Source organism: Sceloporus occidentalis, unplaced genomic scaffold (assembly GCF_023333645.1).
Source record: "Sceloporus occidentalis isolate IW3139 unplaced genomic scaffold, rSceOcc1.0.p SCAF_7, whole genome shotgun sequence".
Lineage (NCBI taxonomy): Eukaryota > Metazoa > Chordata > Lepidosauria > Squamata > Phrynosomatidae > Sceloporus > Sceloporus occidentalis.
Genome location: NW_028316987.1, coordinates 15,983,183 through 16,271,540, shown reverse-complemented (window position 1 = coordinate 16,271,540; position 288,358 = coordinate 15,983,183). Strand labels below are relative to the sequence as shown.

At 41.6% G+C, this 288,358-nt stretch overlaps 11 protein-coding genes and 1 non-coding gene across 24 annotated transcripts in view; 1 reads left to right on the top strand and 11 right to left on the bottom strand.

Moving 5' to 3' along the window:
* LOC149309278 (phosphatidylinositol 5-phosphate 4-kinase type-2 beta) overlaps positions 1-30,300 on the bottom strand; it is a 31,435-nt gene extending 1,135 nt beyond the window's left edge. Inside the window, exons 1-11 of one of the 3 annotated variants that reach the window (XR_016281893.1) lie at positions 29,210-30,300; positions 17,213-17,310; positions 9,623-9,719; positions 8,419-8,571; positions 6,402-6,548; positions 5,863-5,901; positions 4,021-4,134; positions 3,316-3,574; positions 1,986-2,089; positions 753-945; positions 1-478 (exon numbers count right to left, since the gene is read on the bottom strand). The exon at positions 1-478 is cut by the window's left edge and continues 1,135 nt beyond it. Coding sequence is in view for 2 of the 3 variants with exons in the window: in XM_089532098.1 (XP_089388224.1) it covers positions 865-945; positions 1,986-2,089; positions 3,316-3,574; positions 4,021-4,134; positions 5,863-5,901; positions 6,402-6,548; positions 8,419-8,571; positions 9,623-9,719; positions 17,213-17,310; positions 29,210-29,389 (1,272 nt within the window). In the remaining variant the exon portion in view is untranslated. Of the gene's footprint in view, positions 946-1,985; positions 2,090-3,315; positions 3,575-4,020; positions 4,135-5,862; positions 5,902-6,401; positions 6,549-8,418; positions 8,572-9,622; positions 9,720-17,212; positions 17,311-29,209 lie in introns of all 3 variants that reach the window. The other 2 variants (XM_089532098.1, XM_089532099.1) reach the window with 2 other exon arrangements.
* A 1,948-nt stretch (positions 30,301-32,248) lies between these two features.
* Positions 32,249-43,872, bottom strand: LOC149309277 (pre-mRNA-splicing factor CWC25 homolog). 2 transcript variants are annotated; one of them, XM_089532094.1, is made up of 10 exons: positions 43,733-43,872; positions 40,585-40,757; positions 39,992-40,228; positions 38,589-38,658; positions 37,630-37,745; positions 36,998-37,061; positions 36,602-36,765; positions 36,236-36,322; positions 35,100-35,264; positions 32,249-33,186 (listed from the first exon to the last, which is right to left on the bottom strand). In XM_089532094.1, the coding sequence occupies exons 1-10, from the start codon at positions 43,748-43,750 to the stop codon at positions 33,072-33,074; spliced, it is 1,209 nt and encodes a 402-aa protein (XP_089388220.1). In that variant the 5' UTR covers positions 43,751-43,872; the 3' UTR covers positions 32,249-33,071. The 2 variants fall into 2 exon arrangements, with proteins under 2 accessions (XP_089388220.1, XP_089388222.1); XM_089532096.1 differs by having other exon boundaries at positions 35,100-35,261; positions 43,733-43,870.
* A 3,244-nt stretch (positions 43,873-47,116) lies between these two features.
* SPMAP1 (sperm microtubule associated protein 1) lies at positions 47,117-52,523 on the bottom strand. Its single transcript, XM_089532092.1, has 3 exons — positions 51,560-52,523; positions 49,029-49,128; positions 47,117-47,360 (listed from the first exon to the last, which is right to left on the bottom strand). Exons 1-3 carry the CDS (start codon positions 51,764-51,766, stop codon positions 47,203-47,205), a joined length of 465 nt encoding a protein of 154 aa, XP_089388218.1. The 5' UTR covers positions 51,767-52,523; the 3' UTR covers positions 47,117-47,202.
* A 1,557-nt stretch (positions 52,524-54,080) lies between these two features.
* LOC149309275 (large ribosomal subunit protein uL14) lies at positions 54,081-60,828 on the bottom strand. The gene is made up of 5 exons (XM_089532093.1): positions 60,722-60,828; positions 58,675-58,758; positions 56,937-57,065; positions 54,644-54,757; positions 54,081-54,212 (listed from the first exon to the last, which is right to left on the bottom strand). Exons 1-5 carry the CDS (start codon positions 60,732-60,734, stop codon positions 54,130-54,132), a joined length of 423 nt encoding a protein of 140 aa, XP_089388219.1. The 5' UTR covers positions 60,735-60,828; the 3' UTR covers positions 54,081-54,129.
* A 2,799-nt stretch (positions 60,829-63,627) lies between these two features.
* TRNAC-GCA (transfer RNA cysteine (anticodon GCA)) lies at positions 63,628-63,699 on the top strand. Its single transcript has one exon. It is a non-coding gene; the product is annotated as a tRNA-Cys (tRNA).
* A 2,650-nt stretch (positions 63,700-66,349) lies between these two features.
* LOC149309273 (transmembrane protein 98) lies at positions 66,350-81,411 on the bottom strand. Of its 3 annotated transcripts, none has more exons than XM_089532089.1 (7): positions 81,322-81,411; positions 76,033-76,255; positions 73,838-73,969; positions 73,159-73,192; positions 70,969-71,084; positions 69,393-69,452; positions 66,350-68,728 (listed from the first exon to the last, which is right to left on the bottom strand). In XM_089532089.1, exons 2-7 carry the CDS (start codon positions 76,161-76,163, stop codon positions 68,521-68,523), a joined length of 681 nt encoding a protein of 226 aa, XP_089388215.1. In that variant the 5' UTR covers positions 76,164-76,255; positions 81,322-81,411; the 3' UTR covers positions 66,350-68,520. The 3 variants fall into 3 exon arrangements, with proteins under 3 accessions (XP_089388215.1, XP_089388214.1, XP_089388216.1); XM_089532088.1 differs by having other exon boundaries at positions 76,033-76,244; XM_089532090.1 differs by lacking the exon at positions 81,322-81,411 and adding an exon at positions 79,599-79,661 and having other exon boundaries at positions 76,033-76,244.
* Positions 81,412-85,037: 3,626 nt separating this feature from the next.
* Positions 85,038-161,587, bottom strand: ARHGAP27 (Rho GTPase activating protein 27). Of its 3 annotated transcripts, XM_089532084.1 has the most exons (16): positions 161,298-161,587; positions 144,926-145,729; positions 113,960-114,403; positions 111,638-111,832; positions 108,609-108,722; positions 106,721-106,788; positions 100,533-100,620; positions 98,687-98,791; positions 97,799-97,897; positions 95,703-95,808; positions 94,322-94,447; positions 93,986-94,084; positions 93,289-93,366; positions 90,456-90,590; positions 88,755-88,860; positions 85,038-87,698 (listed from the first exon to the last, which is right to left on the bottom strand). In XM_089532084.1, the coding sequence occupies exons 2-16, from the start codon at positions 145,679-145,681 to the stop codon at positions 87,521-87,523; spliced, it is 2,697 nt and encodes an 898-aa protein (XP_089388210.1). In that variant the 5' UTR covers positions 145,682-145,729; positions 161,298-161,587; the 3' UTR covers positions 85,038-87,520. The 3 variants fall into 3 exon arrangements, with proteins under 3 accessions (XP_089388210.1, XP_089388212.1, XP_089388211.1); XM_089532086.1 differs by lacking the exons at positions 144,926-145,729; positions 161,298-161,587 and adding an exon at positions 130,810-130,855; XM_089532085.1 differs by lacking the exons at positions 144,926-145,729; positions 161,298-161,587 and adding an exon at positions 125,932-126,008.
* An 8,624-nt stretch (positions 161,588-170,211) lies between these two features.
* Positions 170,212-211,393, bottom strand: PLEKHM1 (pleckstrin homology and RUN domain containing M1). 4 transcript variants are annotated; one of them, XM_089532079.1, is made up of 13 exons: positions 211,314-211,393; positions 197,721-197,870; positions 192,262-192,358; positions 190,070-190,317; positions 188,026-188,661; positions 185,956-186,376; positions 180,679-180,922; positions 179,424-180,344; positions 178,909-179,054; positions 177,238-177,431; positions 174,643-174,706; positions 172,962-173,119; positions 170,212-171,054 (listed from the first exon to the last, which is right to left on the bottom strand). In XM_089532079.1, exons 3-13 carry the CDS (start codon positions 192,313-192,315, stop codon positions 170,943-170,945), a joined length of 3,198 nt encoding a protein of 1,065 aa, XP_089388205.1. In that variant the 5' UTR covers positions 192,316-192,358; positions 197,721-197,870; positions 211,314-211,393; the 3' UTR covers positions 170,212-170,942. The 4 variants fall into 4 exon arrangements, with proteins under 4 accessions (XP_089388205.1, XP_089388207.1, XP_089388206.1 ...); XM_089532081.1 differs by lacking the exons at positions 197,721-197,870; positions 211,314-211,393 and adding an exon at positions 196,824-196,889; XM_089532080.1 differs by lacking the exons at positions 197,721-197,870; positions 211,314-211,393 and adding an exon at positions 194,429-194,504.
* Positions 211,394-217,501: 6,108 nt separating this feature from the next.
* Positions 217,502-255,127, bottom strand: LOC149309270 (leucine-rich repeat-containing protein 37A2-like). 3 transcript variants are annotated; one of them, XM_089531220.1, is made up of 18 exons: positions 254,919-255,127; positions 251,759-251,830; positions 250,181-250,252; positions 247,307-247,378; positions 245,562-245,642; positions 244,027-244,098; positions 240,814-240,888; positions 239,982-240,100; positions 236,495-238,074; positions 233,147-233,254; positions 232,506-232,552; positions 229,978-230,014; positions 227,281-227,429; positions 226,522-226,578; positions 223,306-223,383; positions 220,641-220,703; positions 219,156-219,209; positions 217,502-217,586 (listed from the first exon to the last, which is right to left on the bottom strand). In XM_089531220.1, exons 1-18 carry the CDS (start codon positions 255,125-255,127, stop codon positions 217,547-217,549), a joined length of 2,985 nt encoding a protein of 994 aa, XP_089387346.1. In that variant the 3' UTR covers positions 217,502-217,546. The 3 variants fall into 3 exon arrangements, with proteins under 3 accessions (XP_089387346.1, XP_089387347.1, XP_089387348.1); XM_089531221.1 differs by lacking the exons at positions 245,562-245,642; positions 247,307-247,378 and having other exon boundaries at positions 254,919-254,965; XM_089531222.1 differs by lacking the exons at positions 245,562-245,642; positions 247,307-247,378; positions 250,181-250,252 and having other exon boundaries at positions 254,919-254,965.
* Positions 255,128-256,012: 885 nt separating this feature from the next.
* LOC149309269 (RAD52 motif-containing protein 1-like) lies at positions 256,013-271,149 on the bottom strand. Its single transcript, XM_089531218.1, has 7 exons — positions 271,063-271,149; positions 269,202-269,381; positions 266,608-266,730; positions 264,757-264,928; positions 259,114-259,203; positions 258,624-258,712; positions 256,013-256,370 (listed from the first exon to the last, which is right to left on the bottom strand). Exons 1-7 carry the CDS (start codon positions 271,144-271,146, stop codon positions 256,290-256,292), a joined length of 819 nt encoding a protein of 272 aa, XP_089387344.1. The 5' UTR covers positions 271,147-271,149; the 3' UTR covers positions 256,013-256,289.
* Positions 271,150-273,028: 1,879 nt separating this feature from the next.
* On the bottom strand, positions 273,029-276,920 carry LOC149309268 (somatotropin-like). The gene is made up of 4 exons (XM_089531217.1): positions 276,750-276,920; positions 274,507-274,623; positions 273,728-273,889; positions 273,029-273,229 (listed from the first exon to the last, which is right to left on the bottom strand). The coding sequence occupies exons 1-4, from the start codon at positions 276,831-276,833 to the stop codon at positions 273,029-273,031; spliced, it is 564 nt and encodes a 187-aa protein (XP_089387343.1). The 5' UTR covers positions 276,834-276,920.
* An 8,702-nt stretch (positions 276,921-285,622) lies between these two features.
* CD79B (CD79b molecule) overlaps positions 285,623-288,358 on the bottom strand; it is a 12,693-nt gene continuing 9,957 nt past the window's right edge. Inside the window, exon 6 of the mRNA XM_089532076.1 lies at positions 285,623-287,753. Coding sequence (XP_089388202.1) covers positions 287,655-287,753 — 99 coding nt within the window. The 3' untranslated portion in view covers positions 285,623-287,654. The remainder of the gene's footprint in view (positions 287,754-288,358) is intronic.

The window sequence follows — 288,358 nt, the reverse complement described above, 5'->3', positions numbered from 1 at the left end:
TAAGGGGTATGCAACCAGATCAAGGTTAAAAAAAGCTGACTGAACCGTGATTAAAGTAACACTAGTAGAACATCAGTTATGCTACAAAGGCAATTTAGTCCAACTATTTCAAGACAAATGTATTTGCAACTCATCAAAAGATTGATTTAATGCTGCTATATCTTCTTCTAGTCATTATCTCCATTGAAGATCTATGGTGTGTCTTGACAGCTGTATGATTCTTGTATAGCTGCTTTTTCTTCCTTGATTTGCATGAAATTTTAAGCAGGCAAATTGTTATCATGTCCCTCTCCCCATATCTTTGAAAATGACATTGGGGCAGGGGGAAAATGCAATACCAAAATAAGGTAAGGAAAAAGTCCTTGCTTCCAATTTGCTTTAAATGGCTTCTCCACATCACTGTAACAGTTTTCGTCCTCCAAATGGCACACAGTTTTCTGTCCAGTTCTTAGAGAAAGAAGCAACAAGGGGTTTTGCTCTGAATGAAGAAACACAGTCAAGTTGAAGGTACAACCGCAGGTAGCATTAACTTCTGTTATTTATTCACATTAGCATCTGACCATCTGGAGACTGGGATACTCTTCAAATATAAGGTAGTATATTTCATCAGATCTGTGTATTTTAGCAACCAAAATAGGAGAGAAGGAGATTTTTTTAAAATCCCACTTTTTTCACCAAGTCAAGCAGAAGATTCAGAGGCCTATAGCTAGAAGTTAGTTTTCAGCTAGGTCACGCTGTTGCCACAAACTTACAGAACATTACACCCAGGCAGAGTGGGCCACATTCTTGTTGCTTTGGATACAGTCCCCCTGTTCCACTTCTTTCTCTCTCCACTTTCTTTTTTGGCCAACAGTGGGAAGACGACTATGTCAGGATATTGGACATAAATTCATTGAAGCGTTTCGAATACTGTTCTGGATTGACAGTGGAAATCTCTGCTCCAGCCTGGAAGATAAAAGGCAGTGTGATTCCAATCAGCATCAATAAAATTTCACATTTAGGTTGTCCCAACACTATTTCTAAAACTTTTAGTTCTGCCCCTCTCACATCAATCTCATGACACTTTCTGTAATATAAAAAGATCCCTCTTAACAAGCTTCCAAAGCCCAGTGGTGGGCAACCTGTCACCCTCCAGAGGCTGAACTACAACTCCCATCTTCCCTCACCATGGAAGATGCAGGTCAGGGCTGATAGTAACTTCAGTCCAACATGAACCTGTTGTTGTTGTGTGCCTTCAAGTCATTTCTGACTTATGGCGACCCTAAGACAAACCTATCACCAGGTTTTCTTGGCAAGATGTGTTCAGAGGTTTGTCATTGCCTTCCCCTGAGGCTGAGAGTGTGTGACTTGCCCAAGGCCAATACTCCAACACTCAAACCACTATGCCATGCTGGCTTCGACAAGAACTAGCAGACTACAAATTGTCAGCCAATCTTAGCACCATCACAAACACACGCATGCATGCTGACATGTAGCAAATGTGTTTCTAATTGCCATTACTACAGCCATATATATGTGAAAGGTTGTGTCAAACCATATAATTATACAGTACAGACAGAGCCTTGGCTTTGATGGTGGTAGAGTACATCTCAAGGTTTAGTGTGCCAACAGAGACTGACCCACTGCTTTTTCACTCAGATCGTTGTAGACCATTTTCTTATCTATGAAGATGGATTTCTGCCCCTTTGAAAGGAACTAAAAAGTAATTACCAACAGAAAGAGCTACTGATTTTTTTAGCACAGTGACTAGTGGGTGTTGTGGGTCTTTGTAACACTTTACAAACTACTTTTTAAAAGTAACTTTTTCAAAATGTGAATTAAACAGGTCAGAGGGATAAAGATCACAGCAGAGCTTTCTGAGAAGGTTAAACAGAATAACAATGAGATAAATTCTTCTCCCTTTCTAATAGGAGACCTTTATGACATCCAGTGAAACCCTGTGGCAATAATCACAGGATTAAAAAAATGAAATGGTTCCTTCTTACCCCATGTTTCACAGTTTTGGCAGCATGTGCTGCTTTCTTCTTTGTGTCATATGGTGTGAGGATATCTATAATGGCCATGAAATACACTTCCTTCTTGGGAGCACCTAATGAGAGAGAGAGAGAGAGAGAGAGATGTTGACACAGACACAGTATCATCTTTTGGAGCTACTGTTCTCCTTGAATAGCCGATACAGTCAGAGTGCTGCAATTACAAGGCTAGATAAGTGGCCTGAGGATCACGTTTGAAATAGAGCAGAGGCCTCAAAGCAGCACCCAAAATATCCCAGTGAATATTATGAATTTGGTGGAGCATGTCAAGAAATAAGCAGCTGCCCTGAGCATATGCAGAACATTGCTCTCATCAGTTAGGTTATGCATGACTAATTCATTCCTTTTGATGTTATTTTGTAACATAACTTCCACATCCATAATGCACCTTTACCCTTTGACTAGGTATGTATAGAAGGAAAAGGTTAAATACATTAATTAAACAGGAACTGCTGTTTGTATATTCAGAAACAGAAGAATTAGGGACTAAGCAATGTTGTTGAAGGGGAGCTGTTCTCACACCAAGTGCCTGCCAGCTGTGCTGGGTATGACTGGATTTTTAGTCCAACAACTGGAGGGCACCAGGAGGGTGGAGGGAGGACTGCTAGATTGCTTGTGCATTAGCATAATGTCTGCAGGGAACTCTTACAAGATTGCTTTGTATATGAAGGAAACCCTTTGCATTGCAAAAGACTGTGACATATTCTCTAGGGCACTACTTTTTAAGCTATCTGATATGGCAAATTTTCCCCACCAATGTGTCAGGGACTGGCACCACATTTGTGTCCTTGGCTACAACTGGAAACCTGCCATGGACCAGCAGCCAATGACTCATGAACTGTTGACAGATTACTACTTTGAGTAGAAGTGCTTTAAGTCACACTCTTGGTTTGAATTCCAAGTGTGTTCCTTGCTGACAAGCCATGTGACTTGTGTGTGTGGCCAAGAACAAATCCAAACTTCTCCTACAGCTACACACAGTAGGGGAAACTCAGGAATAGTGGACAGGCTTTCAGCTGTTGAAAGACTGGCCAAGGATCTTTTGCTGCCAAGTGATTGTTGGTTAGGGAGCCAAGGACCTGTGATACCCAAGAAACAGGAAGTGTTGGAACGGGCTAAATGCCATATATTGATATCAGTCCCAACAGCTATGTTTTTATGCTACTAAACACCTGCAGTTAGAGGAATTTTTTTCAACACAAGCCTCTGGGCTTTCATTTACGTGTTTTTACCCTTTCTGTCCCACTTCCTCCTCCTTCCCCTTCCCTCCTTCCACACTCACTTTCATGGCTTTTCATAGCGTAGACATCCACAGACGGATCAAACTCTCCAGGCCCAAAAAATCGAGGGAAATTGAGAAGGTTGCCAGGGCTGTCAGGTGGGGTTCCATAGGAACCGACAGGGTTCCCACCAATGCCATCATTCTCACACTCTTCATCTTCTGCTCGGTCCTCAATTTCTGTTTCTTCCTGCTCTGCACGGTCCACATCATGGATCCCTACCAGTAAACTGTAATCCATGATCTTCAACTGGGCGAGAAACTGGAAGCCAATAAAAAGACATTTTCTTTCTTTCTATTTCTCTTCTTGTTATGACCTCACCACTCGCATTCCCATTGGAACACAATTGGATCCCTCAAACTTGATGCATCTGCTTCAAGATTTTATTTGCCTTTCATTCAGGCTACCATAATCTTATTTACGCAAAGGCCACAGAGCAAAGAAGGTACTGGATGGGCATAGAGACAACTGATACTGAGCTGAGGAGGGGATAGATACTGTTGCAGAGAGAGAGTCTACAAACTGGAGAGCTTTGATGTTTAGGAGACGGTGGACCAGGGAGCCTTGGAGGCTGAATAAATTATCCAAAGTGCCTTTTGGGGAAGGAAAAAAACCTTTGCAGTTTTTTTTTTCTAGATATGTGGTTCTAGCATCACAACCTTTCTCAACTTACCCACATTCCCACCACCAGCTAAGCACAACTCTACCTCAACGTCACGTTTCAACTTTTCCAGAAAGTTCTTTTTGGATTCCTCTCCAACATGGAGCTTTTGGCCTTCATTCAGAAAGTCATTGTCCTTAAATGTTGGAAGATCCTTTGCCTAGAGAGAAGAAGGAATGAACTGAAGTAAGACCAGAAAGTATCTTAATTTCACAGGCATGCTGATAGAATCCAAAGTGGTCAAACTTGTCCAGGAATCAGCTCTTGGTCATAAGAGGAGGTTCACAGAGAACACTGGCTTAATATGGTGTTTGTTGAGGTTGCAGGAAAGGCCAACATAATGTTATGCTTTTTTTAAAAAAAGAAGAAAATTAAGCTGGAATTATCTAGCTACAACTGCTGAGGCTATGGCTCAAACATCTAGGTTTATCATCTTCTGACCTTTGTGGTGACCTAACTGGGTTGGGTTGGGATGGGAAATCTATGGCCTACAGGCTTCATGCAGTCCTTCTGCTTCTGTTTGCAGCTTCTTCCACCCCCTACCCTGTTTCTGCAACCAAGCCGGCAAAGTTTCAACAGTATTGTTGTAATTCCCATGAAAACAAGATGCAGATGGAGCATGTACTTGTTTTCACACTTTTGCAAATTCTCTTTAAAGCAAGATGCACAGGAAGTGTGCATCTTGTTTCCAAGATGAACGACATTCCTGGAAGTGTCCTAGATCAGTGCAAAATCATATTCTATCTTTGCATAAGTCATCAAACAGATTACAACTGTAGCCAAGTTGGACCCATCCCATGTTCTTTGTTATACAACAACCTTATACACTACAGCAAAAAACAATTCTCTTTCCCCACTGTTACTACTGCTATTTGACTTACTCATTACCTGGCTCATATAGTGGAAATTTCTACTGGTTACCACAGAATTGTGCTTTTTGAAAATGAACATCAAGGCCCATAAAAACAAATGATCTATCTAGGTGTTCCCTAGATGCAGGGGAATCTACACTAGAAGTCAATGTTTTCCTCAAGGCCATGAGGGCACTGATATCAAGGGATCTGGTGTACAGTTTGGATGGTTTATAGTTCTAACAAGGTTTTAAAAATCATTAATCTGAATATCTAATCAACCGGCAGTCCTTAAAATAGAAGAACACCATCTGGCTTTTCCGGATTAGAATTTAAAAAAAAGGTCACTGTGTGGGGCATGGAAAATTAGAACACATTCTTAAACAACCAAATGGGAGGAACGCTTTTTTAAAAAATGAAGAAAACAAATGAAATTCAAGCAATTTAAGAATCACCCATCCTCACTAAAGGAAAACACCAGTATCTCTCTCTCTTTTCATATTTTATGAGCACAGTTTGAGAGTGGAAGGGGAAGGCTGGGAATTGTGTTTATGATTGCAATGATGAATAATCCTGAATGAGACGCAGAGTTTGAAAGGCCTAAACAGGACAGAGGTTGGCAACTGTATCTGACCATTTGATACTTCCAGCTCGTCCACTGCAGAGCATGGAAAATTTACTCCTTTGGACTAAAAATCCCAGAATCCTTCAGCCAGCATTAGTTAGAAATAGCTATTCTGCTCCTCCAAACCATTTCAAAAACTACATGGCAGGGATGAAGAACATGTGGGCTCCAAATAGTGCTAGACTGCAAATCTCATAAACCCTCCCTGTGGGCTAGGTTAACTAGGCTGATTTCAGATCTTTCAGCCCACCAATATTTGGAAGGACACACAGTTCTCATATGTGCTAATCGGGACTCCATCTTTTTTTTTATAACTCTACTAGAGGTAAACCCACTTCATTCTAAAGTTTACTATGAATTCCAAGTGTTTTCTCTCCCTCTCTGAAAAGGTCTTCTCAATGGTTGCCCTTACCTTTTCCTTGTCACTGGCTTCCCTTGCTACTGTTGAACCCTGGAGGAGAAAGCAAAGGGGGTGGAGTGAGGAAAAAGAGATCTAACTTAGAACCAAGCAGTTCAGTACATAAAAACCCAACATTGACCTTGATTAATTAAGGGCCTTTCTACGCATACCATCTATTTTATTTTATTTTAAAACAAACCTCTACTAGTTCCTGGAAAAGTCAGGAGGTGCGCCAGGGAACCACAAAATAGATAGGAGGAGGAGGAGGCCTGTGGACAGCTTGCTGGCCATTCCTGCTGTAATGCTGCTTGTGACATCCTGGTTCTGATCATGCAGAAATGCCCCCAAAGAATCCACTTGTGTACAGTAAACCTGAACAATGTGTTCAGGTTTCCTTCATTTCCCTCAGCACCACAAGACTACAGTACCTGCCTAATGTCTCTTGAGGAGAACAAAACCCAGTTACCATCATGTCCCCCACTAGAAAAGAGCAGGGTTTCTGTGGCACAGGATGTGGTCCCGTGGAGATGCTCCATATTAATGGCCCTTACCTTTAGATCGTATTTCCGATGTACTGTCAACTGGTGACTAAAGACATTCCTGGTGACCACCATATAGGTTTCCACACCATCCACAGTAAGCCTGTACATGCCAAGGAACTGAGGAAGAAGTGTGTTCCCATGGCATTCCACAATGAACTGAAAGGGGATAAGAGGAAAAGAGGGAGAGAAGGTGGAAGTCAATTAGCATGAGGCTAAAACTCACCAGCAGAGCTTAAGTGGAAAAAGTGGCTACAAGGACTATGACGAATTCAACACATACATTTGAGACACTTAAAAAAAAAATCAGAATGCAAAAACAGTCTGGAACCCCAAATAATTTATAGTAAGTGAAGGTAACAGGACATATCACACCCTAAATTGAAGGATGATATGTAATGTTTGGAAGGCCGGTCATACAGTCACCCTTCCTAACTCGCAGATGATGCACGATCTTGGAAATCCACAGGGGGCGACCTCTGCTATTTTTAATGGGGTGCGCCCCCGCGCACACAAGCGTGTGCACAGGCATGTCCTCCATTCAAGTCTATGGAGCTTGAATATGCACTAGTCAGTTTTCGCAGAGGGGTGTCAGGAATGGATCCCCCATGAAAACAGAGGGCCAACTGTACTTGTAGCTCAAGCTGTAGACATTAAAGTTGGAATCGTGTAGGCACACTATACTAGTGTTGCACTTCATCAGGGATTGAGCAATGGGAAAGAGAGGAGGCAGACATATTCAGCTGTCTCTGAGCAACTTATTTCTCCAATGCCTTGTTTGCTTGAATACCACTTCTCAGCCTGCCAGGACTCCCCAGAAAAAACAGAAGTAAAAAAACATTTCAAAACCAGATTTAAGCACACACACACAAATGCAAACACACACACACACACACTCAGAGAAAACAATCCAAAAAGTAATTCAGATTTTAGGGACCAAAGGTCACACAATACAGTGGAATCTTGGTTGCCTGCCAGAAGCTCAAAAGGGATGGAGCCAGCCTGATTCTACTTGGAAAAAGTCCCCTTCCTCCCTTCCTGACCACAGTAACCATAACCTTTTTCTTACTGCCACCACTGCCTATGCCTGGAGGAAAAAGCTAGACTGTGCAACACATGAAGCTGCCTTACATTCACTCCAACTGTGATCCTGAGAGTCCTCCAACTCCATTGTGGGATATTAGCATTGAGCCTAGTTTGATCCCACTGAATGAAGGAGATAAAGCAAAGGAGGAGCAGAAGCGCAGATCCCACCTTTCAAAGGAGGCTTTCTATGCTCTTTCCAGTTCAGCACCCCTAGGTAAGGGACAGGAAATATTGATTCAGTCCAGCCTGTGAATGCTATGGAAGTGCCTAAAGTTTCTCTCCACAGAACTTGCAGGCTGTGACATCATCCAATGGCTTGGCTAGGGATTACTCTGAGAGCTTCTGGAAGAGATGTGAGATAGTGAGCAGTGAAAGTGGCTAGGCACAGGGATTCACAAAAACATTAACGCCTAGGTCAGGCATGGGAGTCATGCCCTCCAGATGATGCTAAACTGAAATGTCCAGCAGCCATAGCCAGCACAACATCAGGAGATGTAGTTCAATAACATCTGGCAGGCCACAATTTCTCTCACCCAGCCACCTCAATCCAATATACAATTTGAACTGAAGGCAGTCACTGGCCACAATTCCTTATGGGCAGAGAGTGGCATTATTCTATCCTTGGCATCTCTATGTGAAGGCCTCATATTGGATCCAGAAGTACGAACTAGTTCATTTTAGTGGCCAAAATGCCAGTAAGACTGCACTAGTACTGTAACCCCTTGTGGATAAGGAGACCTGCTGGATGTCTAAAGCTAAAGCAGTTGAATCTGAAATGCCTCTTCCCAGTTACACACTACTGGAAGTGCAGCACTGTAGAAATTGTAGAAGCCCCCCCCCCCCCCGCACCCACACAATAGGGCTGTCTTTCTACAGCATGCTAGGTATTCTGGGACAAAGGATGGTGTCTAATATCCCCCATTTTCCTCTCTACCACCCCTACTTGGTGGTACTTCTTTAGGATGTTGTGCATCTCTGCAACATCTTCACTCGACACCGCCTTGATGACAAATCGCCGGTCATAGGTGGTAAGAAAACGAACCCCACACCGGCCATGGCTGTCACTGTAGACAGGGGCACTCCGTGTCACGGAATTCTACAAAGAGGCAAAAGAAGAACAAGAAGGAGATGCAGCAACCCAGCATCGTAAGGGAGCCAACCTTAGTTCATGAGAAAATAAGAAATATATTCAATGCTGCATCAAAAAAACTTCATGTGCTAACCAGGTTCTGTGTATTTCTTGATGACTACCACCACTTGGTTTTTGTGTGTGTGTATTGGCCTCCCTCTTTCTCTTTCTCTTTCCCTCTCTCTGTGACACAAACACACCTCCCTACCTACCTTCCTCTTTTATAAGTATTCAACAAATATTCAAAACTGTTTGAAACAGCTACAAGGACTAATGTTCCCATTTAATATATATTGTTCACGTACTGTTTGCAGAATACATCAGGAATATGCCAGTCTACCAGGATTGATCTGTGATTATTTCTAGACAGACTCTTATCTACGCACACACTAATTTCTAGACTAGTCCTGGGAGGTGTAGCCATCCTGAACACAGTCGGGTCTCACATGTTTATGCTGTATTTACCTTCTTTGTCTTTCTAAACCCCCACCCCAACCCCAGCCAGTTGTTGTCTTCTTCTTCACTGCATCTTAGGACCTCTCTCCACAGTTTCTACTTCAATCTACCTGTTTTCTCTGTCACAAGACCAAATTGATTACCTTCCACTTCTTACCTGGACCACAAACACTAGGTGACTACCCCTCAACCATTCTTGCATCCTCAAGATGTACTGGTTAGAATGTCAGATTAGGACTGGGGAGGACCTAAATTCAAACTCCACTGAATCATGAATTCACAACGTGATCAAGGGCAGTCACCACCTCTAACCTAACCTACCTCACAGGGTTATTGTGAGAAGGGGGGCCATATAACTACACCTTCATCTCCTCAGAGGAAAGCTGAGGTGTACATGTAATAAATAATGTGCACAATTCTGTCTTGCTTCTGGCGACTGAACCTACTCTTGTAAAGAACTTCCATCTTGATCTCACACTGTTAAGCACAGGTCCCTTTCAATTCTCTCTTAAGAGGTTCAGGACTGTGCAGTCTTTTGAAATACCATAACCTTGTTTTGTACCTGATAATCTTGATCATCTATCCCAAACCTCTCCCGGAGATTTCGGAACACCAGTGGACAGTATTCCTTAAATTTGAAACGGCTCGGCAAGTTCTCTCTGGAAGGAGATGGAAAGAAGTCTTTCAGTATTATGATACAATAATCAAATGTAGGGGTGGGAAATTTCTATTTTTCCACAGAAAATTCTCAATACTGTGTGTGTGTGTTTGTGTTTTTGTACTGAACACATACATATATGTTTACCACAGTCATCTCAGATGAAGTCAATCATGTTAGACAGGCTAAATATAGTATATAAACGTCTAATTATTTTGAGGAAACTAGCATGGACAAATCTGTGCTCAGAGGAATAGACTAATGAATGAACACACTGCTAAGCTGGTTTCTATTTTGCAATATCTCTTTTTTCTTAATCACACACAAGAAATAATAGTCAAGACTAAATATGAAAACTCATTTGTTGAAGCAGCTTTGGTTGCTACTGGTCTATTTCCAGACACAATTCAAAGTGCAGATTAGGGTTTCTGAAGCAACATAAAGCTTTGGGTCAGACTATCTGAAAGCCTGCATAAGAGGCAGCCCAGATCTTAGGAGCTTTGAGGGGAAGGAGTCCCATCATGCACACAGAAAATAACATGGAATAAATAGGAATACGTTGATACGTTACAAAAAAGAAGCAAATATTGCATCTAAAATAATGACATGCACATGTGAAATGAAACAACCTGGTCAAATAAGCCTTGCATAAATAAAGAAAAACATTTTGGATCTTGGAGAGACCACTTGAAAGCTTTTTCAAAAATGCATCCAGCATTTTTCCCCTCCTTTCATTAGCCTCCATTTTGTCTTACGATTTCCATTTTGGTGATCAAACCTATGTATCCCTGGTTCTTTAACATAATAGGAAAAACTGGTGAAGATAACTGATGAAGTAGCCTTTATCTGCTTTTCCCCTTTCTCTAAGTTTTGGTGTTCAGCATGTTCTATAAGGGATTTTGGAGATAGTTGCTGTTTACCTTGCCTGTTGTACGCAGGCACACAGAAATATAGTAGGATGATTTAGAACAGAATCCCATTATTACCTCCAATTCAAGCTTTGGCTGCATTGTTAACTCCAGACACACAGCTGCAACCTGATACTAAGTGTCTGAGTTTCTCCAGCCTCCCTTCACTATTCTCCCAATGATAATGCTGCTAAAACATCCAACTAGACAGGGGACAAGGAAGAAAATATGGTGTGTGTGTGTGTGTTTAGGAAGACATCCTTTGTAAAAAAAAAGGAGGGACATTGTCAGAGGCTTTGTTAACTGAAATATGCCTGTACTGTACTTGCAGCTTCTCTCCAAGACAAGGAAGACTTCACATCCCAATGATAAACCATGGATCTGTTAGTATACTCTTATATCACCTCTTCAGATGGCATACAGATCAGTAAAAAAAAAGCTTGGGAATGTAAAAATGCTGAAACTAAGCATTAAACTGCAACTTGATTTTAAAAAACCCACCAATTTCATTAATAAAATATTGATGTGCCATTGGCAGAAAACAACTGGATCCTATTTTAATATGCTTCAAGTCTATTTAAATTACTTTTTTATTACATTATTCCATACTGTTCAAATTGATTCAGCTGGTTTTACTGTACACTCTCCTCAGGTTGTATGATAAATATTCATATAAATAATATTTATTTATTAATATAACAAATAACAGTTATTATTCAAACAAACAAACAAATAATATTCAACTAAACAACTTATGCAATCAGTATTCTAGAACAGGGATGGGAACTGTGTGGCACTCTAGTTGTTGGACTGCAAATCCCAGTATCCTTTGCCAGCATAGCTAACCATACATACCACCTGAACACACACCATATAAATGCTTTTTTTAAAAGTCTAATATATAGCCAAACTTGTGGATGTTCTATACATATCAGGTAAAATCCCCGGAAAGGTAATCATTCTGTGGGGGCTGTGGTCACTTCCCACCTGCCCACATATGTGAAATCAAAAACTATGCCAGCAATTTGGATTAAGGCACTTTATGTTTCCCTTGCGTTAACTTTCACTGTATTTCTGATTGAAGTTGATGATAATTGTCTCAGAATACAGAATTTTTTTTTTAATCATGCCATTCTCCTGTGGCAAAACTGATAGGAGATAATCTCTTATACAGGACTAAGCAATGTTTGGATATTCAGCCTCTGTTTCGATACCTCTACCACCTGAGGCAACTTCTTCCAATGCTGAAATGTTCCCACTATTAAGACATTTCTCCCCATGTTCAGCTAAGATTTGCTTCCTTACAATTTTTATTCATTGGCTCTAGCACTCCAGACCATAATTTGCTCTATCAGCCTTTGACAGCCTTTCAAATATTTGAAGCCTACTACCAAGTTTCCCATAACCGTTTTCAGATTAAACACAGCCAATCTAACTGTAATTTCACAGGGCTTGTTTTGTTTGCATTTATTTCCAACAGTTTAGTACAGCTGGATTTTATCTTGTTAGTTTCAGGCCAGTGTTCCAGGATTCTAAATGTTTTTGAATCTTCAGCCTGTCTTCTGTGTTGTTGGCAGTCCATCCTTGCATCACGTCATCTGCAAAACTGATAAGGAACTCCTCCACATCTACAGGCCTAGCATGGAGTCCTGTAGCACTCCACTTGAGAACTTCTTCCAGAATGATGATGACCTATTAATTAGCACTGACTGAGTATGGTTGCTCAACCAGCAATGGACCTAACAGGAGCATCATTTAGCCTACAGTTTACATCTCATCAACCAGGATATTGTGGGAAGTGTTGTCAAAGGCTTTGCTGAAATGTATAAAACACGTTGACAGCATTCCTATGATTTACTGAACTATGGGGAAAAGAGATAACAACAGTCTGGCATGATTAATTGTGAAAACTGCACATGACTCCTAGTAATCAATGAAATGCTTTTTAGATGCTTATAGAATTGCAATTTAATAATCAATCCTAGAATGTTTTCTATTATAGACACTAGGCTGACTGGTTTCCCAGTACCTGGATCCACCACCACCCCCCCCCCCCCCCCCCAAATTCTTGAAGACTGGTATCTTTCCAAGTCTCCAGCATCTTACCGGTTCTCCAAGAATTCCCAAAGACTACAGACAAAGGCTTTGAAATAATATCCCTCAGCACCACAAAGAATAATTCATCTTACCTAGAGACTTGAACTTTCAAAAAGTAGCTAAATGCCCTCTAATCAGTCCCTCATATCATCTGTTTTACTTGTACCAGGTTTAATACATCTTTAATTGTAGAAGACTACTGGCGCAAAACAGGAGTTCAGGAGTTCTACCTTCTTTTTGTCACTTGTGAACAATTCACTATCTTCTCTAAGCAGCTGCCCTACCTCTCTCTTGACCATCTTTCATTTTTTTAATTCTGGGCTTTCACTTTCCTGACACCGTCCTTAGAAACTGAGGTTTACTGGTTATAGTTTGAATTACTTTCTCAGGTTATGCCCTTCTACTGTACTGTATACACTTTCCTTTTGAATCTCAGCTCATCGGAGAGCTCCTTGGCTTCAGCCATATGAGTTTCATTTAAAACTCATATGGCTGGTGGCGCAGTGGTTAAATGCCTGTACTGCAGCCATTCACTCGAAACCACAAGGTTGCGAGTTCAAGACCAGCAAAAGGGCCCAAGCTCGACTCAGGCTTGCATCCTTCCGAGGTCACTAAAATGAGTACCCAGACTGTTGGGGGCAAATTAGCTTACTTGCTAATTAGCTTACTTGCTGTTCACCGCTATGATCTTTGGAATAGCGGTATATAAATAAAACAAATTATTATTATTACTATTAAATAGCCATATTTTTTCATCTCTTAGGAAGAATTTGCAATTGTGCCTTTAGTATACAGTTTTTAGGATGTCCCATCCTTACTGAGCTCATTCTTCCCTTCAAAATATCCTCCATGTGCCCCTACATGATTTTTCTCTAGCTTTTCAAAACTAGCTTTCCTCAAGTCCAAGGTAGCTTTCCTCAAGTCCAAGGTATGCACCTAACTAACCTCAATGCCAATGTGTTATGTAGTATATAGACGCTGGAGGCCTTCCTAATGTCCCTAAAAATGTTGTCCTCCACCCTCAGTCATCCCTCTTTCTTTATATTTTTCCCCAGCTCTGAACTTTTTTTCCCTCTCCTCATCTCATTATCAGATTTAAAAAGTTCAGGTCTGTAAAGTACAGTCTACAAGAAGTCTTTTACACTGCTGGCTATGGTCCTAGAAATAAAATATTTCCCGATGACACCATCTATGGGGCCAGTTTGTACACTCTTTGGAGAGCATTCAACCTTGCCTCTGGATATGTCACTTGTTCTCACATAGATTTGCAGGTGAGAATAGCAATCAGATCATTTGATTTTTGGCAGCATCTAATAACACATCATGAACATATGTCCAAGAAGGTAACAAACCACCCATTATAACAATATTTGGACTACATAGGGTTGGCTTTATATTACTCAGTAGGGAGTTTGACCACTAGCAAACAGCTCCTCTTCCTTGGATAGGGTGGTTAAATTCCACCCACCCACCTCAGTGTGGGAATCTCCTGAACAGTTGAAAAGTAAAATGGAAATTCTCCTTTCTTTTCTGCTCTCACAAAACACATGGCTAATATGAAGATATAAAAGATACACACATGATGGTGACAGACAGCTATAATTAGTAATACTTCCGGCAATATTAAAATATATTATCCACTTCACCAACATAGGTCCACGCACCTATGTTGGCAGGCTATACAGATGGGCTGCCTGAACCCCAGATCTCACATTCAGTCAGAAATAATGACTGTACTGTCTAGTAGAAATGTATTCAGGTTCTTTTTCTTTTTCAGGAAAGAAAGTAGATGCCAACTGAAATATATATACTTTCTTGAAAGGTGACAAGATAGCATCAATAAGATTCTGAATCAGCATGGCCAAGATACGCATCATTTTCAAAAGCACTAGACACCAATAACTGCAAGTTTAGAGACAGAAGCTGAGTGCAGCTACTGGATGAAATGAATGGTGTAGCCACAATCGGAAAATCAATTTTTAAAAAATCAATAAAAACAATTGTACTCAAACACAGCATGGACTACAGAAAGGAATTATGTGGTTTTGTAATAGACCTTCAGAGGTAGGGAAGGAAAGATTGCTAGCCAGCTACTCTTGAACCAGAGAGATAAGCACTCCTGTTTGCAGTGTATACAAATCTCTCCCCAACTCTGCCAATCTCTCCCTCACTCTCTCTCTTAATTCAGATTGATTTAAGTCAGTGAATGTCAAGAGAAAATGAAACATATCTCTGAAGTGTTCCCAAATTTGGAAAAGCAAATCCTTCATATTTCAGCTGCACAGCCTGCAGTGGCAGAGTGGGGAACAAAGAGAATTTATTTATTTTCACTTAATATTATATAGCTAGTATTTTGTCTGAGGAGACTGTGTTGAAAATGTGTTTATAAGGAGTACATTTGTCTCCCACAAAATTGAAATGTCCTGAGCTTTGCAACTTGGATAATAACTACCTGTAAACTTGCACACTGCAGGCTGTGCAGCTGCAGTATGGCAGAATTCTCTTTCCTTATGTATCTGGAAGGTGGTGGCAAGCAAAACTGAGAAAATGTTAATTTAAATTGAAACAGGGGCTCCAAAGAAGATGGAGCAGGTGAAGTACGGAAAAGGAGGAAGAAAAAAATCACAAAGGTTACTTGCCTGCCCAAATCAGAAAGAAAAAATTTGCTAGCTAGTCCACAAGTCTACCAATGGCATTGAAAAGAAAAGAAAAAAGAAGCAATAGTCTTCCAGTTAATACAAGCTAGCCCATCTGCTTACCTGGAAGAAAATTTAACTTGTGATAGGTGATTTTTAAAGTGCCTATCTTAGCCTACCCCAACCTGGCACTCTTCAGACATGGGAGACTACAACTTCTAACATCCCCTGCCAGCATGGCCAAGCTGGTTGTGAGTGATGGCAAGTAGCCTGACAGATCTAGAGGTGGGGGGAGGCTGTCATATTTCAAACGGTAGTAATAATGGATGGGCATATGAAGTTGACCTCTACATGTCCAGTTTCTCCAGGTTCAGCCCTTCTGGTGTTAGCATGATTGAGAACTTGTCAAGGCCCACAGTTCTCAACACAATTTCTCCACTTTTAGTCATCTTACCCAACTTAGAATCCCATTCTTCTTGCTCTTCCACCAGCATAAAAGGCTTGGCCCTGCTGTCATTTAAAGATTATTTATTTTATTAGTTAGGATTTCCATGCTGCTACTTTGCCACTGAAAGCAATAGCAGAAACAACCAATGAGAATAATGACAAATATCAGAATAAGTGGATGAAATAGATCACAAAATCTTAATGCTCTGAAATTTAAAACACATGCAAATCCCTACAATGCACTGTGAAAACATCAGTACAGAAGTAAATGTCCAGAAAAGGATCCACAAGATTTAAAACCATTTCCAAAACAGTTATGGTACATTTTAACCACCGATCACCATGCTAAGCGGAATGTGTTCAGACACATTTCCATGATAACAGAATTCTAGCGAAATGGTTGACACCACCAAAAAAGGACCTGCAATGTTATTTCCTCTTAGATTTAAAATGTATAAAACCTTGGATATAGAACAACATCTCCTTAGCAGGGAGACACCTATGAACATAGGTGCTACTTATGGTGATCTCATCAATACTTCTTATTGGGTCTGCAGGAATATAAGCAACCAATGCAGTTGGACCAAAACTGGAGCAATATTATTTCTATCAGAAAATGAATTACACCACTCAAATCATATTCACGAAGTGGCTCAGGACATAATCACACACACCATAAATGTTTGACAATAGTGCCTATTGCATGACGCCATCTCCCTCTCATTGCTGCCTAGGCCTTGAAGCATAGTTAGCTTACACTTCGCCACTGATGGAAAATCCAGTCAATAAGATCTCAATAGTGCTGGTATAATGCTAGTCCTCAGGTGCAGTAAGTTACTCCAGCAGCAGTTCTGGGATTGCATAGTAATATGGTGTCGTCATCTCTTCTTCTCCCTCTCCACTTGACTATTCCAGAATAGTCTTTCTTTGGTGGTTTTTTATTTTATTTTTTTCAGTCCTGTTGTTGGTGGTGTAAAATCACATTCACATATCTCCAGAATTGCATTTAAACAAACAAACAAAAACCATACACACAACAAAGGCAAGGCACACTGGTAGGGCATAGGGCAGGGAAATGGGGTTAAAGATGAGGGTGGAAGTAAGCGCAGCAACAGCCCAGTCATGCTAATGGAGGGACTTGAGGGAGGAAGTGCTCTCAAACCGGTCTGTATGCATTTCCCTAAATTAGCATGTTTGCGGCAAGAATGGAAGTGGTGTGACAAACTCCTCAGAGCACATGGAAAGGTACGTGGAAAACTACATGTTAAATTAGCTCCTCTGTAGCCCATACTTCTTGCTTTGTTTCACTCCCATGAAAAAAAAAATTAACCATATCACAGGCAAACAAAAACCAGCTATCTGCAGGCTGACACTGCTTTAAATCTGATATTAAATTAATTACTCACTTGTTGAAAAGATGATTGTCCACTTTAATCTTGCTGTAGGCCTTAAAGTCATCTGGCATCAACATAACAGGGACAGGGACATTACTCAACTCATTAATCTGAAAAAGAAATGTAAAATCTGAGCAAAGGAGAAAAGGAAACCATCTGTACTGCTGGCATTTGTGACCGCAGAGCCAATAAACCTTATTAAACTTTAATTGGCAATTTCAACACTAAGTGGATGACTTGCAGTTGTACAGTCCAGAAAAGAAATTTATATTCAACCACTTAGCTAGGGCATTCCCATCCAGTAATCCATTTGGTATTCAGAGAGAGAGAGAGAGAGAGAGAGAGAGAGAGAGAGAGAGAGAGATCCTGAGGTTAGAGTTGGCAAAGTATCTGGGGAGGGTGGGAGCAAATCCCATTTCTTCTCTCATGAAATCACTAGGATTTCAGGGGCATGAACAGGCCATGCTTTGGGGAAAAAAATTAACAGGCAATCAAGTTTGGTGTCAATAAAAGATAAATTCTACAGGTTGTACAAACTTGCATTCTTACAAAGAGTTATTTTTTCCTCTCTACATAATGTAACAGGCATAGGGAAAAACAATGCCACCAAAGTCCTGCTTGGCTACAAGAAAGCTTATTGGGTTTTATAAAGTATTAACCACACATTTTCAAGCCTACTTCGGTAACCATTAGGGAGAAAATCCTGTCCTTATTTTTCAAGGAAAATCACTTTTTCCTGTGTTCACCAAGAATTGTGTATGATCTCACATAACTGATGTTTGTGAGGGCAAAGAATTACTAGCAAACACAGGTCTTGCCAAAACCTTTGTCAATTTCCACAGGAGGGGGAAAAGATTGTAAGTAAAAATTACAAGTACAAAGATTGTAATAAAAAATTGGGGGTGGGTGCGGGACATCCAGACATTCTTTGGAGAGAGAGATTGCTTTAGAAAATCTTTATCTACTTACAGTGACTTGCAAATGTTGATATTTAGGATGTGGAGCAAAGGGCAGTTTTGTTCTGGATTAAAACTAGAAACACGTTTTACAGTATAGGAACACAATGGCCAATCTTGCATGGCACACCAATAAGTAATAGTTCTACATGCAGAACTATGCTACAGCTATGTACACTCAACACTTCCCACAGTCAAAATTAAGCTGTTGCAGTCTTTTCCCACAGCCATTCTGTCATTGGTGGTGAGTAAGGCATCTGGCTAAGTCCCATAGTCAGACACTGAATCATTACTTCATTTACTGAGATCTGCTGACAGATTCCAGAGGTCTTGATGGATTATGTAATCATTCGGTGTCTGGCTATGGAGACGTGTTGCTGTTGTTGTTGTTGAATGCCTTCAAGTCATTTCTGACTTGTGGTAACCCAAAGGTAAACCTATCATGGGGTTTTCTTGGCAGAATTTGCTCAAAGCAGGGTTGTCCTTGCCTTTTTCTGAGGCTGAGAGAATGTGACTTGCTCAAAGTCACCTAGTGGGTTTCTGTGGCTGAGCAGGGAGTCACACCCTAGTCTCCCATGTTCCTTGTCCAAAGCTCAAACATCATGCTGCTAGTCTACAGGAACATAGCTATATGCTTCTCTGATTCACCCCTGCTCTCCATCAGCCAGAGTTATACAGTCATATGTGTATGTGGCTGCAGTGACTAAACAGTAAGTTCGGGAGGAGGTGTTTTCATTGTTAGAGTGGGTGAAACAATGGAAGTGGATATTGTACCAATCTCTGCAACAACCAAAAAGACTATGAAGGTGTAAAATGGACTTACACCTAACAGGATGCCAGTCCAAGAATGGAAAGTGAAACATTCCACTTTCAGCTCTGGTCTGTACAGTGCAGGTCCAAAGTTGTACACTCTCTCATACACTTCAAATAAAGTAGGTAAGTCTCACTGAGCTCAATGGGTCCACTCCTTTTTTGTTGCAGCACCAGTACAAGCTCAGTTCCCATGGCAGCAGTATCACCTTGGTTTATCACAATACAGCAGACCCTTGTTATACTCTGGGGTTTGGTTCCAAGATCCCCCGTGGATAACCAAATCCGTGGATGCTCAAGTCCCATTAAATATAATGACATAGCAAAATGGTGTACCTTATAAAAAAATGGAAAATCAAGGTTTGATATTTGAAATTTATACTTTCTTTGAACATTTTCAAACCGTGGATGCTTGAATCTGTGTATAAGAAATCCGTGTATAAGAAGGGCTGACTGTACTATGTCCCTCATCATGTTTCCAATTCAAACGTGACCACATTTGGAGTGTTGACATTTAGCATCGCATTACAGGACACGGTATGGGAGTCTGTTATTATACTATCTACTATACTTCACTGCCCCACAGTTGAGTGATGTAACCTTAAAGATTGGTGTTGAAATCTCCCAGGATGCTGATCCTGCAAGGATTTCAACTGCCATGCTAAGGCCTCAGGACATCCTTGCAACCATGTCCCTAAGTCATCTCAAACACATAACAACAACAACAACAACAATAAATGGTTATGTGAGAAATTGCCTTATAATAATTGAAACCCTGGATCTGTCTTGTTCTGTATGCTGCACTGACTAGCAGGGGCTCCCAGATTTTCAGACAGGCATCTTTGCCAAATAGAAATGAGAAAGGAAATGGAAGAAAACAAAATACAAATAAAAGTGGGAATGTTATTTTTTCTTCTCCTTCCCCACCAGACTCACTAGCATTTTCAGGAGCTTGAAACAATGAATTTAAATTAAATGCATGGACGATGACTAGAATTTTGATGGAGGGAAAATCATAGGAAAGCTGGCCAGATCCTAGCTACAACTCATTTGAAAGCCTATTTAACGGTGGTGATAGTACCATCATATCCCACTGTCACCAGTGCACCTGTACAATGTGCCTAAAGTAGTTTAAGAACCTCTAGTTTATCCCTCACATGGATTCTTCTATGCTCTCAGAAATCCACTGCAAGTGTTATCCACTTTACTCATAAAATTGTTGATATCTACATCAATGTGGGACTCAAGTGCCACAATACTGGACAGAGAATTGCTACACTGTTAGTTAATCAGTTTTTTTGGATTAAATTCAGTTATTGCAAGCTAAGGATGTGGATGGGTGCTCACCCAGCCTCTGTCTTCTATAGCTGACAAAAGTTAAAAATTAGCTGAGAATGACCAGACCAGTTGAGATCCAGGAGGCAGTTAATACTTCCCTGAAAGAAGGGGCCTAGTCAGTTGCCTTGAAGGAAGAGATCATGAGGCCCTTTCTCAAACTCTCTTCACTGCATCCAAACAATTTATTCAACTACTGAACTACTGTCCAGTTACAAGTCTACTTTGGGGCAGTGTAGGCACTAATCAATTGGTATCCTCTACCTAAGGATCCTCAGTTTCTCAACAATTTCAGGCTGAACTTCACACTCGATTTCTAACAAAAATCATTCTAGGCTGCATCTGCACTGCAGAAATAATCCAGTTCAACACCACTTTAATTGCCATGGCTCAATGCTATGGAATTCTGGAACTTGTAGTTTGTTGTGGCATCACAGTTCTCTGTCAGAGAAGATTAAACGTCTCACACAACTACAATTCCCATAATTCCATAGTATTAAGCCATGGCAACTAAAATGGTGTCAAACTGGATTATTTCTGCAGTGTGGATGCAGCCCTAGTGTGGTGGATGACCTCTACAGCAGCATGGGGATGGTAGCCTTGTTGAGGCCTGTGTTACCTCTTAGTAAAATTTCATTCACACTAAACAATTAGAGAGTTATTATCCCACTTTAACTACCATGGCTTCACCCCATGGAATCCTGGGATTTGCAGTTTAGAGAGAGGTATTTAAAATACTCAGCCATAGTGCTCTAGTGCCAAACTACAAACCCCAGGATTAATGGAACCATGGTGGTTAAAGTGAAATAATAGCTATTTAATTGTTTAGTCTGAATGGGGCCCAAGTGTTAACTGTGGATACTCTGAAAAGGTGTTTCGAAGTAATAACAAGCAGACAACATCAGACATGTCCTGCACCAGAGCCAGGACATAATAAGGTTAAAACTGATTTTTTAAAACCTTGTTGCTATGGATCTTCTGGGTGGCTTGTCTGCCACCATAGTGGGTTGCATGTTCTGAGGTCAGAATGCGGAACCAGCATGTGACCACCACTGGGCACCTCATTCTGACCTCAGAAGCAAGTGATCCATGACAGTGGTAGGTAGCCAGGGGAATACTTGTGCAAATAGCTGCCATGGTGCAGGGGAGCATCCTGGTCAGTGCAGACAAAGCCTTAGTCTAGTCTTTCATCTTTCTGTGCCACTAAATGATTATTTATATAGGGACAACCCCCATGCACACACACTTTTCACCTGGCATTTTCCCCCACACAGAAATTGGATTTGGAAACATTTCTGTTAATGAGATAAGTCTTAAAGGACAACTTCTCACATTCCTCCCAGGTCTTTGTGAGAGTTAAATTGGCTGAAAAGATGTACTTAAAATTGAAAGAGAAATCATGCAACTCAAAATGTGTATAAAAATAATGTCACCAGTGATGAAATCTTTCTACATTATGTAGCAAAGACTCAGAAATATATATCCAAATATCCCAAAGCTGATGATTCTTCCACCATAGGGAAGCAACCATGTATAGGTGATTTAAAAAGAATAGTGCTAAAGTAAAGCTGTTCTTATTTGGTTTTGCACTATTATTTTTGAATTAACCTGTATATTTAGTCACAAGCAATCTCATCTACTCCAGTACAGGTTTCTTCAATTTGGCAATCTCCAGTTGGATTGAATTACAACTCCCATCATCCTCAGCGAACATGGCCTAGTTGCTACTGGGAAAAGTACCAGCTCTTATTGGATAATTTGATGGTTTACAGTAGTTTTGCAATGCTTGACAAGTTCTTTATGCAAAAAAGTTGTAACTGCATTGAGTAGATGGAAATTAGAAATTACATGTTCTTACACTATTACAACATCACTTTGTAACAACATCACTCTGATTGTATCAGTTAAAGAGAAGACCTATATTCCCTTGATCAACTTCCAGATCCACAGGCATTCATTTGTTCTACATCTGTAGAACAGGGAAGTGACTGTTATTTCCTATGTCCACCTTGATTTCTTTTTTGCTCATGCATAGGGTCTTGATTTCAAGGTAAAGATCATGTCTATGGCTTTTCACCATGATGTATTCAGTTATACAAGCTACCGTATATACTCGACTATAAGTCGAGAAATTTATGCCCCAAAACTGACTCTAAAATTTGGGGTAGACTTATATAAGGGTGAATACATCAGTAGTGCTTAGAAAGGTCCTAAAGCAAGAAAGCCTGATGCCCCAATCTCCACTGAACACCAATTCCTTCCCCCCTCCACTCCGTTTTGCAAGCCTTTGCTTCCTATCGGAAAAAATCCCCATTTAAATCCACTTGCTTCTCTTTCTGCTCCGTTTTGCAAGACTTTGCTTCCTTTCTCAATCTGATGTTAAAACCTCTCCTGCAGCACCTGGGAATTGGTTGGGACAGGTCCAGAGAAGGACAAGGAAGGACGGAAGTAGCATTTCCCCCTTTCTATCCTTCCTTATAGCCCCCTAAGTTTTACCCTCGACTTATCCATGGGTCATATCAAAATCCAGAATTTTGACCCTGAAACCTTCCCTTGACTTATACATAAGGTTGACTTGTACACGGGTATATACGATACATCATGGAAACCTTGTGCACCCCCCACCCTTTTGGGATGATGTAATTCTTTAGGAACAACAACAACAAAAAAGCTTGCCTAATCCAAACATGCAGAGAATAGTAGGTTCATTAAACATGAATTCTTTGAGGTGTATTTCAACCATTCTTACAATGCAGCAGGATAACAACATATTGCTTTGCTTAGGACAGAGATGGGAAAGTAGGACCTCCAAAATACTTTTGGACAATAACTCCCATCTATCCTAGCAAACATAGCCATTGGAAAAGGATAACATAATATGAAATCCAACGTTTGGAGGGCCATTCTGGCTTATACAATCAGAGTCATGCTCAATTTAACTGGTGGACTTGGGTTGACACTCAGAATTACAGAGTTTCAAAAGAACTTTTTTCTCTCGGTAGAAGATGGAAGAAGCCATTCAATACATCTGATCAGCACAGAGAGCAGGTGAGCTGCCAAAACTTGCCTACAAAGCAAATCATCCATATGGTTCAAGTAAGCAACTGAGACACAGACTGCAGGGGAAAACAAAAATAAAAGCTCACTAAACTCTAGGAGGTGGAATGGGATTTCCTTCCCAGGCTCAAGCGCATGTAAGAACCAGCTGCTTGCCAAAGCAAATCCTCTTTTGAGAACCATTCTTTGCATAAAGAAGCCTGTAAGTTTGCTTCTTCTGAACAGAGAAAACCCAATAACAACTTCCTCAGTTCCTCAGTATAAGCCTATATCCCCTTTACAGCCAATGTTTGCTAATCTGATCGGGATCATTTCCTCCTCAAATTAAAACCTGTGGTACATTTCATTCTTACATCTAAAAGTAAGAAGTGGCACTATTGCTCACTGATGGGGTTCCTGTTTTTACGCAGGACCTAGTCTATGCCTTGGCATTTCCATTGCAGAGGATTTTAGGCACCAGAGGTAGGAAGAGCCATTACAGAAGTCTCTGGAGAGCAGCTGCTGGCCAGTTCTGGGCTACATAAACCAAAAAATGCAGTAGTTCCCTACCTTTTTACCCCTGTGACCCCCTTTAAATCTACATTCAGATGTCCCCACCCCACATAGTAGATCAATCAAAATATTTGTTTGTTTAGTGTGAGTAATTTTGTTTACACATTCATGTATATTATTAGTATTTTAACATTTTATAGGCTAATAACATTGTTCAAATTAAGATAGTATTATTTAAATAAATTCAATACTTAATACGTGCACTTTTTTAAAAACTGTCTCAAATACAACCACACTTAGATGCACCAGTGCTTACAAATGTTTACACATCCAGGCTGAATCTGCACTGCAGAAGTAATGCAGTTTTACTCCACTTTAACTTTCATGGCTCCATCCCATGGAATCCTGGGATTTGTAGTTTGTTGTGGCACCAGAGCTCTTTGACAGACAAGGCAAAATGGCTCACAAAACTACAAATCCCAGAATCCCTTGGCATTAAGCCATAACAGTTAATGTGATGTCAACCTGTATTATTTCTGCAGTGCATATTCAGCAGATTCATTCTTTCTTCCACTCATACACATATTCATTTACTCTTATACACACAAAATCACACAGAAAGATTAATTCTCAAGGCAGTGATGGGACAGGTAGGGAAAGTGGTGGTCTGGGATGGGCCCTGCCAGAAACCATGAACCACTTCACCACTCTTTGCCTCCTTCTCCCTCAGGTAGAGGCAGCTGCTCCAAGTGTTCTTGCCTTTCTCTTCCCCTTGTTGCTGTGTGCCTTCAAGTTATTTCCGACTTATGGCAACCCTAAGGCATATCTGTCATGGAGTTTTCTTGGCAGGATTTGTTCAGAGATGGTTTGTCACTGCCTTTCCATGAGGCTGAGAGCATGTGACTCGTCTAAGGTCACCCACTAGGTTTCATGGCCGAGCTGGGAATTAAATCCTTGTCTCCAGAGTCGTAGTCAACACTCAAACCACTACGTCATGCTGGTTCTCTCTCCAGGGCAGAAAAAGGTTGGAAAACAGGAGGAAGAGGAGGAGTGATTAGGGCCTCGAAGTCTAACCCTTGAGCAACTGTCACTGCCACCCCCCAGAGGTCCCGCCCCACCATTTGAAAGGCACTGCAATAGTTGTCTGACTTAATACAAGGCAGCTTACATTACTTTAAGAATTTGTGGTACTCAAAATTTGCAGAGCACTACTGGAGACCGTTTTCTGCCTGGAGTGATCTATGTGACCAGCAATATAACCATACTAACTCAAACAGAAACACAGTGGGCAGCCTCCCAAACAGTTCTGTTGCTTCAAGAAGGGTAAAGTAATTTTGTTACTTATATGAACCAAGTAGACCTAATACAGATATATAGCAGGATTTCCTGCAGAGGAGAACCTGAGAAGACACCCTGCCAAAGCTGTCAGGTGCAGTGGCTTCATGTGTGGTTGGTGAACATGGAAGTCTTCACAATATTTAATTAGCCTTTCACAGCAGACTGTTTGCTCAGGGGAGGCAATTTGGCAGTGACCCCTTCTCCTCTCCTCATCACATATGTAAGAATGAAAGGAAAGCCTGATTAATGAGAAGTAGGGACACTGGGTTCTTGCACACGGTTCCTCAAAATGGCCAGTCAAATGTCTATGGGAAGCAAACAACCATCCTCTGTCCCCAAACCCTTTCTGTCATCATCACGTTTTTGTCTCTTCACTGTAAGCAAGCCACAGTCAAGTCATTACACTCTGCCAGTTTTAGCTTTATTCCTAAGCAGAAGCTGCCAATATTCCACAGGGCAGTGAAGAGAGGAGCACAGTTTTGGAAGGCATTGTCAACTATCTGGCAGAGGGAGAACTCAAATTACACCACATTCGCTGGTGTTAGGGACACAGGGTCCCTGTGAATGTGGAAAAAACCACAAATAACAAAACACTATCTTTTTACTTGCGAGAACATCTCTCTAGGAATCTCTAGGTCCTCCAGTGCAACTCTGTGGTCAACATCTGCCAGACATTGAGCCTAGAATTGTGCTGGAGTAGCCACAAATGTCTAGTGGAGTGTTCTCTCTAGGAATCTCTAGGTCCTTCAGTACAACTTTTGGTTGAGGTTGAATAGAGTTGTGCTGGAGGATCTAGAGAGAACATATTAATAAAATCTGTGAATAATCAAATCCACAAAAGTCAAAGCCGCAAATGCGGAGGGATGAGTTTATTCAAAAAGAAAAATTGATTTTAAGTACCAGTTAGCTCATATAAACAGAAAGTAAAGCAATCTACACAATCTGATTACTAAGAGCAGCCAAATGATCGATAAACCAAGCCGACTCTTTAAAAACATATGAACTACCAGCTCCAAGTCATGATGAAGGAAACACAGCATAGTACTCTGCCTCCAACAGTGTCTGGCCACTGATGCCTCCCAGGAGGCAACAACTTTATATAGTTGTGTGCCGTCAGTGTCTATCCATCAGACATCCTGCTTCTACACATGGATCTGCTGTGGCTAATATCTTCTAATAAACCAGTGCCCCCTTTAAAGCCTTTTATGCTGGCGATTATAACAATCTCCTGTGGCAAGAAGTGTTACAGTTTAATTGTATGACCCTTTGGTCCCTCCCAAGCCTACGCCAATAAATTTTAAAGGATTACTACATCCTCTTTACTTTACTTACTCTTCTGGTCTGATATTTCCTAAAACATACCCAAAATTCAAATAAAACATCAACATTGAAATATTACAAACTTACAGACCAGCCACAGAAAACAAAAACATTAATTTGCGATCCCACCACACTTCTTTACTCAGGTCCTGTATATCAAAAGTCCAGTTCTCCCTTGCTCCCTAAAGTTGCTTTCGTAGAACATATATTACCCAAACCAATATTCCTTTTGCTTCATAGTGTATTCTGTTTAAGGTTTGGCAGAGGGTGGGAGAAAACTTTATACCTTATTTCTAGGCTTGAGCAGAATATCTAGTACAGCTGAAAAGAGGGTCTGATTACACAAACACAGAACATGCCTATAACACTGCTCTGTTTGCCACAGAGAAGGTGACAGTTGATTTGGGGTGGTACTTTGGTCATTTGTATTATAGGCAGGGCAGGTATACACTCCACTTGGTTCATCCTCCTGTAACTTGAAGTGGCAGAAGCCATTTCCACTGATAACATGGACATGTTGACAGACATCATTCTTAAGACTCTGGCATAAATAGAACTCAGCCCCAACCCACAGAAGGAAGGAGTGGCTGCGACTCAAAAATGTGCCTCTCCAAGTTCTCTGGGATCATCTTAACAACAAGAGCTAATGAGATTTTCAGAAGTTCACTGTGAAAGCCTTTACAGGTTGTCATAGAATTCCCAAGACAGTGCTTTCTACAACTGGGAAGGAACCACAAATATGCATGAGCAGAAATCATTACGATAATTCATAAATATTTATGTAGCATTTATATGGCACTCTGCTGCAAGTTGAAATTTTTTACATCACTTTCCCCACTTTTCGGCAACTTTGAGAGACAATTATTTTAATTTTACATAAGTAACTGAGGCAGAAATGCAGCCATTTGCTCTAGACATCTGAGGATGAGCTAAAGATGACATGAAATTAAAACCTAGCCCCAACTGGTTAGTTCTGCCTTGACAAGAGAAGATGCCATTCATTTCTGTTAACTGATACTGTACAGTATAAAAGGAGCGTTTTTTAATAGTGTGACTATTGGTTAAAGTTGACCATAGAGTTGTGCTGAAGGACCTACATATTCCTAGAGAGAATATATTAATAAAATCAGTGAATAATCAAATCCGCAAATGTCAAAGCCTCAAATGTGGAGGGATGAGTGTACATTATAGACAGACTTTATTACAGCCAGCACAATTATAAAATTCCAGTTTAAGACATTACATTATAGAGAATTTGAAATATTTCAGATTTCATGAGATTTCAACATCCATTCAAAAATATGCTTTATATTTGTGCTTTTCCTTTAAACTGTGAAACAGTAAATCCAAGAAATCCAAATTCATTATAGATAAAAACAAAAACAAAATAGTGGGTGGGTTGTAGGAAAGATCAGTTGTGCTAAATTGATAAAATTCAGCTGATAAAAGACCTGGGATTTGTTGGGTAAGAGTTTAAACAAGGCTTCAACCCCACATGCACTTTGATGGAACTATGTTGCAATGAGGTCAATGGGTCTCACGTCTGAGGAAAGATGTGATTATTAGCTACAGAAAGGTTAGCTACAAAAAGGAAGTGATACCTTCTGCAGCAGTTGTAAAATGTCTGCAGAGAAAGCCACTAAAACTACCCAAGAGAGGGGGAATTATCCTTTTTCAAGTCCCCAGCACCATGCATGCATGATACACGAATATGAGGAAGAGCTTCCCAAAAGGTACATAATCAGGGTCAATTTAAAGCAAACCACTATGTCAGGGATGGTTATTCCGGCTACAGCTATCCAGCAAACTGAGTTTTGCAGCTGTCTCCAGAAGAAGAAGTACTGGAGAGCAGAAACATTTGGTGGCTTTACGTTTTTTGTGGGTTTTTCGGGATATGAGAAGAGTTGATTCCTCACGTTTCGCCAGAAATGAAGATGCCAGCCACAACTGCCAGGAATAAAACTCTTCTAGAAGACGGCCTCATAGTCCGAAAAACCCACAATAACCAATAGATGCTGGCCATGAAAGCCTTCAGCTTCACATTTGGTGGGTGGCTTGGTGGACATCTCTGCTTCCTTGGAAGGCTAGGCTGTCCCCCTCCCTGCTGGCCTTTCGCTGCCAGGTAAAAACAGGCTTTGGGTACATAATGCATAGCAGGTTGGTTTTTAGTCTGTCTTTAACTTAACTATATTTTATGCGATTTTATATACAGATGCTTTAATTAGTTTTTTGTGGGTTTTTTCAGGCTATGTGCCCATGTTCTAGAAGAGTTTATTCTTGACGTTTGGCTGGCATCTGTGGCTGGTATCTTCAGAGAAAGCTGGCATGGAAGAGAGTGGGGTATATATACTGTTGATTGAGGGGAAGTGATATGCATGTTGATCTGTGTATTGTTCTGTTGTTGAATGGCAAGGCCTCAGGGTGTCTATTTAATTAACGATCCATTGTCTGGTGGGAAACCCTTCTCACCCTGGGTGGTGTTCATTTGCATTTGCTGGGTCTTGATTTGGGTGTTTTTCAGGACTGGTAGAATGAACAATACACAGAGGTATACACAGATCAACGTGCAAATCACTTCACCTCAACCAGGAGTATATATACCCCACTCTCTTCCATGCCAGCGTTCTCTGAAGATGCCAACCACGGATGCTGGCAAAACGTCAGGAAGAAACTCTTCTAGAACATGGCATCTCTCGCTCACCGTGTGGTTGACTCCCCACATGAGGACGCTGAGGAGCGGCTCCGAGGCGCGGAAGAGCTTCACTTTCTGGCAGACGAAATGCTTCTTCTTGGTCTTGGTCTTGGAGGCGCTGAGGGCGCTGCCCAGCGCCGCGCCCACGCTTGCGGCCGCCGTGCTGCTGCTGGTGCAGTTGGAAGCCATGGCGGCAAGAGAAGACGCTCCGGACTCCCTGCCCTGACGACAAATCTCTTCCTCCTCCTCCTCCTCTTCGTCGTCGTCCTAATAGTCAGTGCTTGGCATGGTACCCCTTGTACCCATCGGACTCAGGCAACTGTCTCTCATGTCAATGGGGCAGCCTTTTAGGCCTTTTTGGCCCCTGTCAGTGCTCAAAATGGCACCCTTGGCTCCATGTGCCGCCTCTGCTTAGCGCCTCCTCACCTGGCCCTCCAGGAGTGCCACCCTTGAGGCCAATATGAGCACAAGGCCACTGAGTGGCACCACCCCTTGTCCCCCCCTCTGCTAAAGACAGTGGTATCTCCCATAAAATAGGGCCTTCCAGTGATAACCACATGGACGCCCCCCTCTCACCCACTCACAATGGACTGCCCCATCCAATCTGTGGCAGCCTCCCCCGTATGGTCCCAAAATGGTACAGCCCGGCCCCTCCCGCCTACGCTTAGGACGGCACCATTCCAAAAACGCAGGGGTGCACCCCCCCTCTGCAGAAACACAATGGTACCGTCTATGCCCCGCTACGTCTCTCTTCCGTTACCCGTCACACTGCGTTTGACAACAGCGCCACTCATCTATACAGACCCCTTTCCCCCTCCGTAATGGTTCAGCTCAGCTACCCTGCACCCCTCTTTCTAGAAATGGTTGGGTCCCAGCCCCACCCCCCTGTCAGCTGCCAAATAGTAGTGCCCTCTCCCGAAGTGGAACTATCCTCTCACACATACACCCCTTTTTCTCTCACAGCGACCATAGAATGGTTCAGTCCGCTACCACAATACGTCGCTTCGCCCCGCCTACTCGCTCTCCCCCGCGTTTCGGACTCGTTGGTTCGCTCCGCCGCGGAACGAGCTCCAAAAGCTCGGCTCCTGCGCAAAGGAGGCGCCAAGATGGCGGCGGTCGGAGGGGAGGGAGGGGGCGGAGGAGGGACGTACCATTTCTGCTCGGGGGGGAAATTGTGGCGGGATACCTTTAAGAAGGGTTGATGGTAAAGGCGGGGATATTTAGCTAGTGAGGAAGCTGGTGAGACTAACCAAAAGGGAAGGTACAGACTTGGGAGTCAGGGATTATTCTTCCCTCGCTCCCCTCCTTTCGATAATGGTACGTTCCGTAATAACGTGACGTCAGAGGCAGGGCTGCGCCAATACAGGCTCGGGAGCCAATCAGCGGCGACTAGGCACCTGGAATTATGAATGGACGATTACGGCGGGGTCTCCGCGGCGCTCTCCTTTGCGGACAGCGCCCCCTCTGGCCGGAGCGGGTATCAGCCCTAAGAGGAGAAACAGCAGCAGCAGCGCTTTGGGAAGCGATGCTGACCTGCGTTTATTCTACGTCTGGCTGCTTATTCACCTCTTTCTCAGGTGTATTTCCATGCACAAAGGATTTTGAATCTGAATTGACATTCTCATGGCACATATATGGATGTCCCTGGTTTGCACTCCACTAAATGCATCTGAGGAAGTAGACTGAAGCCTAGGAAAGCTCATGCTGCCCATTTCTTCCTTTCAGTCAGTCAGCCTCAAAGGTGCTACAAGGTCTCTCTAAATAATAATAATAATAATAAATGCATCTGAGGAAGTAGACTGAAGTCTAGGAAAGCTCATGCTGCCAACTTACATCTTTCAGTCAGTCTCAAAGGTGCTGCAAAATCTCTCTACATACTGACTCCACAGACTAACACGGCTATGTCTTTGAATTCTCTCAGGTGGGGTTATTTTTTAGGGATGGCGCGTGATACAACAACATCCCCCTTCCCCCCCAAAAAAAGAAAATAAAAATTGCACCTTTGGATGGCAACCCAGCACCTTCCATTGGGGCTGAGCAACATTTGAACCCGTCTCCCGAGGCCCTAACCCCAACGTTGAAACCACTACCCCATGCTGGCATATATATTATAAACGCACAATGTAGAGGCCTAGGCAATGGCGTCACTAGGGTTGCTAGAATAGAGTACCGCACTACACTCTTATAGCACTGTTATTCCAGTTTTACTGCTCTGGCTGCCTCCTGTTGCATTCTGGGATTTGTAGTTTAAGGGGAGGGCCTTTAGAATTCTCAGCCAGAGAGCTCTTAGGCCTCACTGAACTACAAATCCCAGAATGCAACAGGAGGCAGCCAGAGCAGTAAATGTGGAATAGCAGTACCATAAGAGGGTAGTGTGGCAATCATCATCAGTGTATGTATATATACATGTATATATGTATGTGTGTGAAAGAGAGAGGGAATGTGTGTGTCTTCTCCACCTTCAGTATAAATGGGAGAAAACCAGGGCTTACACTGAGTCATCCATTGGTTAGATTTATAGTTTTGCCATTACCTGTCAAGATAAATGATAAAGCTTATTGACAGACATAGAATTTAGGTGTCCTGTGGCAGGTTTAACCCACTCTTCCCTGACACCTTCATGAAGACAGCTCTGAAGAGTGTCTCTAGCATTGAAGGACCTGGTCTGAGAAAAGTCACCTTTGCCTTATGGCAAACCAAGACCATTTCTTGTAGACTAAAATATTATTACAAGATATCCCAATGTTAAATATCCCAGTAAGCACTCAATGGCAACCAGTCATAATGATGATATTATCTCCAGTATCAAAGGCAGTATGCCACACAAGAAGGACTTAACAACCTTCTTCCCCATTACAGAAAGGCCCCGCATCAAAACTAGTTGCTGTGGGTGGGAAATACTAATGCTTTTTCGCAACTGTTGCACATTTCCTTCCAGTTTCAAAGAAAACCCACAAGATCTTCACTGACCTATAACATAAGGAGCTTATTAAAAAATCCAAACAGTAGCTACTTACGAGAATTATAAGTATATTAAATGCCATCCAGATATACAAAGTTCAATATTTACATATTACCAAGGAAGAATGTACTGTACAGAAGGATGTCGTATTAAAGTTCTATTTGGCCAAAGGTTACTGTTTACTTGCCCGTTTCAAAATCTGTTTTGTACCTACACTTAGAAGTCTGCTAAAACACACATAAAAGGCACAAGCAGTGACTTGGCTGAAGGGAACACAACAGTCTTGAAGAGCAAAGAAAAACAAGTAAACAAGGCAGAAACTGTCAAACTGAACCTTGCACAGTCCATTAGATCTCATTATATGTCTGGACGTGTTCAAACACCAGATGCCTTAAGGTCTTCCTGAATGAAAATACTGTTAACCAATGAAATGCCAGTGCTTTTTGGGGGGCTTTGGTTATTTGGTATCCTGCTTCTGTTGTTCCCCTGCTGCTCACCAGTCCTGCCCACTGTAGATGTGAACTTATGAGGTAGCATCCTCTGTTATCGCATGCCCTCTTGTCTATATCTTATAGCCCTTCCACACTGCAGTGAAATTATAGAGCATCAAATAAAGGTCAGGGGCTACTGCTGAAATGGCTTGTATGGAGCACATCAAGTTCAAAAATGTTGACCCTACAGAATTTTAAAATACTTTAGTTTGTGTATTTTAGAACTGTGTTTGTAACAATACATCACAGTAAACTTCCATTCATTGTTCAGACACAAAACCTCTCACACATGGAGGAGAGACCTGATGCAAGGCTGTGAAAGCCTCATAGTTTTCTGTTTTCCTCATCCCCATTCCTTTGAGGTTAAAAAGCACCCCGCAAGTGCAAGTCCTTAGTGGTCTCTCATCTCATGAGAATCTCATCTGTGCATGAAGTTTTTTTCCAGGGCTGCTGCTGTCCTTTGAATGGAATGAATGTTCCTTTTGACCCGGTCTTCAAGAGAGGAGGTAGATGCACTCTCAAGCTTCATGTGGCTACAGGAGAAAGAAGAGAGAGGAAGACACATGATTAAGACTAGGAAAGTCACATTTCCTTCCCCAAAAGGAAACTGATGGGAAGGGAACAGAAGGAAATACAGTGGTACCCCGGGATACGAATGCGCCGCCTTACGAAATTTCCGGGTTACGAAAAAAATTTATTTAAAAAAACTGTTCCGCGTTACGAAAGTTTTTTCGGGTTACGAAAAAACTTTTGGTGCTTTTCGGCGCTATTTCGCACCAAATCGCGGCTTTTCCCCATTAGCGCCTATGGCTTTTCGGCTTGCGAAAGCCTTTCGGGTTACGAAAGCGGCGGCGGAACGAATTATTTTCGTAACCCGGGGTACCACTGTACGTTAATGAAAGGAGAATATGAAGTAGAAATGGTGGGCATACAAATCTTGAGCAATGCTCCCTCCACTATATGCATAATAATATCTGGTCAGGATGCGAAAAATATTTGTATAGAGTTTGTATAGAATTTTCAATACATTTTAATTTTTAATGTGTTATTTGTAAGTTTTTAAAATATTTTTAATGTTATAGTATCTACATTTTAATGCTTTTAACTTGTACTGTTTTAAATTTGTTGTTAGCTGGGTTGAGTCTCTATATCATATGATGACGATGTATAGAACATCTCAGTAAAAATAAGGTGTGCTCTTTGCCTCCTTTACCCAGCTATTCCTTTCTATGCGACTACTAATGTTTAATGCAGCTTCCACTTTCATATTCAGTTCTCACCATTCCCAGAGCTTCTCCTCAATACCTGCTTTAGTTAATCCTTTTCTGGATAACTAGAGTCACACCTCATTTGCTGCTGAGCCATTCACTTTTCCTTATTAATCAATCTCAGCTCTTGCTCATCTAATTTATGTATTTATTAAAATATTTATATCCTGCCCTGTATCTAGAGATCTCAGGGCAGCTTACAGTAGCATTAAAACCAGTTAAACAGGCTAAAACAGCAAGACAGTTTAAAGAAGGTAAAATCGTATTAAGCGACATAATGAGTTAAAAACAGATTTTAAAATGTTAAACATTTTAAACTATATACAGTCAGTCCCTCCATATCTGCGGTTTTGATTTTTGTGGATTTGATTATTCATGGACTTAATTGGTATGTTCTCTCTAGGAATTTCTAGGTCCTCCACCAGTGAGGCTTGGCTGGAAGCTGACCATAGAGTCATGGTGGAGAACCTAGATATTCCTAGAGAAAACACTTCTCTGGGCATTTGTAGGCCATCCAGCATAATTCTATGGTCAACCTCTGTTTGATGTTGTTCACAGAATTGTGCTGGAGGACCTAGAAATTCCTAGAAAGATGTTCAGGTAAAAAAGCCATTTGCAGTTTTTCCACTTTCATGGGGGTTCTGTGCCCTTAACCCAACGAATGTATAGGGACCACTGTATAACAGTTGAATTATTGAAGCCCAAAGGCTTTGATTAACAGCCCAGCTTTAAATTGGTGCCTAAATGATAAGAGTTTTGATGCCAATCAAGCCTCCAGAGGAGAACATTCCACAGGTGGGGTGCCACAGCTGAGAAGCCCCTCTCGCATGTCCTGAAAGAGAGAACCTCAATGGTGGGGCATGGACAGACCACTGGGGCTACATTATCTCTGTCCAGGAAAGGCTGTAGCTGGTGCACCAGTCGAAGCTGGCAGCAAGCACTCCAAGCCACAGTCCACTAATGCAGACATTATTCTTTTGGTAGCACATGAGGTGCTTTATACTGAGTTAAAGAATTTGTTCATCAAGAGTATTGTCTACTCTACTCTGTCAGGCAGTGGCTCTTCAAGATCTCAAACAAGAGATCTTTTACACTTTTTGACTGTTGAAAACATTTGCTCTATTAATAAGCTGCAGCTTCTCCCCAGGTTTAGAGGATAGAGGAAGCAGGACACTTACTGTATGAACTTCCCATCACTACGGCCAAACTTCTCCAGTGCTCGCTCTCGTTCCTCTTCTTTTCTATGTCTTTTTACATTGTTCATCCTTTCCTCTTCCCGCCACTTGGCATTCTCCATCATTTCTTGCCGTCTTCTTTCCAACTCTTCTGCTGAGAGTTTTCTGCTGAAATCAAGCATGCATGGTTTTAGTCACCCAAGCTTTCTGAGCTGGAAGCTCAACAATAGACTGTCAAGGTTCAGAATCACATCTCCACTCAGCCACCAGCTGAGCACCAAGTAAATTTCTCCCAGCTATTATAAAGAGAAACAGGGACCACCATCACCACAAGGTTATAAAGCACAGGGAATCAAAGATTATCGATAAAAAGGCTTTGACAGATCAATTACAATTAATTGCAGCAAGGATTTATCCTGGAAACCACTTTGCAGCACCAGGACTCATTCCTGTAACATGCTTCTGTGGCAATACGCAGTGTTCCAAGCTGTTTAGAATATTCTAAATCAAACAGGTGCCTGCAGCATAGTTTTAACTAGTAACTAATAGAAAACCTAAATAGTCTAAAGGCACCAAATCCCGTCTGGTCTTGGAAGATAAACAGGGTCACCCGTGTTTAGTGCTAGGGTGGGAGACTGCCAATTTAGTCAGCAGGTGACTAAAAGGCGCACACACAAACCAGATAACCAGTGCAGAGGCAGGAACTGTGTCACTGATGTTATGTGATTTCAGTTTCCACCCAAACCATCTAATTTTAACAGAGATAAATCACGTAACACTGGACAATGTTCTTTTATTTGAAAGCTGAATGTTCACTTTTGCAGTGGCCTGCATGAAAGAATAACTTTGGGAGCACTGAATAGTAACCCATGTATGATGGGATCCTTCACTCCCATTATACTCTGCTAATTCCATAATTAAGAATACATTTCTAATCCTCAGCATCTAGGAAGGTAGCTTTTTAAAAGTATAAATTGTGTTTGGCTGCTTTCAGTCGACACACTGAAACAAAGTGGGCCTATGAATGTATTTCCATTTTTTCCCATTCAGTTTTCATGCTTCCTGCATGGATTGCACAACTTTATAAAACTGTTCTCCCCATCTCTCTTATCCACTGTTACTATAGCCACCCAGCATACCTTGAGGTTTGTTGTCTTCTGTAGCGTTCTTTTTTGGGAGAAATGCTCCTGCCTCCTGTTTTTGTCTTCTGGTCCTTGCTGTTGTGCCTGCAATTCAGGAAGAAATTTCTTTCTACCACAAGAATGGCCACCTGATCCCAATGAAATTAAAACTACTGGATTTATTCCACGTCCTTTCCAACTCACTATCTTGCATTATGACTTCAGTGTGTGTTGGATGGCACAATAACTGCTGTTCAAGTACACTCAGTTCCTGCTCTGCTTTAAGACATCCCACCATATGCAAATGACTTCAAATTATTGTTAAGCAGCTTGTACTCTACAGTACAACAGATAACCAACAACCGTTGCTCTGCCCCTGCTTACTGTTTATTATCTCTAGGTGATCTTGACCTTCTGTGACTGCTCTGCTCCACCTCATATGTGCTTTTCTTGCTTGAGTGTCTCTCTGGTGATAGACATTGGCTCCTTGACATAGAGTTCTGTTGTTGCTTGTGGGAAGACATCTTGTCATGGCCATTACCTCGAATCTAGAATGAGAGAGATGTTACTGTTATAAGTGCTAGAGCTAGACAAAGATGCTATTGTCACAAAGTAAACATATAACAAATAAACATTAGTCATTCATACATACAATTCTCCTCTTGGGAGATTTTTTGTGAGAGCAACTGTAGGACCAATGGTAGCCATACTACTAAACTCTTCCACTTCCACTCAATGTAAAAAGCATCTCATAGACAATCTGCAGACAGCTGTACATACCTGCAAGCCATATTCTGGCATTCTGGAAAGAACTGGCTCCATTTTGTCCATTTTCTCTCGTGATCTAAGGCAAAATTATATTAAAATTCAATTCCTGTCAGACTGACAACCATTATGCTGCCAGATGCACCCAGATTCCCCAATTATTCTATGAGACTCTAATTCTAAACCCCTTTGGATTCTATAATCACCAAGCCAAGTCCTTGCCCAGCTCCCAGCCTAACTGACAGAAAAGGACTAAATAATGACAAGCAGATCAGAATATATTGAGGGATTCTGATAAATTTCTAGATGGAGAGGTACAAGTGTTCTTTTGAGCTACAGAAATAAGAGACTAAGGTAACCCGTGGGCAGTGTAGACAAGAAGATAACCAGACCCCACATAACAGCTATTAATTTCCACAGAGCTAGTATTACTACATAGATGGTATGGCTCAGCCCTCGGTTTAAATACTACTTCTGCAGCTTTAGGAAATTTATTCTCTCCTGGTCTACTTTACTTATCTCTAAAAAAGGAATAGGGCAACCCTATTTGAAAGGCCAAGACAACAAAGACTGTAAAGTACTTTGTAAAATAAAGAGGGTGAAACAAATGTTAAGTAGTGCTGTCAGTCTGTGGTGCATATATGTACTTTGTTTTATTCTGTTCATTGTCACTGCTGCTAGGACTGTGGTGTCTATGCTTCTTGTGCTTCTTTTTCTTCTCCTTTTTCTTCTTCTTTTTCTTCTTATCCAAACTGCTTTGCAACTGTAACATTGAAAAAGGAAAAAGATACAAAGAGAGGGAGAGAGCAATTCCACATTATTCACGGCAATAGTTCTAAGTGATTTTATAACCCATTTATCCCAAGACTTTAAGAACTTTGCTTAATCTGATCACAGGCCTAACTAGTCAGCAGTCTCCTCCCATAATGGCCCACCAAACACTTCCGAGAAGCCCATAAGTAAGACACAAGAGCATCAGCATATTCCTAATTTTATGCACAACAAGTTGGTGCTCAGAGACATACTTCTTCTGATGCTAAAAATACATAGCCACCCGAATCTCTAGCCTTTTTTAAAAATCAACTTAGTAGCTACCCATTTTGGGAACAGTTTCCAGTTTAACTATGCACTATGCTGACCCATGTCTCCCACCATTCAACTTCATTGGGTGACCTTGGACTCTAGTATTAGGAAGGAGGGAATAAACCGTCTCCTATACATTTTCTCCACACCATGTGTAACTTTATATACCTCTATCATTCCTCACTAACTTTTTTTTAAAGCTATAAAGCTGAAAACACATCCTTTCGTCATAGAAAGATGCTCCCATTCACACAGCTGTCATGTTCTACAACCCCTTCAGCTCTACATTATCATTTCTGAGGTACAGAATTGAACAACATATGTAACATTTCAAGTGTGTCTGCACTAGAATTTGCAAAAAAGCATTGGCATATCGACAGCTTTATTTCTGACCCCTTTCCAACATGATGGAATTTACTTAACATGGTTACTTGGAAGAAGCACGGAAAGAATAGAAGTCCTAGAATTCACTTTCATACTGTTCTTACTTTATTTATTCTCAAAACATTCATCATTAACTCACCAATTCTTTGATCTTCTTCATTTTTACAGGATTGTTCAGAACTTCACGTTTCTTTTCCTCCTCCCTCTTCCTAAATAAAAAGTAATAATGCTGATATGAAATTCCTATGCACATTGAAAACCAGAGGTGGGAATTCATGTGATCCTCCAGATTTTGGTCTGCAACCTCAGAGTTCCTCACCAATGACTATGCTGGCTACGGTTACTGGGAGTTGCAGCTCAACAACATATGAGGTCCATGTGATTCTGACCTCTAATGTAGCAAAAAAAAAAAAAAAAAGTTTGAACTTGCATCCTAAATAAGGAGAAGCATTTGGCTACAAGAGAAGGTGATTTTTCAGAGGTGGAATCCTGTTTGTGGAAAGCCTTCTTCACAAACTCACCTGGCATCTATGTTTTCAACATCAAATTATGTGTTTCCAACATTACATTAAGATATTTTTATTTTCTCAGATATCCTAAGAACTATTTTTGGTATTTTTTAATATTCTAGAACTCTTTATAATTGCTGGTGGATTTTGTCTAGTTTTATATGGTCACAGTGTTTTTATTCTCTTCTTAATTTTATCTCATATTTTATTGTGCTGTATGTGCAGATTTCTACTTATCCTACACTAGCACCAAATGCGCCCCCCCCACACACACACTTGTCCTGCTGTTGCCAACACCACTTATAGAGACCTTCTAAATGTTCTTGTGGTTCCTGTGTGACACCCTTTCTTTGTATAATCCCACCACTACTCTTGAGCCACAGCTGACACAATGTGTTTGAACTCAACACACAGCACTACTGTAGCATTCCCAGGGGCACAGACATATAATATAAAAATAATGTATTAAACAGTACAACATACAATTAAAGATTTAAGTTATCTAAATCCTAATTGACTCTACTAATTCTTCCCGTGTCATCATAATCTTATCTCAACTAAATTCTTATCTCTCCTCGACTGTCCTACACACCAGCCTTTTCATCTCTTTAGACATTAAGCCAATTGCCAGCCGCTCCCAACATTTAATACTCTTATCACCTCCCAACTGATCCTTACCTTATTACATATATTATATATAAATTACATATCCATATTTTACCATCATTTCTCCAGTAAAGTCAATAATATATATTTTACAACAGCCCATAGGTTCACACGAAAATCACTCAGAGAATCCTAATATTCAGATGGTTTAAAAGTGCAATAAAATAAATAAATCCTGCAGTGGAATCTAATACAGGAACAACAATTCTGCTACATTCTTGGATGCAACTCAACATCTGAGGATGGAACGCTGGATGGAATAATTTTCTTCTGAGTGTTCTTACTAAATACCCTTTCACTTCATTGTAAATTACAATGCACCATGAATATCAGTTAATTTCCATAGAAAGATATTCATCATTGTTACCTTATCATAAAAAGTGGATCTTCCCGGATCTTACTGGCCATATCTAAGGCAGAGTTGGCACCTGTCGGGGCAAAGATAGAGCCTGGCAGAAGGCCAGTCTCAGAAGAACAGCCTGCCTCCTTGTCCTCCATTGACTCAAAGACAAACTTGTCAACTGGACGGCCCATAAGGTATTCATCTCTGTTCACCATGCCTCCTGGTCCTTGGTACATCCATTCTAGCTTCTCATCTTTTTTCCTAATTCATGGGGAGGGGGAGAATGACATGAAACAAGATTTTCAGACCAAGGCAAACAAAAGGCAATTATTCTACCAAGAAGCATCTCAAACTGGTTCTCCCAACATAAAGAAATCTAGTAGGTCAGAGAGAAGGTTTAGACTAAAATATTTGAAATATTTAATTCCTAAACCTGTAGCATGACATAGGCAAATCCTGGAAAGAGTGTGTATGTAGGTATGTATAATATACTATATTATTTTTTTATCATATCATATCTGTTCTGTCTCTTGAACTATTCTGCTTCTGTTATGTAGCCTTGGAGAAGATTTAGCTCTAGGCAAGACCATCCACAAATAAAATTGCTCCCAACATACTTGACAGCGCCAACATCCTCTGCGTAACGCTGCATTTCTTCTCGCGCTCGCTCCTCATGCAGCTCTCGCTGGAGCTCCTCAATTTTCTTCCGTTCAGCTTCATGTTTCTGTTCTGCCTTCCAAACCTTTTCCACATTACGCAAGGTTTGCGGATGCCAGCTCTTCTTCAGGTTCTATTGACAAGAATGTGCAACTGAATTAACATTCTCCTACAACTTCTGTACCAAGGGAGGGGAAAGCAAATGGAAAGATAGTCTCAGTGTAATGCAACAGCACATACAGAGTGCTCAGGAGGAGAGATATCTCTGCTCCATAATTCTACCACACCAACACCCCACCATAATCTATCCTTCTTCATTAGAAAGGAAACTGTTGCCTTCCCCACACTGTGTCCTCACAACTCAACATGAAACCGCTGGGAGAGATCATCCAGAGACACGGGGCACGGTGTTATCAGTACGCTGATGACACCCAAATATACTTCTCTGTGTCTCCGACTGATGCAGTGACTAGGGATGGCATCTCTCCTCTAAATGCCTGCTTGGAGTCGGTAATGGGCTGGATGAGGGAAAACAAACTCAGTTTGAATCCAGAGAAAACGGAAGTACTAGTGATAGGCTCTCCAGGTCCGGGTAGTGTAATTTGTCCACCTGTCCTGAATGGGGTCACACTTTCCCTGAAGGACTCAGTTCGCAGCTTGGGGGTGCTTTTGGTCTCGTCGCTCTAGCTGACTTCTCAGGTGGATGCGATGGTCAGAAGCACCTGCTATCAGCTTCGGCTGATACGCCAGCTGCGACCCTTCCTAGACCAGGGGGACCTTGAAACTGTGGTACATGCTCTGGTAACCTCTCAGTTGGATTTCTGCAATGCACTCTACATGGGGCAACCCTTGTACCAAACTCAGAAGTTTCAAATAGTACAGAATATGGCAGTCAGATTGGTCACTGGACGTTCCAGGGCTGACCATATAACACCAGTTCTGTATGATCTCCATTGGCTGCCTGTTCGCTTCCGGGCACAATACAAGGTGTTGGTTATAACCTATAAAGCCCTAAATGGCTTGGGCCCAGGGTACTTGGTGGACCGCCTCTCCCCATATAATCCGGCCCGCACACTCAGGTCATCTGGGAAGAATTTGTTGAAGATCCCTTCTTCTAGATATATGTCAACTTCACAGAGAGCTTTTTCCATCTCGGCATCTGGGATCTGGAACACCCTTCCCGAGGAACTCCGTGCCGCCACTTCCCTAGATCTCTTTAAAAAGAGATTAAAGACTTTTCTATTTCAGGAAGCCTTCCCTAAGGTTCCTTGTTAATGTGATCCTTTTCCCTAAAATGTGTAACAACCTCAGGTACATCAGCTGGCTTGGTCTTGTTTTTAGAGGTATTAATGTGTATTTTATCTGTAATTGTAATGTTTTAATAGTTTTATATATCTACTGTATAATTTTTTTGTATTCTTTTATACTTTTCTTGTACACCGCTATGATCTATTTGGAATAGCGGTCTATAAATAAAACGTATTATTATTATTATTATTATTATTATTATTATTATTATGTTTTAACTTGACAATTTAAGAGCCAATGTGGTGTAATGGCTAGTATTTTGGACCTGACCCTGGCAAATCAATATACAGGACCTGACCCTGGAAAACTAATATTTCACCAGAGCATTGACAGGATGACCTTAGTCCGTTCCTCTCAGCTTCACCTACCTCACAGGTTTGTTGTGAGAATAAAGTAGGGAAAATAAGTGCTAAATATGCCCATATGAGCACCTTAGAAAAACTGAGTCTTTTAAGATTGTAAACCTGAGGGCAGGGAACTGTCAAATTAGCAACCTGTAAACTGCTCTGACGGCCTTTGTGACTGAAGAGCAGGATATTAATACTCTAAACCAGTGGTCCCCAAATTGTGCCCTTTAAGACATTCTGGACGTAAACTGTCAGCCATGTTGGCCAATAATCTAGGATTCTGGGAGCTGAAGTCCAATGTTCTAACTAAATGAACATTAGAGGAAGAGTGGAATATCAACATACCTAATGAATTAAATAATAAATGATCAGGCTGGTTGTCTCTCCCTCAAAGCAAGGACACAGCCAGCCAGAAAAAACCATGCCTGGCTTCCCCATGTTTAGCCATGTTAGGTAAAAATACTATATTGTGGTTTGATATCACTTTAAGTGCTGCAGCTCCTTCCTATGGAGTCCTGGGATTTGTAGTTTTACAAGGTCTTTAAGCCTTCTCTGCCGAAGAGTGCTGGCGCCTCACAAAACTACAAATCCCAGGATCCTGGGGCAGGGAGCCATGGCAGTTAAAGTGGGGCCAAACTGCATCACACTTGTTCCTCCACATTTGCTGGAGTCAGAGGCACAGGACCCCCCTGAATGTAGAAAAACACCTCTCTAAGAACTTCTGGGTCCTCCAGTTCAACTCTGTGTTCGACCTCAGCCAGACATTGGCAACAGAATTGCACTGGAGGAGCTACAAATGCCCAGCGGAGCCTTCTCTCTAGGTCTTTCAGTGTACCTTTTGGTTAACGCTGACTACAGAGTTGCAACGGAGGACCTAGATATTCCTAGAGGAGAACATATTAATAAAATCCGTGAATAATAACATCTGCAAAAGCCAAAGGCGCAACTGTGGAGGGAGGGATGCATTTCTACAGTGCAGACACTTTGAAAGGGAGGGGCTGTCAACTCCATCAATGCCACTGAGCAATGATTCTAAGATCCAAAACGTACTCCAGAACTAATCCAGTTTGAGACCGCTTTAACTGCCCTGACTCAGTGCTAGGGAAATCTTGGGAATTGTAGTTCATTGTGGCATCAGAGCTCTGTATGACAGAAGGCTAAATGGCTCACAAAACTACAATTCCCAGGATTCCCTTGCACTGAGCCAGGGCAGTTAAAGCGGTCTCAAACTGGATTAGTTCTGCAGTGTGTTTGGGGCCTAACACTCCAAAGGCGCCACAATCCTCCCCTTCAACTTTACTCCCCAGTCCATCTGTTGTCCTCCCTTCGCCAGGAACTCCGTCTTCTTACCCCCAACCCTCAGCTCCCCAAGGGGAAAAAGGGACGGTTCCCTCCCTCCTTTCCCCGCTCGGCCCCGGACAACCAAGCTCGAAAGCCCCCTCCTTCTCCTCACCAAGTCGCCGCCCCCCATCTTGGCCGAGCAGCCTCTGCCGGCTTCTCCTCAGTTGCTCCCTTCCTGCCTTTCAACGTCCAGAGGTCGCAGGATGATGACGTTAAGGCTCCTTTCAACGCCCGGCGGCGGTCGCAGTATGATGACGTCAATGCGCCTTTCAACTCCCCTGCGGCGGTCGCAGGATGATGACGTCGAGGCTCTACGATTGCCGCTTTTTCCAAACTTCAGGATCAACCATTTCCGCCCGCGGCCTGTGAGGGTTGACTGCGCCTGCGCGGACGCCCGGGTGTGTAGAGATAGAAAGTCTAGAGCACTCTCTCAGTTCACTCGGATTGAAAGTGTGAGGGAATATTGCAAGTGTAAACATGTAAGCAGCATCCGCATGTGTACAGATAGGTTCACAGTGGTCCCCAAACTGTGCTCTTTAAGGGGTTTTGTGGACTTCAGCTCCCGGAATCCCAGAGTATTGGCCAACATGGCCGAGGCTTCTGGGAGATGAAGTCCACAATCTTAAGGGGCACAGTTTGAGGACCATTGAGATACAATCATAGTGTTGGAAGAGACTGCAAGGGCCATCCAGTCCAACCCCATTCTGCCATGCAGGAACTCTCAATCAAAGCACCCCCAAAACACAGACATCCATCCTCTGTTTAAAAACCTCCAAGAAAGGATAATCATACTCCACAACACTCTGAGGAAGGAGTGTGTTCCATGTCAAACAGCTCTTACTGTCAGGAAGTTCCTCCTAATGTTGAGGAGGAATCTCTTTTCCTCTACTTTGCATCCTATTCTCTGGAGCAGCAGAAAACAAGCTTCCTCCATCCTCAATATGAAACCCCTTCCTTTATCATATGTGGTGGAAGCACAAAAGAAAGAAGGAAAGAAAGAAAGAGAAAATAAATAAATAAAATTGGGAAACAATTCATAAAAAGATACAAAACATTTTCCAAATTGGATTCAGGATGAGTCCAGAACTATTCTTTTGTTAAATATAACTGAGGGACTAAAAGATAAATTCAACCGAGAAGAAATAGTTTATGTTATTATGATTAAAAGGGTATTTAAATTAAATGAACTAGCATTAATGGATAAACTGATGGTTATTCGTGGAAAAACGGATCAGCAATTTAAAAACAAATGGGAAAGGCTTAATGTACTCCGGGACTAAGACAAATAGTAATACAAAATGATAGATAGATAGATAGATAGATAGATAGATAGATAGAGGTATAAAAATATAATAGAAAATAGAAAAAGAGACTTCAATGGAAGAAAAATGATGGATGGATTATTGTACAGCTAAACTGTATTTTATCTTTTTGTTTTCAAGCAAATTAAAATTTTTAAAAATGAAACCCCTTCAAATATTTAAACCAGATTGTCATATCAGCTCTTAACCTTCTTTTCTCCAGGCTAAACATCCCCAGCTCCCTAAGTCTCTCCTCATAAGACATGGCTTCCAGACCCTTCTCCATTTTAGTCGCCCTTCTCTGGACGCTCCAGCTTCTCAACATCCTTTTTGAATTGTGGAGATGCATGAGTGCATACTTTCCTTAGTAAATGTTCCAAGTCCATGATGTCTTTCTTTAGTGGTATGGTGTAGTACAGCAATAGCATTTAATAGCAATATCATTTACATTTCTATACTGCTTTATAGTGAACTCAGCACTCTCTAAAGCAGTGGTTCCCAAACAGTGTCCTTTAAAAGATTTTGGACTTCAGTTCCCCATAGCCTCAGCCATATTGAGATTCTGGGAGCTGAAGTCCAAAATCTCTTAAAGAGCACAGTTTGAGGACCGATCTAAGCGGTTTGTAATGTGTAAGCCAATTGCTCCCAGCAAGCTGGGTACTCATTTTACCAAGGATGAAGGCTGAGTGAACCCTGGAGCCCTGCCTGGGATCAAACTCACAACCTTGTGGCTGTCAGTGGCTGCTGTACTAGCATTTAACCATTGTGCCACCAGTGCTCTTAGTATGGAGCCAGCATTGTGTTGTGGTTTACACATTGGACTGTGACCCTGGTTGCATCCTCACAGCAGACATAATATGCTTTGAAACCGCTTTAACTTCCTGCACAGGGAAGCCATTGAAAGCCACAAACACTTGGACAACTTCAACAGGAAAGAAGAAACCCTTAAAGAAAACAAAGTTTGGCTACCAGTCCTGAAAAACACCCAAATCAAGACCCAGCAAATGCAAATGAACACCACCCAGGGTGAGGAGGGTTTCCCAGCAGACAATGGATCATTAATTAACAGAATAATACACAGATTAACATGCAAATTGCTTCCCCTCAACCAACAGTATATATACCCCACTCTCCCATGCCAGCATTCCTTGAAGAGGTTGCCGAAACATCAGGAAGAAACCCATAGCCCGAAAAACCCACAAAACACTACTGCTCTAACTTCTGTGGCTCCATTCTATGGAATTATGGGAATTTTTTGTTGTGGCAGGAGGACTCCGAGGGTGAGAGTATTGACCCCAGATAAGAATCCTGCCCGTCAAATTACGTTTTCATTCAGTCCCCAAAACTGTAGTACTGCAGTAACTTAAAACTACAGTCCAACATTTTGGAAATCAGACTACAATTGGCCCTCTGTATTCACAGATTCTTTACCCATGAATTTAAGCATCCACAGCTTGAAAATATTTAATATGTATAAAAATTCCTTGATTTTGCCATGTTATATAAGGGACACCATTTTACTATGCCACTGTATTTCATGGGACTTGAGCATCCATGGATTTTGGTATCCACAGAGGTCCTGGAACCAAACTCCAGTGGATGCTAAGGCCCCACTGTATAGCCGTGCAAAGAAAAGTGGCAGGCAAAGTTACCAAGGAAATGTGAACACAGAAAATATGAATTTTAGATGTGAAGATTTTTCAGTCTCTCTCTCTCTCTGGAATGCTAGAAATTTGGAAAGTCAGTAAAATTTCATGCAGTGTGTGTAGAATTCTTTAGGAGTCATGTACTCCTTTCATTTCTGCACCCCCACAGCTACACACCTGTCATAGCCTTAAATTGTCACACTGGGGCACCAGTTGTCCTGTGGGTCTTCCGTATTTTTGACTATGCCCACTAACATTTCCAGGTCAAAGTACATGTGGAAAGAGCAACGGCAATAGTAGGAGAAGAAACTTTGAAGGCTGATTGAACAGACCCAGCAAATTTACTGTGGTCTTCTTTTTGAAGAATGGACAGTATCCTGTCTACATTCACTGTGGGTTCAGAAGACATACATTCTCTTCACTGAAAACACAATCCAGGTGTATGTGCGGTCAAAACCATTTTTCACCACATGAAAGATTTGACCTAGATGCCTCTTCACCACCTTAACTTTCTAGTGATGGTGGGGATGAGAAATTAATTTAGGTATGTGAATATTAAGAGTATTTTATTCTTATGGGAAAATCAGAACCAAAACGCATCAAAGGAAGGCACAGAAGATATGCCATATTATTCCTCAATGGATGGGGAACCATGTGACTTCGCCAAAGCAAGAAGAGCGTGTGCGGAGGTCAGGAGTGTTACGGCGGTAACCATAACGGCCATTGAATCCATTGATAGGCTTCACATTCATCAAGTATAAATGATGACCAGCCACTTGCTGTGGAGAATGACCTGTGCATAAAGAAAAACAAGTATTGTACAGAAAGTAAATAAGCAAAAAGTAAACTTTGACTTTGCCATTTTATATAAGAGATACCAATTTACTGTGCCATTGTATTTAATGGGACTGGAGCATCCGTAGATTTTGGTATTTATGGAAGGCATTCTCTCAGAGGGAGAAAAGAACCACTAGACTTGAGCCCCTTCCCCACTGCCATTCCCTTCTCCTTCTATTTCAAGTCCTTTTTTTTAGACTGTAAGCCTGAGGACAGGGAACTGTGTAATAATTTGTAAACTGCTGTTTGGGGTATAAAAACTCTGAATGAATGAATGGCCTGGAAGTTGGAACCAATCCCCAGCAGATACTAAGGGCCCACTACCCTCTTTTTATCACTTTACTCACATATTCTTTTTCTTTGGTCGTATCTGAGTAGTATCTAAACCATGGGTAGATAACTGTGGATCTCCAGATGTTTTTGGCCTCTGGTTGTCACCAACTGCTATCAGGCTTAGGCTAGCCAGCCTAGCCAATATTGAAATCTTATGGGAGTTGCAGTTCAAAAGCACTGGGAAGCCCAAAGCTGCCTACACATGCATCTGGACTCTAGGTGGGCTAAGTGGAGCCCCAGTACTACATGCAACCCACAGATCTCTTTTTGTGGCCTACTTGCCAACAAAAGGTGAACTGCCTCTTTTGGAAGCCTCAAAGAATTGTTGTTTGCCTTTTAATAAATTCTAGGGTCCCTGTACTGTTTAACATAAAAATAGCTTTCTCAAAAACAGGGACCCTTTCCCATGACCCCATTATAGTACTGTATTCCACTTTAACTGCATTGTCTGCCTTCTATGGAATCCTGGGGTTTGTCATTTACAGACGCACTAGAACTCTATGACTGAGAATCCTAAACAGCTCTCCCTAAACTGAAAATCCCATAATCCCATAGGATGGACCCATGACAGTTAATTTAAAACCAAAGTGAAATAATTGTGCAGTGTAAAATAGCCCTAGAAGTGGGTTCCTTTAAGGTTAATTGTTATTTGGGGCAGATTTTTGAGCATCTAAGGGAATTGCCTTGGAAATGATCTTCCACCTGCAGCAGATGAAAAGGGACTAAAAAGGTTTAGCCCCTTTGACTATTCAACCACCGAAGAACAATTTGCAGTGGGCCTTCAACATTTATTTCAATATACGCAGGACTATTGAATAAACTTTGTAAGTTCGTGGTGTAAAACTGGCTTCCTAGAATTTTACATGGCACTGACTGAGACACTTGGCCATTAACCCCCATCTGAATAATACATAAAAGTTTTCTTTCCACCTTGAAGCAACCCTTTCTAAATCTGCTTTTGTGTAAGAAGGGACAGCCCAAGTGTTGCAGAGGATTCTGGGTCATATTTTAGAGCGATCATTCCACTTGTATCAGTATTAACTCGAAAACCATACTAAGAAATTATGATTTTTAATTGGTATATATGGCAAAGTATTGAATGTTCTTCTCTCTAGATATTTTGGATTATGATTCTCGCAACCCCATACCATTGGCTATGCTGTGTGGTTTGGGCAGAAGCTGTGAGCTTAAATATATGGTAAGCCAAATGTTCCCTAGTCTGATAAAACAGAAAAACAATTGCAAGTGAAATTTGAACACAGCAAAAAGATGCATAGAACACTTTGCTTACCGGCTCCTGCCCAGTTTCTCCTGTTCAAGTACCTCTGCCCTGGTCCATAGATGTGGAAATAATCCACTATCCAGCCATCTCTGGAGGTCCCTCCACGAGTCTATAACAAGACAAAGAAAAACACAAAGATGTCCTATTCAGTCTCATGTCTCGTATCAACAAGACGTTAATTCTTAACTTAATTATATTTAATATTTTCCATCTCCTAAGAAGTAACCAGTTAATCAAACTTGCCTATGAAGCATGAGGCATAATCCTAAATAGGCAAGCGGCCATAAATGTGTGGTTAATCAATGTGATGTAGTGGTTCCAGAGACCAGGGTTCAAATTTGCACTTGGCGATGGAAACTCACTGGGAGACCTTGGGCCAGTCACACTCTCTCAGCCCCAGAGGAACGCAAAGGCAAACACCCTCTGGACAAATCTTGCCAAGAAAATCCCATGAGAACTTTGCCTTAAGGTTGACATTAGGTCAGGATTGATCTGAAGGCACACAACAAAAGTCAGAGAGAAACAAAATGCAAGAAGCACAATGGCCCATGGTCCAAGCAGATATTACCATATCTTAAAGTGGTGGATGAACCCCATCCTGTCACCCAGACCACAGGTTTTATGATAATTACATTAAAAAAATAGATAACACAGCTTTTAAATATTTTGGCACTCTTCACAATTATCTTCACTGTGATCTCACTTAGCTCCATTCTTCATCTATATTATATACACCAACCACAAAAGCAAAAGTGGGCAAACTGTGGCCTGGGGCTACATGCAGCTCCCACTAGAAATGGTGAATAATTTTTAAATAAGTTGCAGGGGTCCTGTTTTAACATTAAAAATACCAATTTGTCAAAAACAGAAAAGTGGACATCTGACCACTTCCAGTTTAGTTTTATTTTTACGGCAGTCCATGTGGTCCTCAGAGGGCAGAAAAATGCCACCCTGACCTGCTGAAATATAATAGAACTCTGCATGAAGGAATTCACAAATGCATATAGCAAAATGTATTTATTGGGCTTTAAGGTGCTGCAAACTGAATGTTCTTGGACAGTTTCACTTACAGAGACATGAGAAATCTAAGCAACTGGATTGATGGATGGAGTAGTATGTATAGTGAGATCATAGAGACACCTGTGACATCAAACAATGAAGGCCAAAAACATTCCAAACAGGGGAAGAAAGATCACAAAAGGAACATCATTGAAGGAAGAAAGAAAAGTGCAAGAGAATTACAATGCCAAAACAAAATTGTATGGCGCTCCAAAAGTTGTCTTACTTTACCTCCCACAATTTGTTGTTGTATGCCTTCAAGTCATCTTCCTCACTATTAACTATCATACCACACTATTAAACTATCCTGGTTAGGACTTATGGGAGTTGCTGTCCAACAACTTCAGACAAGCCAGATATTCCCACGTTCTTCACTGTTTGTGTATATGAACTAATGCAGCCTATCCCAGCCCAACACCATTCAAATGTGTTTGACTACAGCTCCTATCATCCCCAGCCAAAGGGAGATTTTGCCCACCAAATCTGAAGGACACCACATCTGAAAAAGTGGATCACCAACTTTTGGCCAAGCGACATAAGAGATATTCTATTTGAATGCCCAACAGATTCACATAATTCTTTCTGAGCATCCCTGAAACCATGTTCAAAGAGGAAAGACACACAGGAAGGAGCTTTATATGACTGCTTCAGAACAATAGATGACTCAATGTCTAAACATATTTTGAAAGTATTATAAGTACTTTTGAAATGGGCTGGATTTTGTTGGCCAACAGTGATCTGGACTTTTCTCTACCCTTTTCTGCATAGGTCAGTATTTGTCTAAACAATGGGAAATCAGGTAGATTAGAAATCTAACATCTGGAATAGATTTTTTTCCATGGAAGGGTAAAATGACACAACATATTTTTGTTTTACTAATCAAATTAGTAAATGCTCTTAAAACCACTGTATTTAGAAACATAAGACAAAATGGAACAAACCGTGGAGTGGACTGTCTTATTCCCAAGACATGAACTTTTATAGCTAAGTAGTCTAGAGGCATTCAAAATGTCCAAATACAGCACTTTCATTAGAAACATTGATGTGCCTTCTGACACAGAAGTGGAAAAATATTTCATACATGTCCCATTCTAGTGTGCTTGAGATCAAGTAATGTCTCAAGATTATACTATGAAAATATCATCAATCTATAAAGGTTAAATACATTGCAGAATAGGCCAACACATTTTCCACTTTCAATGCCAAAGGCTAACATACACTGTCTAGTGCAGGTAACACTTTCACCAACTAAAATTGAGGCAGTACCAATCATAGTATATACACAGTCAAGAAAAATGTGGCTGCAACTGTGATATGGCAAAGTTGGGTTAGGCTGGACAAGTTCAGTAAACTACAAGTAGTCTGTGAACTGCAAAGAACAGAACTCTATAAAAAAAATACTATCTTGTAGGAACAGAAGCCAGCAAATTCTCTAGCCCACAGCTATACTGCTATCTGTTTTGATTTTCACATGTCATTACCTGTTCTGTTTTTTTCAGCACAGATTTGACCACTGGGGATGAAAAGTAGCTGGCCGCATGGATGTCCAGCTGAGCATTATAAGGTGGCAAGGCAGACCACAGCTTGGGCAAAATGTTGGTGTAGCCACTAGCGATGGTGTCCACTGCCACTCCATCAAGGATAAATTCTCTCTCTCTCTGTAGGCATTTTCGTGTAACACACGTCATGCCTGGTTCAGGGAAGAGTAAACACCACCAGCCACCACTCCAAACACACTAGCCTCCCCTTTCCATCATCTCCCTAGCAACCCTAACATTGACAATTATTGCCTTACCAGAGTGTCACTGTGATGCTATCAGCAGACAATTGCTCCCTAACAACCAAGGGAAGAGGTTGCTAATACACTAAAGCTTTATTCAAAAGGACTTAGGGTGCATGGATGGACCTAAACAGTGTCATACACACTGTTCTGTTTTGTACCATCTCATTGTTACCAAATCTCCAAAAGCAAAAAGGGGGCAGAACTTTTGTCTCTGTTTTGAAACAATTAAAATAATCAGTCATATTCTTGTAATTTTAAAAGGCATTTTTGTCTTGTCCTTATTAGCTTATTTTCTTACCAGATATCATATTCTGAATTTAGTAATTAATTGTACTATTTTAGTCCCAAGGTCCATATGAAAAACACAGTCTTCCAATATTGTCATGTCTCCCCTGCAGCCCTCCATTGGCAAGATTGTTTAAGCCTCTAGATCAGAAGTGGACAATTGTGGAGGTCACATTAGCCCCCTTGGAGGGCAACACCTGCTCCCACAAACAAAAACATAATTTCTTGCCTTCAAACACCTCTACAAATTATGGGGACATTTTCATCATGTTTCCGGTATTAAATAAGGTCCTTCTTTAACCTAAATTGGCCCAGGGGCCCACAAAATGTAGTGGAAGTGCACTTCAGACATTTTGGAATTTTTTATGCAAGAATTGATTTTTACCTGGAGATACACATAGGAAATACCCTCCACATCTCAAGTGCAATTTGGGAACATTCTGGAGGGGGGAGATGCTTGACCCCTCTGCTAAATAAAAGTATTTGGGGACCAGGCGCTGACCACGAGCTGCACTTTGCCCACTCTTGCATATGATGCAAGGACGAACACCCAGTCACTACGTTTGCAGGTGAAGCACCAGATAGATCCTTTCCCACATGGTACTTCTGGTGGGAGCCAGGTTTCACTCCCCTGCGCTGTTCTGTTAATAGGGAAGGGAAACAAAATACTCTCAGCCAAATTCTCTATGGATGGCTGACAGCACGAAATTGAATTCCTGCTCTTTCCACCCACTGATCATCTCCCTGCATGCTAGGAAATAGCAGACTATTTCTCAGTGTTTTGGATACCCTTGAACATACATACCAGCTCTTCCATGATCTGCATGTATTTTTCAGGTTCTGAAAGTTGCAGCACACAGCATAAACAGCACAGAGACTTGAAATATCTTCACAAATTCCATCCAAAGAACTCTGGTGATTGCCTAAGATTGCTCATATAGGACAAGCAAAGGAAGCCAGGTTGTTCAATGTTTATTTATAAATATTGAAGAATTGTTGAGCAAATCATTAATGATGGATGGGTAAGGTGTGGGCTGTATACACTCTCGGAATGCCACTTTGGAGGCCCCAAGCCCTCTGGCTAAGAATACTCCCATCCTGCCCAAGGGGCATGAGGGAATTCTACCATGGTTCTGGCTCTCTTTAGACTGTTTTAGGCACAGGAGGGGGCTTTTAAAAACCAAATCCATTAGTTTTTTTTTACAGTTCAGCAAATGTGGTTTGCAGCCCTGTAAGAATACAGCCTCCACCCCTCTTCCCCTAAACCTAGCAGTTATTCCCCAGATTTATGACCATTCCCTTGTATGTGTTCCAGAGTGATTTAATTGCCAACATCTGGATAAGTTAGGAACACGCTTTGAGCTCACATCTTGTCTTGTTGGGTCAGGAGCCACAAATAAGTTGCATCGTCACATAATATGGGTCACACCAATGTTGCTACCACTATAAAAATGTGGTTAAAAGATTTCTCACAATAAAATCGATCACAATTGTTACAAATATTCAATACAGAGCACAAAATTAAAATATCTGAAAGAGATTACCCCAAAACAGGGTAACTGCCAAGTGCATCTTCTTTACTGCTCAGATGAGGAAAGTTAGCCTTGTGAAAATCTGAATTTAAATTCCCATCTTAATTTTAAAAAGTTCAAGGCAGCATATGTGATTTGTCTTCTCTCCCATTTTTATCCTAACAACTCTGAGGTAAGTTAAAGATTGAAGCTTCATGACTGAATAATCACGCAATGAAATGTAAATAAATATTTGAACCACAGTCCCACAGTTCTTGTACCAATGTTAAACCTTACAGCTTGGTGGAAAACTCTTCTATTCCAGTATTCTGTCAATAGGAGCCAAGAAGCCATTTCACATACTTTACTACTTCCCAGCCAAATGGAAAGTTGTTACATTGAGTTGCAAGATTAGCCAGCCTGTTTGGTACAACCACTTTTATTGAATTTTTTAGAAAGAGCACGATAGATTTCATGCAATGCTTCCAGCATTGGAGGCAATCCTGGGCCACAGATCTGCGCATTCCTTGGCTACAGGGCCTGTGATAGCAGAACCTAGAAAAATAAATGGAAAAGCTTGTTACTAAGGAGTGGTATGAGACTGCCCCATGAAACAATTCTTAGGCAGATCCCTCCTCTGCTGCACGCCTTCACCACAATCTCCAGAGGTTTGCCCATCCTCCCTCCCTGCCTCTTTCTCCTGCACTGGAGCACATGTGAAGCAAAAGGAAACCCCAGCTGTACCAAGTCAAGATGCATAGCAAGCACAGTATTTGTGCACTTCAGGTTTTTAAATTTTGGTTAAGACTTGGGGGCCTGCAGCAACAAAAGGTTTCAAAGGGGATCCCTTGGAAAGAAAAAGTTAAGAGGCACGGCTCTAGACTATTTGGGCAAATCCATTACATAAGCAATTATTCAGTTGATTAGTTGAAAATGAAATTTATTAACTGTTCTCTATTGATTGGCCCATCTCTCAGCATCCATACCTTTCATTTCCCCTTTGTTGTTTACTATCACCCCTGCATTGTCTTCAAAGTACAAGAACACCCCGTCTTTTCTCCTATATGACTTCCGCTGCCGAATCACTACTGCTGGATGCACTACAGGACAGTAAGAGAAATTCAAAATCAACAGGCAAATAAATAACAACAAACATACCTATGCAATCCTTCAGTCTGAAATAAAATATTAAATACAGTCTCCTAAGCATCAATGTCTTCAGGGCCCCAAGAGAGACAGAAATGCTATCAAAACTTCAAAGGTTTGGCTCTTATCCAATCAGGAAATGTTAGTTTTGTGTTATACACGGAGATTCAGAGCTCACAAGTAACCTTTGTGCTACAATCCTTGAAGTCCTTTAACAGCATAGCCAGTTTTGGGAGTTATAGTTCAAAACAAAAGTTGTGTACAGAATTCAAAAGCTGAGACTCTCGGGATATGAACATATAAACAAATTCTGATTGCATTAAACCACAAGAAATTACCCCTAATATTGAAGCCAAATCAGTCACCGAAGTTCTAGTGGGCAGGACTTCAATGCATGGCACATCCTTTCACTTAATGCAAAGTACAACTTATATTTTCTTAGGTGCAAAATTGTTATTAAATGTTCCATATAGGTACATGAGATTCTAGATGCCCCCTATGAGACATAAACCTGTTAAGGATAAAAAATACATGTAACCTAAGTGAGTGCAAAAATCCTGATACCCAGGCCTTTCCTGTCCTTATCCAAGCAAGCCTCAGTAAAAAAAATTAAGATTCTCTCTTAAAACTCTCAGTCTCTGCTTGGAGGAACATGGTTCTCACAAATTCCCTTTTAAATCCACCATTTTTTATCCTAGCCTGAGGAGGAAAAAAGAGACAAAAGTTTTCTGCACATGCCAGAGGAGTAGGGGTGGAATTGATAGTGAGGACTGATACAGACTTGGCAAATAAACTAAAGGTGTATTTGTAGATCAGAAGTATCAGGCTATGTGTTATGTTCATTGTTGTACAAAGTATGAGTATTTACTGACCAAGTAGCATGGACTATACTATGGATAAGTAGTGTTATGTTCGGTTAACTATTGGCCGTTGCTTCTGGACTGTTCTCTGTATTGTCTCTAAAATGAAAACTGGCAAGTTAATACCAAATCATGGTTTGTTCTAAAGTCACTACCAAAACTATCTGAGCAACCAGCTTACAAGTCGTCACTGAACCAGAACCTAAAACAATGGGGTGAAGTTCCTTTCCAAGCTACAGTTTGGTATTACATCTGAACTTCTGTCAAATGCTGCCCTATCCCTGGAGCTGTTGTATGATAGATTTTATTGAGATTTTCAGTCAAAGCCAAGAGAACACAACAAATCATGTTTTGCTTATGTTATTGAAACCATAATCATAACTTGGGAGTCACTAGAGCCTGGACAAACCAATATTTCAATACTAGGTTTGAATCAACCCTATGAAATCTTAATATTCTTCCCGAATATAGAGAAAAATAATACAGAAATACTTTCTATAACACAGAAATTATAATATCAAAATACTTTCTAGACAAGGCTATAAGGAGCAGGGAATTTTAGCATACCTATAAACACTGACTAAGATTTTGCCTCATCAGATCCAGCTATGCACTCTCAACCAGGATCTCATTGCTGTCATCGTTTCCCAGCACCTCAATAGGTAGGTTTCTGGAATCATGTTTGGTCATTAATGAATAAAAACATGAATCCCAAATGTTATGAGATGGTAAATCCAGGTTATAATCTCATAATTATTGAACAGGATGACAGTCATGGCACTGAATCCAATTGTTAGTTTCAACTAAAGTAGATCCACTGAATCAATGAGAATCTGGTAAATCAACACTTCTGTAAGCTCCACTGATTCAGCAGATTTACTCTAGTTAGGACAAACAAATGAATTTAGGCCCCTGTATGAGGGAAACATCAGATCCTGTCTTATCTTGGAAACTAAGCAGTTTATCTTGGAAGGGAGTCCACCAACAAATATCTGGTGCTGTTGGCTGTATTTTAGAGGGAAGAATTGGCAAATGACCTCTAAATACCCTTTGCCTAAGAAAACCCTATGAAATTCATGCAGTCACCATACGTTGACAAGAAACTTGAAGGCACACACACAGACCCCAGAAAACCATTGCCTAGACAGGAACTGTCTTACTGATATGATGTGATTTCAGTCTCTACCCAAACCATTTCCCCACTACTTGTGTTCTATGGCAATCAACACAAAGAGTTCTTCAACTCACAAATCCAGCATCTTCCGCCACTTACCCTTCTTCCTGAGTTCTGGTTTGCCTTTCTTAACAGTAGCCATTACCATGTCCCCCACACCAGCAGCTGGCAGTCTGTTCAGGCGCCCTTTAATCCCTTTCACAGAGATGATGTACAAATTTTTGGCCCCTGTGAAACAAAGGAATCATCATTCTATTAACCTTCCATGCCAGGTAAAGGGACTCCAGATATGTGTTGCACCACCGATTGAGACAAACAGGCACAAGCTGTCACCTCACCCAAAAGCAGTGCATTAATGTACCCTTCCACGACAACTCCCTGGGCCATGGAGACACAGACCCAGCAAGTGCTTTAGAGAAGGGGAAAGTCTACTGTTTCTAGGCACACCATTACCTTTTCCCTGTTACTACAACTGAGGCTTAAAACAGAATTTAGAACACTGTAGCTTTTAGAAGAAATGAAAGCAATGGCCCTTTCCCTCCCAAGAGTAACAATAATCCAGAAAGAGCTTCACAGAATCCAGACTGCAGACCACTACCCTTCTGCTAAAGGCCCCATAAAAATTAAAGATCTCTGTAAAGCCCTACACCAAGGTAGGTAATTGGAGCAGCTAATCCAGCAATTTTCTGTTCTTAGGACCTTCTAGAGAGCACATATATTGGTAAAAATACATGACCCCCACCAATCCAAACAAAAGCAGAAATGGTCAGAAATTCAATACAAACGACATTCTTTCATTTTAACAGTGTTAGGATTCTGCAATTTGCTCCTGGAGGTGTCCAACTGAAGTAATTAACACCTTTTTGCCAGAAAAACCCATCAGGAGGCCTTAAAAGCAATCTTGAGGGGTTACACTTCCCCCATGCCCTAATCCAACATAAGAAAAGTGGGGCAACACAGATGAATCAGTCTGAAGTCACAAACAAGTGGAATCTGTGCTGGCTTTTTTCTGATTTTATAAATACTTACTTCATTTTTCATCCCCTCCCTCCAAATATTACATGGTGAACAAAGATGTTTCCTGAGTTCCAAAACCTATTTCCAAGCAAATTCAAATTCAGATATGGAAAAAATGCATAAAGCCTAATCAATTCCCTTCTCTTGCGGTAACTGTTGGTTATACTAAAGGTTGTAATGCTTGACTAAGTATCCCTTTGCAAGGTTGCTGCTAGAGCTTAAACTTTCATGTCCTTCAAGGAACATAAGAAACTGCATACAGCATATCAGACCACTCCTCCATCTAGTTCTGTACTTTCTACTTTGACTAGCAGTAGCTCTCCAGGGTATTTCAAAGCATCTCCAGGAAAATGAACCTGGAGAGTGCTCTGCCACTCAGTTCCCAAGGATAAAATGTTTGTGCTTTTTCAGTTGCCAAACATACAGAGAGTATCCTATTGCCAATAAAAGCTCTTTTTGTTATGTACCTGATAAGATCACAAAATCTCTGCTTAACAAGATGGCAGCCACAGCCACCAAGGAACCATCCCCTGGTGAAAAGCAAGAATATGATATATGCTGGAAGCACCGACCCTCTCTCCTTTCTCATCCATCCAGTCTTAAGAGTAAGCACAAAGAGTTATGTCTGCAGGAATTCTGTAAGTTCTCTGACATTGTTTCGCTCTGCTTCATCCTTTAGATCCTTTGCTACATACCCCTATGTTTTACCCTCGACTTATCCATGGGTCATAGCAAATCCATAATTTTGGCCCCCAAACCTACCCTCAACTTATACGTGAGGCTGACTTATAGTCGAGTATATATGGTAAATATGACATACCTGTATTATCTGCGCAGTTGATAACAGCTCCCACAGGGAGACCAAGTGAGATGCGGAACTTCGCACCGGACGAACCACCACGTCCTATTACAACAAAGATGGAAAACAGTTAGCCATGGCACCCCAATGTTGCAGTACCTGTCACTTCTGTCTGCTTTCAGTAGGATGCATTGTTTCCCTGCCATTCACTAATGCAAGCCACTAAACTACAAGTTTCATCATTGTCACTACTAAGCAATCCTTGATAGTACTGCAAGTTCCCCAACCTTATGCCCATCCCTACAGTAGGAAATAGGAGCTAAACACGTTCTTCAGAAAACAGGTATATGGAGATGTACAAAATTAAAAGTGCTCCAGAAATTATGAATCTTTTCACTCTTCCTCATCTTCTATTGAAACTAGACCCAAGCTGGAATAACTGAATGTGCACTTTCCTACTACCAGAACTTGGAAAATTTGACATTTTTAAAATCAGAAGTACCAGAATCCCTCAGGCAGTATATTCACAGCTGACTGAAGAATTAGAAAAACATATTATTGTTCTTTATACTTCTATCCTCTCTTTTCTCCCATAAACTCAAGATGGAGCATGTGGCTCTCTTCCCCTCCTTGTCATCCTCAAAGCATCAACTCTGTGATGGAGTTCAGATTGAGTGACTGAACCAAGTTCACTCAAAGGAACTCCACCACTCAGTGCAAGTGAGGAACCAGGATCTTCCAAGTCCCAGGCTGCTGCCACCCTGCAAAAATAAAGCAGTTTGATACTTTAACTAACTGGGTCCAACGCTGGTGGAGAAGCAGGCACAGCTCTATCATGCCTGGGCCCTGAGGAAGATCAAAGGCCCTTCCTCCATCTTAACTGTTACTAGCCTTTAACCTTTCTCAGGGCCTGCCTCTCCACCTCTCCCTCCAAGGCCAGGGTGGTAGCAGTTAAGATGGAAGGAGGGCCTTGGCATGGTACAGCTGTGCCCACCTCTCCCTCCAAAGCCAGGTGGTAGCAGTTAAGATGTCCATAGTATTGAGCCATATGAGTTAAAATGGTGTCAAACTATTTCTTCAAGGTGCTACCACACTGGCCTTGGAAGGAGAGGAGGAGAGACAGACACAGCTCCACCATGCCTGGGCCCCAAGGAAGATAAGGTTCTTTGTCCATCTCAACTGCTACCATTCTGGCTTTGGAAGGAGAGAAGAGCTGGCAGTATCTGCTGGACTCAATCCCCTTCCCCACTGCCATTCCCTTCTCCTTTTGCACCATGTCCTTTTTAGACTGTACACCTGAGAGCAGGGAACTGTCTAATGGATCTATAAACTGCTATCAGAGCCTCTGTGGCTGGAGAGTGGGGTATAAAGACTCTAAATCAGTGATTCCCAAATTCTGGTTCTCCAGGAGTTTGGGACTTCATCTCGCCCTTGTGGGAGAGGCGGGATACTAATAAAATCCTATTATTGTTTATTATGATTATCTTCCAGAAGCCCTAGAAAGCTTGGTCAGCAGTCAGGAATTTTGGGAGCTGAAATCCAAAAACACCAGGAAGACCAAACTTCTGGGAACCACTGCTCTAAATCAATACATTTGTCTTTTAATGGGGCCCCCCAGAGCTCTCTGATAGGGAAGGCCAAAAATCTCACAAAACTACAAATCCCAGCATTCCATAGCACTGAGCCAGGGAAGTTAAGGTGGTGTCAAACTGGGGTTATTTCTGCACAGTCCACACATTGCCACCCTGAGGCCTGGCCTAGACAACTCCTGAGCCTGTTCTCTAACTGTACTATTAGAGCACAGACTGCTGTCTGGATGGGATTTAATAGGAGCTTCTTGCAAGGCATTCTGCACAGACACCTAAAAGCTATGACGAAGGACCCAGCAGGATCCAAGGCAAGCAGAGGGTGCGGGTTGACTGCGGCCCTCAAGCTCCCCTGCCCCGCAGAACCCCCTTCCCCTTGGGCCAATCGACAGCTAAACTCCCGCCACTATCAAGCCGGCCTGAGATGGCGCCGAGTCCGGGCCAAGATGGACGGATGGCGACGGATTCCCTTTAGGCCTCACCTCGCTTCGACATCTTGGACGCCGGGCCAAGCGGAGGGGGAAAAAAAAAAGGAGGCGCAAAGCCTGCCGGGAGACTAAGAAGCTTCCTGAGGAAACACGTGACGCGGCAAAGGCTCGGCCGCGTGACGTCAGGCCTCGCCAGCGCCGCCGCTCTGGCTACAGCGCCACCTGTCGCTCCAGTGGAGGAACAGCCACTGTTTCCTCACTGAAGCGCCATTTGATTATTGTTTCTCCCTGTGTTAAACAAGAATTAGCCCCATCATGTCACTGCATCCAGATTGACTCCACTTTTAACTGCCCTGGCTCAGTGCTTTATGGAATTCTGCGAACTGTAGTTGTGGCACCAGAAAAAAGGGCTAATAAATGTCTCACAAAACTACAATTCCCAGGATTCCATAGCATTTTAATTATTTTAATAATAATAATAATAATAATAATAATAATATTTATTTTTACCCCACCCCTCTGTGTATTATTTTTTGAATGTTAAGATGTATTAATATGTATTATGTTTAAACTGTTTTCATAGAATGTATGCCATAGGCAGGTTTATTTTATCTATTTTAATTCATTGTATGTACAGACTGTGTGAATGTACAGCACTTTATAAATAAAGCTTAATAATAATAATAATAATAATAATAATAACATTGAGCCATGGCAGTTAAAGTGGAGTCAAACCGGGTTATTTCTGCAGTGTGGATGCAGAGTACGACTCTGGAGACCAGGGTTCGATTCCTATGAAACACATTGGGAGACTTTGGGCAAGTCACACACTCTCTCAGCTTCAGGGGAAGGCCATGGCAAACCTCCTCAGGATAACCCTTTAAACCAGAACCTTTTTTTGTTAAATATAACAGACATAATTGAAGATAAAATTAAACAAGAGGAAATAAAAGTACTGGAAATCAAACATAATACTGTACCATCAAGGGATGAATCGATAATAACATTAAACAATCTAGCTGTATTAGATAGTTTACCAATGTATACAAACAGAAAGACATTCCAACAATATGAACAAATAGACATTCCAACAATATGAAGAGAAATGGAAAGATGTGTCAAGTTTGTTGGGGGGTGAGACAAGAATGTAAAATGTGATAAGATCGGTATATAAGTTTGGTATTAATTAACAATATAGATAGAGAAGGAAAATATAAGAATGTAAGAACTTATTTGAAACCTAATCAAATATGCAACAGAAAAGATGATGCAGAATGTATAATGAAAGAATCTTTATTGTTTATTTATTTTATGTTAAATTAAAGTTCAAATAAAAATTATTTTTTTAAAAAAGGTGGCCATTAAAGTCTCTTCCAACTCTAGTCCAAAACACACTGCAGGAATAATCCAGTTTGAGACCGCTTTAACTGCTCTGGTTCAATGCTAGGGAATCTTGGGAGTTGTAGTTTATTGTGGCACCAGAGCTCTCTGACAGAGAAGGCCAAATGTCTCTGAGTGGACTCAGGGTACAACGCTGGAGACAACGTTTCGATTCCTCACTGAGCCACAAAACTCATTGGGTGAATATGGGCAAGTCACAGTCTCTCAGCCTCAAGGGAAAGCCATGGCAAACCCCCTCTGAACATATCTTGTCAAGAAAACCCCTTGACATGCCCTTAGGGTTGCCATAAATCGAAAAGGAAGGCACAAAACAACAAAGACAGACCAACAAACCCCACAGCTTTCAATGCTGTTTGTGTCAGTGTCATTAAATCGGAACACAGCCCAAGGTTTTGGTTCAGATTTCAAACTCCAAACGTATATATTTTTAAAATCACACTTTGAAAAATCCTGACAACTGCCTCGGAAGGAACCCTGGCCGCATTCTCACTTACAAATAAACCACTTAGTGATGTGAATTGATGGATCGGTTTGGCAGCAGAGTGTAGTTCGCACTACGTTCGCCCAGATCACATAAAATAACCCACTTATGGTTTACATTGACGAATGAATCAGTTCAAAATGGAAATGTCCCCAGACAGCTGAAGGGCAAATTTAAATCGATTCTGATCCGCATCTGGTTTTTCACACTTGCGCATAATCGATTCAAGTGTGAACCATGGTCATTTAAACTGATTCGCGATCCTGTTTAAAAGATAATGGGAACGAGGCCCCTCCTGTTAAGCTTTTCAATGAATAAAAACCAGGAGGTCTTGATGGATTTAAATGTGTTTTGTGCCTTCAAGTCCTTTCTGATTTGTCTTTTTAGATTGTAAGCCTGAGGGCAGGAAAATATCTAATTTAGAAAAAATGTAAGGCGCTCTGATAGCCTTCTGGCTGAAGAGCGGGGTATAAATACTATCAATCATTCAATCAATCAATCGTGGGTTTTTCTTGGCAAGATTTGTTCAGAGAGGGTTTGCCACTGCCTTCCCCTGAGGCTGAGAGAGTGTGACTTCTTGCCTAAGGTCACCTAGTGAGGTTCCTGACAAATTCAAACCCTAATCCTAATCCAAAATATCGAACCCTAATCCTAATCCAAAGTATCGAACCCTAATCCTAATCCAGAGTATCGAACCCTAATCCTAATCCTGAGTATCAAGACTAGACTCTCTTAAACCCATTGATTTAAACGGGGTTGCTCTGCCTATGGCTAGGGGTGCATCTACACTGTAGAAATCATGCAGTTTGACTCCACTTTAAATGTTCTTCAGAGGCAGAGGGATTTATTCCCAAGTAAAAAAATGCATAACATTGCAATAAAACTGTAAAAATGAAATCTAGTACTTGGAAATGAACTAAATGCATCCCAATGAGTAACAACGCAAGCTTGAGAAAGGTGTCTGGTTTAATGATAGAATGATTCGATGTACAAGATTGCAACCTTGGTTAAATTTCCTTGATCGGGCTGCTGCCGAATCGCCTTGAAAAGGAGGCAGGAGATGTAGTCTTCCGGCGAAGGGGGTATAGCTCAGTGGTAGAGCATTTGACTGCAGATCAAGAGGTCCCTGGTTCAAATCCGGGTGCCCCCTCATAAGATTTTTCTTTTTTAAAATAAAGATCACTACTTATTAAAATTGCAGTAAGAATTAAAAACTGCAATAAAATTGCTGCAATGATTAAAATTGCAGCAATATTTTTTTTAAAGATCACTAATTATTAACATTGCAGTAATTCCTAAATGTGTGGAATTTAGGAACAAATGCACAGTCAGTTTTTACAAAGGCACTTGCATGAGTGTATTTTAATGGTTTCTTAAGGTCCACACTGCAGAAATAATCCAGTTTGAGATTGCTTTAACTGCCCTGGCTCAGTTCTAGGGAATCATGGGAAATGGAGTTTATTGTGGCACCAGAGCTCTCTGACAGAGGTGAAATGTTTCACAAAACTACAATTCCCAGAATTCCCTAGGGCTGTTAAAGCAGTCTCAAACTGGATTATTTCTGCAGTGTGTTTTGCACCATAGTCTTCTATTTTACCTGTTGGTTTTATGTGAGGAGAGGCGGGAAATAACAATAATAATAATAATAATAATAATAATAATATGCCAATATGACTAGTTCAGAAGAATCCAGTCCTTTGGGCTATAGGAACTGAAGTTATTGATCCAGTCCACACTGCAGAAATAATCCAGTTTGAGACCACTTTAACTGCCCTCAGTGCTAGGGAATTCTGGGAATTGTAGTTTTGTGAGACATTTAACCTTTGTCAGAGAATTCTGGTGCCACAATATAAACTACAACTCCCAGGATTCCCTAGCACTCATCCAGGGCAGTTGAAGCGGTCTCAAACTGTATTATTTCTGCAGTGTGGACTGGACCTTTTTAACTCCTCTCCGATCTAGATTTTGCTGCCACGATCACAAGTTAAAGGTCCCTGTTTGGGCCATCAATAAACAGGGGAAATAATTAATCTTTTGAGTTTTAATAATCAATTGAACAATTAATTAATCCTTTAAATTCTGTGCTTGCATTTTTATTTTATGTTTTCTCATCCATTTCATTCGCTTCTCATTTATTTCTCCTGCTTTTAAACTTCCTCACCCTCACAGAGAAGGCTAAATAGCTCACAAAACTACAGTTCCCAGAATTCCCTAGCACTGAGGGCAGTTTCTTCTTTTTTCCCCATTTCTCTGAGGTAAATAATAATAATAATAATAATAATACTATATTTGGACTTCTACCTATTTCTATATCATAATCCTTTCTATTTCTATTATCACTTTCCCCCAAAATGTTTGTACATATCTACATAGCCACCACATACGCATATATGACCCTACTTCTTGACATCCTCTCCAGCAATTTTTTGAATTTATTCTTATCAATATTATGTAATCTAACTGGTGTCAAATGCCATTTCCAAACCAATTTATAATAATTTCCCTTAATCAGTGCCAATAAGTTCTTCAAGTGACTTTGTTCCCAAATTTTATCCCATTCCTTATCACTTATTTTGCATCCTAGTCATGGCAGCTAAAGAGGTGTCAAACTGCATCAATTCTGCAGTGTAGATGCAGTCAGATATTTATTTTGAAACAAGATGAGAGTGGAATTCCTTCTCCTAAATTTCAGGCTTAATCTCATGCAGGATTTGACATACTCTGTTTTGTGTAGTGAAATTGATTTGTGCTGCTCTTTGCTGTCATCTAATATTTATAAAATTGGCATTTTTTGGTATTGTACATTCTTGGACCACAAAAATGGCCCTTGGGAGCAATATGGGGCCCACAGGCTGTACTTTGCTCACCCATGTTGTAAATCTTATGCTTTTTCCCCTCCAGTGCTTAAAGAAGTGACTACTCATGATGCCTGGTGATTCTGAAAGTTGGAGTAAAAAACAAACAAGCAACTTGTTGGAGCTTATTTGCCTTTTCAAAATGAAGTAAACCCCAGCTCATAAAGCAAAGCTTTAACAACTTTAACAGTGTTGATCCACCTTGTGGACTTTTTCACACGGGAGACAACCGTCATTAAATCATGATTAAATCATACTAATAGCATGATCAGGGGGGAGATTATCATACCCCTGTGCACTTCTCCTGTTCACGTCCCATGCATAAACAGTAATAGATACGTCATTGGGTAATAATGGAAACTTACATTATTACCCAATGATACGTCCATTACTGTTTATGTATGGGTCACAAATGGGAGAAGTGCGCGGGGGTGTGATAATCTTCCACCCGATCGCATTATTAGCACGATTTAATCACAATTTAATGACGCTTGCCTCTCCCGTGTGAAAGAGCCCCTTCTGAAAATTCTTCTAGCGGCTTTGTGCTGTGAACATTTATATTTATTTAGTGGACATTGCTGGATTCAAATATTCAAAATTATTATTAAAATATTAAATTAAAAAAGCCCCATTATTTAACTGTGCAATGCTGTACGTGTTTTTCCTGGAAATAAGTTTTAAAATTTCAGGTATGTGTTCAAAGAACTGGAGTTTAATAGTTTACCATAATAGTATGCAGCCCTTCCTGATGATCTGCACCCCAAAACCTTTGAAATTTCTTTGCACACTTTTATTAAATAATGCCTGAGCCTGTTAAGATTCTTTGAATGAGTTAATATAATCCCTTATATTATACACTGCTATGTTACAGGTTTGCAAGGTTTGCTATGAACCTGGTTTTTTCAACAAACGCTCAGTCACAACTGACATTATAGTAAACACAATTTTTATTTCAAGGGAGCAACTTGAGGAGGGAGGGAGGTGATAGGAGTGGTCAACAGGTGAAACATCTGTGCAAAGACCAAGGTAGAAAGATGTATTGTCTTGCAAGCAAGTGCACGAGTCACAACTATTCGGCTGAAGCTGGCTAAGATTTCAGACAAAAGGAGGACTCTGTATTCTTTAAATCAACCTTTTTACTGGAGGTACAGGTATCCTTGAAACTATTTTCAGGTCTCAGGAAAGCCCTGCATAAAAAGTATTACATCTACAGCTTAAAAAAAAAAACCTTAACATTTCCCCCATTACAATCTCTCATAGAATCCCTATCTTCTCAGACAACCCTCAAGTTCCAGGGAACCCTGGTTAAACAACCCTGCTTTATAGTAACTTGTCTGGAATAATCACAGAATCATAGTGTTAGTAACACAGTATTTTTTGAAGCGGTACAGAATGCCACTGGGTAGTCACAATGGGATCATATACCCAGACTTTGGTATGAAGAGACTTCCATGTCTGATGGTAAGAGATAGAGTTGAACTGACCCTCTTGTTCTTTAACTTTAGCATCAAGCATGGGTTTAATTAAGGGAGGGAGGGCCAGACCTATTATTGTGTGCGTTGTGTGCCTTCAAATAGTTTCCAACTTATGGTGGCCCTAACATGGGATTTTCTTGCCAAGCTTTGTTCAGAGGAGGCTTGCCATAGCCTTGCCCTGAGGCTGAGAGTAAGTGACTTGCCCAAGGCCACCCAGTGGGTTTCCATGGCTGAGCAGGAATAGAACCCTGTTCTCCAGTCATAGTCCAATACTTAAAACCACTATGCAGTGCTGGCTCTCCCAAGGATGTGAAATAGCTATCTCAAGCAGGTGACTTTAGGGGTCATGAAAGACCAGCAAATTATTGACCACTGTCAGATTTTTAGGGACATGGGATTGAGGTTTTTTTTAAAAAACCTCAAATAGTTTCCGACTTACGGTGGCTCTAACATGGGGTTTTCTTGGCAAGCTTTTATTCAGCGGAGATTTGCCAATATAACTTGCCCAACCTTGACTTGGGAGATGGGGGTGGTTTTTGCAGTTCAACTTTGGGCCCTAAAAGTTGGGCCTGAGCTTAACCCAAGTTTAAGAAAAGGTAAGGAACAGATGTGCAGAATGGACTCATGTGGAAATCATATATAGATTGGATGGCCAGGGGGTGGGATGGAAAAGACAATCTGCTATCTAAAGTTACAAAATTTGTATACCAAAGGGAGAGAAATCATGCAGGGTTTTTGCGCAGGAGGTTTCATCCAACCCACACAAATAAAACACTTTGATCCTGCTTTAGCTATCACAGCTCTTTCCTGTGGAATGCTGGGTTGTGTAGTTTTGTGAGGTACAGTATTTAGGATTCTCTGAAGGAAAGCTCTCATGCCCATGACACTACAGATTCCAGGACTCTGTAGGATACAGACACAGCAGTTAAAATGGAATCAAAGTGTTATAACTATGTAGTATGAAAGTGAACTAAGTAATACTATCTTTTTTTTAAAGCAATTTGGGTTAAGATGAAAATTTCCTGCAACTTTTCTGCTGCCTACAATCACCAGTTTAGACTGTAAGTGGATCACAAAATATATAAATAGAACATTAGGAATATAGACCAGAATCCAAAGAACTACACATTTTGTTTTGCATGCCAAGAAGCACAGGAGAATTTCAAAAGCATCTTGTGATAATGGCAGAAGGAATCAGTTATTTAAAGTCAACAATGCCACTGAGTATGCGATCAAATTCTCAACTATACCAAAAATAGGCCTCACCTATTCACATGATTTTCAGAATTCAACATGTCCCATTTTCCTAGTTTACTTTTAGAGCAACAACTGCCACAACTACATTATTCTCATCGTCAAGTGCTTCTCTCCCACTCAGCTCCACTCTCAAATTTAAGTTGTTTTGATACCACTAGGCTGTATCTGAGAGAGGAGCACCAAGTTATAAAATGGCAGAAAGCAGCAGCAGAGTAGAAATTCAGCTCTGGAATATGACCTATTCAGCCAAACTAGGCTCTGCAGGAGGCTATGTGTAAACTCTGCATTTATGCCAGTGATGCCAGGTGAGGGCAGAGAAGCTGTAATGACGGAGATGATGCTGCAATGATGGAGGAACTGCGATGATGGCTTCAGATGTCTGCCTCAAATAGTAGACTGCTCCTGCAGGAAGCCCTCAGCACCGGGCACACCACGCTCTGGTTCGGAGGCAAGGGCTGCCTCGTGCAACACAGCCATGTGCTCCTCTGCTGCAGAGAGGGATTGGTCAATCCAGTCCATACGGCTGGGAGAGTGGCAGGCATTCCGTGTGATCAAGACCAAATGGCTCACTGAGAGCAGAAGTGCTGTGGTCCTAGAAAGGAAAGTGGGTTGATCAAAACAGGAGCAAGGCAAAGTATTTCCAGTTCAACCATGAGCCCCATTCTCTTCTTGCATCCAATTCTAAACTGATGAGATGATTTTTTTCAGGACACATTTGCACAAACATGTTACAGAGCTCACAGGGAGCCACCTCCAGAATATGTGAAACCTGTGTGTGTGGGGGAGACATATTTGGACAGCATAGCCTGTGGGATTATGGGATTTGTAGTTCAAAACTATTCTAAACTCTGAGAACATGCTGTATAACTCAGACCCTTCTTCTTAAAGTCACCGGTCAATTTATGATGACCACAGGAATTTCATAGTTTTCTTAGGCAAGGAATACTCAGAGGTGGTTTTGCCAGTTTCTTCCTCTGAAATATAATGAACAGCACCTCATATTTTTGGAGGTCTCCCATCCAAGTACTAACTAGACCTGACTGCTTAACTTCCAAGATCAGACAGGATCTGGTGTCTTTAGGGTATGTAGGTCCTTCAAATCCTTTCTACTATACTGTAATTCTAAGAGTTTTAAGTATCATCCAATACCTGCTCTACTAATTAGATGAGATCCCTGGAACATGAATGAAGGGGTTATTCTATCTCTGTTGCCCTTTTGTCATCATGTATGGGTAATCTAAACCTAATATACTCACCTGGCATCCAAAAGCTTAGGGTCCAATGGGGGGTACATGGATCGGACCACATCATCCACCCTGGGATTTAAAACAACAACAACAAAAATAAGGTGCAGGTATGCCTCCTTCAATGTCTTTCTAACAAGTAGTGTGTAAATAAATAAATAAATAAATAAATAAACTAATGACAAATAAAGAGAGGAAAAATGGGGCAAGACAGACAGATCATGTACTTATTACTATGCTTCCACATAGGTGTTCTCTAGAATTGCCACACTTTGTTTGCTCATCTTTCATAAGGCATCCATGTGACACTAAGGTTAAATTGTGATTCTCTTGTATTCTTTCTCTGCTTTTTTTTCTCTTTCAGACAGCAGAAAATCTGATTTTTTAGGGGTTCCGTGGAAGAGTAGCACAAGCTGTACAGCTTCAGGTTCCTTTACCACCAGCACCAGCTGATGGGGCAAGTGAACCTCTTCCAAGTTGTGACTACTTTAAGGGAGCTATCCATGGTGCTCATTTTACTTAGGAATCAGGTTCAGCACCTTGGAGACCTCCATTAAAGGCTGGATTGAAATGTAGCATGGATTCACTACACCACTGACATGAGATCCACCAGCTACCCAATTTAGAACTACCATTATTATTATTTTTTAAAAAGGCATGACTTTCATGTATGTAATAACATGCAACATTGTGTGGGTAGATGACACTTCACTGTTACCTTTCCTGTCAGCACCATTTTACCAGTGTGCTATTATTTTTAACCACTTTTCTAATTAGTGCCCAAATTCCTATGCACAGACACAAGCCCCTACAGATAAAATCATATCAGTGCATATTAATATTTTGATTTAAAAATAAACATATAAGACCTCCATAGTCATTACGCTGTTAGCATCAGGTTTATTTTCCCCTCCCTCTCAGTTTGTTTGTTAGTTATTACTGATGATTTTTAAGCTTACTAAAAAACTGCCCTACACTTCCTATGTTGTCCTGCTGTGGCTCAAGTACAGCAGAAATGCAGCGTCCTATCACTCATGATGAAGATTCAGATAGCAGTTGAAGGATGGCTTGTATGTTGCAATGTGACGTAGGGAAATGGATGTATTCTCTGCTTCATGCACAAAATATTGTGGAGTGTTCATTAGATATAAAAAACCATTACATCAGATACAGGCATTTTGCTGTCTATTAAATTGCTTCTAAGATGTATGCAGATTTTTCTTCATCCTTATCTGGGCTGTCTGTTGTTGCTGTTGTGTGCCTTCAAGTTGTTTCTGACTGATGGCAATCCTAATAACCCTATCATTGGTTTGCCTTGGCATGTTTCTTCAGAGAGGGTTTGTGATTGCCATCCTCTGAAGCTGAGAGAGAGTGACTTGGCCAAAATCACCCAGGGGGTTTCCATGGCTGAGCAGGGATTTGAACCCTGCTCTCCAGGGTCATAGTCCAGTGCTCAAACCAGTACACCACTATCCCTAGTTCAACCTGCTCCCATCTCAAACCTCTGCACTGATGGAAGAGCCATTAACCAACCCACCATCTAATAATCCCTTCTCTCAAGCTTGGCATATGCCCCGACAACTCTCACCTGGGACTGATCCGCTTGGCAACCACAATGATGTCGTTGAGGCTCGCTGGAGACTTCATCTGAGCCCCAGAACCCATTGTCATGGCAACAAGCTTCTCTGTGAGGGTGTGACAGATCTGTGCAAAGAGTGATTCAAGTATCAGTGCTGCTTGATGCAGAAGCTGGGGGTGTGCTTATTATTTGCCCCAACTATTTTTTTGCTACATAAAGTACGGTGCTCCTCTCAGGAAGAACATACATGCATGCATGCATGCATAAACATGCCCACCATTCTAATAAAATATACAGTCCTCCCTCCATTCTCGCAGTCTTCAGATCTGCATCCCTCACTTATGTGCAAGAGATGAACGGAGAGAGAATGAATGGGGCACGTGCTTGCGACGCGCCCCTGCTCCTATATTCAAGCCATAGGCGAAACTTTGATTTCGTGTGGAGGTCCAGAACAGATCCCCCATGAAAAAGGAGGGGCAACTGTATATCCAGGGAAAGGCATGTTGCTATGCAGAAAAATCCAAAACCATACTGTGGTGATACTTTTTATTAGGCCAATTAAAAGGTACAAAATGCATTGCACAAATTTTTGAAGCTGACAGGCTAGATCTCAATGGAAATGCTTTACTTCTAAAAATAGAGATACCTTTGTGTTCCAGTTGTCTCATGGGCAACAAGGTGTGCAGCCTTTACCTGCATCAGACCTTCCCTTTCCACCATATTAAACACAGCTTTAGCATTTCAAAAAAGACAAACCTCCATGATCCTCCATTGTCACATTTCTTCCTCTAAAACTGTGGTCCGCAAACTGTGCCTTTTAAGAGCTTTTGGACTTCAACTCCCAGAAGCCTCAGCCTTGTTAGCCAATAGACTGGGATTCTGGGAAGTGAAGCCCAAAATCTCTTAAAGAGCACAGTTTGAGGACCTCCCCTCTAAAAAGACTTTTAACGTCTACACCTGATGAAAAATTGTGAGCTTCAAAAACTTGTGTAATATATTTTGCAACTTTTGGTTGGCCTAAGAATAGTATAACAACCATGTCCAGAATCCTACTGTGGACTTAGAAGGTCTAAGTACCATAGTTACATCCCAATCTCCCCTACCACCACTTAGCAGGCAGCAGCTGCAGCAATGCTGATCATGATGATAATTTTCTATCCCACCTTTTCCCCAAACTGGGACTCAAAGAGGCTTGCAACAATTAAAAAAACATAGTTAAAAATCCACAAAATACGAAAGTCAAAACACAATTAAATAATTGGGGGGGGAATTTCAAATCAAGTTAAAACATGTATCATTAAAACACACACAGAGAGACACAGACACACACTAGCACAACAATTAGCAATATCCAGTGCATTGTGTGAGATGGGCCTTATATTACCATTCATCAAATTCTGTTCCTTGCTCAATTGGGGAGCAGCTAACTGACATTTCCATCCCCTACTGCAACCAATTTCCCAAAGGACAGGGAAGCAGACCCCCATCAATTACAGTTGCTACTGCCTGGCAACTGAGGCTTAGGAGACTTTCAGTCCCTATTTATCGCCTAAATTAGGGAATACATGGGGACTGTGAATATGAAACAGGCACAAGTGCATAACTCTAGGACTAAGTTATGCATTCGTAACTGCCCAACAGGATTCTGGCTCGTGTTTTTTGGACTTTATTTTATTTTACACTGGAGATTATCACAAGCATCCTCCTCCCGTCATTAAATTGTCATTAAATCATGTTAATCGTGCAATCAGAAAGAAGATTATCACATCCCTGCGCATTTATCCCTTTCTTGTCCCATCTGTAAACAGTAATGGATGTGTCATTTGGTCTTAACGGGAGTTTCCATTAATATCAAGTGACACGTCCATTACTGTTTACAGACGAGACAAGAATGGGATAAGCGCGGGGTGTGTGTGATAATCTTCCTCCTGACTGCATGATTTAATGATGTTTTAATAACGGGAGGAGGATGCTTGCCTCCCGTATGATGAAGTTCACTGTTTTAGGACTTGGTACACTGACACTGAGCTTTATCACACTAGTAGGGGATTTAAATGAGAGTTAAACTAGAGAAAACCAGGAAATGCCTGAAGTTTATCACACAACATTTCCTGGTTTTCTCTAGTTTAACTCTCGTTTAAATCCTGTTTGCCCACTAGTGTGATAAAGCTCATTGTGATGTCCAAAGCAAGGATTTACCTTTAGAATAGCGATGCAGTGGGAGACCAGGCCCCTGAGGGAGGAAAACAAAAAGGAAGCATCACATTAGTGACATTTTAACAGGTTCACCCACACTTTCATAGCGCAATTCCTCCTCCATTGTTACTATCAGCTTAAACATGAAAAAGGGATCTTGCATTCAGGACCACTGCCTACAATTCAGTTGTCCAGTCTTTACGTTCCTTGGCCAGAGTGCAGTGCTCCTCCTTTCCCTTAGTCTCCCAACCATTTTGGTAATTTTCTTTTTGACACACTGGAAGGCTGTTTCTAAACATTCCACTGATGGCACTTTCCCCTAAGCAGTTAGAATGGAAATGAACATGCTATGATTTCACAATATCTATGGGAGGGGAGGACAGAAAAGTGGCATGTAACATGTTTCACAGCCTCTAATGGTACAGTTGTCCATCGATAGCCACAGATTCTTTATCCACGGATTCAACCATCCATGGCTTGAAATATATTTCAAATATATATATATATATATATATATATATATATATATTTGAAAAAACAAACCTCGATTTTACCATTTGATATATGGCGCATCATTTTACTATGCCATTGCATATAACAGGACTTGAGCATCCACAGATTTTTAAATGCCACTCTGCATTAAGTCGCTATGCTGTCTGAGAGGCCATGTTGCCCAACTTACGAAGCGTCTTCAATCCAGTCTTCATTCTCCAGAATTGCTTCAATATGAGGGTTTGTTATCACCACATCATCCAACTCTAGTTCTGAGGGTTCTGACTGTGTCTCCGTCGTGCCCATAAGATCAACAATGGGCCTGAGAGGGGAGTACAAAAGGGATGGGGGGAAAGAGAATGAGCATTTTCTACCCCAACAAGCCTACTCAGGCCTTTGCAGGAAGGCTTTGGAAGCCACAACTGAATACAGTTACTAGCTGTGAAGAAAAATATCTCCAAACATGTACAGTACTTGAGCTTTTTACAATTCGGTTTACAGAAATCAGCATGGGGAAATACATATTACTGGGAATCAGAGATAAGAAGTGATCATCCACTAGCTGAAGATCCAATTGATATTAAAAGCACGAGAACAGGAGGAAACAAAAAAGTTGGCAACCATTTTAAAAAACTAGAGAGTTTGAAACTATGGCGATTTTGCTCCATTGATTATAAATTTTCCTCATTACAGTTTGGGTTTTTCTGATTTGCAGTGTGGTTTTTAATGGACATTATTTCTGTTTTCCTCTTACTTTCCCCATTCTCAGCTTGGCCACTGGTTGACCTTGGGCAAGTAACATGATCTCAGCCTCAGGGGAAAGCAATGGAAAACCCCCTCTGAACAAATCTTGCCATGATAGGTTTGCTTTAGAATTGCCAAAAGCTGGAAACAACTTGAAGGCACACAACAAGAGCAAAAGAACACTGATTTACCGTACCCCCGAGCATTCCTGTTTATATGACGAGATAATCTGTGCCCTCATGTCAAAATGTTTTTGAATGCCAGCTGAGAAACACATTATTATGTTTTAAATCATAATTTCTATATCCTTTCAAAATACCAGCCAAGGCCCGTGCAATCTCTGAAGATGGATAAAGATGATGCTCCTTGTGGAAGTGCCTTTTCAGTCATCAGTTGGGCTCATTTCCTGAGCTTGTTTCAGATCAAAATTGAAGAAGGACCGAAAAGTTGATCAAATACCATCTTATGAATTATTATTAACAACAATCTTCAGTTCCCTAGAGTGTATACAAATTACTTTATTATCCTTTCAAAAGGTGCTGCGTGTTTGTAGGATCTGTTCCCTCTTTAAAGCTGCCTTGAATCCTGGTTCTGTGAAAATACCTTTGCATAAATAAAGATGGTGATGATGGTGACGAATCCTGGAATCCGTATTCTAAACCAAGTTCCTAGGGATGTTAATTGTCACTTATTTCTTTCTTGTACCTGAGAATCTAAAAATTGTCACCACTGGGGAGGGAGAGGTTTTTTGCCACTGGGGAAAGATTATGAGTTTGTGCTCGTTTTTTGGATTTTTGGGGGGTGGAGGTGTATTTTAAATTTTTTGGGGAAACTACTTTCCAAATCTTTCTTGTACTAAAATCTATTTTACACAAAGCCCAAAGCTTTTTGCCACTGATGCAGTGGGCACACACACAAACAAAATGAGGCAGTGACTTTTTTTGTGTGTGCTCTTTCTCAGGAGTGAAAAATCTTGTGATGGTTCACATTGTTTTCAAAAGAGAGTCTTGCCATACTGAGACATCTTTTTTTGTCATTAATTAGAAAAATCTGTAACTGTTCTTTAAATCTATAAGAAAAAAAAACACAACTTGACCTGTAGGTAACTAACAAGGATGCATAGAGGTCATTTGCCAAACTACAACATATTCTAAACTGGAGGCTTCCCAGTTGGAAAGGGCATTGGGCTCCAATACTGTATATACTCGACTATAGGTTGACCTCATGTACAAGTCAAGGGCAGGTTTTGGGACCAAAATAATGGATTTTGATATGACCCGTGGATAAGTTGAGGGTAAGATTTAGGTGCATCTAACAAATGATGTAAAGGACAAAGTAAAGGAAAACAATGCCAAAGAACTTACAATATTCCAGCTGTCATAACTGTTTGTGCTCACACTAAAGGCTGGATGAATAAAACAATAGAGAGAGTCAGTGCTTCCACTACAGATTATATTCTTGCCTTTCACCAGCAGATAGTTCCTTTTTAAAAAATAAGAGTTAAAGTACAGTACTGTACTCACATTGACCGGTGATAAGTCGATTCAAGTTTTTTTTTTATCAATTTTTGACTCAGGTTTCTAGACTTATACATGAGTATATACAGTAATTCTTTTTTCCAGAATTAGAAGTTCTACTCACCTGGTATCATAGTGGTTTAAGAAGTCCTTGGGCCTACAGTAACGCTGCCTACAAACCACAACTAGGGCTACAAAAGAAGCCAGAAAGATGGTCGCCAGAACGCCAATGGCCACAATCACAACTGTCTCCATTGAGTCCCCACTGTGTCCTTGAGGAAGAGGATGATGAGAGAGCGATTCACTTTTTTTGGGCCACTTCAGTGATATTTGTACCTGAAATGAGACTGAGCAAAATGAGATATAGGAGGTGCCTCACAGTTACACCACTGAACACATGGCCTCTCTTACACAGCATTTCAAAGTATGGCTTGGTGGATAGAATATGTAAGGCCAGGAGCAGGTCTGGGAGCCTTTTTAAAAAAATGTTAAGGTGTTGGGTGTTACTTGTTGTTTTCAAATTAGCACATTATTCTTTATTACATTTTTACATGTAATTTTCTACTTAAGTTTTTATTGTTGCTCTTAAAATTGGTTTTTGGAAAACACTTGAAAATATAAAAATGGTCAAAATTCCTTCCAAATAACTTCTCCATCTTTCAGAAATATTGGCCAAGATCCTTTATACTTTTGTAAAGTAAATACATGCCAGCACAATTACAGCCAGGATGCATCACTAATTGTGCAGTGAGCACAGAGTGACCAGCTGCCCTAATCACAATGGAGGACAAGGCACCATAAAATGTATGGCATTCAAGAAAACTGTAGGACATTATCAAATAAAAGCTAAAAACACCAATATAAATGTAAATTCATGCTTCTCAGACATGTTCAGAATGGAAGACATTTTGAAATTCTTCCTGGACAGACGTTTGAAATGTATGTTATGTCCTGGAAAAGGAGGATGTCTGGTCACTCTGAGTGAGCAGTGGTCCATTCCATCCACCAAGTCCAAAGAGAGTCAACTGTGTTCTTGCAGAATTCTATGCTATGCTAGGAACCACATTTCACAACCACTTGTGCTTGAATAACCACACTTCACAAGTGCTTGAATAACTATTTTTATGCTAGTGTAGTGCTCCAACAGGATTCTGGCCAATGAGTAAACATTACTTCTCCGGCACACACAAAATACAACGGTATCTGTCATTGCTGTTTTTACAAAAATGTCATTGCACTCTCATTGCCTTGCAAGCTAGGGGGTTCAATTATTATTTGCAACAAATTATTTCCAAGCTCCTTCTAGGAAGTTTTAGTTGGTGTTTCTGGCGAAATACATTTATGAAATAAGAAGTATACCTGTGTATTCCCTCCAGTATTTTGCAGATGAAAAGTGGGACATGCATGGCTAAGCAACATCAGAGTATGGTCAAGATGGAAAATGTTATTAATGAAGAACAATGCACAAAACAGGAGAGGGTGCAGCAGTTTGCTTTTGCCTGGCTTTGCAGAGAAGGGAAAGATACCACCCCACCTTTACTTTCCCCCTTCCTGAATTAAAGCACAAATTACTTTTGCACTTTCAGTTAGCAAACTACTGGTAGGTGCTTATTGTTGTACAGTAGGCATAAAGAAGCTTTGCAGAACTTGGGTCAACAGTTCAGCAGAGGACAAATCTTAGCTATACTCTTAAAATAACAAAAATGCATTACTAAGAGCTTGTAAGCAGATATTCCTAAAACAGGCCAACCTTAAAAATAACTTTTTGTTGTCTATTATATATTTTAGAGCTAACATCTGTAGTTGGATGGGATGGGGGGAGGTAGCTTTTCAAACATCTTATGTAGCTTTGTTTTTAACAATAGCTTCAGGTTCAGATATGGAATTTCACTCTCTGAAGAGGTAAGCTGTCATTAGAAGCACAAGATCAGAAAAAGTTATTTTTATTCTAGAGCACCACTCACCAGGAACTTATTGTACATAAGTCAAAACATCTTTTGTGTTACCCAGGCCCAACATTCTATAAGGCCAAACCATACAGAAAAGGCAGAAGTGAGGCAAACACTTGGTAGCCTTAACGTGAATGAATGCAAATAATTCCTTTCCTTTATCCCTAGATTAGTGTTGCCAGGTTTTCAAAACAACAAAAAAGGGCAGTCAAAATCAATGACATGAAGGGTTGACAATTAGAAAGTAGCTCTAAAAAACCCATTAAATTCATGGGTCACCATATGTTGACAGGTGAATTGAAGGCACATGCACACATATATGTGAGTTTGTGTTCTATCTAAATACCAAAAGAAATGATTTCAGTTAATTTAGCCATGTGTTTTCTATGAAAATTAACATATTGTCCACATGCATAAATTACATTTCTGTCTTTATGAAGCCCCCCCTACCTAAAAATATAGGATTTGTGATTTTATTTTATTTGTTTTACATCTTGTTCAATATATAGAGCTTTCCAGCCATCAAACAGGAGATATTCCTTATAATGATCCCTTATAATCCCTTCCCCGAATAATTGATTTACGGTAGTCGCCCCCACTGATATGGACCATCCTAGCGACTATCCCACGATGTCCTGTTCCTGATTATGATTGTTTTAATGGCTTTTAAATTATATTTTATTACAGTTACTGTTATGTTGTAATTATTATGTTGATTTGGTTTAAGGAGGGAGGGGATAGTGGGATTTATTTCATTGTATCGTATGGATTTTATTGATGTAAGCTGCCTCAAACTTATTGGAGAGGTGGGATAGAAATACATTTTATTATTATTATTATTTATTTATTTATTAATAAGTCATCTGGAAACCTAGACGTATATGGCTTGGGTCCAGATTATTTGAAGAACTGTATCTCCCCATATGAATCTGCCAGAACACTAAGATCATCAGGGGAAGGCTTTCACACCACCTTCTCAGACTCGCTTGGTTAGGATATGAGAGAGCCTTCTCAGTGGCTGCCCCACTCTTTGGAACTCCCTTCTGCAGAAAGCTAGACTGGCCCCCTCTCTGCTTGCCTTTTGAAAGCAAGCCAAGATATTTTTATTTAAGCAAGTGTTTAAAATATAAGCATGCTACAGTGGTTTTTAGACTGAGCATGCATATTGCCTTTTAACTTCTGTTATATTTCTAATGTAATTTTATATTGTTTTTAGGTAATTTTAACTGTTTCAAATTTTGTTGTACAGGTAATGTTTTTTAAATCTGTGAGCCACCTTGGGTCCCTTCGGGGTTGTGGAACTGAAATCTTTAGGGACTTCCAAAAACTGAAAGGTGTTGCAAGTAGGCTACTCGTCACTGTCTGGATTTCCATCACTGTGACACAGATGAACTCAAAAGAGTGACAAATTCATACTATGATGGTCACATTCTCTGCTTTTAGAACAGGGAAGGGATTCAAGAGGTCAGCAAATGTAGTTAGACAACTCCCAGCATTGCTTGCTATTGTATATGCTAGCAAGACCACTGGGGCTTGTAGTCCAATTGAGTCTGCAGAGCCACATGATGTCCATCCCAGTGGTAGTGGCAAACAAGCAGTGATGGGACTACTTTGGTAACCTTATAGGATGCACAAGGAGGAGAGCCAGAGCAAGGTGGTGGTGGTGGGAGGTTATCCTAGGAAACAAGCCAACCCATTTGGGAACTCTACCTGTTGACAGCAGGGTAAAATGAAGTCTCACCTGATCTCTGAAGGTACACACCTGCTGCTGCTGTCACCGCCGCTGGAACTTCCGCATAAGGAGAGCCACACAGCAAACAGCTTTAGTGCTGGTGACCTTTATCCCCCCTCCCATCCCAACCCAAAGTACTGTAAACAGTGCAAGGAACACAGCATGGGAAAGTTTACTTCCTTGGAACCACTTCTGGCTTTGCAGCCACTGGGCTGCACTGGCATCCTTGGGAGCTCCGAAGGCTGGCACAGTTTGCGATGCCAAACCAGGAGGGCAGGATGTGCATCAGGTGGATATCTGTGTGATCTCTCCTTTGTTGTTGTGTGCGTTCAAGTTGTTTCTGACTTATGACAATCCTAAAACAAACCTATCATAGGGTTTTCTTGGCAAGTTACTTCAGCAGGAGTTTACCACAGCTTCCCTATGAAGCCGAGAGACTGTGACTCTCCCAAGGTCACCCAGTGGCTTTCCATGGCTGACCTGGGATTTGAACCCTGATCTCCCAGTGTCTTAGTCCAACACTCAAACCACTACACTATGCTGGCCCTCTATCTATGGATCTGTTCTATCTACAGCCAAATGTCTTTTCTGCATGTAAAAACTCTCTGAAAGTCTGAACTAGGGAAAAGTATGAGTCTTCTGCCTATATAAAGTAATTGCACAAATTAAATAAATGCACATATGGATTTCCTTGTTTGGCACAATTTATTCTGCTTATAAAGTGGTATGGAGGCAGCATGGCATAGTGGTTTGAGTGTTGGACTACAATGTCAGAGACCAGGGTTCGAATCCCTGCTCAGCCATGGAAACCCACTGGGTGAACTTAGGCAAGTCACACTTTCTTGGCCTCAGAGGATAACAAGGGCAAACCCACTCTGAAGAAATTTGCCAAGAAATCCAAAGATACGGTTGCCTTGGCACACCACAACAAGGGAAGAAACCTTGCTACTTGGAAATCCTCCCCTCTTTTTTGTCTTTGCATCTTTATTAACTAGAAATTAGTGATTTTTCTATATGAAAAAGATAATTTTCAGGGTTAGTCTCAAAGGTACTACAAGATCCCTTTGCATATTGATTTTCCAGAGTAACACATTGAATTCTACCACCATTAAGCTTTCTTAGGGCTGGATCCTTTAGTACACTGCTGATAATTCAAGTGGTTCTCCACTTGATGAAAAGTCTACAATTTGCAGAATATTAATTGAGGAACCAAATGCAATATTTTCTAAGATCTCACTCTCTTTTCTTTGCTTCCAAAATGTCTGTCTGCCTTTGTTTCTTCCCTATAATACACATCATGGCTTGTGAGTAAAGTAGCTCCATCATCAACATTTTTTTAAAAAGCATCTTGGAAAGTACCCAAATTAGAAACAAAACCCACTTTGAAGAAACCCCCTTCCTCAAAGAAAAATGTCATGGCTCCTCCTCTTTGCTTAGGAATGTTGCTTCAGCTCCCTCCTAGAGCAAACAGTGGCCTCCTCCCAGGAATGTCTGGTTCTTTTAAGAGGATTAATCCCTGGCTGTTTCTCTCTCCTAAAATTGAAAGCAAGGGTGAGGAGGAGAGCCACCCCTTTTCAGCAGATCTTGAAAAAGAAAAAGAATTAAACACACACCAAAGTGCATGAAGAGCTACCCTCCCAAACCCCTGCAAAAACAAGCAAGCAAAAATGCTTAAAGTAGAAGCAGCCATGGTGAGTAGTTGCTAAAAGAATTCTTCTCTTTGCAATTTTACCTGGGAATCCTGGGGGAATGTGTCCCCTGGCCAAGAGTCTACCAAGGAAAAGTTTCTCTTGCTTAAGCTAAGATGGGCCTCCAAGGCTGCCAATAGCTCCAGCTCCTTTCAAGGTCTCTTGCCAGCCACCTCCTGCCTGCATTCCTGAGCAGGAAGGAACTGAACTGATGCCAGATGGAAAGGAGAGAGATTAGAAAGTGGGCTGGCCAAGCAAGGGGGATTTGAGGTGGGGGCATATTCAGCTGGGATGTGGAGATCAGCCTTCTCCCTGGGAGAAAGTGTCTGCACTACATATCCCAGAGGGATGGAGTTAGCAAAGGGGACAGGGGGCATCTTGTGCCCCTCTAAAATTAGGCAGCCTCTCCATAGATGGTGTTGCAGAACTGTTGTTGTTTCCTTCAAGTCATTTCCAACTTATGGTGAACCTATCATAAGGTTTTCTTGGCATGTTTCTTCAGAGGGGTTTGTCATGGCCATCTTCTGAGGCCGAGAGTGTGTGGCCAGGGGGTTTCATGGCCAAGTAGGGACTTGAATCCTAGTCTCCGGTGTCATAGGACTTTATCACATGGGGAAAATCAGGAAAAATCGGAAGTTTTATCCAGCGATAGTTGCACGATCACGGTAAATATTTTCCCATACCATCGCGATTAAAGATGACATATCCCGGGTATAACCAGAGAATAACCAGCAACAAATCATTCACGGGGAATCTCTTGGTCTTTTAGTGTGACTTTTGGTTAAAGTTGACCAATAGAGTTGTGCTGGAGGACTTAGATATTCCTGGAGAGAACATATTAATAAAATCTGTCAATAAATAAATCTGCAAAAGTCAAAGTTGCAAATGTGGGGAGACTAGTGTATTTATTTTATTTATATGCCATCTTCTTCCCAGAGTGGGACCCAATAAGACTCACAAAAGAAAAACAATTCAAACATTTTAAAACATTGTAAAAACAACAGAATGCAGGCAGCCTTAATCATTCCTGGGAGGGATCTGTAACAATCACTGTCTTAATATTTCTTATGCAAAGAGATCTTAGAGTCATAGAATCATGCAAAGGGATCTTGTAGCATTTCTGGGACTAATCAAAAGAAAGAAGCTGGTAGCATGAGCTTTCCTAGACTTGAGCCTACTTCCTCAAATCCTCTGGACTCCATCCCATGCATCTGAGGAAGCAAGCTCAAGTCTACGAAAACTCATTAGCATTGACATTGGTATTCTTCTGAGATCTCTGTTTAGGATTAGTCTTGGAGGCACTGTTTTATGAAGTCTCTGGTTATTCTCGGAGGGGTGATTTCCAACATTGGGTGGCATTCTTGGTGTATGACTCCCTCAGGATTCACTCTGGCTCCTCTCTTGCTATTTAGCATAGAAACCAAACCAGTGGTATCACTACCCTTGGTGTCACCTGGTGTAGAGGGGCAGCAGCAGTGTCCTGCGCTTTCCTTGCTGCCTCATTCACCTGTCCCCCTTCCCTGGCTGCCCGCTGACCAGCCAAGCCTTTGAAGGGCTGCAAGGCAGTGGCAGCGACAAATTCCCCTGCCTCTCCTCCCCTCCCGCAGCCTTGCTTGCTTTCACACTTGCTTGGCAGCCCACCAAGGGACAGCCAGGCAAGTGAGGCAGGCGGAGGAGATGGAAGGGGCACACTAACCCTCAGTGGCATCGCCACCTGGAGTGTCAACCAGTGCACTGGGTGCAGGCTTCTGGTGGTGAGGCCAAAAGGGCACCACCCACCGCCATACTGCATGCACTCTACATATAAATAGAACAGCATGCAGTAGGACATGCTTCCTCTCTGCCATGCGCTGTTCTACTCACGTATAGAGCAGCGCGCTTCATGGAGAGAGTGTGCTCAGGCCCCATTCCCTGCTGCAGGCTATTCTACTCATGTGTTGAGTTGCTTGTAGCAGGGAGGGAGGCTGGGCACATTCCCTCACTGCTGCACACCATGCCAAGGAACTGGTATCGAGGTGGGGGGGCGCTCGACTCTTGGTGCCATCGCATTGTTCTCCTCGTAATACTGTTCTCATGGGAAGATTGAGGCGATGGCAATGAGGTGGAGTAGGGCTGACTGGCTGTCACCCCTCTTCTGAGGTGTCACCTGGTGCGGACAGCACGCCTTGAACCCCTAAGTGATGCCACTTCTTGCCTCCCCCCTCCGCTGCCCAGTTTCCTCCTCAGGAGAAAACCAGGCAGCAGAGGAGACTTGAGGGGTGAGTGTTTGCTCCCCGTCTCCTCCACTGTCCAGCTTCCTCCTCAGGGAGAGAGCCAGGCAATGGGGCCAGCACTGGGTGCAGGAACACTGGTGTGCACACATTCCCCCACAGTGAGAGGAGGACCCAACCAGGTGTCACACCTGTGAGGTGTCACCCGATGCACTCCGCACCCCCTCACCCCCACTTCTGCGTAGACACCACTGAACCAAACTATTTCAAGAGGTTCTTCAGTGCCACCAACATGCTAACATCACCTGACTCTCTTTCTGCTTTCCATTTAACCTCAAGAACCTGTTCTGGTTCGAAACCTATGTCTGATGTTGGGAATGGACTAGATGAGGATGAACATATTGACACTTAATCCAAATAAAACAGAGATGCTTCTGGTCTGAAATATCAGGTCAGAATGCACAGGGAGGCCATTGAATCTGCAAACACAACTTCAACAGGAAAAAAGAAACCCAGAAAGTAAACAAAATTTGGCTACCAGTCCTGAAAAACACCAAAATCAAGACTCAACAAATGCAAATGACCATCACCCAGCGTCAAGGGGTTTCCTTGCAGACAATGGATTGCTAATTAAATAGACACAAATCTTCCTCTCATATCCTCCCACCCTGAGGCCTTTCCATTCACCCAGACTTCATTTCCATACACAAAGGATTTGTAATTTGAAATTGACATCCTCACATACCAATGGCTTATATATGTCTGTGCCTGGTTTCCACTCCACCAAATGCATCTGAGAAGTCAACTGAAGTCTATGAAAACTCATGCTGCCAATTTCTTTCTTTCAATTAGTCTCAAAGGTGCTACAAGATCTCTCTACAGATTAACATGTAAATCACCTCCTCCCAAACAATCACACAGTATATATACCTCGCTCACTTGCATGCCCACTTCCATGCCACCAACCTCTGAAGATGCCAGCCACAGATGCTGGTGAAACGTCAGGAATCAATTCTTCCAAAACACGGCCAGACAGCTTGAAAAACCCACAAAAAACTAGAGATGCTTCTGGCCAGTTGGAAGGCAGATCAGATAACAGGGATTTGATCTGTACTGGATGGAAACATAATCTCCTTGAATATCACGGTTTGTGTGTGTTTCTGGATTCCACCTTGAATCCAGATGCTCAGGTTTTGGCAGTGGCCAGGTGTGCATTGCTCTTCTTTCCAAAGTGACACATGCTTATTACATTCCATTTAGACGACTATTCCATGTGAAGTTTTCTTTGAAAAGGATTCTGAATTTTCAGCCAGTTCAGGATGCTGAGGCCAAATTATTGAATTGGGTCACTTACAGGACATATAGCAAAGACATCTTAAAAGCTTTATTGTATTTTAATTTATTTATCTGTATGTTGCATTTTATTGGATTTATACCCCATCTTTCTCCCCAAAATGGGATTTCAATTAGAATCTTGTTTTTAAATTGTCCTTCATGATTGTTTGCCACCTTGAATAGTACCAAATAAACACACAATTGTTTTACTCAAGGGTTACTGTTTATTTAAAAATAAAATGTCATTAATTTGTTCAGCAACAAATTTCCTTCAGTTCCAGCCACAGTCTTTGTAAAACAGTCCCCATTTTTAAATTCATCACCTGTTTAACACAGGAAATGAGATAAACTAGCAGGAGTTTGATAATTCACTATTTCCTCAAAGCCCATGCCACAATGGGTATGTGCTAATGTCTGTTACCAGACTAAAACATCTGAGCTGCACATTTCTGTTGTCGTAAAGGACACACACACATCAGCCCTTTGCAGGAACAGGAAATATTTGGGTACAATATATTCCTTTTTCAGATGATGTTTATCAGATGGGTAGTTGTCTGCACTATAATTTATGTTTCCTATTTTGAAATATACACATTATCAAGAATTCATTACAACATTATTCTCCTGTGAACACCAAATAATAAAGTATGTTTTTATAAAGAGAGAGAAAAGGAGATTTCAGCTCATCGCCAATGATGTGTTCACAGCAGCATTAGCTGTCTTGGCATAGGAGGCAGTATGTGGTAGGCAGACCTTGGAAAAATTTCATTTTCAAACTGTATCTCCCAGAATCCCCAGCTAGTGTAGCTAGTGACATTCTGGCTGGGGGATGTTGGGAGCTGTAATCCAAAAATAAGCTGTGGTGGTAATGCACTGATGTACTCATTTCTCAAGTTTCTCCTTCTGAGGCACGTTCTTGGGGCAGTACAGTTGCGTCTTATGGATCCTGAAGTAGTCAGGACAGTGCAAGGAAAGCAGACAGCTTGTATTGGGTTAGACTGGAGGCAAAGGCATAAAGAAAGTCTCCTGTGATGGATGAGGCCTTCGCTTCCCACTAAAGTCCTAGATTCAACAATTTTTTACTTACTCACTCACTGCCCCAAGGTAGGTAGGAAACATCCCTTCTGTAAAATATGTTTCCACATATTGCATTTGATGCCTCCATGTCTCATGTGCGCACAGTCTGTGCAGGATCACCAACCCAAAGTCAAGCCTAAGGTAGCAGACACACAAACTTCTATGTTTATGCACAGTATGGCAAGTGCCATTTTGAAACAGCGTTCCCCTGTAAGGAAGGATAGGGAATGTGTGACCCTCAAGATGTTAGTAGAATGCCACTCCCATCAACCTCCATCATTGTTTATGCTAGCTAAGCAATGATCTAATAATATCTACAGGGACACACTTTCCCCCATCCTTGTCTTAGTATGCCATTGCTGAAGGACAGCCCTGGAAGATGGGAGTGCTTCCACACGTTCCTGCCTCACACAACTGAGTAGAATGTTCCAGAGCTTGGAAATATTACTTTTGGAGATTGTGAATGCCAAGAACTCCCCAGCCAGCATATCCACTGGCAATGCTGGCTAAGGGATTCTTCTGGGACTTACATTCCAAAATGTATTTTTATTGCCCTGTAATGATGCTGGAGCAGCCACTCAATAGTAAGATGTACTGCCATCAGATCATTTCTCTGTGGACATATAGAATGCTGCAGAATCCATGCCACAAAATTCAATCTTTCTCCATGAGAATGTGCACTGAACAACTTGTTCGCTTCCTGGACTTAACTGAGACAGCTCATTTTTTAAAGGATATGGGACTCATTGTATAGGGGAAGACGACAAGCCATGAAAAAAATCAAACAAGCCTGGATGCATCGAGAGTACAGCACAGCTTCTAAACCATGCTGGATTTCGCTGGACTTACGTGTAATTTAGACTTCACTGTCATCCACGGCTAGGGATAGTCTAGAAGGAAATACTGTATAACAGAAACATACCAAATTCTAGTGGAGTGATAAGTTCCCCTGATCTCAGCCAAATCACACATATATACTGGAATGAGAGGCCTGCTGTTAAGACTACAAATGTGCATCCTCTCTCACTGAACTGTCACCACTGGTATCTTGCGATGGTTTCTGATGCAAGTGAGCAAACATAGATCTTGTAGGTACTAACTAGATGATTTAGAGTCAGGGAGTCTCATGTCTACTGAAAGAATGAAACATCTTCAGCCATATCTTTTTCTCACAAAAGAGTCACAATACATTCGCAGTACTACAATTCCAGAATTATTTAGCAGGAAGCCATGACATTTTAACTCAGCTGTGGTACAGGCATCGCCATAAAAGCTTCCCTATTCCCAAACCTTCATCCAAACCAGCTCACACCACCCCTCAGCAAAAGGGCACTCCATTATGGTAGTTGAACCTTGCTAATCCAGAATGCTTTGCTGAACTATTAGCCATTTTCTTCCTGTGCAACAGGGGTTTCATTTCCCACATGCCCAGCACTGGAAAGAGGCAAGTAGTCATGAGGAATCCCACATCAATACTTTTATTCCTTGTCCTTGCACTCTCTTGCCAGATTTGCCGTCTCTTCACTTGGCACTGCTCAGCAACACCTTTCTTGTAGCAAAGGGACCAGCCCTTGCATTGAGGCTATTCCTTCATTAGAGTCCCATGCTCTGCTGGGAGGTTTTAGCTCTCTGGGAATATGTAGCTGAATTGGGTAAGGATTTGCTCCACAATCTGGTTCTGGAAAACCATGTGCATAGTCATATTTCCTTCTTCTTTCTCTGGCTTCAGTAACGTTGGTCCAAACACAATGGCGATGCTTTGCACTGACATGCGGTTCTCCTCCCGGTACTCTATAACCCTGAAGGAAAAGAGAAACGAGGACTCCATGTAGCAAAAGACCCTGAAATGTTGCAAGTGGCAATATAGCTAGACCACAGAGGACATACTTCAAGTTCAAATCCTCAGTTGCTTTTTGTGCCTTACCTTCATGAAGTGAATGCTTATGCACAAGCTGAAAACCATCCATCACTACTTTATGTGCCCCATAGAGCTGGTGTGTGTGTGTGTGTGTGTGTGTGTGTGTGTGTGTGAGAGAGAGAGAGAGAGAGAGAGAGAGAGAGAGAGAGAGAGAGAGAGAGATTATCAAGCCCTTCCTAGTCCATTCAGCAAACATAAACAGGGGTAGGAATCTTGTGGCCCTCCAGATGTTGCTGGATTGCAGTCTCCAGCAGCCTTAGCCAGCATAGGTGATGTGGGAATGGCAGTACAACAACATCTAGAGAGTTACACAATTCCCACCCCTGGTCTAGTGCATGAGTAGGGAAGGTGTGCCCTCCCTCTAGATCAGTGGTTCTCAACCTTCCTGATGCTGTGACCCTTTAATGCAGTTCCCCATGTTGTGGTGACCCCCAACCATAAAATTATTTTCATTGCTACATGCAAATATGTGTTTTACGATGGTCTTAGGCGACACCTGCGAAAGGGCCGTTCGACCCCCAAAAGTGTCCTGACCCACAGGTTGGGAACCACTGCTCTAGATGTTATTGAATTGCAACCAGTCCTAGCCAGCACTGCCAATGGTGAGGGATAGGAAAGATGTCATCTCCAACTTCATCAGGAGACACAACACCTTTTCCATCCCTGAAGCAGAAGGATAGTCTGGTTGTTTGGGGAGAGAATGAAAGAAGGGAGAGCCTGCTTTCAGGCAGCAGCTGAAAGACAGGAAATGCTACAAGCTACTGAAGAAATGGGGAGAGGAAGAGGAAAAAAAAAAGGCAGAGTAATAACAAGACAAAAGGTGAGTTCTAGGGTAGGGTGTGGGCAAGACATGCAATTAACTGTGTACATGGTCTGGGTCTCCAAAGGATTCAATAATCCAAGCTAGCTCAGAGTCCAGAGAGATGCAGCTGCTCACCTGTAGAGGTGTTGGAAAAGAGCCCTCATGGTGTTGTGGTTTGGAGCAGGTAGAGACTTCACCAGCTCCCGTAAGCAGTGGCTTCGTCTGGTGTGGTCTGTAATTTCTGCAGTACCAAAGAAAGGAAGACAGCTCACTTTTTCAATTCTTTAATAGAAAAACCAAGAAGTGATACAAAAGTCACTATTCTCCTCTTTGCCAACATGTTCCTCCCTACATAAGCACATCTCAGGCACAGGTCTTTGCATTCCAGTTAGGGCATGCTTGCTGTTGAAACACAGCTGTGCATCTAGCTTGCAACATCTAGTATGTTTTAACTCAGAGCCACTTAGTGTTGCTTTTATTTTCTGAGAGAGAAAAAGTAGGTTATAGATGCTTGAAATAAATAAAAATGGTATAGGAAATGTGACATTATATCATTGCCTTGCCACTTTGCACCATTGCAGCAATGAGGAACATGTTGCCATGGCACACACTTTGGAGTTTATCACATGGGAGGAATTTCTCTTAATTTCAAATGAAAAGAAAGTGGGGCCAGAACACATTCATGTGAATTCGCTAGTTCAACAAATTTGCGTGAATTCAAATTGCATTTGAACTGACTTCCCACTGCCCGAAAATAGCTTGCCATTGCTCAAAATTAAAGGTGGTAGTCTATCAATAAGGTTAAACCCCATGATTGCATTCAGATTGCCATTGGATTATACTTCCAATTTCGCTTGTCTGATAAACTCCTCTCTCAATTAACTGTCACAAAGAGGAGAATAAAGCACACAATTGCAATCTTTCAGCAGCATGCATTTTCTGCTGTACGTAATCTGAGTGACAAATACACTGCTTCCCAATGGTCTAGCTGAACCACGACTTAGAAGTGCTGGGACTTCTTCATTAGCAGGTACAAGGACATTTTATGTACCATACACTCAGTTTTCTCTGAGTTTAGCTGTAATTCTCACAGTAGCTGGGCAAGGCAGCTGTGGTGTGGAGGATGAATTTTGCTAGCAACCTTTTGTTGAAAGCTCTCACTATTGTAATGCTAAGTGTTTTGGAATAGCTTTCTCTTAAATAGCATTTAAGACCCATTAGCTTTACAAAAGACCTACAGTTGTAGGGTGGAAAACTGGTAGAACTAGTTTGCTGAAATGGACCCACAGAAGTACTTGTATTTTGGACCCTCCCTGGGATCAGGTAGAGAACTGAGGACTGTCATGATAAGCACCTGCACTTCAGAATTTACCACTCAACCACTGGTGCCTTCTGCACTTTCTTGAAAATGCCAGAAAGGTATCAACAGTCAGTGTTTTAAGTAAAGGCAATTATGCCTCAAGCAGGCAGAGCTGAGGGTGATTTTAGGCTTTGGGATGAGGAGAACTCCTAACTCTATGACTCCAAAACAGGATTCCAAATGGGTTCGCTACTTCAAAACCCTGATAGTCTAAGAGCCTTAAAGCAGAAGGAAGAATATGATTTGACTTCTCCTTCAGTAGAATTTTCTCTCTCTCTCTCTCTCTCTCATTTTGTCTCCCTTTCTCCCATCAACTCCTCCCATAAAATATCACCACAGATAAAGCTTTAAATCATATATATATAGATAAAAGCAACAGGATGTTAATACAGTCAGTCAAAGAGACCAAGGCTTTGATATGTGCATGCGAATCACTCCCCAACCATCTCTCCCTCAAAGCAATGATCTCTTCTTACTAATGGCAGCAATGAATTTGTCAAAATGGCTGAAGGGGAAGAGTGGCTCCGGCAGCTCTCGGAAAAAAAGCTTGAGTGCTCCAGTGATAACATGAACGTCGTCCCAACGGCCATCATCAAGGTCCAAGCGCTCATCTGTAAAAGAGTTGGCAGAACATCAGGTGAGGCAACCTCATCCAAGGACAATTCTAGCCAGCATAGCCAAAGGTGAAGAATTCTGGGAGGCACAGTACAGTAACATCTGTACCGAGACAATGGTCCCATCCCTACTTTGTTGTACTGAAGAGCAAGCCCAGTTCCCATGTAAGTGCAGCACTGAATCCACTGCAAGCATTTTACCCAGGCCTTAAAAGGCCCTGAATAGGATCAGCACCTTGACAACTCTTTTAAAGCTAGCCAAAGCTTGGAATGGATTCATAGCCCCACTGACAGCCACTAGCCACCACTGAGACAGTACCTGTCTTGCTCAGAGTTCTTTAAATATATTGCAAACCAACAAGGCATTTTAACGAAGATAAGTTCATCAAAAAAATACAGCTGAGTATATAATAAAATACTGTATATTTAATATAGCTGTAAATAAAGTATATGAAATGAAATTATATTTATATGAGTGTTTTTTAGCTTTTATTTTGTAATGGCCCATATTTTTTAATGTCCTACATTTTGCAGTGCCTTGTCCTCCTTTTTGGGTAGGCCATCTGGTCATACTGACTAAACTACAAGGACGAAAGGTTCAAGTCTACCTCTTAGACAGCCAGTACTGGCTGCAAACATAAAGGGAGCTAGATATTTTTTAAAAAATACATCTTTTAAAAAATGCATATGGATATAAACATAAACTTATTACAAAGAAAGGACACCCACCCTCAAATAACACCAATGGATTAAACAAACTTAACAAATAAACACATAATGCCTGATATGTTCCCTGTGTTGCTTATTGTTTGCCATTGCATTCATGACTTCCTAATATGTAGATTGGCTATTTTCTTAAGCCTTTCCACTAACCTATAATATCCTCTATTACTTATTGGTATTAGAACTTCCAAAAATATCTATTCTGTTCTAATTCATCTAATGCATACTAGTCCTTATAAAAGTTCTTTACATAACAATATACATGATATGTAACTTATACTCTTGTATAAGTCTAGAAATTTTAGTCACAAAATTGACCCAAAAACCTGGATCAACTTATCCACAGGTCAATGTAAGTCCTGTACTTTATTTAACTCTTATAAAAAAGGGAACAATTCCCTGGTGAAAGGCAAGAGCATAATCTGTCCTGGAAGCACTCATTCCCTTCTGTTCTTTCGTCCATTCAACCTTTAGTGTGATCACAGTTATGCCTGCTGGAAATTTGTAAGTTCTTCAGCATTGCTTTACTTTGCTTCATCCTTAGATCTTTGTTGCATGCCCCTAGGTTTTACCCTTGACTTATCCACGGGTCATATCAAAATCCACAATTTTGGCCCCAAGACCTGCCCTCGACTTATACATGAGGTCAACTTACTGTATAGTCGAGTATATATGGTAATATCCATGAAAAATACCAATATACAAATTAATATATACTTCTATATATTTCTGCTATATACATATATATATATTATTACAATTTCCTTATATCCCATCTGTTCCCCAAAGCTTGTGATGGATAAATTCTTTCAAAGTTTTAGTTTTTTTTATTATAACTATGTGTGATTGTTTTTCCCTATTAATTGTCTCTTCTTCTATATAATCTTTTCTGTCACATTTTCCTCCTTGCTTCTAATCTTGGAGAAGCAAAGGGCTAGCTATTGTACCAAAAGTTCTACTAAGCTAGCAGCTGAAGTCAGCTAGTCAGTCCAAGGAAAGATGCTTATTCCATTCCCCCCCAAATTCCTCTCTCTGGCTCTGAGTTTTGAAAGCAGAATGCTGCCTATAAAAGCATGCTAGAGAAACTAACAGAACTTCCCCCTCCAAAGAAAGGCTAACCAAAAAACGCTGGCTATTTTTTTAATGTTATGTAAGAGAATTCAAGCAAGAGTCCCAGGAAGAATCCAGAAATATGTTCTTTGGGCCTCCTTGGCAGTTTTCAGTCTTTGACAACTGAAGTTAAATTGGGTGGTGGAGTACTCAGTCCAGGTATTTCAACTGAAAACTGCTTTCAAACACTTGTAGTTTCAGTATTAGAATGTACAGTGTTCTCAATAAAGGTTACTACTAGATTTCAAGGTTTTTATCAATTGTCTGTACAATACTGGATTTGGTATACTGATACTGAACACCAGGCAGGAGAGGGAGAGACTTCCACAGATTTCTAAGCTCAAGTTCTGAACATTTGTTAAAAGCTTAGCTGGGTGAGACCAAAAGGTTTATTTAGTCCAACATTCAATTTCTCAATAAAAGGCAGACAGAGGCCTCTGGGAAGTCCCTAAATAGGGCATGATCAAAAGTGCTGTCCCCAGCATTTTAATCCAGCTCTTGGCACTCAGGTAGCCTGCATCTGGATTTGGAAATTCCATTTAGCTATCATGAGCAATAGATTGGCTCTTTCTAAGCATGCATGGATGTTTTAAACTTAATACCAGGTGGTTTCTATCTAGTCTATCTTACTCAAATACAGCATTCCCAGTTTTGTATTTTTTTTTTTTTTACCCTCAGTTGTATCCACACAAATCAGCACTGGCTCGCTAAAGCCTTAGGTAGATATCCTTCCCACTAATTCAAATTTTATTTGCTTTTAAGCAGGGAGCTGTTAGTGACTGAACCGCCACCTTCTTCATAAAAGTGCTCATTGTACCCCAAGTTACTTCTCCCACTAAGTCACAACTGCCAAGGGTCTTACCATGGTCAACCTTGTAGCGTAGTTTCTGTACTGTAGCTAGGTTTCCACTTATCCGGTAGAGTCCATCAATATCCAAACCTAGGGGGAATAAAAATTACACCTTTTTCCTTCAGAGGTCCACAAGAGCAAAAGCACTGCCATGCATGGTTTCTTATGCTAAGAAAATCATGCAAGTTAAAGAGACTTGCATATACATTCCTTACTTTGCATGCGGTATGATGCTTCTGTGGGCTGGGGTAAGGAATTATGCATCTTTGGAAGTGCTGCTCAGCAATTTACTGAGCTATCACCAGATCTACAGGTTCTGACTGAAGCGTAACTTGATAGCCATAAGGATTAGAAGTTTTTTAAAAATACAGTGACTCCCAGAACATCTTATAAGTGTTTAATTAGAAGGAATGACACTAAGCAAAAGCAATTATGCAAGTTCTGCTCAATTTGCATAATGCATGCCCTGATTAGTACTTGGATGGGAGGCAGCCAACAAATACCATGCGAAGTAGGCTATATTTCAGAGGAAGGAAGTGTAAAATTACCTCTGAACATTCCTTGCCTAAGAAAATCCTATAAAAATTCATGGGGTCACCATAAGTTGACAGGTGACTTGAAGGCACACACATATACCATTACAACACTCAGAATATGCATTGCCTGGGCAAAGAATCACAACGTTGTGGATGCACAGAGTATTGCGTACCTCTCTTCTCCACAGCGGCGATACACTGCTTAACAAACTGAGGCACTGTACTCTTCTCACGGTCACACAGAACTTGCAGAGCACATCCAAACACCTGATCTGAATTAACAAAACACAAATCAAAACGAATTAGGAACTTGATCACACATTTTCTAAGCTAATATACTAAAAGGTTTATCTCATTGACAGTAAATGGCCTACTGTGTCAAGTAATGTAAATTATGAATATGTTAAAAGTATTTTTAAACTAGATGCACTCAACCAGCTATTACAAAAGGTAAAAAACATCCAAGTGAAGAAAGGAGTTAGTAGTACACCTGAAATATGATTTTATACCTTTGATGTAGCCTCTTTCCCGCAGGGACTGAAGTGTTGGTCGCCTCTGCAGAAACTTCCGGAGCTTATTACGGACTTTGTTGGAATCACAATCTGAGTTGAGGGAACTGGATGAATGCCAGGAGACTGAAGGGGAAGATTTGGCATTTTAGTACAGAAGAGGGAGAAGGTGTTACCACTGAACTTGCCCACTTGTTTCAAAGGGAGGAGGGTGGGGGGCATAAAGAAAAGAGAAACTGTAAGCCCCTTTTTAGGGCCTTTTCATGCAGAATGCTAGAAATTTTGCTCAGTGTCTTTGAGGTTGACAGACACTCTTTTTAAACTGCAAAATGCATTTGGTTCAAAAACAGTTCTCTGCTGTTTTGGGTCCCATGCATAGATCACACCTTTCTATACCTTGGCTCAGACATAAGTCAAAATGGAGACTGTAATCAAGAAATCAGAAGAAAGCTAAGACTTGGAATGGTAGCCATGAAGGAACTAGATACGATCCTCAAGTGTAAAAATATTATTATTATTATTATTATTATTATTATTATTATTATTAACCTTTATTTATAAATATTTATATTGTGTTTTATTTAATTATATATCATTAAACACCAAATTCAGAATAATCCAGGCCATAGAATTTCCAGTTTTTATGTATGGATGTGAAAGTAGAACAGTGACAAAATCTGACAGGATGAAGATCGACATCAGTATTAAATGTGATGTAGGAGGACAATTCCACAGATAACATGGACTGCCAAAAGGACAGATGAATAGGTTGTACAACAAATCAAGACTTAACTCTCACTAGAAGCCAGAATGTCTAAACTGAGGTTATTTGTACTTTGGATAAATTGTGAGTTAACATGACTCATTAGAAAAGACAATAATGTTTGTTGAAGTGAAAGGCAATCAGGAAAGAAGACAACAGCATTACAGGTGATTAGGCTTAATCAAGGAAGTCACAGCCCTGAGTTTCCAAGACCTGAGCAGGACTGCCAATAACAGAGTGACTTGGAGGTCTCTCACTCATAGGGTCACCATAGGTTAAAGTCAATTTGACTGCAATTTACAAAAACAGGCACTTTTGGAGTGTTCGGCAGCCAATTTTCTGTTCCTGGACTTTCCAGGGCCACACGGATTGCCCAAATTGCCAAAAAAATTAACAACCAAACCAAACTCATATCCTCGTACAGTCTCTGTTACATATTCCTAATTATAGGTAAATATAATAATGTATTTGTGGACAAATATAAGACCCGTTTGAACTGTTGCCAAGTGTCAGATGTGTATGACATTTCCATTTCAGCTTATCCAACCTCCACTTCTTTTTTTAGTCCCACCCTCAAATCAAGCAATAAATGTAACATTTATTAATACTGACACAGACCTGGGCTCTTCTTTTCACCCTCTCTCTCTTTGTTGGTTCCCAGATTCTCCTTGGATTTCAAATCTGCTGCATTTTCATCATTCTCTTCTAGAGGGAAGTCTGTGGGCTGAGAGAAATGCAGAGCATCTTTTGTCATGCCAGCATATAGTTTATCTTTGCCTTTCTGAACTGGCTAAGGGTGCTTGCAGATGGACCACATCTAGCATTACCCATTAAAAGGCACTGTGTTGCTGTGGTATCTTTTGCTTCTAAGTGGGGTTTTGTATGTGCGTTAACAAAAAAGGTTGAAGACTCCTGTTCAAACATAAGAGGGGCAGCAATGGAAGACTCCATTGTCTGCACCTTGCATTTGATAAATAAGGTAGATAAGGCAGTTGTGCAATAAGAGCTTTGTCTGGAAGCATCCTCAGAGTGCAGTGTTCTTCAAGAAAGCTGTTTCTTTCATTCTTCTGGGTAGCAAAACAGAACTCATCAAATGAGTTGCCTCACTGAGTTCATGCAAAGACACCAGTCAGTTAAGACTGTAAATGTCTTTACATACATTTATGTCCACATTTGTTGTTGCAATTGTGTATTTTTAAGCCACTTCTGAATTATGGTGACGTGGGATTTTCTTGTCATGATTTATGGAGATGTATGTTTGCCACTGCTTTCCTCTTTAGCTGAGAGTGTATGATTTGACTAAAGTCACTCAGTTGGTATCCATGGCTGAGCAGAGATTTGAACCCTGGTGTCCAGCGTTCTAGTGCAACACTCAAACCACTATACCACACTGACTTTTATGAACACTAATAGTAAGACAGCTAGCCCTCCGTATCTGTGGAGTCTGCATCCATGGATTCAACCATCCATGGCTTGAAAATACAGCGAGCCTTTGGCATCTGCTGGGATTTGGTTCCAGAAACCCCTGTGGATACCAAAATCCGTGGCTGCTCAAGTCCAATTAGATATAAAATTGTGTCCCTTATATAAAATGACAAAATCAAGGTTTGCTTTTTGGAATTTATATTTTTAAAAATATTTTTCAAGCCATGCATGATTGGATCTGTGCATAAAGAATCCATGGATATGGAAGGTTGACTGTATTCCAAAATATCCATGGATTTTAGTATCCATGACAGGTCCTCTCCTGCACTCAAACCCCAGTGGATACCAACTGCCCACTGTAGTTACACAAAACTTCAAGGATGAAAATTGTAATGTCACATAGAAGCTGATAAAGACTATGAATAATGAGAAGATCTATTATTATTCCTATTAAAATATTTAAAAAACAGTAGTGGAAAAAAATCTGTAATGAGAAATTTCACAACTATTTGTTTAACTGGGAAAATCCACTTTTCTAATAGTGTGCATTACAAGTTTATTAATAAATGGATGAATGATATAGTACTAGTTAATTTGGGCGGTTTAATGTTTAGCATGTTTCACAGACTTCTGTTATATTCAGAAACAGAGTTCTGCTGTTCCTTAGTTTTCATTTTTATTTATTTTTTATATTTTAATAATGTAATAGGAGTGTATTTTATTAAGTTGTTGGGTCTGAAGGTATTTACAGGTGCTCTACTAAAAATAATTTCCAACGAAAGCTTCTGAATATGGTTGACTTTAAACAACATGAAGATTGTATTCCTAAATGTACCGGAAAGCAAGTCCAGCTCTACCAATAGGTAAAATGGACAAGCACACCAGACAACAGATACAAAAGAATGAGGGGCGATTTTGCTTGTATGCACATCCTTTATGATAAGGGCTGTCCTTTTTTACTGTTGAAAATTGAGCACCAATGGTTTTAAAATACAAGATGAACCAGTAGAGGGCAACATATTCAGTGGTAGCTGTGTTGGCCATGCAGCAAAATCCAAAATCCACAAAACAGTGGTATTTTTAATGGGCAAACTAAAATGCACAAAATATATTATGTGAGTTTCCAAAGCTTCACAGCCTTCTTCATGAGGTAAAGATGTTAAAAAAAACATGCAGGAGAAGAAAAGTGAAGGTGTTAGAATCACAGACAATGTTTTGCTGCTTTATCATTTAACAGTAAAAACAAGCCCCACAGTAGTATGTTATACTGACATCTCTTCCTCTCTCACCAGTTTGCTGATGCTGTTAGCAATTGCCTTCTGCCATGTGCCAATGATGGTCTCCGAATCATGCTGGATCAGGTACTCAGAACCATCCCGTGTTTTCAGCTAGAACAGAGCAAGCATTAGTATGTGACAACTGGAGAGAAGATGTTCTTCACAACCCCCAAAGCTTTGAAAGCTGTCCCCAAGATTCACTGCAATTTACAATAATTTCTAGAGTCCCAACTATAGTGAAAGCCATAAGTGCCAGACATCAAATTTATTTATAAACCTGACCCTCTGGCCTGGCAGTCCCCAAAATATCTCCCTCTCCATTCTCTAAATCCCACTGTGGGAACACATATAGGCTCTAAACATGGTCAAATTCACTCTCCTTCCTCTTTCAAAGATCCATTCAGGAAGCTTTTCTTTGGTTGCCTTGGAGAAAAGGAGAAAGGCCATAAGTTAGTGATGTAGCTCATCATTTTCATGTGAAGCAATAGTCAGAAGAATTATGGCCCTTCTGTCTTTCTTGAAGGTGGCCAAAGATAAATCTCCTCAGCTGGTTTTTGCAGAGAGAGAGAGAAAGATAGAGGACTTTCATACCACTGTTATGGTTGCATCCTATGGAATCATGGCACTTCTATTTTGGAGAAGCACTAGAACTCTGGCTGAGAATTCTAAGTATCTCTCCCTAAACTGCAAATCTCAGGATTCTGTAGAATGGAACCATAGCAATTAAAGTGAAAGCATACCACTACGTAGTGTGAAAGGGCCCAGAAGCAGAGATGCTTTATAATCCTGGTTCTGATGAGCAGCATGGCTCTCTGTTTTGCTTCTTCCTTCCTGAATTCTAGCATCACCAGCTGCTAAAGATACCCAAGCAGCTCAACAGAGATGGTGGCCATTCCTTACCTCTAAGACATTCTTTTTGCTTGATTTGTCTTTGGCTGCCCAAGAAAGTGTTGCTCCATGAAGATCCACAGTGTATTCTGGGCTACTCAATACAGAAGGATGTTTCTAAGAGTGAAGTGAAGGAAAAGACAGGAGCAATACTGTCCATATCAAAGGTTGAAACTAAATAGTTACAAATAACTACTAATGTGTGATTAATTTCCTTTCCAAAGAAAAAAGGCATAAAATGACATTACAGTTCTAACGTAATAAAGGATACCTCACTCATTTTGTTGTATAGCTGGAACTTTTAGCTACATCTATAGTTGTGAGGGTGTGGCTTCATTAAATGGCAGAAGAGGAACATCTCATGATCAAGTGGTGCCTTGTGATGCTGCCTAATGTTCCGTTGTGGGTGTTATGGTGACAATGACAAAGCTCATGGAAGGGTGTGTTTTATAGCACAACCCAGTGGCTTGTGACATTGATTTTTTTAACAACAAAAATGACTGAAAACTTTTAATATCTGTATCTATAACAACAAGCAATTGGAACTATAACTATGTTGAATTACTTTTAAAAAGTAATTCTCTAAGCCCTAAAAGGTTTATTATACTATGAGGTTTTGTGAACACACAGCTTTTGTTGTGTGAACTTTGACTTATGGCAACCGTATGAATGTGAGACCTCCAAGAGCTCTGGTCATCAACTCCCCTGCTCAGGTTTTACAAACTTAGGGCTGTTGGCTTCCTTGGTTAAATCAATCTTTTGGCAGTGCAATCTTTTTCTCTTCTTACTGTCTTCTACATTACCAAGCATTATTATCTCTTCCAGTAAGTCACATCATTATATATCTAAAATTCAACAGCCTCAGTTTAGGCATTTTGGCTTCTAATGAGCATTCAGGCCTGATTTGTTCTAGGACTCATTCATTTGTCTTTTTGTCCATCCACTGTAAGGATAGAACTCTTCTCCAGCACCACATTTCAAATGAGTTTATTCTCTCCCTACAGCTTTCTTTAATGTCCAGCTTTCACAACCATATCTAGAAACTGGAAATACTATGGCATGGGTGTTTCTGACTTTGGTATTTAATTATATATATATATTAGTCTTGTGGATTTTAATATCCTTCATAGCTGCTTTTCCAAGTCCTAGACCACTTCTGATTTCTTGACTACAGTCTCCATTCTGATTAATGACCAAGCCAAGACATAGAAAATCTTTAACTATTGTGATGTTTTCAGTGAACACACAACCTACTTCCTCAGATCCGTGGAATGCAATCTGAAGGTTTTAAGTGTATTTACAGTACATATGGTTGAGAGGTGGAGTGAGGTGCAGGATTTAAATTCAGGATTATGAGCAGCAACAATTAGATTAACACAAGCATCAACCCTTCTTATACACGGATTTTTTATACACGAATTCAAGCATCCATGGTTTGAAAATGTTAAAAAAAAGTATAAATTTCAAATATCCAACCTTGATTTTCCATTTTTTATAAGGGACACCATTTTCTATGTCATTATATTTAATGGGACTTGAGCATCCACAGATTTTGTTATCCACGGGGGATCTTGGAACCAAAACCCAGCGTATAACAAGGGTCCAGTGTACTAGATCTGTTAGTCTTCAAAGTGACGCATGGCACCTTGTTGGTTTGCTACAGGCCAATAGCATGTCTTCCCTGCTGAAAACCTCTGGGCTGTGTCAAATAGATGCCCCAGTCAAATGCAGCTCCAGTGGTGGAGTGATGCAAAGGGCAGCAAGCTATTCTTGGCATTCATGTAAGTTAAGTTAGTCTTTGGAGTTATCCTGCCCCACTCTTGTGATATCAACTAGCCTCTCTTAGATCAGAACTTACTACACCGCCAGAAGCTGAATGCTTGGAATCCTTAAAAAACGTCAAGACACCACCTTCCAAGACTGTCCATGAAGCACTCCAGTTCTTCCTATAAGACCAAGGGGAAAAGGATACTTAATCCACTGAGTAGTGTTAACTGTGTAAGAGCAAAGGGAACTGGGTTTGGGGCAAAGGGATTTGATGTCCTTGGCCTGCTGCCCAGGTTTAGTGATCTGTTTTCTCTCTCCACCCCCAGCCCCTTGCACCATTTCCCAGCTACTGTGTCTCTGTGAGGGAGAGTTCACACATGTGCTTCCTTCACTCGATTATTGCAATATGAAATGATCATGTATCATTCACCTCTCTCTAGGACCTCCACTGATAAAAGCTAGGCACACAGTACTACCTGGGTGGGACTTCTCAAAGCTGAGGAATGAGGTGGATGCACACTCAGGAAGCCAAACTGAGGTCAGTTCCAAAGAAGCAGCTGCAGCAAGAGCAGAAAGGAGGCAGAAGAGCAGAGGAGTAGATAAGAAAAGAGGGATAGCAAGACCAGAGGGAGGTGTGGGAAGAGGACAAGAGCTTCAACTGCACAAAGGAAGTGTTTTTTGCTAAGACAAAAGGTTCCTTTCACACTTGCGAGCCAAATGGGCCTGAATACTGCTGAAATCAGCTGGAAACAGTGGTTTTATACAGCATTTGACAACATTCCCCATAACAGACCTTAGTTCTGGCAGCAAAACAAGTCTGAGAAGACAATTTAAAAAATTAGACTTTCCTTTTAAGTTTTTATTTTTTATTTTATTTATTGCATTGGTTCTTGTATTTCTGTCTGTTCTCAAACTTTCTATCCTTGTGACCACTTTTATATCTACCTGCAGATGTTGCATCCCCACTTTGACCAGGGTGACCAGATGTTATAACTACAAAGGACAAGGCATCACAAAATGTAGGTCATTCAATAAAAATATAGGACATTGCAAAATAAAGGCTAAAAACATTGATGTAAATTAATTTCATATGGTTTATATATAGTTATATTACATATACAGTAGGTCCTTTGTATCTGTGGATATCAAAATCTGTGGACGCTCAACTCCCATTAAATACAGTAGTATAGTAAATCGTTTCCCTTATATACAAGGGTAAAATCAAATGTTGCCTTCTGGAATTTATTTATTTTTAATATTTTCAAACTGTGGATGCTTGAATCCATGGATAAAGAATCTATGAATAAGGAGGGCAGACTGCACTGTATTTTATTATGTACCCAACTATTTTTCTGATGAACTTCTCTTTGTTAAAATGCCTTGTTGGCTTGCAACATACTTCTAAGAACTTGGAGCAAGACAAATGCTTAAAATTCTACTTTACTAGCAACAAATCCTTGACTGAATCTACATTTCAATTATTCCTTTCATTTGCTCATTGTGCTGAAATTAAAAGGAAAAAAAAAACTTTCCACATTTGCATTGTGCCCTCAAGCAGCCCCTAGCCTAACACATTTGCTGTCCTTTACCCTTCAGAGAAACAAACATGCCCTGAGTTCTGGGGGCAAGTCTTGTCTGCTGCTGCTGCTCCTAGGCAAAAAGTACTTTAGAAGGACCCGTCCTATCTCCCTATTTGCAGTGAGGACAGGCTGCCAAGTAGACACATTACTCAAAGGGGAAAGGCGAACATGGTGCTACTCAATGGGCTTCTTAGTTATGTTCAAATTGGAGGACATTTTGGAATTCTTCCTGGACAGAAGGTTGAAATGTAGGGTGTGTCTTGGAAAAGGAGGCCATCTGGTCACCCTGCCTTTGAAGTAGTACAGTATATAAATAAAAATACTTCTTTTAGTGTGCCTATTTTTGTTCACACATTCATGCATATTCATATTTTAACGTTTTAGCGAGGAAGTTCCCATGCTGGATGGATGGACTCTATAAAATAGGTCACGGGTATGAATTTGCAGGAACTGAAAAGCGCAGTGGAGGACAGGGAATCTTGGAGATGTCTTATCTATAGAGTCGCCATGGGTCATATCCACTCAGAGGGTGGATAATAACAACAAAAACAAGGAAATAGCTCTTCTATTTCTTCTCCTTTTCCTTCTCCCTCAGCCAGAGTTCCAAGTACCCTCTTTGCCTTTTTCCCTCCAGGAGAAAAGAAGTGTGGAAACAGAGGAGGACAGGGGAGGTTAGACCTTCAGGCCTCATGCCCCCTTGAGCAAGTTTCATGCCCCACCTAGGGTTTTGCCCCACAGTTTGAGAATCACTGTATTACTCTTTGCTCCCCCCTCATGTGTGTGTGACTGTATGCCTTTGACAGGGCTATTGTGTTGTTCTTTTACTTGTAAAGTGCCATGTACACTGATGGCAGCATATAACCAAACAAATGCACAACCCTGTTGCTCAAATTCCTAGCATTTCTTCCACCTGGAGAACATGGCTGAAGAGTCCCACTTTTGTGGACTGAGAATGGGATGTTATTTTCAAATCTGCCTAAGATCAACAGTACTCTGAAGAAGAAAAAAAAATGAGATAAAGCACCAACCCAGAAAGAAAAGGAGAGGAAATTGCATAATGTGCAAAATACTCTCAATTTGTCCCCACATATTTTTTGAAGAAAATCTTCAAGTGCACTGTAACAGAAACTTCTGGGCTGCATATTCTCTAAATGGTGACATCACCATCACGGACTGCCTGAAGGAAGAGGCCCCTCCCTCCTCAACTGTCATCTCGGCCTCAGAGGGAGCGATCAGGCAGACCCAGCAACATCTTGGACTGCCTGAAGGAAGAGGCCCCTCCCTCTTCAACTGTCATCTCGGCCTCAGAGGGAGCGATCAGGCAGACCCAGCAACATCTTGGACTGCCTGAAGGAAGAGGCCCCTCCCTCTTCAACTGTCATCTCGGCCTCAGAGGGAGCGATCAGGCAGACCCAGCAACATCTTGGACTGCCTGAAGGAAGAGGCCCCTCCCTCTTCAACTGTCATCTCGGCCTCAGAGGGAGCGATCAGGCAGACCCAGCAACATCTTGGACTGCCTGAAGGAAGAGGCCCCTCCCTCCTCAACTGTCATCTCGGCCTCAGAGGGAGCGATCAGGCAGACCAGCAACATCTTGGACTGCCTGAAGGAAGAGGCCCCTCCCTCCTCAAATGTCATCTCGGCCTCAGAGGGAGCCATCAGGCAGACCCAGCAACATCTTGGACTGCCTGAAGGAAGAGGCCCCTCACTCCTCAACTGTCATCTCGGCCTCAGAGGGAGCCATCAGGCAGACCAGCAACATCTTGGACTGCCTGAAGGAAGAGGCCCCTCCCTCCTCAACTGTCATCTCGGCCTCAGAGGGAGCGATCAGGCAGATCCAGCAACATCTTGGACTGCCTGAAGGAAGAGGCCCCTCCCTCAACTGTCATCTCGGCCTCAGAGGGAGCCATCAGGCAGACCCAGCAACATCAGGGACTGCCTGAAGGAAGAGGCCCCTCCCTCTTCAACTGTCATCTCGGCCTCAGAGGGAGCCATCAGGCAGACCCAGCAACATCTTGGACTGCCTGAAGGAAGAGGCTCCTCCCTCCTCAACTGCCATCTCGGCCTCAGAGGGAGCCATCAGGCAGACCCAGCAACATCTTGGACTGCCTGAAGGAAGAGGCCCCTCCCTCCTCAACTGTCATCTCGGCCTCAGAGGGAGCCATCAGGCAGACCAGCAACATCAGGGACTGCCTGAAGGAAGAGGCCCCTCCCTCCTCAACTGTCATCTCGGCCTCAGAGGGAGCCATCAGGCAGACCAGCAACATCAGGGACTGCCTGAAGGACGAGACTTCTCCCTCCTTTAACTGTTTAACTTTTGCATTGTATTACAATTTTCACTGTACACCGCTATGATCATTGCGGAATAGCGGTCTATAAATAAAACGTATTATTATTATTATTATTAAATACTTCTTAACATAAAATACTTCTTAAATATCCCGTATATTGCAACTTGTATCTCTCTGTCCACCAATTCTTCTCTAATTTTAAGTTATTTTATTGTATTTTATTGTCTTTAAACCATGATTATTTAATTGCAGTTTCAGCATTGGGAAGGGGGGTTGGGAAGGGATTAATTTTGAATTTTATTGTAATTCAATGTATTTTTATTGTTGTAACCCACCCAGATTCCTCGTGATTGGGCAGGCTATAAATCAATCAATTATTTATTATTTATATTATTATTACTTAACATATTATTCTTTGGAAATCATAATTTCTTGGGCAAAGGAAAAATACCACTTTATTACTAGCAGTAAGTAAACGCAGTGAGGAAAAGCAGTTCAGTCTTTTAGATGGCATCTGAATTGTGTTGAAAATGAGAATATCACCACAATCCAAGTTTTGCAGGGATAGGAGAATGGCACAAATGGAATGGAATGTTTATGTAGCAACTGGAATTAATGGCAGGAAGAGTAAGTTTAAACAGAAGACAGGAAACACAATGATGATCAATCTTTGAAGAAAGGAGGAAAGCAAAAAAGTTAAGGTGCTTGGAATCCAGGAGATTAGTATCACTAATCACCACTGCCTTCCTTCAAAGAAAGAGTTATGATACCAGCAAGGAATCTCCCAGAGGATCCCTAACTCACCAATTTCTATAATAAATGGCTCTTATACAAGGAGAAAGACAAAAGGCAACCCCCCTTTAAACACAGAGTAACCTAAGGGTTGCCCACAAGTCTGAAATGACTTGAGGGCACACAATAACAAATAAAAGGAGTGAAAGAAAAGAGAGGAGGAATTCTCAGCATGTTGGGAAAACAATTGCTTCTATTGTTTTAGGAAAGCAGTACATCTAAAGCATGCACTAAATCAAAGGCCAACAAAACTGCAGGCCAAAATGTGAAGCCAAAAACCAACCTATGTATCCAAGAGTTAAAAATCACCCAAATGTTAAAGAGATTGAAAAATATAAGAAGATCTCAGAAGGCCCAAGAGAACAAAAGAATCTTAACTGGGTGCAGAAAAGACTGCTGGCAAGAGGCCTATGTCTCTGTAGAGAGATTTCCTTAAAGGAAAATTCCCTTTCTAAAGCTACATCCCCACTGCAGAAATAATCCAGTCTGACACCACTTTAACTGCCATGGTTCAATGCTATCGCATTCTGGTACTGTCAAAACTCCTAAAAGCTTGCATGTGTTTCAGTTTGAACGAGTCATTGCTTCAGTACAAATTGGCCAGATTGGACACAACAGCAAGTTCTGATTTACACTGAAATAGAAAATGCCAAAATCCACATTACTTTACCAAGACTAACCAAATACAGATTGTGTGCAAGTTTTCCAGATTTCTTCATCAGACAAGATGTTACAAAAAGCAGATGGATTTGGGGAGATAGAGAAGATAGGGGAATGATGTCTGCATGGTCAGTCTTAAGGTCATCAAGACTTCTCCATTCAGCTATCTTTTTCTCATTTCTTCTCTCCCTCGTCTAGCTGTTTTTTATACCATTTTATAGCATCTAATCCAAAAGGTTATCTGGGACATATAGCAGTGTGAAACACTAAAAGGCTTATTATAGTATAAAGTTTGCTGCTTCACAGAGTTAGGTTGATACATAATACAATGAGGTCAGGTATTCATGCTTTCTGTTTCTGATCGCTCACTTTCTGTTTCGAGATCACATCAATCACTTTATATATCTCCCCCTTTCTTCCGCAAGACTGAAACTCAAGGTGACAATATCATATCATAACTTTCTATTCCTACCTAATTTGTTTAAAGTTTTTGGCCAAATTTTACCCAACTTTTGCCCACAATAGTTTTGTGAAGCTTCTTTGAAAAGTCCCCATTTGAACTGATTGTTTCAGTCTAGGCTGATCATACTGTGACTCATTCTTTAGGTAGCTACTTACTAAAGTATTTTAGTAGCTCTGCTTAATTTATTTGTTCATAAAAGCCATTTTCCGGTGGATATAGAGCAAAGCTTAGTTGAATGCTGTCACCTTCATTCACACTACCCCAGCCGCCTGACCTCACCCCTGAAGCACTGCTATATTTTTAACTTTCTGTAGGAAAGCCAGATCAAAACCCATGCAAGTCATTTTTATCATTTACAAAACCATCCTCTTTCTTTTTATGTATTTTCATTAAGAATAGTTTAAATTAGATGTAAGAGCCCTAGGCTTCATAGAGAACTATGCAGGAGAGACTGGGAGACAGTCCTAGAACACACAAGCAGCAAGTCTGCTTTACCTCAGACGTTTCCCTTTATCAGCTGTTTTTGTCCGATGCAGCATCCCAGCCTTTTCAAGAGTTTTTAACTGGTGGGAAGAAAAGAAGCAAAAGATTACTTTGAAGCAGTCCTGCTTGTTGTAGGATATCTCACATTCCTAACTGCTGCAAGCACCCCTGTCCCCAGTGGAAACTTCCTACTAAGCAAGGATGGGTAAAATTTTTGATTTTGATAAGAATTAGGAAAATTTGACAATTTCTTCATATTTGAGATGGAAAGAATTTAAGAAGGGAGAGAAGAGTCAGGCACAGCTCCATCATGCTTAGCCTCAGAAGCAGATTAAAGACCCTCCTTCCATTCCAACTGCATATGTATATGAGATTGGAATTTAAAGGTATAATTTTCCTTTTGGTAGTTGTTCATATCATAACTATTGCCATTACATTCAATGTTATACGGAAAATACAATTTACAAGTAACATTAGTACAAAAAACTATGGTGTGGCATGGGAGGAGGTCAATGGAGGGAGTGACATCATGAGTTAATGCACCAGGTGATGCCAACCCTAGTGATGCCACTAACAAACACCTGAATAAATAAACTGCCTTTGTGTGCATTCTTCCAGTTTATTGTTGACTCCCTTTTAATTCTCCCAGATGTGTCTACACTTAGGAGACATACTAAAATGGAGCCTGTCAAGTTAGGGGAGAAAGCTAGCATGGTGTAGTGATTTGGCATTGGATTACAGCTTTGGAGACCAGGGTATGAATCCTTGCTCAGCCCTGGAAATCCACTGCTTTATCACACTAGGGGGCAAACAGGATTTAAATGAGAGTTAAACGAGAGTTAAACAGGAAATGTCATGTGATAAACATCAGGCATTTCCTGTTTAGCTCTTGTTTAAATCCTGTTTGCCCTCTAGTGTGATAAAGCAGCCAGTGGGTGACAATGAGCAAGTCACACTCTCTCAGCCTTAGAAGGCAAAGGCAAACCTCCTGTGAACATATTGTTTCAAGAAAACCCCATGATATGTTTGCCTTACAGTCACTGTAAATCAGAAATGACTTGAAGTCATACCACCACCACCACCACCTCAAGTTAGGATGCTTATCCTGTGAAGCATTATATACACTGATGGGGCAATGGTGGTTCTGGTGCTGGTAATTATCATTATAATCTTTATTATCACCATCCTCCCCATCCCCATTCCAGTCTACTAGGTGTTACTGACTGCCATTTTGAACCTTTGGGAATTTGGACTGTATGCAAGAATCTGGGTGTCAGAGAGATGTCATTGGATAATGGATAATGTAACATGTTCCAAGTAGTGTCACTTTTTTAATGGGGCTAATGTGTGTTTATCTATGATAACTGCATTCTGATGTTTTGTCAGTCTGTTTGGAATTGTTCCCAGAGCACCTATCACCAATGGATACACAGTTTTTTCTTTTCCTTTTCCAGAGGTGCTGAACTTCAATTTCAATCTCAATATTTCTCAATATCTCAATATTGCCTTAACTCAGTATTTCATAATGTTTCCCCTTTGGTGATGGTGATAGTTTTAGTAGTATTGTAGTAGTAGTAGTAATTATTGTTGTTGTATTGGTCATCAGTTAGGTCAAGCCCAAGCTCTTTAGATGTGATGCCCAGTCTTCCAGTTACCAGTCAAAAGAAAAAGAAAAAAGGGAAATGGAAGAACTGTGAGCTGTTTGTTGGATGCCTGATAAATGGCAGGAACTAGTCTTGTGTTCACTTCTGTACACCATCTCTTCATCTTCCATCTCCCCTGTAGCTTTACATGTATCAGGGACCAGAATGTTTATTTGTTTTCCTATTTTGGTGGGGACATGGAAGTTCTGGTTCAGATTCTCCCACATCAGTCCAAGATAACTCAAGTAGTCACTTACCTGCTCTTCCTTTGCACCGGAAAAAGCTCCAGGGCTGGATGACCAGTTCCCAAAAGGACTGTTGTCCAGGCTAGACCCACTGCTGGTACTGTGATGATGTCCAGACACATTCACCTGGATAACAGTATTTGATCAGCACAGAACAAACTTGGAGGGCACCAGGGCTGCTAATTGGTCCCATATGTACTAATGTGAATTTCTATCTATTCATTTAACACAATAATCTCCCATCTTTCCTTCAGTGAACTCAAGGTGACATACATATCTCACTTCCTCCACACTGTATTCCTACTAAAATCCTGGAAGGTAGAACACATCGAAAAAGAGACTGGCCCAAGATTACTCAATGAGTTTCATGGTTGAGTGGGAACTAGAATATGGATCTCTGTTTTTAAGTGCTTACTTCCACTCCAAGTTCAATGTGTACTATTGGTAAAAATAGTACTATTGGTAAAAAAAATTTTTTTTTTACCAATAGAACACATTGGTACTAGGGACCCTATTTATTAAACAAAAAGCAATCACACAATTGCACACAGCTGTTTCACAGACTAGCACTGTTTTTCAGTGCTTACTTCCACTCCATGTTCAATGTGTATTGTTGGTAAGATTTCACTAGGGACCCTATTTATTAAACAAAAAGCAACCATACAATTGCATCTTATGGGAATATTGTTTGGACCTAACCCCCATTGGTGTTACAGCATTATAACCTATACCCCACAGAAGTGGTGATGTAGGTAACTTGTTTACTTTATCCTAAGAGGACATTCTTCCATCAGATGGATAGGCCCATGTGACTTTTAAACAGCCCCCAAATACAGTGATTGAGGCGGGTTACAGACCGCCATTTAGTACGTATTCTATACGTACTAGGGTTAGGAAGGGGCGGTGCTTCTGCACCCCCTAACCCTAGTATGTATAGAATACGTACAAGATGGCGGCGACCTGTTCATACGGGCGCCGCCATCTTTACGTATCGGACGCTATGCATCCGAACGTGTTGCGGCGCTAATGATGTCACGAATGCGCCCCTGGCGCCTTGCGACGTCATTAGGGCGCCGCAAGAAGAAGCTCCATTTTGGAGCTTCTTTTTTGCTCCGTAACGGAGCCGCGCGGTTTGGCTGCGACGGCTCCCTTACGGAGCAAACGGCGGCGGCGGCGGCAGACTGCCTCAAAGCGGCGGTCTATAACCCGCCTAAGACACAATTTTAAAGCATATTAAGCTACACTTTCCCTCAAGGCTTAAACCCAAAACCAAGAAGAAGAATCTTCACTTTGAGTTTCTGTGCCACACACAACTCTAAAGTATAGAAGCCTTCTAAAATCAAAAGAAGTGTCAAATATCCTATTGTTGTCTTTTAGGTACATGATCACTAGCTAGTGTTCAGTGACTATCTACTGAGGTTTCCTGAAAGGTCATTAGTGGTCCAAAGATGCAGGGGTTTCCTCACCAAAATTGATGACTACTACTAGCCAAAACATACCTGTAAGTAAGAGTGGGACTCAAACCAGTGTTTCCACTGGTTTTTAAAGCAGAGAGGAAAGCATTTGGGGAGCTGTCTGGAACACCACTAACAAGGGAAGAAAAATCATTGAATGCTGCTGGCATTCATCGGAGAACGAGGTTATGCTTTACAGCAGCCTCCCAAAGTTTGGCACTCTTCAGATTTATTGGTCTATAATTTCCATTGTTTTGGGGATGGGATTTGTAGTGTACTATATATAGAGACTGTGATGTTACAGTCTGTTCAAGTAAAAATGTATTTCATTTATCAGAGGTAGTAAGGTAAGGATCTGGCAGAAGGGGATGAGAGAATGGAATATTGGAATGAGTAGTGATACGTGGAGTGTCTTGAGGGGATTTGAATAAGGCTGGAATATGACGGTGTGGAGAAAAGAAGAGAAGAGTATGCCAAGTTTAGTTAGAATGAGTAGTCTGTAAGGTTTAGTTAGTGAGCAGACTTTAGGAGCTGGAGTGGTTAGGAGAGTTAGAGAAAGTCTGAGTTAGCTAGGAGATGATAGTGAGATAGAGGAAATGTGTTTTAATGTACTATTACTCTGTTACATTATGTTCAATTTCAGTTAATAAAGTGTTATTTTTGTATCATGCTTTTAGCCTCCAGAAATGCTATGCATTAGAAAGCTTGGGGAGAAGGTAGATGAATAATATCTGACATGTAACTACAAGAGTATCTAGTTGGCAATAGGACAGGACAAAGTCCTTACTTACACTGGTGCCAGGTATAACCAGAACTTCACAGAGACCACCAGATTGGAGGTACAGCTGTTTCACAGATTAGCACTGTTTTTAAGTGCTTACTTCCACTCCATGTTCAATGCGTACTGTCGGTAAAAAGATTTCACTAGGGATCCTATTTATTAAACAAAAAGCAATCACACAATTGCAGCTTGTGGAATATTGTTTGGACCTAACACCCGTTTGTGATTTCATGCACCTCACAATCTCTCATCCAAAGAAAAATTAAACTTTGGGAAGCAGGGAGAAAAAGAAAAATGTCATTTGGAAACTTTGGACAGAATAACTGGAATGGCTTAAGTAGATGTGGCTTTGAGATAATTTAATGTTGCTTACATATGTCAGCATGGTGTAGTGGTTTGAAGGTTGGACAGCAGTAGAAGAGACAGCAGTCCTAAAATTCTTTCCAATGCCCAGATATTTATGCAGATTTCCATGTTTTGGGGTTAAGATGGACTAAATAAGTCTTTAGGAGCCAGCTTAATTATTGGTTTGAGTTTTGTACTACAACTCAGGAGACCAAGGTCTAATTACCTGCTCGGCCATGAAAACCCACTCAGTGATCTTAGGCAGGTCACACTCTCTCAGCCACAGAGGGAGGCAAAGACACACACACACCCTGAACAAATCCTGCCAATAAAATCCCATTGAAGGCACACAACAAGAAAAAATATGCCACCAGAATGTTTCACCCTGCCTCATGGGAGAACTGGTATAATTACGGTCGCTCCCTATGCACTGCTCCATAACCTTTCTCATTTTTCCTTACCATGTCTGTCCCATAATGGTTGCCATCGAACACCGGCCCCTCCTGGTTGCCATAGGAGGCCCACTCTTGGAATGCTGGGGGAACACTGGGATAATCCAACTGCTTGTAAGAGCCAACCGGGGAGTAATCTTCTTCTGGGTAGTGTTCAAGTTCATCAGGAGAAAGGTTGGGGTAGTCAGTTTCTGGAGTTGGGGGCTGATGGTTTCAAACAGAGATCAGTTACAAAGACATACATATACACACACACACTTCTCTTAAAAAATGAGGGAGGGTTAATTTCCTTAGAACAGAGATGGGGAACCTGAGGTCCATCAGTTGTTTTTGGACTCCCATTCCCATGCACTGTAATCAATGGTGAGGCATGAAGGAGTACTACATTGTCAACATCTGGAGGAACTCCTTCCTCCTGCAAAAATATAGAACAAAAAAAGCTACCTGGAAAGGTTACAGATTAATACTCCAAGAGACATTGCCTAGTGAAACTTCCAGACTTATAATATGGACGCCTACTGTTCTTATTCTAAGACTCAGAATTTGGATTATGATGGTGTCCATCAGACCCCAAATCAAATCATAAAATTCAAATCACAGGCACATGGCAAGGCCCTGTTCTCTAAAACAGGAATTACCAGTCTATGGACTTTACATACCTTTCTCTCAAAACAAATTGGCAATCTACCGGCAGGTCTGCCAGATTCTGTCAAGAGATGGGTGACGGGGGGACCTTGCCCAGAAATTTAATCCACCAGAAAAGGAAAGTTGTAAACAAGATATCAACCCACACTTTAAAGTGAAATGTTTCTCCTGGGTTTTTATATGCAGTAGGTAAACATAAGCAATATGTATTTTTTTTTAAAAAAACATATAATGCAGAAGCAGATGTTCTTTATGGTTGTGATACCAACTTAATCATGGTGCATACGCACCTATAAGGGGCAAGAAGTTTGTTTCTGTAGAGAAAAAACATATTTCTGGTCACCTGAATCATAAGAACTACATCTGCCCCCACAATGAAGGCCTTTTCCCTCTAATCCCAAAGATCTAGAGATCTAGAGTCAGAGGTGGGGATCATGTGGCTTTCCAATTGTTATTGGATTATATCTCCCAGCATCCATTGGCTTTTCTGGCTAGGGCTGCTGTGAATTGCAGTCCAACATCAACTAACTGGCTCCAGGACTCTCACCCCTGGCCTAGTGTCTCCTGACTGTTATTTAGTGGTGGTGAGAAGCCAGTCTTGTTCTTTTTAGTATCTCCCAGCATATTTGTCTGTGCTGCAGCAAAAACTTTTTTAAGTTCGGAATGTGTTGCTAAATGGTATTTCCAAAGCAAGGCATTAAAAGAGAAATCATGCAATAGAGTCAAACCACTTCCTCCCCAAGAATATGGTGCCTTCTTCACAATATGGGCATGAAGGAAAAATTGTTACTGATCTTGAATATGGCAAATCGGATCTCATTGGCCCAAAACTTTCCTCTTAGGCTGCAACGTTACATCATCCAACCTTTTGGGTCCTTTTGCACTATATAGTTACAGTGGGCCATTGGCATCTACTGGGGTTTGGTTCCAGGACCCCTTGTGGATACCAAAATCTGTGGATGCTCAAGTCCCATTACATACAATAGCTTAGTAAATTGGTGTCCCTTATAAAAATGGCAACATCTAGGTTTGCTTTTGGGATTTACAGTGCTTTAAAATGAACTATAATAATAATAATATTAATAATAATAATTTATTGGGGGGAGTATTTTCAAGTTGTGGGTAGTGGAATCTATTAATACATAATCTGTGGATAACAAGAGCCAACTGTACAGTGCCAAGGTTCTACTTTAGCTGACATGGCAACATTTCTATGGCAATTTGGGATTTACAGTTTAGGAAGAGGTATTAAGAATTCTCAGCCAAAGTGAATTAAGTGCTTCACCAAACTCCAAATCCCAGGAGTCCATAGAATGGAGCCCCATCAATGAAAATGGGATCATAGCCCTGGTGACTCAGTGGTTAAGTGCTGATACTGCAGCCAGAATGTTGTGAGTTTGATCCCTGGGTTTAAGGTTGACTCAGCCTTCCATCCTTTTGTAGGTTGGTAAAATGAGTACCCAGCTTGTTGGGGGCAATTGGCTTACATGTTGTAAACTGCTTAGAGAGTGCCTAGTTCACTATGAAGCGGAACAGAAATGTAAATGCTATTGCTGTTGCTAGTGTGAAAGGGTCCCCTATCTCATCCTCAGTCCCCCCGACTGGACAAGCCCTCCATGGACCATCTACTCCCCCAAGATTTAGCCCCTCACTCCAGTACTCAGTAAACCGCTGCCCTTCCTTTACCCTCCGATCTGCAGGGCTGTAGGGGGGAAACGCAGGCTGCATCTCTGGATAGTCAGGTGTTTCGTTCACTCGGGGTGCATCCCACGATGACTCGCCTGTCGCTGTGTTATAGAAGAACACTTGTCCGCTGGCTTCATCTACATATTGGCCCCACTCTGCAGGTGTGGCAGGGCTGGGAGCAAGCAAAGGTGAGAGAGCTTGGGTGGGACTTGTACTGTTCACAGAGGCCTCAAAAGGAGATTCCCACGTCGTTTGGCCAGTCGCTGGGTTGTAATAGAACAAGCAACCACTTTCTGTGTCTGTGTGGGTCTCCCAGTTGGTCAGGGGACTGGTGATGTGTGGGTTGGGTGTGGATTCAGCATGGCTGGGTGTAGCAGCACTCCGTTCCAAGCTAAGCTCCTGTAGATTCACATACACGGGATCTGTGTCTGCTTCTTCATATGGCTATGGAACCAATAAAGAAAAGAGGTCATTTAGGTACATCATAACCATACAGGAAGAGGAAACCTTTGGCTTTCCAGCTGTTTGGGACAACTCCCACCTGTCTCAGCCAGCAGCAGATGATGATAGTGGAGTGTGGGTATGTAGTGCAAAGTATTTGGAATATGCTTCCCAATTTTCCCCACCTTTAGAAACTAAATTATTAGGTTGCTGCAAGGTGTGCTCCAGATTGAAAGATTTTTTTGCGAAGGATTTTTTGGCCCTACAGACATTTTGGACTACAGCTGCCACAATCCCTGGATCATGGGCCATGGTGGCCGGGACATCTGGGAATTAAATCCAAAATATTTGGAGGACAAAGTTTCCCCAAGACCTATAATACAGAGATGTAGAAAAATCTCTGAGGTTTGGTCAGTAGTACTTCACCACCTCCATCTTTTCCAAGACCCTAAACCTCTCTTCTCTCATTGTTAGCCTCTCTCCAGGCCACTGGAGGACAAAAAAGGTTTTAAATTTTTTTTAGGACCTTGAAGACTACAAAATCTATCTTACGGAGTCATATACGGGTGGAGGGCACACTTCCCCTACCGTGCTTTAATAGCACAATCCCCCAAAATCAACAAGTCCAAAACATTTTGCTGTATGAAGTAAAGATGTCACAACAGACGGTACTTCGATTGACAGAAACCACTTAGCTTTCGCAGCAATGTGCGGCAGGTCACATGAAGCCCATTCATACTACATAATTACAGTGCTATGATTCAACTTTAACTCTCATGGATGCATCCCAAAGAATCCTGGGGGAATTGTAGTTTGATGGGGTACTAGACTAGAACTCTCTAGCTGAGAATTCTAAATACTGCTCCCTAAATAGTAAATCAGAGCCACTGTGGCCTAGTGGTTTGAGCGTTGCACTATGACTCTGGAGACCAGGGTTTGGATTCCAGCTCGGCCATGGAAACCCATTGGTCTAGTTACATTCTTTCAGCCTCAGGGGAAGGCAATGGGGCAAACCTCTGCTGGAAAAAAAAAATGCCAAGAAAACCCTTTGAAAGTTTCGCCTTGGGGTTGCCATAAGTTGGGAATGACCTCAAGGCACACAACAACAATAAACACTATAAATCCCAGCATTACATAGGATAGAATCATGGCACTATAATTGACTAGTACAAATGTGCCCTTGGTATATACATAATTTTGCTCCTCTGAGCCTCTTGGGATTCTCCACATGTGATGTCCACCTCCCTTTGCTTAATGGGAGGCCTGTTCTGCTCAGAGGAAAGATTGATCAGGCTAGGACTCTTTTTTTTAAAAATGTGGCTTCAGTCCTTTAAAGTACTGCTTTAAAAGGTGACATATCCATCACACATTTTCACCAGAACCTGTAAGCTGTTTGTTCCCTACTGTGGATCAATGCAGCTCTGTTGCGTCTCTCCTGTTTAAAGGGCAGTGCTAGTACTCTTGAGTGTTGGACTATGACTCTGGAGTTGTTCTTGTTTGCCTTCAAGTCATTTATGAGTTAGGGTGACCCTGATGGTAACCTATCATCATGTTTTCTTGGTAAGTCTCTTAGACTAGGGTTCAGATCTCCACTCAGTCATGGAAACCGACCTTGGGCAAGTCACACATTCTCAGCCTCAGAAAACCCCATAGGAACACCATGGGGTTGCCATAACTTGGAAGACTTGGAGGCATATGACAACAAATGTTTTAAAGATTTTATTTTATTTCCCTGGCTTTATTATGAAGTGGGGAAAAATAAAGTTTTTTTTTAAAATAATAAAGATAAAGCTTATCACAAAGGCCTAAAGGCAGTGATCCCTGAAACAGATTATTCCATCACCCCACCACTTTCAAGCACTCCCATTTTAACAGATAAGGAACGATGACCTAGCCATTCAAGCAAGAAAAGGGGTACGTAATGTGTAAACCTATTTCTCAGAAAGAGAAAGTACTAGGCTCCAACACACTGCCAAAGTTATCCATGTGCAGGTGAGAAGCAGCTGGCTCCAGCAACCCAGAGACAAAAAATAAGGCAGAGCCTTTCAGTACATCTTCAGAGGCTCTGCTCTGACATATTCCCAGGATAAAGCTTCTTACTGTACTTATAAAAACTGGTTCTGACAGGCAGGTTCTAGTTCAGATTGTGCTTATGCTATCTTGGGGGTTCTCTTTACTGCTGTTGCCTGTATTCCAAAGATCAGACACTAGAAATTAGGTTCTGGGACTTACCCCCCAATCTCATCAATACTGTATATACTCACGTATAAGTCTAGAAATGTTAGTCTAAAAATTGACCTGTGGATAAGTCGACCCAGTTTTTTGAGGTCAATGTGAGTACTGCACTTTAACTCTTAAAAAAAGAACTATCGCCTGGTAAAATACAAGAACATAATCTGTCATGGAAGCACTGACTCCCATCAATTCTCTCATCCAGCCTTTAGTATGAGCACCAACAGTTATGCCTGCTGGAATTTTTCAAGTTCTTTGGCACTGTTTTCCTTTGCTTCATCCTTTAGATCCTTTGTTACATTTCCATAAATTTTACCCTGGACTTATCCTCAGGTCATATCAAAATCCATAATTTTGGCCCCCAAACTTGCTCTCGACTTATATATGAGATCGACTTATAGTCGAATATATATGGTATTTTAATCAGGGATGGAGATGATCTGGCCCTTCAGAGATTGTTGCACCACAACTCCCATCAGTCCTAGTCAGCATAGTTCAACAATATCCTGATGACTGCACATTCCCCATCCCTGCTTTACAATGATAATAAGTGTGCCCAGAAAGCAAGCTTGCAGTTCCCCTCTGGTTTCTCCCATGACATCAATGCTCTTTTTTTTTTTTTTGCCCATGCCATGGACAGCTTCATTTGCTGGTTTCTGCAGATCCAGCTGCTGTTAAGAGACATAGGAGCAGCTCAGGCCAGTTTTTCCAGTTGGTTGTCATCAATCAACTCTACACATATAAAACCACAGTGACGAAAGAAAGCTTGGGTAAATACAGTATCACGTAAAAACAAAGTAGAAGAGACAACAGTCTTAAGTTTCTTTTCAGTGCTCAGATATTTACGTAGGTTTCCGTGTTTTTGGAATAAGATGAACTAAATAAGCCTTTAGGAGACAGCTTGGTTAGTGGTTTGAATGTTGGACTATGACTCTGGAGACCAGGGTTCAATTCCCTGCTTCGCCATGAAACCCACTGGATGACTTTGGGCAAGTCACGGTCTCTTAGCCTCAAGGGGAAGGCAATGACAAACCTCCTCTGAATAAATCTTGTCAAGAAAATCCCATGATAGGTTGGCCTTAGGGTCGCCATAAGTCAGCAATTACTTGAATGTACACAACAACAACAAATAAGCCTTTGGGGGGGGTTTGAATCCCAGTTCCATCATGTAAACTCACTTGGTGACCTTGGACAAGTCACACTCTCTCAGCTTCAGAGAATGACAATGGCAAACCCCCTCTGAAGAAATCTGCCAGCATAAATCTGCCCCATGACAGGGTTGCCTTAGGATTGCCATAAGTCAGAAATGACTTGAAGCCATACAACAACAGCAAGAAGCTTGGGATAGCCTACCAGTTTTACTAGTTTATACCCCTCCTAAAAATAATATTTGTATTTCTTAAAGCCTAATCAGAGTTACCCAGAAGAAAAATTCTCCCCCCAACACAGGGAGAGTGGAATAGTGCATGAGAGACCATGCTCAGTCTGCCTGCAAGAGTGAAAAAGGAGCTTTCTGGATTGAATGAAACAAGAACAGAGAGAAGAAAAGCTGCAAATTGTAGTGTTTGTTAGCTAAACTACAAATGCAGTTCTGGGGACGTCATAGTTAGAGCACTGGACTGAGTGGGTTCAAATTGAGGCCCAGTGACCAAGACTGATCCAGACTGGGCCAGACTGAGCATTTGTTGGACCAGACACTATCTCCCAACCTTACCTACTTTTTCACTTGGAAATCAATTTGCAGCAACAGAAGTAAGCTGAGGACAAATGGGGAAAGTGGGAGAAGGTAAAAAAAATTAGATATTTTAAAAGCTGCTGACAAAGCAGGATGTCAGAGGATAAAACAGGACTGTCCCTGCCAAATCGGGGCAGTTTAAGGGTGTATTAGTGTGAGAATAAAAAGGGCAGAAGGACCATATAGATCTGAGCTGCTTGACTGAAAGGGACATAGGAGACAGGGAAAGAAATGAAATAAATACAAAAATAGGGACATATTTGCCTTCCTAATATATTTGAAAAGAAAACAAATATTACAAGCAAGCCTTGATGTTTTCCATTCTGTCTCATATCCAAAGGAAATGGCTTTTAAGTTTTTCTCTCATATTTCTCACAGTTCAGAAGAAGCACAAACATCTGACTGGGTACATGCAAAATCCTATGTGCATGCATTTTCAGAATACTTTCTCTTCTTTGTCCTGTGGCTAGCAATATAAAACCACAAACTATCTAGAAATAAGCTTTACTGAAATCCAGTCAATAAAAATTGGGACCATGGCAGAAGACAGAAAGCATGCTGGTCAGATTTAAAGTCCCAAGTCTTAGTCTGTGTGACCACCCTATTAATTACTATTCCAGGACTAATTATTGTTAAGCAGTATTTACACAGAGTCATGTTGATAGATGGCTAGCTGGGTATATATTAACATAAAAATCCTGCCCATAAACATATACATTAATGACAAGCAAGACCTGGAAGCTAAGAAGGGTCAACTCTAGTTATTACTGTACTTGGATAGCAGACTGCCAACAAACACCAGGAGCTGTAGGCTACATTTCAGAGGAAGGTACTGGCAAAACAACCTCTGATTATTCCTTGCCTAAGCAAACCATATGAAATTTATGGGGCCGCCATTCAGTCAACAAGTGACTTGACATACACACAAGACTCATTAGGGTAGAGAAGTCTTCAGAACAGAAAAGCCTAGTAGTGAATGGGGTGGGGCAAAGTTAACAAAATTCAATATGCCAGTTTAAAAACATAGTCTGAGGACACTAGAAAAGTACGGATCAGAAAGAGGATCTATAAGAGGGCTAAAAGGTCAGAGTGTGGCCAAAGTTTAGGAGCTAAAGCACAGATTTTCCAACAGCAGTATTTGCACAGTCAGCAGGTAGACATCCTTGAGTCTGCCGGGTGTGTTTGCACATAGAATAAGATGCAAAGATGTTACAACACAGATATGCATACAGACGGAGTGGCGCAGAATGACTCCAAATGGGGAAGTGTCAGCTTTATTCTTGGACACATGCAATTACTAGGAGTTAAAGACACAAATAGATTCCAGGTTGTGCAACTCAGTTTCGAGAAGAGGAAAGAGCACCAAGAAAGGGGTTGTTCTCACTAGGTGAAACCCCGCGTTCTGAATCGAATCCAAGGAGTGGCGTTCCTATTAGGATCCGATTTAAACCTAGAACGGTTCTAGAGCAACCCGCAATCGTCTCCACTACAAATCAAATTGTAGAGCGGAATAAAATTTTGATTCGAGTTTTCCTCATTTAACGCGTGTTAAAAAAACACTAGAGTCTGACCTACGTTTTTCCATTGATTCGATTTAGGAACCGGAGCATTTAAATAGGAACGACAGCCTTTGAAATTGCGTTAGATGAATGGGAGGAGCGGAGTGCGATGGGGCTGTCCTTGGGGGAGTTGCCCTTTCTGTCCCCATCCGTCTGGCTGTCGCCATTTTTGCTTCCCTCACCCCTTTGTCCGCTGTGGTCTTTCAATAAGAGATAAGGATTATTTTTATTTTTTATTTTAATGGTTTACAGGCGCTTAATCTCTTCAGCGCTTTAAGCGCCTGAAGTCTCGGCTGCTCAAGCGCCTGCATCTGCCAAAGGAGTACAAGGCTTCCCCCGGTGGATTGCAACCTCCCCTCTGTGTGGGGAGAGCCCATTTCTAACGGAGGAGAGGCAGGAAGGGAAGGCTCCTCTCAAAGAGGCATTCCCTGCCCGCTTGGGCACTGATCTCGCCCAGACAGGGAAGGGAAGGCTCCTCGCGAGGAGGCATCTGATCTCGCCCAGGCAGGGAAGGGAAGCCTCCTCGCGAGGAGGCATCTGATCTCGCCCAGGCAGGGAAGGGAAGCCTCCTCGCGAGGAGGCATCTGATCTCGCCCAGGCAGGGAAGGGAAGGCTCCTCGCGAGGAGGCATCTGATCTCGCCCAGGCAGGGAAGGGAAGCCTCCTCGCGAGGAGGCATCTGATCTCGCCCAGACAGGGAAGGGAAGGCTCCTCGCGAGGAGGCATCTGATCTCACCCAGGCAGGGAAGGGCTCTGATCAATGGGGGGGGGGAATAGAGCCTTTCTCCCTCCATTTCTCAAATGGAATCTGCCTTCTCCTCCAACCCTGGAAAGAGAATCTTTGGGAAGAGTGCTCCCTCCCTGCTTTTCCAGCAGCCTCCTTCATTGATCTCTGTGCTCTCTGAAGGGATTCTCCCTGGCTGTCTTGGGAGACAGGATGCTGCCCTCCAAAACCTATCCCATAGTTCCTCTGGAAAGAGCTTCGCTTTGCCAGAAGCCTCTCCCATTGATCTCTGTGCTCTCTGAAGGGATTCTCCCTGGCTGTCAATGAAATGGAAACGATGCCAAAAGATAAATCGCTTCCAAATATTCCGGATTAACGTTACGTCATTCTGACGTACTATTGATTGACAGCTCCAAATAAGGTATGGAGGAGAAGAATCGCTTTATTTAAACACCGATTTCATGCCAAGTAGGAACGCTTGCAGGTAAAAACTTCGATTTAAACAACCAGATGGGAACGATGAAAAAAGCGATTCGGATAGCGGGATAAGAACAGTGTTATTTTGAATCGATTTTATTAAAAACGTATTTTAAATCGTTTCAAATCTTAAGTGGGAACAACCCGTTAGAGACCCTTTCAGAGTCAGAGCAGGGTGGTGGGCTCCATGGCTTTCCGAGTCTGTGATTATTTGCAGCTTAAAAGGAGTTAAATGAGAGTTGGTGAAACAGAGAATTTAAGCCAAAGAGACTCCTTGCTGATGCGATCCACATTTCTTTAGTCAAAAGGCTATTGGGTTGATATTACAGGAATTCTCTTTCCCCAACTTCTGTAAGGTTCTTTCTCCATCAGTTGTAGATAGCACAGGTGGAGAAGGAAATAATACCAAAAGGCCAAAGAGAAAGCAGGGAGCAGTGTAGCTCAGAAGCAGTCTGGAGGCTCAGATTAGGAGTAGTGGGGAAGAGAAGGGTATTTGGCCCAAGGGCAAAGCTGTAATTGAGTCAAATCTCTTCTTGCCCATGAGTTTGATAGATAGCTTTTAGGCAAGCTACTGTTCTCAGCTCTGCCCCCTAAATCTGCTCTTAATGTTGACAGAAGGAGTGCAAATCTCTTTTTGCAATATTTCAGAAACCTGGAAATGATGAATACAAAGAACTGTAAACAGTCATAAGCACATAGATGTAGCACTGCTGGATCAGGCTAAGGATCTATCCAGGTCAGCAATCTGTCACTAGTTGAACAAAACAAAGTAAGGAGACAGTAAATGTATAACATACAATATGGACTGATGGTTTAAATAATGTTTATCAGTGAAATGGGGAAAAAACTGTTTTTACCAACATAAATCTAAAATAGTTTTCTACAAGTGGAACAGATATACATTAAAAAAACCACTAATGCAAAGCACTTACCCATTACCCGATATAAATATTGTTGTTGCGTGCCTTCAAGTCATCTCCAACTTATGGTGATCCTAAGGTGACCCCTATGATGAGGTTTTCTTGGCAAGATTGTTCAGAGAATCTTTGCCTTTGCCTTCCCCTGAGGCTGAGAGTATGTGACTTGCCCAAGGTCATGCAGTGACCCATGGCTGAGCAGGGATTTGAGCCATAATCTCCACAGTCATAGTCCAATGCTCAAACCACTACACCACACTGGCTCTTGATAGAAATATGATTTACCTCATATACCAGTAGCAACAAAGGAGACAGTATAACTATCTGAAACAGCTTTACATGAGATGTTCTGTTCCAAGGCAAATGTGTTTCAACATAATTTGTCTTCCTCAGTGACTTATGAATAATAATAAATCACCTGTTCATTAGTGGCAGAATAAAATGGTTTTCACCTTCTCAAGTCATCCCTCTTCCTTCAGTAGTCAGATTTCCTCCCAATATCATAGAATCGTAGAGTTGGAAGAGACCATCCAGTCCAACCCCTGCCATGCAGGAACTCTCAATCAAAACATCCCTGGCAGATGACCATCCAGCCTCTGTTTAAAGACCTCCAGGGAAGGGGACTCCACTACACTCCAAGGGAGTGTGTTCCACTGTCGAACAGCCCTTACTGTCTTATACTGGCTGGTATATAAATTCTGTTTTTCTCCTGCTTAAGAACAAGACAGTGGCTAAAACCTCTATACATTCACAAAGCATAGTACAAAAAGTATGGTTTGTCCTAAATCAAATTACCTTCAGACAAATGCCTTGAAAGCCATTTCAGACCATGGTTTGAAATAATGGTTTGAAATCAAGTGCAAGTCATAGTTCATCCAATTTGGACATCACAGTAAACTATATTCAGAGACAACTAGGAAAAGCTTTATATATTAATGGGAGGAAGGTGTAAAACCCTGACCAGAGTTTGGAGAATGGGAATGCCACAGCCTGGAACAAGCCTGCATTGATATCTGAATGTTTGGTCCAGTAGAAAGCATAGCTATTTTTTTTTTGGGGGGGGGGGCATACCCTCTGAAACATATATTGCAATAAAACTCTGATTCTTTCTAGACCCAAGTAAAACGTTTTCCCAAAATTTCCCACCCTCTTTCCCAGAAGTGAAATTGGGGCTCTCAAATAATTTCCAGGGAGTGTGAAGTTGAAGGCTTGCATGGCTGGCATCCATAGTTTTTTGTGGGTTATTTTGGCTATGTGGCTGTGTTCTGGAAGAGTTTATTCCTGAGATTTTGCCAGCATCTGTGGCTGAAGCTGCTAGCCACTGATGCTGGTGAAACATCAGGAATAAACTCTTCCAGAACACGGCCACATATCCAAAATAACCCACAAAAAACCATTTCTAGGGAGCATAGCATCCTAGCCACAATTTTACATCTCTCACAGTACTCTTCATCTAGTATCATTCTGGGACATTTATGGGGTAGAAGAAATGATGACCAGAACAAACAAAGTGGAGAAAACATTTGTGAACATATACAAAGAGTAAAAAACTTATTCAGAAATTATGTCAGAAAAAAACCCTCTTCTGATACATTTCAGCTCAGCTCTACAACTTCCACCTTCGTGTCTCCAACTAAATTTAGGCCTTTGTTGTTTACTTCCCTTTCCTGTCCCAGCTAGGCAAAGACAGGGAGGAGGAAGAGACATAATAAGCCAAAAATAGAGGGGAAAAGCCGTAAATCTCATAAGAATGCCTCAGATCCTCAAAGGAATTTTCTACATCTAAATGCAGCAGAAATGGGAGAATTTCAACAGCAGACACTTTCCAAGACACAGTGATACAGTGATGGGGCGAGGGACAACATATATAGCAAAACTCCTTTCTATCCAACATATACAGTATAGCTCTTTCAAGTTTAAGGCTTAGCAGCCAATCTGGGGTGGCATGTGCAGGATCTCTCCCATTATAAACATTTTGGAAGCACCCCTGTTTCAACCTATAGTAGCCACTATTTAGAAATACGCTATCTCATAAAAGCAATTCGGGACATGGGTGGGGAACGAATACTGTAACTGCATTTGTTGCAACAGCTTACACATTTTTCTTGTATACAGAGTTGTTGGAAAGTTGAATTTCTGCACACATAAAAGAGAAAATAACAAACATTTTTGCAATGCACACAATTCGCACATGGAATTGGCTATCACAGGATAACATAAGTGCCGTTTAAATAGGTTTTAAAAGGAATCAGACAAATTCATGGAGGATAACTCTTAATAGCTCTCCGGGCCAGGCCTACCATTAGGCAGGATGAGGCAACTTCCTTAGGCATCAGATTTTGAATGTCATGAAAGAGAGGCAAATTGTTTCATGCATTATTGTTGCCTTTTTACTCCTAGGAGCAATGGGAGACACCTGTAGCATTTTCTACTTCATGTGTTAGTTAGCTTGGTTGGGTAGAAGTACTGTGCAACATGACCTATGTTAGTGGCATTATACGCTGCTGCATTTCATTCCTGGAATGGCTGCATACCCTCCAACAGTCCTGATTTGGCAGGGACAGTCCCAGTTAATGCTCTGCCATCCCACTTTTTCAGCTGCTTTTAAAATGTCAAGCTTCTCTCTCCTCCTCCCACTTTCTCCTTGTGTCTTCAGCTTACTTCAATGGCTGCAAACTGAGTTAAAAATGCTGAAGTAGTTTGTGCTCAGTTAACTCAGAAGGGGGAGAAGGAGAGACAAAATGTTGTCCTTCCCAGTAGGTTCAGGCAAAATCAAACTGCTCTAGCCTCTCCTCTTCATCAATAACAACTTTTAGCTATCTTGATCACACTGAGATGTTCACAGAATGATATGGTTGTAAGAGATCTCAAGGGCCATCCAGTCCAACCCCCTGTCATGCAGGAATACACAATGTTGTATGGCTACATATCTCCCAGTTGGCTACTGGTCTAAATGGCTACATGGAACCTCCCAGTTCAAAGACAATATTCCATCAAATATGAGGACCTGGGGAACACCACCATCTTAATGCCTGGCTTGTGGGCTTCCCAGGGACACCTAGTTGGCACCTTGGAAAGCAAGATCCTGAACTGGTTTGACCTGTCAGAGCTCGGAGGAGGTCCCATAGTTCACTAGCCAGCATGGTCACCTGCTCCCCTTCACCTTTCTTTCTAACTACAGGGCTCCTGTGCTTCCTGCAGAGTTTGGTAGACTAACCACAACAACTGACTATCTGGCTATCATGGCACAGGACAGAGGAGCCCTGTCGGGAAATGTGGAATGGTGGAAACACTTTATAAATTCCCTAGTAAGCTCTAGGTACTTTGCACAGGAGTAAACACCGGAGGGAAAAAGAGTCCTTGGTAAAGGCAGACCAGAATCTGCTGCTATGAGGAATTTTTTTTTTAATTGAATCAATAAAAGGCTCATCGTGTTTCAGGGATGAAATCCTCTTCTTCAGAAGCTGAGTCTTTACAAATCATAGCTGATTATGATTATCTTTACTATCTCACTAGGATTTCCTTATAACATTGGACCTTGGTCCACCTTTTCCGACTTCCAAAGGTAATGCAATGTCTTTTAACCAAACTTTTGGCCACTTTTCCCCATGCCAAAATGATGAATTTTAAAAAAATAATGCAAGAGAAACCAAGAATACTTACGTAGAAGCCATGTATTGCTATTTCCAGATTATTATTGACCAAATATTGTTAACAGCAGAGAAAAAGAGAACATGCAAACCTTATATATGCCCAGAGGCCCTGATCTATTCCCACATTTCTGCTTTGATCCCAAGCATTTGAGACAAGTTCTGGATAGGCTGACAGCAAGCTTTGGCAGCATTCTGACACATTAAGCAACACATGACCCTTCCCATAGCCCCATACCTTGGAAAATGTAGATAGGCGAGGCAACGTATGCCAGCGAAGCGATTTGTGAGCCCAGTCACCCATTGCTGATATGAACCCCAAATGGTTTTTCACGAGCAAAGACGCAGCGTGTTACATGGAGGAAAATGGCTGAGCTGGTGTGTGTTTGTGGGTGGAGAGAAGAGCCGCTTTCTCAACCACGGGCCAATGAAGAGACAAGGAGCAACGCAACACACTGTGCAAAACAAGAACCTGGTCGTTCGCCTGTTGCATGCTTCCTGTTGGGGTTTGTGGGATGGAGTGGTTGCTGTGCCAACAAGGGTGTTGGGCCCTACTGAACACCCTCTTTTGACAGTTTGCTACTAACTCGTGAAGGCCTCCACCTTCTGCTCTTGTGGAAGACGTACAGAGTCTAAAAAGAGGCAGGGCGAGGCCTAAAAACCGAAAGCCACATGCCTAAATTGCATGTGTCCTAAAGCCACATGCCTAAAGCTGAAATCAGCCTTCTCCACCCCAGGGCTCTCCAAATGGATTGCAACCCCCAGCATTCCCAGTTAGAACAACAGCCATACTGGCTGGGGATGGTAGAGTTTGTAGTCCATTACACTGCCAAAGGGCTGCAGTATTTCACTGATGGTGCAAATGCAACCCACACAAGCTGACAGGTTCGTGGTCTCTTTCGACTCTAAGGACTTTATCACATGAAAATCGTGAGATCGCAATTAACATTTTCACAGACAATTGCAATTAAAGTGCCATTATTGCGGGAATAAATAGGCAATAAACAGCAACAAATCATTCATGGGGAAATCCTGTGAATGATTTGTAACTGTTTATTCCCAGGATAATGGCTCTTTAAAAGTCCTAGCAAGGATGTGACAGTCCAGATCAAATTATTAGTGGTGCCAGGTTCAGAGCAAAGAGAGTGCTCATTTTCGGGGGGGGGGAGGAAGGTGGGGGGATGCAGAAGATAGTCTTTTTCCAAATGCTGTTTTCTTTTTTCATTGCAAAATGGACATTTGTCTGTTTTATATTGCAAAAGCTGCTTTTGGTATATTTGTCCCTTCTGAGAAAATCTCAAAAACCAAAACAAAACTGTGCCCTTCCATTTTTATCAGGGATAGAGGTGGCAACCTCAGAACCAGAATGCTATTGGTACGATGATGCTCTGTCATAGAGCCATCAGACTTTTACCAATGTGGGGCCTTACAGATGTTATTGGACTACAGCCAGCTGCAAATGTTGGGTCTTACAGCCCAACACACCTGTAAGGAATCAACTTGGAGAAGGTATCTATAGCACAACAACAGTAAAAACAACTTCCCAGCATGGAAACGGAGAATGGAACAATATAAAAACTTTGAAGTGAGTCACCCTTTTGCAATTCACAGAATAGCATATAAAATATTTATGTGCTAGGAACAGAAAAAGAGAGAGCCAGTATGGTATAGTGGTTTGAGCACTGGAGTACAACTATGGAGACCAGCATTCAAGTCCCCACTTGGCCATGGAAACCCATTCGGTGATCTTGGACAAGTCACATTCTCTCAGACTCGGAGGAAGGCAACAGCAAACATTCCCTGAACAAATCTTGCTAAGAGAACCCCATGATAGATTAGGGTCTTCATAAGTCAGAGGCAACTTGAAGGCTCACAACAACAACAGAAAAAGACCTTTACTGAATAGCCAGTGTACTGAATATAGCCTTTCATCTGACCTTCATCTGGTTGCAGATACCCCACAGAAGTGTTAGATCACACTGGGTGTGGCTGGTCAAGCAGTATGAGCAAGAAATTGAACTATAAAATGACTATCAAACAAATGCCTGCAGCACTAACTAAAGAACTCCTGGATTTTAAGAGTGCTAGAGTCACTTTAATTGAAGGCTCAATAACAGTAGCCCTTGGCTGAGCAAACTAGCTGGGGAGCCTTAGAGAACACAAACATTTCCCCACTCAAATATCCAGATTTTGATGTGTGTGTGTGTGTGTTATGTGCCTTCAAGTTGTTTCAGACTTATGGTGACCCTAAGATGAATCATGGGCTTTTCTTTGCAAGGTGTGTTCAAAGGAGGTTTGCCATTGCCTTCCCTTGCACCTTGCACCCTGACCAAAATATGCCAGACTTCTGGCTGGTCACCTCAACAACCTCCTTTAATTTGGTTAGGTAGCTGCAGACGCTGCAGTTCAGGTCTCTTTCACACTAGACAGTTATAGCACTTTGATACATGGCTACATCCTACAGAATTCCTGGATTTTGTTGTTTGGGAAGCATTAGAGATCTCTAGATGAGAATTCTGAATACTCCTTAAAACAATGAATCCACAGTCCTGAGTCTGCGAGACCTGAGCAGGTCTGTTGATGATAGGGTGACTTGGAGGTATCTCATTCAAAGAGTCACCGTAAGTCAAAGTAAACTTGAAGGCAGTTAACAACAATAAATTGAAAATCCCAGGATTCCATAGGATGCAGCCACTGCCAGTCACATCATTAGCGGGGTGCGGACCGCACCAGGTGGCTCCCTAAGCCGGAATGACACCATTTCTGCTCAAACACTTGTATTTTGGCAGAAACATTGTGAAATGTGCCTGTGTCTCTTTAAAATGCTTTAAGAGATGGTGGGAGTGAGGTGAACATCAGTGGGAGAAGAAAGGGGGGGGGGCTCAGGATTTTTTAAAATTCAAATTTCAAAATTTAAATTTTTTACATTTTTTAAGAATTGAATTTTTAAAAATTATTCTTTAAAACTTTTATTTAAAAACATTACGTTTTAACCAAATCTTCACTATGTATATGTAAATACATTTAGGTTATGCATATAATATTGTAATTTGAAGGTATAATTCAAATTTTGCTAGTTGTTTATGTCACAACTATTAGCATTACATTCAGTGACATATGGGAATTATGATTTATAAGTAACGTTAGTGCAATTTTTTTTTACTAAGGATTCTATATGGTCTGAAATGGGAGCAGGAAGTCAGTGAGGGGGGTGACGCCATGAGTGACTGCACTGGGTGACACCAACCCTAGGGACGTAACTGGTCACAGCAACTGAAGTGGTATCAAAGGGGTTATTCACATGTTTTTAGTGTGACTATGCGAATAATCTCACTCATGCATTCCGGGCTTGTTATTCACACTTCTATGCACATCTCTATGAGTTTGCTTGCTCACATGTGTCAGCACTCGAATAAAGATGGAGTCGATGATACAAATATATTCAAAGTACATTCAAACAGTGGTGGCGTCACTAGTGTTGGTGTCACCCACTGTGGTAGCTCATGATGTCAAACCCCCCATTGACCTCTTTCAATAGCACACCATACAGAATCTTTAGTATAGTTTTTGTACTATCCTTACTGATTAATCATAATTCCTGCATATCATTGAATGTCATGGTAATAGCTGTGATATAAAACAACTGGCAAAATTAAAATTATGCTTTTGAGTTACAATATCATATGCACAACCTGAATACATTTAAATATACATAGTTTCATGTGGTTGAAGTAAAAACCTGGTAAAAGGTGATATTTTTAAAGAAAAATCTAAACAAATTAAATATTTTTTTATAATTTAAATACTTAAAATTAAAAAAACTTTGGGGCCTCTTCTTTCTCCTCCCACTGAGCCTCACCCCACTCACACCATTTCTTCAGCATTTTAATCTGACACAGGTATATTCCATAATCCATTTCTGCCAAAAAGAAGATGTTTGAGGAGCAGTGGTGTCATTCCCCTTTAGGATGTCACTGGTGCAGTCTACGCATGCGGGGGGGGGGGGTTTCCCCATAATAATAATAATAATAATAATAATAATAATAATAAATTTTATTTTTACCCCGCCTTTCCAAAATATGTTGAAGGCATGTGGAGTTTTATTCTTGTTTATCCCAGGTCTATTCATGTTGTTTATTCACACAGCCAAGAATCCGAATCTTTGGGGGAAAAGTGTGTGTGTGTGTGTGTGTGTGTGTGTGAAATCCGACATCGATTATCCAGGGTTAAGTGGGGGTTCCTCCCCCCAATTAATTGGATGCATTCAAAATGCATGTGAGTAACAAAGATTCAACTCAGATTCTATCTACATTATTTTCATTATCTAAATAACCCCTCCAAATGTAGTGTGAAACAGAGGCATAATATAACCCTATTAATGTTCTTCCATATTCCCACAGCATCTCATGGAGTCGGAAAATATTTCCAGGATTATGCTCTTAAGTTTTGAATGTATCACAGAAATCTCTCATCTATGAGATAATGCTAGGCAAGCTTCTTCTTATAACAGCATACAATGCAGACATTCAGCTACATTGGTAAGAAGAGTCAGATTCAGTTAATTTACATTAAGCACTACTGTGCCCCACACAAGCACCTGAAAAGATCCAAAGATTATCGCCCAAAGATTATCAGGCAACAACAAATACAGTATTTTATTTGGTAACATCTACATTACATTTTAGCTCCTCTGCTGGAAATGCAAGCAGAGCTTCCTAGAAAGTGCTGCTGGGATCGACCATTTTACTTATAATCTCAAGCAAAGTAGTCTATTCCAGCAGTACTTTCTAGGAAGCTCTACTTGCATTTCCAGCAGAGTAGCTAAAATATAATGTAGATATTACATTACATAGCTAAATAAAATATTTGTTTTTGCTGTTTCTAAGATGCTTTAAAAATCACTTGCAAGAAACACAAAGACTATTGTTAGATTTTGCAGGAGAAAAGAAAATCCTCCTCTGCACACTGTATCACATGTAGAAAACCAACCAGACTACCCAGATCCTTCTCCATTAAGAAGTATGGTTGCCCCCCCTTCAACCCATGTCAAATTCCACTGTTAAACCTCTGACAAATATTTTAAGTTCATTGTGTGATTACATGAATTATGACTTACCCAAGGAGAAATGAAGGAGCTATCTGAGTCGGTCAGTGCTAGCCATCTCACCTAGCTGGATTGCTCTATAAACCGCCCCACCCCGGCCTTAAGCTTTCCCCCACCTTCTGGGAGGACAGGTAAAGCAAACTGGTCATTTGCATAAGGGAAGGAAGGAGGTGAGGTCCTGGATGCTTTAACTCTGTCAGTGCCACACTCATTCCACCTCCATTATCCTTAGCCACTGCATCCCTTCCAGGGATGTGTGGCTGAGAACCAGTGCTACCTCAGGAAAGGTCAGACCAGGGTTGCAAGAAGCAAGAATTTGCCAAACAGTAGCCTGAGGGCACTGTTTTTCGTGCATGGTAGGATTCAAGCAGGGATTCCCAAACTTTGGTCCTCCAGGTGTTTTGGACTTCCAACCCAGAAGACCCAGCCAGCTTGGCCAATGGTCAGGAATTCTGGAAGCAGAAGCCCAAAACATCTAGAGGACCAAAGTTTGGGAACTACTGCCAGAACTTTAAAAAGTTCCTTCTTTTTGGAATATGACTCTCAATTCCCTCTCGCAACAAAATCACCATTAGTCCAGAAAATACACCTTTCCAGTTTCTAGTTCAAGTTTCCAAGACATGAATCCTTTAGAGTGGCATCCAGTTTATGCACTATAGAGGGAACTGAGCCTTTAGTGGTTTGAGCATTGGATTACAACTCTGGAGACCAGAATTCGAGACCTGCTTGGCCAATGGGTGACTTTGGGCAAGTCAGCCTCAGCCAGGGAAGCCAATAGCAAACCTCCTCTGAACAAATCTTGCCAAGAAAACCCCATGCTAGGTTCGTTTCAGAGTTGCCATAAGTCAGAAATGGCTTGAAGGCACACAACACACAGAAAATCATTTGCAGAGAGATTTTCCCATATCCAAGGCTGCCACCTGCAGCTAAATTTGACACACACATTCCAAAGATTTTCTTTAAACATATATGCCTGTATCAGATTACCAGTTGACTAAAAGAAAGGATAGAAGGAAAATGAAAACATGTCTAATATAGATTTGTCCTCTTACAGGTATGGTCTCTCTCTTTTCCCATTTTCCAGTACAGAGCCAGTGTTGTATTGATCTGAAAGTGGAAGTTGTCAATTTGGCTATTTAAAAAATCTCACAAATGCAATCCTCTTTTAAAAGCCATGTATGCACATAGCTGTCATAATATCTTCTGGTTATTGTTAATGGCGTAAAGAAACCAATGAACAGTATTGCTAGGAATCATAACAAAGCCTCTCTGTTTTGCTAATGCTTTCACCTTCATTTCTTAAGTGCAAATGTTCACCATCTGATTTATAGAGAAAGCTACAGAGGCTGCATCTACACTGCAGAATTAATATAGTTTGATACTGCTTTAACAGCCATGGGTCAATGCTATGGAATTATGGGATTTATAGTTTTGTGAGATATTTAGCCTTCTCAGTCAAAGAGCTCTTGTGCCACAACAAACTAGAAACATCAAGGTTCCTTAGGATGGAGTCATGACAGTTAAAATGGTGTCAAATTGCATTAATTCTGCAGTGTGGCAGCAGCCTTGTGTTCATAAGCTTTAAAAAAAAGATCCAAATTGAATTTTCATCTACCTGCATTGGCCAAATTCAGTAAGTACAGATGCTCCCAGACTGGAGAAGACCATGTTGCACCTGCCTGCCATGTGGCTGTCAAAAAGGAAGAGCCTTTTAGGGGGAAAAAGTTGGTAATTCAGCACCATAAATATAGAGTAATACATAAGTGTTCCTACCTACACTTTTAAAAACTAAGCATTGTTAGCATTCTCTTTCCCCTCTTGCTGAAATATGAGGTTTCGTATTTTCATATCTAGAATCAGACATATTTTTAAGAGATCATGGTGACATTTGGAACACTAGAAAGTTTCACATGTCCAAAGACATGCAGAAGACCTAGAAAGCTACAAAAAGACTACATAAAGATTAAATGGGTTTGCTGATCACTCTATACCCCCCCCCCCCGGCTTTCCTCATATTCTCTTACAGTAGAGACTGAGGGAATCACATCACAAATCCTTTGCAGCCCAATCCTATGCAATAGCAGTTGTCCTAAAACCCAGTGAAATCAATCAGATGTACCAAAGTTTGCACAGGACCAGGTTACATGGCTATGCGTATCAACATAAGAGTAAATCCAACCAAAAACTGTGAGATTGACTTCTGATTAAAAGTAGGATCTTGCTGTAAAAAGTCATTTATGTCAATGGCCGTGTCTATTTCCCATAGTGAGAAATTCCCTGGAAGGGCTATGCATCTCAGTGAAAGTCTGGGCTAAATTTAGAATTATGGCATCTACATTTCCCCTGCAACCCACAAATGCAGGAACAAAATAGTGGCTCAAGGAGACAGATAGAAACTGAAAGAACGAAGTGCCACTGAGCACTTGCTCACCCCAGTAATTTTTCCCAATACCAGAAAGTTTGCATACAAATCCTTTCATAGACAAATCTACTCCATCAACTTTGTATGGCTATTCATTTTGATATTTGCTTTCTTTCTTTTCTTTTCTTTTTTTGTAGCCTATGTTTTAATGTTGATGGATGATTAATATTTTTATTGCATTCATTGTTTTGCACTGATGACTTTTAATGATTTTATTTTTCAAGATTTTTAAAAATGAAGTTGTTAGCTGCCTTCAGGGCTATTTTCTTTTCTTTAGTGGAAAGGTAGAATAAAATGTCAAACAAGCAAGAAACCCAACCATTCTTCTTTGCGCCTATGACTTGTGCTGGGTTTTGGGAGACCTGGTGTGCTGTGCAGAGACTGTATGTGACTTCTAGGGCGGACAAGCTGCACAAGGAAGTGGGTGTAAAAACAATTCTCACTGGTGCTTCTGCTGAGTTGCCACATTGCTCTGTCACTATCCCAGCTCAACTGAACCTGCAGGAACTGCCTACAGAGAAAGTGCAAATAGGCATCCTGCAGCCTCTCTATAAACCACTATGTAAAGTAAAATAGAATTGAGCTTAGCCAGATAGCTTCTGAGTGCATACTTGTGGGTGACAGAGCTCAAGCATGCACACTATGGCATAACCAAGATTATGAGAATCATGGTGCCCATAGTTATATGTGGCCTTTGACAAGGTCCATTGCAGTCTTTGGGATCCCAACTTATCCTCATAGCACCCAGCACTTAGGGACAAACCTGCTGTTTCTGGCTGAAAACATTAAAAACGGTCATAAAACACTTTTAAAAGTCGTTGCAGGGCTCCCTCACCCCTGAACAGCCAGATCCTACAATTGCCAACAAGCTAAAAGACAACTGAAAGTGATGCGATGTTACTGCCAGTTGCCCCACATAGTGGCTGCATACACTTCTTCTGTGACCCTCTGGAAGATCTGAAAATCAATCAGTGCATATTACCAAGTTCTGGATCTTGGCTAAATGCAATTCATTGGTAGTCCCATTGAATCAATGGAATTTACATTTTTAATTTATCATTAATAAATGAACCTACTCTAGTCAGAACTAGCAATTGGATCCAGGCGTATGTGAATGTCTTTCAGCTGGCTTGACTCAAGAAACTTACTTGGTGCAAGAGGTTGGGTTGTTGCACTCAGTACCATGTTCTGCCTATTAAGCATATAGATTTACAAGCCAGTCAACCTCCTCCAGGTGTGTTGGGGTGTAACTCCTAGAAGTCCCCATTTGTTCAGATTATAAGAATTGTATTTTTATACAGTCATAAGGTATGACAAAGACACATAGGTATGCAGAGCTAAACTATTTTCTCCTCTTCCTGCTTAGTTAGTCATCCTATCATGAAACCACCACCTTTTCTAGAGATTCTCTCGCCCACTGCCCATGTCCCAGGGCATTTCTTCAGTTTTAAAATTGTTGTCCTGGAATAATGTCATAACCCAGTTCTAAGTGGGAAGCAAAGCTTTTGCAGGTGGGAATAAACATGTTTAGGGATAGGGCTTTTAAAATCTCCTGACTCTGGCAGTTTTCTAAAACAAACATGGAGACAATGCCAACATGCCCTTGCCATAATTTGAGTTAAGTGCCATCATCTTGAGCAGTGGTACTCACCCGATAGTGGTAAGATGAGCCAGCATTCCCAGGCCAATGACCATAAATGTGAAATTCTGAATAAACTGACCCATTGCTTATTCATGTGTATTCCTGCCCTCCCCCATTTTTATAGTCCAGAATTTTGGGAATGGGCCAAGTTACAAATTGAAACAAAAAGCATTTGTATCTATTTATCAAAGGAGGGATCGCCTAGCTATCAGGGTGGAGAGAATATACCTTCTCCAAATGAATGTGTGAAAGGAACCCCAGATCCTTTGTCCTCAAAATAGTGGATGTTCCCCCAAATATTGTTTGGCTGCCCTTCTTGGGGCTGGGCCTGTGCATCCAGAGCCTCTCTCACAGGGACAGATACCTGGGAGGCGTGTACGTTGGCATTTGCACATTGCTGCCAATTAGTTCAGCTCCAGCCAGTGCCCCAGGGTGTGGCCTCTGGCATCCACATGTTCCCATCCTCACCCTGCTATTTATGGCACAGCCAAGAAGACATAGGTAATCTGAAGTGCCAATGCGGAACAAGAGCCAAAGTGGCCAGACACTTAAGCACCATGATAGCTTGAATCTTCCTTAGGAAGTTTGTTCCCACTATAGAATCACATTTATAGAGTTGGCAGAGACCCCAAAGGCCATCCAGGCCAACCCTCCTGCCATGCAGGAACACACAATCAAAGCACCCCTGACAGATGGCCATCCAGCCTCTGTTTAAATACCTCCAAAGAAGGAGACTCCACCACACTCCAAGAGAGTGTGTTCCACTGTCAAACAGCTGTTATTGTCAGGACATTCTTCCTAATGTTGGGGTGGAATCCCTTTTCCTGTAGTTTACATCCATTGCTCCATGTCCTAGTCTCTGAAGCAGCAGAAAACAAGCTTGCTCCCTCCTCAATATGACATCCCTTCAAATATTTAAACAGGGCTATCATATCATATCTTCTTCTCCAGGCTTCTCTTATCCAGGCTAAACATACCCAGCTCCCTAAGTCTCTCCCCATTAGGCATGTTTTTCAGACCTTTCACCATTTTGGTCAACCTCCTCTGGACACGCTCCAGCTTCTCAACACCTTTTTTGAATTGTAATGCCCAGAACTGGACACAGTACTCCAAGTGAGGCCTGACCAAAGCATGATGTGATATTATCATGCTTTTCACAGGATTTCAAGGGCAGACCCTGCCATAAAGAAGAATGAGGCAACTGCCTCAAGTGGCAGATAATAAAATGAGCTGTGTGTGTCTCTCCCCCGCCCAAACTGGCCTACTGCCCTTGTGTTTGTCCCTTTGTCAATAATGAAGTTAAAGTTCAACTACCAGTCAGAATTTGTACACAGGAATACAGGAGGGCAGCTTCTGGTCCTTTGACTCAGGCAGCAAAATGTCTTGAAGTGGCCCTGAGGACACCTGTCCATTTTGAAAAACAACACAAAAGGGGAGAGGGGTGGAGGTTGACAAGTACGGCCTTTCCCATGGCATCTCCATACCAGGCAAGGCTTTTCCCATTTAAATATTTATTTATTGACTTTATATCTCAACTTTCCCCAAAAATGGGATTCAAGGTAGTTCTGGAAGTCCTTACATCTTAATTAATGGGTTACTGTGGTCAGTCACTTTGGAGGTAATGAATTACAATACAACCAGGCATTATATTTTGGCCTCATTCCCACTTACTGTTGATTCGGGATCTGATCTGAATCGATGAATCAGGTCGGCAGCACAGCGTGGTTCACATTACATCTGCGCTGATCGACACAGCTCCGGAAGAAGGCTGGAGATGAGTGAAGGCCGGGAACAGAGCAGGCCAGGGATGGAGAGGCCGATGACGGGAGAAGGCTGGGGGCATTGTAGCTGCCTCCCATCACAGGGAGCGGATTCGAGTCCGCATGGTTCACATTGGGCTGAATCAACTTTTTTCAAAATAAATCAATTCAACCAAAAAGAACTAGAAAAAACCAGTGTCTTTTTGACATGGGTTAAATGGATCTAGAGCATGGCCCCCCTTTCGGAATCGCTTCAGCAATTCGAATTAAGTGGGAACTAGGGTCGTTTGAATCGGTTCAAACCGATTCATGATCTGCTTTAAAAGGTAGTGGGAATGAGGCCTTTTTGGGTGTTATTTCCAATAATCAAGTGACAAAGGAAAGAACATACCCTCCAACATTTCATAGATAAAAACAAGGAAACATATGGCCAAGCAACTTTAGAATTTAGTCAAGATGGCAAAAGCTCTTAATGAGGAATATCACACAAACTAGGAGAGGCTGCAGGAGTTTGCTTTGGCCTGATCCTATTGGGAAAGGCAAAATCCTTCCCTCTCTCCCTTCAGTTAATTGAAAGAAAATTACTTCTGCACTTTGATCTCAGTTTGCAGCAAATGAAGTAAACTGAGGGACAAAGGGGGAAAGTAAGAGCAAGAGAGAGAAACTGGGACATTTTAAAAGTAGCTAAAAAAATGGGACAACAGCAGATTAATTGGGACTATCTGCCAAACCAGGACAGTTGAAGGGTATGGAACACATTTTGGGTGTAGCATCCTCAAATTACTTTTAAAGCAGCAGGGTGTGTGGGTGGGTGGGTGGGTGAGGGGAATCAACATTTCTGTCATTGTCTTATCAATCCAATCTCCTACATTCCTAAACAACCTTACTGAACTTTAAAAAAAACAACACTGGTGCTTTCCAGACCACCCAAAAGGGCGGTCTGTAAAGTGCCTTCATTTGCTGCACGGAGGAGCCTCAGCAGCCAAACCGCGCAACTGCTCCGCGCAGCAAAAAGAAGTTGCAAAAAGCAGCTTCTTTTTGCGGCACCATTATGACGCCGCAAAGTGCCAATGGCACACTTGCGGCATCTTAATGGCGCTGAGACGCTAAGCATCCAATACGTCAAGATAGCGGCGCCCATGTAGAATGGGTGCCGCCATTTTGTACATGCTCAGCAGGTACTAGGGTTGGGGGCGTCCGGAAAGGACGCCCCTTTCTAACCCTAGTACGTGCCGAGCACGTACTATCGGTGCGTGTAGAACACGCCACTGTTAAGTTATCCCTGCAGCTTTGTTGTGAGTTACAGAGGCATTGCTTTTAAAGGGTAGTTCTTCTCCCACCTTTGGCTCAGAGGCCTGCCACCACATATTGGCAACAGACTCTACTTATGAGAGCCTTGGAGCTGTTTCCTATTATAATGCTGTGAGTCCACTTTTAACTGCCACAGATACATCTCATGGATTTCTGGGATTTGCAGTTTAGTGTCGGGCACTTAGAATTCTCTGTTGGAAAACTCCAGTGTCTCTCCAAACTACAAGCTCCGGGATTCCTTAAGATATCATGCAACCACAGCATTTAAAGCAGAGTTATAGTCCTATAATTGTGTAGTATGAAAGGACCCCAGGTGTCCTCAGCCATTGCAACTAGAGGACTATAGGGTGAGGAGGAACCTGCTGAATGACTTGTACTACTGGCTCTATCTTTGTACCTCTTAGCCTGCCTTAATAATCGGTTCCTGTGAGAACCAGATTGCCCTGACAGCAGATTTTAAAAAAACTCCCTTTATTGAATAACTGAGTCATCCATAGGACACGTGCAGTCTTCCAAAGGACAATCATTCTCTCTCTCTCTTTCTCTCCCCACCTGACCAAAGAGGCACATGAATTAACCGAAACAGCCTGCCTGGGAGAATCTACCTTTTAAAATCTGGTCTAAGGCGAGGTTGCATACTATCACCGTATTTATTCAACTTGTATGTAGAAAATATTGTTTGTACAGCAGGCTTAGTGTCAGAGGCAGCAGGAGTGAAGATCAGAGGAAGGAATATTAATAATGTAAGGTACGCAGATGACACAATGCTACTAGCAGAAACCAAGAAGGACCTGGAACAATTACTGAAGAAGGTCAAGGAGGAAAGCATCAAGGTGGCTTAATGCTAAACATTAAGAAAACAAAAACAGTTACCATGGAAGAGCTACAAGGATTCATCCTAGACAACAGAAATATCAAAATAGTCAAAGTGTTCCCATACCTTTGATCAAATATAGACCTGAATGGAGACTGCAGTGAAGAAATCAGAGGAAGACTAGGATTGGGAAGGGTAGCTATGGCGCGTTCCAGACGAGCGCAAAGTACGTACTAGGTACGTACTAGGGTTAGGAAAGGGCATCCTTTCTGGACGCCCTAACCCTAGTACGTACCTAGTACGTATAAAATGGTGGCGCCCATTCTACATGGACGCTGCCATTAGAACGTCACGACCACGCCGCCTCAAAACGGAGCGGCGCAGAAGTGACGTGATGGTGCCATGCGAGGGCGCCCTTTCTGCGGCACTGGAAGGAGCTCTGAAATTGAGATCCTTCCAGCTTTGTGTCGCTGGGCGCAGCCTTTAGATGGCTGCGCCAGTGACGCAAAGCAGAAAGGGGCCAAGGGGTCCCTTTCTTTTCGTCCCTGCCGCCGTCATGCCCCAAGGACACCCCTTTCCAGGCCGCGGGGAAGCAGCCTTTTGCCACTTCCCCGCGGCCTGGAAAGCGGCGGATCAGGGCCTCAGAGGCTGCCGCTGTAGCAGCTGAGGCCCCAATTCGGTGGGGAAAGGAATTGGTCTGTAAGGGGCGGTTTGTAAACCGCCTAGGAAAGAATTATACAAGATCCCAAAATACAAAGATATAATTCTGAGCACTAAAGATAGTCATCCAAGCCATTATATTCCCCATCACCATATACAGATGTGAGAGTCTGATAGTGAAGAAAGGCAATAGAAAGAAAATGAAGGCATTTGAGATGTGATGCTGGAGAAGAGTGCTGAAGCCACCATGGACAGCCCAAAAGATAAAGGAATGGGCCCTTGAACAGATCAAGCCTGAAATTTCCTTGGAAGCCAAGATGATTAAGCTGAGGCTGTTGTACTTAGGTTGCATCATGAGAAAGTATGAATCACTGGAAAAGACAATAATGCTAGGAAAGGTAGAGACCAGTAGAAGGAGTGGAAGGCCCACAGGTCAGATGGCTAGACTCAATCGGGGAGGTCATTGACCTAAGCCTTTAGGACCTCAGCAGTGCATTCGAGAACTGAGAGTCTTAGGTGTGTTACAAACGTGCCAAAGGGGCGTGCTAGGGTGAGGAAGGGGCGTAGTAGGGTTGAGAAGGGGCGTCCCTTATGGATGCCCCTCAACCCTATTACGGACCCAGTCCGTAACAAATGGCAGCCCCCGTCCACACAGGGGCCGCCATTTTGACGTAGCGGATGCTCTGCGTCTGCATGTTGCACGGCGGAAGTGATGCTGTGAGTACGTGCTTCGGCACTTGTGGCGTCTCTTTCGGGGCGCAGGAAGGAGCGCGATTTTCGTGCTCTTTCTTTGCAGCGTCCGGGAACTGCGCCGTTTAGCTGCTGTGGTTCCCGGACGCTGCAACTGGTGGTGGCGGCAGACCACCGCTTTTCGGCGGTGTGTAACCCGCCTTAGAGATGTCTCATCTATAGGGTTGCCATGAGTTGAGGTCAACTACCACTACCACCTGTAGCAGGAGAACAAGGTGGTAAGAGTAGACTCCACCACTTCACAAGGCAGATGATATTCTCCTGGGGAAAAAAAATCACTTCTGCACACAAAGGGTAGACTAGAACCTTTTCACATGTTAAGCCATTTTTCTTTTTATGGAAAAATTGATGCAGCTTTTGTTGTAAAAGTAGAAGAGAAAGTCCTTCCTTTATATCTTCATTCAGTAGTGCTTCACAAACCTCCTGTCAGGGAGATGCTGCCACCTACTGAAGGATTTTTGCAGCCATCAAAAATCCATGTCAAATACATAGTTTACTTGGCTTCTCTTTTTGCTTGTTTTCAGTATGTCCTTGAGACTGAGCCTTGTTTTAGAGTTTGTCTTTGGAGCCATTTGACAGGGAGAAGTTCAACGAAGCCTCAGGATGGAAATATAATGCCAGTGTGGCATAGTGATTTGACTGTCGGACTGTGAGTCTGGAGATCAGGGTTCCATTGCCCATTTGGCCATGGAAACTCAATGGACACGTCACACTCTCTCAGCCTCAGGATGGCAATGGCAAGCCACCTCTGAAGAAACTTGCCAAGAAAACCCCATGCTAGGTTTGCCTTAAGATCTCCCTAAACTGGAAATGACGTTAAGGCACACAACAACAATTAGTCTGAGCCTGTTTTAGAGTCTGTCTTTGGAGACGTTTGACAGGGAGCATCAACGAGGCTTCAGGATGGAAATATAATGCAATGGTTTGATTTCTTCCTGTCATGCTGTGTGTGTATGAAATTGTCCTTGTGTGCCTTCAAGACATTTCCCACTTACGGCGACCCTAAGGTCGTAATCATGGGATTTTCTTGGCAAGATTTGTTCACAGGGGCCTTTGCCTTCCTCTGAGAGTGTGTGACTTGTCCAAGGTTACCAAATGGGTTTCCATGGCCAGGCAGGGATTTGAACCATGGTCTCCAGAGTCATAATTCAACACTCAAACAACTAGGACCCACTGGCTCCTAAATCCATTTAAGACATGCGGGAAGATTACCAGGTCAGGGATTTGCTCTCTCTAACAGAACCAGGCCCAGGCTTAATAGTCTTTTCAACAATCCACTCCTGGATTCCCTCCAAGATTTCTTTTTCACCAACCTTATTTAAAAAGGGATAGGCTTGCTGGTTGTTTCTATTGTTAAACAATATATAATTGAATACTAAAGTTAGGATTGTCCATGCCATTGTATTTGCAATTTCTATGTATCATTGTGAAAGCTGAACTGCAAAGAAAGCTGGTAGAAAGAAAATCAACTAATCTGAAATGCGGTGCTGGAAAAGAGTCCCACAGATGTCATTTTGTTATTTTTGCTGTGTGCCTTCAAGTTGTTTCCAGCTTATGGCGACCCTAAGGTGAGCCTATCATATGGTTTTCTTGATAAGTTTCTTCAAAGGGGGGTTTGCTATTGCCAGCTTCTAAGGCTGAGGGAGACTTGACCAAGGTCACCTTCCATGGCTGAGCCGGGATTCAAACCCTGGTCTCCAGAGTCACAGTGCAACACTCAAACTACTATATCATGTGTCCTAGTCCAGTGCTCCAACCATTATACCACATTAGCCTGCATGGATACTGTGGACGTCTAAAATGGACTACTAAAAAGACAAATAAATGGGCCTTAGAATGAATCAAACTGTAACTCTCTTTAGAAGCCAAGCTGACTACACCGAGACTGTGCTACTTTGGCCATATAAGGAGAAGACAGGACTCACTAGAAAAGACAATAATGCTTGGTAAGGTAGAAAGCAGCAGGAAAAGAGGAAGAATGCATTACAGGTGGATAGACCTAGTCATGGAAACCTTGAGTCCTGTGCAGGGCTGGTGACTTGGAGGTCTCTCATTCACAGGGCTGCCACAAGTGAAAGTTGGCTTGATGGCAGTTAATAGCAACAACATTGTTGAACAAGTGGGAAGCAGAATGCCACATGTTCTTGTACAGATTACCTCAGGATCTATCAACAAATCCAGATCTGTCTTCTGCCCACCTTTGTAGACTAAATGATTTTCAAGGTGCCTTCCAACTGTATGATTAGAGCCATCGTAATGTAGTGGTTTGGGTGTTGCACTAGGACTCTGGAGACCAGGATTCAAATCCCCACTATAGAAACTCATTGGGTGACCTTGGACAAGTCATCCTCTCCTAGTCCGAGGGGAAGGCAATGGCAAGCCCTCTCTGAACAAATCTTGTCAAGAAAACCCTATGACTGGTTGGCCTAAGAGTCGGCATAAATTGGAAATGACTTGAAGGCACACAACAACAAGGAAGGTTGCCAGATTAAACACTAGAAAGGGCTCTTGCACCTTTATTGTTCTATAGAAATGGAAACTCCAATAGGTGTCACCTGTCAGGCAACCAGGTAAAAAGCAAGACCTGCTGAAATTGTTTTCCCTCTGGAAACACTACCAAGCAGCTTTCAGATCTCAGGGCCATCCCAAGACATTGTGCTGTCTGAACCAGAGCAAGAGATGAAACCTCCCTCCTATCTAAGTCAAAATGCACAGTATCCAAAGCCAGCTAAATTGTCTTGGTATTTGTCATTGTTGTGTACCTTCAAGTCATTTCCACTTAAAGTCAACCCATCAATGGGTTTTCTTGACAAGTTTCTTGACAAGAAGGAGTTTGCCATTGCCATCTTCTGAGGTTGAGAGAGTGTGGTTTGCCCAAGGTCACCCAGTGGGTTTGCATGGCCAAACTGGGATTCGAACCCTACTCTCCAGAGTTCTTGTCCAATGCTCAAACTACTATACCATGCTGGCTAGAAACTCTCAAAAGTGCCTTCCTTTCCTCCACTTTGGCAGTAAAAGTATAGCAGTAACTCTTTTACCTATGGTCAGTTGTTCATTCAACACAAATCAATGGGTCAAATTTTTCACAGCAGGAAGTTCAGCCCTATCATGGGTAAATATCTGTAGATCAGGCCAAAATTGGGATGCAGAGGAAAAGATATTGGCAACTGTATTTGTAGCCTGCATGGATTTTTAAAATTTAAAATAATGTGTTAATATTGTTGTTGTGCGAACTAGAAATGCCCTACTCACTTCTCTTTTAGGTTGTGGAGAACATGAAAGAGGCCTGTGTTTTTCCTGTTTTCTTTCTTGTCTCTCCATAGAAAATGGGAATTGAAAGTACAGTACTTCAATTTAAAGTCACAGGACTCCTGACTGCTGGAAAAAGCACTTTTGTTGGTTCTTCAGGTACTTGCTCTGTTTGTGCATTGTCCCAAATTTGCTAGTACATGGGAAAGCTTGGATTCTTTCTTTTTTTGCAGACTCTGAAGGGAATGTTCTTGTTTGTCATTATGAGTGGAATTGGCTGTATTTGCATTTTATGACAAGCCATGGTGTGTTCAAATCTGCCTTATTGCGCTATGTGAAGATGACCTGCTGACAAGCCATGCTTTGTTAACCAGATACAAATCACATTCCGGACTCATGATTTGTTGCTTGCTTACAAATGTCAGCTTGTTTAAACCATGATTTATTGTGACATGCAATATATCAGGTGCCCACACTGAAACAAGAGCTGCCCAAAAGGCAGGCAGAACCAGCCAGAAATGGAGAAGATAGCCATCCTTTGTTTGGTCATCTGCTGTGTAATTCATGGTTTAGACAATAAACCATGATTAGCACACATCTTATCTTAACATGTTGTATGAATATGTCCATTGCCTCCAAGCCAGTCACAGCTTTTTCTGTCATCATCTTCTAACTTGTTGTGCTTAATGAAAGTGGAACAGTCAGAACATGTTTTCAACACCTTAGAGCGGCAGAGACAGAGAAAGCTGCACTTGCTGTATATCTCCTAGTCATGCATAGGAATTTGAGTTTGGGACAAAATTGTAACTCCAACCACCATTTCATATTCTGCTATCAATCTGCAGTTTGTATGCAATAAGGGGGCAGGTCATTACATCTAGGAATGATGTATATGTGCAGAATGGTCACGTGGTGATGGCTTTCTATGGCTGTATTATTTGAGAGAGTGAGTAGGGGATCTCCTGTCACAATATTTCCAGAGGTGTGTGACCTAGACAGAAAGGTCACATGCCAGAGTGAAGGATTCTAGCTGCCTTCCCTTTAACATGGTATTTTCCATTGTTTAAGCAGTTTACTTTTAACTTGGGAGCCTTCCAACACAAAAGCTCCTGTCTGTAGTCTTCCTCACTCCAAGGAAGGCTACGATACAATAGTTTTCCACATGCGTAATGTATAAATTATGTATTATTGCTAGAAGAACAGCCCCAGCTAACCAGCATCAAAGGGAGAGAGCAGAAAAGTCAAGATTCAGCACCAGACCCTTTTTCTCAGCCATGGACTAGCAAGAAAAAAGTGTCTTTATGCATGTGCAGAATGACATACCCTCTTCAGTTAAGAATGCCAGCATTTTCAGAGAACATCAGACCCTTGCTGTGAACCTTGTCTAAACCTCTGGAACTACTGGGGAAACGTGGCAGGGATGGTGCTGTCTCAGTTGGCCCAAAATCAGAAAATACAAAATGAGATGTCAGTGAGCGCTTTTTACAATTAATGCTTAATAACTGCAAGAGATACTGTACCTGTTTGCCACTCTGTTCCTGTACGATCACTCTGTCCTCAGCAGCCTTTTGGTGGTTTTTCGAGCTACTCTCCAGGAGAGGATGAGGGTGATCCCATGAGGCTGCTTTGTGCAATCCTGAGCTCCCAACAATGCTTGTTTGGGTGTGAGGTGTGAATCTTGCCAAGTCATCCAGAGACACTGTAGGCCTCATTTGTTCAGCAGAGGAGCCACAGCTCACTAATGGATAATCCGGGCCTGTTTTATAGGGAGGCTTAAGGGAACCATGTGATGCGCTAAGAGTGGAAAGAGGGGCTCTTTTTGATCCAGAAATGAGGGGTAAAGTCTTCCCACTGATGTCTGAAAAGACTGTCATTCCTGCTCCTGAAGAGATGTGATGGTGTTGGGAGGGATCTGCATCACCCACTGGAACAGCACTCACAAACCGATACACATACTCTGGTGATTGCTCCCGGCCACTCTCAGTAGAGGCCCCTAAGTTGGCATTCTCCAGCAAATTTGAGCGGGGCAACATGTCCAAAGATGCCACCGTCTGAGTGATGGGGCCCAGTTCTTTGACATATTTAGCTGGGATGTAGAAAGGCCGAGCTTCCTTGCTTTTTCTAACATGCCACCAGTGGTCATTTGTTCGCTTCAAAAGGATGTATCTCTCATTGGGTTTGATTGATATCAGTCGCCCCTCCTTGGAGGTGTACTCAAAGGCATATTCCACTAAGACGTATGTCTCCTCCTGCACATCTCTGCCCAATGATTCCATCCTGAGAGTTTCCAAGTGACCTTCTGTATTGCAAGCAATGTCTTCTCTCTGAAAGACAAGGGGGAGATGATCTGTGGCAAGAGTGTAGACTTAGCTAAGTAAAAAGGAATACGTTTTGTAACAAGTAGAATTCAGCAACCCATATAAGAGGGAAATGTAGCAATAGTGATTGGTGGCTTCCATGTCAGTGGGGCAATGAATCCAGTCGGGATTTTAGTTAAGACTTTAAAGACGCTACCTACGATGCTAAACTCTACCCCACACAGAGGTCCAGCCACCAGCAATTCATTACCATCAACTCTGGAGGAATGTTTTATTTTAGTCTTTGCTTTTTGGCTACTTACAAAATAACACCCTATTATTTATATGAGAGTGGAGTAAAACTGGGGAAATGCCCTTAAAGAATAATAAAAGAGGAATGTGAAAACATTGCTCATTCCTCCAAACGAACTATTTATTATTCTTGAAATGCAATGTTATTATATCCTCATTAAAAAAACGCAATGTGTTACAGGTAGATTACATTTAAAATGCTGTTTCCATCTGTGGATTGTTGCATAATTATTTTGCTTCTGTCAGGCAAAGATCTGTGCAAAGTATCTCTGAATTAATTTTTTAAATTATTAATTCCCAGCTAACTCCTTTCAACAGTAAAGTAAGCTAAGCAGATCGTGCCTGGATAATAAAGGTTCAACCTTTCAGCCTTAAAGCATGCCAAATATCACAGGGTGAATACACGTTGATGAATACTGGGTAGGGTGGGGCTGGATTCAACTGGATAGTTTGCCTCCAACTGTGAAGATACAAAGCTATCTGCAGAAATTTAACACAAGGGCAATTTCTCAAACAATGATGCCTCCCAACCTTGGGCAAGGTTGACTGTGATTTTACAATTTGGCATACAGTATTTGCCAGTAGTTGTAGAGAGTGGGAAAAGTGCACTCTTCATGTAAGACCCAATTTTGCACTCCCTGCAAAGTCCCCCAAAACCTCCAGATCCTCTCCCATTTTATAATTTTTCGACTTATGGCAATGCCATTAATTTCATAGGCTCTTCTTAGGCAAGGAATACTCAGGGTTGGTTTTGCCAGGTTTCCCCCCCTCTTAATTATAGCCTACAACACCTGGCAGTCTTTTGTCCAGGTACTAACCAGAGCTGGCTCTGTTTAGCTTCCAAGACCAACCAGGATCTGATGCTTTTTAGGGTATTTAAGCTCCTCTAAAATTATTAGAAAGGGATAAAAAAAACCCTCTCCTACCTGCTTTCTCCATACTATGCTTAATGTTACACACCTCTAGCCCCATACAGACAGGCCAAAATAAAGCTGCTTCAGGTCACTTTGGAGGTATGCTGTTTAAATTATGCATGCATCCTAAGAGTCCAGAAGCTGCACCAAAGCCACAATCCAGTCTTAAGGAGTGGAGCGCAGCTTTGGCGCACCTTCCAGACTCTTAGTACGCATGCATCATTTAAACAGCATACCTCCAAACTGACCCGAAGCAGCTTTATTTTGGTCTGTCTGTATGGGGCCTCAGTCATGTTTCTGCTTTCTCAGCTTTCTCATAAGCTAGACAGTTCTAAATGTTGTCATCCTTCACAGGAGTTTATCACATGAAGGAGATAGGGAGTTTATCTCATGAATATCCTGGAAAAATAGCGTAATTACGTGAAATGATTTCAGATGACATCGCACAAAACCCACCATTAAAGTGGTCACAAAGAAGCACTAACGTGTATCTTTTTACTTTTAGGATTTCAGCGACAATGCATTTCCAGTATCACTTTATTTGTGAAATTGCATGTGATAATCGTGTGCAATTACTCGCCATTTTCACTTTATTTGCAGGATGCTTTAAATGTGCTTTAATCTCTCTTTAATGCCCAAATTAGCCCCAGTGTGATAAACTCCTTAGGGGAATTATTCCAGCCCCTTCATAATTTGGGTTGCCCTTTTTTGCACCTTTTCCAACTCTACGATAACCCATTGGAAGATGCAACTGTTAGTAGATCATGCTTAAGGAGTCCCTTTCAGTAATTGGAATTTACAAAGTTTTCTTTGTAAATGCTGTCTCACAAAGATCCCTTTGATTCAGTGAATCTATTCTAGTTGAGACTGACAGTTGAATTTAGACTGTTTATACCATAGACTTGTCATTATAATATTGGCAGATTGAAGGCTAGCATTTATTTTTCAGGGTTCAAACCCAACTCTAAGGAGTTTATCAAACGGGAGGAATTTCTCTTAAATTCGAATGAAAAGAAAGTGGGGCCAAAACGCATTCACTTAAAGTTTTGCGCAATTATGTGAATACACATAGCATTCGAACTGGCTTCCCATTGCCCAAAAATAGCATGCCATTGCCCAAATTTGCATGTGGCAGTCTATCATGCAATAACGTGAAACCACGATTGTGTTCGGACTGACTTCCCATTGCCCAAATTTGTGTGTAGTGGGTTATCACGCAATAACGTTAAACCCCATGATTGCGTTCAGATTGCCATCGGATTATACTTCCAATTTCCCTTGTCTGATAAACTCCTAAGCCATAGGGAATACCAAGCAATTCAGTGTCTGTGAATGTGGGTGTTGTGGGTGGATTCGGTCATATGTGGAGTAGGCAAACCTACAGAATGATCAGAACCTGGCACCTTAGTAGAAATTATTTTGTACAATTCATCTGTCTGTTTGTCTCCATCTCTTTTTTTCTTTAATCCCCCACATGTTTAACTCACTGAATTGCTATTATGATAATCTTTAAAGTATTTCTGTATTTTCTCCCAGCCCACAAGGTCTTCTGAGCTGATGAACAAATTAAAACAATACAAATATACTTCTTAAAAAACACACACATTAGAATCCTATTTTAAAACTCCCCAAAGCAATCTAAAAACAATCCTAGAAGCCAGTTTTAAAACAGTTAAAAGAGAGCTATTTCAAACATGAATGTCATGCAGAACAACATTATTGTTTTGTCTGCCAGTTGGAAGCTTAAAAGAGATGGGACCAGTAGGGAGTTCTACAGTTTTGGTGCTGCTACAGAGAATGCTGTACAGAAAGATAGGAACCAATGCAAAGCAATGCCCCCTCATCCCATATCAGCTAAATGACCCAGAAGAATACTATAGTCAATGGTACCAAATGCTGCTGAAAGACCCAGGAAAACCAACATGGGTGCACTCGCCCAGTTCAACTTCTGGTGTACATCATCCACCAAGGCTGTTTCTGTTCCATAACCAGACTTATTCAATTTTGGAATGGATCCCAGTAATCCTGCTTAATCCAAGAAAACTTGGAGTTGTGTTGCCACCACTTGCTCTAGAAGACCTTACTTAGAAAGGAAAGATTGTAAACCGCTCGGATTCCCAGTGATTGGGCGGTATATAAATAAATCCTATTATTATTATTATTATTATTAGAGACTGGCCAATAGTTACCTAGGGAAATGGAGCCAATTGCTTCTTTTAGAAGGCTGGAACATAGTCCCTTTTCAAAGAAGCTTTTACAGTCTCCACCACCCAATCTCACAAGCCCATCACTGGAGAAAGTGTTCTCTATTCCTCCTAGTTTGCTTTGGGGTGTGTGTGTAATGCATGGAAATTGATCAGCCCCCTACAATCTACATCTATTTCCCCAAATCCCCAAATCTTGGGGATTCTCTTTCCAGGAAAAATCAGAGGTTTGTATGAAAAAAGAAGAAAGTGGAAGGACTGACAGATGGACAGACATAGAGAGGTGCTTCCTACCATTATTAATACTAGAAACTATAGGATCATAGAATCCTAGAACCGTAGAGTTGGAAGAGACCACAAGGTCCATCCAGTCCAACCCCCCTGCCATGCAGGAGCTCTCAATCAAAGCATACCTGACAGATGGCCATCTAGCCTCTGTTTAAAGACCTCCACGGAAGGAGACTCCACCACTCTCCAAGGAAGAGTGTTCCACTGTTGAACAGCCCTTACTGTCAGGAAGTTCCTCCTAATGTTGAATTGGAATCTCTTTTCCTGCAGCTTGCATCCACTGTTCCCGGTCCTATTCTCTGGAGCAGCAGAAAACAAGCTTGCTCCATCCTCAATATGACATCCCTTCAAATATTTGGCCTACCTAGCACAGCAGTTCTTATTCTGACTGTCTAGTTCTCCCAGCTCCTAATCTGAAGTCAATTTGCTGATAAAACTGGGAAGTTGTTATGAGTTGTGTGCTAAGCTCAGCCTCTGCTGTAGACCTGCGGTTCCCTTCTCGCTGTTTCACTACCTCAGGCAGCCGGTTCTGTTTCCACAGCCTCCTCTCGCAATCAGAATCCCTTTTGTACCTAAATGTCCTTAGGAGAGATGCAGCATTGCTAGTATAATTTAAATAAATTCTTGTGCTTGTGAGGAAATGTTTATTGAAATGTGTTGGGCAATTTGGGAATGGTCTAGATTAGAATAGTCCTACAGGATCTTTCAAACTCCCTGATTTTGGACTCCAGGATTTTTCTGGGTGGAGTTGTGGGTTAATGCCTATTTAAGATGTGGGGAAAATATGAAGAGCTAGTAACATCCAGGTGATGTGCCACATGGGAGCTAAAATAGCCCAGATTTTTTTTTTGGAGGGGGGAGAGGAATATTTCCCATGAGCCCTAGCCAGCATAGCTAATGGTGGGAGTTGCCTCCAACAACATCTGCTGTCTCACATTTATCCATTCCTTGCATAGATGATGGGTTATTTATCCTTATCCCATCCTCCACTAGAGCAAGTGGAGAGAGATAGACCACATCTGTTTGTACAAAAGGACAAGCAGATTTTAGGGGATACTGTGTGTCTGTGCAGGGGGCATGAAGGTATTGTTTCCCTAGATAGAAATTGTACCCTCCCCAATGCAATTTTCCTCCAGTCCCCAAATTGCTAACAAAATTTCAAATGAGTATTTAGAACAGGGATTCTTAACCTTCTTGGTGTTATGTACCTATTTGTTAGTCTGCTGCAGACTATAGACCTCTTTGCTATCAATTTAGCAATGGGTCTAACAACTACAGTAATTTTGGAGTAGTGATGACCATATTTTAATATATCTGCAACATCTGTAGTGTGATATGAAAATATGTATGTGGTTTCTATTGGTCACAAAGTCACAGGTACTGATAATACAACTGTGATTGCTAAATTTCAGTTAAAGAGATTAATGAAAATAGAGATGTATTTTTCCCCAAGCAGTTTGCAGAGAATAGCCACTTAGCTTACTTGTATCCTCTGTTTCAGGGAAGGGAAACATCTGGCCTGCATGACAGATGCAGCCCATAGGAGTTCCCCATCAGTTCTGCAAGTGCAGGTTTCTTCAGCTATTATTTCTGATCAGATATGAAAGCTATTGAAACAGAAAGTTGTTGCATGGAATTGAGCTGTGCTTTGCTGCTGGAGAGGGAGAAAAAGCAAGGCTTTGCAGCCTGAGAAGCTGTTTCTTTCTAATGTTTAGGTGGAATCTCTTGTCCTGGAGCAGCATAGTCTCTGGAGCAGCAGAAAACAAGCTTGTTCCCATTTCCATATGACATCCTTTCAAATATTTAAACATGGCTATCATGTCACCTCTTAACCTTTTCCTCCCCAGGCTAAACACACCCAGCTCCTTCAGCTGTTTCTCATAGAGCATGGCGTCCAGGCCTGAACTGGACTAGGGCTCTCCCCTCCATTATTGGAATTGGGCCTCTTAACTCAAAAAAAGTTCTACATCTTGTCTGGTCCACAATTATTTGAAGCTCCAAAACCTTAAAATTATCTGTATCTTCTCATGCTTGTTTGTTATTGCATTTTAAAGACTCAATTAAAAATATACTTTTTAAAAAAGCACCATATGTTAACCTTAAGGGGAAGAACCATAAGAGGATCCGCAGCTGGTGAGCAGAAATTGAGCAAGCACAGAAGCCAAACTTGAGAAACCTGTTAAAACAAGAGGATGTAATCCTGTTGTGGGCTTGCATCTTCATAAGAGGACTTATGTCTGCCAGAATTAGAACTGGGCAGTTCTGTAATATCTGTATCCAGTAAAGAGCTGCTGTTACATTACTAAATACAAGAGTCAACAAAGTGACTGATGCACAATGGGACCAACACAGAATGGGATTAATGTGCATTGATCTCACACATTGGGACACTGATCAGGAAATGCTGATGCATATCAAAACACTCTTACTGGTGTCTGTTACACGTCTTCACAATTTACTAACAGGGTTTCTTAGTGTCTCTACTATATAGCCAAGAACATCCAAACTTACATAATGTACACAGTGACAGAGGATTCTGGCCAAAATTTCCTATCTATGACCGTAGCTAATTCTGCTCAGACACAATATGTGTTCATCAAGCACTCCACATTCAGCCTTCTCTATGGGTCAACTATATAGAATTTGCCAGGATTGATACATTCAAGCTCGAGTTAAGTTAAAGTTACTGTTTTGGACTACAACATATCTTCCAACTAAGCAGGTTTGTCAGGGACAATCCCGCTTAATTTTTTATCATCACACTTTTTCATCCATTTTTAAGAAATGAATTCAAAGTGCAAAGTAGCGTGCATTGAAATTAACTCACCAGGAGAGGATGGAGTCCTTCGCTTCCCAGTAGGCTCAGGCAAAATCAAACTGCTGCATCCTTCCCTAGTTTGTCTGTTCTTTCTTCTCAATAACATTTGCCATCTTGACCACACTCTGGTGCTGCTTGGCCACACATTTCCCTGTTTTTATCTGGGATTTATTCAAGGGTATTCCACAACTCTGAAAAGTCCTCATCATGGTAATCCATTATACCTGGGATGGTCTAGAAGCTGCCATCCAAAGAGTAACTTTTTTGAGCTCTCGTTGAGCAATGAGATACTGGTAGAACAGAAGCATTCTAGTCTGCATGTGTTTATAATATGGTAGTTCCCTGCAACATATTGTACTTAGGAACCATTAGTATGTTGCTTTATCCAATACAGGCTGATCCATTGCTAGGCCTGGCCTAAAACTTGACCACTCCATGCCACTATAACAAAAGGCAGCTCAGTTTGTGCATGTGTCCCAGGGACTCTTCTGTCTGTTCATCTGCGTTCCACCAGCTCTTTCTCTCTCTCTTTCTGTCTTGGGCTTCATCTGCACTGCAGAAATAATGTAGTTTGATGCCACTTTAACAGCCATAGCTCAATGTTATGGAATTCTTGGATTTGTAGTTTGTTGTGGCACCAGGACTCTCTGACAGAGAAGTCTAAAAATCTCAGTTTTGTGTAGAATCGAACCATGGAAGTTAAAGTGGTGTCAAACTGCATTGTTTCTGCAGTGCAGATGCAGCCTCTGTTAATGTTGGCAGGGGGAAACACGTGAAAGACGACATTCACTACGCTCCTGGCAGGTTTGGCAGTTCAGTAGGTGAGTGATGGCATCCTGTGTCAAAAGTACCTACAAACCAGATGGCAGAAGGCAAAACCTGCCCCACCTAGGCTTTCTACTCTACAAACAACCACCTGTTTTTATATATGAACCTACTTTACGATGTGCGGGTTTATAGGGATCCTCAGGCGTCATATTAGAAGATAACATGCTAGGAATGTTAAGAATATAGTGCACAGTCCCACCCTACAGTGTCCACATCAGTTACACCCCCAGCAAGCCCTGCTCCATATTTTAATCTGCACTTTAACAGAATGATCCAAAATGCTGCAGCCATTTGAAGGATAACATTCAGCACTTTGGATAGATCCTTAAAAGTTCAACCTAAAATCTGGATCATTGCCTTACTGATATTCAAGTCGCCAGCCACTGGTGCATTTAGCAGCTATGTGAACAAGCCCCATGTGTATATGCATAGAATGACACATGATAAACCTAAGAACCTAGTCTCAAATGGAAAAGCTTCGAGTGTGTACATTTGTGTGCATGGAAGGTCCCTTTGTATGGCTGAAAATGCACTCAACAGGATGCATGATCAGCATGTGCATTGGTGGCAGAGCTATGCACTATGCTTTTCTTGCTCCTCTGCTTCTGCCTCCTTCTTCCATACTACATTCAACACCTGGCGAAGCTTCTCAGCTACTCAATTTCTACTTCTTTAAGCTTGTAACTCATTCCTTTCTTTTAATAGAATTTAAGGTATTTTGAAGGGGTCACTTTGTAACACAGTGTCTCTTGTAAGCAGCTTACAAAGTGATAAGAAATACAACCACAATTCTAATTGTATGATGTAACATGAAACACAGATTACAATAGGAAAAGAGAAAAACAACCGCAACCAGTAGCTGCACCATCTTCTTTAAAAACTTGCTGCTTTCTCTTGCTATCATAATTTACCGAGTTTGCTATCACTTCCATTTCCATCACCACCAGCCAAGAGCAGTCATCTCCCAAGATGGACCATGCCTAACCCCTCCCCATCAATGGGCATAAAACAACCTTCTCCAACTTCATGCCTTCCTAGGATTGGCCAGTGACATGGGGGACGGGCTCCTGTACCATTATTAGTTGTGAAGAAGAGGGAATTTTGCCTGCTGAAATTCCCTCTTCTTAATAACTATTAAAAGTACAGAGGCCCTGTGCCATATTCCACCTGGCAATCTTCTAGCCTCCAGATATGTTGAACTACCACTCCTATAATACCTCTGGGAGATCATGGGAGTTAATCCAACACATCTGGAAGGTACCTGGTTATTATCTTCAGTGTTGGTCATGTTGGATAGGAAGGATGGGAGTTGCAGTCGATCAACAACTGCCAAGGTTTATGATCCTCATCCCTATTCTGTGAGATCTGCATTATAGGTCTTTTCTTATATACATTCTGCAACAAAAAGTGCACAGGGGTTAACTTGCAAGCTGAGATATTGTATTTAAGAATAAATATTAAATAAGAGCTAGGCATCACCTTGTGAGCCATCCTCCCATTCTTCCTAGCCAACATGACTAACAGTGAGGGATAATAGGAGCGAGGAAGGATAATTCAACAGGCAGTAAAGACACAAAGTCCCATCCAACCCAGCGGACTGGTTACCTTTGGAAGATAAAAAGCAGATTCAAGGTGATGCCTGTTGAGTGTTGTCTGCCTTCATATAGTTTCTGGTTATGGTGACCCTAAATCAAACCTATCACTCAATTTTTGGGGGGGCTGAGAGTGTGTTACTTAGCCAAGGTCACCCACTGGGTTTCCATGGCCGAGCGAGGAATCGAACCCTAGTCTCCAGAGTTGTAGTCCAACACCCAAACCACTACACCACACAGGCTCACAAGGTGATGCCTAGCTCTTATTTAATACTGTTATTCTTAAATTCAATATCTCAGCTTGCAAGTTAATCCCCTGTGCACTTTTTGTTGCAGAATGTATATAAGAAAAGACCTGCAATGCAGCTCTCACAGAATAGGGAGGAAGATCATAAACCTTGGCAGTTGTTGATGGACTGCAACTCCCATCCTTCCTATCCATCATGACCAATGGTGAGGGATAATAAGAAAATGCAGTCTGAAAACAGCTGGTGGTATGTAACGCACATTCCTCAGCTTTGTTCTCATTGCCACCCGCACAATAGTAAGCCATGCCCTCAAATTTGCTGTTAACAGCTTTCTTTCAATAAGAAAACACATATGCACTAAAATATCCCGGAAAAGTGTTTGTTTTTTCACCCCAGCTAATGTCATTTGTTAGGTTAACATTTTCAAACCAGAACTGATCCAAATAAGCAGAAGGTTTATACATATTGTTCTTATTATGCTAACAGCTTTGAGCGCAGTATATCTGTGGGAAAAGTAATATATAAATAAACTGACATTGGACTCCTGCAGAAGATGTAAATATGTCACAAGGGTGTGGTATTTGTTGCTGTAGCTCTCGGTTTTTAAAAATAATATCCAAACATTTGTGGCGACTGGACTCTTTTCTGGTAAGGTCCGGCACCAGCTGCAACATTTTATTCCACCCCATCGAGAAGGTTTCTTTTTTTTTTAGATATATTGGACCAAAAAATTACCCATTGCTCCTTTCTCTTTACAAAAAAATCCAGTTGTTGTGTATCAGTGAAATAGCACTTTGGTATTTCAGCAATATAACCCTAAAACAAATAAACAAAATAAATAAATAAATAAAGTAAATAAATAAAGCAATTGGACCATTTTTAAAGCTGTCATGATTCCATCCTGTGGAAACCTGAAATATGTACGTAGTTTGTTGTGGCACCAAGGCTCTCTGACAGAGAAGGCTAAATATCTCATAAAACTATATATCACAGAAATCCATAGCACTGAATCATGGCAGTTAAAGTGGTGTCAAACTGCATTAATTCTGCAGTATAGATGCAGCATATGATACTGAGAACCAGGGTTCAAATCTCCACTCAGTCATGGAAACCCATTGGGTGACCTTGGGCAAGTCCCACTTTCTCAGCCTCAAAGAAAGGCAAATCCACACTGAAGAAATCTTGGCAAGAAAACTCTGCGACTGATACGTCTTAGGTTTTTCCGCAAGTTGGAAATGACTTGAAGGCGCACAACAACCACTGCCCTGATAGCACTGTGACTGTCCCTACATTGGAAGGCTATAAGCTGTGAAAAATGCCTTCCCTGCATAATTGTATCACCTTCAGCAACTAGAAAAGAAACTGCTACATCTATGGATGAGGAATCCAGAATTTTCAAAATTAGAAGGTCCATGGAATGATGGAGGAAGAAATAAGCTTGAGTGGAGTTACCCCTGTCCACCATTCTTTTCTGCTGCATGTTACTATATGCTTACTCAAATTGTACATTACAAATATGTGTGTGTTTACGTACCTTCAAGTTGCCTGTCAACTTATGGCAACCTCATGATTTTCAAAGGGTTTTCTTAGGCAAGGCATACTCAGGTGGTTTTTGCCAGTTCCTTCCTCTTAAATCTAGCCTACAGCACCTGATACTCATTGGAGGTCTTACATCTAGGTACTAACCAGAACTGACCTTGCTGCTTGCAGGATCAGATGCAGTCTGCTGCCTTTATGTATGTAGAAATATACTAATTCTTTTAAAACATTTTTTAAAAAATAAATCTAATTTAGTATGATGGGATATGATGGATTCAGTTGTTTTCCTGGTATCTCTTGGGAATTTTGTTGAAGTTCTGGTTGGTCTCTAGAATGGGAAAATGACACAGAGGCAGCTGCCCCAAGTGACTTGGAGAGAGCAAGCCATCACCTCTATTTTTCTAAGGAAGCAGGGGAGCAAAGAAATTGCACCCATTCCTGGAGATGCCTAATTTATCTATGTTAGAGATTTCAAGCCCAAAATTGTGGACCTAAGGATGGCGTCTGGTGATGTTAGATGGTATGGCCCTCACTGATGTCATAGGGATGGTGCTAGTGGTGTCATAGGGCTGGGCTCTGGTCATATTATTAGAAATGACACATGAAACATCAACCACAGTTGCTCAGAACGTGTTGTTCAAATTAAGCAATGTTTAACAATTTAGGGACCAAAACACACTGCAGAAATAATCTAGTCTGATATGGCTTTAACTGCCCTGGGTTTAATGCTAGGGAATCTGGGAACTGTAGTTTTGTGAGATATTTAGCCTTCTGTCAGAGAGCTCTGGTGCTCCAACAAATTAGAATTCCCTAGCACTGAGCAGAGCAGTTAAAGTGGTCTCAAACTGGATTGTTTCAGCAGTGTGTTTTGGTCCTAGAAAATGTTTTGTCTTTGCGCTGCAAAGAATAATTTCTTGCCTTTGTTTTTAACATATTTGAAACTACTGCTTTTAAAGACACATGGGAGTTGCAGTCACAAACTGTGTACTGCAAAGAAAATAATGAACTTTCCCCAGTGAAAACCAATTGTGCAATTGCACCTAATATGCTGGATAATCACGGGTTCTTACCCCTTTAAACTTCCAATTTTCCCTGTGTGACAAACTCCTAGGAAATGAAGAAATAGGGGGGAAAAGAAAGAGAAAACTAGATTTTAGGATAGAGAACATATTAATCCAGGAGTTCTAGTTGAGGTGGGGAGAAAGGGAAAGACTAAGGAATGAGGGAATATGGATGTAGGGAGGAGTTGGAGGGATGAAGATAAGCAGAAAGAGAAGAAAAGAGAATGAGATGGAGAGAGAAGAGAAAAGAGAAGGAGATGTTTGGAGTTGGAGGAAGAGAAAGAAGATTAGTAAGAGAGAGAGAGAGAGAAAGTGAATTCAAAGAATTATAACAAAACAAAACAGAGAAATCTAGTGCCTTTATAGCGGAAGACATTTTTACCATGCTTTTTGTTGCAAGATACATGTAGGAAAGGAAATTATATTGCAGTTTCAGCAATTTAAAACAGAGCGAGGAAAGTGAGAACAGAACTGGGAAAGTTAGCAACCATGTAAGAAAAGCCACAAGCAGCAATCATGAAGTACCATATTGGAATGATTCCTGAGGCAGTGAATAATGCTGAGGCAGTTCAGTTATTTATTTCCCCAAGGAGACTTTTCTGTTCTGCTGAGCCTTGGATTTGACAGTATTTAAGCGGGGAGAGAGCCAGTGTGGTGAAGTGGTGATAGGGTTGCCTTAGGGTCGCCATAAACTGGAAACAACTTGAAGATACACAACGACAACAAGCAACCCCTAGGGAAGAAGCTAGACAACCCTGCTGGAGAGTCTATAGCAGCAAATGCAAAAAAGCCAGCAGCACAAAGTAAAATAACAGCCTCTCCACCTCGAAGGCTGCATCCACACTGGAGAAATAACCTGGTCTGGCACTGCTTTAATTGCCTTGAGCCATGGCAATTAAAGTGGTGCCAAACTGGGTTATTTCTCCAGTGTGGATGCAACTTATGACAGCATTCTCACCCTTAGTTCCTTCCCTTCACTCAAAGGCCCATAGCAGAGAGGACACAGTCTGAGATGTGGGTGACACGTGTCCTAAATTTTGGGGAAATTTATTTTGTCTATAGGTACAGAATATTGTAGTCAGATTATTGACTATTGGCTGTTCATAGGGAGGATGTGACTTCCTTTGTTACAAGATCACATTCTTCCACAGGAGTTTGGCTCAGATTTGATTCTGAAAAGGCCATTCCCTTTCTCTCACTATCATTGGAGATCCTTATAACAGGAACATGGAGAGAGTCTTCCTAGTGGTTGCACCCACATTCTGTGGAATCCTCTGCACAAGAAGTCAGGCTAAGTATACAGTACAGTCGGCCCTGCTTATACACGGATTCAAGCATACATGGTTTGAAAATGTTCAAAGACAGTATAAATTTCATATATCAAAACTTGATTTTCCATTTTTTATATGGGACACCATTTTGCTATGTCATTATATTTAATGGGACTTGAGCATACATGGATTTTGTTATACATGGGGGATCTTGGTATCAAACCCCAGCGTATAACAAGGGTCCACTGTATCTTTCTGTCCTTCCACCCACAGATAGCCTTTGGGTGTCTAAGCTGAATTGCTGCTCACCAGTGTGGTTTACTTTGCTTTGAGTATCAATTGATGCACCTTTACAATTTTATCATGATCCTGTACTTTACTGTTGTTAACTGCTACATACTTTTTTGTGGAAAGAAAGGGTATAACTACACACAACACACACTCACAGTATATAGCCAGTAAGGGTTGCCAGGTCAAGACTATTCCAGGCTCTGATATTTCAGAGCCCAAACCCAAGACCTAAGATTTACTGTCTGTGATGTCACCGAGGGCAAGCCCTAGGATCTTACAAGGGGCAGCAGCCCCTGGTTATATTATTAAGCATAATAAATCAATTATCAACTACAAATACACAAAGAATACTATTAAAATTAAAAAACAACATGTCTAAAGAATGAAGACCACACACATATGTACGCACACACACATTTGAAGACAATGCTCTCACCCTGAGATTCTTCCTCCTCAGCCTTACTAGTGGAGAAGGTTGAGGGCCTAAGACTCAGGACTGGAGCTTGAGATCTAGGAACTATAGCAGCCAGGAATGAGTTGCCTTGGTTGTCACTAGAGATGGATGGTACAGGCGTTACTCTTGTAGACCTCTAACAATCAGACATTCCACCTCAGTGATTCATTCATGTTTGAAGGTGTGACTTTGGTTGCTTAGTAAAGGGTAGTTTAATTACTTTTCTAACATTTGTATGCTGTGAATTTTTAGTTATTTTTGTTTTAAATGTGGTAAACTGCTTTGAATCCTAGCTGGGGAAAAGGTGAGATGATGATGATGATGATGATGGCAACGATGATAATGTTATTTTCCCATTTTTAAAATTCTTTATGCATTTGTTCCCAGACTGGGCCCTGTTTCTGAAAATGCACTAAGTATACTTCACCTATTTCAAATAACCAATGTTGAAAAAGGAACAAAAGACACTTTGTTCAACTACCTCAAGTCTGCAAAGGCAAGTGCATCTATGCATCAGTTCCCTGCCTATTGGTTCCTGAAATGCTGGAATTATGAGCAGAGAATGGGTGCTCTTCAAAGAGGTATCTACAGACCCACTGATTGTGTCTCTCAAGCAAGTGAACCAAGTTACATGCTAAAGGGTAAGACAAAGTAGTGCTTAGGGCAGGGAGATCTATGTTTGTGATGTGGTGCCCAGTAACATTTCCCCTGTCATAAGGGAAAACATGATAACTTCTGGAATTAATTGTCATCGGTTATTAAACTTGCCATAACTTCAGATACATGTTTCGAGTGGTGTAGTGATTTGAGCACTGGACTATGACTCAGAGACCAGAGTTTGAATCCCTGCTCAGCCATGGAAACCCAAAGGCTGACCTTGGACAAGTCATATTCTCTCAGCCTTACAAGAAGATAAGGGCAAAACCCATCTGAATGAATCTTGCCAAGAAAGCCCATGATAGGTTCTCCTTAGGGTCACCATAAGTTAGAAATGACTTGAAGGCACACAACAAAACAACACAACACAACAACATGTTTGAGGACAATTAGACGAAATAATGGAGGGGACATCTGCCAGCACTATCCAGGATTTCAAAGGAAAGATGTCTCCAGATTCCAGATTCTGTAAAGAACCCACAAGAGAAGGCCTCTGTCTTTCTGCCCTGCCATGACCAAACTAGATGGACTTTCATCTGCTTCAAAATTGGGCTTAATTTTATTTACCACAGCCAGAGAGGGCAACTTTGCTCCCATTATACAAATGAGGTAAACTGATCCTCAGCAATATCTGGCCAGCTAGCATTTGAACCACTACTTCACATTTCCTTTTCTCTCTGCTAAGAAAATCCCAACCAGACTCCAGATCCCAGGAGACCAAGACTTGCCAATGAGTCCAGCACCTCCATGCTCTCTTGCTTGTCAGCGAAATGAGCTGAAAGGCGTTATTTGAGAAAACTTTGTGACAGGGAAGGATCTCCTGCAAGCCATATTCTTATTCTGTGTCTTTCCCTCTGAGCACTGTTGGCAAGATTCCACTTCTCTAACCCACAACAAGTGAAGCCTGTCCAGACAAGCACACCAGCGCAGAGGAACTTATCGCTCTTGGTGGTTTCAGAGAGAAATCCGTCTCACGCCCTGAATTTCAAGTTGGCAGCTGAAACAACGTTTTGGAAACAGAAACCATCGTGACCCACGTTCCAGGCCAACACTGAGTCAGATGGCCTCCTCGGACCTTCACCCCTGCTCCACATCCCTGGTTTTACCTGTGGGCTTACATCTTGTTGGCTTTCACTCCTGTCCCTGGGAGGCCCTCTTTGCTCTTCTCGCAGTCCTGCACCTTCAAATACGACCTGGCCCTTCCTTGTTGATTGTGTCAGGAGCTGCCATGGACCTGCCCAGGCTCGTGTGTCTGGTCTGAACCTGCCTCCTGTCCTCCTTGTTTGTTTTCAGCTATGTCAGGAAAGGCAGGAGGGTTGAAAATATCACCAAGCCACTTTCTTGGGCTTCCTCATGCGAAGGCGGTTTTCAAGCGCAGACAACAGCAGCAGGAAAAAAGCCCAGGGCAGGAAGCTTTCCCTAGATATCTTCATCATCGCAAAGAGCTCTGGTTCAACTGCGCAAGTCCCCTGACGTGCAGGATCAACCTGGAGAAACAAAAGCAGCTTCTCCTGATGTGGACAGTTGCATCAGAGCCCAAGAGGAGTGTCCAGAGAAACTGCTGTGAATCCAACCAGAGAAACAAGAGTCACAAAGACACCACAGGAGAGTGGAGGAACCCCACACAGCTCACCACACCCTGTCCGCTTCTGGCTGCCTCTTCCATGCCAGGCCACATCCAGGAGATTGCAGGTGTTTACTTCCACGTCGGTCAAGAGGAACCCTCTGCAGCCATCCTTGAACTTGCTCAGTGGATCTCCCCTCTGTGTTGGCTGCTGTGTCCCTTTTCTCGCCCAAGTCTCCTGGACTCATGCAGAGTTTGGACTCGCAAGCCAGGCAGTCAGGATGAAGTGGGTGTTCCCATCAGCCTGAACTGGATGGAGGAAGGAAGCTTCCTCCCTCAAAGGAAGTCTCCCAAGGCCAGGGGAGGGGAGGGCGAAGGGTACCCATTCTATGGGTAATGATGACTCACCTACCAAGTCTCTCTCTGTTTTCTTGTACATGATTTCCACTGGACTTAGTGTGTTCCCCCCCCCCCCCTCTGTCTGAGTCATATATTCAATTAATTAAATTGATTGCATTTGGGCTCTTCAGGTTTTCCAGTCTCTTGAGGATGGATGCAAGCCCAAAGTAAAGGAAGGCAACTGGCTGTCAGACATGTCTGTTAGCATAGGCCCACCTGTGTATTTTAAAAACAAGAGCACCTTCAGGGCCCATCTTTATACAAAAAGGACAAAATGCAGTCCTACTCAGGGAAATAATTCAATACAGGTGGCTATTTTCCAGCAGCTATTTCCTAAACTGGCTTAATGGACGGGCTTAAACTGTGGATTAGTATAAATGCCACTGTTGTTGTGTACCTTCAAGTCCTTTCTGACTCATGGCAACCCCACTGTCGGTTTTCTTGGCAACATTTCTTCGGAGGTTTGCCTTTGCCTTCTTCTGAGGCTGAGAGAGTGTGACTTGCCCAAAGTCACACAGTGGGTTTCATGACCAAGCAGGGATTTGAATGCTGGTCTCCAAAGCTGTAGTCCAACACTCAAACTACAGTCGGCTCTCTTTATCCACGGATTTTTTATCCACAGATTCAAGCGCTTGAAAAGATTTAAAAAGTATAAATTCCAAATTGCAAACCTTGATTTTCCATTTTGTATAAGAGAAGCCATTTTGCTATGTCATTGCATTTAATGGGACGTGGACATCCATAGATTTTGTTATCCAGGGGGGTTCCTGGAACCAAACCCCAGCGGATAACAAGGGCTCACTGTACTACACTTCACTGGATTAGTATAAGCATTATCCTAAATGAAAATTTTCCAGCTTCCCAACAAAGCCATTTATTTCATTTTAAGCATAAGAGGGAAACTTTTTCTTTATTTAGTCTAGTTTTGAATTGGCCCTTTCTGCTCAGTAAATGCTTGTGGTGATATATAAAAAACCAACATGTAAACTACAAAAACAAAATTACACAAGGCAATCTGGGGCAGAAGGAGTTACAGTACAACAAAAGCAGGGATTCCTAGTAAAACCAGAAAGTGGTATTAACCATGAATAGCTCGGTGGAACAATATTATCTTTGCCAGCTGTCCAAAGGACAATAGGAGGTAAGGGAGGGAGAGGGTGTTTGTGTGTTTCTGTGTATGGGCAAACTTTCAAAAGAGCTGGAGGAAAAGGAAATGTAAGGGACTAGGGGCATGAGACAGGAAAGAACTGTGGCTTCCTCCTCAAATATCCAGAATACCTTCACAATGCCTGAAAAACATCACAGGCATTTAATCCATAAAGTTAGCAGTGCTGGTCTACTTTGCAAGACTGTTGTGGCTGCACTGACATATATGAAACACTTGCAACAGTTAAACTGATGTAAAGAAAAACAGCCGCAACTTGAGTAACATGGGGGTGGAGGAAGGAATCCTAACTGAGAATATGAAGATAATGGCCATTTAATTTACTGCTTCCGATGTAGATAAATCTACAAGCCAGTATAACCAATCCTGGAAGACCGGCTTATTCCACTGAAGAACAATACAAACTTTGAATCCTTGCGAAAGGAATGCACCACTGCTAGCAAAGGCATTTACAGTCTGTGCTCCACCTTCCTCTTCAAAAGGCCCCCAAGAGACAGTATCTTGTTGTGTTAGGAGAAAGGCCAAGACATTTGAATTTGGGAAGATTTGCAGTTTTTGGTTTTGAAGGTTATGTGGTTATTGTAGGGTCACTGCACTGCTTTAACACAGTTTCTCGAGCTGAAAGTATGACTTCACATAACGCATCCAGTCTGTTATTTTTTTGTGTTATTGCTAAAGAAATGTGTTTGGGATGAGGTTTCTGAACTGTTTTCAAAGGTAGTCTCAGGCTGTATCTGCATCTGCACTGCAGAAATAATGCGGTTTGACACCGCTTTAACTGCCATGGCTCAATGCTATGGAATCCTGGGATTTGTAGTTTGTTATGGCACCAGAGCACTCCAACAGAGAAGGCTACTATCTCACAAACTACAAATCTCAGAATTCCATAGCATTAAGCCATGGCACTTATAGTGTCGCCAAACTGCATTATTTCTGCAGTGCACATTCAGCCTCAGTTAGTTAATGCTTTATATAGGCAAGTCTCAACTTGCCTTGCCCCAGTTTTGTTCTTGTGCTCCTTCAAGTCATTTCCAATTTACAGTGACCTTAAGGCAACCCTGTTATGGGATTTTCTTGGCAAGATTTGTTCAGAGGGTGTTTGCCTTTGCTTTCTTTTGTGGCTGAGAGAGTGTGACTTGCCTAAGGTCACCCAGTGGGTTTCATGACTGAGAGGGGAATCAAATCCTGGGCCTGTTACAGACTGCCAAAATAAAGCTGCCTCGGATCTCTTTGGAGGTATGCTATTTAAATGATGCATGGGTCCTAAGAGTCTGAAGGTCGCGCCAAAGCCACACTCCATTCCTAAGCACTGGAGTGCAGCTTTGGTGCAGCTTCCGGATTCTTAGGATGCATGCATCATTTAAATAGCATACCTCCAAAGAGACCTGAAGCAGCTTTATTTTGGCAGTCGGTAACAGGCCCTGGTTTCCAGAGTTGTTGTTCAACATCAAACCACTACATTATGCTAGCCCCAGTTTCAACATTTCAGGTTTATCAGGTTTATCAAAAATAAAGGTATAAAGGACTGTGTCACCCACAATGTATATCTCTTCCAGCATGCCTGAGCACTTGAAATTAGATGGGACAGCAATGAGAAAAAGACAAGAGAGTGGGACTGTTTAAAGTTTTGGCATGGGGTTTGGAGCAATAAGAAAAAGTGGCTGGACTGGTTTTCTTTCACCTGTCTAAGCTGGAGAATAGGGAGGGAGATGAATCAGTGCTGGCATTGCTGGAAGGAAGGGTTTCCCTTGCCTGCTTAGAAGTGGGAGTGTGATGGAGGAGAAGAAACTTGAATCTTGCCATCAACTAGAGGAAGAGTTTTCCTTTGCTGCTTAGAAGAGGTGTGTGAAGAGGAAGAAGAAACTGGAATCTTTGAATTCTGGTGTGGCTAGAAAAGATTTATTTTGCTTGCTCATGTGGGAGGTGGGCAACTGGGGTCTGCTTTCCTCACTTGGCAAGGCTGCTGGAGTGGACACAGTGAGAGATATACTGCCTCTTCTCCTGTTGTGCCCTTTGTATCTGCTGCAAAAGACACGGCAGGAGATGTGTTGTCTTTTCTCTCTCTCCTGATGTGCTTTCCTTACTTGGGAAGGCTGCTAAAGAAGGCACAACAGAAGAAAACAGTTGCTCTCTATCTATGTGCTCCTCTGAAGAAGACTCATTGTTGAATGGCAGTCCAAGGCCTCTTTGGTAGTTGGTGCTTCTTCTGGCCATTCTGGGGAGCATTTGTTCATTTCTCTACCTGGAAAATATACTTGCTTATGTTTTTGCTTTAAATGTCTTTCAAATCTGTGGCAGGCTGAATAAAGTCACTAATTCTGTGGCTATTTCAGCTTCATCAGAACGCACCCCTCTCCAGTTATATCCGATGGAGCTGGTTCCCCACGTTTTCATCACTCTCAATGTACATTGTGAGTTTAGGAATGCAACCCAACATAAACTGAGACCTGCCTATATAGTAAAAGTTCTACATGATGATTACTATTAAAGGCATATGTAATAAAAGACAAAACAGTTTTAAAAACAGCATTTAAATTACTAACTCAACTTTACAATCTGATGGAACCCTTGACCAGTGCCAGGCATTGCTCTTGCCTCAGCCAGATGTAAAGGAAAAAGGAGTGTTAGGTGTCATGAACATCTAGATGAAAGCACTCTAAAACACCAGATGATTGCATTCAGAGGCTTCATGTGGATGTTCCAAACTATAGGGGCAAGACTGAACCCTAAACCTCAGTATAGCACAGCATAGATGAGAGGGGGCTGAGCAGATTTCCCATTAATGCCACCTTCTGGGAGTAGGATGTAGCATTCGTTCGGATGGACATTTCTTTCCATTGCCAGGAATAATCCAAATTTAAGAACTGAAGACACTCAACGTCAGTTCTAAGAAGCCTATTTAGAAGAATACCATGGTTGTTGATGTAACACAATTAGGTAAGGCCTTTGGCCTTACTACCTTTGATCATTGGAAAAGCGGTATATAAATAAAGTCTTATTATTATTGTTATTATTATTTGTCACTGCCACTGACAAAAATGGGCTCTCAAAAGTGACATCTTGTATTGATGGCAGTTTTCTGCTTTTCTTTCCATTCCAAAAAGGGAAGAGCTGTGCTAATCAGTGTTAATTATCCAAATGGTTTGGAGGTATACATCAGTCCCATATTCAAGTGCCACAGGAGGGGCAGACTGGTGTTTAACTGAAGGCTGTTGCAAGTGAGTTAAAAAGATCTTTCTAAAGAGTGGGTTCACAAATAAAAGCAACTAGAACTGCATTCAATTCAGGGGTAATAATGATAACCTCTTGGGGGCTGAGACAGTAATGTCTTTGCTTTCTGATGGGTCAGTGTACATAAACTTTGTTTCATGGACAAAATTATCAAAATATTGTATAAAATTACCTTCAAGCTATGTATATCAGGCGGATATGAAATATAAATGAATTTTGTGTTTAAACTTGGGCCCCATCTCCAAGATATGTCATTATATATGTATATGCAAATAGAGGTATTCCAAAATATTTAAAAATCCAAAACTCTTCTGGTCCCAGATAAAGGAGACTCAACCTGTGCCGCTCACTAATCTGTTAATCCCAGGATTCCATATGATGCAACCATAGTAGTTAAGGAGGCCTAATTGTGCTATAATTCTGAGTGTGAGTGAGGCCCTGGCCTCAGCCACATCAGTCCCACCCTCGGTGGTATGATGACTATCAGTGCTATGATGATGAGCAATGTGACTAGATTGATAAATTACCTCTCACTTCTTCAAGCAATTTATTCCCAGGGTCAGGCTGCATCAGCAGAAATTCATTCCATAAATCAAGACTACACAAAGTTTAGGAGACATCCCTCATCCAAGCATGCTACGAATGCAAAATGCATCAGGCAAATGAAAATGAAAAGACTGTTCAGTGACTTGTTAGTGTCTAGCTTTAAATTAGCAGTGTAGCGGAAATGTGCCTTTGTCTAACCATGCTTCCCTAAGAATTGAGACTGACTCAAAAACAACGAACATGTGGCTCGTAGTTTAAGCAAACATTTACTAATGGCTTTAATCGATGTATACATAAAGGTTGTATCCTAATCCAGCTAGTGAATCGTTCAGGTAAAAAGAAGTCTTTATCTCACCATCTTTCCAAAGAAAGTTGAGAGAAGAGGAAGATGGAAAACCAACAGTTCAGTTGAAAATCTTTAAGACAGAATATTTGTTAGTCCCAAAGGGAGAGTGACCTAAATCACAGGGGTAGTTTCAATGAGAGAGGAGGGGGCAGTTTACATGCAGGACATCCCTATCTATCTAAGGAGGGGCAAAGAAAATGCAAAAATCTTCCAACGGGTATGAAGCTCTTCCTTAACCAAAAGTAACAGAAACATTTCCAAGAGATCAGAGAAAGGTGTGTGTGAATGGGAACAATTTACTGTTTGCTACTTCCAGAAGAAAAATGAGAAGCAACCCCCTTATGTGCCACACAATTAAACACACGGCAAGCGCCCTAAATTACAGGAAGACCCAAATTGAAGACGAAGCAAAATTTAAGCTAAAGATTCAAAGAACCATGCAAAGCAAAGGGAAAAATGAATGAAGAGTGTTTTTAGATGCCTTGGAAATGGGATTCTCCTACTACTCAATAGTCCTTTTTAACAACTGCAGTTTTGTATCTATATATTGCACTGAATCACTACTGTACGACAAGACAAACTGGGGTCTGATGTGATATACACCCTGCAAAAGTGCCCTTGGGATGAGCTGGTGGATCTTTGGGTCACGCTGGCAAATGATGCCCCCTTAGGACTTTGCAAAATGAGTCTGGGCTTGTGGGCAACAACTCTTCTCCAATTGCCTAGTGTGCAGCTATCTTATTGCAGTGTACTTGCATTGTGGTGGTGCATTGCAGCTAGGTTTTTGTGGATGAATCTAAGATAGGATGGTCTGATCTTCTAATTGTGGGATGGAAACCTACGAACCCTGTTTCATAGTAACTTCACAAAACCCCAGCCCATTTCTAGGCATTTCCTCCCAAGAGTATACACAGACATCACTTCCTGCCCATGCTCACTTTGCAGCTGTTTCCACTAAAACCACAAAGCCTTTCCATCTATTCAGTGTTGTACAGGCATACCTCAGTTAATAAATCTTCTGACAGTGAAACTCCTTTTTACAAAGTAAAATCTTTTTAGGTCTGTCTAGCTCCTCATAATTTTTGTCCTCATCCTTTGTCCAGCTGGACATTTTTAAAGCAGCATTGGGAGGGTGGTGAAGGATGGCTGAAGAAACATATAGACTTTTGGTGTCAGGATGAGTGGTGGAATAAATAATGTAATAAATCTTGAACTGGAAAAGAATGGGATTCTACTCTAACTGATCCAAGTGTAGCTGTGTATACTTGCCTATAGGAGGAAAGGTAAATGGCAGGTGCCTCCAGAATCCCTTACTAAGCATGCAAAAACGGAAGAGGGAATAGCATATAAGCCTGCCTCACCATGTTGAGAAAGAATAGATGTGTAAGTTTGGTCACCAAAATGGAAACCACAGAAAAGTGAAGGCTAGTGAAAATGTCATCTCTGGAGGCATTTCGGAAGAATTCCTCCAGCACTCTTGAAAAGGTTCAAAATGTTTTTGTTTAGTATTGAAACACTTATGTGACTTGGTTCTTTCATTTCACTTTGCATTGTGTGTTTTAGATTAAAAAAAGTTCACTAAAATATGTTGCACTACTCATATATTGTGTGGTATGGGAAGCTATATATTCTTTCTATGTTATTTCTGCCTCCGCTACCAAATTTTCTGTAAAAAATTTAACGCCCAGGAACACATCTGCTTCAACTGAAGTATACTTGTATTGCTGTAAATACTTGCTCCCATTTCCTAAATCTTCGAACATTAAATAATTCCCTTCCTACCACTGCTAAGGGTTAAAATGAGGTGTAAAACTGGCTCATTAATGAAGAATCCTTCTGTATACCTGCATTATCTGCACCTGCACAGAATTTGCATGAAACATTTTGAGTTAAGAGGTAAATAACTGAGATCTTATTTCTTTCCTATTTTCCTCAATGAGACTTTAATCAGGGTATATGGTTTTTCCTTAATCTCCTCTTTTAGCTTCACATAAAGACTATGAAGGAAGTTAGGCTAAGAGAGATCATTTGATTCAACATCACTCACAACATTAGTGCTACATTTGTTCTGCCAATGTGATATACGTCATCCTATGCCAGCAATGCCTCTCTACTCTCTACACTGGACAAACAAGACAGTCTCTACGCAAGAGGATTAATGGACACAAAGCTGACATTAGAAACGGCAATACCGAAATACCAGTTGCAGAACATTTCAACCTTCCTGTACAGACAGTGTGGGATGTAAAGGCTGTGGTCCTTGAACAAGGACATTATAAAGGAAGACTAGAAAGAGAAACAGATAATTGAATTATGTTTACAAATTTCAATACATTAATAGAAATATGAACAAGGACAACAGCTTCATGGCACACTACATATATTAATACACGAGTCCTTACTACTGTAACAAAAGGAATCTTCACAGAGGCGTAATCCTGCTGTAGGCACTGTTGTTCTATGACATTTTTTCCTGAAGAAAGCTCATGTGATTTCCTTTATGTCAGGGTGGGCAAAGTACAGCTCTGAGGTGTCCAGGGAACTCCGATTCCCCTATAAAATGATGGTATGGTCTCCTCACCTCCTAGTGGCAGTGAAGGGCATTCCATTTTAAAAATTCAAAAAAGGTTTTAACCTTCTCACAGTGAGACAATGCACCTCCCTAACCTCTGCCATTTGGCTGCCCCTAGTTTCTGTGTACCTAGCACATGCCCAAAATGCTAAATCCTCTCACAAATATACAGTAAGTGGTTTTTAAGAAATAAGAGGCACACACAAATAGGTTCTTATTAAATAAACTTTAATTATCTGCATAGAAGAGTAAAAGGAAAATAAAAATTCATCTCTAGAATCCATTGAACTAGCATTAAAAAAAGTAGGATGAGGAGTGGTTTGTTATTTCTAAGAAGGTCACTTTGCTTTAGGGAGAACACCAAGGGGTAGGAGGGTGGAATGTGTTCCCAAAGGATTCAGCAGCTGTTTGGCACGTGGCATTTCAGGAGTAGCCTGTAAAGTGCAGAAGGCACAAGAACTTTGCTACAAAGTGCGTTAATTTTTTTAAAAAATCCAAATAAAAAACCAAACTCACTCTTCCAATGGCCTAAATCAGGATGTGTCCACTAAAGTTTGTGGAGTCCTTGTGTCACACATATCCAGTGCTCACTACACAAGAGACAGGTATGTGCTTCTCTGGAAAAGCAAGAAACAGTGAAGCTTGGTGAAAAGGAAATGGCTCCAGGAGGCAACAGATCAGGACAAAGAAGTCCCCCTACTTCTTATGACGTAACCTGTCAAGTCTCTTCTCAATAGCTGTGGTTTCCAGAATTTGTGAGAGGATATGTGGTTGCTGCTGTGTTGGAGCCTGGGTGGGAGGAGATGAGTTGCTGCAAGGAGACATTCCTTGGCATCATACCTTCTGCCTGTTGTGTCTTTTCTTCACTTGCACTCTAAGGTGCCCTGTGACCAGGTCTGACCCTGCTTCAAAAAGTTTTGCCCCCACAAAGAGATAATTTTCAAAGGGGTTCTTGCAGGCTTTGCTGGTATTTCTGCCGACGGATGCAGCGAGGGCAGAAACTGGCATTGGCTTGGCAGCTACTGTGGAAGACTGTTTTGCATTCACTACACCTGTGAACAAAAGGAGGGAAAAGAGAGGAATCAACTACAGGAACGGCTTACAGCATACAGTATTTATGGGGACAGTGAGGGGGGCTTGAGAAGGAAAGTCACTAGCTGGTAACTTCCATATAGGCTGGGCTGCAACTCCCATCATCCTCAGCCAATTTTCACCCCCACCAATACCTATGCTTTTGCACAAAAATATCTCTGCATTTCTTCTAAGTCCCTCTCAAAATTGTGACTAAAAGTGACAGCACATCATTTCCTATCACCATTTTCAGAGGGACTCTGTGAAAACAAAGGTATTTGGAAGTAGAGGTTGTGGGAGGTATTTCTGCATCTTTTTGCATGTTTGTGGGAGCTTTCTGTACACTTCTTGTGCAAACAAAATGGGGGGAGGAAGGCTTCAGGGGTCACAAAAATGGGGTCCAGGGGCCACACTTTTCTCACTCATGGCTTAGAAATACTTGATGGAAATAGACTTTTTATGCTTGTTGTAATAAGGTCCACACAAAACAAAAAGTGCATTTTAAAATGCGAATGGCTAAAATGCATACAACTGAAATATATATATATATGCAGTAGCATGCCTTTGTCAACTGGGAAAACTGTGTAAATTAGGCAAAAATCATAAATAAACAAACAAACACTTTAGGAAAATTATGTTAAAATGTGCATGAATTTCCATGTAAAGAACACTAAGTCTTGCAACCTGATATGAACATGAGCAGGATGAAAAGATTTGCAGAAAGCCAGTGAAATCAAGACTGAGAGATTATCATACACCTAGTTCCAGACTTCAGCATGCCTGTTTGCTGGGTTTGGATATAAGACCCCCCCCCCCCCTTTAGACAGGCACACAACTCTGCTCAAAACAGGTGTGTAACTCTGTACTCCTCTGAGAATGACCAGAATTGCAAGAGGAAATGACTACAGGCTGCCTGCCACCTGTGTGCAGGATGATTCGGGAAGTGCCTGCCTCTAGCCAGAATAAAAGTGCTTACTTGGAGCCATTGTCAGGCAAACACCAGGCACATCCTGCCACTCACGGTAAACACCCTGACTCAAACCACAGGAAACACTGTCATCCCAGCAAGGAGCCACTCTTCCTGCTTCGATACACAACCAGAAAGGAGAGGCCAGCAAACCTCAATGAACTGATCTCACTGGCTGCCACCCAATCGTGTTGCTCCAGAACTGCAGCTTTCTGAGATGAGCTGGGGTGCAGGAAGGGGAAATTACAGTATTTAAAAACTTGTTTAAGGAGGACCTGGTGCCTCAATTCTTTCCAGTATCCCAGCTGTCCCGAGCGGATCTCAGTGGCATGAAAAATTCCTCCGTTCTTTTTTTCCAAGTCACTGATTTCCCTCAATTTGAAATAATATAGCCTAAGAAAATATACGTTAAGACACACTCCATGGATATGTTACATCAGAGGTGGGAAAAATGTGTCTCGTGGATCACATGTGACCCCAAAGATTGTTTGATGCCACAGCCTCCCAGAACTTTCAATTAAAAAAACCCAAACAAAATTACTTCTGGTTCACTTCTTGGTTGAGGAAAAGGCTTCTCCTGGGGCAAAAACTGAACTACCCATGTAGGAAACCAATTTTACAAAGTAAAAAAACACCAACATAAAACAAAACAAAAGGGTGTGGGAATGTGGCTGGTCCCCCAAGGTCCCTGGGGTGCAATGCAATCCCACAATCAATGGCAGTTGACCACTCCCTGCTTTATATGAACCATTTGCTCATTCATTCATTCGTTTCCTCACTCATACTGTGATTCCCAAAACATGGTAAATACACTGGAAAAGCTCCTTCACCTTGTCCCTTCCATTGCCTTCTACATTAAGAATAAAAAAATCCTATCTCCTTGAAAACCTGGGTGTAAAGCTGTGGTGTGGTGATACTCACCTAGTAGTTGTGTCAAATTCAAAGGGGAAGATGATGTTGTTGCTGTTACAGATCTGGCAGATGAAGCCTCTCTGCGTGCAAAGGTCACAGTTATAGACATGATGGGAGGCAAATTGAATCAAAGACTGGAGGAATGTCTCAAATATGTCATCTGCAATCTAAGAATGGAGGATTATTAGCAGGCTGTGTAGGGTGGAGAGAGTAAAAATGGCATCTTATCCATGAAAACACAGAGCAACATCCAGCCACTTGATCTATCTAATTCTAATACATCCATCAAATCTAATTTATTTATACTGCTTTTCAGTAGGGATGTAATTCTTCACTAATTTCATTCTCGAAGCAATTAGTCATTTTCTTCCTGTTGTGAGAAAGTCTTTGAAAACTGCTGTTTTTGAGGATTATTTGCAGTTCAGGATTTATTATACACAATATTCACATAACCTATTTTTGTGATGAAAATAGAATGAATCCAATTGATTAATCTCAACTACAGTAGAGACATGGAATCAATTGTTGAATGGTGAGTCAACAAGAAGATAAATCCCACTGATTCACTGTGTCTGTTGTACTTAATACTACCAATAGGATTCAGGCCAGGTTTGTGTGTGTGTGCAGAAATAGCTTTTTCTTGCACATAATATTTCTGAATGGAAAACCCTGTTTCCTGCACAGAAAATGTTGTATTCGAGGACTCATTCTACACAAAATTTGCACATGGTATCTTTGTGCAATAAACAGCATTTTGGGCAGAGAGAATTGTATTCCTGCACAGAAATATTATTTTCTGTGTAAAAACCATATGGACATTTTGCACAGAATGAGTCCCGAACTGAAGCGTCTCATCAGTCCAGGTTTCTCCTCATCAGGTTTTCCTAGCACTCAAGAAACATGTGTTTGATGATATGATGAATATTCCTTCCATTCATACTTTCCAGTACAAAACATCCAAGACAGCTGTGTCACCATGATGGCAGTGAATTATTTTATATCAAGGCAGACCTCCTGATATTATTAGAGAGAGAGAGAGAGAGAGAACAAGAACAGCTTTACTGATTAAAGACATGGGCCACCACAATATATCCACAATAAAAATGTATGTATACATATAGCAATAGCAAGTATATTTCCATACTAGTTACTGATGTACTAAGCAGTTTACAAAGTGTAAGCTAATTGCCCCCAACAAGCTGGGTACTCATTTTAGTGACCTACAGAAGGATGCCAGGCCGAATCGACCCAGAGCCCTGGTTACAGAATGCAGCCACTCCTTTCCCAGCCTTGGCTTTCATCGTCTTCTTTAAAGACCAGAGAGAATACAGCATTTGCAATGTACACCACAGGAATAAAGGCCTGATATGAATCTGATATATCTTGAAGAAAGCACCAGTGCAGGCCTATCTGCAGTCAAGGTTCAGAGGGGAAGCTCAGCCAATCCACCTCGCCCCCTTTTTTCAAATCTCTCTTGGAAAATGCAAAACAATAGAGGAAAAATTATCTCTGAACATGCACAGAGTAGTTTTACAATGGATTATTTTCTCCAGATTCCTCCTGTGGCCCATTATAATCTAAAGTGTGTTGGTTAATCTATGTGGGGCTGGCTGAATTTGGGGTTTGAGATTGTCCTGCTTTCCTCTGTCTTAATCTCATTTAAGAAACTTCTTCCTTCCAGAGCTCATACCTGCCTCAGGTCAGCCACGCTGTATTTATGGGGACATTCAAGGAGATAGTGTCGGTGATCCAGCCTGCAAACAGAGCATATAAAAGATGGGGAGAATCAGTAAGAGTTTATGAAGGCTTATTTGCCATGTTCTCCACAGACAGCCAGGAATTGTGCAATATAGAATCAAATACAGAAGCAGCAGAATCCCTGTGCCAGGAGGACTTATACATGACTTGCAGGGCCAGAAGACTAGGAAAGGTTACAGTCCATTAGAATTTGAAAAACATACTTTGTCTTACAACTCCCAGAATCTCATAGCCAACCTAAACATTGGGGGATTCTGGGAATGTAGCACCCCCCCACTGCTTTCAAGCTCTGCTCCACATTATTTCTGCACCTGCTAGTATACTGTCAGCTTCACTGGGCTGTTTCTCCAATCATCTTGCCTTGCATCTCCTGTTTTTGTGCCCACTCCAGATATTTGCCAAGCACTAGCTTTATTAAGACATATTTTAATGGAACTATATTTTTAATGGCAGCTTGAGAAAGTTACCTTATTTGGACTACAATTCTCTTAGTGGCCAGGGGATTCTGTGAATTAATATACATACAAAAGTGTAACTTTTCCAAGTTCTGTTTGTTGCTTCTACTACCTTTCCCATGTCTTCTGCCTGTCACATCCAATATATATTTGCTGGCCTTTATCCCTAAAGTCTACCACAGACTGCACAAGATCTTGCATTCTGATGTTCCAAAATCTGGAACAGGTTAGTCAAATTCAACTACTTTCATGTTAATTGTACTTTTTGAAAGCTTCCAACAGCATCTCTGCACTAAGGCAATCCAAACTTTATGGGCATCTAACTTCATTCAGGATTTAGAAAAGATCCAAAAAAGTAATTTTCCCATATTTTGCTTGGAACCATGTATGGCAATAACAAATCTTGATCAGGGGTCAAGAAAGCAATCTTTTCCTGTCACGCTATGGGCTGAGTCGTGTGATTTGAGCAAAGTTAATATAACATGATCTTGTTGGGAAAAGCATGTGAAGAAATTTTTGGAGGAAATTAATATAGGGAAGAAGATGGAAGAAGAACTTCTCCCAGTGAGTACCATGCTATAGATTCTAATCACTATCTTATAAAAGCTCTGTTTAAAGTATAAGAGATGAGGTTTGGAAACCAGTTTATTCTAGATTATTTACTCTAGATTATTCTGTAACTTCACTATTTAAAAATAAATGAGCAATGAATGCACTTTACTGAAGTTTCTAAGACTGATGAATTTAAATATTTAAATTGTAAAGAGGTTTATAAACCAGCTAGCTTCAAACATATATTTTGCATGAAATATAAGGTCAACAATTCCTAAACTGTGTGCCTGGACATACTAGCATGTTGTAAGAAGAGATATGTACACACTGAAAAGCTGTGGTAGTGCAGTGATAAATCTTGAAGTACACACATTGATTGTGACAGTTCCCATAGCTATACTCCTAGGACATGTCAAAACAGGCAGGCATAGGTGTTGACACATATCATAAAATCAGGAGCAGGTCTTTTGTAAAACTATTTGGTCCTAATTGCCTGTTCAAGATCAAGCCACTCTGAAATATTTTTCATACCACTGGAGACTGCTCACAAAAACATATACTGACTGAGAAAAAATATATTATTCCCGTCTCCATTTTGGAACATTGTATGACCAGCTCAAACCCTGAGTGGATGAAAGATACTATCATCCCTGTTAATCAAAAACTGCATACTCTTTGACCCCTGAAGCCTTGTTCTATTATACTATTAACTCTCTCATCCCATAATTTCACAGACCACACATGCCTTTTGTTATGGGTTCTTATCAATAACACTTGCATCTTTTTTTCTGTCTAAGAGTGAGGCATGATTCTTATTTTAATAGAGAATGAGGAAAGAATAGGAATAGGTGCGACCTTGTTTATTCTTACAAGAATTTTCCAAAATCCACAAATTTCTTCTTAAATTAAATGGAAACATCTCCAGAGGGGGAAAAAATTGAATGTGGGAGAAACTGAAAGGGGACAGATTAGACCAAAGCCCAAGATTTTGATGCTTAACTCTTAAAAGTCTGGGTTTGAATCCTTCTTGATTCAGGTATGTTAGCACTCAATGATGGTTGTCACTCTTTTTTACTAAAATGTTCCTCAACTTTAACATGCTGGGAATAGGGTTGCAAAACACTTTCTTCATTTTCTTCACTTTCTTCATTCTCACATGCAAGAATGAAGGGTTCTCTTGGCAAGTATTATTAGAAGGAGATTTGCCATTACCTTCTTCTTGGACTAAGAAAGTATGACTTGCCCAAGGCCATCCAGTAGGTTTCTATGTTTGAGTGGGGACAACCAAGCCACTACATTACACAGGCACTCCTTTGTGATTAAGGAAGGGGAATAAAAATGAAGGTCAAGATACACAGCGAGACAGGTCTTTTGTATGGGGAGCTATTTTCCTTGCATGCATACTGGTTGCTTTTTCTTGTCCTTTTAGAGGGGAAATCAATGGCAGAGAGAACTACAGAGTAGGTTTAAGGCCTAAAAAATCAAGAGCAAACGTGGATTTCTATACAATTAAGATTCACCTTTTTGTGATCTCCTTCAGGGCCCCACTGCGACAAAGGACGAGGTAGTCCCCAAGGAGCTTTAGCTGCTCCCGGCTCCTGTAGATGTAGCGCATGTGATCCACATGGTCATAGAGGGTCTCATTCACCAGCTTCAAATCAATCAAAGGTTGGTTGCGAATTTGGTTCAGGAACTTGACAGCTTGACGACAAACCTAAGAAAGGTGGTTGGAGAAGAACACACTGTAACGCTGGTAATATGTGGGCCTCCAAGATGTTGTTGAAGTGTACAATTCCTATCATTGCTCACTATTAATTATGTAGGTGGGATTGACAGATGAATGCCAAGAATATCTAGATGGCCATGGAGTGACATCTAGGTAAATTAGCCTGAGGGGCCCTTATGTGCCCAGCAAAGGGATGAAAATTTCCAGTTAACTATTCTTGAAAAACTTATGAATGGATGACAAAAGCTGCAGTTCTCACTTGCTCTCTTCTAAGAAAGCTTCCGTGGTCTAGCTCTGTACAGAGACTAACCCCTTGGTTGCTTCTGTGTTCTGCCTTGTACCCACCTATTACACTAGGGCTAAATCAGTGGTGAGAGCCAGTGTGGTATAGGGGTTTGGGCACTGGACTAGGATTGATGACCAGGGTTCAAATCCCTGCTTAGTCATGGAAACCCACTGGATGACCCTGGGTAAGTCATACTCTTTTAGTCTCAGAGGAAGGCAAGGAAAAAAAACACCTCTGAATAATCTTGCCAAGAAAACCCTGTGATGGACTCGCTCTAGGTAAATTGGAAATTACAAATTATTGAAGGCACACACAACAACCAATCAATGCTAACTAGCACTTGTGTTAGGTTTACATTGTTTTCCTCTTTGTTATTTGTCTGCCAATATGAAAATGGAGTTCAGGGAGAGGAATGGAGAAGAGGATAGACAGAAACTGAACCTGTGAGGGCTGGACTGAAGAAGGGACTGGAAGCCAAGCCTATCAAAAGACAAACCTAGATCTCTAAGTTGCCTTCCTCTTACTCAGTGGTCCCCAAAATGTGCTCTTTAAGGGATTTTGGACTTCAGCTCCCAGAATCCCAGACTAATAAATCTCTAAAAGGGCACAGTTTGGGGACTACTGCTCTAACTGATGCCCTCTAAATGTTTTGGGATACAATTCCCATAATCCCACAAGCAGGGTGGACAACCACGGCAGCATTGGCATTTTTCCCCTAGTCTATAACTCCCAGCAGTTCTAGATAGCATAACCAAAAGGGAGGGATGACAGGAGTTGTAATCTGAAAATATATGTAGTTCCACAATTGCCAATACATGCTTTAGGATAGTGATTTCCAAATTCTGTCCTCTAAGCATTTTGGACGTCAGCTCCCAGAAACTCTAGCCAGCTTGGCCAACAGGAATTCTGGGAGCTGAAGTTCAAAGAATTTGGAGTACCAATGCTTGAAAACCACTGGTCTATAGAATTAAATTAAAGTGTCATGTATTCTAGAATGCTAGACACCGGTTTTAAAAGATAAAGCTGGATATTGCATTTTTTTTGGCTGTGTAATGCTATGTCTTTATACTGGGTTCAGATGCAAGTATGATATGAACTGCTATTTGAAAGAAGCAAGAGGTCAAAGCAATGAATCTCCCTTGCTTCCCATTCTGCCTTCTATGAACTGCCCAGTCATACCGGACGTCTTGCAAGGTCCCAATTATGAATCAGTCGTGAAGGGATCACTGACTCGTCATCCTGATGGCAGTTGTCACAGTAATAGAGACCTGTGAATGAACATAGCTTGGGCTTCGGGAAGGAGAAGCCAATCTGCCTGGAGCAACCTGGGGAAAAAAAAAAGGCAAACTCTAAAGACTTTGGACAATGCCACAAACTGGCTCCACAAACACAGAGAGTCTTTTATATGAAACTAGTCTTCTCTCACCTGGGCCTCTCCAGAGTTGTCAAACTGTATCTCCTAAACAAAGTGGCTGTTTGATAGGGGATGTGTTCTAACACATCTGCTGGAGACCACAATGAACAGGACTGTGTCAGGCAGCAGGATTTATGTCACTCTGCTAAGGGTCTAGGCCTGAAAATGCAGGGGGGATTCTGGGAGCTGTAGTCCCTCAAAGGGTAACATCCCCAGGCTCTGGATTCAGTGCAACTGTCTGTTTGTAACCCACCCTGACACTCCTCCCACCTGGACCCACCTGCACAGATGAAGCTCTGGCAGTCCAGTCCCTTCTCTGTCGGGATGGCCACTAGGTACTGCAGGAGGAATCCATTCTCCTTGACGGTGCTCTTCAACACCACCTGCGAGTTCCCATCCAGGTTGCCTCCAAGGGTCAGGGCTTCCTCAGCTGTTTCCAGGTAAGACATCAGCACCCGACGGACCAAGTCCCTCCAGTCAGCCGCTTCCTCTGCATTCTCTGCTCTCAGCTTCAGCACTGCTTTTGAGGTGATGATCTTGAAGAAGGCAGGACCCCCCAGGCTCACATCTGGCAAGATGTCCTGGATGGTCTCCACTCCGTAGCTATTGCTCAGAGTTTTTTCACCATTCCTGGCTTTGAAGCACTTCAAGGCTTCCAAGGACAAGGAGAACACAAAAGGGGTCCATGTCCTCTCGGTCTCCAAGTACAAGATGGACTCTTTAACCGCATCCAGCTCCGGCAGCAAGACACATGCCCAGTCAAGCCCATTTTGTCCAGTTCCACTGTACTGTAAGATAGCAGATGAGTTACTGGGCAGCCCTTCAGCAGAATTTATGATCTGGTCCTCCATCACCTCAGTGCACTCAAGCGTTTCCCAGTCATCATCCTGCTGAGGCCGACACTTCTGGACAGCCTCATGCAGCCGGTCTAGCCAGTCATCAGCCTCATCCTGGGAGGATGCCCGAAGGCACAGCCGTCTGCCTGAGAAGACCAGGTCAAAGCGGCCATCACTGTGTGCCTGCCCCAGGGACTCACACCTCAGGAGGGAACAGTTCTCCACACACACACGTTCCTCACTGTCCACATAGAGGCGCAGTTCCAGTGGTGAGAGCTCACAAAAGAACTCCTTCCAGATGCCCATGCCTCCTCGGCGTTCCAGGGTCCCCAACTTCAGCAGGCCACGGAATGGATTGGAAAGACCTGCAGTTATTTAGAGGGGAGGGTGGCGAAAGAGAGAAAAGTACAATTGACATGTCAAGATTTGATTTTAGGACACCCTTCAGAGAATCACAGAACTTAGAAAAAGGCCACTTTTGGGCTACAGCTCCTAGAATCTCCAAGTTATGGCCACATTGGCTGGCAAATTCTAGCAGCTGTAGCCAAAAAAAGGATTTCCCCCCAGGTGATTCACGAACAGTAAATTATGATGGAATGGAAGATGAGCCAGTACTTATAAATGCTGTTAAACCACCACAGTTATTTCACCCTTTTGTTTCTCATTCCACTCATCTTTCCTCAGTAGAAAGATATTTACCCATCTGCCTTCGGTGAACAACACTAAAGCCCTTCGACTCCTTCTCAGGGGAGAGCTTGGGTTTGCTTGTCTCTGATGAGGACACAGAGGCCTCATCCTGTCCCAGGGCATTGCTTGGTGTAAGTGGCTGGCCATCAGCAATCCTCTCTGGCGAGGGACTACGGGAGCTGGAGTGGCCTTTCTCTGTCTCCACAGAAGGAGGAGATGGAAGATAAAAATCATCTTCAGTAATCCAGCTTGTTTTCTGTTGGGGAATAAAAAGAAAAGAAATTGATTATTTAAGCTGCAAAGGTATCCCCTCATCTGAATGTTCTGCTGAATTCTCTAGGGATATGCTGACACAGGGCAAAGACATGTTGTCTTCAGCACAATGCTGGGTGCCGCACAGAAAAGACACACTCCCTGCCTAGAGGAAATATGTCTTATGAGCCAGACCAGAGCCAAACTAGCAGCTAGTAAAAAGAAGAGTTGTAGGGTAGAGTAGGGATCTAGAACAGGAATTGAATTCAGGGTGGACTGGGGCTTCTGAATGGTTAATAAATAAAATGGAGTCTCCTTAAATCAAGGATAACACACTTCTAATTACCTTATGATGAGACAAGTAACATGGAAGGCACCTTTTACCTCACCATTATCTCATTAGTTCTTAGACTAAACCCCTGACAGGAATACAGATCATCATTACCATCAGAATTAGTAAAGATATTTTGATTTAAATTACAGAACAAAGCAGAACTCCTGAAACATTTTCAAAACTGGCTTTTTAAACCCCCTTTAAAACATTATGTTCTTAATTACCTTGACTAACATTATAATTAATAATTTGTATATTGCTTTTATCCAGGTTGGAAAAATATTAGATACAGTTTTCCATGGCAATCTAATTGTGGTGCCTAGGAATTCCAAATATGGAACTTATATTTTGTTTACTTACCAATAATCTTGCAAGGCATATCATTATTTTGCCTCTTTTAGAGATGAGTAGGTTGACACAGAGTGACAATTATTTAGCAATGGCTGCCCAGTGAGTCAAGGACTGAGAATTCATGCCTCTCAGATATCAGAAGCACACTCTAGACACAGGACCGCAGAGACTAGTAATGGGATCCACGTCTGAAGTCTTGAGCCTTTCACAGACTTGAGTTCCTAGGGATGCAATTTCTCAACCTTTAAAGGGCTCTCTTGTGAACCCCAGCAGAGCTGATGGGAGTGTAGTGGAGTCTCCTTCCTTAGAGGTCTTTAAACAGAGGCTGGATGGCCATCTGTCAGGGATGCTTTGATTGAGATTTCCTGCACGGCAGGGGGTTGGACTAGATGGCCCTTGTGGTCTCTCTTCCAACTCTACGATTCTATGATAACAGGTTTTTGCTCAGGATGACCCAGGCAGGATAACATAACTTCCAGCTCAGAATGACATATAGACTGGCTGATAGCCAGGCAGGAAAAAGGCTTTGTCTGAAAACACTCTGTAGCTGGCTGTGTAGGGGAAATGGAATCCAGGAAAGGAAGTTCCAGTTTAATTTCAAGGAAAAGCTTTTTCTGGAGTATAAAGTTACTGCTTCACAAACTCAATTGATTAACTGTCACAGTCCCTTATTCACAGGGCGAAGCCTGCCAACTATCCTACTTTCAACATAGTTAAAATTGGGGAATGCAGATCTAGCTATCAAGCTGGAAGACAGGTAGGACTCTTCCCTCTAGCCCTCAGATTACAGCATCTCATGTACTGTATAGAGACATCCTAAGGCCCACAGCAGGGATGTACCACCTGAGTACACTTCACCCTCCTCACCATCCCTACACAAGGCCCCCAATCAATAATGAATTATTATTGGCCCTTCAGATACTTTGCACTTCAGCTCACAGAAGGTAACAGTAAAGGAGTTGACCTGAGATGTTCCATCCCATCCCTCAAATCCCTCCTGCAAGTTTGTTATCTCAAAAGGAAGATGGGTGAGAAACTGACAAAGCTGCTACTGCACTCCTTTATTTTTGTCTCACATGAAAAATGTGAAATAAGAATGCAAGAGGAACCTAGGTGCACTTAGGACTAGAAATGTGAAATTGAGGGGGGGGGGGATTTGCGGGGAAATCAGTTATTCTCACTTTTCCTCAAAGGCTAATCCCCCACTAGAAAATAAGTATGAATGGATTATGAAATATTTTATTTCATACTGATTAATAACTAAATTAAGATAAGATGTTTACAGACTGGTGATAAACACCAGCATTGGGGCAGAGTGGGGGTGTGGCGACCGCACGCTGCATACCCCGACTCTGGCCCAATGCTAGTGTCATGCTGCCTGCCTGACCAGATGGTGGGTGGCGGCATGCGGTTCCTTTGGCGCAGTGTTTAGACGCGCTGAGCCAAAGAAATGTGGAAAAGCCGCCACCGTTGTAGCAAGGGCACCCTTCTGCTGCTCTAAAAAGCAGCATTTTGCTGGGGTTTTTTGGTATGGCAAAGTGTCGGATCAGGGCCTTGGTTGCTGCAGGCCCGATCTGGTGCTAAAAGAGGTGGTGGCAAGCCACTCTATTGGGACAATCTGCATAGCCCCTTACTGACATAAGTGTTCCTGAAAACGATATAAAAGGAAAACGTTTATGTAAGAGGAGTGAGCAACTGAGGCTGTATTAGCCCCCTAGAGCCTTTGGCGTTAGACACAAAGCAGGATGTTATGTAAGTAATAAATGTAAAAAAAGAAAAAAAAAGAAAAAAGTAGCACTACTAACCATGTGAAAATTCATCTGTGTCATTTTAATTTACTTTGAAGCTAGAACTCCAGATTTTTTAAAAAATGTTTGCCCCCAAATGCCCCCACAAAAACCCTTGGAAGGGGGGTTGCTCCTGGGCCACTTTAACAAAAAGAAAAGCCTATAAACCACTTCCTGTTGTTGTTGTTTTAAAGTCCTATCCTGGCTAGGGATGCCATAACCCGGCGGCCCCCGTGACAAACCCGCATTTGGAGGCCCCCTCCCGGTCCCGGTCCGGTTTGGCCCCCGGTTCGGGGCCCGCACGGCGCCAAACCACCTTCCCCTGCCTCCCTGCGTGGCCGCGCCACCCACCTCCTCCTCCGTTCCAGGCCTTGTGGAGGAAGCAAAGGAGGAGGCGAAGGAGGAGGCGTTGTGCGGGGGGGAGGCGGGGGAGGGTGGCAGGGAGGTGGGGAGGGGGGCGCGGGCGCACGCAGGAGGCGCACCTCCTTCTCCTCCTCCTCCTCCTTCTCTGTTGCAGGCCGCGCCAAGCGGAGGAGGAGGCAGAGGTGCCTGCCTGGCTTGGTGCTCCTTGCGCGCACACGCATGCCAGAGCAGCAGGCACTGGCAGGCAACCACCCACCGCCTCCTCTGTCTGGCGCGCCTCCGTGCTGGGCACTTTCTTGGGCCCGGGAGGCGGAGGCAGAGGAGGAGGCTGAAGCAGAGGTGGGTGGCTGCCTGCCTACTGCCTTGACGCTGTCTCCCAGGCCCCAGGGAGGCCTTGGAAGTGGCGCCCTCCAAGCCTTCCCTGGGGCTTGGGGGACGTTGTCTCCCAGGCCCCAGGGAGGCCTTGGACAAGGTTTTAAAATGTAGGACCTTTTTTTTTAATGTCCTGGCAAGGAAATTAAAAAAATAAAATAAAAAAAATCCTATATTTTAAAACCATGTCCTACATTTTCCCCGGTTTGGAGGCCCTCAGGGATGGCAACCCTAATCCTGGCCCTAAAGTGGCCAGTGACAAAAATATCTCTGACATCATAGAGAACTAGTGCAAACAAAATAATTTAGAATCATAGAATCGTAGAGTTGGAAGAAACCACAGGGGCCATCCAGTCCAACCCCCTTCCATGCAGAAACTCTCAATCAAAGCATCCCCATTGACAGATGGCCATCCAGCCTCTGCTTGAAGACCTCCAATGAAGGAGACTCCACTACACTCCGGGGGAGTTTGTTCCACTGTCGAACAGCCCTTACTGTCAGAACAGCCCTGCATAGACAGTTGTTAGTTTCTTCTGTTTTTTTCAGGGCAGGGCTGCCTAACCACCTTGCAAAACTGAAGAGATTCCTATATAGTTCAGGTGTCCCTTGACTTTCAGGACCTTGTAGCTACATTTGTATCAGAAAAACCCCCAATATTTTTACATGGAAAGTTCATTTTAATTATATTCCAAACAAAGTATACTTTATGTATGGCAAACATGGCAACTGTATGCCAAACAAAGTTATATATAGTGCATTTCACGCTCCTAAATGAACGAAGTCAGACTTTCAATCTGTAATGTGTGCAAATAATGCATTTTTAAATTCCTCCCTCTAATGTCATTTTTCTGAAAAAACACCCCAGTTTTTCATTAATCTTTTTTTTGGGGGGGATTTTACATCTCTACTTAGGCTGGCTCCCAAAACACAAGCTGAATACATTTAATTCATTTCCCCCACATAAGGCATACACTTAATATTGCATTGTTGTTCTTTTAATTATTTAAGCTTTTGAACAAAGCTTATCACATAACTTATATTTGTTCGTATTCAAGGAACAAGACACTATTGTTGTTTTTAGTGCAACTTACATGGCCACCCCATGGAAATTACATTGCTCTAGAAACTTCATTTACTGTTTAAAAACAGTGGAATATTTACCTTTTAGTGGAGTGCTCATTATTTTAATAGGATCTGCAGAATTTCATGAAATCTTTGGATTGGCAAACTTAAGAACCACAGCATGTAGTCCAGGGGTGGTTAACCAAATGTTTTCATACTGCATCCCCTGACTACCCTAGACAGCAAAGCCAGTGGTGTGTGATGCTGGGAGTTGCAGTCCAACAACATGTGGAGGGCTTCACTTTGTCTACCTTGATGTAGGCAAATGCTTAGATAAGTTCATGTTAGATTAAACCAGATGTTACACAACTTTTGTCATCTTTAGTTTCCTAACCCAACTCTTTCCCTAGCTGAACATTTTTCCAGAATATATATGAAACTACAAAGCAAATAACTGAACTGAAACAAAATGCTGCAGTGTGTAGTTCCATATATAGTGTCCTACTCAGTCAGCCACATCCTTCTCCATCCCATTCTGGTCCAACAGTCAGTACCACACGGCCACTGAGAAACTCAGTCCTTATTGGATTGTTTTCAGGTTAACTTCCCTACTTTCCCCATCTAAACACTTTTTTGTACTTCTGCAAAGCCTGAAGTCCCTCAAGCCTACTAATACCTCCTACTCGTATATGGATGGTGCCCTTTTACTGCATAAAGACTAAGAGATCACTTTCCGGATATATGATGGCTAGTAAAAGCAATTCCTACCGAACAGATTGCGGGCGAGACTGGTGAGAGAGGTTGTCCTGTCCCTGGATGGCTTCCCTCCTGATCAATAGTGTGGCTGTTCTCTTTTGCTTCTCTCCTGAAGACTGGATGAGTCTTGGATGCATCTGTTTTTCCTTTGTTGGTGAGAGTAATGACTGGCACAAATGCCTGCTCAATCTTGGTATTAACTGCTGCTTCTCCAGTTTTCTGTGGGCTATCTGGACTTGGCTGCTGACAATTTGTTGTTGTAGAAGGCAGTTTGATGTCTGCAAGGCATTTGGCTGTTTCAGTAGAAGGAAATTGTGTAGTGCAAGAATGGGTGATGAGAGGACAGGGGTGCTGGGGTAGGGAAGATTCAGCTATGTCCTTTACTCCTACAGCTTCTGATTCTTTCTGTGCTCTGCTGAATTCCGCCAACACCCTTGAAGGGAAAAAACAAAAACAAGAAGCTAAAGCAAAATGCATGAGGGGAAAAAGCTGAATATGGTAAACACATCTCTAGGAAACCATTTGCCTTTAGGTAACCCTTGAATTATCACATGGCCACCAGTCACTTAAAAATGGGACATTAGTTCAGGCTTGGGAATCAGATGTTGTTCAGTCTGCAACTCCCACAGCCCTAGTCATCATAAACCACAGTGAAGAATGCTGAGGGATGCATGATTTTTGTCTCTGTATAAATTGCTAATACAGTGGTCCCTTCCCTTAGATGGGGACCCATTCTGAACTCTCCCCCCCCCCCCCCCCGGGTAAGGAAAAGTCCTCGTATGCTAGAGCCCCATTAAAACTAATGGGGCTTGTGCCTGCGGCCCATTACTATTTCCGACGCATGGTGTCACTTCTCCTGGTGCGGCTTTCAGTGTATGTTGAAAGCCACATATATTTCACCTCAAAATTGGGAAGAACGTCCTGACAGTAAGAGCTGTTCAACTGTGGAACACATTTCTCGGAGGGTGGTAGACTCTCTTTCTTTGGAGGTTTTTAAACAGAGGCTGGATGGCCACCTGTTGGGAGTGCTTTGATTGTGTCTTCCTGCATGGCAGGGGGTTGGACTGGGAGGCCCTTGTGGTCTCTTCCAACTCTATGATTCTATTATCTATATGAGAACATTTTAATACAGCTGATTTAACCTGAATAAAAATGGATTGTGTTCTGAGCTAGATACAATTGTTACTATGTAAGATCCTACTTTTAATTATCAGTATTTAAACATCATTTGGGGGTGAAGTCAGCAATCACAGTGAGAGTAATGCAGCAGATAGACTGTTGAGACTCAGTCATGAATTCTAATTCTTCCTTAACAATTTAGTTATTGGGTGTATTAGGCCCAGCCAGACAGAATTTGCCAGCCTATAAAAACAGGGACAGTGCCCTACCTCAAAAGGTTGTTGTGAAGTTGAGGAACTCTGAATGCTTTATCTGGAAGATATATTAAACCTGACATCACCTGCTAATGGTTGAAGTGCCGTAATCATCAGCCAACTTCCCATGCCTGGGTACTTTCCAAATGATTTGAACTACAATTCCTAGCATCCTTCACCACTGGCCATGGGTGGTGTAATTCATTTGGAGGGCAAAATGTTAAACAACAGTTTCATAAACATTCCAAAGGAAAAGTTGAACAACCACTTTAAAGGAAGTGGAAGACCTTTGAGGGAAAACATCAGGAATGTGCAACTAAAGCAACCCTGAAATATGCCCATCCAGCCACCATTTGAAGACCTGCAAAGAAGGGGAGTCTACTACCTTGTGAGGCTATACATTCCATTGTCATACAGCTATTACAGTAAAGAAATTCTTCCTAACATTTAGACAGAATCTTGACACCTGGCAGGAGGGCCAACAACTTTGTGAATGGGATGCAGAAGGAGAGGAAGATGATTTTCACACATTGATTCAGCCAACCAGCTATTTAGTGGTATTCAAGCAAGTCTTATTTGAATAAGAGCCTGATGCCCACTGAGATGTTTCCATGGTTTTCATAATGGGTTTTGGAGGTTTTTTTGTCATGGGGGAATCACTGCAGAACTAAAGTTTAATAAAGTCCATGTCATTTATCCATATACTCACTCTTCAAGGGACTGGTCCAAGTCTTTTCTTGTTGCCACACCATGTTCAGAGTCATCTGCCTTGGGCTCCTCACCTCTATCAGGGATCTGGATGCAAGCTAATGTCCCAGGTAGAAGGCTGTCAGAGCCCAGGCTGGAAGATAGCTGTGAGGAGCTTGTTGTGCTGATGCTTAAGTTGGATGCTGTAAGTCTGCTCCCCTGTCGGCTTTTAACGACAGGCAAGATGGCTGAATGTGCTTCGACTTCATCTGAGCCAGAAGACTGGGAGAGGGAGCCCAGGGATTCCTTCCTCCGGACTGCCAAACCTGTAAGGGGCTCTGCTAGTTCTGAGGCTGGGCAAAGGCCTGACAAGGATAAGGGTGTGATGGTCCATTCGTTTAGAACTGCTGACTTGTAAGAGAGGTCAAAAGCCAAGGAGGACAAGCCCTGAAGGTAAGTGAGGAGGAACTCAACCTCCTCAGTGTCCAGAAGCAAAGCTGGTGAATGGTAATACTCAGAGAGGTGGGCCTTTTCATGGAGCAAAAGCTTCAGGTAACACTCCATTAGGCCATCATTCAGGGCCAGTCTGAGCCAGGCACGGCAGCGACCCACATCTGTGTTGATGAAGTCCAAGTGTTCCAGTTCAGAAATGATGTTTCTGGGAGAAAGGGTGGGAGTAAAAAAAAGAAGAGTAAGAAAGATAAGGTCTGTGAAAACTGCATCTCCAAAGAGCAATGGAAAGCAAGGAGGATTTGGGCTTGCTGGAGAAGGCTGGGGAGTGACACATGCTCAAGGCTTCTAAAAGAAGATAGAAATTAACAGAAGTGGTCCCCAAACTGTGCTCTTTAAGGGATTTTGGACTTCAGCTTCCAGAATACCAGACTATTGGCCAACATGGCTGAGGCTTCTTGGAGCTCAATTCCAAAATCTCTTAAAGGGCACAGTTTGGGGTTCACTGCACAAGAGGGCTGTGAGGCATGTAAGAGATGACTGCACCATCTCATTATTGTCTGTTATTCAGTACCAAATATCAAAGTCAGGGTTACTCCTGTCATTGTATTTCTGAATTTCATATTAGGGTGTGAATTACACAGTGAAAAAAGCTGAGAGGAAAAGAAATCAATTCATGTGAAGCAGAGGATCGAAGAGAGTTCTACAGATACTACGGACTGACAAAAAGACAATATAAATGGGTGTGAACATCAATCAAGTATGAACAGTTATTCGAAACCAATATGACTAAACAGAGGCTACCTTACTCTTGAGGTATCATGATACAACATGACTCACTGAAAAAGATGATAATGCTCAGTAAAGTAGAAGGCAGTAGGTAAAGGTGACCACACTACAGATGGGTTCATTCAATCAAGGGAGCCATGCCCCCCAGTTTGCAAGATCCAAGAAGAGCAGTTAATAACCAAGGCTTGCGGAGGTCTCTTGCTCAAAAGACCACCAGAAGTTGAAGGCACCTTGGCCTGTTACAGACTGCCAAAATAAATCTGCTTCAGGTCTCTTTGGAGGTATGCTCTTTTAAATGATGCATGCATCCTAAGAATCCGGAAGCTGCACCAAAGCTGCCCTCCAGTGCTTAGGAATGGAGTGTGGCTTTGGCGCAACCTCCGGACTCTTAGGACCCATGCATCATTTAAATAGCATACCTCCAAGGAGACCCGAAGCAGCTTTATTTTGACAGTCTGTAACAGGCCCTTGACAGCTAATAACAGTGACATCTGTTTCAGAGCTTGGGACTTTTTTGTTTATAACTTCCCAAAGTCCCCGGCTACATGGACATCCTGGCTGGAGGATTTTGAATTGTAGTTACAAAAAATTCGTTTTTCTAACCTCTGGTCTGAATCCACTGAAGCCCTCATAAGCCTTTTAAGGAGAAAGTACAAGTCCTATCACCAGCTGTATCCCTTTACATTACTGATCTGCAGTTATTTATTGAGCATGGAAATCTTACCTCTGCCCCTCCCCCCCTCATACTCCAAAATGATACTACAGCAGGCAAAATCAGTCCACTTTGGTGACAGCTTCACTCTCATTCCACAAAATGGCAGCCTTACCGATGTGTGATAGATTTTAGAAGGGCCCAGAACACCGGCTGGGGAAGGGGCAGGCGACCCCCAAGTTTCCTCCCTTTTGCTCCAGTCTCAGGTTTGATGTGCTTGGCCTTCAAACCATGCACAAACACTGCCTCTAGTGCACAGCAAAGGGTGTTGGCGTCTCCATCATCACTGGTGACAAGAGCATCAGAGGTCACATAATGTTTCTGAAGGGCCTTGATAGAATTCACCAGCTGCTTCTTGATCAACTACAGTAACACAGAAGACAGACTATATGTAAGGTTGGGTCAAGGTAAGAGAACTTCTTTCCTCCCTCCCAGTTTTATTCGATATAATACAATCAAGATAATGAGAGGCAGCCACCTGCCATGTATCTTTTTTTAAAGGATCAAAATATGGTTGGGACAAAAATTGTTACAACAGTTCTCTTGCATTTGTGTTGGTTTTTAATTTTTTTTAAAAAAATAATCAGTTAAGGAGGTTGGCAAAAACAAAAAATCATTCTGCTTCATGTGAACATGGGTTATCTGGGTAACTGCGTATTGTGGAAGGTCCTTGCTTCACCATCCACAAACATACCTAAAGACATGAAGTATTTTTATATCCCCAAATTCTAATCGTGATCATAAAATGTCCCAGATTAAGGAACTCAATGGAGTTTTGGTTTTTTTTAATCTGCTTGGACAAAAAGTTAAGGAAAAATCATGCTCAAGTAGGAAACTCATCTCTAACTCTTAGTTTTCCTTTTGGCATCTTCATCTCAAGGATGATCAAACCAACAACAACACTTACCAGATTTATCACCAATCTCTTCTAGTAATAATTATTCAAAAATTCTACTTAAGCCATGTGCTTGTTGTATATGTGGTCAGAAGGGGAGAAACAACCTAATGTATTTATTTATTGTACTGCTTATTGTATGAACCCTATAACCAGATACCTGTATAAGACATTTGATCCCATTTTGGAATTTTCAGATTTAGTAAAAGTTATTTTTTATCCAATCAGGATAAATTTCCCATTGCCTGTACAGGTGATCACCTAACTCAGGGCTGCAGAATGTGTGGCCTTTCAGCAGTTGTAGGACAAAGACTCCCAGCATGCCTCACCACTAGCTATGCTGGCTAGAGCTGATGAAGTTCCAGTCTAACATCATGCGACAGCCACACGCTACTTCCACCATTTTATGCTTGAAATTAACATCAGTAAACATTTTGCTCCTTTCTCTGTTCATATTATGATTTCATACTGGGGTAGTGAACTATAGTTATAAACTATAAACTAGACAACCTTGAGAATTCTGAACATGAGTAAGTGTAGCCAGTGAGCCACATGCCTTAATGACTTAAGCCATTCTGAGGTCCCAGCTTTTGATTTATTTGTATTAAAAATGCTGCCCATGCTTTCTAGGGTGTGTGTGCTTTTGCCTGATCCACCACCCCCTCCAACTTTGTTTTGGGCACAGGTGATGCCTTTTATACATCAGGAAGTAAGCCAAAGTCCAGTGCCGGGACAAGGAAGCATGGATCTTATGAGGGCTAATGTGCCCCTCTGACAGCTGCCCACCTCTGGTTTAGTAACCAAGTAAATGAAGCAATTCAGTATGGTTATCAAGGAAAAAAAAAAAGGGAATGAAGATGGGTGTTGGCAACTTATCAATGTTTGGAAATTTAGGAGTTTGTACTATGAGCTGTACCCAAAATTAGTCCCAAGAGTATGGGCCCATTCACATTCTAGAGTTATAGTGCTATTGTTCCATTTTAACTGCCATAGTTTTATCATATAGAATCCTGGGATTTGCAGTATAGGGAGGGCCATTTAGAATTTTAAGCTGCAATGCTCCACCAAACTATAAACTCCAGGATTCCATGGGATGGGACCATGGCAGTTAAAGTGGAATCATCGCACTATAATTGTACAGTGTGAATGGGCCCCTGGTTTCAAATCACTTTCTCAGATGACAAAGAGCAAGGCTCTGAGTGTCACCATTAAAGGATGGTGAAAGAAGCGGCATGTTTGTTTCACTGAACCCCCAATGGGATGGAAAGGAGTCATAGGATAACTATTCATATGTCTTATGATCATTTCAAGGTTACACGTAGCCCCTTCTTTAAAATGATCTTGAACTGTCTCACTTCCCTATGGCCAAGAAGACTCAACCTCTACAGGCCACCTCAACAATCTGACCTCACCTGGGTTACTTCCTGTGACTGACATCCATTTGCAGTGGTGTGGTTGGAATGCATGTCTTATTTCTGCTTCTGCCCAGCTGTGGAATCACATGTTAACCTGAAGAAATTAGACAGAAAGGAAGAAGGCTTAGTTAAATTAGGTCTCAAGATAAAATCAACAGGAGTTGAGCAGTTTCTGGTTTGGGTAAAATTATCCAGAGAAATGAAGTTTTCCACAATAGCATTTCCCCCTATGATTTGTCTACCCCTGCCCGTGCTATCAGCTTTGTGCCCTTTGCTACATCCTGCTAAACTGTAGGTAGGTTGTCACAATTTCACTATGGTATTGTGTGAAGAAGCAGCATCCTTTTTTTTGTACTCCAAGTGTGGCCATACCATAGATCTGAATGATGGCCACTCAACTATCAGATAAATAACCTTTGAAAACTGGTTGCCGAGGAACACAAGCAGGAGGGTTCCTGTACTGATGTCCTTGCTTTGTTTCTCACAGGCATATGGTTGGCCTGTGTAGGAAAAGAAAAGTAGACTGGAAGGGTCATGTATCTAATCCAGTAAAGTACATGCCTTCAACTCACCTGTCGACAAAAAGCAACCCCATTAATTTCGTAGGGTTTTCTTAGGCAAGAAATACCCAGAAGTGGATTACCATTGCCTTCCTCTGAAATACAGTCTACAGTATCTGGTGGTCTCCCTTTCAAATATTAACCAGACCTGACCCTCCTCAGCTTCTGAGATAAGATAGGATTTGATGCCCTTAGAGTATTTATTATCCAGTAGGGCTGGATAAACATAAACAAGACCACAGTTCTCACTTCTATATCAATAAAGCTGTAATAACTGTGTCCTGGTTTATGTGATTGTTAGATATATTAAGTAGAGGGGAGGATAAAGAGGATACTAGAAGAGGACTGCATAGTCTTTGGGCTTTGTGGGAATTAATTTGTTTCTCCCTAAACCCCTAAGGTCTACTATCTGGAGCCAGGTTTGGTGCTCCAGAACGGGAGGGGAAACAAAATTGCAGAACAAAGTGTCTTGGAGCATGTGAAGAGCCCAGCAGTATTTCTTTTACAGTATTGGAGCTCGCACACACATTCTTACAAACAGAAATCTACTCCGAGACCCCAGCCCCCAAGCTTTCTTGATTTAATCAACCTCATTTCAGATGGGGGAAGAATGTTCCCTTGTTGTTATTGTGAAACCATTGTAATTTGAATGACTGCAAATCACACAAAGATATGTCAGTAAATCTCAATCTGCCTTCTGCCTATTCTTGCAAGGCTTTCAGAGTGGGGAGCTGGCAGCTTATGCAACTTCCCAGTCAGCCTTCAGAGGGGTGGGGAGGCAACAGCCTGACTGGGAAGAAGCACAAGTTCCATCGACTCTCCATTTCACACTCCAGCCCTAGCACACCACAGATTTCAAAGAAAGACTTCTTCCAGTCTAATTCCTGCATGGGGTAATGAGATCTTCTTGTGTGCATGCTATTTTTCTACTACATTGTCATCCGTCCAGCCCAGTAATTGAAGTGACCATAACAACATAAAATACGAAATAAAACAAAGACAATAAAACAAGTCAGATAATAATGGGATAAGGACAACTCCTGGAACATTATTCACAAATCAACATCACCATGGAGGGGGCTTCCTGTCTTTGTTCTAGAATTACAGAGCAGAAGCCTGATTTTGTCAAAGCTGCTGATGGGCAGTGGCAGCATCCACCCAGAAAAGCCCCAATACCAGGCTGTCCAATCCAGAGTCCAGAACACCAGTGAAAAGATGTGTTTACAGCACACCCCTCCAGATTACTCCCAGGCAAATGAACCAGGCTATATGTGGCCTATTCCTATCCATCACACTTGGTCACTGGCCAATCTGAACAGTCATAAAATTCCTTTCCTAACCCTTGAACAGGATTATCATATATGGTTCAAGAACAAGCATCTTCTGAATATTCATAACTGAAATTTCACTTGAATGCTCTGTAGCTTGCCCATTCTTCAATTCGCCAGGCTGTGATGTATTACAAGTCTCATGTATTACAATTCTCTCTTTGCTCTGGTTCCCCACTAAGCCCACTTACAAGTCACAGACAGACAGAACAGGCAGGGTGTAAGCTGCTGCTTTTCACCACTAGTCAAGACACTGTCTGAAGCACAGATACTAACCTGCTGCTCATCTGAGTACAGATGGAGAGCCTTGGTAGGACCACCGACAAAGGACAGCCTCTGGCAAAATCTGCACCATTACCTGGGGAGAAGGAGGCGGGCAGGAGATTAAGCCCCTTGCCTTCCAGGCTAGACTTGTCACAAGACGTCCTGAACTCTGAACACTGAAACTTTACAAGCTGAGCACAGCAGCCACAGGCAGCACTTCTCCTTAAGCTCTGACCTATTGTCCAGAGGGACACAAAAAGCCATCGATGCACTGTTTGCACTCCTCTGACTAGAAGTGCTAAAACTGAGAGAAATTATGTAGTGGGTTGGTTTGGTTCTCTTCCCTTTCAGAGGATCAAGTTGAAATCTCACTGATGGCATGAGTCTGAGTTATGGAATGAGCTGGGACCTAGCCCAAGGGTAGAACACATCTTTGCATATAGGAGTAGGGAGGGAAATACAGGTTCTGTATCCCCAAATTACCATTCTTATTTCTATTTAGCAAAATCTTTTAATTCACATTTTAATTCAGTAATCAAAACGAAATAAGGCAAGTTGCCTGTGCCCACAGACTGACATCGATCTATTAGTGAAACAGGATGTTCACTTAGTTGTACTAAATCACATTTTTCTTAACTTGAAGTGGACCTGATAAGGAGTGCATACAGTGAGTGAAACTGAAGGTCCTTCATACCCCAGCAAGAAAAAATAAAAGAAAAAATAAATAAAATAAAAGTTCAATGGTTGACATAAAATATACCTTACCTGTTTCAGGAGTTGTCATTTATTGGGAAATATATGCTATTATCTTTATACCTTAATACAAATATTCCAATAAAATATATTCCACACAAAGCTTTGAACGTTTTTAAATATAATACTTAAACCTAATGTGCTGTATTACATAGCATTATTTAGAATACAGGAAAATTTCTGTTTTTCTAGAGTCTAAAGAATCGATGCCAGTCTGTGGGCACAGGCAACTTATCACATTTTGCCTTAACTACCTGCATTTGTGACTGACTGAGATCTGTAAGATTTTGCAATATTGAAACAAGCTTAGCAGTGCATTCATTAGTTAGCTTATACAGTGGGTCTTCCATATTTACTGGGGTTACAGTGGGTCCGCCACATTTACTGCAGGACCCCCATTAAAGTGAAAAATTGCAAACAAAAATCCACCTCCCCCCCCCCCCCCCGCAAATCTGAGGGAACACTTCTCTAGGAATCTCTAGGTCCTTCAGTGCAGCTCTATGGCCAACACCCAGCAGAAGTTGACCAAAGAATTGCACTGGAGGACCTACAAATGCCTAGAAAAGTGTTTTCTTTAAGAATCTCTATGTCCTCCAGTGAGAGCATATGGTCAACTTCAGTGCAGAGTTGTGCTGGAGGAGCTAGAGATTCCTAGAGAGAACATGTTAATCAAATCCATTTCAAATTAAGTTGAAACTTAATCCAGACAAGACAGAGATGCTCCTGGTCAGTCAGAAGTCAGATCAGGGAATACGGATCCAGTCTGTTAGATAGGGTCCCAGTTCCCCTGCAGGTTCGCAGTTTGGGAGTACTCCTGGATTCTGCTTTGAACCTGGAGGCCCAAGTCTCTGTAGTGACCAGGAGTGCTTTTGCACATTTAAAACTTGTGTACCAACTGCACCTGTTCCTTGAGATGCTGGATCTGGCCACAGTGGTACATGCCCATTTGAACTACTGTAATGTACTGTACCTGGGCCTGCTACTGAAGAGTGTTCAGAAACTTCAGCTGCTTCAAAGAACTGCAGCCAGTCTGTCCATATATTCCAAAATGTCCTCACTGTAAACAGCACCCAAACCTCTACTGTTTTCTGAGACATCACCAGCCCTGCCTTTTGAAGCCTGAAATACACTATCAGCTCCTTTTCTCAAGGGCTTAATTTGAATGGTTGTTTTCAGTTTGACAACCCATGCTAATCACAAGAGGCCTAAAACAAATCAGCATAGTTTCTGCATAAACAATTCAACCATTAAATATTAAGCTGCAATTTATATAGATAATTTAGAAGTCAAGTTTACAGTTCAGGTTTAAAACATCAGCAAAGAGCCAGTTAATGCCAAGGATCAGCCCTGGAAAACACAAAGCAATACAATAAGCATGCATCTCATTAATTCACCAGCATCATACTCCTCCAGTTTGAGTTTCATAAGCAGAAATCAGAGAAGGTACATTTTTAGGCGATAGCTCCCCCAATTCACTATCCAGGTCAGGGCCAGGGGACTGGGGGAACTGCGGACCAAAAAAGTAACTTTTCTAAGCACTGGCATCTGAGGCCTACTTTCTAACACTAGAACATTTGGGTTTTCTCTCAAATAACAACACACACACACCAATACACAAGAGGCCAAAGGAAAAGACTTGTTGACAGGATCCTACCACAATCACATGTTGTTTGCTGACAACCCTCAGCTGCTGTTCTCAACAAACCTGGAATAGATATCCCATCTTTCAGCACTTTCCATAACAGAAAACTGGGCTGCTGCTGACAAGAAATGTTTTCCCTCCTGCAAAACACCGGGCTGACAGCCAGAGAGAGCAAGCAATGCCTCTGAGGCACAGACTTTGCAAACAAACAGTGGAAGAAAACACGATCAAGTGGCTGAGAGGAAGGCGGGCCTTGCTAAAGGAGCCTATTTCTCAATCAGTGAAAGGCAGGATAATCCAAATACTCAAAGGGACCCACTAGTCTCTGAGACACAATGAGTATTTTTCCCAGGCACTATGTCTTATAAACATGTGTGTGTGTGTGTGCGTTTCCTTGTCCAATCCTTACTACAACAACTAGAATAAAACTGGGAAACAAATGCCGCGAGTCATCTAGAACAACTACCTGGTCTAAAAGCAGAATCTTTCCTGTTATAACCCTTCAAACTATTTTTGAAGAATACTATTTGTATACAGAGAGCTAGCGTAGTGTAGTGGTTTAAGCGCTGGAGTAGGCCTCTGGAGACCACAGTTCGAAACCTGACTCGGCCATGTAAATCCACTGGGCGACCTTGGGCAAGTCACACTCTCTTAGCCTCAGACGATGGCAATGGCAACCCTCCCCCAGGAAACTTGCCAAGAAAATCCATGATAAGAGTTCTTAGGGTCCCTTAGGGTCACCATAAGTTAGAAACAACTTGAAGGCACACAACAACCACATGTATACAGCATGTATACAGCATGTTCACATGTACATATACACAGGCACAAGTACGACACGGTGACAGAGTTGTGCAAGTATATGGCTTGTGCTGGGGCAGGTTAAGGCAGCGTTACCAAAGGACTCACCTTGATGTTAGGAATGTTGTAGGCACACATCTATAAAACCAGGAGTCTGCTCTCTGGGGTCAGCTGGCTATCAATATTCTCCAGCATCCAGTCCTTTGAAGCTGCACATCTCAGAGGTGGTCAGGTTCCTCCTTCTTTGGCTCAACAGTTCTAGGAAAAAGGCTGCTGTGAGCACATGACAGGCACCAACTCACAAGCTTGGGACAGAGGGTTATAAGCAACACCAGTCAAGTCACACAGTGACTAAGCCAGGACCTGGAAACTTAGCAGCCATTCATCCCTCAGCCTTGCAAGCATTGCTCCACATAGCACAGATGACAAGGCTTTTCCTGACCACCTGACTGATGCCGTCTTCCCACATTTAGAGTCTTTGTCTGGGAAACTGGCAAGTAAAATCTAGCACACAGAAGCTTGGCAGGTCTATGGTAATTTATTCATTTATTTATTTATGGTGCATTTAAGCAGTTATGGCTGGTGGTTTCTTCCATGTCAGTGGGGTGGTGAATGTACTCTGAGGTTTAATGCAAACTATAAAGGACCTATCCAAGGGGGTGCAATGTATCACCAAAATAGGTTCAGAATCTTGGATAACTCCTTTAAGGTTCTGACTAAAGCCTGAAACAGATTTACCACCACACTGATATGGATGCCCTACTCACAGTGAATTTAAAGGGAGACATCAGGAACTACATGGCTTTCAGGTCCTCTCTTCCCAAATGTCACAAAGAGAAAGAGCGAGAGAAAGAAGACTCTTTTCACTGGATTCGTGCAATCAGTTTCTCTTTGGGATGTCCACTTATGCATCAATCCAAAAGAGGAGACTGACTGGCATAAAATATATGTATATGATAATTTATCTCTAAATAAATTAAGCAAATTTATAATTTAAATGAAATAATCTCCCGAAAGTGGGGAAACTGGTAGCCTGTGTGTCTGCTCATTTTGTTCTCAAGGAACAAAATACTAGTGGGCAACTTCGAAGCCCCTGCTCTCAACTCTTAACACTTTAACTTTTAAAGTGGACATTGACCAGACAGTCCTTTAAAGAGAGGCTCCCTTCAAATAGACAACTGTCCTCCGACCACCCATCAAACAGAGGACTGTTCTCTGTAAAGAAGAACAGATGGCCACCATGTCACTTTCTTTCTAATATATATATATATATATATTAAAATTTCTCTTTAAAGCCGCCTTTCCCAACCTTTGCCCTTCAAGATGTGTCAGAACAAAACACCCATAATCCCTCAACAATAGGTGAAACTGATAGGCTTTTTAGTCCCAGACATCAGCAGAGATAAGGAGCCCTTCGAACAAGTTGTCCTGCAAAATTGCAACACCTCTTTACCCAACTCCTCTTTAGGAAACAAGCTCTCTTAATGGCAACCTTGCCTCACAAAAAATATACACTTAGCAATAAAATTGCATTTCAAGAATCACCTGCTACTTGAGTCGCTTTTCTGCAGTCACTAAGTCATGGTGGGAACAACTGGTAAGGAGCAGCTTCCTCCTGTTACTGGTTGGGTTGTTTTTATTACCCCAGACCAGCTACTAATACCCGAATCATGCTGATGAGCAAGAAACATTTAATCTTCCTTCACGTGTCCGGAGATGCTTATTATGAAATGAATGAGATGTCATCGTCATGAGCCAACAACCAAGAAGCAAGTATTTTAATTATGAAAAGAGAAGCCAGCATAGGACACACTGACCTTCTCAACCAACATAGGATTTTTTTTTTATAGTAAACCTGTCTGATGGGGTTAGTTTATAGGACTTTTTCTCATTTTGGAAACTCTTAATTTCTGAATTACTGAAAAGAAAAATCCTGCCCCTCATTTTGTGTGCAGAGGAGGGAATACCTCTTTCCTTCTGCAAAACTAACAATGCACCTCTAGGATAAGATACTTTCTGAAAATAATACATTCAGCCCACTTTGCATAGTGCTTGCTGAATGAATTGCGCTAAATTATACTAAAGGCCTCCCTATTTCCAGCAGCCTGTTCTTTCCATATGTCTCTAGGAAGGCCACAAACAGGTCAGAAGTACAACCACACCCTCACAACTATATGTTTAGCAGCAAGCAAAGGCCATTCTTGTGACTTAACATGCAAAAGGGTATATTGTTCATAATGCAGCTTCAGATTTTTGTGGAACCATACAATATTGGGAAGTCTGGCAAGGAGGCATGATGTCTATGGCTGCATCTGTACTGCAGAAATAATCCAGTCTGATAACCATTTTAATTGCCCTGGCTCAATGCTAAGAGATCCTGGGAACTGTAGTTCTGCAAGACATTTAGCCTTCCCTGTCAGAGCACTCTGGTGCTACAACAAACTACAATCCTCAGAATTCCATAGCATTGAGCCATGGCAGTTAAAGCGGTGTCAAACTGGATTATTTCTGCAGTGCAGAATAGCCAGTGTCTCAGGGCCTAGACCAACTATGGGAGTTGCTCCTTTCTTATGGGGAGTCCTCCCTCCCCAGAGTTTAGAAAAATTACTTCTTGTAGATTACAACTCTTACGACTCCAGAACCTTCCAACCAATATGGTCTACACCGAAAAATTCCAACTTAAAAAACAACAACAACCAGTTCTTAGCAAAGCCGTCTATTTGACTTTGGTTTTCTTACTTCCCCATGCCTTAAATAAAACATTTAAAAGGAAAAAAATGAAAACATGGGACAAATTGGAAGCAGACAGTCATACATGATATCTCTGCACGCTTCTAGGTGGCTATGCTGTTTTGCGTGAAAGAAGCTACTCCTTCCCATTACTAAAATTTTTAGCAGCATAGAAAATATATTGGTGGTAAGGAGCATTACTGATGGGGTGTAAATGTTCTAATCTTAGCACTGGACCCAGTGCACATCATCTGATAAAACAACCCATCTTCCCCTCTAAATCCAAATGGCTTTCAATAAACAGAAGAACACAGGGAGTGTAAATGACAGAGGATCAACAGCCCAGGCAAAAGGGGAGGTTGTGTGGGAACAAGAGAGGTCAGTCTTCACTTTGTTTCCAAAGAAATTCCCACATTTTCCTTACAAACTGAATTCCCAGCATTGCTATGGAGGGATGTGAAAACCACTCCATCTTGATTTTACTGCATTTGTCCATGTCCCACCAGAATTTTATTCCTGTAGTTCTGCAATGGGTTGTGAAACCATGTGGCTTTCTTACACATGGAAATTTGTGTGTATTTCCCCCCATTTCTTAAGGTGCATATTTACTTACTGATTTCACCTGATGTATAACTATGTATTTTTTCCAATTAAGTACATTTTACCTATCCTCATTTAAAAACATTCACTTTGATTTGTGCACATTTTATTTTGCATATTTTATTTTTCCAAAATACTTGGTGAGCCTTCCACAGATGTGAACTTTCAAGGCGAGATGCATTTGTTGTCACAAGGAGTTTCAAGAGGTGCAAAAACTGCAACTTTAACAGTCTTGACAAAAGAGTAATAATCAAGGACATTCTTTCCATCCCTATTGTTATGATGAATGAAAATGAAATTGCAAATGCACAGTGAGGGTAAATGACAGGAGCCCTGCTGCTCAACAAGTGCAATGAACCTAGAACAAGTATTACATATGTATTACAAAGATTACACCCAGAGAAACTGCAGCGTAATCTGTAACTTTCTACCCAGGCGAAAGAGGACTGTTACGCAAACACATTTAAACACAGATAGAAATGGCAGCTTTCGTTTTCCCTGGCAGCTTTGAGGATGAGTGATATTCATCGGCAACGTGGTGCAGGGGCAACAGTTAACATCCCCACCCCACTCCATGCTTCCAGTCCTGATTGATGTCTCACAGCTATTATGAAAAAGAATAAAAAATCTGTGAAATTACAAACATCCTGTAAGTCTAACTTGACACCTTAAGGATGAGTGGAGTGGAACGAAACAACCTGCAAAGGAGCAATGTAGCAGCTCTGGGTATCTGCCTTTTAAAAAGGTTGACTACACAGTCTTTGTAATTTCACATTCAGGTTTATGAGACTACAATATGCACATGCCTAAATGACTGGGTGAATCCTCTTACAGATCTCAGTCAAGAATCTTGACTGGAATAAGGAATGTGTGACCCATGGGCTGCATGTAGTCCCCATGGCCATTTCCGTGGGTCTTGGGGTCCACCAGGGGATTAAAAAAAATGAACCCACATGCTCTCCGGGGAGCCAAAAGGCATTTTTGCTCTTCAGACCATTTTAGGACCAGGAAAGGCCCTTCTTGAAAAGAGAGGATAGCCTTAAAGTAGCCCAGGATGTTCTAAAAACAGGAAAATGCAACCCAAAGTTCTTACAGAGTAATTGGGGGAAAAACTTATTTTGTGAGAAGGATGTGGCCCTCCAAGTTCAATTAGGTGGCTAAAGCAGGTCCCCAACTTCCTACCACTGTCCACCCCTCATCTTCACAGCAACAATTTTCATGATATTGAAAGCATATTTTCCAGTCTTGGAGTCTGTGGAATTTGCAAGGCCAAAATTCATAGTTTTCCAGCTTATAAAGTGTTTCCTCACATGATCAGGCACAGGCTGGAAACTCAAGAGAGTAAAAAAAAGGCATTCAGTCACAACACAAACCATGTTGGTAGCTTATCATTACTTGGCTTCAGATTCAAAGTTCTCACGAGCACAAATAAACAAAAAAGGAGATAATATTCGCAACCAACAAAAGTTGTAACAGCACATAAATCCCTGGGAAATGAGGGCCGAAGTTAGAAATGAATTTAGGGGAAAAGATTTTTGAGCGGAGCTTGTTTAAGAACATACCTAAGCATTCATGCTGGAGTAGACAAAAATCAGCTATTTTATGCAATTCCTCATGTCAATATTTTAAATCAGATTTTTTTAAAAAAATCCTCAACAAAATGTAAGATCTATCTCATCTCATCTAACATCTTTTATTATGCCACTAAGGGCCAAAACAGATGGCCCTGAAGGGACGACATGATGCCGCCCTTTGAGTGCCGGATCAGGGCTGCATCAACCGCATGCTGCAGCCCTAATCCAGCTATTTGCCAGATCAAAAAGAGGTGGCAAAATGCCACTCCTTTTTGAGTCGGTAAAAGGGCACCTTTTCTGTTGCTGCTGCAGCTTTGTGGCGTTCCTGTGGTGTGCAGTATATAAAGGGCATGCTGCCAGAGAGCCACAATGCTGCCCGCTGTCTGGTCAGGTGGGTAGTGTGATGCTGGCTTGGGGGCATCATTGGAGTGTGCGTCATCTAAACCCAATGGTAGAGGGATATTAATGCAAGCAGAGGCCACCTCCCTTCTTGGCCATTTGTGGACCAGTGACAAAGGGCAATAAAAGCATGTGAGTCTAACTTTTCTTCTCGTTTTTCACATCTTTGCCTTAAGAAGAAGTCTGTAAGGCTTCAAAAGTTTGCATTATATTATTTTTTAAATTATGGTTGATCAATAAAGGTATTGGAGAGCCAGTGAAGTGTGGTGGTTTGAGTGTTGGACTATGACTCTGAAGACAGGAGTTCAAATTCCAGCTCGGCCATAAAACCCACTGGGTGATCTTGGCCAAGTCACACACTCTTAGACTTAGGAGAAAGCAATGGCAAACCTCCTCTGAACAAATCTTGCCAAGAAAACCTCATGATAAGTTCACTTTAGAGTTGCCATAAACCAGAAATTAATTGGAATGTATACAACACCAACAATTTTGTGAACTTACTGTTTCCTGACGGAAGTCCATGCAAAGTGCTTTTCTAATAAATCTGGAAGGACAGTTGCTCACAGTGACAGTCCCAACAGTCTAGCTCTGAAGGAGTGTCCAAAAATGTAGGCAAGAGTGCTGATTTGTATCAGCATACTAGTTCTAGCAGTTTTTATCTCTACCAGGAGTAGTTCTTTTGCGAAGCTAATAGTAGGTGTCAGTTCTTGATTCAAGATTAAGCCTCTGAAAAATATGTTACATTCTGGCAAATACAGGCAAAAATTCATTACTACTGGAAAAATCCATTTTCCTCAGCTACTGCAAGGAATACCACTGAACTAAGGGCGCCTTAGGAGCAGACAAATAATGTTATAATTTCTGCAAGGCAGTAGGTTCTGTCACTTCGGTTTTGAGACCTTTCATTATACCACTATGCACATATCATCCTAAACAAACCAAAGACCAAAAGTGTCATGGTACACTTAGCCATTTCTGCTGCATGTAGGACTGCTTAGACATAATTCACCTATATATGCTAATCATCCATGATGTCTCTGCCTTACAATGATGTGCAAATTAGATCAAACTATACTCTTGTTGATGTTACAAAATTATGTACTGAACTGTAAGCCATAGTGGTTTGATGGCACTATTTTTCAAGAAATATATGAGGAGCTCTAAGAAACAAGCTGGGATTAAATCAATAATTTAAGTTTCCTGTTTGATCAATGATTCAAATAAATGGTTCCCATCAGCCTGGATTTACTCACAGGTCGTATTCATGTAACCCTCCAAATGTTGTTGGACTGCAACTCCCCACATGCACCACCTGATTGTACTAGATAGGACTGCTAGGAATTGCAGTCAACTCCACCTGAAGGACTACACAACTCCTACCCAGTTTAAATTAATCAGTCCTGAAGAGCAAGATCTTGTCTCTTGATCTACCTAGGCCTGTCTTAGGTCCTGTTTCTTAAAACGTGACTAAATGCCTGTGATGACATGCTGGGTGACAGCACAGGCAGTTTATTTATTGCAAGAAAACGTTGAGTGTGTACAATGTTTTCCTGTCTTCCTGTGTTACTCTGTGGGCCTTGCAGGTGGCACTGGGTGTGGGAAGCATGATTTTCTAGCTTTCTGTTTTAGCAGAGTCCCCAAGCCACAAAGGTGGATGAAGCATGCTTGAGAACTGAAATGACCTAATAAAAGGCAATGCTCTAATAGGAATTTTACAGAACTTGGAAAAATTACTGTTTCGGATGACAACTCCCAGAATCCTCCAGCCAGCGTAACCATTCTGGCTAAGGAATTTTGATAAGTATAGTCCAAAAAAGTAACCTTTTCAGACTCTGGATTTTGGTGTTATTTTTAATGGCTGGCACTGCTAATTTTCTCCTGTTTGCATACTCACTGTTGGCACTGCTTAAAAGAGTGCATCTGGACTTCCAGATGCCTACATGTGCTTTCCTGTATTAGAGTCCATCAGTTTCTTTCCCACTAGGGACCCTCTGATGCTCAAAGCATCTTAGGATACTTTCATTACACTGCTACATGGTATGAAGGCCCTCAAACACCTGGAATTTCTGTTTCTAAGGCCTAGACAGAGATGAGATTTTGCCACAGTCTGTCATTGTGTCATGTTATTTCTTTCACACACCGTCACACATAGCCAAACTCCCTGGTCTGTACTTTTTCTCACTCACCCCCCAGCAAAAGTGAATTATGTTTCCTAGAAACCTAAAGAAGAAGCATTTCACCTTTAAGGTAGGCCATAGCGGGCCCTGCAGCATGTAGTGTTTTTTCTTTTTAAAAACCTTACTTTTAGAAAACAGAAATGGACTTTCAAGTTTTGAGTTCTTGTTTTTTTTTGGTAGTCTGTGTAATCCTTGGAGGAGGGTACAGTGGCAGAAAAGTGGCCCATGGACCAATCACAGCTGCCCATCCCAACACTACAAAGAATGTGCGCATAGGGAAGTGAGTAGTTCCAATCCTGCTTGGCCTCACCCCACACCAGTTATTTGTAAAAGGAAAATCAATGGGTAAAGGGGGGGGGGGGGCAAACATAATAATAATAATAATAAAAATTTTATTTATATACCGCCCTTCCAACAGATCAGGGCGGTTTACAACAGGTTAAGAACAGTAGAGGAGACAATAAAACCATACAACAATTTCATCAAAACAAAGACAAAAAAGCCCCGGGTTAGCCCGTCCCTTTGCCAGTGCGGAGGAAGGAGGCCTAAGGGACTTTATCAGGGAATGCAGTCCCAAACAGGAAGGTCTTTAGGTCCCGTCTGAATTGGGCCAGGGAGGTAGCTGAGCGGAGCTCTATGGGCAGCGTGTTCCAAAGGGCCGGGGCGGCGATGGAAAATGTCCTCCTAGTAGTGGAGACAAACCTCGCCCCGGGAACCCTAAGTAGTTGCTGCCCAGATGTTCTGAGGGTGCGGGGCGGAATGTATGGGGAGAGGCGGTCCTTCAGGTATCCTGGGCCCAAGCCATTTAGGGCTTTATAGGTCATCACCAACACCTTATATTGCGCCCGGAAGCGAATGGGCAGCCAATGGAGATCTTTTAGCACCGGTGTTATATGGCTGGCCCTGGAAGTACCAGTGACCAGCCTGGCTGCCATGTTCTGCACCATTTGTAGCTTCCGGGTTTGGTATAAGGGTTGCCCCATGTAGAGTACATTGCAGAAGTCCAGTCTCGAGGTTACCAGAGCATGTACCACAGTTTCAAGGTCCCTCTGGGCCAGGTATGGGCGCAGCTGGCGAATAAGCCGAAGCTGATGACAGGTGCTCTTGACCATCGCATTCACCTGAGTAGTCAGGCGAAGGGACGAGTCAAGAAGCACCCCCAGACTGCGCACGGAGTGCTTCACAGGGAGCGTGACCCCGTTCAGGACGGGTGGAACCATCGCCATTCCTGGACCAGGGGAACCTATCACGAGTACCTCCGTTTTCTCTGGATTCAGCTTGAGTCGGTTTTCCCTCATCCAGCCCATTACTGACTCCAGACAGGCCACGAGAGGAGAGACGCCATCCTCAGACACTGCATCAGTCGGAGACATAGAGAAAATTATTTGGGTGTCATCAGCGTACTGATAACCCCGTGCCCCATGTCTCCGGATGATCTCTCCCAGCGGTTTCATGTAAATGTTAAATAGCATGGGAGACAGAATGGCTCCTTGAGGGACCCCAGTTTTAAGGGCCCTCTCATCGGAGCACACGTCTCCCAGCTGCACCATCTGGGACCTCCCGGAGAGGTAGGACCAGAACCACTGGAGCGCAGTGCCCCTGATTCCCACCTCTGCCAGGTGCCCCAGAAGGATACCATGGTCTATGGTATCGAAAGCCGCTGAGATGTCCAAGAGCACCAACAGGGACACGCTTCCCCTGTCGATGCCCAGACGGAGATCATCGACCAAGGCGACCATGGCCGTCTCAACCCCGTAACCCGCCCGAAAGCCAGTTTGAAATGGGTCCAGATAATCCGTTTCATCCAAGACCGCCTGAAGCTGGATTGCAACCGCCCTCTCGATCACCTTCCCCAGAAATGGCAGCAGCGAGACTGGCCGATAATTATTATGTACCAGGGGGTCGAGGGAGGGCTTTTTTAATAAAGGTTTTACAATGGCCAATTTAAGATCAGATGGAAATTGCCCTTCCCTCAAGGATGTATTAATAATCCGGCGTAACAATAAAGTCACAGCCGGTCCCCCCTGGGCTGCTAGCCACGAGGGACAGGGATCGAGAGAGCAGGTTGTCTTCCGAACACTTCCGAGGATCTTGTCCACATCATCGGTACATCACATCTAGTTTGGCCCTGAGTTTACTCTAGATGGAATTTTACCTACACAACAAACAAACACACACACACAGTATAGATGCACACAGAGCTACAATATTTGCAACACTGTTCTTGAATATATGATTATTACTTCTTATGCAAGCCTTCATTTAATAAAAAAATCACAGGGCAGTTAAAACTAAAAACAGAAGAAACAGACACTAATAAAAGGATCAGACAAGCTTTCAAAGGCAGGGAGTTCAATCATCAGAGGCCAGAATCCTGGCCATTACCCACAGACAGGTCCACAAACAAGATCACCTCTAAAGTTCCCAAAGCCTGGGCTAATACTTAATTGGAGAAGCCCTCCAACAGGACCTCTAGTAATAAAGCAAGTGTTTGTTGTTGTATGCCTTTAAGTAATTTCTGACTTATGGCAATCCTAAGGCAAACCTATCACAGAGAGTTCTTGGCAAATTTCTTCAGAGAGGGTTTGCCATTGCCATCCTGAGGTTGAGAAAGTGTGACTTTCCCAAGGTCACCCAGTGGGCTTCCATGGCTTCCTGGTCTCCAAAGTCATAGTCCAGCGCTCAACCCACTACACCACACTGGCCCAAGCTATACACCTGCTCCTTACTAGTACAGATAATCTACCAACATGACCAAAATTTGATGCTATTATGGCAATGGCAGCTAAGGTACACAGAGCCATGCCTCTTGTTTTAAAGGAGACTGACGCATTTACAGCACCATTTTTCTTTAGAATAAGATGAGCTTTGCATCCCATTTTGAAACGAAGTGGATTTGTTTTCTTACTTCCAGTGTTCATACCAAAAGGCATGCTGCATCCAGTGGATTCCAGGAAGGAATGAAATTTGCCGCTGGAGCCACCAAAGTTGCCTATCCCTCATGTAGAAAATCCATTCATTTAAACACATCTAAAGTCAATCAGCCACCATTTATCCCCACAAACCTGCTATAAAAGATTTTAGCGATTCAGCAATAGTCAAAAGCTAAAGGGTGTAGAAAGAGCATCCTGAGGAGGGGCACACCAGCACCGCTTTTAATGTGTCAAAGAAGCATTTCCCAGTCTCTAACCGCTCTTGATAGTTTTTGTTAGCCATTATGGCACAGGTAATAAACAAACTCCTTCAGATGCCTTCTCTATCCTTCAAACTCAAGATATGAAACTAAGCCCATACTATTGGATTAGATGGTGCACTAGACACCTCTTCAGAGGGGATTATCTGATGAGGGACGTCCCATTCCGTCCCTGTTACATCATGTTCCCGTCCTTCTTGTACGACTGTGGGAAAGACTTTCAGACAGGATTCGTGCTTATTCCATCCAGGAAGCGCAAAGGACTGATCGTGCAAAAGGTTTTCAAATGAAGTCGTGCAGATCCCATCATTATCCTGCCATTAACTTGTCATTAAAGTGACATTGGTTGGCATTTTGCATTAACGGAAATATGCATTAATGCAATGCCACTTTAATGACAGGTTAATGGCAGGACTGTCGCTATGATTTGAAAGGCTTTCACGCCATCACAGTTATGGATGGGTTAAGGATGGGATCCCTATCCTGTCCCCATGTGAAAATCTACACACAACTTTAATGTGAAAGGGCCAAACAAATTTGTCACAACTTCCCACAGTGGGCTCTGATGATCCAGAGAGAAAGTTGGAACCATCATGGCTAGTCGGAGAAGCAGATGAAAGGTCCTCCTTCCATCCCAACTGTCAATACCCTGGCCTTGGAGGAAGAGAAGAAGAAGCAGGCACACATGGATCATGCCTAGGCCCAGAAGTGGATTGAAGGCCCTCCTTCCATCCCAACTGCACTACCCTGGCCTTGGAGGGAGAGATAGCTGGTTGATAGCTGGACCACCACTCTAGAGACCAGGGTTCGAATCCCTGCTCATCCATGGAAACCCATTGGGTAATCCTGGGCAAGTCACACACTCTCAGCCTTAAAGGAAGGCAAAGGCAAATCCCCTCCGAACAAACCTTGTCAAGAAAACTTTGTGCTATAATTGCCATAAGTTTGAAATTATTTAGAGGCACACAACAACAACAATATGTAGAGTGACACTAAAGCATCTGAGGATAGAGACTGAAGTCTACAAAAGCTCATGCTGCCAACTTCTTTATTTCAGTTAGTCTCAAAGATGCTATAAGATCTCTCTACATACTGATACTTCAGATTAACATGGCTATATCTCTGAATTATACCATTGTGGAAAACAACAACAACAACAACAACAACAATTTCTACTTGATCCTATTTGTTATGTGATTCCCGCATTTGCACTGGCCACTGTTTGAACACCCTTCACTGCAGAAATAATCTAGTTTGACCCCACTTTCACTGACAAGGCTGAAGGCTATGGAATTCAGGGGAAAGTATTTTGTTCCCTGAATTCCATAGCCTTGAGCCATGGCAGTGAAAGTGGGATCAAAACCGGATTATTTCTGCAGTGTGGACACAGCCTGTGAAGGATGAGAGGAGGTGCCTAAGTACTAAACAGTGCTGAGGTTTCCTCACTAACTCCCCTTTACCCACTCTCCTCACTGGCCTATTGATTTCCCCCAAATACTCCTCTTTTACAGTGGTGTCACAAGGGGGGTGCGCGGGTGCAGACCACAACAAGTGACACCCAAAAAGGGTGTGTGTGTGTGTGAATGCTGTGGTATTCACCTGCTTCCCTTTCAAATGGTGACGATGAAAGATGATAAAATGATGATGATAAATGATGTCAAAAGAGATGTTGGGAATGAGGTGAAGCTCAGTAGAAGGAAAAAGGAGAATGGTGTCTTACTTTAAAAAAAACTATCATGACTTAATTTAACTATCATGGCTTTATCTATTTAACTTTTTATTTTTTTAACTAGCTAGAATTATTTTAAAATTAAAATTTTAAATTTTAAATAAATATGTTTTATTCTCTTTAAAAACATCACATTTTAAGCATATTTATTATTATTATTGTTATTATTATTTTCTTAGATTTTCTTTTTTTTCTTTTATTTTCTTATATCCCGCCTGTCTCCCAATATAAGAACTCAAGGCAGCAAACAAGTATAAACAATGCCATTTAAAAACAAAATATTAAAATATTTTAAGGTGGGGGGGAGGAAGAGGGCAGAATTTGGGATTTTGGTGTATTATTATTTTATAATAATAATAATAATATATTTATATTCCACTTTTTCTTTTTGTAATGGACTGTTTTACTGTAAGCCGCCTTGGTCTTAGTTGGAGTAGGCGGGATATAACTAAATTATTATTATTATTATTATTATTATTATGAAATACATAAATATAACATTAAAAAACCAGGATTAAAAGTTATAAATTATAATATTTTAAATATATTAATTTTTTAAAATAAAATAATATACAAATAAATAATATAAAATAAATATAAAATATAATATGAAATAATATATACAATTATAATATATAATTTTCTAAAAATAATATATAAATACATAAATAAATATAAAATATAATATGAAATATATAAATTTATAATATATAAATTTTAAAAATAATATATATATAATATATAAATAAATATAAAATATAATATGAAATAATATATAAATTTATAATATGTAATTTTTTAAAAAATAAAGTAATATATAAATAAATAATACATAAATAAATATAATAACATGAAATAATATATAAATTTATAATATGTAAATTTAAAAAATAAAATAATATATAAATTTATAATATATAACTTTTAAAAAATAAATTAACATATATATATATATATATATATACACATAAATAAATATAAAATATAATATGAAATAATAATATATAAAGGTGTATGTAAATACATTTGGGCTGTGCCTATGATACTGTCATCTGAAGGTATAATTTTAACAGCTCCTTTAAAAGCCCAGAGTGGATTCACTGTTCCACTGACAAGGGACCCAGCTAGTTGTTTATGACACAGCTATTAGCTTGCTTACATTCAGTGGTAGATGGGAACTAGGATTTAGGACTCTGTATGCCTCTCTCCCTTTTCCAGCCCTTCTCTCACTGTTTCTGCTCTCCCCTGAAAGGGGCGTGGCTTAGAAGGGGGCAAAGAACACCTGAAGAAGCGACTCACCTGCTCAGCAGCCAGACCCAGACTGAGCTGACAGTGGAAGAATCCCGGAAGTGAGCCTAAACCACGCCCCCTGACGTCACGCACCCTACTCAGAGCCACAAGATACCAAAACATCTAGACTCTAGATATTAGAGCCACCCGTGTCCCGGATATTGAGGGTTCCTTATTCCCCTCATAGGCTTCACTGCACAATTAGCCCAGTTTGGGCCTCGCTTTGTGGACATTGTCGCGCACTACACTCTCATTAAAGCGTGGCACCTCAATGGGAAAGTACATTGACACCCCAAATCCACAAAATGGCCTGTTCTGTGGATTTTGGATGTTGTTGTACTTTGCTGTAGTAGGGCAAGTGATCTCAATGGATCTTAAGTGATGTCAATGGAACTCAAGCTACTATGGAACTTTGAACGTTTTGTCTGATTGACCACTCTCTCAGCCAATGAGATCTCTGGATCCTGGCTTCTCCTCCAATCATCGCGCGACAATGAGGGAGTGGGCGGGATTATGGAAAGAAAGGCCGGCTTGGAAAACAAAATAGGAAACACAGAGCGGAAACAAAACAAACGAGCCAGCCCCGCCCCCGCTCCAGCGTCTGACCAATCAAATCAGCGTTCCCTTTGCCACGCCCATTGCCCGCTCTAAACACAGATTTAGGAAAATCTAGAGGCACGCTTGTCCTTTTTTTCACTGTTGGACCAGATTTTAGTGTATTTTGAGTTGTTGCATTTGAAAGAAACACAATAAAAACCTCATATCACACACAGGTCCAAGTCACACTGCAGCAATAATCCAGTTTGAGACCGCTTTAACTTGCCCTGGCTCAATGCTTGGGAATCCTGGGAACTGTAGTGACAGTCTGTGAGACATTCAGTCTTCTCTGTCACAGAGTGCTGTGGTGCCACAATAAACTACAATTCCCAGGATTCCTTAGCACTGAGCCAGGAGAGTTGAAGTGGTCTCAAACTGGATTATTTCTGCAGTGTGTGTGTGTGTTTCAACCAAAGAAGCATGGATTTATATGTATATATGGCTGTCTTTAGCTTTTATTTGGTCATGCCCTAGGACCTCAATGGTCCCCAAACTGTGCTCTTTAAGGGATTTTGGACTCCAGCTCCCAGAATCCCAGGCTATTGACCAACATGGCTGAGGCTTCTGGGAGCTGAAGTCCAAAATCCCTTAAAGGGCACAGTTTGGGGACTACTGCTCTAACTGATGCCCTCCAAATGTTTTGGACTACAATTCCCATAATCCCACAATAAGGAAGGACAACCATGGCAGCATTGGCATTTTGTCCCTAGCCTATAACTCCCAGCAGCCCTAGATAGCATAACCAAACGGGAAGGATGACAGGAGTTGTAATCTGAAAATATATGTAGTTCCACAATTGCCAATACATTGCTTTAGGATAGTGATTCCCAAATTCTGTCCTCTAGGCATTTTGGACTTCAGCTCCCAGAAACCCCAGCCAGCTTGGCCGACAGGAATTCTGGGAGCTGAAGTTCAAAGAATCTGGAGGACCAAAGTTTGGAAACCACTGGTCTATAGACCACAGTTTGGGGAACACGGCCCTATGCGTGTTTTTTTCTGGAACATCCTACATTTTGTGGTGCCTTGTCCTCTTTTTTTGCAGTTTAAGGAGGGGCATTAGGAATATTCAACCAGAAAGAGTGCTCTTAGGCCTCACTGAACTACAAACCCCAGAATGCAACAGGAGGCAGCCAGAGCAGTTATAGTGGAACAGCAGCACTTATAAGAGAGTAGTGCCAAGTAATGTGCCAAGTTCCATTGAGATAATTTAAGCAGTCACATTGGCCCTACTACAGCAGAGTATGATAACATCCAAAATCCACAGAACAGGTATATCTTTATTGGGCCATCCGAAATGCATCATTTATTTGGTAGGTTTTGGTTGGCCCAATGAAGGTAGGCCCATTTTGTGGATTTGGGATGTTATTGTACTTTCCATTGAGGAGGTGCAACGCTTTAAGAGTGTGGTGCGACAATCTCCAAAGGGATGTCAAAACTGGACTGTTTGTGTAGTGAAGCCTAGGAGGGAATAGCGAACCCTCCTTTTCTTTTCTCTGCCTTCAAACTATTTCTCATCATCACTGGTTTGCTACACTTTCAGCTAGGAAGTGGTGCTCCTGAGCATGTGAAGAAGGAGAGGCAGATTAAGTTTAAGAAATTATGACCAACAACAGAGGATGAGACTGAGAGAGCTCCTTTGACAGTGTCCAGAATGCGAGAGCCCTGTTCACACACTGCATAATCACAGTGCTGCGATTCCACTTTAACTGCCATGGGTTCGATATGCCAGTTAAAATGGAAACAAACATGGGGCTATGATTGTGTAGCAGTGTGCAAGGAACCCAAATCTTTGAGTTAATTACTCCCCTGGGCACAATTTCACCAGTAGTTTTAATTTTCAGAAGGCAGCTTTGATACAAGTAAATATATGAAAGATGGAATCCTTTTGTCTGCAACATCACAATCCTAGGTCCAAAACACACTGCAGAAATAATCCAGTTTGAGACTGCTTTAACTGCCCTGGCTCAGTGCTGGGAATTGTAATTTGTTGTGGCACCAGAGCTCCCTGACAGAGAAGGCTAAATGTCTCACTAAACTACAATTCTCAGAATTCCCTAGCATTGAGCCAGAGCAGTTAAAGGGGTCTCAAACTGGATTATTTCTGCAATGTGTTTTGGACCGTAGATAAACTGTCAAATAAAAGTACTTTTTAGAATAGGACTGGACAACTGTGGGGTTTGTGATGTTAGACTGCAACCATCATCTGTCCCATGAAGCACAGCCAGTGGTGAGGGCTGATGGGAGTTCAAGTCCAGCAACATCTGCAGGATTAGAGGTTGCATGCCCCAGTTTAAAAATTAATGAACTTGGCAGGTTGTGTACTTTAAAAAGTATGATATCAATAAGTTGCAGAGCTAATAGGAAGAAATGTGAGAGAAAATGTAGCACAAGAAGATTAGTCCTGCAGTATCATAGCTATAATTCTTGTATTTTGTTTTGGTTTCATTTTGATAGGGAAAAAGAATGCGTATTTGCCTTGTAAATTCCTCCATACATTGCTTCAATCATCTTTTTATTTCTGTTTGGTTGTGTAATGTGTTCACTTGCTGGTCATACTAGAGCATCCCCACTCTTGGTTTCAAATTTCCTTTGATTTCTCGGATGTTGTTGAAGAGGTCTTTTGTTCTTCCTTTTTTGTCATTAGCTGCTATTTCACTACACTTTACTGATTATTATAGTGGTTCTTATCCCTATATAAGTCATCAAACACTTGCATTAAGAGGTTTGGCTTTATTTCTTTCACCTTTCATTTTTGCTTTCCTTTCTGCCCTTGACTGCTTGTAAAATTTCATCTGTCATCCATTGAGCCTTATCTTTCTTTTTGGTTATAGACAGTGTCTTTATGCTTTCTTCCCTACCCCTGTCCCTGGCTTCAGTCCAGTCCAGCCATCTAGTTGGATTTAAAAATTGTATTCACAGTATGTACTATGCCTTACAGCCATTTTGAGAACTGTGTGGCCCTCCAGATGTAGGACTGTAACTTGCAGAATCCATTGTCATTAAGTAGGCTAACTAGGGATGCTTGAAATAACAATTCACCAATGTTTGGAGGGCTAGATGATTCTTACTCCTGCCCTTGAGGTTTTCTTTTCTTGTGAGTGATCAATGGTGGGCAGAAATTCAATATGTGTAAAGAGAAACATGTAGTTTACTGCACATTTTAGTGGTGTGTTTTACTGCTGAATTTAAGCAGTGCAATGGCAGAGAGTGAGACTCTCATTAGATTATGGGAGAAATGCCCCTTGACCTTAACATAAATAGCCTAGAGAATTTAGAAACTCCAATTATATATAGTGGCTAAATTAGTTTAATTACCGGATATGCTCAACTGTAAGTCAACTTCATGGTATCTGGTGATGCAATGAACCCATGCCAGGTTTTAAGCCAAATTTTAAAGCTCTTCAAGGTGAGGTCTACTCCCCAATAGACTGAGCACCTTGGATAGCTTCTTTAAAGATATACAGAGCCCAGAGTGGATTCACTGTTCCACTGACAAGTGAGTCAGCAGGTACTGCTGCAAGTTCATCTAAAATAAATGAGAATTTAAGCCAGCTGACTTTTACCACCAACACATAGGCATAAAAACTAGGAGGAACTGGTCTACTGTAGCTACATTCCCCTCTGTATTTAGTGTAGCACCAGATGCCAGTTGCAAGGTCAGGAAAAGGAATTTACTATGTAGTATTTTTCCCTTGGCTGGACTATGTGTATGCTGCAGAGCTTGGAAAAATTATTTTTGGACTAAAACTTTCAGAAACCCTAGCTAGTATGGCCACTGGGAGCTGGTCGCCAAAAATCAACATTTGCAAGTTGGCATGTTGGGATGTAATCTGAGTGTTTGTGCATTTGTGTTAGATGCTCAGAACCAATTGCGAAGTCTGCTATAGTGTGTCACTCGCCTTACTGTCCAGTAATCCTCCTGCCCAAGCTGGTGGAGGTGATGGGTTTTGTACTATGGGCTAATATTATTTTTCTGGTCAAGACCCTCAGTACAGTGATGGCTCCTCAACTTCAGTGAACTTTCTTGAAACTTACAGGCCTGGTTTTTGAATAGCAATCATCCTGGTCATTCTTTGGGAATACATATCTTGGGCCTGTTACAGACTGTCAAAATAAAGCTGCTTCGGGTCTCTTTGGAGGTATGCTATTTAAATGATGCATGGGTCCTAAGAGTCCGGAGGTTGTGCCAAAGCCACACTCCATTCCTAAGCACTGGAGTGCAGCTTTGGTGCAGCTTCTGGATTCTTAGGATGCATGCATCATTTAAACAGCATACCTCCAAAGAGACCTGAAGCAGCTTTATTTTGGCAGTCTGTAACAGGCCTTGGTTAACAAAAAGAGAGGGGAAATGTGATTCTCTCCTTGATTTTCTCCTTGACTCTTTTGGTGGTTTTTCGTACTACTGACTATGGTGAAGGTGGAGAAAGTACAAATCACAGCCCACTCTTTCTGTGGCCCCCAAAGTCCTTTTACATATGCACCCAAACATTTGGGGTGGAAAATCACTGAGGATTTTTTTAAAAAAATCAATCACTGCTCTTGGAAGCCCCAAGTGCCATAAATCAGATGAAAAACTTCACCCTCCAATTCCCCAGAAACATCCCAACATGCCACTAAAATATTCACAGCCGCAGCAGGAAATCAACTCCACTTGCAGCTTCTGGCCAGGTTTCTACTAAAAATTGTTCAGTGCAGCCCATTGCAGAGGTGAAAATTGGCTTTTGCTTACTCCACTGTCATCCACTCAGGGACTATAGTTGTTTTTTGGACAAACTGTCCTTCCCAGTCTGGTGCCCTTTAAGCATGTTGCATTACAAGTAGCTTTAAAATATCACTTTTGCCTACCATTTGCCTGTTCATAACAGGTAGAACCCACAGTACAAAATTCCCAAGTCTATTAGAGACTAGGCAATCTCTTAGGAAAATGGCATAGCTCCCAAGGAGATTCTCTGGTTGTGAAATGCTCTCCCTAAATAATCTTGCCTGGTGCCGTCTGTCTGTCTGTCTATCTATCTATCTATCTATCTATCTATCTATCTATCTATCTATCATCTACTCTCTAATATAGATACATATATAAATTTCAGCATCAAATGAAGTCATATTAATTTCTCTGTTCATTTTGAGATTGATATCATTATTGTTTTGAACTGTAACTCTCATGTATCATTACTTGTGCTGTGAAAGTAGCTTTATTTTGCTCCCTGCCAATGGTTACTGTGCTGAAATGTGTTATTTCATTGCAATACCAGAATCTGATATTAGATTTCATTATTTATGCTTAAGACTCAGAGAATAATGTTATTGGGTAGCCAATGTAAGTACCATAAATAATTCTGGCACTGCAAGGATGTCATGGTATTCCTTTTCCTAACCCTATAATCTAATTATATTTCTTGGATGTTTCACAAGCTGCTTTGAGAACCTTGTGAGACTATGAAGCTGGTTCTAATGATTTTAAATAAATACACGCAAAGTGCTTTAAACTCTTCAAAGTGTTGTGTAAGTGTTTTGGCTGTGGGTACGGATGACACTGACCAGGTGCCTATCAGAGGAATGCATTTAATAATTTCCCATATAAAGAATAAGAGAATTTTGTACAGTGTTCTAGATAATATACAGCAGTATTCACAAAAGAAAAACAGTCATCCTTCTTCTGTTTCCTCTTCCTCTTCCCCTTCCGAACTGCAACAGACACAGGGTAAAGAAAAAATAATAATTAGCAAATGTTTCTTCTCTGCCATTACTTTGGCAGACTAGAAATCCAGCACCTATAGGTTGCCAATTCAGTTCTTGGCTTCTTTCAAAAGGCCTAGCCAAAAAAGAGCTAGTGTTGAGCTAGTGTTGTCATCACAAGAATTTTGGGTCTGTAAAGCACCAGAAAGCTGAAAAGCCTATGCTGAACTGCCCCAATTTCTTTTTCTAGCAGGGCTCTGGTACTTTTTTTAAATGCATCACTTGTCAACATTTAACTCTTCCTAAATTCCTTTTGGTCATTACAGCTATTAACGTTCTAGGAGCCTTTCCAGAAAAGGAAGATGGCCACTTTACATCACAGGAAGGGACTGAAATCTTTAGGGAGTATAGTAGAGGGAAGAGATGGGCCACATGACCATGCTGCAAGAATAAAGTTGCTCAAATATGTAGTGAAATATTTGATATTTCAGCTCTAAAAAACAAAAACAAAAACAAACAAACAAACAAAAAAACAAAAACTTTCCTGCAAAATGAATAATGGTCTGAAACTCCAGTAGACCTCAATTTTTTTTTAAAAAAAAATCACCTTCAAAGTAAATATATTTCAGCAACTGTGAACCACATATGTACTTGGGTCCCTCCAAATGTGGTTGTACTACAACTATATCAGCTCATGCTAGCTGGAGATACTGGCAATTGTAGTCCAAACCATTTGGTGGGGGGGGGCAGGTTGAGGAAGACTGAAGCATGGGTGGGGATCTGTGAATTAAATGGATAAAAATCCATCTAATCCCCCCAAGAGGTGAATCTTCTGCTGCCTCTCAACAATTTATCCCACTCTCTTGTTCCCTCAAATAATACATCCCTTAACACTTCCATTCCTTTCCCTTCTTCTTACTTTTTAATATTCTTTTTCTAGTAATAAATATTTCATTCTTAAAACATCTAAATACTTATGTGACAAATGCTTTACAACACATAGATGTCTTTTTTTAAGACCATGAGATTATCTACATGAGCCAAATGACCCAATTTCCCTCTGCCCTCATGTTACTGTGTCCAGAGAATAAAGGGCCAAATGCTCAGTTCAACTATGGACTGTCCTCATGTTGGAAGGGCAGTCCCACAGCAAATCGGGGCCAACTCTTCCTTAAATCCTACTTAAAAATGCTTCAGATCTTCCCAGAAAATCTGGAGCACTCCATAACCATGATGAGTGGCTGTTCACATGCATGCCCTGCTATGCAATGTGGTGCTTCTGCTGCCATCGCAAATAGCTCCTCTGGAGTCGGAATTGATTGTGATTGATGCTGGGTGCTTCAGTTTTGGCCTCAGAGGGAGCGACTCACATCAGTGGTGGCAGCCGTGGGTGGCACAGTATAATACCCATGTGAACAATCACCCAGCGTGGCCCCAGAGTGCCCAGGTTATGGGAGAAGTTCAGGGGCAGAATACTCCTGGAGTATACCAGGTTATTCTGGCCTGTGTAGACCCACTAGACCAATGTGTTTATAAAAGTGAAGAAACAATGAAGGTCTAGACCTCAGTGTTACTTACGGTTTTTTAGAACCACTTTCTTCAGCTGTCCCCGCTTCACTTTCTTCGTCTGACCTGATGACAGAGTGGAAAGCAAAAGTTAAGAGGAATTCATGCCACCAGAGCTACTCAACACTTTCATTTACCCCATCAACTGAGCTGATTGCTCTTACCACCTCCTTCTCTATAGTCTGTTCCTCCTCTCTAACAATCAGCTTTGTCACTATAGCACTTCCTCTCTCTAAGGATGCATCCACACTGCAGAAATAATCAGGTTTGACACCATTTTAACTGCCATGGATCAATGCTGTGGAATTTTGGGAACTGCAGTCTGTTGTGGAACCAGAGACGTCAGCTCCCAGAATTCCATAGCATTGAGCCGTGGCAGTTAAAGTGGTGTCAAACTGGATTATTTCTGCAGTGTGAATGCAGCCTAAGAGTTTTCACAGTGGTCTGCCCTTCATGGAGATGAAATTCCAAGCAATGAGAAGGCTTTTCACCTAAGACAGCACTTTATAAATAAAATGTAATAATAATAATAATAATAATAATAATAATAATAATAATACACAGCCCTGACTAGAATCCCCTCTCAACCTTTCTGTGTGTATATGCCTTCAAGTCACCTGTCGACTTATGCTGACCCCATGAATTTCATGGGGTTTTCTTAGGCAAGGAATGTTGAGAGGCGGTTTGCCATTCCCTTCCACTGAAATATAGTCTTTACAGATGAAGAAAGAGTAGCCTTGCATTTAATTTCTAGCTTGGTAGGCATAAGCAAATGGGAACTCCACACAGGGAAAGTAATAAGCTGGTAGAGAAGGGAAGGAGCAGACAGCAAGAGGAGGACAGCTCCCTTTCTATAGCCATCATGAAAAAAACAAGCAGTGCTCTGTTTTTCTTTTGCCAGCTCTTTAGTGACTTCTGTAGCTTATTTTGTTTTTAGTATATTATAGTGTTGACTTTTATTGTTTCGTTCTTGATTACACATGTCTGATGTTCTGCCCTGCGGTGAAGAGGGCATTATAAATAAAGGCTGTTATTTTAATAGTGGTAGTAGTAGTTGTTGTTATTACTATTATTGTTGTTGTTGGGAAAAGATTACTTTTCATTTGGCCACAACCTGGCAAATGTCATAATTTGGGGTGTCTTGAAAAGAACAGTTAGTCACTGTAACTCTCTCATTTTCTCTCCTGATGTGGGACTGCAGCTCTCAACATCCCCTACAGATCAGTTAGTTTTTAAGATGCCATAAGGGTTTTCAGTGTTTTTAATACTACAGATGAACACAGCTACACTACTGAAAATCCTGTGTGTGCAGCAGAAGGGCATAGAGGACATATGGTGGAGTTAATTTGCAGTTAATTGGTGTTAATTGTAAATCAAGGTCTTGTTTTTTCAGAAAACATTTCACCTGCTCTGTGGGAAGTTGCTTTACAGATCAGTTGCTATATGGCTAGGTTAAGGAAAAGGAGAATCAGCTCCAGTTTTACTACAGTTACTCACTTTGGCTTCGGAGCTGAGCCTTCAGCAGGGGCTTCTTCAGAGGGAGGAGGTGCTTCTGAAGCCCTGACAAAGGTTGAAAAGGATGAATTTAGCAATGTTTTCCACAACACACCCTTCCCAAATTAGGCAGCTTGCTCCCACTGTTGAAAGATGCTTAAGCCCAAGAGTCCTAACCAGGCTTTAGGACACTTTTACTCCAGACAATGTGTTTCATCAGACACTTCATGGAAGCATTCATTATAAATCTGGTTCCTACTTCATTTGCTGTACACTCATCCCTCCACATTTGTGGCTTTCATTTTTGCGGATTTGATTATTCACGGATTTTATTACAGTGGACCCTTGTTATATGCTGGGGTTTGGTTCCAAGATGCCCTGTGTATAACAAAATCTGTGGATGCTCAAGTCCCATTCAATATAATGACATAGCAAAATGGTGTTCCTTATAAAAAAATGGAAAATCAAGGTTTGATATTTGAAATTTATACTTTCTCGGAACATTTTCAAACCGTGGATGCTTGAATCCATGTATAAAAAAATCCGTGTATAAGAAGAGCTGACTCTAATATATTCTCTCTAGAAATATCTAGGTCCTCCAGTGTAACTCTACAGTCAACTTTAACCAAAAGTCACACTGGAGGGCCTAGAGATTCCTAGAGAGAACACTCCACTAGGCATTTGTAGTTCATCCAGAGCAATTCTAAGGTCAGTATCTGACAAATGACTACAGAGTTGCACTGGCGGACCTAAAAATTTCTAGAGAGGTGTTTTCAGTTAAAAACATTCACGGGGATTCTGTGCCCCTAACCCCAATGAATCTGGAGGGATGACTGTATTTTTATCCCACTATTTCTCTAATGAACTGAAAGCAGCACACTTGTTTCTCCTCCTCCCCACTTTATCTTCAGAACAACAAGGCTATGAGATGGGACAGACTGAGAGTGTGTGTAATTGGCCCAAGTGAATTTCATGGTTCAGTGGGGGCTAGGAGCTGGTTCTCTCACAAGTCCTTGTCCAGCTGTCTAACCAACACAGCTCACTAACTTTCATCTCAGCTCCTCATCTCAGGGATGGGGATCTTGTGAGCTCTCATATGTCGCTAGACTAAAACTCACATCATCCCTGGCCAGCAGAACTGAGGGTGAGGGATCTGCACATTCATCATTCCTGCAACTTGTGTCACAGATAATGAACAAGGATCTTGGTAAATGCTCCCTAAAATAAGCTTTGACTCACACCCAGATGACACCCACACAAAAGACCAGGACATGTACAATATAAGATATGCTATCCTTATGTTTGCTTCATGTTCTGTTTTCATGCATGCTTATTTTAAGTCACCGAGTGGGCAATTCACCTTGTCTGTAACCCATTTGTTATAGAGATAATGACAATTATTAGCCCAGGGTTTTTTAGTTTGGTTAGGCACCAGAGCTCTCTAACTGAGAATTCTAAATGTTCTTCCTTAAAATGATAATCCCAGGATTCCATGGGATGGAACCATGGCAGTTGAAGTGGAAAAACAGTGCTAGAATTCTGTAATGTGAATGGACTCCAGGAGTAGTCAGGCCTAAATCCCATTGTTACTCTCAGACAGAGTAAACCCTACTGAATCAATTGCTAAATGATGTCAATACTTAATGCAAATGTTGTTGATTTCATTAGTCTCTTTTTGTTGGAATTACAGTAGCAATTGGCTTTTGGCTAATATGTCAATGTTATTCCCGTTAGCATTTTAGCTACAGAGAGCCCCAAAGAAGGTTCTCTCCTGGACAACTGATTTTGGACTGCAAAGACAGGAAAACTTTAGAGCTGAATGGGGAACACCGAAGAGACCAGGAAACCAACTTTAACCTTGTGCCATCACCCACAATGCACAGTAACAGTAAACATATACACACATGGTATTCTTCCTTTACACACAAGGAACGTACAGGTCCAGTTCTGTAGAACACATTGATCAAATATTCACCACATGTATAGATTCAGGACAGACAAAGGAACATACTTCTTTATCACACAACATAGAGCTCTTGGAATATGCTGCCCAAAGTTGTGATGACAGGAAACTGTTTGAATGAGTTTTTAAAGGCATTGGATCAGATCCATGGAGGAGATACCTGTCAGTGGCTATAATTCCATGGAACCTGCCTGTACATAGAAGCAGTGGTTATGATAGGGGTGTACCATCTTTGGGGGCCCAAGGGCTGCTTATGATGTGGGGCTGGGCCACTACACATGGATGTACATACATATATGTGTGTGTTTGCACATAATACCCAAACACCACCTTTGCACTCTTCCCTGCAGGGAAGTGGGGGATCCCAAAACAGCCCAATGGGGACTGAAAGTTGAGCATTAGACTGAAAGTTGAGCATGAGATGGAACACTGGGAAAGAAAAGAGAAGGAAATGGACTAGAGAAGCTGGAAATCAGAACAGCTGTATTCCGAACTGCAACATTCTGTTGCAGATTTCACTTATAGATATCATCTTATTATTAAAGGGCAACCTGAAAATAATTATGCTGAGGTACAGATACATTTGCAACAGACTGGTATAAAAATAAATATATAATTACTATGCCAAGTAAAGTCAGATGCCCTGTTGATGGAGCTGCTAAGCTGTTTCACTTATTAGGTTTATGTGACACTCCAGTTACTTACAGTTTCTTTGAACTGGCCTTTTTAACAAGGGGGGGCTCTTCAGAAGGTGGTGGAGGAGGTGCCTCAGGAGGAGGCGCTCTGTTGGAGCAAGAAAAATAGAAATTTAGGAATGTTTGTGGTATTTGAGGTCACTCTCTGTTCTCTTCTGTTCCTTCTTGTGGACTCATGGCATCTCAAGTCTTCTTCAGCTTAAACACAACAACTATTGTGATAAGTTGCTGCTGAGACCTCCTTCACTGATGTGCTGCCAAATCTGACAAGGATGAGTTGGATCCCAGCCTTAGTTTCCCATTACATGAGATGGCAGACTTTGCCCTGCTAAACCCCAGGCAAACCCCTTTTCTAACATGTTTTGATATTTTTATTTATGTTTATTAATTTAATATCAGTATATCTATGCATTCTTGTCCTGTTTCTGCCTAATGGTCTGCAGTTCGGTCTTGGGCACGGACATAAATCTCTCCTATAGTATTTCTCAAATTCTGAAGTAACACTGGAGGCACACTTCCTTATTACACTTCAAAATTCATTTCATTTCTGTCCTGCCTTTCTCCCAACATGGGTCCCACACCACTTTAAAAAAATTACTTTACTATGTGATTCCCATGAGAAGGAGGGAAGATAATGGATAGAGGAGGAATCACTCCAAGCTGTATTGTACTCACAGGGTAGAGTGTGTGTGTGGGGGGGTGGGGGGGTGGTTGTTCATTTCTTCCCTCCATCTTTCCCTGTCTGTTTTTCTCCCCTGTCCACTATTTGTTCCAGTGGTTCCAAAGGAAGGAAATAAGTACACCACCCCTACAATTGGAGTTGTTTCCCCTCGCCCGTTCTGGGCACATGTTTAGGGTATGAGGCAGCTTTGGATCTGTTGGATCCAAACCTGACACACATACCCTGACCTGCCATCTTCAGCGGATGTTGCTTCCCAAGGGCGAAGTCTTCCTCTTTGCCCAAGGAAAGTGAGGTCTGCAGTATCCTATGCGTTCTTCTGGGGAGTAAGATTGTATTCTAAGAATATGTAGGACAGAGATGGAACTGTAGCAACTTTGGGGATCAGTTAGCTCCCCAGGCGTTTCCTGGGAGCAGCACAGGTTACTAAGAATCTAAACAACAACAACAAAATTAACCCCCCAAAATGTGGATGTGGCCTGAAGTCCAGTTTGGGTTGCTGTGATGGGGCAGTCAACTTATGCAAAAGGTGAATTGCCTCTCCAGGTGACTTCAAAGAGAGACCATTTGCCATTTTGATTTTGGCCAGAAAAAGAGCAGTATGGAGTAGTCTGGGACTACTGAAATTGCCCTGAAGGCCACACAGGGCCTGAAAGTCTCTATTTGACCACACCTGGGTATGAGTTATCTGGAGCAAGAGTCCCCCAGTGTGGTTTCTGCAAGAATCACTAATCTGGAGTTGCCCTTGGATTGGAAGAAGACAAACCTAGAGCAGTGACTTGCACAGACATACTCCTCTGAGGACAGAGTAAATCTCCTGTGTCTCGGCATTAAGAATATTACCTGCCCCAGGCCAGCCTTAGAATAAACAATGCACTGGGCAAAGGGTGCTTTTGAAACACACCATTCCCTTACAACAGTGAAGGGCAAAGCATGAGCAGAGGTCTGCATGTGTCTCGCTAGAGCCATTTTTGTGTCCCCTAGGACCCCAAGGAGTCAACTTTATTTTTACAAAATGACAAAAAAGTTTTCCCCCCCTTCAAATTACTCCAAAATGTCCAAAGTTGTCTCTAGGGGTTGTAGAGGGCAATTCCACATGTTTGGAGCCTACTGGATCCTCCATTGGTCAAAATGAAATTTTGTGAAATTTTAAAAAAATGCTTTTGTTTCAAAATGTCCCCAAATGTCCTCTAGAGGCCCAAGAAGGCGGGGGGGGGGAGCCTCCATGTTAAACAGAGGGTGTCTGGGGCCCAGAAAATTGTTTTTTGATGTGTCAGATGAGCAGGAGCAAGTTCTGAAGGGTTAATGTGTCTTTCACAGTTGTCCTAGTCTTTCACCCCTACATTACAACTTAAAATATTCACTGTGCTTATAGCATTTGAGTGTTTTACTGTGCTTGGCCTCAAAGTTTTGCTGATTTTATTTAAAATGAATGAAAGCCAACTGGGTATTGAAGAGAGTAATACTAATTGATGGGAATTTGTTTTTTGAATTGATAATGAATAATCTGTACAATACTGGAGGGGGATGTAAAAACACCACTTTTCCCTGTGTGGATTCGCTTTACTGCAAATGGTATGTTCAGCAGACACCATTATTAATCTCATCTTGGTGCCCTTTTAAATTCAGCATTCAGCCCTATATCTGTGGCCAGCAGGGCTCATTGCAAAAAGGCAGTGTCAGAGGAGGAAGTATTGGAAGAATGCCGTAGGGAGGCTCCAGAGACAAGTAAGAATGTGGGTGCGCAACATCCCTGCTCATTCTTCCATAAAGATGATTTCTCATAGCACCTCACTGGAGAATTAACTGCTGTGCAAATTAGGATCTTTGGGTTTTTTGCATGACACACACCTACACATGGATGCTCTCCCTCCCAGTCTAATAGGAATTTGCAGTTGTTTCTGCTCAGTCAGAGAAGGAGCCAATCAAGTCTGCTGGACTGGTTGAGTTTCCCTTTCCTTCCACACCACAAGAGAATCTAAATGATGGATTAATCCATGCTCCATTTTTCTCATTCAGGAGTGGTGTGAAAACTCATCCAAGAGGAAGCTATTAGGGACACCAGCAAGCCTGTTTTCACCCACAGATGCAATGTATTTCTTTCTTTGAAACAACTGTAAGCACTTTTCACAGCAAATAGGTCCTTTCAAGGCAGTTTGTTTAAAGTTATAAAACAATAACAGACAAATCAAATCAAATACCACAAATTAAATTCACAGTTAGAAAGATCTCCATCCGCATCGATTCAAGCAAAGTCTGGTAGCAAACTGAAATCTGCTCAGTAGCTGAGTTCTTATAAGAAACTTCCAAATTTTTCTCGCTTTGCAATCCAACAAATAATGCAACATTTGTCTCCTATAAGCCATATTGCAAACAAAACTCACTGGCCTACAAACCTTTTGCACAACAGTACCCATCCATCCCAGCCAATGTGGCCATTTATTAGAACACCTCCCAAATCTAGAGATTACCAGACTGCTAATTCCTACTCTATAAAGCAAAGGTCAAAACTAACATGCATGGTTTATACCACATGAGACTACTTACAATTTTGGTAAACTGGTCTTTTCCACAGGAGGAGGGGCCTCAGGTAAACTTGGTGGTCTGATAAATAGAGGAAAACAGAAGTTACATAGAATTTGCTACACAGCATTCAGGGCTCAGGCAATGTATAGCTTGGTACCATTTACTTAAGCCTACTGTGCGTGGATGTTATCAACTGCTTTAGTTGAAAACAGCAGTGTACAAATTTATTCTGACCACATGATCAATGTTTTGTTAGGAATAAAAATTGGATAGCCATAGCAGTTAATAATTAATATCCCCAAACTGTACAAACACCTCAAGAAAAAAAAGAAGATTAAAACTATAGCCAGTAAAGGAAAATCCTGCAACTGGAACACATTATGCAAAATAAGCAGATATTAGGCTTATTGCACATAACCCCTGCCGCATTTGCTACCCAAGGGGAGGGTAGAAGAACCTATGTGCAATGCTGGGGCCACATCCCACCCAATGTTGATGGTTTGCCCTGCTTGTCAGGCATAGTTCTCTGCCTTTATCAGCCATGCAACCTCTTCTGGCAAAACTTAAAATGGGGAAGCATTTCCCATAAGGGGGAAATGGGAACCTCTCACCATATGGCCACTACAGGGCTTTTTAGCCTCTCTATCTTCTGTGATTTCACCAGGGATCTCCTACACATTTCCCAGATTGTGTTTGTAACCATAGCAGAGAGGCAGTTGGGCAGGCGGACAAGCAATGCCACTCACAAGGATCTGGTAAAAGTACTTTCATCATGTATACCTTGCATTAGCCCAGTTGAATAGCTCATCCTCTTCTGAGGACTCTTCATCATGCAATTTATCTGCCATGCTCTTTCTCCGTGTGTCATCCAGAGGATGATCCATATCTTTAAGCCAGAGAGGCTTGTCAAATGAAGAGGTTGTGGAACCCTAAGCAAAAGAAAAGGATGTGTGAAAACGGATCACAGACAACTTCAGGGTTAGGATTGTTATGATGCCATTTTTTAGGCCAGTCCTCCCAAATGTCCTTATCATATGCTGGACTGCTGCAGCAATTAAGCTGGGCTTTCCCACCCAAATAATAATTCTGCCCCCATGAAATGTTCCTTCTGCCTCCAAATTTGTAGCGTTGCAGTAACTTAAAATTTCAAATGAGTATTTAAAAATAAAAATTAGGTGTCCAAAGGTGCAGGCAAAGCTACCATGAAATGTGAACACAGCTGTAAAGAGGCACCTCCTGCTCCCGAGCATGAAAGGGGACCCATGAGTTCATCTAGCTGCCACCACCCTCTAGTTTTGCTCCTACTTTACCCACTAACTCAGGAGGAGGTTGCTGAGGGCTTTAACTTGCACCTTTTCCACCTCAGACTCTGCAGAGATTCCCCACCACTACAATCCTTTGGGAGATGAGAATCATACACAAAAGGGTGCACACATTGAGCAAGTGCATGAAAAAGAGAACTCAAGGAAAGCTTTTATTCTAAGCAAGCAATTTAGATTAGGGGGAAAAAAAGGATGTTTTACATGAAGGCACTTTCCTTCAGGCACATTTAAGAGTAGTTACAAGTTACAAACAGCCTAGGTCATATTCAGCCAATGTTGAAAATAAACAATCCCACACAGAAGAGAGCCTTCTCTGTGGCTGCTCCCAGACTGTGGATCTCACTTCCATGGGAGATCATGCCGATCCCCTCCCTGTTCTCTTTTCACTGGCAACTGAAGACATTCTTATTTTGGCAGGCTTCTGAAGTGTGAATTTTACTTATGTGGCATGTGTGTGTACCACACATGAACTCATGTATAAATTGAGGACAGGTTTTGGGACCAAGATTAAGGATTTTGATATGACCCACGGATAAGTCAAGGGTAAAACTTAGGGGGATGTAACAAAGGATGTAACAGACAAAGCTTAGGAAAATGATGCCAAAGAAGTTACAAACTTCCAGCAGGCATAACTGTTTGTGTTCACCCTAAAATAATTGATGTGGAGGGGACTACGGTAAATGGTGGCTGTGTGGTTGTGGGGGAAGCGGCCAGGTGGAGAAAAGAAAACACACACGGCAAAAAGGACGAAAAGGCAAAGCAAAGAAAATGGGAACTACATTAGCACTGATTATATATAACTTTAATGTGATAACTTTTCCCTGATTTTAACCCAGACACAAATGTCTTGTTCAGATTCTTCAAAGCCTGATTCCTCTTGGGTCTACTTAGGGGAAATGCCAAAGAGCTGCTACCACCACCATTTCCCCACCCATGCATTCAAAAAGGTCAGAAATGGTACTGTGGCAGAGAGAATAGAAGGGGCCAGTGCTGCGTGGCTGCTCCTGCTTTCTTTCATTAGACAGGCTGGGAGAAGAAGTAGCAGAAGAAACAATGTTGGTATATGTGGGGAACAGTTGAAGCTGTGTGGAGAAGACATGTCTCTGGGAAAGAAGGAGGAGGATCTGGGGTCAATTCTTGGAAAGAGTCCTTCACCTTGGAGTGGCTCCTGTAGTTAAAATCTCTCCCTTTTCCCATATAAGCCAGTTTCCAGTCCAGAGTATGTGGCCTCTGTAAACCCCCTACACAAGAGAGTCCTTCCTCACCAGGGAGAAACTTCTCCCTTTGCACCTAGTCACCGAACAGTTGGCTGAACAGTGACCAAAAGGCCTCTTGCCCATACTGGCTTTTGATGGAAGGGCAGCATGGGCAGGAGGCTTCTCAGTTGCTGCTCCCTTAGTGAGTGGTTGCAACAACTGAGCATATGCATGAGCAGCAATCAAGAAGCCTCTTGTCTGGATTGGCCTTTGCTTCAAGGCTGGCATAGGCAAGAGGCTTCTCAGTTGCTGCGCATGCAGATGCTCAGTTGCTGCTCTCAGGGTTACTGGTTGCAAAGGGAGCATCTGCCTAGATCTGTTGTTCTGAATATGCAGTAGAACAGTATACCTAATATCAAGAAATATGCAGGGGGGGGGGCACTAGGGTTGTTGTTGTTGCCCGAGGAAAGGGGGTGATAGCTGGAAATATTTTTGGGGACCACCGGACTAGATGGACTTTTTAATGTATAATGTAACAAGGCAAGTTCTATGATCACAATATTTTTTCCCCCAGAGACATAGCCATGTTAGTCTGGAAAATCAATAGGCAAAGGGATCTCGCAGTATTTTTCAGACTAACTGAAAGACAGAGCTTGGCAGTCTGAGCTTTTCTAGACTTGAGCCTATTTCCTCAGAAATTTGCAGTAGAACAGTATACCTAATATCAAGAAATATACCATGCTACCAACTTCTATCTTTCAGTTAGTCTGAAAGGTGCTGTAGGATTCCTTTGGAAATCATTTTTTCCTTTTGTTTCATTCATGGCAAAGTGAGACTTGCTCAAGTCCCCACAATACTTCTGTAACCCACGTAAGAATATAGCTCTACATCTTTTAGTATGAAGAGGAAGACTGAATGACTAGATCATGCTAATTTATTCCCCTTGAAGAATTACTTACCTGCTTTTCCAGTTTGCTCCTTCTGCCCAGAAAACCCCTTCAGGAAAGAGTTAAAAAATGAGAGATAAAAAGTGTCAGATGTTAGCTTTAGGAGGATGGTGTTTTAGGGAGCAGAAATGTCACAGATCTCTGTGTTGGGGAGCGGGTGAGAGTCATACACATTCTCGTATTGTAAATCTCAGTGCAGTTTTGTTTAACACTTCACACTCTGAATTTTAAAACCAGCTCTTGCCATGAGCCTCAAAACACATTTGTCTGTTAGTAATTTCAAGTGATCAGATACAGTGTGTGTGTGTGTGTGTGTGTGTGTGTGTGTGTGATGTTGCAGCAGAATGTGCCTTTCCACACCCAAGTGCATATCTGCAGCATGTCCCCAAAGCTTGGGAAGTTCCTTTTTAAAAAGAATGAATATAATGGTGTGTTGAATTAATCCTTAACAGGACAGGAGTCGGATGATGCTCCTCAGCCTATCGCCCCCACCCTCCAGTGCTCAGATGTGGTTGGTTTCAGCATGCTGCTATAGTCAGTCTTGTTCCCTGATCTGCTCCCCGTGTTCAAGAATATATGTACGGACACAGGACTCTCGGCTGTGTTTAGTTCTATATGCATGCTTACAGTACACTCCTTGGCATCTGTATGTTCAGTGCTATGTGTGCAGAGGAGCTCTAAACAAGGAAAACAGCTCGAGGTGAGTGTGAGAGATGTGCTTTCGGACACAATGTAGTCCAAATCTCTGTGACTGGGCTATTTCTGTAGAGTTTATTGTCAGGAAATCTGATGACAGAATGGAGGGAAAGGAGAAGTTTTGATGCACAGAGAGGTGCACCAGCAAATAAAGAATCTTACACAGAATTGTAGCCGGCTGAATACTGGAGCAACCACTGAGATCCTTACCACTGGAATTCTTGACACTGGACTAAATCCAATGTTAGTCTCTAAGATAAACTCAGTGAAAAGAATAGGATTTGTCTGTCACAGTCAAATTCCATTGATTTCAGTAGGTTTCATGTAGGTAGGACTATAATTGGGCCAACCTCACTGAGAATATATCTGTTGTTGGATTGTTGTTGTTGTTGTTGTATGGTTTCAAGTCATTTTTGACTTATGATAACACTAAGGTGATACTATCATGGGGTTTTCTTGTCAAGATTTGCTCAGAGGGGGTTTGCCTTTGCCTTCCTCTGAGGCTAAGAGTATGTGACTTGCCTAAAGTCACTCAGTGGATTTCCATGTCCTAGTCCAAAGCTCAAACCATTCACCGTGCTGGTTCTCTGTGCTAGAGAATATCACTGTTTAGTGCTGCTCTGTCATGGCTTCATCCCATGAAATCCTGGGATTTGTAGTCTGATGAGGTGCTCAGAATTCTCTGCCAGTAGTTTGAATAGTCTCCTGAATTATATCACTAGTGCTTTCACCACTTTCACTACCAATCTAGGTTCTTTGTGGTTGTTGTTGTTGTTAATTGCCTTCTCGACCCATGGTGACCCTGTGGATGAGACATCTTCAAGACTCCATGTCCTCCACTACTCTGCTTAGGTCCTGTAAACTCATACCCGTGTTCTCCTTAATAGAGTCCATCCATCTAGCATGTGGCCTTCCTCTCTTTCTACTTCCCTCCACCTTTCCTAGCATTATTTTCTTCCCAGTGAGTCCTCTCTTCTCATGATGTGTCCAAAGTACGACAGCCTCAGTTTTGTCATCTTGGCTTCCAGGAAGATCTCTGGCTTGAGGATCCATCTGTTTGTCTTTTTGGCCATCCATGGGATCCTCAGCACTCTTCTCCAACACATTTCAAATGCATTGATTTTCTTCCTATCCATTTTTCTTCACTATCTTAGTGAATACAATGGCTTGTATGATTCTCACTTTTGTGTTTAGTTGTATATCTTTGCATTATAGAATCTTTTCTAGTTCTTTCTCTCCCCATTCCTAATCTCCTTCTGATTTCCTGGCTGCAGTCCCCATTTCTATCAATGTTTGGTCCCAGGTATGAGAACCCTTTTACCACTTCTATTTCTTCATTGTCTAGGTTGAATTTGTCAAGATTCTCCATTGTCATTATTTTTGTTTTCTTTATGTTCAACTATAGGCCTGGCTTCGCACTTTCTTCCTTGATCTTTCTTAGTAGTTGTTCCAGGTCTGGGAGGTCTTCTGCTAGTAATATGGCATCATCTGAATAGCTTACATTGTTGATATTCCTTCCTCCTATTTTCACTCCTCCTTCTTTGTCCAAGACTGCTTTTCTTACAATATGTTCTGCATATAAGTTGATGATAAGTGATAAGATGCAGCCTTGTCTGACCCCTTTGCCAGCTGCAAATCATCCTGTTTGTCTGTGCTCTGTTCTGACAGTAAGTTCTTTGCCAAACTAGGTGTTTTTTTAAACCAAACTACAAATCGTAGGATCCCAGATGATGGGGCCATGACAGTTAAGATAGAATGGGAGCAGAGTAACTATGTAATACAGATAAAGAAATCTGAAGGCAGACTCACAAAAATAACTAGACATCCCTGGGAAAAAAATTTACCGTTTCTCGCCGCCTTCCCTTCTAGCTGCAGAACGCTGAGAACAGATCTGTTGAACAAAAAGGGGAAAGATTGTAAGAAAACAAAGGCTTTACAGTTTCCCACATTGGGAAGGGCATCAGTGGTGGAGGAGGGGTTAAAAACAAGAGATTGGCTTGCCAGCATCTTTGTACTTTAATTATTTCCAAAAAGAAAGCTGAAAAGATGGGTGGATGTCTCAGCCCCAACCCAAATGGCGATAGTGTGAATAGCTATTTTATTGTGTGGCATGGGAAAGATACCGTTCTAGATAACAGCTCTTAGAATCTGCCACAGCCACTGGGGGATTCTAGAAGTTGTAGTCCAAGGGAGTATTTGGAAAACATTAAACAGAGGCCATTGTTTCTTTACACACACAATTTCTGAGCCCTGGCTTAGAAGTAGGAGATCTGCTAAGAGATGAGGCAGAATGCAGTCTGCCTCAATTTTAGGTGAGCTATATGGGAAATATGAATATCTATTATACCTAGAGGGATTCCCGCCCCCCACAGGAGCAGTGTATTGTGTCTTTTGGTGATATTCACTTCCGATTCCATGGACAGCTGGGACGTAGCAAGTTAATACACTAAAATGTAAGGAGCTTAAAAATACATTCTCAACTTACTTCGATCAGACATATTACCGCAATAATAACCATTATCACTGCTGTCACCGAAATAGCCAACAGCAGCTTGTTGCCGTATCCATATTCTGGAATACCCTGCCTTGCTATCTGCAAAAGTCCAGAGAAAGAAAGAAAAGGAAGGTGAGATTTCCTGTCTTTCAATATTTTCCCTACTTTCAATCAAAAACTCATGAAGGTGGCTTGCTCTCACATAAATATGGTACATTAAGCTGCCTTATACTAAATTGGGTGCAGGGAACACTTTTCAATAAATTCCACTTCCGGAAGAGATGTGAGTTCTGCATTCCAGCTGTAGGTTGAAGTATGGTCCCAGGGCAAAGCCAAAACAAAGTGAGGTGTATATTTTACCATTTCAGACTGTGCAAATGGCTTTTAAGCGTGCAAAACATTTCCAGTCTGCATACCAGGGCTACTCTACTAGCGTACCTGACAATGGCTCTCCAGGTCTTTCCCCAGATCCACTGCCTGAGATATTTTTTGACATCACATGTCACAGATTGAACCATGCATTTTCTACATACCCTGCTGTTATATGCCTTCGAGTCAACTCCAATTTAGGGCAACCCTATCATAGGGCTTTGTTGGCAAGATTTATTCAGAGGTGGTTTGCCATTGCCTTCCTCTGCATAAAGCCTTCAGCATCTGGTATATTCCCTAGTAGGCTTCCTTCCAAGTACTAACCAGGCCTGACCCTGTTTAGCTTCTGAAATCAGACAGGATCAGATGCCTTTAGGTGGTGCCTTATGACACACCTATGGCCTTTCTTTAATGCAGCCAAGATATTTGTGCTGGCTGACCTGTATAGGAAGACACTAGTCTTGTTAGCACACCACACTAGTACAGTGGGCCCGTTACATTTGCTGGGATTAGGCGCGCAAGAACACTGTGAAAGTGAAAAACCTGCAAATAAAAAAATCCACTATTTTTTTACCTGAGAGAACACTTCTGTAGGTATTTGTAGGTCCTCCAGTGCAACTCTATGATCAACATCTGCCAGAAGTTATCCACAGAATTCTGCTGGATGACCTACAAATGCCTAAAGAAGTGTTCTCTCTAAGAGTCTCTAGGTCCTCCTGGCTGATTGCTGCAGACATTGCCCACTGAGTCGAGCTGGAGGACCTAGAGATTCCTAGAGAGAACATATTAATCAAATCCTTGAATAATCAAATCTGCAAAAGTCGAAGCCGCAAATCTGGAGAGCTGATAGTATAAATATCCATTACACCCAGACTTTGCCAATGGAGCAACAGAAGGCAAATAAAGTTGCTGTTAGTGACCACAGGAAGAAAAAGGTTACTGGCTCCATAGAGGCTGTTTCTCTGATGTCTGGCTTCTGGGTGGATCCTTGGAGCCAAGGTGTTCATGGCATGCTGTGCCACCAAACTGGTGATTTTTGCAAGCCAGCTTTCCCAGAACATCTGTACTCCAAGGACCCAGCTAGCAGTCAGGCACTGGGCAAACAAGTGGCTCAGAGCTTTCAGCCTCTGACCTCCCCTAAGACAACTTTATTTGCGGTTTCTCACTGCAGCTTCCACCCACAGCCTTTTCCCTTCTGACACTTCTGTGTCACCACCATTCCCTATGCTGGAGTAGTTATGCCAGTATAGTTCATTTGAAAGATTCCAGCCCTAAACTTTCATCTCTTCTTACTTCCTTACTAAATGCCAGAAGTTATAATTAAGAGTCTCCATAAATTATCCAGTAAATTATCCACTCTCCGCTGGAATGCCTCTGTTGAAGTTACTGTCTTGAATTCTATTGCTAATCTCAATTAAAATTAACTCATTAAAACAAGAGATGTACATAGATGTTGTTTTGGTATTCAGCAATTACATAGCTTTGTGTTACTTAGGACTACCAATATGATTCAAGCCACTGTCTTTTTTGTTATTGTTACTGGGTAATTTTAATTTGTTGTTCTTTACCTCCTTTTAGAGACTGTGCTGCTTGGGGCAGTTTTCCACAAAAGGAATACACACACACACACACGGTTTAACATGCACATTCTTCTTAAAACCAATTTGTAATTTAATAATTCAGGCTAGAAACCCACTTTGTTATTCTCCTCACCCCAAAGAGTGTTGAAAATAATGAATGAGATATTGCTAGACATGGTGTATGCACTCATTTTATGGCCCACTTTCAATTTTGGTTAAGAAGGAACTGCAAGCTCATTCTTCAAAAATCTTGCAGAGATTTTCACTCCCAACAAACAATTCCCCTCTCTTAACTTCGTGTTGTTAAAAGAAGAAGGATGAATTTTCTTGCTGGATAGATTGTTTGCATCACTGACTTTATTTTCTTGAAGACAGGGATTTCTCTATCACAGCAATGTTTTTAGGAGGTGCAATTAATACAAGAATTTAAATGTTGTCTGGGCTAATCTTTTGTCATGTTTTGGAAGTTTTATTATATACTAATCTATTTTGTCTATATTATGTGATTTTAGATGTATTTTCAGCTATGCTTGTAGTCTTTTTAAATCTGCTTTGTTCACTATAATAAATTTGACTTGACAAACTTTAAAGTATTTGTTTGAGAAACAAAGAAAGAGAAAACATGTCCACATCATAAGCAATGATAGTCCTCTCGTGATTTTTTCAATTGTCTTTAAAACCATGTTGTCAAAATTTAAATTTGTGCAAAAAATTTCTCCTTTTCTACTTTGCTCCCTTTTTTGTTTTGTTTAGCCAGTTAGTCTCTCTTTGCCTTTGGCTCTTGTTCCCCTTTATCTGTTTTGGTTAGAATTAACAGGTCAGGATTTTAGGGCCAGCCCTTTTTGAAGTCATGGGGTGAATCCTGATGATATTATAAGGGAGATGCAACATGGGGTATCTCCTATCAATAACATTCATTATCAGGCCATGATTATGCTATAAAACCTGGGAACCCTAGTTTTGGTCTTTTGTTGCAGTTCTATACATCCAACCCAACTTACATTTTACACAGTAACCAGCTTTTCAGAAACAGATGTCCAATGAACTCATGCCTCCCACTGACATGGGCCTGATAAACAAGCTTCAGGGCGTGAAGTCGAAGGCTTTCATGGCCAGCATCCATGGTTTTTTGTGGGTTTTTCGGGCTATGTGGCCCTGTTCTAGAAAATTTTCTTCCTGACGTTTCGCCAGCATCTGTGGCTGGCATCTTCAGATGCTGGCGAAACGTCAGGAAGAAAATTTTCTAGAACAGGGCCACATAGCCCGAAAAACCCACAAAAAACCAAGCTTCAGGGCCACAGCCAAGTATATTGAGTGTTGCCCAAGCTCTTGATAGCCACACTAGTAGGCTCAACCAGGTTTGGCCTGACTTTAATGTCTTCCCTCTTACCTCATCAGAAGGTTTCCCCATTTTTCTTGACTGAGGTGTGGTCGCGTTTTTGACAGGCCAAAAGTATGACTTCCACAGAGAAGAAGTCTCCTTGATGTTCTCTCTCTCGCTGAAGAGTTTCATGAGGAGCCCTGTCCTAGAGATGAGCTTGGCACAAGCCATTTGGATGGTGGGCTCCGTGCAGTCCATTTTCAGGATACGAATCACATGGGAAATGAGGTTCCTCACTGGCACATTTGGGATGAGAGGTGCCAGCCGCTTGTTCAGTTCTGCTTCAAAGAGATCTCCCTGACGCAGATAGTCATCTTGAGGCTTCATGAGGTCTTGCTGGGGAGAAGTAGAGGTCTTTGACTCATGATGCTCCCAGTGTGTCTCATGGGACAATGTGATATCAGGTGAGAGCTCATTCAAGTTTTCTGAGTCTTCTGGGATTTTGGGCTTGGGCCCTCTGTGCATGAGCTGATTAAGCAGTTGCTCCTTATTTAAAAGCATCTGAGACTTTCCTCCACCCCCTCCAACATATTCTCCACCACTCCCTCCAACATATTGTCCACCATTCCCTCCAACATATTGTCCACCATTCCCTCCAACATATTGTCCACCATTCCCTCCAACATATTGTCCAACATTCCCTCCAACATATTCTCCAACATTCCCTGCAACTTGCCCCCCACCATTCTCCATGTTGCCTCTAACAGGTTCATTTGGGTAGAATGGGGCAGGTTGACGCTCTGGCTGAGAATACTGGCTAGCTGCCACTTCCTCCTGTTTCTTGACAGGAGGTGCAGTGATCTTTTTCTTGTGCTTCCGTGATCTGTTGCCGTGTTTCAAAATAATGACAACTTTGCCCGTCAAGTCATTGTCATCATTGTCATCCACCAAGATGGATGCCGTCAAAGCGGGAGTCTGGGTTGAAGACTCCGAAATGGAGCGCTTCCACGAGGATTGATGTGCTCCTGCTTGATGAGGCCTGAGAGGCTCTTGGCCATTTGATAGCCTTCTCCAGTGCTGAGCCCCTGCAGGCAAATCTAGAGTGTCTGGCATATCCACATATTGCATTGGGACCTTTGAAAATTGCTGCCTGTTTCTTCTGCCCACTCCGAGAAGTGATTTTCTCCTACTTCGAGACCAGTTTTCTTTCCTGGCTTTCCTCACATCTCTTTTCTTCCTCAGGGCAGGGGCCACAAACTCTTTTGAAGCTTCTGTAGATGTGCTATTTGGGGCCTGTGTCCCTTCATTCTCCTTTTCGTATTCAACAATTTTTTCTTTGAGAGCTGTCTGCAGCAACTTTGCCAACATGAACAGCTTTTTCAGCTCACTTTTGTCAGTCCACTTTACATCAAGAAAGTCATCAGCTTTCAGCTTTCCTAACTGCTTGACAGTGGTAAAAAGTTGTGGGGTGAGTTTGTTGAAATGGATGCCAAAATGAGAGAGGCTCTGGTTCACTGGCATTGCCAGAGACACATTTTCTTGCAGAGGTCTCTCTGGAAGAATGTTCAGGATGGTGCTGGAATTGAGTTTCCTGGTTTCTAAAATCTTCATTACTTCATCTTGCATCTTATGGAAACCATCATCTTTCTCTGCGTAGAAACAAGAGGGAAGGGGGTGGGGGAACACATCATGAAGAATGGAATTATCTGGCGTTATTGAAAGACTATTTGAGGATGATTAGCTTTTGAGAAAAGATGAGTAAGGAAACATAATAGAGGTGTCCAAAAATACACAAGGTATGGATAGGGAAATGCTTTCTCCCCCTTTTCCTAATCCTAGAACCTGGAATCATGCACTATAGCAGAAACATTAAGGGAAAAACAAAAGGCAAATCTTCTTTCTATCCCACGGGGTGCATGGAATTCAGTGCAACAATTTGTTGTGACAGCTGCTAAATTGGGTGGCTTTAGAAGGAAATTAGATAAATTTGGAGGATGGGGCTTTTGATAGTTTCTAGTCGGTATGGGCATATGTCATCTTCACCATCAGAGTATAGCTATGGAGGGAGGAGAATGAGGGCTTTGCTCACCTCACAACATTTTCATTGAATTCAAATGTCTAGTATTGCAGTAACTGAAGACCTCAGTTGAGCATTAGGAAGACAGCTTAATCTTCCAAAGAAAAGAAAGTTTTTCTCCATTTATTTTCAGTGTGTCACCTTCCAGGATGCTAGAAATTTGGTCAAGAAGGAATTTTTTTATTTGAGAGACAATGGCCTCATTTTACTCCCTTCCTTCTGTAGCTATGCCCCTGAGTACACTTCTCTGTATCCTGTGAGCAGTGAGCAAACAGTGAAGCAGATCACCTTGGGCATCTGGGCAATGTATGGAAGGAGCAGGAAGAAGCTCAGACTGATTTGCCTGGCTTGACCTGATGGAGGAGTCTGGGATGGAAAAGTATAGTAAGTTTTTCCCCCAGCTCAGAAATCATAGACAGTATTGGGGAAGTGGGAGATAGTTCAGTAGCCATGCTGGCGGGAGGATTCCAGCTCCTGTAGTACAAAATAGTAGCTTTTCAAGCACTGGATAGGCTACCCAACAAATAGTTACAACTAGTTACATTAGGATGGGAATCGCAGTCCTCCAGAGGCCCTATCACAGGACACTGGAAGAATACAATAACTCCACTTTAACAGCCTATGGAAACCTGGGGCTTGTTAACAGAACTTTACTTTGGTGTCACAACCAACTACAACTCCCAGAATTCTATAGCATCAGGGGTGACATGACTGAGGGGCAATTTCACTAGGAGGTTTAGCACAGCTCAGTGGCTGGTGCTCCTTTTATGCTTGTTTCTCCATCTCATATTATCCTGAATCTGATTCCCCCCCCCCCCCCCCCCAATGTACTGTTAATTTCTCCCTTGGAAATCTGTTATTTTATCAAAGTACTTTTCCTACTGAAGATCAGGCTGCTTACATTGGAGTTGTGAAAGAAGGACCAACTTGTTTAACCAGAAGAAGGAATCTGGGGGAACCGTTTCACATGTGGAGATTTATGGTTTTAATATTATTACCATTTGGGGTACTTTGAATCATTCTCATTTGAGGTGTTATTTCTTGTTGTGTTTTGCTGGTTATCTCATTGTGCATCATTTTTTATCCTTCAAATGGAAATGGATTGATACAAGTAAAGGTAGATAGGCAGCCATAAACAGACAGATGGACAAACAAAAACTGTATTCAGAGATGTGAAAAAATAGCAATGTAAATACATGAACTAAGTATGGAGCTGCATTGGGCAGCATTGCCCCTGACAGCACACCAAGTCATGAATTCAGCTGATGCCTGTACTGTATATACAGATGCCAGCTTGGGGAAGGGGGTGTCTATGTGGTGCAGCCCTAATCTTTCCTCTCATCACACACACACACACACACACACACACACACACACACACACACACATATACACACACACTTTGCTAAACAGGGATAGAGAAATAAGCAAAGGGAGAAACCAAGGAATGAGAGTTTGTGAAAACAGAGGCTAGCCTACCGCACAGTGTGACATTTGTGTCACATGGCTTAGAGCAATCCAACTTGACAAATTCACACAAAACTTCAATGTCGTTCTGAATGCGGCAAAGGCAACAGGTCATGTTCTTGGGCAAGATGCTGCAGAAGAAAAGAAGACAAATATTTCACAACCTCTTCTTGTTGGCCCAAGCTCAAGTTAGTCCTTACAATCGAATGCTTATTCACACATTGGGGATAAGACACTTTTTGGGCCCCGAGGGACAGGTTCACATGGGAACTGAGGTCAGTCCAAGACCATCTCATTCTGTGATGCCATTTGGCCTCATAGCCATTCCACCCTACATTCCTACTTTCCCCATACATCTCTTTGCATCCCTATTCAAACCTTGCTGTCCCAGTCTGTGGTGAATGGTACAAGATGGTAACTCCCCGCTTCTGAGTATTGCCATACAGCCTCTTTGGGAAATAAATAAATAAATACATAAATCCACCCTGTTGTGACATCTCTGTGTGTACTCAACACATTAGTGCTCCTTTAACTGCTTTGACTCCCTCCTCTGGAAGACTGTGAGTTGTACTTTCTTGAAGAACATAGAATTCTACATCAGAGGACTTTTAATGCCTTCTGAAACTACAAGTCATTGGATTTCATAGGATGGAGCCATGGCAGTTAAAGTGGTATCGAAATGTCGTGATCATGTACTGTGAAAAAGATCTCAGATGCATGAGTGAGAGGAGAAGGAAGATCTCCCCCCAATGTGGGCCTAACTCATTTTCCCAGTTGTTCTGTTTGTTATACTTATCATTCATGGAACTCAGCCAAAAAAGAAAAAGAAAGTCACAGTACTCACAGCGTTTTCAACTGAAGGGTGGTCTTGAGCAGGCCCACCAATGTCTTTGGGGCAATTTCTGTTGCTCCAAGGTCCCTAAAAATGACAAAAGAGTCTTTGCTGTGCTAACTCCAGGAACTACTCAATCAAATTTATGTTGTTGTGTCCCTTCAAGTCATTTCCTACTTATGGCAACCATAAGGTGATCCTATCATGGGTATTTCTTGGCAAGATTTGTTCAGAGGAGGTTTGCTATTGCCTTCCCCTGAGGCTGAGAGCATATGACTTGCCCAAAGTCACCCAGTGGATTTCTTGGCCAAGCTGGGACAAGAATGTTGTGAGGACAAATTGGAGTAACCCCCATATCTGCTGCCCTGGACCTCTTGGAGAAAAAAATGGAATACAAATGTGGCTGATAATAAGAAGTAGTTAAAAAACAGTACTAAGATTTAACTATAAGGAAAGGGTTTTCTACTTTTCAGAATAGCATATGGATTAGCTGTCATCCCTCTGGCTGGGAAACTGGATCCTCTGGGGGGAAAATGCATCAGGCTCATCCAGGTTACACATTAGTGGCTCTATACAGACAGGCCAAAATAAAGCTGCTTTGGGTCACTTTGGAGGTATGCTGTTTAAATGATGCATGCGCCCTAATAGTCCAGAAGCTGCACCAAACCCATGCTCTAGTCCTAAGGACTGGAGTGTGGTGTTGGCACAGCTTCTGGCCTCTTAGGAAGCATGCAACATTTAAACAGCATACCTCCAAAGTGACCCAAAGCAGCTTTATTTTGGCCTGTCTTGTACGGGCCCAGTGACATTAAAGAAGCCTCAGCATACTCTTTGGTGCTGACATTAGGAGGGTGAAGGGTCTTTTGAATGTGGTGTGCTGTGTTTTCATCTTTATAGCTTTTAATTATGTCTTAAACTGTTTTAACTATGTGCTTTTAAAAATAATTTTCTGTTTCATTGTTTTTTTAAAAAAAACTATTTGTTAATAGCTGGACTTCGTTCTAAATTTTAAATAAATAGAATTTTAATTAAATTTTAAATAAATAAAAAGAGTAGGAATCACACACCCTCCTAAAGTTGTTAGACTGCAAGCCCCAGCAGCCCTAGTATGGCCAATAGTGAGGAATCCTGGCCATGTCAGTCAAGCAACATCTGGCACCCGACATGATTTCTACCCTGGTATGATACCAACTTTTCAAGGGCACTGGGGTATCAGAGACACAGGGTTCACAGAGGCTGCATCCGCACTGTAGAAATAATCCAGTTTCACACCACTTTAACTGCCATGGCTCAGTGTTATGAAATTCCATAGAATTGAGCCATGGCAGTTAAAGTGGTGTCAAACAGGATTATTTCTGCATTGCAGATGCAGCTTGAGTCCACATGCTGGGGTTTCTTGATTAGCAGGGATGATAATTTCATCCACAGCTTCCTTCAGGCTTCTCTGTTCCCTCTAACTAAGCTGTAGTCCTCACAGTAACTGGCATTTAATACAAATTTGATTTATAAAAGACCTGGGTGGAGAGGAGAATGGCTGAAACTGGTTTTCTGATATGGATCAGCACACCTGCCTGCACTTTTAGAATTTCCTAGGGGGTGTGGTGATGATGAGCACCTGTACTTTAAAATTTACCACGTTATCAGTGTGGTTCTGAAAAGAGATTGCTAGTTGGTCAAACTGGTAGGACCCATTTCCCATAGTTATGTAAATTATTTGTGTGGTAGCTGTCACCACTGGTTCTAGAAGTTGATGCAATTGAATCTCTCTCTCTCTCATGCACACTAATATGTCATCCAGAATGTTGCAATTAACACTAAAGTGTCATGCAGTTTTCAAGTATCAACCTGCCATGTCTTGAAATATTTGGGGGAGGTCCTTCTCTTTGTCCCACCAACCTCACAGGTAAATCTAGTGGAAACAGGGCAGTGGCTGCTTATAGGCTTTGGAACTCCCTTCCAATCTTTGAGAGGTTAGACTGGTACTCTATTTGCTATCATTTCCTAGGCAGGTGAAGTCCTTTATGCTTTAGCAGGCCTTTGAGGGCTGACTGTTCAGGACATTCACATCTTGTGTGGTTTATATTCACTATTCTTATTTTTTTAATGGTTTGTTTTTAACTGCTTTTAATTTTAATGATCCTTTCATTATTTTTTAAAAACCTTTGTATGATGTATATTTTAAGTGTCTTAACTTTTGTAAGCCACCTTGTCTCCCAGAATGAGACAAAGGTGGGATTTCAATAAATGGGATGATGATGATGATGATGATGATAGCAACATGGTAGCCAGCATAGTGTAGTGGCTAGAGTGTTGGATTACAACTGTGGAGATCAGGGTTCACTTCCCTGCTTGGAAACCCAATGGGTGACCTTGGGCGAGTCACATACTCTCAGCCCCAGAAAACTCCATGATAAGTTAACCTTAGGGTTGCCCTAAGTCAGAAATGACTTGAAGGCACACAAGAGCAGCAGCAACAACAATTAACACAAATAACATCTTTCCCAAGATCTGAAATAAAATTTATTTTCTCAGAAATGCAGATGTCTCCAGCGACTTTACTTCCAAGGAAATGAAATTCTGGGTAAAAGGTGGGTCCCTAAAACTTCTCTCTGCTTAGAAATGAGCTGTTCAAACATACAAATACATCAGAACTCAGTGCTGTAATTCACTTATGCTTTGTAGCCTAACAATTCCCAGTATTAAAACATGCAAATACAGACTTTGCAATTTGCACATACTTGGATGTAATCTCTTCATTTCCCTTTTTAAAATTGGTTCAGACATTCTGGAGTTCCACCCTCATAGTAAATGCCCTGTTCCATTAAAGACACACAGATGAATTTTCCCATGGTAAGCAATGTTACTTTTTGTTTTTATGTTTCATTCATAACTTATCTAACACCCTGCTTTGTATCTAAGGCTCTGAGAGTATCATAAATTGTTTTCTTCCCCCATTAAAAAAAAAGTTCTTGCAACTATCTGAAGAGGGAGGTTATGCTGAGAGATGGAGACTGGCCCAAGGTCTCGAAGTGAGCTTTACAACAGAGTTGATTGTTTGAAAGTGCATCTCTCCCTATTTGTATACTGCATTGCCTCATTAGATTTTACAGGCCAAAAATAAACAGTAGAGGCAGGAGGCTTTTCCCAAAGCAACAAGTAACCCTGAAGAGTAGTAGCAGACAGCTCCCCAAGGGAAGGAAAGACAAATTAATTCCAGGTACTTACAGGAACTTCAGTGAGGGCAACTTGTAAAAATGGTCATCCTCAATGGCAGTCAATTGGTTGTGGTTGAGAACCCTGCGGGGCAAAAGTGCAAGGAATGAAAGGAGCCCTTTATGGGACTGCAAGGCGAGGAAGAGAAATAAAATGAGACAACTTTCAAGTAGGTCACAAATGACCAAACTGACCATTTGTATGACAGCTGACTCCCTCAAAACAGAGCAAACATAATGCCATCGTGTCCTTAGAGATGGTGCGGCAACTTTTTGATCTCGAAGGCTATGTGGCAGTGGCTAAGAGGCCAGGGCCTATATGTGGTGGATGGTTGGAGTTGATAGCCATGAAACATGTTTCTACCACTTTCCTTCCTTTAACTCTCCCACTCACCTGCTCCCTCCTTTTCCCACCCTAAAAATCTATCTCTCGCTTTCTTTCTTTTTCATGGCATATGGAAACTTGAGGGCATCTGTTGGGGAATTAATGATGTGAATTTATGCTCATTCTGTATGCAAGCATAAAACAACTATCACAGAAAGAACAGTCAGGCTTAAGTACTCTTACACCTGCAGAATACTAGCTCAGTGAATTGGGATCTAGCCTTGTAACAAAACTTGACTTGTTAAAAGGAAGATACACCTCACCTTGAACACATAGGCCTGTTACAGACTGCCAAAATAAAGCTGCTTCGGGTCTCTTTGGAGGTATGCTATTTAAATGATGCATGCATCCTAAGAATCCGGAAGCTGCACCAAAAGCTGCACTCCAGTGCTCAGGAATGGAGTGTGGCTTTGGTGCGACCTCCGGACTCTTAGGATGCATGCAGCATTTAAATAGCATACCTCCAAAGAGACCCGAAGCAGCTTTATTTTGGCAGTCTGTAACAGGCCACTCCTTTTTAGGATTATAACTCCAAGAATCCTATGCTGGTGGGAGGATTCTGGGAGTTATGATCCAAAAATGGAACTTTCCAAGACTTGAAGTAGTGGCTGGGAAAGCCTGTCAGATTGGGCTGTGGCCTCTCAGCAGCAAGACTGCTGTTTTCCACACATGCCCAGGGACAATTATTTTCTTCCAGGATTAAGTCTGTCATTGTAAATGATAATATTGAAGGCTCACGCTCTTTAATTTCCTAAAGACATTGCCAATGCAGGTTGGGTATCCTTTATCTGGAATTCTGAAATTTGAAATACTCCAAAATCCAAAACTTTAAAATCTACATACCTGTAATGTATTTGCAAGGCTGGGGAGAAACATGAGGATCTGTGAAATGGCAAGAGGTATGGATTTGAGCCAAGCACTATACTATACTTGTTGGATTTCTGTCATTTCACAGATCCTCAGCACCTCTCCAGCCTCATTATTTCTCATTACATATATGCAAATACAAATATTCCAAAATCTGAAAAAAATCCAAAATATGGAACACTTCTGGTCCCAAGCATTTCATAGAAGGGATACTCAACCTGTAACAGCATTTCCCCTTGCCACTAGAGGCTGGCTGCTCTCAAGTAACTTGACATAAAGGCTTTGCTTTCACTTACAACTTGAGCAAAAACTGCATTCCATGCCAGGCTTCAAACGCGCCTTGAGTGATCCGCCCAATGTTGTTGCCACTGAGATTGCTGGGAAGAAGAAACAAAACAGTGTATACATGGTATTTTACCCAGTCAAAAACAAGTTCACACACACAACCAGATGTAAAAGGGAAACTTTTCTCTGTTATACTCCTGCCTCGTAATAGATCTGAATTTGCTGCATGGAGTCACAGCAGTGAGCTATGAGGTTGGTTCCCCCTTTCTCTGAAGGAGCAGCTGGTTTCTTCAGCTCTTATTCCTAAGTGCCTGTTTCTGCTTTCCACATTTACCACTATCTCCCCTGCTTGAAATGCAAATTTCTAAGCCTTTATGGAGGTGATATACTCTTGATATTCTTGATGGTGTTGGCTTGAAGCTCATGGTGTTCTGAAGCAGGGCTAGAGCCACTGAACTGGGTCTGGTCTCAAGACTGGTACAAGTCACTAATGTCAAACAAGAGGCTAGCAGTGGCTAATGGATGTAACTGGTGTTGTCTCTGCACAGCAAACCTCCACAGCAGAGAAAAGCTCATGTATTTTAACTGATAGAGAGTAAAGAGTCCCCTCACATCCAGTGGTGAGCCAAATCCTCAAACAACACCAGATGTTGCCCCCTCCTCTGGCCAACATAGCAATCTAGGATGGCACACTCATTCCCCATAGAGGGATAGCAAGGTGTGGCTGTAATGAAAAGCTATACAGAAAGGTAAAGGGAATCACTATTGTGCAGCAGTAGCAGCACACTTCTCCTTCTAGAAGTTTTAAAACGTTGTTGTGTGGCTTCTGATTTATGGTGACCCTAAGGGGTTTTCTTGGTGAGATTTGTTCAGAGGAGGCTTACCATTGCCTTCCACTGAGACTGAGAGCATGTGGCTTGGCCAATGTCACCCAGTGGGTTTCATGGCCAAGCTGGGAATTGAACCCTGGTCTCCAGAGTCATAGTCCAACAGTCAAACCACTATGCCACACTGGCTCTATAGTGGTTACAATCAAACCACTCTCTCTTACACCTTTCACAGCAAGGCTAAAATATGGGGTAAGTGGTCTCTGAGATTCTTACAGGAAAAGCAGTGATCTCACATGCATTTCTGCTGGAAGTTTCTGCTAGGATAAAGAGTGAGTGGAAAAACAGTTCCTTCTGTACCAGCCTGGAGCTCTGTAATACTGTCACATGTAATAATTCTCTGCAGATACTTAGGGGCAGTTTGGGGTTTTCCCATTTACTTTCTCGTTTACAGTTTTCCCAAGACTGTGCTCTGGCACTCAGAATCTGCTTCCAGCCTGAGCCCTGAGACTTCAAAATCATACTATAGACAGGAGTGGAAATTGTGGGGCCCTGCAGACATTGCTGAAATGCAGCTTCCAGAATCCCTCACCATTGGCTATGTTGGCTAGGGTTTCTGGGAGTTGCAGTCTGACAACTTTTGAAGGACCACACCATTCCCTTGCTATTATAGAACATAGAAGTATACAGAACAGGGTGCAACTGTACACATGCACAATGCATTTTGTCCCTCAGTCATCTCATCCCATCTGGGGTTATGGGTCAAGATTTCCACAAATAATGACACCTTAACAAGCTTGAATCCCAGTACCCCAATGCTTTTATTAATGATATGAAGAATTTCCATGGCAGCAACTTGGCACATTTAGGACTATGGAAACCGTTCTAATTCTGCCCTGAGCTTAGACTACTTTATGCAAATGACTTACATGAACTGCAAGAATGGAACGGGTTCAAATGCGTTTTTCTCAATGGCCCGAATTTTATTACATGACAAGTCCCTGTCAAAAGCAGTGCACAGAAATGATTAAGCAAGAGACTACAAAGGTGTACAATCCAAACCCAACAATCGGCATCTGTGTTGTGTATTTTCACCATACACTGTTAGCTTGGATCACTCTGCATTAAGCAAGAACATGAATCTGTGCAACCTACCCACTGGTCCGACTGCAGGACTATCCAATCTTTATTATTATTTTTTTGTTTTATTTATATACCGCTATTCCAAAGATCATAGCGGTGAACAGAAAGTAAGCTAATTAGCAAGTAAGCTAATTTGCCCCCAACAGTCTGGGTACTCATTTTAGCGACCTCGGAAGGATGCAAGCCTGAGTCGAGCTTGGGCCCTTTTGCTGGTCTTGAACTCACAACCTTGTGGTTTTGAGTGAATGGCTGCAGTACAGGCATTTAACCACTGCGCCACCAGGGCTCCTTTAGGTAGAGCAAAATGGTCGCCTCAGGCAGAAGATGCTAAGAAGCAGCTTCAAGGTGTTGGAGGGAACATCTGTGTGCTAAACGGCCTGCTGGGGACCATATAAGCTAGCTTCCTGCATTTAGTTGTCTGGGAGGGTGCTGTCCCATTGCCAGTACTGAAGAAAAATTCAACTGCTTGTTTGGATTTGTACATCAAATAGAAAAGTCACCATTATGGCGGCCACCTACATATAAGGTGGTCCAGCCCTCTTAGTTTGTCACCAAACACCCCAAATATACTTATGTAGTTGTTCCTCCAAGTACCCAGCTTGCCCCTTGACCCATGTTTATGACACCATTACAATGTTCAGATGTCATGGTAAGCCAGAATTCTGAATTCTTGAGAATTCTGGCTAACAAATTATGAAGCGGAGTGTTGGTGACTGATGAGCAATTGCTCCTGTTGCTAGCACAGATTTTCCATCCATGGCTTCTTTATCACAGGGTATGTGATGTGGGCCTTGTGACCTACAGGTGCTCCCCAAGACCCCTGCTTTCTCATTTTTAAATATACTTGTGTCGCAAAAATCATCAGTAAGTCTCTTTAACTAGGAAGGAATCCAAAACAATTTATCACTTCTCCTAGGCCAAAGGAAGCTGATGTCAGTATGTGTCCCAGGTCCAAATCCACTCCTTTACAAACCTGGATTTCGCTATGATCTTTTGCTTCTTCAGTGTAATTGTTGGATGATGGTTGGGGGGGGGGGGGGGAGAATAGGGTGGCCATGTGTCCTGCTTTACAGAAGATTTCCTTTATTTGAGGGTAGCCTATCAATCTGCTGCCTGTGAAGTATTTTGGACTACAACTTCACAATCTGACTCTGACCATTGATCATGCTAACTAGGATTTATGGGAGTAGTACTTGAAAAATTGGCAGAATTTTGTTTACCACTAGGGTAAGAATAGTCAAGTCCAACTATAGTTTAGAGATGAAGCACAGAGGAGGGGCTTTGAAATTGTCCAGCAGCACGTAGCTCCTGGGACAGCAGACTTAGCAGTACTTGAGTCATCTGGCTACAGTTTAATCTATCATGAGGAGATATTTTGTAGTTTTGTTGAAAATAGAATAAGTCTTTCTTATCCAGAATTCCAAAATCCAAAATACTCCAAAATTGTCCACAAGGGTAGTTGAGATAGTGACACCTTTGTTTCTGATGGCTCAATTTACACAAACTTTGTTTCATGCACAAAACTATTAAAGATTTTATGTACAAAATTATATGCAGGCTATGCTTACAAGGTGTATATGAAACTTGGGCCCGGTACATACCTTTAAAAAAGGCCGGATTTCACTTGGCCTATATTCCTCCAGAGGGACATTGCAGCCGCCAAACTGAGCGGCGTCCCTCCAGAGTAAAAAAAGAACCTATTTGGGTTGCCAGGCGGACGTCACAAGTGCTCCAAAGGCACACTCATGACGTAAGCAACGCACAGCAATGTGTATATGCTGCACATCACTTACGTCAAGATGGCAGCGCCTGTGTGGACGGGACGCCGCCATGATGCCACTGCCATGCCATGCTAGGGTTAGGGACCGTGTGGTTGATGTGTGGTCCCTAACCCTAGTATCACCAGAGGCACGCCGTTTCAGGACCATCTGTCCCGGGCCATATACACCTTATATATACCTTGGTCCCATTCCCAAGATATCTCATTATGTAAATGCAAATATTCAAAAACTAAGAACAACAACACTGAAATCCAAACCACATCTGGTCCCAAGCATTTGGAATAAGGTAGACTCAGCCTGTAATTGTGTCCCATTTTGCCTCTGTACATATACAATGGGAAATATATATATTATGCAAAGCAATGTCTCTGCCATATTGGTAAGCAGAAGAAGGTGGAAGTGGATTTTGGTGTGCTCACTGACTCCCTTGTAATAAGAAGGAAGTGGTTTCCACCTAGCAGAGAGGGCACCCAAGTTATGATATAAAGGTATGTAGACTTCACTGCACAGAAATGCATACAAATGCATTATTACATATATGTTCCATCCAATATGGAAAAGAAAAAAAATCTAAGAATAAAAAGTGTCGAATGCCTGCATTTCCTACAATTTGAAAAAAAAGTTTTTCCTTATGGGCATCAATTACACAAGCGATTATATATCATATTACATATCCAGTGTCCCAAGAATATGTCAGAAAAGTTACTTAACTTGACACTGGGGGGATTTGGAAGTTGTAGTACACAAAAGTAACTTTTCTAAGCTTCTTGCAACTTTTGAGGTACAGCTAGCTACCTCTGTCCAAAACCAACCTAGGATCCATTTTTGCCAGCAGATGCAGACTTAGCAAATAAGGTAATGCTAGAAAGAGGAACTTACAGGTGTGTAAGTGAAAGCAAGCCATCTAAAGAGGTATTTTGCAGTCGAGTCAGGCTATTGCCCTTGAGAACCCTGGAGTGGTGGAAGAAAGATTGAAAACATCACACAGAAGAGATCATAGCCTCATACGATATTCATCAATTCCAGACTAGATGAAGTTTTGAGCAACTCATAATGTATAATCAGAGAGCGTTTTGATTAACTTTGCATATAACCAGTGGTCTAGATGGACATACACACTGCTTTTTTACATAAAAGGTGCAGCCAGCCAGCATGGATCAGTGTTATAGGATGACCTGCTGGAAGAAATTCAACAGTTGAATATGCTGTCCAAATTTAAAACAGCATTAAAGATCAATCTCTTCTGGGAGGCCTATCCAGATATTTTTAAATTGTAAATCTTAAATGATGAATTTTAAAATGTGGATGTTTTTAATATGTATGTGTTTTGTTTGTTCTTTTAAACTAATGTGTTTTCTTAACTGATGTTGTTGGTTTGTTGTTGTTCCCTGCCTTGATCCATGGAGAGAGGTGGGTAAGAAATGATGATGATGATTCCATGTCAGTTACATATAGGGAAGCTGCTTTCATTCTAAGACTGAGCTGGCATCACCTGTGTTGTTGCTGTGTGTCTCTCTAAGATCCAAAACATACTGCAGAAATAATCCAGTTTGAGACCGCTTTAACTGCCCTGGCTCAGGGGATCCTGGAAACTGTAGTTTAGTGAGACATTTAGCCTTCTCTGTCAGAGAGAACTCTGGTGCCACAATAAACTACAATTCCCAGGATTTGCTAGCACTGAGCCAGGGCAATTAAAACAGTCTCAAATTGGATTATTTCTACACTGTGTTTTGTACCTAAGTCATTTTTTACTTAGGGTGAACCTAGCACATCTTTACAGCCTGACAATACACTTGAGGTCTTGCAAACAGCATGGTTGGTTATTGTCTTAACTGGCTGTAGGCACCTCTTCCTCATCCTGGAGAAGTCCACACATGCTTGCCTCATTTTAGAGTTATACATATTTCAAGTAGCCTTCCCAAATCTTGCACCTTTTAGATGTGTTTAACCACAGCTCCCATCACTCACAGCCATTCTATGCTGGCTCTGGGAGTTAGCATTTGTAGCTCAACACCTCGGGAGGGTGCCAGACTGCAAAATTCTGATCAAATATTTGCTTCATTCTGATCACACTTATAAATGCAAACTGCCCCCCTCCTTGCAAAAATAATAAAAGTCAAAAAGCTTTGAGTGTGCTTTGCAAAAATCAAAAGGCTTTGTGATTTTATTTGGCAAAGCTGGATAAAGAAATCTCCTGAGCATTCTGGAAGAGGAACCAATGTGATTATCTCTGAGCTAGAACATATAGCATGGAATTCAAGTTTCAATGAATGTGCAACAAAGTTTAATGGTCTTGTGTAGTGTTCCCTTTGAACTAGCTATTTTAGCTCTTAGGCAGATTATCACCAATGACTTTAAAACAACAACAGCTAAACTCCCAGTGTCTCAGAGAAGCTGGACAAAACCAGATAAAAGTTGGATGATAACTAGAGAGTCCAAATATATGTGAATACTCACAAGTACTCAGCCCAAGGATAGGCCCTCCACACTTCTTTTCCAATAGTAGAAATTGCATTATCAGTGAAATCTCTGGGGAAGAAATAGACATAAGGCTTGTGATTCAAATGGATTCTCTGATGTTTTAAATGAAACATAGATAAACCCAGGGATGCAGGGGTAAAGCAGGGTTGTTAAGTGCAGAGGTTCATTATGACAATTCTGCTGCCATGTTCTCAGAAACAGTTCAAAAATGCAGAGATATATCAACGAATCAGTTCATGCAGTTTTCACACCGAATAGGAGCAAGTCTTTTATGAAGCTAATGGGTCTGAACTGCCTATTTAAAACCTGGCCACCCCAAAAATATAATGTGTAACAACAGGGACATCAGCATCTTATTGCTTAATAATTCTTCTCCTTGCACTCTCAGATATTATGAAGATTGTAGTAAATTCAAGGGGAAGCCTGAGCCAGTGTCAAAGGATGTATCATCTGCTAATCAAAACTCCAGGTGCTTCTACCATCTCCACTATACCACTGATACATACTGATACATACTGAAAAGAACAATAATTTTGAGGCTGAAGCCTCTACAAAACCTTGTCTTCGGAGCCTAGAAACCCTGCCCACCTATAATCTCAGTTTTAAGAATACAAGCTGCTAGCTACAGTTATTTCAAGAGAACTTCCACACATCTTCAGAAATATTCTGTATTTAAGAAATCAGATTTTAGGAAGGATCTGATGCTGTTGATCCAGATTATTTCTTTTCAGTTCCTTCGTCTCCCTAGAAAAGGGCCTAAATGGCCTAAATGCACCAGATCCCATCTGATCTTGGGATCTAAGCAGGGTCAGCACTGGTTTGTACTTAGGATGGGAGACTGCCAATGATTACCAAGTACTCTAGGCTACATTTCAGAGGAAGGAATTGGCAAAACCAGCTCTGTGTATTCCTTGAGTAAAAAAACCCTAAGAAAAATTGGCAGGCGACTTGAAGACCCATACACACACACAAAGTCTCCCTATGGCCTGCCTCTTCTCTTTTTAAGAAATAGGGGTGATGCTATTTTTTCTTTGGGGGGGGGGGGATCCTGTTCCTATAACAATAATATGATAAGCAAGAATGCAACAAGTGAAACTTGCTGGCTGGACTCTGGAGAGATGAAAAAAGCTGCATTTGTCACCTTTCTTCTCATTACTCAGCATTTGAAAAACAAAGGAACTGTACAAGGAATAAAAAGACAGGAACTTTGCTAATGCAGCTCTTCCATTCCAGAGTATGTCCGTCTAAAATACAACTATGGTCTGGAACACATGGGCCAAATAAAGTGGCTTCTGGCTGCTTTGGCGGAGAGGCGTTGAAACGATGCATGCCCCTCAAAGTAGCCAGAAGCCAACCTGATGCCGTGCTCTGGTTCAAAGGATCAGAACAAAAAGGAGCGGTCAAAATCTGACTCCTGACTGCACAGTTTGGGATCTGCAGCGGCAGTGAGTTGGCTGTGCGGTCACCACGTTTCCGGCTCAATTACAGCCAGAGGCCGCTCCTTCCAGACTGTCTGCTTTAGCCATATGTCTGCCAAAGGAGCTAGGATCCAGGGCTCCTCATTGACTATCTCGTTGTTGTTGTGTGCCTTCAAGTTGTTTCTAACTTATGGAGACCCCAAGGTGAACCTCTCATGAGGTTTTTTTGGCAAGATTTGTTCAGAGGAGATTTGCCATTGCCACCCCCTTCAGCTATCCTTTATATTTTATCCAATTTCAGAGAAGCACAAGTCAGAAGACCTTTGGTGGGTCAAGTGTGCAAGAGCCATCTCCTTTATCATTTAAACATTACAATTAACCTTTTCTGCCTCCCCTAGTGCCAAAAAAGTAATTAAAAAGCAACAGTTAACACAACAAACCACTAAATATTGGTTTGCAATATTGGTTTGCAATATTCATGGTAAGAGCTGAATATTTGGGGATTTGTCATAAATTGAGCAATGCATGGCTAATAAAAAGTGAGATTCCAAGCTGATATAACTCCAAGAATAGTTTTCTATCTATCGTATGACTCATATATTTGCAGTAATCCTACTTGCCTATTATGATGACTATACCCCAACTAGATAGGGGGAAAAAAACAGCCTAAGAAAATCCAGCTAATCTTTTGCTGTACCCCATTGCATCCAGTTGATGAGCATTGATATCTCTGTGGACGATTCTTGCCATGTATGAGAATGCAATTAATCTTCCAAGAGTCTTAGCATAGCTAAGCAAAGTTTGTTTTTTTAATACTACTTTCTGAAGTCTCTCATTCTTAAAAGAATTGAGAGATATACCTAGGACCAGAATTTGGAAAAGTTACTTCTTTGAACGATAGCTTCTGATCAACAAATACATTTTAACAGTTTTTGTCAGTTTTACCAGGAGTGGGTTTTGTAAAACTAATGAATCTTACTTCTCCATTCAGAACAAAGCCACCTCAAATACTAGAGATAGCCCAAATTATTTTATCTTGGGAGAAAATCAGTTTCCCTAGCTATTGTTAGGATTGCAGCTAAATTCAAAGGGGAACAGAGAAGCTGGAGAGGGGAGGGAAGGTTGCACAAAATCCCAACACTATGACCATGTTAATCACAACACTTTTGACTCTGCAAACTACCAAAGAATCAAGCCATTTGGAACCTCAAGTAACACACTGTCTTCCTGAGCTTGCTCCCTTAAGATGTACTAAACTGGAAGCTTCGTAAGGAAAGGCACATGTCATACATATATACTCTGCAACATACATGCTCTGAAAGTTTCAACAGGTAAGAAATAGATGCCTATCTAGGATCCTTCAGGATGTCTGGGAGTGAGAGCTCTCTTCCACCTATCTCACCTTAAAAACAAACAGCTCTCTCCCTAAAAGTGTTTTGTTAGATTTAAGAGAGTGGTGCAGCTACTCCAGAACACTGGTACTGGATCTGGTATGTATGTATGAAGGATGATTCCCCCCCATCCCTAAATTTAGCAATAGACATAGCTGCTCTCTGGTCTGGTAAGATAAATAACACATTACAAAATAAATGTTGGTATCTCACTGTCTTGTTCCTCAAAAGCCTAGGCCCTCCAGAGATCTGGGCTCCAGCAGTTTTGTCCTCCACCCCAACCCCTACCTCTTCAGTTCTGCCTGTCCCTGGGCTTCAGATACTTACAAGAAGAAGAAAACATGGGGGTGACCAGCTGCCTTGGGAAAGGGCACCCGGTGTAGTCCAGGAGGGTTGGTGGTCCTGCTGCAGTTGAGGATTTCCACGGTGCAACGGCACGGGATTGGGCAAGGCTCAGAGGCAGTGTCCAACCTTGTAACAGACACCAGTACTAGAATGATGAAGAGATGAGTATATAAAGTAGCAATGGGGCCCATACTACAGAGCGGAATCCAGGTCCCGCTCCCCTCTTGCTCATTTGACTCCAGTAGAGGATGTCTTGGAAAATGGTAGTCACCACTGGTGGTGACTCCATGCGGTTACCAAGCAACCAGAGCCATACACCTCTCCATAATCTTGGAGGAGGCCACCACATCACAACCCCATGTCTGGGTTTCCCTGATCTTTGACCTCTTCAGTAAGCCTTTGTGTGTGTACATTCTAAGCATTCAGTTTAGTTGTGACATCATCTTAGCATTACTCCTGGCATCTTAGAATTGCTGTAGCTATGGCAACCTTGTAGGGCAATGAGCTGATGTGCTTGAGATATTTAGGGATGAATGTGATGCCCCTATGTTTTAGTTGTAACCTACAGTGATCTGGGTAGTATAAATTGGGAGGTGAGGTGTAATGAACGATCACGAATGATCAATTGGGGAATTGGGCTCAATGGCCTGGCCGTTTTTACGTCTTTAGTTCCAGTGGTGTCACTAGGATTGGTGTCACGAATCTCTTCCACTGAGTTCCAGAGTTTTAAGTGAACACAAGCAAACACCACAGCCTGTTTTTGCCAAAAGGCAGATATTTGGGGAGCAGTGGTGTCACCCTTCCCCCTTGGAGTATCGCCTGGTGTGGCCCACACCTCCTGATGCCCCTGTCTAGTTCTGTTCTGGTAACCTATACTTTTCAATCATGTTAACCACGGACACACATTACAGCTTATTTAAACTAAGTAAGGAGGAGAAGAGAGCTGTCATCTTTTAAAAATGTTTATGCAAAGCCACTTACAATTGGGCCAACATACAAAAAAACCCGCACATTTGTCTCACAGGGAATAAAATGCTCTCTCTGAATGAAAGAAACACAACTGATTTTTGGTTGTTTATTAAAGTAACATTTATTAGAAATATAAATATTAAAAAAAATTAAGCACCCCTCCCTTCTCTGCAAATCTTAATGAAACATAATCAGCCAATTATAGTTTGTTCTGATAGAGGTTATATCATTTCATAGATGCCATTAAAACATACACACACCAATCCACTGTAACAGTGGAATCAGCTCCCCAGTACTGTGATGGGCTTAGGATGGTCAACTGCCTTTTTAAAACTTGGAAAGAAAAAATCTGTCAACACATGATAAAGAAGCCTCCACACATTTCTATCCTTCTTCTATGCTATGATCAGACAAGATCTCCTCTTCTCCTTCACAGGTCTGGTCTGAAAGGGACAAATCAGTCACCTAGGAAGAAAGGGGAACATTTTTTGGTTACTTACTTTACAAAACTCGAAAACAGTTTCTGCCATTCCATCAATGTCATTTCCCTGCCTCAGAGTGAAGCCCAACCAACATTTTTTTTTGGGGGGGGGGCAAGTTTAAATTTCTGACACAGCGCACTCCCACACAGATCATATAACCATGCCCCTTCTTGCTCATTTGCAAGGAACTCTAAAGACTGGTAGTTCTAAACATTGCACATACAGGGAAGCAGAACTTGCTTGATTTGCAACTACAAATCCTAGTGTGAGCAAGCATATTTCTAGGGAAGGAAAGAACCTCTGTGTTCAGAATGTTGCTTTTTTGCACTAACTATTTCTGATTGGCCCCAGACTAACTCACAAGATCAAGGTGAGATATCCACAGTTATAGAGAATAATTTTGCATAGATATTCTCAAACATAGTCTGAGACTCTGTTCCTCTTACGATAATGGAGTTGCAGAGGAAGCTATAAAACGTACCCCAGTTCCATGCTTTTCCTTGCCTTAGAATGAGACATTTTGGGTCAGATCTCAGCATTCTAGGAGATCTGCTCTGTTTGAACAGAGATCTTTTTTACCTCTTCACTTTTTATTCAGCTATTGATGTGTTTGAACCCCATGTTCAAATACAAAGCACCTGTGCCTGACAAGGTGTACCTATCTCCATAAACCTTATTCAACATAACAAAAAGACTTGCTGGATCAGACTGAAAAAAACACCTAGTCCTGCACTTTCTTCATCACTGCCCAGCTAGATGCTTCTAAGATGCCAAGCACAATAAACCAATTATTTCTGCCTGCTTGTCTCCAGACTGCGTCTCTCAGTGATACTTTGCCATTGAATATTTATGTTTCCTTCTTAGCTAGCAGGGTTAATAACTTCATGGATTTGCTTAACCTTTCAAAAACACTGAGTTGGTTTCAGACTTAGGCATACATAGAGTGGTCCCCCTGAAATCAATGCGACTTTTATTAGCCCCATTAATTTCAATAGATGTACTTTTAACTATTTTCTAAATATAGCATAGTAAATGCACTAGCATGTATGTAAAATGAATTCCAAATATCCCTTACTGCATGAAGAACTGTTACCTTTTACTCTGAATGATTAGAATGGGTCTTAAATCAGACATTGGCTTCTGGTACCAACAGGTCTACTAGTCAGAGGAGAAAACTACTCTGCAACTGAAAATTTGTCACATCAATCCACAATTGTCTTCTGGCCTGGGAAGTCAGGCAATGCCGGAGGGCCAATTTGCTGTGACTGAGGAAATTGTGGTAATTGCGGGGAAAGTCCAGTGAATAGATACTTCTCAATAGCATGTCACCAAGGATTTTTTCAAATGGGCAAAAAGGACAGGAGCATAGCGCAATGCTCCCATCAATGTTAGACGATTTGGCAAAGATTTTCAGACGTCGTTGCTTGACACTGCAATAATCCTGCCATTATCCTATGAATAAAGAGGCATTTCCCAGCCGTTTTTCATTCACGGGACTTTCCCGCAATTATCACAATGTCGGGTGTCATCATCTGAAAATCTTTGCCAAATCATGCAACACTAACGGGAGCATCACTCTATGCTCCCATCCTTTTTGCCCATTTGATAAAGCCCCGAGAAAAAGCGTCCAGGCCCTGCACTGCCAGCAACCTGGCTTCCAGCTCACTTGCATCACAGTACCTGTCTGCCCTCTGTCTGTGAACCTGACAACAGAATTCTACTAGTAGACAATGTTATTAGCTAGCTGGAAATTGTAATGAGAACAATTTTTTCCTGTTTCCTTTTCCAATCCATGTTGAATGTGCTGTTGCTGAAAGCAACTTTGGATCCTGCACATACACAGGAATGGGGAAGTGCAATTTTACATGCAGCCCTGAGAGCTAGTTTTTTATGATCTCTGGGGTAAATTTTTCTGATTCCCTCCCCGCCTCCAAGTAACAATTCTACAATTCCTATATCCCAGCTTGTTTAAAGTCCAGGGAAGACCTTTTTTTTCTAAAAGGAAGTGAAACAGATTTTCTGTTCACTTCTTGTTGAAAAAAAGGCATCTCCTGAACCTAAATGATCTTGGGAGGGCAAACGTATGGCAAATTTCCTCCCATTCCTCCGAGAGAGCATTTGGGGGCAGAAAATTGCCTTTTTTGAGGGGGATATGTGGTGGAGTGTGTGGCCTTCTGAGGCCTTTTTGGGGCTAACACAGCCCCCTAACCCCTACCTGAGATCATGCCTCAGTTACCTGGATGAGACCCCTGAGGTCCTCTTCTATTAAACAGTCAATGGGGTCATCTTGGGGAGAGCTGTACTCCACAGCAACTTTCCCATTCTCTGAAAAAGGCAAGCAAATAAACACCAACATGCCTGAACAAATCTATAACAAAAAAGTAAAGGATTTAATTTTTTTTATAATGTTAGAAGTTATATTATCATTATTTAATTATTTACAGAGTGCCCACAGAAGCTATAGGCCAGGGTGTTCTGCCCAGAATAAATATAAAGACCAGAACTCTGCTTCCATTTTGCTTAATCAGAGCTTGTCATGACATCCAAACTGAGAAAGCAACAAGCCTGAAATCCTTAAGAGGCCATGGGGACAAGTGACAGTCTGGCACCATCTGATGCTTTATTAAATTGGCAAAGGTTTGGCTACTTCCTTGAATAAGAGATAAATGGAATTTTAATGTAAAAGCAAATACATCATTTATTTTTGAAAGAGCAAATGGCCTTACCTAGAACTACCAAGAGAATCTTCTGGAATGCGTCTGAGAGAGCCCGTTGCACAGCTAGCTTCTGGAGGCTGTGAGTGGCCATGAGAAACCCTGAGAGACCAGAGCACACCAGAAGAGTAGATAGATTGAAAATATGTTTGTGTTCCTGTTACTTGCTCACATTTGCAACAATGATCAGACTTAATTGTTTAACTCTCTGGAGGATGCTATAGCTTGGACCTAAAAATCTAAACAACAAATTTCTATTGCTCTGAACTTACAGGAATTTGTAAAGTGAGAGAGCAATTTAGGTTTTCTGGTCCAAGCTGGCACTGCTATAGTAGCTACCATGGAAGAGTTGGACCAGGAAAACCTGGAGTCAAATTCCTACTCAGCTATGGAACTCAGTGTGAAACCTTCTAATCGATCTCCCTAGATGTTGTAAGGGTTCAAAATGGAAGGGATCACATGTAAACTTCCTTGTGTTCTTTGGGGGGTGGGGAATATAAACACTTTTCTGTCCCATTTGCCCATCTAATAGATACCCGAAACATTTATACTATTTTGAAAATACCACTAAAAGAATAATATAATCATAGAATTGGAAGAAACCACAAGGGCCATCCAATCCAACTCCTTGCCATGCAGGAATACACAATCTAAGTGCTGACAGATGGCCAGCCTGTTTATAAAAACTTCCAAAAAAGGAGATTTCACCACTCTCTGAAGTAGCATGCTCCACTGTTGAACAACTCTTACCACCAGTATATTTTTAAACAATAGCAATTAAATAGTTGAAAAAATAGGCAAGATTGGCCTAACAGTTGGATCAGACTAAGCACAAAAATGAAATGACTATGAGAATAAATAAGTCTTATTTGGTGGGAAACAAGCAAACAAAAAACAAGAAGGTAGAAAGCCAACTGGAACAAGAAATTCCAGAAGCTGGGTGCCACTGCAGAGACATTTTCATTCATGCCAAACAAGAGTCAGACAAAGGCAGCACATGCCAAAGAGATTCTTCAACCAATCTTAGAAGGCAGACAGGTTGATACAAGCGCAGAGAGCCCTTCAGATAACTCAATACCATACTATTTAGGTTTTTTTAAAAACCTTTTATTTATTTCAGTTCTACAAAGAATAGTAAACCAACAAGAACAACAAACTGTTCAAATAGGCTTAGTATATGAATTAACAGAAAAACACATACAAGGGATGCTTAACAGGCAATTCCATCCAGGTATTAATCCAGGTGGAGGTGAGCACAAAAATTCACTCAGGGAGCCTTTCATGACAGCAAAAATAGTCTCTCCATAAGTCAGCAGTGATCTGGGCAAATGGAGCCAAAACATGTGTCCAGTTTTTCCACATAGTTAATGAGTGAAGGAGAAATGTTTTTGAAATGGTTATAATTCTGGATCTATACCAGCTTTCCAGAAGACAAAAAGAAATAGTGTGTGTGTGTCAACATTCATTGACATCAGTGAAGAGACTAAGATGATGGGGAGATAAATCAACAATTAGTAATTTATAAAATTCTGCTGAGAATCCATCAGACCCTGGAGATTTTCCTGTTTCAATTTATCCAGCACCTGTTTGATTTCACACACTTCTATTGTACTGTTTAGAAGGGCCATATGAGAGTCCTCAAGTTTTTTTTATAGTAAGAGATTTGAGAAAGTCATCAAATTTTAAAGTAGAGGGTAGAATTTAATATAGAGTAGAATGCGTGAAATTCTTTGATGATCTCATTGGAGGAAGTAGTCCAATTGCCTGTGGAAGCTGTTACGGAATAAATGGTTCTTTTCTCAGCCGTTCTTTTCACCATTTTAACTAAACTGTGGGAATCCTTATTACTGAAATTGTAGTAATAAGCTTTTGTGTAGTGGAGTGAGGCCTGGATTTTCCTAGTATCTAAGGGCTGGAACAGACCAGCAGCTCCAGCCAGCTTCAAGCTGGCTTGGGGGCATGGTGTTTACATGCACAATGTACCCAAGTTGCCCGGAAGTCACACTGGCCATTACATGCTGGTTGGCTTCGGGGTGAATTGGGGCTGTGGCATTTAGATGCCACATAACTCCAAGCCAACTGGAAGCTGGCTGAAGCAGTGATGGGGTAGCTTCAGTCCGCCCCAAATAGAAGTAGCTTTCTGCCGCTCCTGTTTGGGCTGGATTCTGGCTGGATTGGGGCCACAGCATGTGACTGCCGCGGCCCCAATCCAGCTTTGTCAGGGGTGGCCTGTTTCGCCCCTAACAGTCTACTAGTTCTGTTTTTTTTTTCTGGATTAAAGGGATATATATGTCAGAGTCACCTGAGTTTTTATGAATTTGAAATAGTCATGAAAGTTCTTGTATCAAGAATGATTTTCTTAGATCTCTAAGCTTTCTCCTAAGTGCCTCTTCCTAAATGAAGAGTCCAAAAAGGACAATTTTCAGTATGTCCCAGAGGAATGTATCTGAAGTGGATGAGCTTTTGTTCTCCTGATAGTACAGTTTAATAGTCTCTTGTATGAGTTTTTTTGAATTTTTAGAGATTGGATTAAATCTCTACATTTTAATTTTGGGCCTTGTATGGCCAATTTTCCCAAACTAGAATGGTTACTGCATGATTCGAATAGTTGATTAGTTCTATTGAAGCAGCATGTATGTCATTAAGGAGAGAATTTGAAGTGAAGAAGTAATCAATTCTAGAATATGATTTATGAGCACTAGAAAAGAAGGTGTAGTCTATATTATTTGGATGCATAGCTCTTGAAGGAACAGTTAGGCTGGCTTTTGTTATTACATCTGATGATTTATTATGCTTTATTTATATAGCGCTGTAGATTTGATAAGGGAGAGTACTGTCAGCTGAGCGTCTTTGGGCCTATCGAGGGAGTCATCAAACACTTCACTGGTATTGCCCTCAATTATAATTTTCCTTCCTCTAATTTTTTAAAGAATTTTTCCATAAAAGATAGCTGATAAGAATTTGGGGAGTAGAAAGTGGCTAAAGTAATGGGCTTATATATTAAGAGCTCTTGTATAATTATATATCTAACCTTTGTGTCTGTTTGTTTTCTCTGCTTTGAAAGGACAGCTACTGCTAATCAGAATTGCCATTCCTTTGAATTTGTTTGGAGTCTCATGTAACATATTGTGAACACAAGAGTGAGTTGGGAAATATAGATGCTTCACTTTTTTATGGGTCTCTTGTAGGAAAACAATATTGGGTTTCAGTTTTTTAAAGTAGGCAGTAATTCTTTTACTCCTGGGAGGGGAAGCGAGACACTTCATATTAAGTGAAACTTATTTAACTGTACCCATCATGTCTAGGATGATGTCAGCATGCCATGGCAAAAACCTAGAGGCCACTCTCTTTGCTGAATAGTGCCTGGACCCCTTTGGGAACTGTGAACAAAGTGGACAGACCAGAATGGCCTGGCATATGCAGTCCCTTTTGGTGCCACGGTCTACAAGCTGTCAGTGGCAAACAGAATGAAGCCTTTCTGTTCCACTGTGGCCCAATCTACTCCTTTAGGACCACTGGCCTGGCTGGAGTGGGTGCCAGTATGAATTATCATAGAGGGGTGGCACCAATGTGATGTCACTACAGTCACCCTTTGCCCACCCATGACTTAGATCAGTAAAGGAGTCACCTGTCCCAGAGGACTAACCTTAGTTAAAACTCTGAGCAATTTTGAACCAGCCGAAGTTTCCAAACTTCATTTAATCAAAGGCAGATCCCCTTGTTCATCCACACAGTGTGTTAAATAGTACAAGCAAGATGTAATGGAGGGATCTGTTGTTCCTCTGAAAACAGAATACCTCTCTAGTCTAGATCATAGCAATTGCTCCAGAAATTGCTGGACTGCAGCTCCCATTATCACTCACCACAGGCAATGCTGGCTAGGGTTGAATTAAACTCTAAATGCATCTGGAAGGCTACAGTCACTCACCTCTATCTTAAATAAATAAATAAATAAATAAATATGCCAGATCAGCATTTTCTAAGAATGTTGTTGCTGTTGTTGTTGTTGTTGTATGCTTTCAAGCCTTTTCTTTATTTATGGCAACTCTAAGGCAATCCTACCACGGGGTTTTCTTGGCAGAATTTGTTCGGATGGTTTATGTCCTTTGAGGCTGAGTGTGTCTTGCCCAACATCCCCCAGGCTGAGGAAGGATTTGAACTCCCAGTGTTCTAGTCCAACACTCAAACCACTATACCATGATGGCTAAGGAATAGTATATATCCAGCATACTTTTTTTTTTTGACATACCACTGTTACTCAGAACTGTCATCTGCAGGTCTCACAAGTGATCTGGGACAGGAAATCTTTTCTCATTGTGATCCTGATTCTTTTCAGGAAATGAAGTCTCACCTCAAAGTGGGTTCAATTGTATTCCTGATCAGCATTCTTACTGACTACCGTATATACAGTCATTCCTCCATATTTGCGGCTTTGATATTTGCGGATTTGATTATTCATGGATTTCATTAATATGTTCTCTCTAGGAATGTCTTGGTCCTCCAGTGCAACTCTGTGGTCATCTTTAACTAAAAGTTGCACTGAAAGACCATTTGTAGCTACTCCAGTGCCATTCTATGGTCAGTGTATGTTGGACATTGACCACAGAATTGCACTGGAGGACCTAGAGATTCCTAGAGAGGTGTCCTCTCAGGTAAAAACAGTGTTCTTGTTATTTGCGTTTTTTCCATATTCACGGGGGTCTTGTTCCCCTAACCCTAGCGAATATGGAGGGACAACTGTACTTGTGTGCAAGCTGATTTCATGTATAAATCATCGGCAGGTTCTGGGGCCAAAATTATGGGTTTTGCTATGAACCATGAATAAGTTGAGGGTAAAATTTAGGGGCACATTACAAACCAATCTTTTCCTCTCATTTAAAAAATGCATAGAGGGAACATACTTCGAAGGGTTAAAGAGAAGGGGAGGACCTGTCTATTTTTGGGGTTCAGTTGAGGAGGGTGTAAATGGCACTGCAGATGTTAAAACTTGGGGGAGCCTGAAGAGAGACTGTGGTAGCCATTTATAATGAGGGCATAGTGTATTAATCACTCTGTAGAGACTGCCAAGCCTCACAAGGCTGTTATAATATGCCTCTATTAAAAGTGGCCACTACAGTTTCTCTGCAGAAAGACTTATACAGTACGCCCCTATTAAAAATGGCCATTGTACTTTGGACTCCTCCGTTGTTGCAGAATGCTGTTTGGGCAGAAAAAGTAGATGAGAAAGGAGGTAAAGATGTCTTTATTTTTCCAGTTTGGGCAAAGGAGAGATAGTGGGGCGGGAGTGCTTCTTCCATGCCCTGTCAAGCCAAGAAGGGCTTCTCACTTCTGTCTCTTGTCACTGCCTTCACACTGGATCTCTATTACAGCACTCACCCAGTTTTTTGGGGTTGATTTGTTTGTCATTTTTAAAACCTATATACACATATATATGGTACGGCAATCTTCTGCAACCTAATCCTCTCAGGACATCTTGGACTACAACTCACATAATGGTTTGAAAGAATGTCTACTGAATGATGCTCATGGGAGCTGCAGCATAACGCATCTAGAGGAACCAGGCTGCTAAAAGCTAGAGTTCATAATAAATATTAAACCACAATTCCACCTCCCTCCTTATCTCATTCTAATATCTCTCCCTCCTCCTGCTCTTACCTTGGCTTGGATCCACCTGAAGCTCAGCCACACCAACCCCTCTGGTGCAGATCTCATGTTGAGGGATGGTTAATTCTTGAACACACAGATACTTTGACTGCTGACTCCTGGGTGAAGTTCTCACTTCTTCCTCTTCATTCCCAACCTCTTCAAAACCAGATATATTCTGGAGCTGTTTTAAAAGGGATTGTGAAAGCAACACAAGGAAAGGCGAAGCAAAAATATAGCCAACTTCATCCACCCAGATCCCTGCAAATCCTGGGCATGTCTCTTATACTCTGTTTTAGAGTTGTTAATCCTCAACTATTTTGTCCTAACATACAAGGATGAATAACTACAAGTTTTCTCCCTGCGGCAGGAAAAAATATTCCTCCTCAGTAATCTCCCAATAGTCCTATGTCCTAAAGTGTTGCTGAGGAATTATTTTGCAGAGAAAAACATGATTTTTATGGGGAAAAACCTGCACAGAAAACATTTTATTCAAATCCCCCCTCCAGAATAATTCGTCTGTATATTTTTGTATTTTATCTGAATAATTTATTTTACAGTTGTAGTATATAGTTTTATATTTTTATGATGATGATGATTTTTTTATATTTTCCAAAAACAGTTTAAACTACTTGTCAGCTAAATGGCAAAATTTTCAACTTAAACATTTGATACAATCCAGATTTGGCCCTGCAGCTTTAAGTGAATCTGAAGTTCCCTTAATATTAGACGTTAATTGAGGCCAACTAAGTATCTAAACCAACAGTTCATTTAAATTTTTGTTATCCATAAATAAATATGACATACAACAAGGGAATAAAGAATTGGAATATCCAATTTTCACTAATCAATGACCATCGGTTTTAACATCAGTAACTAGTTTGGCTATAGATCCCGAGTATATCTTATACAGCGAAAACTGCTCTTTTAGGTATATTCATCGCAAAAACATTCAAGAAAAAGGCTTTCTAAATCAGCAACCTGTTGGAGATGTAATAATGCTAATATTTGCTTAATGCATATAGTTTGGAATTGTCCCATAGAAGCTACATTTTGGGAGGAAGTAATCACAGGAGTAAATTTGGTTTTGGAAAGTTACAAGATAATCAGGGACGTACATGTTCTCTTGAATTATTTACCTGTTTCTTGGAAATTAATAAATGGCCCATGGAAGTAATTTTTGTGCTTTCTTGACTGCTAAATGATTAACACTTTGTTGCTGGAAAAATAATATTTTCCACCTTTGATCTAATGGATAAAATGTCTAACACCATTTGCAACATTTTGTGGGGAAAAGATGTATAGACGAAATCTACAAATGGACTTACCGTATATATTTGGACCTTTGGTCAGCTTTTATAGACCCTTACGACTATTTTTCCTCCTTTCCCATTTTTATTTTCCTGCTGTTGTTATACTGGATATATTGTATATGTTGTATATCCCTTTCAAATAGAAATAAATTTAAAATTATAAAAATTATTTTTTTTAAAAAGAGGAGGAAGCTACTGAGATGTTTAGGCCCATCACAGTTATGTTCATCTCAGTAGAAGTAGGATAGTTATAGTTTTTTAGAAGTCTGTCTCTCACTTCAAGCACTGCCTATACATTTACAATTTATTTACAATACAGCTGTTTATGCATCAGATTCCATTAGTTTTCCCAGGTAACAAAATCCTCAACTATTGTTTATCCAGTTGGTCAACCACTGGTGAACGCTAGCCCATATTCAGCAGGTTACAACCTATAGCATAGTTTTCTCATTCATCCTTGCAGTGAGAACAAAAACAAACTTAATGCCCTTTCTGAATATGGCATGAACATAGGAAACAAACTGAAATCTGCACTGTAGCTAATCCTTACAGTGATAATGCGACTGGACCAGCCATTGAAACCAAGATAGTGATTGGCCAGTTCTCTGCATTTGTAGCTGTTCAATACCAAGGGTTGATGTGGAAAAGCCCGTTGTCTGGTACACATGGAAACCTAGGTATGAAAAAAGAGCCCTACATTAGAGAAAGGAAAACTGTAAGTTATGTTTTCTTCTACATTCAAACTTTCTACATTCAAACTTCCTTTTTTCTGCCTTGCTGATGAAGTAGTTTGTAAAGTGTGGGAAATGCTTCAAAAAAGGATCCCTAGCTTCAATAGGTGTAAAGGACAGGTTGGGCCTGCATGCCAATGAAGTATTAAAATTGGGGAGTCTCAAAAAAAAAAGAGAGACAGCAATTATTCTTGGAGCCACCGTAAGCCACAGTTTGGGAAGAAAGGTAGGGTATGAATCAAATAAAGAAATAAACTCTTCTTGAGCAGTAACATGGTTGAATAATACCCTGCATTTGAAATTCAGAATTTTCACAGTTAAGCACTCAATGATCTGGGTCTGGAAGGATGCACCAGTGAGCTTTGGTTTCATCCAAAACTTTTTGTATTTTTGGCTTGATACAGACAGGCCAAAATAAAGCTGCTTTGAGTCACTTTGGAGGTTTGCTGTTTAAATGATACATGCATCCTAAGAGTCCAGAAGCCACACCAACGCCATGCTCCAGTCCTAAGGACTGGAGTGCAGCTTTGGTGCAGCTTCCAGACTCTTAGGATGCATGCATCATTGAAACACCATACTTCCAAAGAGACTTGAAATAGCTTTATTTTGGCCTGTCTGTATAGGGCCTTTGTTTCCATATTTGTCTTTTTTCATTCTTTTTTTCCATCCTGGATATTAAAAAAAAATGTGAATGCTGACATATTTTTATAACAAATAAAAACAAAATTTCACCTTTCCCTATCCTAGATATGACAGTGGCCCCTTCCCATCCATGATGGTTAAGTTTTATCCACCCTCACAGCTGGAAAAAAAGACAGAAGTTCAAGGCCACATTTACTCAATGGGGAGTGACATGTGCACCTACATGGTTGCATGCACATGTTGCATGTGGGGTGTTCTGCAGGAGCTCCAATCCATGGATGGCTAGTGCACCTTAAACTATTTGACAGTCTAACTTTTTCTAACACGAACATAATTCAGAATGTCATGCTGAGATAAAAGCATATGTGTAAGAGCATGTGTGGGCAGTGAAGGGGAATGAGACACTAATATGGCTTTGTTTGAACTAACTTAGAAAAGTGCTTGCATTTCTTCACAATTATGTGCCTTAGTTTTAGGTACTTTCCTCCAGAAACACAAGCTGACAAAGGGGTCATGCCCTAATTGCGCTGGGACTGCAGCAACCGCATGGGCCTGCTTCTGCAATCCTGTACTTTGCCGCTGGCAGGAATGGCTTTTTGTTGCTCCTTTTTGTGTTGGCTCTTCTGGGTTGGTGTGCTCTCTGCGCAGCTTCCAGCCACGTTCGGGGTGTGTATTGTGTAAATGCCACACCCCGATGTGGCTCAAAGCCGGCACTTTTGGCTCGTGTGTTTTGGACCATAGTGAGATTACAGCCAGTATGTTTTGTTCTTGCCTGACAGATAAGGGTAAAGGTGCTTTCTGAAAATAAGGAATGAGGACTTGTGGTTGTTTACATGGAAGGTTTCAGTAGAAAGCCAGTTATGATGCTTGGCATGAAAAGATAACCTAAATATCTGGCTAGGAATGTTAGTTGGATAGAAACTTACTTCAGCACATGTGCAATGCATGTAAATGGACAGCTTCTAGGATGCTATATTAGAATACATAAGCACTAAGCACTGGCCTCTCATTCTTTTCAGAATCTGATCTGTCAGTGGTGGTGGGGTTATGTTTTGTTAGCAATGCAATAAAACACTCCATCCCATGTAGTGTAATCTGGGATTCTGTCCATAATTAGGTTTGAATCAGGCAACTTGCTAGAGATTGTTGGACTGCCAGCATTGTCAAAGGTGAAGAATGCCAACAATCTCTGGAGAGCCACATGATTCCAACATCTGGTATATAAGATTCACCCATTCTACTCACAGGATCATGTATGTACTGATTCTGCAGGAGCATCACACATACACTGAGAATTGAGTTTAAACTCAATATCATGAAATATTTTACAGGAAAACAAAAGATTTTTGAAAGTTATTAACATAAATTTGAATGCGTATGAGTGGTATCAGCTGAAAGTGAGTTACGAAGGCTACTGATAGCATTTTTCTATCTTTTAAATTGTTTTGATTGAAAGACAAATCACATGCGACATGAGAGGTCTATAACCGGAACTCTGAAAGTCTTTTCAATGTACAGAAAACAGCCATGTTAAGTCTCCATTTGAAATGGATCCATTGCCCCAGTACAAAGACAATGCTTTTACTAATCCAAATTAGGCACAGGCAGGCCTGTAGCTCTCTAGGTAAACATGAAGTTGCCAGGAATTTCAAGTTTCAACATTTATAGTCAAAGACTGGATTTTAGATTTGTTTAATTTAATTTACACCCCTATCACCCTTCAACAGTATCACACAGACACAGTTTTATATTACATGGTCATATACTGTACCTTCAAAGGTGATTTCTGAAACAGAGGTTTCTGGTTGCAAGCGCACTGTGCTCTTTTAGCATCTCTAGCTGAGTAGAATTTGACAAGAGCGTAGTAGCCTGGCCCAGCAACCGGAGCATTTCTCTGAAGCTTCACAGAATAGAGTGGACCAAATGCAGCAAATGCTAAATACAAAGCATGCTGAAGGAAAAGACAAGCAAATAAAGGCATCTGTTTTAACAAGAAAATAACAGGTACACTTGTGAACCATGTTGAAAATCACTTGCTGGGACCAACTGGTAACTTTTATATAGTGGGTGAAGGCATGATGAAAGTCAGTTCTCGATAGGGTCCCCACGATAAGGTTGTCATAAGTGTGAAATGACTTGAAGTGTGAAATGACCTTTCCAGCTGAAAATCCTAACCCTCTCTCCCTAAACTGCAAATCCCAGAATTCCACAGGAGGCAGCTATAGCAGTTAAAGTGGCATAACAGCACTTATAACAGTGGAGATTATCACACAGGGAAAAGAAGCGGTTGGAGGAGGTACAATCATGCTGTTGTGCAGTATGTTTTCACACATCACGCAAAATCCGTAGGCACAGTGGCACTAGAGGGCAATATTTTATTCACGGAGAACTCCTGTGAATTAATCCACAACAGTGGGGATGAAGTGTGCTTGCGAGAGTGTGGAAGTCAATCACGCTTCATTCAGAAGAAGCAACTGGGGATACCCAGAATGCGTTGCAGTGGTCGCAATCCGTTCTCATTGCCAGGATCGGTTTTGCAGTGGCTTTCAGTCTTCTTTCGAGGTGTGGGGCACAATTTAGTTAACACTGGATTAAAATAATATGTTGAAGCAATAACTTTTATTTTACTGTCTTTATTGTTTACGTCCTGGCAACGTGATTTGCGGACATGCGCAGTTGCGCCAAAACACAACAGGTGTGCAAAACAATGGATTACTATATACTAAGAATTCATGTGTGAAACGCCATTGTGATATTAATTTCCAATTGCGTGATTGCGTGGCTGTGTGTGAAAATGTCGAGCGCTCCGTGTTGCCTTTTATTTTCATTGCTGCCCCTTGTGTGATAATCGCCACTGTTTTCTTGTTGTTGTTGTTGGTGGTGTGTGCTTCCAAGTCATTTCCAACAACTGAAGTCTCTTCAGAGGGGGTTTGCCATTGCTATCCTCTGTGGCTGAGAGAGTGTGACTTGCCTAAGGTCACCTTAGTGGGTTTTCATGGCTGAGCCAGAATTAGAACCCAGGTCTCCAGAGTCACAGTGGAAAGCTGGAACCAGTAGGCCACACTGGCTCTTGGAAAGCTCTTGGGCCTTGCTAAACCACAAACCCCAGAATGCCACAGGAGGCAGCCATTGCATTTAAGAGTGGCATAATAATAGTGCTATAACAGTGTTTTTGTTGCTCTCCTTTCTCCTCCTCTCACTGTGCTTCATCCCACTCCCACCAGCAATTAAAACTCAGCAGTGGTCCCCAAGTTGTGCCCTTTAAGAGCTTTTTGGACTCCATTTCCCAGAAGCCTCAGCCACGTTGACCAATAGTCAACATGCCTAAAAACTCAGTGGTCCCTAAGTTGTGCCCTTTATGAGCTTTTGGACTCCATCTCCCAGAAGTCTCTGCCGTGTTGGCGGATAGCCTGGGCTTCTGGGAGATGAAGTCCACAATGAATCTCTTATAAAGGGCACAGTTTGGGGACCACTGAGCCTTTAGGCATTTTAAATGGTACAGTCCATTCCTGCCCAGGAGCAGGGTGTCACCCCTTCCCTTAAGGAGCCACTTGGTACAGTCCACTATAAAGACCTGGACTGGCTGGGCTCCCCACCACATGCTGTGGCTCCTCTCCCTCCTCCTCACTTGCCTCCGAGGCGCCTGCGTCCACCCCCAGCACCAGCAGGGTCCGGCCATTTCCAACTGGGACTCTGAACTCTATCACCTCCGCCATGGAAGGCAGGGAAGGAAGGAGGGGGAAGGCTGGGAGCCGCAAACGCCGCCCCTTCCTTAGCCCCAGCCACCCAGGAACCAGTAAAAAGAGGGGATGTGGTTTTGTGTGTGTGTGTGTTTGTTTGACAAAATCGCTCAGTTAGTTCAGAGACAAACTACAGTTCCCAGAATTCCACAGCATAGAACCAAGACAGTTCAGGTGGTGAGAGCTCTAGTGCCACAAGAGACTACAGTTCCCAGAATTCCACAGCATAGAACCAAGCCAGTTCAAGTGGTGAGAGCTCTGGTGCCACAAGAGACTACAGTTCCCAGAATTCCACAGCATAGAACCAAGCCAGTTCAAGTGGTGAGAGCTCTGGTGCCAGAAGAGACTACAATTCCCAGAATTCCACAGCATAGAACCAAGACAGTTCAAGTGGTGAGAGCTCTGGTGCCACAAGAGACTACAGTTCCCAGAATTCCACAGCATAGAACCAAGACAGTTCAAGTGGTGAGAGCTCTGGTGCCACAAGAGACTACAGTTCCCAGAATTCCACAGCATAGAACCAAGACAGTTCAGGTGGTGAGAGCTCTGGTGCCACAAGAGACTACAGTTCCCAGAATTCCACAGCATACAGTTCCCAGAATCCCATGGCAGCATGGAGACATGGTAGTTAAAAGTGGTCCCAAACCGGATTAATTCTGCAGTGTGGCTGCAGCCTTGTATATTTATGTTCCCTTAAGACGCTTCTAGCTAAATGCCAACTGGATAGTTTGCACCTAATGGAAGTTAAAGGTGTTATGATGGCATTCCTGATACAGATGGGCAGTGCCCAAATATCTCATTTAAAAAAGAAGTGTTGGTCTTCCTATTTAGATTAAGAACTCAATATCTTGACCCCTCTTATTGTTTGTATTATAGTGGGCCCTTTGTATCCTCTGGGGTTTGCTTCCAGGACACCAAAATCAGAGGATGCTCAAGTCCCATTAAACACAATGGCATAGTGAAATGGTATCCTCTTAAGCAAAATGGCAAAATCAGGGTTTGCTTTGGGAATATATATTCTTTTTCAGTATTTTCAAGCTGTGGATGGTTGAATCCGTGGATAAAAACATCCATGAATACAGAGGGTGGGCTGCACAGATGCTATCTCCCCCCCCCCCAAAAAAAAACACCTGCATTTTTATTAGCAGAAACTGACTATGATGTGTCCTCTCCTATCGAACAATCCTGGACTTCAAGTTAGCTGTGATAGAGAGAGAAGCTTTTAACCTGCTTGAAACAGAATCTCAGGCCTACTTTGTATGGTTATAATACCAGTTCAACTAATTTATCTGAACTGTTTTTGAATATGAGATTGGTTTGTTTTCATAGTGGTACTTATTATTTTCATCAAGTGTAATGCCAGGCATATTGTGTTTATATGTTGTCGTGTCATACGTGTAATATGTGAAATTATTCAATAAAAATTACTATTAAGAGTCTCTAATTCTATGTTTGATCTTGCTTTCAGAGACTATAATTCTATGCATTAATCTTATTAATGCAAGTAGCACAGGAGATGACTAGTTTGTGCAAGATTAAATTCAGAATATATGATTATCGGTTTTGGGTTGTGTTTATTTTAAATTAAAAGATTTTATTAGCAGTCAGATAACTTTGCATAGACTAGGCTTACAGCATTTATTATTCAGTGGCAAAATTTCATGTAGATTTTTACAAATACAAGGGTATATATAGAAAGTCATCAAAACAACAGAGCTAGGGAATGCAGTACACTTGCTCTTGGCTTGGCTCAAGCTTGCAGGAGGTCATAGCAGAGGGATCAGTGACATGGTCACTTTAGCAGATGTTAGGAAATGGTACCAAAAAAAGGTAGTGAAGAGGTGGAGCTTTTCTACCCTCAGATGGTGCAGTTAATTTCCCCGAAATGCCTGCATTTCATCACTTTTAGATAGGTCTCCACCTTGTGCAGGTCTTTTTTGAAGCAGGACAGAAGACCATAGTTTTTCAGCAAGGAGCCTTCATTCCGGAGGTTGGATTCAAACTTGTCATAAGTAGGCCTGAAGAGCTGAAGGCCCCGAGAGCTCCCATCCTCCAGTTCCTGTCAATGCATTGTTACAAACAAAAATTAGCCACAAGAACCTGAAACTTTGCAAAATACCATTATCTTGGCACGTTTCGAACATTTTCTCGCATTTCGCTTATAGCTATAACCTCCCCCCACTCCAATACTGTCAAGTCTGAGTGGGCATTTGGTGCCTACATAGTTTGGAGATTATAATTTTTGGAGCCATCAAAAGGCTGAGCTGCTTATATTTTATGTAACTTTTGTATTTTGAAACTGAATAGCATCTTCTCAGCTTTCTGTGATCTTATAACTGTCCATCATTCATCATTCTTCACATGCACTTTAGTCTAGTATAATTATAAAGTTAGGTTCCTCCCCTAAGGAATGTTTTTCATGAAGAAGACTCATTTACTCATGGGAGTAAATGATCATAATTGCTTTTGGGGAGGGAAGGGGTAGCACCCAAAGAGATTGAATTGAATAGCCATTATTTAAATATGGCTCTTGGGATATTTGCTAGGGATTGCTTACCCTCATTAGAGCCTGGATTCCTTGTTCCAAGTCCTGAAGTTTTTCATAGACTCTATCTGACGTCCCAAAGACTAGAGTATTGCTGAACATCCGGCTGAGGTGCTGAACAGGACTTAGCCATGACTGAATGAGGATGAGTGAAAACCTGAGCAACTCCATGTCCTAGAATGAAAAAAAGGAATGAGGATATCAACATTTTAAGAAGAGATGAAGGAAACTAAACTGCTCGTATTTTCCACCATAACATTTAAGACTGAGGACTGACTTTTTATTAAATCACACAATATTTCGGGGTGGGTCTCAGAACTTTAGTTCTTTCCCCGGAGGCTCCCCTGTAGCAGTAAAAGTGGTGTAAATGTATTTATTCAAGGTGATACCCAGGGACAGAAGAGATCAGGTGTAAGAATTACTAGTGTGCACTGTTACTCTATAACAGTGGTTCCCAAACTTTGGTCCTCCAGATGTTTTAAACTTCAGCTCCCAGAATTCCTTACTGCTGGCCAAGCTGGCTAGGGCTTCTGGGAACTCAAGACCAAAACATCTGAAAGGCCAAAGTTTGGGAATCACTGCTCTAGAGCCTCAGGCAGGTTGACAGGAGACTACAAATGTAAGCATATATTCTACAGATTACACAGGATCTCCATTCACACAGCTTCATTATTCAACTATTCTTAGACGTTTGGGGACATGATAAACTGTACATGTGAAATGCAAGATTTCAGATTCTGGACATGGACACAGTTATTCTGTGGAATAAGGCAATGTAGGAATCAACTTACTGTTTTCTGCTGGGCATCATCCTTCCCTGTGGGCGCAGGGATAGTTTCAGAGGAACAAAATGCAGACTGAGTATTCTTATTGGACTGGCGCTGGTCTTCTGGGATGTAGGAGCGCTCCTGCACAAATTGTGTGAAATGTTATAAGAAGGTGAACTTTTATGTCTACCCAGGAGGGAAAAAGAAAATGAGGAGGAGTGCTTTACAGAGTGGCAAAGTGAAGCCAATTTTTGGACTGCAATTCCTATCAGTCCTGGCAAGCATAGACAGTGGTGAAAAACGTTGGGAGCTATAGCCCAATAACAGCCACAGAGAGCAATGCTGGGTCCCTCCAAGCCACCTGGGAAATAGAGCTGGCCAAGACAAACTTGTTCCAGAGGAATTAATCTAACCTGCACCTCCTCAACCACATATAAAACACACTTAACAGAAATTTGTTTGCATAAAGCTATTGATTCTGGTCTGAGTATATAATGTGCAGTGGAGCCTTGGTATCTGCTGGGGTCTGGTGCCTTTAGGAGAAGGAAAGTATTGGATGTGTCAGCAGGATAAAGGCGAAGTTTGTTTTAATTGAATTTGTAATATATTTTTGTGCAATTAGAAACTCAAGTTTTCTTTCTTAAAGGATAGAAGTGTAAGCATAAACCTAGTAGAAATGAATTAAGAAAATCTGGGTCTAATTAAAAATGATTAAATTAACTCCTCTATTCTTTTTTTTAAAATACAAATTTGGCAGTAGAAAGATGGAAACCGGCATTTCAGTGTAATAATGACATTGAAACAAAAATTGAAACTATAGTATAACGACAAGTGACAAATTATATCTGACTTTGGAACTTTTACTAATTACTTTTTAAATGCTTTTTCCAATCTTTGACTGTTGGAACAATATTCCTTTAAACTGTTTGTTTAAAACCTGTTTTGCCCCCTGAACTCTGCTACAGCCACTGTTCTATTTGCTTATTATTTTAAGGTATGTTTTGAATTGTGTACTGTTTAGTTGCATTTTTTTGGGGGGGATATTGGGACGGGGTTGTATTGTTTTAATGTGTAAGCCGGCCTGGTTGTGTTGCACAGAGATGTGGGATATAAATAAATAATAATTATTATTATATTTGTAAAATATTTTGAGTGGCTGGAATTGCTGAGTGAGAGCACTTGGCATGATGCAAAAGCTTTCTACAGAGGTTGCGTCATGCTTAGAGCACCAGGTGATGACTCTTAGCCATCTCAGTATATAACTGCATTAGGAGTCAGGGCACTTGTGGGTTGAAGACAGTCAGTTGTGGATAGTGGTTGGTGAGAGCTGATGGTTGGAGTTGGTCAGATTGTTATTCTATGGTGAATGTTGAGAGGAGTCGTGAGGAGCATTTGTACATGTTTGTAAATATTATTATTGCAATTTATGATAAAGAACCTCTAAGGACGTGGAAGAATATAAGCAGTGTCTATGAGTTTATTCAAGTGGTCAGAACATTGCCAGTACTTAAACTGAACTGGTGCTTCCGTACTCTGCTACTGTTAGCTACTTCTGAGAGAGTTTACTTCCAACAGTGCTGTAAATTGGCATCTCTGGTGGGCCAAAGGTTTTGTTTTTGTCACTGCACATCAAGCAGGACAGGGAAGAGAGCCAACATTGACTTCTATACTCCATATATGCTGGAAGTAAATACATACTTGTCAAGACTAACATACAACTTTTATTCTAAGTTAAGAACTTATATCCATGATCTACCTGTACAGCTAGGCTCCTACAAATATGTATCCATTGCCACCTTATTGAGGGGAGGGCTGTATCACTTCCCATTTTATTAATAAGCATTTACCATGCTAACTAATGATTAGATAGAATTATTGCATTTAAAGGAAAAGGGAGAGGGCCTTCTCGGTGGCTGCTCCTAGACTTTGGAACTCTCTCCCTAAAGAGGTCGTGAGGGACCCATCCCTGCTCTCCTTTTGGCAGTTGGTAAAAAGATTTTTGTGCCATCAGGCTTTTAAACTTTTAAATGCTGTGCAAGTCAGATTAAGGTTTGTATATAGTTTTTTTAAATACATTTTAATAATGTGTAATTGTTTTAACTTTTTAAATTGTTTTATAAACTTTATACTTTTTAATGCTTTTTAAAAATTGTATTGTTAGCCTCCTTGATACTGGGAGAAAGGCAAGAAATAATACTAATACTAATACTAATACTAATAATATAAGCAAAATGGATGGCAGTCCCAAGCAATATACCATTACTCACAAATTCCTTGAAGGTATCTGTTGCAAGCAGGTGAAGATGCTGGGCTCTTAGTACTGCGTTGGCGAAGAGGCTGGAGAGAGGCATTGTAGGGAAGGCTGTTGTTCCTTCTGGCCATTGGGGAGCCAAGATGAACAAAGCAATGATGAACAGAGGAGAAGGCCTAAGTACTGCAGAAGAAAACGGAGGAGGCTGAGCTTCTTAGATGGAAATGGAGCCTTTGGAAGATTCAGCTCCTCTCCATATTAATGAAAACAAATAGTATGACATTTAGCAGATTAAATGCAAGTTCCTTTGTAAACTGGTATGCTTTGGAGCTTATCGCTTGGAGTTTTAAATCGGCTCCAGCCGAGATGCGGGACCATCACACACTAAATCGCTACCGAATCAGCAGCCACTATCAACCTGGGTTCCAGACAGGTCCAAGCTGCACTCCGCCAGTACTTTTTAGAAGTCAGAAAGCTTTCCAATTTCTAAAAAGTGCTGGCAGAGTGAGGCTCACCTCTGGGCTGATGGCATCCTGGTTGCAACCCGGGAGGGTGGAGCTGATTTAAAATGCAAAGCGATAAGTTCCTTCCTCAAGGCTGTGCTTATTCTAGGCAGATCTTGCATAAAGCCATGCAGCCTGCCTTTACAAATATCCAGCCCCTCTTTTCAAGCAAACATAGCTAAGCTTTATGAATTCTAAATTGTTCTGTAATTCAGACCAACATTTTATATTGTCAGATTTACAAAGCCTAATTTCTCCTGTGAATTCGGCATTGCTAAACCTGAACTGTTTTCTGGTAAGTGATGTATTCAAGTCTTTTCATCCAAGTCTCAGTTTGAATCTCAAGTCTCTACCTTCAAGTTTGAAGTTGAATTTCAAGTCCTTGCAAGATATTTTCAAGTCAAGTCTCAAGTCAAGGCTCAAGTCCAGGAGCCAATTTATAACAAGAAAAGAGGAGGTTGATGTGTTTCTCGGAGGGGATCTGCAAACACATTGGGGCTTGAGGTGTGGATTGAGGTTTGCTTGGCAGTCTGTCCCCCCTACACATCATAGGAGCCTTCTAAAGCTTTTCAAATGCTTCAGAAGGATCCTTCCACCTCAAGCCCATTACCTAACACATTTGCAGTCCCCCTCAGCAAAATGCTCCTCTCTCTGGGGGCGAGTCTTCCCTGCTGCTTGATGTGAATGATATCAGCAAGTTGGTCACTAAAAATACACAAGATGTGAACTGAATCATGTCAGTGTGACATTTATTGCTAAGTAGAGTCCAAGTCAAGTCACTGAAATGACTTGAATCTGACTTGAGTCCCAGTCAATCGACTTCAATCTACATTGCTGGAGAAAGATAGTTCTGGTTATATCACTTAGTACTGCCTCAGGACTTGACTTTACAACTATCTCTCTGACCCCTCCTGGCTTTCTTCCCGATACATTGAATCTTCCCAGAGAACACCACAATAATTAACCAGCCTTTGGCTGGGTTCAGTATAAACATAAAACTCAGTATGTTGGAAGATTTAGCAGGAGGAGGATGTAGTTATCTCTTCAGATCATACTGCAGGCATGAGAGTATGCATTTGGAGCATGCCTTCCAACTAAACTGTTCAATTCCTTTTCCACATTTTAGACCAGCAGGATCTGCTAGTTCCTTTGTCAGCAGTGAATCTGTGCAAGATTTTAATCTGGAAGGAGCTGTCTCAGGTACTGAAACTATCTGTGGGATCATCGGATTTAGCAGTCTATTTGTGGAATCAGCTCCTTTGAAGCGAAGGCAAAAGCCAAGAGCAGGTTCACCACCTGCTGACATAGCATCAATCATCTATCACTGGCAAGCCATTTTGCTGGCTGCAAAGTTGGGCATTCTCACTTGGGTATTTAGCATTTGATTCTAAACTAGAAGAAGAAAAACTGGAAAAGTGGTGACTTTTGAAAAAGGGAGCAATAGGTTATACCTAGTAACACCAATAGACAAAATATTATAATTACAATATATCCAGATTCATTGGTGACCTCTTCTAGAGCTGCTACTCAAGAATGTTTAGTTAGAGAGGCCAAAGCATGGAAATACTGTGAGCCCTTAGTAACCACTGGGGTTTGGTTCCAGGGCCCCCACAGATGCCAAAATCTGTGGGTTCTCAAGTTCCATTTTTTGCAATGGCATAGCACAATGGTGAGTCTGATATAGAATAGCAAATTCAAGCTTTGCTTTTTGGATTAATTTTCCCCCCAAGCTGTGAATGCAGAATCAGTGGATGTGGAAGTCTGATTGTAAAGATTTATTTGGGACCTGGGCAGGTTGGAGTAAACATAACACATGGCAACATTGCTACCTTTTTCATGTAACCAGTGATGATTTAGTATTAATGATTTAATCTTATTCATTATTGGAGAGGGGGCTTTAGTTGTGTTTTGCTTTCCTCCAAAAAGTTTTTTCATGGTTTTAGATGGATTCCATTCCCTCTAAATTAGTTATAGGGAATTAGTTATTTCTTAATGTGACTTTCAAAACTTTTAGAAATCCCAAGATGGAACCCAATGCATACACTGTAAGTATAACATGTCTCCATTGGGAATCTTCCTGACACTGCAACCAAACAGTCTGACCCACTCTGGCAGGCTATATGAACCAAGACAGTTGGGGAAATTAATGCAAGATAGAACCACTGGTACATGCAGATGTTCTCCCTATATGCACCCATCATCCCTTCAAAATTCCTTGGGTGTCACTGCCCAGGAAGGTGGCTTTGTAAGTTGTTACAACACTTAGCAGTAGTTTTTAAAGCCAATTATTGCTAAGGAGAGCTGGAATATCCGTGGAAGCTTAGACTTTCCAACCTTTTTTCTCACTTAGTTTGCTGTGTGTGTTGACTTCTGCACTTACTTGAAAACTATATCACCCTTTTCTCCCTCTGAGACCATTTATTCTTATCTTCAAATAAAATTTACAAATACAAAATATTTCAACACCAACACAAAGGTTGAAACCCCTCATCAACCCAAAAGGCAATTCTCAGATATAATCTTCACTAGGATCGACACTTTTATCATGCCACATATCTGTAGCCACTGATTTTTTTCAGGTCTTGTGACCACAAAAAGCAGTGTCCATCGTTCATAAATTAGCAACACCCCTCTTCTTAAAATAAAAAAGCATACCTGAAGCCATGTCCCGTTGGTGAATCACTGATGTGTTTGAAGACAATTTTCTTCCTCTCACCCGTGTTGTCCATGGTGCCCTCTGAGCTGGTCTTATATACGAAAACATATCATGTTTATTGAGCTGTGGTAGATCATCAGCATACACTGATACATATATGTAAAGGTTATCCATGTCATTTGCTGACAGAGTATTGAGATCTGGACCATATCACCGTGACCTAGCTGAGGTGAGATGTGTTGATCTCCCAACTGTGTCCATCTGGATTTTTTTAACAGCACCGACATTTGTGATCGGGACAGTGTATAAACAATACTAAATAGCACAATAAAACTGGACAGCAGAATAGTATAATGAAAGGTATTATATTTCAACATAAAATCTTTTTTATCACTTAAAAATGCTGAACAAATAAAAAGAATTAAATTTGATACAACCCCCCCAAAGATGGCACCTCTCGGGAAAGGAAATTGCAGAGACAGGGTGCCATAGCAGGCAAGGATCTGGCTTACAGGTTTGGTTTCCAGTAGAATAGAGCAAGTCTTGACTAGCTGACTCTTTCTGAAATTGAGGAGATGGGCTTCAACACAGTGTTGAGCTTACTGATCCTAAACTTAAGGCTTTTTGGTTGACATGACAGTCATAGGAATGTCCCAGAATATTATCAGTCCAAATCATAGCCTAGATCTAGAATTTTCTGCTGGACAGTTAGATATTTGGTTCTTTGGAAGGAAGTGATGGGGACATTTGCCACAGGCCTACAAAGTTGAAGGGGGTGGGAGGAATACCGTTTTTGGAACCCACCTCCCAGAATTCCCCTAACAGTGTGGTTATCATGCTGGTTGCAGGATTCTGGGAACTGTAGTCCAGCAATACCAGACTGTAGTCCAGCAATGTGGGAGGGTCAAACAATTGCCACTCCTGATTTACATGATGTTGGGTTCTACCTGATAGAGGGCTCCTGGTCTTATCTTAACAGGTTTTCTCTGGCAAGGAAAAAGATGAGGAAAATGAGAAGGTTTGAAGTAAGAAATTGTGTCTTCTGGATTCTGTCTCCTATAAAATTTAATTATTAATGAAGAAGTTGGTTACCTGATTAAAAAAAAAACACAGCTTGAAGCAACCATCCTTATCAAACTGTCCTCTGGTGGTTCTTTCATTACTTGGTTTTGTACAGCGCCGTGTACATCTACGGTGCTTTATAAATAAAGCTAATAATAATAATAATAATAATAATAATAATAGAGCTCAGGAATTCAAAATGTAAAGGAAAAAGCAGAATGGTAGTGGAATCTCCAAAGATATGAAAAATTTAGCATATTGCCTCTTTAAACCAGATGTTATCAAGCAGGTAATCCTGTTGCCATGCTTGACAATATCTTGTCTGTTTAAAGAGGCACTACTGCTAAGTCTTTCATATCTTTGGAGGTTCCACTACCTTGTTGCCATGAGAGCCAGTGTGGTGTAATGGTTTGAGCATTGTACTATGACTCTGGAGACCAAGATTCAATCCTGGCTTGGCCATAAGAACCCACTGGATGATCTTGGGCAAGTCACACTCTTTCAGCCTTGGAGGATGGCAATGCAAACCCCCTCTGAAGAAACGTGTCAAGAAAACCCTATGATAAGTTTGCCTTAGGTCACCATAAGTAAAAGAAATTAAGTTTGTCTTAAGGTCACCATAAGTAAAAGAAATCTTGCTGCCCTCCAGCCACTATTATCTTTCTAATAATGCAGTTTTATTGCCGTGCTACGTTTTTTGTTTAAATATATATATATTTAAAAAGCTAGCGCTGAATCACATCTTCAGTAAGATCCAAATCATTTTCATCCTGCCCAACTTGGATGCACTTTGGATGCAATGAAAATACAGGATGTTACAGGAGAGCCATGTAATCACCTTCAGTTACCTCTAATCTGCATAGTCTCTGAGGGTATGGACAAAGTGACTGGTAAGATGCAGTCTATCATGTCTCTGATCTTAGGTTTGATCTTGTGTTAGTACTGCTGCTGTTTTTTTCTTGCATGTTTAACTGTTTGAGATGGTAGATTTTTAAAACTGCAAACCACTTTGTATGTATATTTTAATTAAAAAAGGACCTATATTGCAAATACATAAACATGCAGTCAGGCCTCTTTATCCACTGATTCTTTATCCATGGATTCAAGCAACCATGGCTTGAAAATATTTTTAAAAAAGGATAAATTCCAAATAGCAAGCCTTGACTTTGATATTTTAGATAAGAAACATCATTTTAGTATGCCATTGTATATAATGGGAATTGAGCATGCATGGATTTTGGTGTCCACAGGGGTTCCTGGAACCAAAAGCCCAGTGGATAACAAGGGCCCACTGTAGTTTCATTTGCTGAGTAAGGCCCGATACAGACAGCCAAAATAAAGCTGCTTCAGGTCACTTTGGAGGTGTGCTGTTTAAATGATGCATGCGTCCTAAGAGCCCGGAAGCTGCGCCAAAGCCACACTCCAGTCCTTAGGATTGGATCGTAGCTTTGATGTGGCTTCTGGACTTGTGGTACGCATGCATCATTTAAACTTTGTACTTGTACTTTGGAAGCATACCTCCAAAGTGTCCCAAAGCAACTTTATTTTGACCTGTCTGTATTGGGCCTAAGATTCCTCTTGGCAGATGGAAACAGTATATATATACCCGAGACTGCCAAAACATGGAGTTGAACATACAGTCTCTAATACAGCATCTGTTTGAGAAGAGAAATAATAATAATAATAATAATAATAATAATAATAATAATAATAAGTTTTATTTATATTCCACCTCTCCAAAAGGATCTAGGCAGCTTGAGTATAGTGTCTCATAGTAGTAGTCTCCACCTGGAAGGAGCACTGAGAATTAGATACAGGAAAATCAGATGCTCCTGTGAGCATCTTTCCTTTCCTTTGACCTTAGTAACAACTGAAATAGCATTGGAATAGAGAGGCTGGATATTTAACATCCTGCTTTTCTTGAGGCATTCTTCCCTAAATATTGAAAAGGTGAATTTTTTTTATATTTTAAATATTATTGTTTTATTCAAATTATAATAGCAAAACACAAACCAAAAATATAAAGAGTCACTTCATAATCTTCATATCAACTATTATCTATGGTCTTCTAGACCCGCTATGGAAAGAGGAGAATTATCAGTTGTGTCTCTCCAACAAGGTAGGTGTTTAGATCCCTAGGAAACCATGTTTTAAGGTAGAGCTTTAGGTACAGAAAATTCAGTACTTTCATAAAACAAAACACGATGCTCCAAATATCAGAGTTACAAGTATTCCGATTTTGCAGCCATGTCTTGTTCTCTGTGTCATGCAGGTGGCTATACCAACCTTTGGATTCCAGGTGTACTCTCTTACAACTCCTCTGTTGTTGACATCTTGGTAACACACCCACAGGGGCTTATGCAACCCAGCTCAGTGATCGTCCAGTCCGTGACATTTCGAGGAAAGGTTTGATATCACCCCATTAATAAACACAGATTTGGGGAGGCGAGTTGTATGCCTCTTCTCAGAAGCCCCTCATACAAGCAGGGTGGTAACATCATGTAAAGGTCATCTCCTAGGAAAGTCACTGGTGGGGGGTTAGAGGGAAACGCACACCCCACTCATGTTTGGTGTCCAGTAACCAAAAAGGCAGCAACATCTGGATGTGTTTTTTCCCTCTTTCACTCTAGATTATTTTCAGATTATTTACCACGTCATGCTCACGTTTAGGAAACTATGCAAAATTCCTGTCCCCCACGCCTTAGGAAAGTACATCAGAGCTGGAGACAGTAGTGTAAAGGACAGCCAAAATTGTATGAGGTGTGGAGTATATTTCTTTCAAAAGTGTTAGAAATATATTATGGCCTTGGGTTTAGAAAGTTGTCAGTGATGTGAAGTCTGAGATGAGGGGAGAGAGAAGTTATATTCTGTCTTTCAAAAAATACCAACAAATCATGAGTAAGATTTATTCGGTCGTAGACCAGTGTACAAAATAACTTGATAAAATAATAATTGCAAAATACAATTATTAATAATTGTTAAACAAACCATGATAATTTGCATAATAATCACGACAAGCAAAAGAAATTACTTTTTTGCATTAAAAATACAGAAATTATGAAATCAATTGTTACAGTATCTGGTTGTGACCACTAACTCTAGTCTAAACAGACATTTTGATAAGTTTGCAAACTTTCATATTCAAAGACACAGAGACCACTGAGTCAAAGGAGAACAACATGCTGTTGATGGCATTAATCCAGACTAATCTAAGAGTTAAAGTAACAGAATGGGATGCAGAATGTAGACTGGGATCTCCTTGTAGTTCTCCAGGTGATTTGGAGTAGATTGGCAAGGACTTTTGACCCTGTTATTGAACAATAGCAGCAACACATCTTGGAAACAATTAATAAGCTCTACAGACTCTGTAGATAGAGGTCATTCCTACAGGGGCAGGAGAAATGGATGTTCTTTATCCAATCTCCAATTCCAGAACAGCCTCAACCCTTTCCGAATCAGTGTTGTACTGCTTTTCCAAGTTTTTAAAATGTTCAATTTTCTCTCTCCTCCTCTCACTTTTTCCCTTTGCCCTCAGCTTACTACAATTGCTGTAAACTGTTCAAATGTAGTTTGCACTCAGTTAACTTAGCAGAGGGGAGAAGAGGCGGTGGAATCTTACCCTTACCTATAGGATCAGACAAAATCAAACTGTTGCAGCATCCTTAGCTTGTAGGTTTTTTTCCTCATTAATAACTTTTTCCTGTCTTGACTACACTCAGATGTTGCTTGACCACATGTGTCTTCATTTTTATATTTGAAATGTTAGAGGATAGGTTGAAGCTGTTGTCGTCATCTTGATGGTGTCATACAAGACATTTGCTATTTCGTGCCAATCTAGTGTCTGAATAGCAACAAAACCTAGACATCTATCTAGGTAAATAGACAGGGTGCCTGAGAAATCTGAATGCTAGATTCTCTTTCTGTTCATTCTCAGGTGTAGATCTGGAGTTCAGATAATGAGTGTGTTTGTACAACATGACAAACCAGGGATGTACAAGAACTGTGGCTTATTGCAAACAACCAGTGGTGCCAATGCATATTGCTCTATTGTTCTGGCTTTGTCGGTGGTCAATTTACTGTGTTGTCTGGTAATGGATGCTTCCTTTCACTAGTTTTTCTCCCAACTCACTAGAGAAAGAACATATCCTTGGCCTCAGTTCACCCAGGTTGTGCGGTCCAGGCCATAAAGAGAAGTCAGGATGCATGTGTAGTTTGTTCATTGGCCTTTTGAAATCCCCCAAATCCATGTTAGAGCAATACTTTCATTAGGCCAACTCAAAGGTCACAACTATGAGCAAACATTTGAAATTACAATCAGGCAAGATATTACAAAAAACAGACTGATGAAGAAGCCAGTGCAGCTTCGAAAGCTTGCATTATATGTTTTGTGCATTTTGGCTTGCCAATAAAGGCATCACTGTTTTGTGGATTTTGTGTCACATTGGAAGTGGTGGGAGTAGGTTGACTTGATGCTGAAATCATGGGACTGTGAGGTCAGAATTTTACAATGAGAGAAGGGGATTGCCGAAATTAGACTCTGCCAGTTACAGGTTACCTACCTAGGATTGCTGGGATGAACAGACACATTCCAGTCCCCAATTTCTGAAAACAGAACTACAAGTAACAGGGCCTTCTGCAGGGACGTATCCAGGATTTTAGGAAGGGGGGGGGGGGTCCAGACTATGTGCCACCATTATAATGGGGCTTGGGTGTGGCGGCGCAGCAGCATGCACCATTCATTTTTCTAATGGAAGGGGGGTCTGGACCCCAAGGACCCCACCTTGGCTACGTCCCTGCATTCTGTGTAGCAGCACCCCAGCTGTGGAACTGCCTGAGAAGGGAAGTCAGGCTGGCTTCTAAAGCCCTATTCAGATAGTGAAAAGAATCCAGGACCTGGTTGGACAGGCTTAATTTCAGCTCTCCTGAACAAGAAAAAAATGGGATAGGCATTTATCTTTTTTAAAATGTGGGTCATAGCACTAAGAATTGCAGCAGCTATCTAGGTTTTTGGAGCTGATGCATCCTTAAAGTCCAAGGAAAGCACCAAAGCCTGGAAATGTGACTACTGCCCATTTTGTCTCGGATCTTGGGGAACCTGTTGTTAAAAAAAGTAACTCTTTCAAGTTCTGGGGAATTAGTAGACTCAGCCCAGGGGTTGGCATGGTAAGCAGAACTGAAACTCTGTTATGAAAATTATGCTCCATTCCGTTTTTGGACAGGTGGCTCCTTTTTCTACCCTGAACACTCATTTCCGTGCTGCATACAGAAGGAAGATATTTAACTTTGCTTTATGAGACAACAGGAAAGAAATGGATGTGGTTCACCGACTCTCAGAAAAACAAGAACAAACTCTGTATGTAAAGGAATCTTGTAGCTCCTTGAAGAACGAACTCTGTAAAGTACCACAGTTCTTAGCTTTATTAAAAGACTTTTGGGGCAAAGTTTTGGCATGAATAGGGTATGTTTTCTATAAATGTGGTGTACCACTTTGGACGGCTGGAGTACTGAGTGGTTATCTTAGGCAGCAAATAATTTGAAATCCAAACATAGATACCTGAGATGAAGATTCAGAAGTGTAGCTAAGGGGCAAATATACTCCTCAACAGATCATGCCCTATGTATTGATTCTTTTAAGCAACTTATTAAAAAAATATTAATGCTAGCTTTTGAATAACCAAATAAAATCTATATTTTACTGAGAATGCTTAGAAGAAACTAGTTAAAATTAAGAGGATGTAGGCCCGTTACACACGGGCAGCTAGTACGTCCTGGGGACGTACTAGCTTTAGGGTAAGTGCGTGGCTTACACACGCACTTACTCCTATTACGGACCGAGTCTGTACAAGATGGCAGCGGCCGTTCCACACGGCCGCCGCCATCTTGACGTAGCAGACACTCTGCATCCGCACGTCACGCCCCGGAAGTGACGCTGCGAGTGCGCGCTTTGGCACTTGCGGTGTTTCTTCCGGGTTGCCGGAAGGAGCGCGATTTTTGCGCTCCTTCTTTGCAGCACGGAGGAGTCATGCGGTTTGGCTGCTGCAACTCCTCTGTGCTGCAACCGGCAGCGGCCCAAGACCGCCCCTTTTGGGCGGTCTGTAACGGGTCGAAGTTTTCCTTCTCTGACTCATCCTTTTGCAGAGGAACTCAACTTAAAAAAATGTAAAAGAACAATCTATGCATCAATCCAAATTAATCTCTGCTCTCATTGGTACCACTTTGGGGTTTCTTATTTTTTAGATGAGTTTGCCCTATGAAAGTACTTCTTAATTTAGGTGATGTGGGCACCATCAATCTCCCACTGTGTGCCAAGCATTGGTACCATATTTATGCCCATTGGTTACAACTATTGCTTTTTTCCTGGAAACTCTTCTGGGACTCATAGTTGATGGCTCATGGAGCACCATTTTGAGTAGCACTGCCGACACTTTGGTTCCACCTCTTCCCACTACCCAGACGTTTGTGTCTATGATCAATAATCCAAGGAATCTGGAGCATATAGGTGTTGTATTTTGTTCTAGATGACCAGCTGATGCTAGATAATGAAAGTGAGAGATAAGTCAAGAGTACTGAAGCCAAGCAGCAACTAACCGCCACCCCTGCCTCCCTAAAATAGGATTCCCACTTTTGGACAGTAGCCACACAACAGGAATGGTTGTCTCATTGGTCAAGAGAGGTATGGCACACCTTGCTGAAAAATCTTTCACTCTTCACATGGATGCTCCCCCAAATCCCACTTCTGTGCCGTGTCCTGGTAGATTGTAATGTCTTCATATGTATCCGCTAGTTCAACTGTCAGCCCCTGTAGATGGCAAAAAGTGAGACTGAAGCATAAGCAGGAAGAAACACAAGAAAGTCCTGAGTGCAAGAAACAGTTTTCAGTACAATGCTATGCTTGTTTATTCCTGAGTCTTTAGGATACCAATCATGAATATATCCACACAATGTACTTACAGCACTTTGATACCACTTTAATTGGCAAGGTGCTCCTCTATAGAATCCTGGAATTTGCAAGTTGATGATGTATTTTTCCACTACAGAGCTGGATTCCATTCCCTGAACTATAGCACTAGCGATTTATAGAAGACAATTCTAAATATACTACCAAGCTAAAAATCCCAGGATTATTTAGGGTAGAGCACTATGACAGTTCAAATGCTATCAAACTGCTACAATTGAGTGTGGATATGAAGTAAGTCTTCTTCACTGTTGTATCTTGAAGATACACTATATAAACACAAGAACAGTCCTCCTAGGTCAGACCAAAGAGCCATCTACTCTTGTGTCTATTCCATCTACTCCAGTGACTGGAGATAACAGTAGGGTCCCTTTATGTCCCCATTGTTTCCAATCAGTGAACAAAGAAAATACCCTTTGTGTGTCACTTATCCAATTAAACAATGAAAG

Coding starts and splice junctions, on each gene's coding strand:
- PLEKHM1 (XM_089532079.1), bottom strand. CDS start 192,315: ATGCATTCCAACCACACCACTGCAAATGGATGTCAGTCACAGGAAGTA. Junction 188,662..190,069: donor CTAAAATCTATCACACATCG/GTAAGGCTGCCA, acceptor CCTTTCTCCCAG/AAACATCATTTCTGAACTGG. Junction 177,432..178,908: donor GGGACCTTGCAAGACGTCCG/GTATGACTGGGC, acceptor CACCTTTCTTAG/GTTTGTCGTCAAGCTGTCAA.
- LOC149309269 (XM_089531218.1), bottom strand. CDS start 271,146: ATGGCGGAGGTGATAGAGTTCAGAGTCCCAGTTGGAAATGGCCGGACC. Junction 266,731..269,201: donor TTCAGAAATCACCTTTGAAG/GTACAGTATATG, acceptor TTTCATACCTAG/GTTTCCATGTGTACCAGACA. Junction 259,204..264,756: donor TCAGGTGGATCCAAGCCAAG/GTAAGAGCAGGA, acceptor CTGGTCTCTCAG/GGTTTCTCATGGCCACTCAC.
- LOC149309273 (XM_089532089.1), bottom strand. CDS start 76,163: ATGGAGACAGTTGTGATTGTGGCCATTGGCGTTCTGGCGACCATCTTT. Junction 73,970..76,032: donor TTAAACCACTATGATACCAG/GTGAGTAGAACT, acceptor CTCCCCTCTCAG/GCCCATTGTTGATCTTATGG. Junction 69,453..70,968: donor GCCAAGCGGATCAGTCCCAG/GTGAGAGTTGTC, acceptor TTTAAATCCCAG/GGTGGATGATGTGGTCCGAT.
- ARHGAP27 (XM_089532084.1), bottom strand. CDS start 145,681: ATGGAATCATTGGGCAGAGATGTGCAGGAGGAGACATACGTCTTAGTG. Junction 100,621..106,720: donor GATAAAGGGAAACGTCTGAG/GTAAAGCAGACT, acceptor TTGGTCTTATAG/GAAGAACTGGAGTGCTTCAT. Junction 95,809..97,798: donor CTAACAGCATCAGCAAACTG/GTGAGAGAGGAA, acceptor CATTTCTCTCAG/CCCACAGACTTCCCTCTAGA.
- SPMAP1 (XM_089532092.1), bottom strand. CDS start 51,766: ATGACGTGTGTTACACGAAAATGCCTACAGAGAGAGAGAGAATTTATC. Junction 49,129..51,559: donor TGCTGAAAAAAACAGAACAG/GTAATGACATGT, acceptor GTCTTGTTATAG/ACTCGTGGAGGGACCTCCAG. Junction 47,361..49,028: donor GAGAAACTGGGCAGGAGCCG/GTAAGCAAAGTG, acceptor CTTTATGCACAG/GTCATTCTCCACAGCAAGTG.
- LOC149309268 (XM_089531217.1), bottom strand. CDS start 276,833: ATGCCTCTCTCCAGCCTCTTCGCCAACGCAGTACTAAGAGCCCAGCAT. Junction 273,890..274,506: donor ATGATGCCCAGCAGAAAACA/GTAAGTTGATTC, acceptor TTTTCATTCTAG/GACATGGAGTTGCTCAGGTT. Junction 273,230..273,727: donor GAATCCAGGCTCTAATGAGG/GTAAGCAATCCC, acceptor ATGCATTGACAG/GAACTGGAGGATGGGAGCTC.
- LOC149309270 (XM_089531220.1), bottom strand. CDS start 255,127: ATGGGCCCCATTGCTACTTTATATACTCATCTCTTCATCATTCTAGTA. Junction 238,075..239,981: donor CACAAATGTCACACTGTGCG/GTAGGCTAGCCT, acceptor GTTTCTACGCAG/AGAAAGATGATGGTTTCCAT. Junction 227,430..229,977: donor GGAGCAAACTGGAAAAGCAG/GTAAGTAATTCT, acceptor TCTTTTGCTTAG/GGTTCCACAACCTCTTCATT.
- LOC149309277 (XM_089532094.1), bottom strand. Junction 37,062..37,629: donor AATGAACAGAATAAAACAAA/GTACATATATGC, acceptor ATTTTGCCTTAG/ATCACGAGAGAAAATGGACA. Junction 36,766..36,997: donor TGCCAGAATATGGCTTGCAG/GTATGTACAGCT, acceptor CTCTCATTCTAG/ATTCGAGGTAATGGCCATGA.
- LOC149309275 (XM_089532093.1), bottom strand. Junction 57,066..58,674: donor CAACTGCGCAGATAATACAG/GTATGTCATATT, acceptor TTTGTTTCACAG/GGGCCAAAAATTTGTACATC. Junction 54,758..56,936: donor ACCAGAACTCAGGAAGAAGG/GTAAGTGGCGGA, acceptor ACTGTCCTGTAG/TGCATCCAGCAGTAGTGATT.